Source organism: Phalacrocorax aristotelis, chromosome 7 (genome assembly GCF_949628215.1).
Source record: "Phalacrocorax aristotelis chromosome 7, bGulAri2.1, whole genome shotgun sequence".
Lineage (NCBI taxonomy): Eukaryota > Metazoa > Chordata > Aves > Suliformes > Phalacrocoracidae > Phalacrocorax > Phalacrocorax aristotelis.
The window spans coordinates 49,372,738-49,661,095 of record NC_134282.1 but is presented as its reverse complement, the minus strand read 5'-3'; the positions used below and the strand labels follow the sequence as shown (position 1 = coordinate 49,661,095).

Here is a 288,358-nt window from a genome sequence, read left to right as displayed (position 1 = left end):
TGTCACTGGAGACGAGGAGATAACGGGGCGACTCAGTAATTGAGTTTGGCATGTGGTCATAAGCACATAGTCACAGAGAGAATGTGCCTCTAGAGCAACCAAACATCTCTCAACCATGGGCAAAGTTTGTGGTGGTTTGTTTTTGTTTTGTTTTGTTTTTTAAAGCTTACTGAAACTGTGAAATATAAAAATAAGGAATAATCAGAAGTAGATTTCCCCCCTCGTGCTGCAAGCAGTGTTTACTGCTGTCCAGTTTTAAACTTCAGCTAGTAAATATTCCCAAGCTCCACTCTGTACGCTGTCGCTGTATCAGCTTGCTGGCAAATAACTAAGTAAATATTTCCTATTACCTATTTAAAATATTTTCAGAAAACTACAAGTAGCCATGATTGTCTGAAAACATCCCTGAGCTGATTATGTCCACTTGTCTAAATTTTTAATGCCAGAAGGTGGTAAAAAGAAAGTGGAAGGAATTTCAGAATTTAAAAAAACCAATCTGAACAAAAAGTCAGTGTTTCAAACCTATTAAGTGCAACTTTTTGTACCCACAGATTAATTTTTCTCTTGCTCTTGTCTCAGTCAATAGTGTGACAAACCAGAGAGACATTTGCAGAAGAATTTGGTATTGAGAAACGGGATTATTTTTTACTACTGTTGAATCATTTTGTTATTCCTGAAGAAGAACTTTTGGGTGTAATTTGCCTCATCAGCTTAAGATTCTTCACCTGAGTTTTGCCTGTTTCCTCCTGAAAGGTGCTTGTTTACTCAGATTTCTCAGGAAGCTAAACATCCAGAAGTAAAGATATAGTTGTCAGTTGATGGTAATATTAACAAAAACCAATTTACATTATATATATATATTTATGTATGTATGTATATTTATTTGGTACTTATATGCTGTAAACACATATCTGCTATAACTTTAAAATACTATGAAATATATGAAGTGCTTTTAAATTTGATGTGGAAGCATATTAAAACAAATGAAAGTTAGTAGTAAATCTGGGGCCATATTATTGAAAACCTGATGCAGATATCTATGCTGTTTGCAGTGAGGCCTTTCTGTCAGACTTAGAATAGTTTTGGCTGAATTTTCAATGAAAGAGTTTAAACTGTAGGAACAATAAATTATTTGACTTGACAGAAAACATTGTTATATAGACAAATAACTGGCATGCCGGTAAATAAATGGAGCACATTTTCCAAACATCAATAGATGCCTGAGCAAAAGCCATTTTAACAGGAACAGATTTTTTTGTGTGTGTGCAGTGGCTCCTGTATAGCGTTTGGAAAATGTACCCATATGTCTACTCACAAATAATGTTCACCTGTAAGGAAATGCACACCAGGTTTATGGATGCTGTTGAGTATTCCCAGTCCTACCACTGTGAATAATGATGCTTACATGCCCTCAAACATGAAAAATGCTCATCTGAATGCACTGAAGTAGCCTGACATACAGACTGTTGACATTATTTTTTTAAAGAAGTATTCACAGGTGGAGTTGACAGTGTTATCCCTGCCATACAGCAGCGGAAGCAAGAGTTTTGGGAACTCAGCAGAAAATCAGTTATCGGTGTTAGCTGCTCCTGGGAGTTTGCTCCAAAGTATTCAGGAGAGAGCAGTGAGGCTGCAGATTTGGATTCCCCAGGGTGGGCAGTTGCTCACTGCTTGTAAGCCAGGTCGGAGACAGGCTGCAAGGCCTTAGGCAAATAACTTTGCTGCCTGTTGCCTCTTTTTCCCCATCTATAATTGCTGACTAGGTATAATTATGTATCTGTTGCTGTAGAAGATAGATTAGTTCATATTTGCAAAGCAGGTGGAAGAAAAAAAAAAGGCAAGTTACCTCTGGTCTTTTTATTCCTCTTTTTATTAACTGCCCCTTGAAATTGTTTTCCTTTGCTAGAAGCATATGAAATGCAAGCTGCTGATGTTTCTTCCCGGCATACAGTGTTCTTCTGGGCATTAAAACCCCATTGACCTTTTTACCAAGGTTGACCGGGGTAAGCCAGAGGGATACAAGAGAGGCGGTGGGACAGTTCTGCACCAGCTACAACAGGTAGCAATTTGGCTTGCTGTGCCTGCATCCAAATGTCTGTGTATTCAAGCCCTGAGTCGCATGTTGCTAGGCGGATACTATTTTCAAACGTTTAAGGAAAGCATTTGAGTGTAATGTGCACTTCTCTCCTTCAACATTTAAAGACTGCAGCAGTGGGAGAGGCATGCGGCATATCTGTAAAAGCCTGAAAGCTGATGAAATCTCAGTTAGATCTGTTATCTCCCAATGCTTTAAAGGTCTTCAGCTGGGAGATTAAAGAACAAGGTTACTGTGACAATTTGTTTACACGCAGGGAGAGATTAAGATCTCGTTGAAAAGGAATAAAAATAACATCATCTTGAGCTGTCACAGCATGAGACCCATTGTAATCAACACTGGTCTGATTTCAGGGATAATTTAAGACCAATTTATTATCTTAATTAAAAAAAAGAAGAAGAGAGAATTCAGTGTTTCAGATGCCAGTTGAACTGCTAAAACATGATGCCTCTGGAGTATCTGTATTTTACACAGTTAGAAACTTTAAAGGTGTTCTGAAAGGGAATCCAAAACCAGACAATACAAACATTTGAGACTGTCTTAATAAGCATTGGATTAATTATACAGTTAACCACAGAAAAACAACCCAAAAATTCCCAAGCACACTAAAAAAATTTACACAGAAAGCATTGCTTCTCAAAGTCTGTTTTGACCCTATATGGCAAGCAGGCGAAAAATGAAATAAATAGATATGCAGAACCCCCTTTGATTATGTTTGATACATATATTTTAGCTGTTTAGTTACAATAATAAGATCGTGCTGAATATTCCTCATAACTGCTGTTCTTGAAATTGAAAATCCTCAAGTTGCTGGTATCTGAATAAACGTACAAGCAATTCAGAGTTCAGAGAAGGGCTTGCTGTGTTTCACAGGCATTGGATATCAACCACTACTCAAAAAAGAGGCTATTTCTTCTTTCTAATTCATGTAAAATACAGGAATCCATAGCTTTTTTAATAAAATGGAGGGGAAAAAAAGAAAACTAAATTGATTTGCCTGGCCTGTTTTCGTGGTGCTTTTGCACTTGTTTTTAGTAAACATTCAAATGGTTATTTCTATCTTGCATGCTCACAAAAAGCAATTTAAAATTTGTTTCTCATGATCATTCACCCTTGGAAGCTGATGATGCAAGTTGCTATATGCTCATCCAGCTGGTGGAAGAAGATCAGGTGACTCATACGACAGAGCTTTTGGCACAAATAACAAATTTTAAAAACAACTAGGGAAAAAAGGAGATTTACCACAAGTGTATCTTTTAAACAGATTTTGAATCAAGTCTGGCAGAATGGAGGAGTGTTTCCAGACATCTCCCTCAGAGAAAAAGGTGGGATGGGGCAGATGAATTACTCTCTGCAATTTTCCCAGCTCTTGTGTCTCCTCAGGTCTAACCCACTGGACCACCCTTGGAGATTTTGTGTTCAACTTTGAACCATTCCAAGCCTCTGAAACAGACTCAGACATGGGTTAAACACAAATCTGAATCCATGAGCACCACAGCCAGAAAAAGGGGTTAGAAGGTGAATTCTCACCCAGGTACAAAATGAGAAAAACCCAGGGTGGTTTTAGGTGGGAATCTGCTGGATCCCAGTGCTCCAAGGTAGGCACACTGTACTGTCTTCTTCCAAATAGAAAGGCTTTATAGCATGTCCAGGAAAACTGTACCAGTGTTTCACTGCCCATAACTTTAAGAAGTTTTACCTAGGGAATGTTTCAGGTGCCTAAAGACAGGTCTCTACTGTCATTTTAAATCTCTTGCCAAGCCTACAGCCTCATCACAAGGGTTCAAATCTCCCACAGGTCCCTTATCATATCTGCCCGCCTGCCTTGGGTATCCTTGGGTCCCTCAGTTGACGCTAAATATTTATATATGGGTACCTGATTTTTATCCCTAACCTGAATCCTTCTTGCTGTAAAGTCTTTACTTTCTGGCCTAGCCAGTATGGCTCTGGAGGGTGGATGATTCCTTTCTTTCGTCTTTTACTTTTCTAAAGATCCTCAGTTAAAACAATTGTGTTCATTCAGTCTCTTTTTTCACAGGCCAAATTCCCTGGAGCTCTGATCTTTCTGCTCTCCCTCTAAACCTGGCCCCAGCTAGCCGCTGCATGGGCTGGAGGTCATGCAGGAGTCTGGCAGGCAGTGTTCCTGCTTATACATGCTAATATCTTGTTTGCTTTTTCTACAACATCATGACAGTATTCCCTCCTCTTTAACTTGAGATCTGCTCATCTCTTCACGTCCTTTAATGAAGTGTCACCAGCTTACTAGGCTCACCCTATATTCATGTACCTTATTCCTACTCCGACTTGGTCTCTGAAATTGCCCGTAGGGACTGGTACCCTGTTTTTTCCCAGACCATTTTTCCAGTTTATCAAGATCTATTCGAATTGCCCTCCTTCCTTTCAGTGAGCTGGCTGCCCACACACATTTAATACGCATATTTATTTCACTGGCTTTAACAAACACATTGAACAGAACCGGTTCGAGGACAGAGCCCAAGGGAGCCTGCTCAGTATCGTTTTCTATTTTGACCCCTGATAACTTACTTCTGCAATTCCCATGGTTCAGATATGCTTTTCTACATGGTCCTTTTATTGACTTGCCCCGCTCAGAGTAATTTTCCTAGAGATTTGGGGCATGGTGTAAAGGCACAGATTTCAAAGCAATATGTCATTTTACCCCAGCAGAGGATCTGACCATTTATTTCTCCTCTCATTGAATTCCTTTGTCCTGTTGCCCTGTGTATAAAGGCAATATGAATAACCCTGAGCCATGTGGAGGGGGAGGTTACTGTGACTCACACTACCATGCTTTTTTGTTCCCCCTTTGGTGCTGTATTGCCTAGTGCGTGTCCTCACTCCTGGCTCTCATCACAAAAGGCAGCAACAATCAACCAAACCTCCGAATGAGTAATCTGCTCACAAAGAGCCCTTTGAGCACACAAAGTAGTTGCAGGGAGGAAACGTCCCACTGGGGAACCAGGTGGACAGCAAACATTCGCTTTCCATTACAAATGAGTTCAAGGGAAATGGAGTCACCCCAGCATGGGATGCCAAATCCGTATCCAAAGCTACTTCCCACCATCCAAGCCAAACATCCTTCCCTTTCTCTCCCTCCCCATCTCCCCTCCTTGTTTACAAACACGTTTACAAGTACTTGATAGGTGACCTTATTTACTTAGTAACCTGTGGATTCATTTATCTTGAAATTAGCAGGTAATGAACTGGAAACCCTCAACAACCCTCCCACTAATTAACATGATAATAAGATTGTTTTGCTACAGAGGTACAATTAGCATGTATGAGCTAGAGGGGGAGAAAGATCAATAAAATGTCTGAAGGGTACTAGGAACCAGCTTCAAGAAGAGAACAAAGGAAAAGAGCTTTATGGGGTTACAACAGCAGCAACAACTTACAGGCCTAGTGCTTTAAAGATATCCAGAGTAGTGGTCCCCTTTCCATTACATTGCCTGCAAGTAGGCTGGGAGTTGCTACCTGTATCATATACTACTTCTTGCCATTCAAAGTGGATTAAAGATGTATGAAGAGTATTGTAGACAATATGTTCAAAAATGTGTGTGTGTGGGGAAAGATTGGCAAACCCCACAACGTATATATGGCATCTGTCCATAAAAACAATGCAGGTCTTAGATGGTGAAAGGGGATGAAGTGAAGTCATTTACTGCGTATAACCATGCCAGGACTTCAGCATGTATATTGAGAAGGCCCTCTTTGCTGTTCAATTGACTTTAAGGAGATTACTTTGATAAGTAACGCTTAAACATAAATCTTTGCAGGATCATGATTTTACATAGGGAACTGAATGGGAACCAGCAACAAAAAACTGCACAATGGTTTTAACAGCCACTCTTTGCTAAGCCAGACCGGTTTGGCTGAAGGGAGTTAGGGACAACTCCCATGCGAGGGTCATGTGCAGGTGGAGGGAACTAACTTTGCCAGCCAGGTATGTGTGTCTCCTCAAAATCCCTGGTTAGGTGGAAGAAAGCTCTGCCAAAGCAGGGGTATTCCTCCCCAGAGCAAGGAATATGAAGGAAACGGGAGGATTTTTCTTTTCTACTTTCGTATTTGCTTGTCTACTAACGTACTTCTGTCTATATGGAGCGGATCCAGCACATCCATGGCTGTGTTGGCGAGAGCGAGGCAAGATACACAGCTGAGATCCATGATGTGGCTAGGCACAAACATGGCATAGATGTTGGTGGGCTAATGGGCAAGAAAGGGTATGGGGCTAAGTCCTTGTTGGTCCTTCTATATCGTCGGTGAGTAAATCCACATCTAATTATTGAAAAGAAAGTATAAAGTAGCACTCCAGCACTTGGTGCACTGTCGGATGTCTATTTGAAGAGTCAGAAAACTGTACCAGTGCCCTTTTGTACAGATATTGCTGGGTGAATGAAGAACTCCAGCTTTCAGCTTGGAGGAGGAGATTGGTTTGAATCTATGCAGGTCTCAGTGAAGTTCAATAGGATTCTTTATTTTTTTATAAGTTCCCATAAGTTCTGGCTTCTCTACACAAAGCCATATTTTGCCCTAGATGACTTGGGAAATGAGATCATTCACAGTTGCTTGACGTAAATGGTGGGTGCTGAAGGCTCAAATCTGGCCCCAAGCTCTTTCCCTCACATCTGGCTTAACCCCACATCTGTCCTCTCCATCTGTACTGACACCTTCTGTCACCTCTGAAACTTCCCATTGAGCAGCACATTTCAGCACAGACACTGACAAGGAATTTGGGATAGTCATGCGTCTGGAGCATAGTCTTCAGGTAGCACTGATGATGCCTGTGAATATTTTACCATGCATCTGATTTTCAAACGAATGTTATTCATCAGTCGTTCTAGTTCAGAGATTATTGTCTCTTGGCATTCTTTAGAGTGCGAAAGAGGAAGGAAAACTATTAATTACTTTTGATTGACATTTTCCATTTGTGTGTGTGTGTGTAGGGGGGAGTTGTTGTGCATTTTTTTAATAGAACCTCAGGTTTGAATTGGGTAAACTGACACCTTGCAATCTGATCTGACAGCCCTGCTTTGTGTGGGAGTTTGTACGACTCCAAAATTTCAGCTGTGAGACTTTCTGCGTGAGCAGTCATTTTATTAGAAGTTTTGACACCTCTCCTGGCAGGGATCAGTGCCCGCTGTGTGAACGGAAACACCAAAAAGAGCATTGTGTGATGCAGAGTAGGAGGGGAATAAAAGAAGTACTGTACCGAATAGCTGAAATTAGCTCAGATAAAGATCTTTGAAGACCTTACTTCACAACAATAATAGTGGGAGACCGGGGGCCATCCCACTGTAATTGTTGTCATGGATTTACATTATAATTTAAAAATCACAGATGCCTACACAGTTTTGTTGCATTTTGTTTGTCCCTCTGGGTCTGCCTGCTTTCTGTTATTTTGGGTTTAACTGTTTATGATTGTCTCTTGTAAGAGGGCGGCAGCATCTTTGGTTTATTCCAGCTTTTTTAGTGCATCATTTTGTATTTCTGAAAGAGAGAAACCCTGGCAGGACTCACAAGAAGCGTCCTGCCTCCATGTGGGGTGCAGCTGGATAAAGGTAGTTGGCCAATACATCAAGCACAGACTGATCATAGTAAAGAACGTGAAACGCAGGGATCTGACCTGGGAGGAGAAGTGTGCAGGGGCTGCACCTCAGAGGACTCATCCAGTCCAGAGCATAATGCACAGACAGACCCTACAAGCCCCAGTTTCTGTTTTTACTTTGTCCCCATTAGCTAAAAGGATGTTTTTGTATTTGCCTGAGCGTGATCTTGGGTGGGAAAGTCATGAGAATTAGTTATGTCTGAAATTTCCTGTCTTTATTACGACATCCCTGCCATACCCTTCCCATTAACTAGGGGCTTCTTGAACAAATTTTGGACTGGGGAGATGGAAAACAAAACCTGATCAATTGTAAAAAACTAGGCTGAGAGTTTTGTGGGGAGAAAGCAGGCTGATTTTTTTTCTCTTCTCCTACTCACCTGCACTCAGCTAGATTGATAAATACCTGTGAAGCATTTGCTAGAAAAGTTCCTAGGAGTTCATTGTAATGAGCAATCCTTCTGGCCTAGATTTGTATCTTCCTTGAGAATAGGTGTAATTTTAGATCTGCTTTGCAAGCTCTCTCTTTTTTTTCCTTTCCCCCTTTTCTTTCCAATACTCCTCAGTACAATAGGAATCTTGTCCCATGGTGTGAAGCCCCTGCAGAGTTATAAAATTGTGTCACCTTCCCTGCCTCCCTTATAAGTTACTCTAAGTGACACTATTAAAAAGAAAAACCACAGGATCTCCTGGGATCAAAACAATGTCCTGTTGTTATCTTAACACCACTCCGTTTGGCTTTTTTGGCTTTTACCTTTCATTTCCTACAGCTCTGTGCAAGCAGAGCTTGCCTTGCATTGTGCTTCATTCCATGCATGCATTTTTCTCAGAGAAGATGCTTTTATTTCTGAGGGATGTGCTGGGTGGCCAGAGGTTTCATATTTCTTCAGCAGGGATTCATCTCTTCCAGGATGGGGGAGGTTGGAGTGATCAGGCCAGCTAAGAAACTTTCATCTCAGTGCAAGAAGGGAAGAGAGACTTAGATGCTCATCACTTCCTCAGATGAAGATTTAAGCTCAAGTATTAACTAATAAACTCCCCATCCCGTGGGAGTTGAGACAGGGTGTGTGGGGGAAGGAATGGATTGAACATGTGCGAGTTTCCCACTTTAAGCAGGAGTTTTGGTGGCCTGGAAAATGTAATGTGTTTTTCCTTGCAGATGCTCTGGAGTGTGACTCACAAGCCTTTGCAGCGCAGACGGTTTTGCAGAATGAGCTACCGGCAACCCTTTTGTCCTTCGCGTGATATTATTGAATAAGCTCAAGGTAACTCATACCTTAGAGTGACCTACCATTGTAAGTAAGTTGCTGCAATTGGTGTTTTCACACTTGTTTCCCATCTGTTAACAGCAACAGAAGTTACCAATGCAAGAACAGGTTTACCACTGTGTAAATGCCCAGGTCCAGAATACATCTACATGTTATACACCCTTCAGTCTATCTAAATGTGTGATGTGTCCAGTCACACTTTCTACGTTACACATCTCTGCAATGTGATTTTATTTGTAACTCAAAGATCCTGCTATTATATATTATTATAACTTGAAGATGAAACTCTTCATAATGCTACCTTACACTTATTGGTTTTGACCCAAAAGCCCACAAAGTGCCTGACAAATGCTAAATGGCTTTACCAGAGACCCTGGAGGTCATTAATTATAGTTATATCAATTTTACACATATGCTAAGTGAGGGTTTCAGTAGTTTGTACTAGAGCATGCGGTGACTTGGTACAGTGCGTGGAGTGAAGGAGAGATAAGTGCCAAAATTTTCTGCCAATCTACAAAATCTCCCTGCGAACAGTCTGATGTTAGTCTTTCAGCTCACTCGCTTGGGGACTGGGCATGGAGCAAAGCACCAGTTTTCCTGGGAGGGTCCTGTGATTACATAACCACAATTTTTCAGCACCCTGGAGCTGTACTATCCTATGGCACAGAGTTGCCCAAGAATTGAAAGAGGGCATTCCTACCTTGGCCTTTGATCTGACCCTACAGTACATGTCCATCACTGCTCTTTTTGAGAGGTATGCGCAGAGCTGGGGCCAGCAGCAGCTGCAAAAGTTACATGCAAAAGGGTCTTTGAAAGAGAATGATGAAGCAGGCCCAACATTATTTGCTGTTTGGGTATTAGGTCATGTTTTTTAGGCCTTCTGGAAGGAGAAAAGGTGTAGAACTGCAGCATCCCCCATTTTGTCTGGCATGCTGTCCAGCCACCCTAGGAACTGATGCCAGCTCTCCTTATGGACTGGAAGGATTGTTGGGCTGGAGAAGAAGCATTGTGCTTCTTGAAGGTCTCTGTAGCAGTGACAAAAGTATCTTACAGACTGTACAAAGCTAACTCGTCTTGATGACGATATCGTTATAGTGAAAGCACACAGGTGAGATGCTCTGCCAAACCTCTGTTCTGTCCCGGAGCTTATGTCGCCCTGTTCACCTCTATTCGTAAATGCCTTTTTGTCCTTACTAGTATTTTACAGCAAAGACTGTTTACTCTCAGTTCTACAGAAAGTGAAGTGGCTGAGGAGGAACCTGAGCCAGAACTGCTGCATTCCCATCTAGGACTCTATCCATTAAATAAGTCCCTCATTGCCTTAACTTTTTGAACAATTAAAGTACTAATAAATTAATCATGTACTTAATTAATTCATATCAAAAGGCAGCATTCTGAAGAAGTAGTATGTTACAGGCAAGTCTCATCTCCTCTTGTTAAAGGCAGCTTTGGCCTCTTAATTTCCAGTGGCCACCTCCAGCACTGGAAGATGCTGCAGTTAATGTGCAGGTCCTGGCTCTTGGCTAGTAGGCCACTGCATCAGAGCAGCCTTTCTAGCAGGCCAGGCAGAGAGGTGAGCACAGTCTGGCCCCTTATTTCTACACAAAGACTTATTGTGATATGAATGTCAGCCATCGTCCCTTTTACCTTTGTGTGACATTTCTGAATGTTTTGACGTTGTTCTTTTTTTTTTTGTTGTTTATTTTAATTAAACATGACTAAACAATGATTCTCTGGGTGGGAATCATTCTTCCTAATAACCACAGTGTGCATACTAACTATACTAAAAATAAATCTTGTCTCTGACTAGTTAAAAATTGCAGTGATTTGTTGATGCTTTTTACCTGTCACTAGTAAGATATAAATATAAATAAGTAGAATTACATTTAAAATATCCATCACTTCACATATGGAGAGTGGCAATGAGTGGGCTGTAATAATAAAATATACTTTATAAGTGTCATAATCATTCAGACACCAGGAACTCATAAGCCACAGATCTGACATTCAGATGATGAATTGTGATTTTGTTTTAAAAGCCAGACATGTCAACTCCATGTGCATAGTGGGAATTGTAGCTCAAGTGACCTCTGCTAAAACCCTGACCTTAACAATGACTTTGTTTTACATTTCCCAGAAACTTTTTAAGTAGGTGTGATACTTTCCAAATGCAGTTGTTGCATTAATAATAATATAAAGTCATTTAAAATATTTTTGACACCTTTGTTGTGGTCATATATTATATGACACAGTAAATGAGATTCAGTGAATGGCTTAAAATTAATTCTATTTTGGGGTCTTGGTAACATCATAAACCCCTTGAGATTCACCTGTGTGATATACGATATCACTGGATAAGATGATATTCTTCTAAAACTCTACAGCTCATCCATTCTTGCATGCAATAAATAAATACATTAAATATACATATGGAGGAGTGTTTGTATTGGTACATATGAAAGAGGATTAGATAACACTCAAGGGAGACTCCATGGACTGTAGGGATCTTAAATCTGATGGAGGAAGATTGATTCAGTGGACTTCAGAGACCTGGATTCTGCTCCCCTCTCTGCTGCAAGTTCCTCCTGTGTGACCTTGGACACGCTGTTTAAACCCAAATCTTAAAAGTATTTAGGCTCTGATTCCTGTCGAGATGCCTGATTCATGCTGATTTCAGTGGGAATTTAAGATCTGAAAAGGAACTGAGCACTAAAATCCCTTGAAAGATCAGAGCTATGTTTCTCTGGGCTTCAGTTCCTTACTTTTAAGATGGAGATAATACTAATTCACAGGGACTTTGCTTGGGTGACAGGATAAAGGATCATAACACAGCATGGTCCTGGGAGCTGTACAGATGTGTGAAGTCCTGTCTCTTCATAGCTCCATGTACTATATAGATATAGTTATAGTCATATCAAATGAAAACACAATTAAGTTCCAGAGTTGGAGCTGATTGGCGTAACAAAGCTGAGATTTACTGCTTCCTTCACCAGACCAGCGCAGGTTCTAACACAAATCATGCCTCTTAGCCTTCAATTTGATAAACTTTCAGCTATTTTGACATGTAGAGCCAACTGCAGCCTACTCCATCCTGACAAAAAGAGCCTAACAAATGGATTTTCAGTCACCCACTGAACAGAGCTAGATGACAGATCTACATGAAATCCTTTTTGGAGGGAAGGCAGCCTTTTAACTTGATTGATGAAATTATATCTAAATCTGGTAGATTTGGGACTTCAAAGGCATTTTTGCCTACTTAGGGCATCTCAGATGAAGGGAGTATGCTATTTGTACCAAACTCCCATGCTCAAGTGGTTTGCAAATTGACCCCTTTGTAATAGGTTAAAGGTTCCGCTCTAGATAACGGTGGTTCATTTTGATTAATTATGTCAGGGAATTAATGTATGATTACTAACTTTTAGCAGACCCTGCTCTTTCTGACCTCGAGCTGCTTGTTTGTGTGGCTGGTTGTAATTTTCGACCAATGGGTTACAAGAGGTCACTGTGTGGTCAGCATATTTTAAACAAAGAAAAGGGGGGTGGGGAAGGGGGAGCAGAGAAACAGCAATCTCAGATCAGAGTGGATGGACTACAGTTTACTGGCCTGACAGGGGAGATTTGTTAAGTGTTTTAACAGTAGATTTTTATACATTTACCCTTTCCAATAAAATATTCTTCTGAAGAGCTATGAGAGTGGCCTGGAAAGATGTTGGGAGGATAATTTAACAGTTGAATGTTAAGCCCATAATTGCACTTCATACTGGTTTCAATAGTAGAGAACCTTGTTAAAAAATAAATTGGGCAGTGTTCTGTTTAGCACTTGGATTGGCTGAGAGCAAGGCTGAAAGCTTCTTGTTAAGCCAATGCCTGGGAAATGCCGCTTACAAATTTCTTAGCCAATCACCGAAGAGTTAGCAAAGGTTGATAAAACAAGGTTTTGTGAGGATTTAGCTCCATTTCATGTTTTAAACTCTTGTGTGGGTATGTGAAACCATCTGAGGGTTTTTAAAGACTAGAAAGGAAATATGTGAGGCCCAATCCTGTAAAAAGCTCTGCACACTGAATCAACTGTATTCACTGTCTTCAGTATCATACCCAATAGAATATTGCTCGTGCTGGAAGTGAAGACTATGTATGCTTAGGTCTTCACAGGACATTAGCTGTACTATGAAAATCATGGTAGGCTACTGCGTAGATGAAGGGACTAGGAACCAGGACCCTTAAATTCCTCCAGTTCTTGCACAGACTTCTGGTCTGATTCTGGTAGAGACCTTGAGAAAGGGATTGAAGCACATACTTTTAAAGCTACTAAAGCAGGGCTTAAGTTTTTAGAGATGTTACGTGATAAGAGCCATTGAAACCAGGGATGCTTATCACTTCTGAAAACCAAGTAAGACTCATTGGTGGGCCTAAATATACATAAAATTAAGTAACTAACTGCAAATGTGAAAAAAAAATTGCTATTATCTTCCCTGGGCCTCACGCTTATGTTAAAAAATGGGTCTAAAATATCTACCTTGTTTATAGGAGCACCAAGAAGCTTAGTTCATGAATGTTTGCACTGTGCTTTATGGCTCTTAGATGAAAGGCACTACTGATGCTTAAAGAATGATTATTATTATAATACTTATTCTAAGAACAATAGGCACATTTATTTTATTTTCCACCAAACCCTTCAAACATGAGGGTGTCTAATTAAGCTGTAATCAGAATGGGTGAGGACTTTGCTGAAACTTTTCCAGATTGCTTTGGAAACCCCAATTTTGCTTTACTCTTGGCTGTACCTTTTTGCTCACCCACTGAACATGGAGGTCTTTAGTTGGCTTTAGAACCCCTTAATTTTGTTGTTCCTTGCAAAAATATGCTCTTGCCAAACAAACATTTGCATTTCAAGTGACAACATTATAACAAAGATTTGTAAAAGAAAAAAGGGGTGCCATCTGGACAAAAATGTGTGGTGTTAGTATGGTCAGGAAGGAACACTTAAAATGATGTGAAATTCGCAGAGTGAGAAGAAGAATTGGAAGGGAGGAAGAGTTGGGAAAGTTAAGGACAGCGAATATGATGAGAAGACTGCATATGGAGACAGAGTTTACAGAGGTGCCAAAGAAATAGAGAAGATAAAGAGAAAAAAGAAGTATTTGGAATACTGTGTGTATATATACATACACACACACACATACAAACCTGCATACACATCTGTTATGGTTTGCTAAAATTGCCTGGCTCTTCTGAAAAGTTACCCAATCCAAAGGAAGATAAGAAAGAAAATTTAAGATTTGCTTTAGTGGCTCTGGGAAAAGCAAAACTCAGACAGGACTGAAGGCTGAACTTTTACTATCAGTTGGGACGCTGCTGATCATTGCCGATTGCCCTGCAGCTTTTATAGGCCAACCCACAATAAACGTAATTCAAACCAGTGTCTTTTGCCATTTAGTAAAGTAAGGACTTATGTCAGGCTGACAATTCCTTAGGCCAGTGTCCTGTTCACAGAGGCAGCTATGAACTGATACTTCAGGCAAAAGTAACCTACAGTACATCCTGACCCTGCTCCGTAAGTGACAACCAGAAATTCAGTTTTCTAGTCCTTGCTTTGACTATTAGACGCAATTGCCTCTTGAGCTCTTCATTTAATGGAAAGTCTCACAGCTGCTGTCAGAGCATGAATGTCACTATTATTTACTTATTTAGTCATTTTACAGTAGTGTTAGGGATCTCAGGCAGGTCATTGTACACACGTTTAATAAATGGCAATCCTGCCTCAAATGATTTACAATCAAAGCTGTTGATTCAGGAAAGTACTTGCACAAACATGCTCTTCAAGTAGTCACAAAAGCACAGGCTGACTTGCTGTCATACATCAGATGAAAACTTCCTCCAATGTTATCTGTCCAGAATTAGGGCCTGAGCAGAAAATGTAACAAGCGGCGGGAGAATAAAGAGTTGTAGGGGAAGCGAGGACTCCAGGGTATGCTAGCAAACCTTATAGTGTTTTTAGCTGGGTCTTATAAGAAAATGAATTTATGCAGTCATGTTGTCTGTCTGTCTATCTACCTCTAATAACTCTTAAACTTGATGGACAATGTCAACCAGACTTGGCAGGATGGGCAGCATTGGATTAAACATAGGCCCACGGGCAAAGTCCTCAGTTCATATAGTCCCCAAAATGCATCTACTACTTGAGCTTGCACGGCACCCGGCTAGCTGGAATTGCTCGCTATGAAGTAGGAGGGTAAAACAACAGAGGCACAACCATGCTTTTAGCCACATGAGAATTTACACTGCAGAAAGGTCAAATATCAGGTTTTAGAAGTCCTACTTCTCAGGGAACTACTGGCTTATTTGTTTTTGAGCATAAGGGGATCAGCCCTCTGAACGTGAAGGGAATTTGGTGTTGTTTCCCATGGAGCTATGATTGTACCCTGCTACATGTTACACAGCCTTTAGGGACAGAAAATAGTTGTTTCCTTTCTTAATAGGCTAAAACAAAGCAAATTAGGAGAAACAGTTTTCGGGGCTGGTAAAGAATCTGTCAGGCATTGGTTACCTTTTGCATTTTTGCACATCAGAGACTTGCATTTTCATGCTCTTGTGTGTGCCCAGGTTTTGGGTGCTTCCACACACTCTGATTAAAGAACAACTCTGAACAATGCTATTTAATTTAATGATCTTAATAAGCACATGGGGGGAGCGTCTTTACTGTATACACACAAACAATGCTACATGCTTCAACATGAAACATAATTAGGGTGTGCAGTAAAATAAAGGGGTGAGGGGGAAGGGGACATTTTTTTTAAATGAGAACAGAGGTGACTTCCAACAAAACTTCAAAACCAGCTTGGCTAACAATGAACATAGCCCCATTCTTTTTAATCATCAACAAAATCTATCACACATGTTCTTTCAAGTAAAGTTTATTAGAAAGAAATTGCTACTAGAGAACCACATGTGAGCTCTGACTTGGCAAGGTCAGGCCAGGGCAATAAACCCTTGAACTTTACAAATATGCAAAGCTGACATAAATAACAAATTAAACCCAGCCAGGTGTAGAGCTGCAGCGAGCTGCTTGCCAGAGAGATTCAAACTCTGGCCAGCGTGACCTCTGTTAGCTTGTGTGGAACGCAGGGGCTTATCTCCTTGGCTTGTTGTCCATTAGAGTTCATACCTGTGGGCTCAGGTCACCCTCTTCTTCTCATTAGCTTAGAAAAATTGTATCACTTCATTAGAAGTGTTTGTTCAGCTTCTGAGTGTCCTCAGGCATTTGGATGTATTGCTGGGTGAGTGTTGATTGTGTCAGAGCTGGAGAGTGCCCTAGGCACAAGCAGTGCTTCTGCCTGGATCCGTTGAGTCCTCTTTGAGGGATCAGTCCAGGGTGAACCAGCAAGGGAGAGCATGGAGATGCCTCAGCTGGAGGATTTGGTGAGATAGGACGGGGAAGAGAGGACTGGGGTCTTTCCTGTACAGGGTGACACATGCCCCATATAGCTGAAGTCTGGAAATTAGTGAACATAAAGGTACCACAAGCTGGCTGACTGGTCCTGGGAGCTCTCTGAGAGCCACTGCTCATGTAGCTCACAGAACTACACATCACCCCAGTGCTATTTTGGATCGAGCTCCAAGAGGTGCTAGAAAAAGGAGCCAATCCTTGCACCGATTTTAGCCATATCTGTTGCAAATTCTCTGTGTAATCAGGACTTCATTAGAGGTGTAATTCTCACTGCAATCAATCACTGTATCATTCTGAGCCTCGCTGCCAGATTTCCAGAGGCATTCAGCTGCAGATACACCATCTCAGTGGGATTTTCAAATGTCTCTTAAGCGCATTAAGCACCTAACTTCCACTGAATGCTCATGGGGTTTTTAAAATCCCACTATGTGTCTCTCTACATCTTGCCCTTAAACAAGTGCTTAATTTTAAGTGCAGGTAGTTTCATTGATGTGTATAGTACTACTTGTGTGGTTAAAGTTAAACATGTGCTTAAATGTGCAGTTAAACCATGGCTGTAATGGGTGGGGGAGGAATCTGATGCAACCATACACTGCTTTAAATCTAAGTGTTTCACTACCTCACCTTAATTTTTGGATACTTGTTGGAGGCAGAAGCACTAAAAAGGAAATGTCTCTTTAGACTTGAAAATTGACAAAATTTGCTCTGAGAATCACAGAAAGGGAATAATATGGCATGCTGGGACATGATGTTCTTCAGAATCCCTTTACAAGTGTAACAAGACTTAACAATATCTTTGCAATGAGAATTGCTGTGACTTCATTTTTTTAAATGCAAAGCCAAGCCTCTTATAAAAATGCTTACCTTGAGAGGCAATACTCTGTAGTGACTACCGAGCTGTCGTGTCATCTTGAGCAACGCGTTTCACCTCTCTGTGTTTCTATTTTCCCTCCCACTGTCTTTACTATTTATATTTTAAGAACTCTGGGGCAGGGACGGTCTCTGTGTTTGCATAGCTCTCTCTGTAATGGTGTTGTCTCTCTGCTGGGACCGCTCAGTGCTGCTGTCGTTACTAAAATCTACTGACTTTCTTGCACAAACTATCAAAAAACTGTAGGACTAAGTGATCAAAAAACCCTCCCTCTTTCTTAGTTACTTCAGGTTTTAGTTTTGTCTCTGAGTCACAGGTTAGGGCTCTTCAACATGTGAGGTTTATATAGACTTGTTAAAGAGATCTGTCCTGATAAATGGGTCGGATGCTTTTTATAGAGTTCTCCACTGGGTCCACTCCATCATAATGAAGCTTCAACACAGGCCTCCACAGAGCTCCAAGAGACAAATCCAGGAAGGAGAAAGTGAAGGGAGATTGGGTGAGTTTACACTATGTGTTAAGTGGAAGAGCTGCAAAGAGGTTGGGAGACTTGTCATGACATACAATTAAAGGCTCCTCTGGGAGTGTCTGTATAAACTCTACACATAGCAGAAAGAAAACAGACAGCTGACAGTTGTACTGTGAAGGCTTAGAAGAATATATAGTGTTCACTGCTGACACTCAGAAGCAATTTTGCCGAGTTCTGTGAAGTCTAAACACTTTTACTTAGAATTAGGGACAATTTTTTGTCAAAGAAGAGCTTGAATTTCTGTTCTAGCTGTTATGAGTTAGCTTCTAGGAACCTCTCTTGCACTGAACCTGACACACACTTCGTTTGTTTTAGTTATGTTTCCATTTGACAAAGACCCTTGCTAGTGCTTTTTGCCTTTGCTATTAATTGTGGCTGCAGTGTATGACAGGTGTCCCACCTGCCTGGGTTCCTGTTCAGAGCACATCCTGTGATTCCTGGGTCGGGTTTTTGTTGTGTGTCCTTCAGATTTTCTAGAAGGGGTGTGTGTGCATGTGTGTCATGTCCAGAAGTGCAAATGGGGAGATACAGGGAAAAGATAAGTTCTGCTGGACTTTGAGCACTGCGGATCAAGTAGATCTTGCCTGGAAGGACCCAGTCCTTAAGTACCCTGAGAACTGTGTTGATCATTGAAGCAGCTAGTTGGGAGAGGAAGGATGAGAGGAAACCTCTGATCTACCAACTCCTTCAGCCCCCTTTTCCTTCATAGTGTTGAGAAGCCTGGATGAGGATCTGAGCTGGTTTAAGCTTGAGTGACTATTTAATATATTAGAAGGGAATCTCTGCAGGTCGCAGTGGAGGTTGTGGTCAAAAATAAAAATAGCTTTACATAGTCAGTGGAGACAGAGGTCCAAGCCTCTATCAATCTTATTCAAAACAAGAGCTTAAACCTATGTTTCTTTTAGTGACCTGGGTGAGGTACCCAAGCAATGGGCTCTTGGCTGTTTTGGTCAAGGTCCACATTTACCATAACATTTCAATGGATCAGTATTGCAAGGTGGCTTCTATTTACTCCATGAAGATCTCCGTTCCATGTCAGGGAGTCTGTTGTTTCTCATATTCCTGTAGTTACCAGAACAAAAGGGAGGAAGTCACTAGGCCAAAGAAGAGGAGAGAGAAATCATCCTTTCTTTGACTTCTTTTAGCATTCTATGTGCAGGTCCTTAAAAAAAATGAAGCAAGATGTAGAGAGCTTGAACATTTCACATCATCAGAGTCTTTATCACAAAATATTCTGGCTACTTATTTTTGGGATGGAATGACTTTATTCTACAAAGACCTCAGAAGTCCTACAGAAGGAACTCAAGTAGAATTTATTTATTTCTACATATAGGAGAACAGAAAATGAGAAGAAAATAACTTGGAATCTACCAGAGCATTTAAAGTCTAAATTTAATTTATATGGGATGGCTGTGGTGATGGGAAATACAGAAAACTCTAAGTTTTGATGGTTGGACCAGGCTCAGAGCCTAAAGGCATATATCACTGAAGAGTATTAAATATTTAAAAGAAGGTTTATTTAGAGTCCTCAAAACTGACAGGATCTTAAATACAAGATCATATGGCAAGAAAGCTCAACATCATTCCTGTCAGGGTGAATTAACTGTGGAGTATAGCCCTGTATAAATAAGCAGCCATGGAAATTCCCAGCTTCATTTAAAGTCCTGAAAAACAAAATCATCTCCACTCAGAAGACAAAAGAATAAGGCCAGAGTAGGAAGAAAGAGGATTGACTCAAGCTCTTTGAGCAATTTTGTCAGCACATATTTCTTAGGTAACTCCTCAAATATTTTAACAGCAGAATACAGAAGATTTGTATTTCAAGAGTCCGTTGTTTATTGCCCAGTACAACTGTGCAACTGGCATTGGTTGAAATCAGTGACATTTATAATGCATTTCATTATACAATTTTTCAGTTAAATCTTTCCCTTTGAGCTTTTGGGGAAACGCTCCTCCTCAGGGGAGGAGGTTGCTATTATTATTGTAAGGAGATTCAGCCAAGCTATACCTGAGAGACTCATTGAGAGTATTCATTTGTGTCTTTCTTTTTTAACCCTTCTCACCATCGCATCCCCTCCTACCTCAAAAAATGGCTCCCTTTGCTTAGACTGCTGAAATTTGTGGCAACACAGAAAATAAGTTCAGCCCAGTAGATTATGATGAGTATCAGTGTGTTGGTCATGCTGGTGTAAAAGACATGGGACTCCCGTACAGAGATGGCAGACCCTGGAAAGGAGCCTTGGCCAAAAGCCATAGTGGTGTACGTGCTGTGTTACAGTAATATGGACTTCCTCTTGCCTTGTTTGTGCATCACAACATGTCCTGGGATGGTTTTAAGGATCTTTGCCGTGCCAAAAATTCTCCTTCCTAAGCGATAGCAGAGTGCTGCCAATGTGGTATTTGCACTGCTGTGGAAGCCCTTCTCCAGAAGGTCAGTGGGGGAGTGTAATCAGTTTAGAACTGGATGTTGTAACTTACTTGAATGAAAGATTTTTTCTAAAGGTGACATTAAGATGAAATATTTAAGATAAACCAGAAGATTTGACTGGAAATTCACAATGTCCCTCTGAAACAGTCCATGCTGATTTACTGATCTTCCATTTTCAATTTATGAGCTGAGACCAGAGTATACCACTGGAGGATGAGAATAGAGTAGTCATATTAGAGCCAGCTCATATATCCTACAGACAGACTTTGGAAGAATTAGAAAGTATAATAAAGTGCTTGTCGCTTTAAGACACTGCTTGGCTCCTTGCCAATTTAGATCCTGGAGCATTAGATATTTTAAAAGCCCTTAAAACTGTCTCTTTTCTTTTTCCTTTTTTTTTTTTTTTCTCTCGTTTTCTGAGGTTTTCACCTTTTAACAATGAAGAAACAATGGTAGGAGCATCTTTTGCTTTACAGCTTTCTCCCCCTGCAGCTTACTGAGGGATGAATTCTGTTCGCCATCACGTTATTTTAAACATGAGCTAACTCTTTTGAAGGAAGAGCATGTATATGGCATGGATAAGAGAGAGAAAATGTATCTCATTTTAAAAAGCAAATTCTTGGTTTTCCATGAGAGCAGTAATACTGGGATACACAAAGGCACCCAGGTACTTTTCAAGCATGTAAATATATAAATACTGTCAGGGCACTGCAGTGACCTTTGGTCTCTGACATTTTCAGCTAATGGTCACCGTATGTGGCAAAAAAGCTGACCCTGCAATTGCTGTGGGACCTGACTGGAATTTTGGATGTCCCCCTGGAGGGCAGCCACCTTATCAGTGAGCTCAGTGGCCCATGGGTCAAATGCACAAGTACCAATGTGGGCTCCAACGCAGCTCCCAGTGTAATGCATTCGATATGGCTACTCCTCCCAGGGAGAGCCACACGGCTTTAAAGGTATCACAGTCATTCTGGAAGAATTTCTAAAATGGTTTTTGTTCAAAACCAACCCCTCTTCCAAGGCCTTAAATGCCTAAATAAGAATTTTTTTAAAAGATACTGTCCCAGAAATTTTTTTGAGGGTTCTGTTTTGGCTGAGCTCTGCAATATACTTTGCAAGATAGAAGGAATTTGGGAAAAGAGGAAAGGTGGTCTGGGGCAAGAATAAACAAAAAGAGAACTAATAGGCCGTCAACCTGGGGTAATTTTGTGAACAGTACAGAGTAGAGAAAGGACCCAGGGATCTTTTTGTGTCATAGCAGCCTAATGGAAACTTGCTATTCACTTTGCGATTTGCTGTTCCTTTGGGCCTGACTTTTCTTCTGGTTGGGACTCAGGCAAAGGTCCCCTCCAGTTTTAGGCAGCAATTTCTTCTCATGCAGTGCAGAGATTAAGCCTGCTGAAAGACCTCTTTAAGGGTGGATTCAATGTTCCTTTCCTCTCTTCCTGGAGATTATAAGATAATGCATCTGGAACAACATTAGCTCATCCAGGTCTGTGGTTTTATTTTTGATAATCAAATCCCAGCAATCTCATTCCCCATCTGCCTGAACATAGTTTTGGGTAAGGGGTGGATATCAGCTAGCACACATGGCTGTGGTCAGATATTGTGAGATCTTCTAAACATGAGCAGAAAATTTCCGTCCTCTAAGTTATATCTAAACATTCCTTTTTCTCTTGTGCTGCATTTTCTTTCTGCAGCTGAGAGAGTTATGGTGGTTCAGGCCAACAGAACATGTTTATTTCTCCTTTGGTAGTGTTTACTCAGCAGACTCCCAAACTTGGGTTCAGGCTGCATTTACTCTCAAATGAGAATTATTTTGATGGCCTCAGTCTTATTCGATATAGTGCAGTGTCTATTTGTGTCAAGAGATAGCATTAAGTCATTGTCTGTCTGGATTATGTGTTAAGGGTACAATGAAGAGACTGTGGATGTCCTGTTAGGAGACAGCTGGCCAAATGAAAGTAGGCTTCCTTCTGAGTCTCAGCAACATCTGCATTCCTAAACAACAAGAGTATTTCTTACAAAAGCAAGTGGGTTTTCTGTCAAGTTTAGCCTAGAAGTGAGATAATTATAGGAATAAAGCTGAAACACATTTTAGGAGCTTATGACACTTTGTTTGGCCTTTTGTGAAAGCTATTAGTCATTTATTCCCTGTCAACAGCAGAGCACTGGCGTGCAACATCTGTGCTCTGCTTCACCTTAGAGCTTCCTCAGGATCACTGCAGCAGAGATGGAGTAGGTCTTCTTCCTACCAGCATCAGCCTCCTGTCTTGGGCATCTGACTCACTCTGCCTCACCACGGTTTGTATTTTGTCAGTGAGGACATCACATTTTTAGTAACTTATGCAAAAGTAAATTTCTTATAATATTAATTGTATAATGTTAAATCTTTCTAATCTTACAACATCTCTAATTATTAATCATATGTCTAATAAACAAATCCATGAAGGAAAGTAGTTTCAATTACAGTCATAAAAATTATGAAGAGACATAAGATTTATGCTATCTTTTTGATCAGTCATGGTTCTCCAATTTTTATCTGAACCTCTCTGTCAATAGAACTTTGTTTTTATAAAGCAGGGCATCTTATTCTAAAAATCCTTCAAGATCAGTCAGTCCTGCAGAAGACATGCTTAGTGCAGTTTTCATGTTGTCCAAACATCCCCAAACATATTTATTCTTAAAAGAGTTCTAAGGGAGCAAAAAATCAATTTTTTTTCTCCTACTGAGACTAAATTTTTTTTAATTTTTGAGACTCATCATGAAAAAGATTAGTGTTTCCTTCAGTAAATTAACTAAGTTTCAAAGTTTAATTTTTACCTATATGAAATATCCGTTCTCCCATTTCAGATTTTGCTCAGAATGAAGATTATTTATCAAAATGATCTTCAGAAGTTGCTCGGATTCACTGGAGTGTTAGAAAAAGTCCAGCTTCCTTTATCCAACTTCTTTTCCATGTAGGTTGCACATATCCGTGAGATGATGATAAGCAGACTGGGGAGGCATCTGAACAAATTGCCCTGCATTTTAGCCCTCAATTATACAAGGTGATCTTATGAAAACAAGAAGTGAAGTCTTGAAAGGTCTCTGAATAGCAGTGGGAAATAATTCATGCCAGATTGTTCCATGTTAGTACCAAAAAGAGACTCCTATAAATTGGTTAATACAGAGAGTTGATGCACATCCTTTATGCTTAAAGAATTGTTTCTTTGGTTTTCCAAACTAATCAAAACAAATGAATTAGGAGCCTAAATGCCAGTGAAAGTCAATGAAGAATAAATCACCTGAGTCACGAAGCATTCAAAAATGCCCTGACGGTGCAGTGAATCTGACTATGTAGCAACAACATCAACCAAGCAAATAAAAGGTCTTCCATGTTATGAAGTCTGTTATCATTCAAAGGGCGAACTGAGGGATATCAGAGTGGCTTCATGACAATTCATCTAATAGTCTGACTGTCAAAATAACTGCTTTATAAACTACAGGAAGATGTGTGTCAGGAACTTTGCCATCTCAGATCTGCAGAAGAATCGAAAGATACCATAGTAAGTTATCATAATAATATTTCTCATTCACAAAGATTTTCAGCAAGTCTATAGGTGCAGCAAAGTGAAAAATGGAAAGTGTCTGGTCAAACCTATCTTCCTTTGCAAATAAAGACTTGTGGTGAAGTGACTTATTCCATTCAAAGGCAACCACCAGTTGAGGTTAGGTTTCCGTCAAGTTAGCTCTTCACTCAGTGACAACACATGGTTGCTGTTTGGGTGGCCGTACCAGTTCAGGTACCTGCCCAGCTGAGTCATTTTGCAAATTGGTGCATAGTCATGAATAGTAGCACAAGTAGTTTAAAACGGAATCTGGAAAAGAAGTGTTTTTTCTTTGTCATTTACTTCTTGCCACAGGTCACGTACAGCTTATATAGCTTCAGTCAGTTCTGCAATAACAACATCACCCTGCAGCTCAGGTGACTCCCACAGACTCAGGCAGTGACCGGAGTAGTGATCTCCAGGTATTCCCTGAGAGAAGCATTTGCAAACAGTTGTAGGCTGCCACTTGAGCATATAGCCTGCTAGCAAATATTTATGGTTAACAAAAGCATTGGCAGAATGCTGGATTGATTCACAAACACTTTTTAGCACAGAAAAAATTTTCCAAATACTCAATAAGTAATATCTGAGTGGAATAATTAGAACTGTTCTGTAGGCAAGCTGCACCTGAAACCCACATCTTCCCAACCAAAGTGTCTTTGGAAGTGGGATAAGGTGCTCAGTTTTACCTACACCAGCACAAGCCCCATGTAATTAAAAAAAAAAAAGTGAAAAAACCTTGAAGCATAACTGAAATTATTAAAGCAGGCCAGGTGAACTTGAACTTGTTCAAGATGAGGACTGCACAATATTTCACTGGAGGTTCTCAAGTAGGACACAAGATCCCAAAGAATGAATTAATGCAAGGGGACTTGCTCCTTTCCTTTCTCGTATGTAAGGTTACTCCTCTGTCGGCACGGTTCCTGCTCTGCTAGCTCATTCCTGCCTCAGGGGAAGGACATTATTTACTAAATCTGTTTTGGGTTTTAAATAGGAGGTTTTGCATTGAAATACATGTCTGAGCCAACCCAGCAGAACTTGTGAGAATTGACAGGAGCAGAGGAGAGGCAGCGGTAGACCAGAATGGCTGCCCTCAAAAAATGGGAGATAAATATTACAACTGAAAGGAAACCTCACTTCCTGCATTTGTGGGCTTTGTTAATATGTAACATGCACATATTATAACTACTTGGTGACAGACTCAAAACCCCCTCCGGCTTTGGGATTCTGTTCACTATTTTTAATCATAATTTAGGTGTGAGGGTTAGGATTAACAGCAGGCAAACATTAACCATGGCCGTTGGACCTCAGTGAGCCTACCAAAATTGGAGAGTGGGTTAGTCAAGAGAATAGTCATCGGGGAAAAATGAAACTCAGATGTATTGAAAATGTAAAAGAAAATTGCAAGCAGCACAGGGAAGGAAGTGGATTGGACAAAATAGGGAACCTTTGCAGCTCTTGATAGAAAAGGTGAAATTCAGTGAGAAAAAGCAATAGAAAGAAGGAATGGGAGAAAAACAGAAAATAATGATATGTCAAAAGGATGCTTATCCTCTACAAAGAGGGCTCTGAACCCATGAAACAAGGAAAGAATTCACATTACTGTCTTTTGGCTTTGGTGACTTGAACTGTGGCAGTGGAATAATACTCAGGGATACCTGGGAAATCTACGCTGATGTGGTGTGGATAGGTCCAGAAGATGGCTAAGCAGGGTGAACAGGAGGAATGTAGGAAAGCTGTGTGTTATTTGTTAAAGAAAAGAAGTTATTGCTGCTTTGCCAGGTGGGTTGAGGCAGAAATCTCATACCTCTGAAAGTAATACCAGATCCCAAGGGCTGGCTACATGGAAATCTCCTCTATCCACAGCGTTCATTAGGCCATTTGCCTCTATAAAGATCAGACAAATTTATGTTGAGCTAGGTCACATGAGGCCAAAACCTCACCTGCTTCAGGCTTTCAGGACTGTACTTTAATGACAATTTAGGATCTAATGGAAGGCCAGGAAAAGGGTCATTTTATATCTGGAATATACTAGTATCCAACACTGAAATGATGTAATATATCTGATTGCACATTATGTATAAATCAGGACAGCTCTTAGTAGAAGGACCATATGTTCTCCACGCCGATGGAGATTTACACAGATTCCTGGGACTACCTGCCTGGGTTAAGGCAGTGAGACTCTTTTTCTCCCTTACTGAAAAGCTTGGCTGCGGCACTACAGCCAAGCTGGCCTTAAAAAAACAACCAACAATAGCAACAACGACAAAAAATGCCCCAAAGCCAGAAAATGTGTAGTCAGGCATTGCTGCCATAAAGCTAGGCGCTGGCATTCTTTAGGAGCGGTGGGGAGTTGCTGCGTTCCCCTGGAATGCGGCGAATGGCTTGTAAATTAGAGTCCCTAATGAAACCGCACTGGTGTCCAACTGCAGCAATCATCTGGTTAAAATCAGGCAGTAATTCCACTAATTTTACTGCCCTTCTCCCAGCCCTCAACGCCTCATTTAGGAAAAAATGTTTATGTTCCCCTCAAAACACCTGCATTTTAACTCGGGTCCCCAAAGCAATTATTTTTATTTTATTTTATTTTTAAGACTTTCTTTTGTGAAATGCAACATCGCTCCCTTTTCTGAACTGAAGAACCGAAGCACATGAATGCCCTGGGATTCCCAATCTTCAGACATGTTTAGCTAGCACTGTTTTTCTTGCACACTTCACAAGCTTCGCTATCCTATATATTTTCTGCCTACAGCTGCTGTCCAGAAGTGTTTAGGATACGTATTCCCCGCCCCCTCCCTCCCCAAGCCCCCCAGTAAATGATGAAATAAAACTACGTAGAGCTGTTTACATTGTGACTAAGGAAGTCAAGGTTGATGAAGGTGATAGTGACTGACACTTATCCAATTCCAGACTTTCCAAAATGTCTGTGGCTCTTACGATTTAGTCTCTCCCAGACCTTGTAGACATTAAATGGCAAGAATGAGCACTATTCTCAGAAAAAGAAGCATTATATAGTGGATACTGGAACACTACCATGATGTGCTGTGAGATCTTACCGTCTGCTCTTCCATTAGGGCAAGTTATTCATTTTGTCTTCTTGGTTTCATGTTCATTTAAAGCTTTCATAGATTATGACTAAAGATCTTCAAAAGTTGTAAGCAGATACCCCCAGCCTGTGATGATACCATTTCTTGAAGCACAGGCATCCCAGACGAGGGAAATAGCATTCCCATAAACAGACAAATGCCTTCCTTTCTCTTCAGTCCTCACAATCCTGAAATATTTGGCCTGCCAGGAAATTCTAGGAGAAAATAAATAAATACAGGGGTCCACCTATTCCCCAGCCATCTGCAAATATCTCCATCCATTTTACTGAATTGCTACAGTACTTTTAATCACAGCAAAGCTTCAGCCAGGCCAAGGTGTGCCAGTGCTGGGATATAGATTACCTGCACAAGGCTCCTCAGTACATTAAAGAGAGGCAAAATGAGTATTAGGATCAAATTCCCACCCTGTTGCACCTTGAAGAATAAAGAATCAAGACTATGCAAAGTATTGTAGCTATCCATATGACTGTTTTTTGCAGTTGTAATTGGGTGGAATGGGAATTTTCCATACTAAGCAAATTCCAGGGGGGAACACTAATTTGTTGACGATAAAAATTAAGATTTCTCTAGCTAGCAAGGAAAATGCTGGATGTGGTGATTTATGAAGAAACAGCTCGGGGCAGATACAAAGCTGTAGCTTGAAGCATTCAGCTCAAGTGTGAATACTTCCAGTTCCCACTTTCTTGCCTTCACACCAGCGTAGCATGCTCTCGCTGTTAGTAGACCTGGAGTCAAACATGCCTAAAGAAGGGAGAGGGACTGTGGTTTGTTTTGTTTGCTCAGTCATTTGGAAAATGGGAAAATCTTTGATGTCCTCCCAGTAGGAGAAGATATTTAGAAATCTAGATATTTAGAAACCTTTGCCCCCCTAACACCAGAAAACTCTTTCTTCCTTGTGCTGCTGCTGTGTAGATAATCTAGTTATTCTGGACACATGGCAAAATATTTAAGTGGGAAGACAGTGTACTAATTGCAGCTAGGGACTGATGGACACCCAGGGGTCCAGTGTCCTACAGGTACACAGAGAAGCATTGCCACCCCTTGGGAAGGGACCTTGCTTTTATTGAGCTGAAGGGTAAGAGCAGAAGCAGGTCAAGTCCACCAAGGGCTGAAGCCCATGATGAGGTGAGGGAAGCAGAGCAAACATGAATCCTTGCCACACCTGGTCACAAAAGGAGATTAAGGAAAAAGAGAAAGGCCTATTGACAGCACCCAGAAACACTGTTGGGGGGAGGCAGTAGCTGAAGCAAACCAGCAGGAACAGGGCCACGCTTAATCTCAAACTTCAAAGAAGAAAATTCCTCAGAACTAATAGGTCCCAAATCAAAATATGGTCAGGTACGGAACATGTGGTCACCACAGCATCCTGGAGGCTGTGAGAGGTGAAGGCTTACAAAAGCAACTGGGCTTCTTCCTCTTCTTAAAAAATATTTTTTGGCTGCCTGCTTTCTTTTAGCCTTTGTTTTGGCCTCGCTGTAGCTAAACTCCCTTGGACTTGGTGGTACAGGCCTACAGCTGAGCAGGATATACAAATGTAATCCCAATAACAAACGTGAATGAAGGAAATATCATATTGAGCACTGTATCACATTCAGTTTTAATTAAAATTATCACAAGCAGATTTATGTTTGGTATAACTTTTCCTGCTGTTTCCAGGTTGTATTTATCTTCTAATTTGATTGCTTTTCAGTGCCGTTTATGAAAGCTGCTTCCCAACCAGAGATAATGCTGCATTTTAACACTTTAACTGAGTTTGTACTTTCAATGAGCTATCTGCTTTTTGAATTTTTACTCAATTTGACATCTTTCTGAGAGCTGGCAGAAGCAATGGGTAGCTTGATGGTTTAAAATGCGCAATTGTTGGAAGGTAGGGAAGCAGCCTTTCTTCAGCTGACTCTTATTATGAACTCACTGCTGGGACTGAGACTCCAAATCAGCAAATAGCATCCCATTAAGGTCAAAAAGCCTGTTGAAGAGTGTGGTGTCTATACGAGAAAAAGAGAAGGTAGGGGAGCTTCTTGTCTAAGGTGTTAAAGGAAACCTATTTGAAGGTCTAATATTTGAATTTCTTTGGGGAATATCATTCTTCTTCTTTTAATTTGAATGAACTCAAAGCTTCAAACTCTCAGTATTTCTTCCGATGTTTAGCTAAAATATACCAGAAGTGATAACGGTTCCCTTTTACCTCTGAGATTCATAGTTGATTGAGTCATTAATAATCTCCTAATTTCTATGTTTTCCTTTCTTTCTGTCTTCAGGGATCTCTGGAAGCTAAATAAGAAAAAAAGGTATTTTACTGGGAGTTTTTTTTGCAGTTTGACAGGTGAGAAGTAGAGAAAGAAACCGCATTTCATAAGGAAACAGCACAGCTAAAATTAAAAGTAGGACCTGGCTCGTAACAACTCTAAATTACCAGACAATTTGAAACCCACATTTCACTGCTTGACTTTTTGCTTGGAGAAGTCAAACCAGAACCTCAAATACATCCATTCTCAAACCTTGGGAGACTGCACATCCTGATCTGAGCTTTGCAACATGCTCCCATTTCTGATTAATGCATACCAAACCTACTCTGTTATAAAGTCAAATCAATGCCAAATGTGGTGGTGATTTTTTGATAGGGAATAAGCAACATCCACCAATATATTTAACACAGGTCAGTAGACAGCCTACAGTCATGACAGTCTTGAACTAGTGACCTAGAAATGAAAGACTTCTTAATCCCTTTACCAAATCCTAAGCCACTCAATTCCTGCCCCACCTCAGCAACCAAGGTCTTTTATAGATGTGCTGGAGGGTAATATGTAAGCCAGCAGAGTGTAAATTAAAGAGGAAAAAAAGGCTCTGCTTGCAATAACATCGTAATTGTGGAATTTGAGAAAATAAGGGACTCAGGAGAGGTCTTCAGTCAGCTTGTCTCAAATTCAGTGCAAATTTATTCGGAGAATATTTTGGCACCTGCATACAGCCCCAAACTTTTATAAGCATCATAGCAGGGGAAAAGTGATGCAAGTGAAAGACTGCAGATAGACTCAGAAAAAGGTCTTGATTGTTCATCTGACCTGTTAGCTTCCTCTGTTGCTACATGAGTTTACTTTCACGACTGTCTAACTCCGCCGATTACCACAATGACATTACGAAGTCACACTGGCATACAACTGGAGCGTTCAGTCAGATCCCTTATTTCAGCTCTTCAGGGATGAAACTCACCCTTTGGAAAAGAACAGTAGCCACAGCCTGTTCATCTCTTAAATCCTGTGTTGTTTAATCTTTATCTTTGTCGTGGGATTGCCACATGAAGAGGTTCTCTTCTGCGTTTTCTTAGACTTTCTCATAGGTCCTGACAAGATGTGCCATGAGAAAAGTATTCATTTTGGAAGCTGTTTCCTATAACATAACAGAACCTTAAAAAAGGAGTGGGTTTGAATTCTAATTGAATTCAAAGCTACACAGCACAGAGCAACAACAGCAAACTCTGTGCCTGTACAGTTGGAATTTTGCTGCCAAATGTGGTTAAACAGTTTTTCACTTTTCCCCAAAACATGAACATTGTCTAAGTAGAAAAGTATTTCCATTTGTAGAAGGGACTTTTTTTCATTTTGTACATCTGCAGGCATAAAAGGACCATAATAGACCACAAATTAGATCCGGGAACTGAAACAAGCTCAGCTTGTAACTGAGACCACAGGTCTGTAAAAAAACTATAGCATCATTTTTGGGTGAGCTCTTTTTTTTCTTGTTTGTTTGTGTTTTTTTTTTCTTTTATGGCAAAGCAAATGAAAACTCATTTTATATTCAAATATGACACCATCTGTTCCCTGAGTTAGAAAAACTGGGTGAACTGATCCAATATACGTTGCACTAGAAGGAAGGGAACAAATGCAGAAAATATCTTTTTCTCTCATCTCTTTCCTGTTTTGTGTCCCACTGTTCCCTGACTTGACCACAAAGGACTTGCAGATGGCACATGAGTGTTTTTTTCTCTGTTTGATCTGGTCCCTCCATTCTTCTGGGCTAGAATTTTCCCTTTCCTAGTGCAATCTGCTGTTTGTCTCCTCTTCCCTCTAACACAGCCTCTCCTAATGCCCTTCCCCCTGAGGTGGGAGAGACCAGATCAAGTAGAACCTCTTACCAGAGTTCTGTGGCATACTTAGTCTTAGAGCGGTGATGTTGCTAGGCGTGGAGGAGAGGTGGTTTGTCATAGGTGACACTTGCCTCACTGCTATTTGTGTTCAACTCTTCCACTTCTTCGCCAGTGCCCCCACGTAGCGGAGGAGGCTGCCTTGCAGGAACAGCTTTGACCAGTGCAGCAGCCAGGTGTTGCGCTGAGGATTGCATCCAGAGGAGCTGAAAGCCCCAGTCATGGCTTCTGGATCAGTCCTGTGAAAGTCCCTTTTATTTTTGGCCACAGCTGTTTGGAACCAAGAACAGAATAAAACAGATCCCTTGCAACCATCTGAAGCACTAGACAATCATCGGGTGGCAACTAAATGAAAGGAGGAAGGGGACAACTGAAAATCCACCATGTATGCAACTCTGGGAATGTGCAAGAGTCTTATATAACTTTTAAGCTCATCAGTTGAAGCAGCATGCCAAAAATATTTTGCAACCACCGCTACCTCCACCTCCCCTCTTAAAAAAATTAAAAAAAAGGAAAAAGAGGAGTCCCTAAGCTAGACTGAGCCTGACAATAGCTGGTTGTAAGGCATATGTTAAACAGTTTTCAGCTAACATGGGCAAAAGAAATCAGCGATGAAACTGTGCTAAGGAAATATGAGACTACTGTGATCTGCATAAAAATAAATTTGGGTATATTCCCAACACACAATCACACTATGGAATTGCAGGAAGTGGGCTAATGGGAGGAAAGCTTTGCTTTCCCTAAAGAAAACCTGCCCAGGATTATTTTTTTTTGTAAAAATAAAGCTACGTTCGTATTATTCTTATATTGCCGTCCTGTGTTTGGAGTTGAGTGAATAGTTTGTATTAAATAATTTCCTCCATGAAATGAACCTTATATTATTAGTGCTCAAGGACTGTTGATAACATGCTGGTGTTTCCTGCACTTACTGTCCGTTTCTAATTGTTCAACAGCTTGAAATCAAATATGTGTATTCCTCTAAGGATCGATCCAGGTTTGGGTTGTCTTTGATACCTTTGAGGCGTTGCAGCTGTGACAGTTATCATGACAGGCTCCTTCACTTTTCACCTTTTCCATGCCCCCTTCAGGGGGTACATGCCACTGGGGACCCAAGAAGTAGAGCAAATCCAAGAATAATTGTTGCTCAGGTGGTCTGTGGAGAAGGCAATGCAAAGACAAAAGGCTGTGTGAGCTTTCTCTTGTGCTTGCTGGAGCGGGGGACGTGGCACAGCTCCTGTGAGCAGGCACCATCACCCAAGGGGACCTTTTGTCCCTCTCCAGCGTTGTCCCCTGGCTGGAAGGCAGCAGGCTGCTACAACCGGCCACAACACAGGCTTCCCAGTTTGCAGGAAACAGGTTTGTTTTTTGTTATCCTTTTGGCTTTACTCCCAGTTGAACAGCAACCAACATTTTTTAAAACTTGGAGCGAGGCAAGGCCTCTTGTGCTTCCGCCCGGGAAATCCTTGGGGCTAATGGGGCGCACATACGGGTGCCACTGCTGCCCGCTGCCTGCCAGACCCTGGCAGTGTGTGCTGGCGCACAGCCGCAGGGCATCGTGGGGACCCCCTGGGCACTGGGGGTCTTCGCCTGGGCCGCCCTTTGCTCCAGCCCTGTGGTGCAGAGATCAAATGGCCAAAAGGTCATTATTTTTGCCCCAACAAAATTCCCATTAGGAAAAAGGGAGCTCAAGATCTTCAGTAGCTTGGCAGCACATCAGGTGCTCAATAAAATGGACATTTTGCTAGGTTTGCTGCTAAAACCAAGGACGTTTGAGCAATTCCAGAGTGCTACTTTGTGTGCACCTGTGGTCCCACCCACCAAGGGCCCAGTCAGGGCTCCCATAGTACCCCATCTTGCAGGGGCAGAAAATTCATCTCATCAAAGATATTCCCAGTACGGCTGTGCAAAAACCCAGTGCTATCCCTGTCACACTTCTGTGAGCAGTTATTTCACACAGGGAAAAAGAGGGAGTGGAGGGAAATAACCATTTCAGCAAGAAATGTGTCTAATGCTTTTACTCCGTGAGTCACCGAGGCTGCCAGCTGGGTGTTTGCTGAAGGAAGGCAGCAACGAAATACAGAGCAGGACAAGGAAGGACAAAACTTACTCGGCTAAAAGCAAATCTGGACTTTTAATGTTGTAAATTTGGAGGAAGGAATGCAGTCCTCTCCTTCCTTCCCCACTACTCGCACACACAAAACAACCCGAAGCTTGTAGTTAAGAAAATAAACTGCAGAGAAAGCCCCCGAAGGGCCTTGGCAGCAAACTGTTCTCACTAAATTGGGAATCTGCACACTCATAGTCTGAAATAAATTAAGATGCTGGGGGGTGGGAGGAGGAAGAAAGGAAGGGAGGGGGAGAAGACAGGGGAAAATCAACAGCTCTGGGGTGAAACGCAGGTTGATGCTGCCTCATCATTTTTAAACCTAAAATAAAACAAGCAAATTTTCTTTAACTGCAGGTCAAAATAAAAGGGGGGAAGAAAATCTTCCCTCATCTGTTCACGGTAATTACTAACAGAACGCAGCCCCTGCCAGCTGCAGAGTTCATGGATAAATGGAGGGACACATTATTCTCTCTCTCTGGGATCAAAAACCCAAACTTTGTATCTCAATTTGCCTGTGGTATGTCTTTCATATACTCTTGCAAAGTCATTTCACTCAGCTGTTCAGTCGGGACTTTTTCATCAGACAGAAATTGTGATGTTTGCAGGCTTTCAAGTTTATTTTAAGTTTGCTTCTGAATGAGAAACATGACTCCTGCAATTTCCCAAACTTTTATTATGTCATTATAATGTATTTATTATTGGATCTACCCACTTTCCTTCTTAGCAGCCAGTCACAGCAAAGCGAGCTCATACTCTAACCTACGTACACTGGCTGCTGTGGATGCAACCAGGTGTAGAAGTCCTCTGGAGGTATGAGTGCAAACCACGTGAATGTTTGAAAGGGACAACGTGAGCACATATTCACTAGAGTATGTCAACTCTTTACTCTGTGTTACCAATGAAAAACAGTGATTTTTCTCGATAAATCACTTGCAATGTCCTATGGTATGGCAATCTCTGAGTCATGTGCTGTTGTAGAAGTGATGATAGACCTTGCTGAGCATAGTGTAGCTAGATTAATAGGAAGGGGGTGATAGCCTATTCCTGATATTTGCCTTCATCTGATTTTTAAGGCAGCTTAGGGCCCCAGACCAAGCGCAGACAAATAGAACATCCTGAGGTTTCTCTACGTTGTCACGAGAAGTGAACTTGTAAAAAAAGTAGTAATTGGGGGAAATAAAGTTAGCTTAAAAGCCCATGTGATTAAACAAGCTGATTGCACTGGAGAATCTGCACCCTCATACTGCTGAACGTCTCCAAAGATCAATCAGTCCTTCCATCACAGATAGTAATGAGCAATTAGGAGTCACAAACTGTGAGTACATACGTCTGTGCGTTTGCACGCACTGTTTCAGGCAATACAATGACGGCCTCAGTATTTGTGTTGTTTGTGGAGTTAAAAGATCAGCCCTGTTCTTCGTGGATTGTTTAGCAAGACCTAGAAGGCATGTGATTTCATCATGGTTTGGTGGTCACAGGTAAAAGTGATGATTGGCAGTATTTGTTGAACCTCTCTGGCATGTGAGCACGGAGACCATTACCTTTTCTGCTGTAGAATTAGTAAAGTGTGATTAATGAGAATTATGAGAATTTTTGAGAAAACTATTACATCATTTTTGAGAGCATGAGAAGGGAGGACTAAACACAGGAATAGAAATCAGGAGATCTAACTATTATCTGTCTCATACTTGCTATGTGACCTTGGTCAGGGCCCCATGTATCCGTTTCCTAGCCATAAAACAGACAAAGTTATCTTCTTTCACTACCTTTCAGGGCACTGGGAGGTTTAATTCATGCCTGCTTGCAAAATGCTTTGAGATCCTGGGGCTGAAATGTAAAGTCTTCCTTTTATGACTCAGGGTTTTATTCATTTTAATGTAGGGATTTTGTTTGTGACACATACTAAAGGCATGGCACTGTGGCTGCAAAGTTAACCCCCTCTGCACGGCGCTCTGTCCCAGGAAGTCAGCCTGGTGGACCGCAGCATTTCATTGATGCATTTTAATGTATACGTTTTATACCTTCACCACTCTAGAGTGGAAAACTGACATTATCTGGGCCGATCTCTGCTTTCTCACTGGCTGATTACACAACAGAAGAGGCTAGGCCTGGGGCAGATCTATTTTCTACACCTATTATGCTGTTGCACAGTTGAAGTTCAGTTGTTAGCTGCTTTTAAAAACGACAAATGTGCTCTAATTTTAGAGCATCATAGCAATCATTGTTTTTATTTCAGCAGAGAGGAAAAGTGGAGGAAAAAACCAGCTTGGGACTTAATAAACACCTTAGCCTGCAGCCTTCGACTTTATTCATGAGGCTTTTTATCTTCTCTTCCACTCTCCGTGCACTCACTGCATCTTCTTTACTGCACAGTCTTAAATTACCATTGCAAAGGTTATATGTTTATTTACAAAGAGCTGGCTATGAATGGTGATCCTAAAGGCGAGGAGGGTGTCTCATGGCAATAAACATCTCTTGCTCTCTTAAACACCAAGGCCAAATGAATAAGGTGATGTTTAGTGCCTCAGACATATTATGGTTTATGGCTTCATTAACTACCTGACCTGTATTGTGTGCAAATTTCATCAAAGTGAGATGCATATTTATTCCCTGAGGTGGGCTGGCTGATAATGTTCTTATTCTTAAAGGAACAGTGCAAGTAATTACTTATAATTAGTGTTGTGAAAGTAAGGCAATTTTGTGAAGCAAGGTAATTTCACATACCTGAAATTTCACTTAACAGAAAAAAGGCAGTGCAATGAATATTTATGCTTGGGTGAAATTGAAAATATATGAATATGGCTTCTCTTCACTTTTTGCAGCATACAGGATAGTTTGATCCATTTAAGGAGTTTGGGACACCCTGTCCTGTCCCCCCCGTACCCCCCCACAATCTTGGCCAAATCCTTGTCTGGTGCAACATAGTTCTTTTCACCAGAACTGAATCAGGTCTTTCAGATTACTGAACGTGAAACATAAAGTCTGAAATTTCTTTTGCCCCATCCCATGCCCTCGCCTTTGCTTTTTGCTCTATAGAGTCTTAACTAATCTTAGGATCTGTGTTTGATTTCCCAACAGGGTGCTGGGCATATTAGTATCATCGAGGGGTTTTTTGTTATAATTGTATACACAGACCCTCACCAAACTGGGCTTAGACTGAAAACTTGAATTTTAGTTCAGTATCTGACAGTAAACTAGCTTTCCTGGAGCACAAAGCATGTTTTGGGCTGGTTTCATACAGAGATGCTGTGACGAGGGTTCCACCGTTGTAAGAGGGTTTATTACTCATGAAACAGCTGCAGCCAATGCAAAGGAATTTCTGTGGCTCAAAAGTGAGTTCACTGCCTTCTCTGCACATGCCTTCCTGTCCCAAAGATGCCCCCCGGCCGCAGTAGTGTTTGTTGTAGGGTTCCTAAAAGCTCAGCTCTATATTCATCTGTCTTTACTGTAATGGAGGTGTTTCTTACAGCCTTAAAGGATGCTTCTGCTGTTTGCAATGATCACGCTTGAATTTACTGGTAGGGCAAAGGTAGCTTAAATGTATGTGGCCCTTCCACTCCAGGGTCAGCCAAAACAGCATGTACATGTTACTGTCCTGTAACATGATCACAGCTTTCCAGCCCTTACATTTCCATCAGGGCTGAGCCTACTCCTCTAGTTGTTCCAAGTGCTTAAATTTCTAATTCTATCAGATGAGGAAAAAAGATGCTGGTAAGAACTGTGTACGCATGCTTAAAAGACGATTTAGTAGCTGAGTGTAGGAGATGGAACTAAGAAGTCCTGCAGAAAGGACTTTTTGAGAGTTGCATTTAAAAGTTAACCATAAGTATATGATGTACTTTGCCATGTGCACTAACTTAACCAGAGAATGTCATGGAGCTAATTCTGAGCAATTGGATGTCTGTGGTCTAACCACCGGCAATAGCTGCAACACATGATGAATGGCCTATGGTCAAAGTACATATCCTGAACACGGAGAAGCAGTTTAAGCTGTTGTTCGTCTGTGGTAATGTTGTTCTGTGGCACAAGGAAGTTTTCGTATTCTGTGAAAGTTTGTTTTCCAGCTACTGTAAAAAGAAAACTTTAGCAATTAACTGGGGGGTGGAGGGGGAAGAAAAAAAATGAAGGAAGGGAAAAACAAAGTGATCGTTCTCAAGTGCTGTGAAATCTCCCAGATGGCAAGTTGAGCCTCAGCCTAGGAGTGGATGCCGATCCCTGCAATCCATGAGGCCCTCTCATCATAAAGCGCCTCAGTCACTTTTCAGACCAAGGGGACGCACCTCTCCTACAGGGTCAGAACTAGCTTTTTAGCAAAGCCAGGAGAGAAATTCCTGTGGACATTCACTGCAAATGAGCTGGGGCTCCAGTGACTGTGTTTGCTAGATGTTTGGGATACTTCGTATTTGATGCTCCTTGAAAATTTTCCAAGGGTCAAGCACAGAGTGGGTTCGGCCTCATGTCTCCCTATGGTTTCTTGGTAGTTTTTTCCTGGGAATAAGCTCTGGACCTCATGTAGGGGCTTTTTGACTTGGTCATTAGCTTTGAGCATCATTTGTTTACTATGGTTCTGGTGGCAATGGCCGGACTGTCTCCATCCCTTGTAGGAGTCTAAATATGATTGTTAGGCAATGAGCATGCCATAGGGAAAAACAAAATGAAAAAGGGAGGCCTGCACATGGAACTTTTCCTCTGATATCTGGGAACCAAAAGCAACTGCAAGCAACCTTGCCTCCATGTCTATCTTTCTTCAGCCACTACTGCTTAACAACTCCTTCCTTTCTGAGCAAAGGACTTCAACAGATGAATGTCTTCTTAGTGATAGTCCTGGTCCTGGAAGACAAAAAACCCTACCTCAATCCTGCTGATATAGGTGGAATCAGCTTTTGCCCAGCATTATGATGTCCTTTTTGGAAACTTTTTATGTTTTTGCTGCTGTTACTGTAACTCTATCTGCGTTTAGGTTTTTGTGCAATCACCTCTAATTCATGCCATTGAATAAAGAAACCCCAAACAACTAACTAGGTCAGCTGCAGGATCTATAGTAGTTATAGAAATAATTCAGAACTCTCCCTATCCTTTATAGTTGGAATTAATCTATTTTTCAATTTTATTAATAAATGAAAAGAAATACAACAAAGAGAACCATATAGAGCACAAACCGGCTCCTTGTTTAGATAGAAAGTGATAGCATTTTCTCACAGTTAACGTATCCAAAATGGAGAAAAACTTGCTTTGTTTTTTCTGTTGCAATTAGGATCAAAGCCTGTCTAAATTATGAAGCTAAGGGAGTATTTTTTTCAAGGACACAGAACAGATTTTAAAAGCCAGTATTCTCTCTATTATTGGTTCTCCCAGTACAGGTGAACTGGGGCACCAGTATGCTAGATGCTACATAGCCCCAAATACTTACACTTTTAGCTTTCACACATATATGCAAGGCAAACAGAGGAAAAAAACACCAAACCAAGACAAAAAGGAAGGACAAACAACCAAGGAAGAAAAGAGTGATATGCCTAAGTAAAAAGATAAAATTTTACAAGGGCAAGGACAAAATTAGATAGAGAGTGTAGAAAGCCAGTGAAAGAAAAAAATACATGACCATCAAAAATGTAACATCAGCACTGACCTGGCCAAGTTAGTAGGGAACAACAACTTCTGAGTGTTTGAGAAGTCCCAAACTTGTTAAGCTTCTTCCTTGAAAACTGCAATTTCTTACTTTCAAGTTATTCAACCTTTCACCTGTTCAGGCTTCTGCCCTCAACCTTGACCTCTGTTATTTGTGTAGCACGGTAGTGACTGAGGTTAGAAATCTGAAAAAGGGTAAGTAAACGTAGATGGGAGAAAACTCCAGAAGTCCACAAAAATTTGGAAAGTTGAAATACATGCAGCTTTTATTTTCCCGTAAGTAATTTTTAAACTGTAGGAAAAAAAATGTTTGTAGTTCCTTAGCAGCTTTGTTCAATCTGATTTAATGGTTTGTCAGTTAATAAAAGTGGGCTAGGCATGAGATTTGGGCAAAATAAATAAATGAGACCTTGGGGACTATGTTGCAAAAAGTACTTAAAGAAAAAAGCAGGAAAAATGTTTGAAACCATGTTTTGGTAAGAAATAACACTGATGGGAGGATTCTGATTTCCAAGACTGACTTGTGACATGGGGAGAGTCCACAGGACCTGGATCTCAGCTGGTTTAAATCATTACATATAGAGGATCTCTTGCACTCTATCCACTGACATGGGGATAGTTCTTAAAGTTGTGGCTTACACCACCTTTGTCTGACAGAGGAGATCTGTAGAATCAGGCAGTGTTCACAAAATACATTTCCCCCGCAACTTAGTGTCATGCTGCCTTGTGTCATGCTACAGGGAGTCACCTAGGACAAATGTACCAGCTCTTCAGTGAGTTCCCTGCAGGTTCATATGTATGTAAACAGAGGTGTGCAGTTGCCAGGAAAAGTACTTAGAAGTACTTCTGAACCAAAATAATGAAACTGCAGTGGAGGCAATCGGAGGTTTGTCTGCAAATCTTCTTCCGCTGAACAGTGCTCTTTCCCCGAGATGGCAAACTGTGCAAAGAAAAGGGGTGATGAAACTGGTAAACTATTCCAACACTTTTTAGAAAGTCTTCCATTGCCTGGACCAAAATCTGTTATTTTGTTTGCAATGTAAATTAAGTTAAGGGAAACCCGTGTGAAAGAAAATACAGAGTTAGAGAAGAAATTAAATGATTTGGAAGAAAATGCTTCAAGCGATCTAACCCTCTTTTCCTTGGTGCATGTGTGGAATTTCGGTGTCTAAAAATATTGGCTATTTAATCTTTTCATCTTGTTTTGAGATAGGAACATTTTTTTAAATGTCAGATTTACACATGGGATGGGAAAAACATTTCCTGTCTTGATCTAAATTGTGAGTTATGTGTACGGAAATGTTGTGGGTACTTTTGTGGATTCTCTGTCCATTATGGCTGTATGCATGATTTCTACATTACGTCATGGGCTGGACCCAGCGCAGGCTAAATCAGTCCCAGGAAAGCAAATTCTACTGGATTGTCTGAAGATTTTATAAAGTGAATAAAATGCCCCAGGAGGGCTAATGAGGCTTGGGAAAATTCATTTCTACGAAGATTTCAAAGTCAGACTACCAGAAAATAATCTCCAGTACACTGAACTCCTAGATTTCCATTCTCTTTCCGATGTTTATGCATACAAATTATTTTTGACCATGCTGAGACCCAATTTTCCCCTAGTCTGCTTACTGTATTCCCTAAATGCTTGTTTTGTTTCTCTGTTTACAATAAAGGGCAAAGTTCTGAAGTATAAATCATTTGCTGGTCTAGTATGTGATGATGGGATCCTTATTAGATGGTTTACATATAAGCATAGGCATCTATCTGGGCAAAATAAGGTTGTCTCAGGGGTAACCATCAGGGCTTGCATATCGAGAGAGACCAGTTGAAGGTAAGTGTACTTTTAGAGGCACCCACAGTAAGTATAATCTTTATAGTAGAGAGAAGGAATACATCATTGCTAAATTTTGCAGGAGCTGGAAAATGCAGAAGAGAGCTTTGCTCTGTCCCAAGGAGAAATAACAACAGTAACCGAGCTTCTGGTTCATGCAGATGTTCTCTTTTCTTGCAAGGCCACTACAGGATAAACTAACAGAAATGGTATTGTTGAGGGAAACCACTGTGCATGACCAGCAGCTCAGGAGGACAGAACTGGGGCTTGCGGCCATCCCTCCGGTAACAAGGAGATTGGATGAAAAGCTTTTGAATAAGGTCCTTCTTTCCTGTCAGAGTCTTAGACTTTGTCCTGACTACGACTTGAAGGCATTGTTTGAACATGCTCGCTCACACTTTTTGATTAAAAGCTTTGAGGTGAAGCCTTAGTTCCATTTAAAGTTAATGGCAAAATTCTCACTGACTTTTCTGGAACCAGGATGCAATGTCTTTGTGTGAAGAAACCCATGTTTCTCACTTGTCCACACTAGGCAGACTTCTAAATCAAGATTGTGCTTTACAGAACACATCGTCCAGCCATACTAATGTGAATTTTTAAATTTCAAGCTCCTTTCTATGTTCAGTGCACTCAGGTCACATCCCTTCTTGATCCTCCTACCCTAATACGCATGTACGTAAAACAACAAAAAAAATCAATAAAATGTGCAAACCCTCTGCAATATGAGCAAGAAATCTTGTTCTCCTATCTTAAAATGGATGTGACAGGTATATAATAACTGATGGCTTATTGTAATCAAGCCCCATATTACCACTGATACCCAGTGAGCCAGTAGAAGCAGTTTAAGGAGCAGGTTATAAGAGAGATTCTACCCCACAGAATGGGAAATGGTAATGGCATCCACCTGAACAAAGAGACCAAAACAAAATACAGACTTTTACTTCAGAAAATAAAGTAACTTCCAAGATGGTGCCATGCCCATAACTCAGGCAGGAGGGAAACAAAGGTGTGGTGGAGAATATTTGAAACTTGTTATTGACACTCATACATCGAGTAGAAATTCTTGGGAAAGAGGTCTGGATAATGCTCTATGTGATATTTTAACATTTATAACCTATTAAAGGGATCATCTTGCACAATAAAATACTTTAAAAAGAACAGCTGCAGACAAAATAATGGCACATATTTAAGATAAGGAGAAATAGAAAACGAGGCTGAGTGAAATCCCAAACTACACTGGGAGCAGTGAGACCCTCCCCCCCCTCTTTGGACCAGAACCTGGTTTTGAAGAATGGAAAATAACAGTTTCAATCTTTTTGGTGATAAATGAAGACCCATGTTATTTTATGTGTTGTTAGAATCAAATAATTGGGTGGCAGTGAGAAAAAGGCCAGCTGAGAAGGCAGCCACTGCCCAGGTGTGGTGCAAACACGTGTTGCGGTGCAGCCCACAGCCACGTCTGCCCAAGCATCCCTGCTAGTCATGGGTAAAAGTCATCCCTGTTATTGTTTAACAGTGTCCAGAGAGGGAATGCGAACCACACAGGGAAATCCCCACTTCAAATCAAAGCCTGGTGTGATGCCAAAAATGTCTTTGCGATTTTATAAAGGTGAAGGGAATCAAACAAAAATAAACAATGTCTAGGGAGTGCTATGCATCCCTCCTCCTGCGGTCTCCAGATGCTCGCCGGCCTGAGTCACACATGCCGAGGTGGATACGCTGGAACGCCGAAGCAACGTCTCAGAGCTGGAAGGTATCTGTGTTTGGTTTTCGTGATTCCTGCAGCTAATTTAGAATGAGACAGTCCCTCCTCAGTAGATGGTGTGACACAGTCCAGAACTGAAACGTTTTTGTGCAGATGAACTCTGCAGGTCTGCAGCAGATCATCTGGAAGAAGGAGAGGTAAGATGTTACAGGCAAAAAATTGAATGCCACATGGGGCTGAGAGGAAGGAGAAGAAGCTGTCTCGTGAGTGCTGAGAAACACTGACAGCTCTCACTGCCGGACAAAGCTGCCTGTCCAACAGGACATGGTCTGTAGTTGCCTGGTACAGCTTGTCCAAGCTTTCCTTGGAAACCCCCTTTTCCTTTCTCCCACTCTTTCTTATTCAACAGGAGCAATTTTTGAATTGAACGATGTTCATGTTAGAGTCCCCTTCAAACAAAGGGAGATCCCCCTTTGCTGCTGTTGGTACTGGGCTCTGGCATTTCCCAGGACTGTTTGGGGAGCGCCTCTCAGCTCCTCCACCCCTTCCCCCTTCACTTTTTCTTGCCGTTCCCAGAAAGGAAAGTGAATTTTAGAGCACGTCAGAATAGTGTAAATGCTGATATATAGGCCACAGTTGTTTGAGGGCCTTTTGAGAGGCAAACTCCTCCCCTCTCCTCTGTTCCCTTCAAGTTGGGAATGATTCATCAGCTGGCCTTTAGCAAGAAAAGAGTCCTGCCCTGGGTCTCAGGCCTTTGACCTGGGTGAAGAGAGGGGTCAGGCCACGAGCAACTGTGCAAGCGCCGCTCGGCAGCGACGGGTCTGGGAGACACAAGGGAGAGGGGATGGAAAGAATGGAGTGGGACGGTGGGAAAAAGTGGGAATTTATAAAAGTTAAGAGTATATTTCTAAGAGTCTCAGCGGATCAGCTGACAACTGGGGTCAGGGGTCATATTTATGCTTGATTCCCTGGGCATGTTACAGTAACATCTGCTTGTTAAGGGTCTGTGGGGACCAAACGTTCCTGACCTTTGCCTACGGAAGGGGACAAACTGGGAGATTAGGGGTGTTCATATTAGAGTTTGTGTTTGACTTGAAGGTTTCCCCTTATCTGAGCTTGGTTTGTCAGTTTTGCCGAAATTCTTTTATGCTCTACCCAAATAAACAGGTCAACCATGCCAATGGTTTGGCCAGGATTTGAGGTCACAAGGTGTTTGACGTCATTTGACTCCTAGAAAGGAGAATAGGAAGGGTGGAAACACTTGCTCTGTGAAGTGAAGCTCAGTTCATTCCCTGGTCTGAGCACAGCGTCAGTCGTAAACATCTGCAGCAAATGCCTGGTCCCTGCCTGATCTATATTTAGGAATGAAAGAGCTAATGCCAAGATGTAACCAGAAGCTTACAAAAAGGGTAGGACCTCACTCTAACTTCTGTGGTAGATTTTGTGACTACTGGCTATACCAGAAAACTTTGTGTATGGAAATTCCTTATTATACACAGGAGGAGTTATTGTCCCTTCACAGCCATATTTGAAATTAATTTTGAGAAGCAATAACTAAAAATGACATCGCTTTATGACCTATAATCCCAGAACTGGAAAGACCTTCTTCCAACTATATGGAACTAAAGAATGGTGTTTTGAAGACCTTTTACTTAAAAAAGTCTTTTTTTTTTCCCTACTAACTAGGAGGAGTTTGGTTCTTGGGTAACAGGATGCAGTGTTGCTGAAAGAAGGATGAAGAAACAGTTGTGGGTATTTTTCCCGGTACCAGAACTTTGAGGAAGACAGATTAAAGATTTTGTTCTCATGTTTACCTCATTGAACAAGAGATGAAAATTACTACCCCATTTAATGGGAGCAGAAAAGCACCTGTGCATTAACATTATGCACTAAGAATTTTCAATTCATTAAGAAGTTTCTTTTAGCACCTGGCTTTATCCCAGTCACTTAAGATGTTCACTCCATGACTATGATTACCTATGAACATACAGCAAGTGGCTACTCTTCTGGACCTGGGAAAATAGGACTGTTGTTTTTAAGCTTGTTTACAGGCACTGTTTGTGACATTTGTGGCATTTCATTTCTGTCCAAAGTTAGTCTCAGCTTAAACCCCAGAGACCACGTAAAATTTTATTTCAGCTAAAAACAGCCTCAACACTGGAAACTTTTTGTTTGTAAGCGTGTATTTTTGCTATTTTTATACAGCAGCAGCTACAAGTTATTTCATTTCATACTATCACTTGTGTTGCCCTATCCTTGGCTCCAAAGTCAACAACAGTTAAATGTGTATTGTGCAATCCAGTTTTAACTGTATAAAAGGAAAAAAAGAAGTGTCTGGTCCAAAACAGAGAACGTGGCTAAGGTCTAGGAGCTGGAGGAGAACTGAAGCAAACTGGGTCTAGGTGATCTGGGGTAGTTTATATTTGGGGTCTCAGAGTGAGTAGGCTGGTGAAGGAGGGGAATGTAGACCATTCAAATCCACCTTTGTGATTATAAATAATAAAAAATTTCATTCGGAAGTGCATTCTGCCAGACCTCACAATAAACCTCCTAGCAGGTCATTGAAATTCCCTTAATCAGGGTCAGAACCCACAAGCTGGGGTCTGCCCTGTGAGTTCAGTGGGAAAAATATTCTTCTTTCCAAATAGTCTTTTTTCCTCTTTCCTTTTCTCTTTCATTTGGAAGGGACCCCCACATAAACATGCAGAGCAATTTTCCAGTACATTAACCCGGGAGGGGGGAATCCTTACTAGCAATGCAACGGGTAGCCTAAAAAAAAAAAAAATGGAGCAACCGGGTGAGCTGAAGATGGATGAGCCTGGGATATAAGACAGGGTAGTTTTTCCACTGTCCTGCCCTATACACCTAGGACAAAGGCTTCATTGAGTGAGATGCTTGACATCAGCCTCATAAACTAGTAGTTGGGCACAAAAGGTCTGACACTTGAAAGTACCAGTCCCTGCCCTCTTTGCATTGCAGCTGCACAGAGGGGTTGGGTCTAACAGTTGTGTCCCTTTGTCGTCCCGTAGGACAAGAGGTGAAGATAAATAGTGTTGACTTTAATGCAGTCACACAATTTTGCGTTTTCCCAAAAGACAACATTTCCTCCCAGGCCTTACTTTATTACCTCTAGCAGCTAGAACTATCTTCCTTCTCTTGGGGGTGGGGATGGGATAGAGGTAGTAGAGGGCAAAGGGAGGAGACATGAAACCCAAGCCCTGGTACCTCTTCCCCAGCAATGGGGTGGGCTGTGATTTTCTCCTGCTTCATTACGGTGGCTTTCTTTTCTTTCTCATGGGAAAGCTGAAAATGGCCTAATAAGCTTGGAAAGAAGCTGAAAAATGTAGATATTTCTGTGAATTAAAACCCCAACATCTCTTAAAAAACCCTAAATGTTCCCACAAGACCTACACCAGGAAAAAGGGTTGAATTTTCTGTGGCAATTTCCTGGAGAAAAGCTTGCCAGAATGTGTTTGCACGCAATTGCCTTGCAAAATGGTCATTTGTTAGTTCCTTCAATGTCTTGTAACCAGAACCATAAGTATTTCTCCTGGAAAAGTAGATAGAATCAAAATATATACTGGAGACAGAATGAAATAATAGCATCTTTACCAATGCAGATGGTGAAGGAGGAAATTTAGGAATGATGAGACTTCTGTTCACATCTGAACCTGGTGGGCCGTAGCCAAATTCAACTGCTTGCAAGATGCTCTGTCTGGTACTATGCTCACTGGCTGCAGAATGCCCTTCTGGATGCGTCCATGTCATTCTGTACAGTGACTCATTCAATGATGAGTAGAACATCCTGAGTCATTCGTATTTGTCTGTCTTGACCCTTCTCTTTCCTTCTCTGCAGTGGACTTGTGGTAACGATACCACAGAGGATGAATGAGCTAATTAAAAATGTATTAAGGGGAATTCTATACTTGTAAGAAAAATAAATGTTAGACCTGGGACATGAGGGCTGTGGAGAAACAAAACAATCTAGCCTATGATCTATGCTGCTTTGGCTAGATCGCTTTTGGTATTTAAGTTAGGCTGTTTAAAGCTGAACTAGGTATCTCCCCAGTGCACAAGAGTCAAAAACACAGGAGCACCTGTAGCTGTTTTTTGTAGAGGTATGTTGGAGGAAAGCCTCACAGAAAAGGTCCTGCTGGACAATGATTACTTCCATTTTCCAAGTTAACATATTGTTAGTTTTTCAGGCCTTGCAACCTAGTCGAGTTTGTTTCTTGGCTTCTAGTTGACCTGTGATCCTGGACTGACTTGAAAGGCTGCCTGGTATGCTTGAAGAGTGCAGTTTGTGGCTATTCGATAAGTTGTCGGCGAATCTAAGAAAATAAAGACAGGCAAGTTCCCTCAGGCTGTTTTGAGTCCTATCAGCCCTTAGGACTTGGCAACTAAACAGAATATGAGAAATCATGTATTTGAAAAATAAATTCAGGTCTGTGAGATATCAGGGACAGGCAGGAAAAGAGGCTTTTTTGCCTCAGCATTGTCCTCTACAAATGGTATAACTGTCTACCCCATCACTATGTTATGCATTTCAATAGAAAGAAAAAAATTGCCCAGTGGATCTGACAGCTGTCTGGCAGCAACAAGAGTCCTGGGCAAAATTGCTAACTCCAGGGAGTCAATGACAAAGTCCAATTGACTGCGACGGGGCAGAACCTGTCCCCTGGGAACAGTCCTGGCCAATTTGGCCAGGGACTAACTTCTTGCTTTCCCAAGTCACCCCAGCAGACACTACCCACTTCTTTCTGTGCCTGCATTTTTCAGTGATCCTCCTGAGCACTAAGTGACCTAATTTCTGGGGCACTAAGCATCATCTGAAGTCAAAGGCTGCTGAGGGTGCTCTTTGCTCACTCACACTTCCAGAAATCAATTGAGATTTATTTCCAACTCAGCAAAATCAACTCAGGCTACAAAAGTCTGGTTTTCAAAGCTGTTTGAAGTCAGCTGAAATTAGGGGCTAAAGCAGCTTAGAAAACCACCTGGCAGCTATCTGCATCTTTATGTAAGTATCTTTAAAAATCTGACTCCATCTCCTTATACTTAGCATTTCCTTTTTTTTTTCCAGAGTGCCCATACTCCCATGACCTCACTGAAAGGAGAGGACTAAAATTATATGGCAGGTCTTATAATGTACACAGACACATTGCAGTGTATGTAAATGTACGTCTCAGGTCTGGAAAGAGGTCGAGGCTTTCACTGGGCTGAGAGCCAAATAGGTGCTGGAATTAGAGCAGTGTAAAGATTATGTCTGTGAGGTGGGGGCGGAATTGAATTGTTTAGGGGCCTTAATGCACCCTTCTCCCTTCAGTCATGTCGGGTGGTGGTGTAGGCATCCCTGCTTCACTGGGTACACAGCTCCCTCATACAGAGTGAAGTGGAGTCAGACCCTTGGGAGGGGCCATCCTTTACCATGACCAGATGATTTGATCTGCACAGTAGCATATATAGAAAGTTGGAGATATGAACTTAATTTCATCCTCACCTAACTTGCCTCTGCAACCCCTGAGGGGATGTGCTGCCTAATGCACAGAGAGATCCTCAGCTCTAAATCAGCAAGGATAAAAAGGGTTTACTTTGCTTTGCCTCTCTTCTCTCCCTGCTCTCCAAATAGTATTATTGTGGGTTTTTTCCACAGTTTAAGAAATGTTCAGTAGCAAACTTGAAGAACTTGGGCAGAGCCCTCCTTCAAACAGAGTAAAATGGTACCAAGCAGCCAAAACAAGAGTCTTTGCTCACAGAGATGTCTTTGTGCAGTATACAACTAGCTGAGCTGGGTCCGTGCCATGTTTTCCTTGCCCTGTGAAGAGTGGAGGGCTGAGAGCATGGCTGAAAAAGGCTCAGGACATTCTCACAGTCGGGGCTGGCAGGACTTGTTGGAAGGCTGTTCCAGCTGGCTGGGATCAGAGCATCCCCAGGGGTGTGACAGATTCCCCCAAGAATGAACAAGCAGACTGAAGAACATGAAGATGTGTCTCCTTTCTCCCACCCCCTGCTCTGATCCCAAACCCAAGACAAAACCAGCTCATTTCAGCCCAAAAAATAGCCTTTTGATTCCCCTTCTAGAGCCAGACTTCCTATAGTAGCTATTTAAAATGTTGCAAGTTTCTGCTATCAAGATTTTTCTTCTGTTTGCCTGGGGAAAATAATTGATACTGAGCTTAAATAGGCATCCTCCTCCATGCAATTCTTTTCTCTAAACAAATTAGCATACGTTGGAAAACTGTCTTGGAAATGAGACAAACAATGACTCGATCTGAACTGTTTATGTTGGCTGAACATTATGACACTGGGAAAGTCCAATGCTGGTCAATATTCCTTTTCTTGGGAATTGACAGTAATAGCCTACTCAGAAGAAATGCGGCATCTTGCACACTACCAATACCAAGCCTGCTGGCAAAGCCTTCTGTTATTTTAAGGATGTTTTACTGTAATTTTTCATTTTGAGGAGTAGCTTGATTGCATTATTTCCAGTATATGCTTTATTCCAAAGAAGCAGCTAGGATTCTTACCAGTACACAGCTGTCTTGGCACTGTGAACTCTTTTCCTGAATTGTTGCCTTGTAAAAACTCTCATTGATTTTGAAGTTCTCTGACTTATATTTAAGCCTTAACTGTCTGAGGTCCAACATACCTAACCAATTTTCTTTTACTTCATATTATATGCTCAGCTATCAAACAGAATTGACTATACTGGTTGTAATACCATGACATATGGGGAGAACAGTCAAACGCCGTGTGTAGGAGAGCTGAGAGTGTCCTGTCCTTCACTGTGGCCAGATACCCACCACATGTGAGAGTTCGCTCAGAGCTGACATCTGCAGTACACAGAACAGAAACAGAAAATATCTGAGGAAAAAAAATGCTAATTCCTTCTGATGAATTTTTTGAATGATGAAATGTTTTGACTACCTCATAAACTGACTGCACAGGGAAAGACAAAAATAGCTAGTGGAAATTTTGCAATTTCATGTTTTCATCCACCTTACCTATAAAAAGATATTTTTGAAGTCCTCATGTGGGATTTTTAAAATTTGCAGTGTTCAAGACGTTTCAAAGAAAGGTGATAACATCTGTATCCCCATTTTACAGATGGTGAGACAAAAATATTCCTCACAGTCATCTTATACAATAGTCTCTGTAGTCTAATAAAATCTGACTCCAGAAAGACCACTGACTGCTCACTCCAGTGAGACAAGCCATAGAAACTGTTAGGGTCTTTTGGCTTTTAGTTCATTCTCCACAGCAATGAAAGGGAGAATCATTTTCTGGAGTCAACTGAGCTGGGATGGTAATGTGTATTGACAATACACATTTAAATATGTACCTAACTTCAAGCACAGAGCAGTTTTCCTGAAATCATTCGCGACTACTCTGTGCTTAAAGTTAGATGTGTATTTAAATGTGTAGCTAAATCAAGATGTTATTAAGTTCTTGTATCAAGATAAACAAAGCTGTAAAAGAAGCATTTCCAACTTGGAATAAGAAGGCTTTTTTTATTTTAAGAACTACACAGTGTATAAAGCTCTGTTAAAAATACCTTTCCTGTTGAAGCTAGAAAGAAAAATATCCTAATTTTATGGGCTTGTGAAAAAATAAAAAATTTTTCATTTGAAACCTGATTTTTTTCTAAGTAGATAAAAAATAACGGCCATCTTTAAAGAAAACTTATTGGATCAAAAATACTAAAAAAAAAGAAGAAAGAATAAAATGTCTGGAGCCATATTGATCCTTAAGAAAAAGTTGGATTGGACCATAGCTCAATTTAAAAGCTGCCAACACCTGAAGAAAATACATTTTCATCCTGAAAGCTTGTGTGTTTTATTTCTAACCGATTTGTTAGTCCAATAAAAGGTTGCACTTTAACTATCTTGATTCACTTGAGAATAATTGGCATTTCTTTCATTTTATGGCATCATTTAAGTTTTAGAATGGAGTATTTGCTTGCATATTCCTGCCTTTTGCTGCTGCTGATAGATGAGTTCCTACTCAGCAGGAACTCTCCAATTTCTCTTTTTGAGCTATATACTGTGCAACTGCTGTGAAATCTTCTATTAGGCTGAAACCCAGCCTGGTGCAACGGGCTGGAGGAAGTGCCTTGCCATGACTCCTGCCCTAAAGGAAGGTGTTCAAGAGGGCTGAAACGTTGGGTTACAGGTCAAAGACAAGGCTGTGTTCCCCAGGGAATTAAAATAGGCCAAACTAGGAAGAAAGCACAGCAATGCTGGGAGAAATATGTTGCTGCAACACCAAAGGAAAAAAAAAAAATGTTCTTTATACGTGTGTGTATTCTGACCCACTGATATCAATGGATTAACCCCTCTGGGACTTCAATATCCTCTGGATTAGCCTTGTGGAGCATCAGTGACTGCTATTGCTGTCAGTACTCCAGGGGAGTAGCTGTGAACAGGCTGTCTCGCGGCCCTGCGCATCCGCTGGCTAAGGGATATAAATTCCATCTTCCTCTCACAGACTCCAGGGTTGGGTTTTATGTGAAAAAGTAGAGATTTTGCCCTTAGCGAATTCTTGCTTGCTGCACACAAAATGTCCTGTGTGAGGGAATTCACTTTATCAAAGGAGAGCCATTTTCATCCTGATTTGTGTCTGAAACATGAAAACAACATAACAGCTGCATGCTGCATTGAATAAAGAACATACACATGCATTTAAATCACTTATATCTTACTTTTTTATGATGCAATTGTGAATTATGTTCTTTTTGCATCTGTAATTAGAGGGCAGAACAGATGGTGAAGGCTTCGTTTAAAGTGATGTGTCCATTAAAATAACCTATGCTGCCAAATGATTGTTCACTATAACAGGGTATTCATTCACTATAGCAGGCTTTTTGCTCTATTGAAATACATTGGGAAGGCCTCTGGACTCGACAAAATCCTTTTTTCATTTTAGGGCTTTCCTATAAAAAGACAGACTGTACAGGGTTAGCACTAAACCCCGAAAGCATATGTTTTACTCTACCTTTATAATTTTAGGATGACCTTGTTTATAATGAAAGGATGACTGTAAATAAAAGATAAAGGAAAAGGAAAAAGGGAAAGAAAGGCAGCATACATTAATTTACTTTAAAGGATAATTATTTTTTGTTCTTAATTAATTTCCAGGGTGGTTCTACCCAATATGGAGCAGAGTGTGACCTATTCTCAGGATAGGGTCTGTCCTGGTCCACGGCTGAAGTGCTCCAGAGATAATTCTACTGCTCAGAGAAGTCATATGTGACATTTACAGGAAAAGTCTTTCTGAGTCTGATGATGGGAGAAAATGCTGAATCTGTCCCTTTCTCTTCCTGTCCCTCTTCTTAGGAAGTCACTCATTATCAAGACAATTGTCCCACATTAAGAGAGTGGAAAAATACAGAATTTGCTTTTGCTCAGTTCTCTTCTTAGCAGGGAAACAGATAAAGAGGTGGGGCACTCACTGTTAGAAAACATCATCTTAAGGAATAAAACCTTTGCGTACTGGGGTGAAGCCAACTTTGGCCAGTTGTGATTGGAGTGTACTGCCAAAGTCAGCTGGGAAGCCTATGAAAACCCAGTCATCAGTCTTAATCCAAGTTCTCAGTCCACATGTATTTTAATAATATAATTTGGTTTTATACGTGCATGTGTGTGTTCTTAACAGGGAGGTCAATGCCTGAGTAGAAAATGGGAAATTTTTTTTATAGCTATTCCTCCAATTCAGCATAACACTATAACAAGATAATAACAATGGCAAAGTATCTGCAGTGCTGCTAATTTCAGCTCTGAGATGAAGAATGTTCTTCAGGATTGTCCCACAGCCCATCTGGTGAACGGTGGAATATGCTTATAGTGTATGGATGTAAGATAAAACAAAAGTTCTTTTACTCAAGCCACCTTAATATTATTAAGTGATCTGTGGACCAGATAGCTTAAGCTGGTTTAGGATAATTTATTGTGGAGATAACAAGTCAAAGTCTTTGGTGCTTCAAGTGATTAAACAAATCTGTGAAATAAAGGCGGCTATTTCCATTCAAAATGTGAAGACAGCTGAATTCTTTGCATGCTGGCATGTGATTTTCATTTGTGGACACCAGTCAAGTGATTTGCATGTTAAACTGTCCCATGGCATTGTGAGACATCAAGACTTTCTTGGGCAGATCAGTGAGAATTTATAAAAGTGCCTGTCTCAGATAATTCAGAAGGAGCGCAACGCTCTGCGACGTGTTCATTGCTGGTATGGCGCATAGGTCCCTAATGTAGTGAACAGCTAACAGATGAACAGATTACATCACAGGTTGAGAAGAAAATAAAATGTGGCAGCGAAACACAATCTTTTTAATTGACGTTTGCATTATGTTCTATATAAATATATTTTTGAGGGGAGGGGACTCTGTCAGCACTTGAGTAGTTTCACATGTTGCCTGTTTGTGCTCTCTAGGCTGCAAACCAGCGCTTCACTGATCAAGCAGATTTCAGAGTGGATCTATTATTCTGAGCAGATTTCAGATATACTTTTTTTTTTCCCCACGTACCTATGACCATTGTGTTTCCATACCTGCCGTTGATCATCGTTTCCCAGTCACTGTAACATGAGAAGCACACATGGTTTCCAGACTGCACTTCTGATCTCCTCCAGTCCACAGCTGTTTGCTTAATGAATGCTTGTGGTTTGTTTCCCTTTCCCTGGAATTGTAAAAAAAAAAAAAAAGAGAAAGAGGAGGAAAAGGGGGAGGGAGGCTATAGATCAGAAAAGAATTTACTAATTTAAATGTTGATTATGCCATAAGTGGACTCCAGGATAGTGCACGGGTTACACTCCATTAAGGTCAAAAGAAGCTTTATGAATCTGGTCACCCCAGAACTCGAATGAGCGTGCATATAGGAGATGAGACGATGAGCACTTAAATAAGTCGCATGAGGAGGTGGTGAGTGACATGCTTTCAAGGACGATGGTTTTCAGGTCTAGAAAAAACCTTTTAGGAAAAAGCAGATCCCAGAAAATGGCATTAAAGCAGGACAAAGGCAGCATCAGTGCAAAAATGCCAGCAGCCTGAGATGTTCTGCTGGGGCAGCAAGCGAACAATGGGCACAAACTGTCTAAGGCATTGTTTATGATAACAATAATCCTTAATGGCAATTGTAAAATGACGCATTATGTTTGGCAACAGAAAGGAAAATGCAAATTGATTCTTTTTGTTTACATTTAAGTGCTTATCAATGTCTGTAGGTAGACCTACAGGTATGCTCAGCTGTCAGATCAGAGGAATCTAGTTTATTCTCATAAATGTAAAAGAATCTCTTTTTGTGTGTGGGTGGGTGGGTGGGGTGGTGTTTCCCCCCCCCCGCCCCCCCCTTTCCTCCTCTCCCCCCTCCCTTTTATTCCCTGGATTGCTTTCCAACCAGACAGTGGTTTTCAGTCTGGTTTCGTCGTATTCCCCTGTTGACACACCTCTGAGCCAAGCTGATGGACAAAACAAGTCTCTGAGCTGAAGCCTTTCAGCAATGATATACAGGAATTAGTGCTGTTATGCACCGATGGGGAGCTCTACTTTTGTTTCTTCAATGGCTGGGGAAAATGATCCAGGACAAACTTTGGAAATCTTTTACAGCCATCTGATGCAAAGTGATTTTTAGCTTTCTATCACCTTTAACTCATGAACACTGGCATAATTTTTGTACTGCTGTGGTCCTCGCCAGGGGCAGTTCATCAGATAGCAGGGATTAGGCACAAGTGAGCTGGTTCAGCTGGAATTCCTGCCCAGCTCCCCTTTCACCTCTGTGGCCTATTCTGTGATATGTACTAAATCTGAACCATATACATTACATTCTACTATCACCATCCTGTGTAACTCCTCTTTAATCTCTTGCTGCCATTGAATAGTGTGGAGCCAGTACTTCTAAATTTCATGACGCCATTGAATTCCGTGGGGGAAATCTGCGCTGCATTGAAGTCAACAGCAAACCTCTCATGGGTGGTCAGGTTTTTACCCAGTGCCTTGACTTCCACTTTTCTCAAAAGGAGAAAGCCCGATTTCAAGACAGCTAGAATTTTTGTTGAACAATTCTGGAGAGTCAAAATGCAGCTTTTAACAAAATCATTTATTTTAGAGCAAAATGTCTGTTTCAGTGACATTTGATTTTTTAAAACAATGCAATGAAGTATTTCAGTAATGTTGAAATATCATGTGTCTATACTGAAGCACAGATTTTTTTTTTTAAATTTCAAGTGACTTTTGTGAAAGAAAAGTCAGTATTTATTGTGCAATTCTTCCAAGTTTAAAAGGTCACTGTGGGAATGAATACTCTGATGTTATGCAGATGAAATGTTTTGTTTTGACTCAAAATGAAAGTTTATTTTGAAATCTCAGTTCATGTTAAAACTGCTTTGAAATAGGAAAAGAAACATAAAATAGTAGTACTTCCTAAGTATGGGAAATCTTCCTGCTCAAGTCCACATACTTTTTTACACTTCTATTGACAAAGTTACATTATGTATTCAAATGGGCTCCCCCATTAATTTGGGAACTCCATAGGAAAATAGTAACTGCCATGGAGCAGATTATTTCTTAACAGGTTTATCTTAAATCATAATGTTGGGGAGGTATCTCCAACATTACAGCTCCACATATTTTCTTATTTCTACCACTGAGCCACTGCTGTTCCTGAATGCTGCCTTCCAATGAGATGTGTGTTAAAGAAGTGATTCATGTACCTACTGACAGTGAGGAAGATAACTGATAAACATTGTTTCATAAGCTGCTATGCAGGTGCAAAATGGTCATTCTGCTGACATAAAACATCAGATAAAAGACACTCAAGCGAAGTATGTCCAACAAAATACATAAATTAACTTCTGCAAAATCCTCCACTCATTTGCAGAATTGAGAGATACAAAGTGTTGGCTGTAACAGGAAATAGGTATCTTTAATCAAAAGCTAATTGATCTGTATATCACATTTTTCTTAGATTCTTCTGCTCCTTCTCTAACTGCAGGCAAGGATGTATCAATTTTTCAATACGTCTTGCTGTTTCTTGGAACTGAGTGTCTAGGCCAGATCCTCATCAGAGATTCATTGGTTTAAATTTGAAGTAACTCCATTAACTTCAAGAGGGAATTTAGCCTGTTGCATCTGGCTCACATCTTTCCCTTTCATTCAATTAGTGTTTGGCACAAACATACAGCTACTTAAAAGCTTTCGATCTGGTTGGGAAAAATCCTTATGGCAAAAGACAACAGAAAGAGCAATCCAGTGACCTGCAAGCTTAGGTGACCGAAGCCAGATGTGTTCAGCTGCTTAGCAGTCTTAAAGCCACTTGTTAGGCAAGGCAGAACAGCATCTAACGTTGCAGAAAACTTTTATGTTGCGTTGATGGCAACACTTCAATATGACTCTTAAATCTAAACTTTTTCTAATGGCCCGAGGAGAAATGACCTGGGACAGTCAGTCAATTATGGTACAGCATTTGTAATATGTGTTAGAAAGATGACGCAGAAGAAAATGTTCTTATAAAAGTTACTGTTACAAATTGCAGTATTTTAGGCAAGAGCTGGTTTGGCTGTGGCATAAAAAGTTAAATGAGCAGTAAAAGTTTTCAGTGGGACAAACTCAGGGAAAGTTCAACATTCTGGTCATTGTCACAGCAAGGGATTAATAGGACATTGATGAGAAATGGAGTGGGAATGGGATTAGGACCAGAATGAAAAAATCCAAAAAAATTGTGGTACTTTCTACAATTCCAGATGCACATTCTTAGATAATGAACAGAACAGGGCAGGTACTGCTGAGCACATCCAACACATGTTTGCCAATGTGCCATAACCCTGACCTAGAAAGACCATTTTTATGAGTTAGAGGTTGGCTTGGCTTTCAAGACTCTTATGCAGTCCTTGGTCTTTCTGCTGAGATTACCAGAAAATGAGTGTTTTTAGAAGGAGTTTCTCACTCTGTGTATGCCTTCAAAATTAGAGACATTATTTTGCCTAAGCTTACTGTTGATATAGCCTGGATTCAGATCAGTGGCCAAGCGTTAAGAGCTTTATAGTCTGCTTGTAGTTGTGCAAGTCATCCAGCCCCGATCAGAACATGCTGCAGTCTAAGGAGAAATGGTGACTTTATCATTAATGCTGGTTGGGATGAAGAAGAGTGATGCAATCCGTAACAGGCCCTCATTACACAACACACGTGCCAAACAAAAACAAAAATACAAAACTCAGCACATTATAAATGACATAGGAAATGAAAACTCCCAACCACTGTTCAAGGCAAATAGAGAAGAGAGAGATAAGCAATCATTATAGTGCAGTCTTTTTCTGCTCAATAATATTAAGTTCAGGCAAAACTGGAAGGGTTCACATCCTCAGACAAGGAAAAATGTTTTTCATTCCCTTTAAATTCAATCTTTCATGCTTTTCTTCTTATTTATTTGACTTCTGAGACATTATGTTCATTCAGGTGCTAAGCTCCTATTTGGCTTGAAGTGGAATTAGCTTGGGATGTAGGAAGCTTGAAACTATGAGCAACACAAACCTTTGCATCAACCCCTATGAAACTAAATTAAGTAGTTGGCTCATCTCTCTCACAGTGTCTTACTCTGCAATAGAACAAAGGGCCAAATTTAACCCTGATGTAAGAGGTCAAAACAGTTAAGAATTAAACCAATAGGAAAATTTCTCTTTATTTGACTAACAAGTGAAAGCCTTCTGTATAAACAGGCATCCTCCTCCTTCCTAATCTCTTAAACATCCAGCCAGGATTAGGGTCCTATTGCACTAACTGCTGTATAAACTCAGAAGACAGAGCAGTTCTTCTGCAAAGGCTCTTTATTTTAAACAGACAGAAGGAAAAGGATGGAGAGAAAGGGATACCGTACTCGAAAAAGAATTACGTTTGTGAGAAATCCCCTCAGATCCTGACATCAGAGAGACAAATATAATAAGAGCATTTCCAGGCAAAGTATAGCACTCCCATCCAATACCACTAACCTTAACTGCTGTTTATGTTATAGAGAGAAATAGATGAACATAAGAACCAGATTTGCTTCACAGCTCTACTTTTTGTTACAGGTCAAACTTTATCAATACAGACAGCTGCTAATCCTTGCCTGGCAAGATGTGGATGCAATTGTTTTATTAGGGGATTGTTTCACAGCATTAATCTGATGGCCAAATTTGAGAGTGGGAAAGACTTTTAGAGGTTTATCATTCTCTTGGCTTTTGACGTATGGATAGTATATTAGGGTCCCCTGTTATCAATTTCTTGTGGCTCCAGGATACCAGCCAACACAGACCTCAGAGCTTCCTATCTTTTATCTTGTGTCTACGGTGACTTTTCTCCTGCAGCAAGGCATTAGATCAACCCTGTTGTCAGCTTAGGGGAAATCCATCAGTTAGCATCAGCAGAGGAATGAAGAAGAATGACCTGGCAAGAAGCAAAGTAACCTCGAACTTGAGCCAAGAGCTTGTCAGAGAGCATAACTGCATCACCCACTTTTCTCTGGGTGATGAGAGAAAAAACATGGAGGGTGACTGCTACAGCGAGCAGGATCCACACCATCTCTGCAAACAAACACCAGCTTCAATAAGTGCCTTTTTAATGCACATTGACTCTTTGTGTAGGAAAAGGATGTGCAGTTGGCAAGTACAGAGCTGTAAGGGGATAGTTTGAACATGCTGATAAAACGTCTAGCTTTACTCCAGAGTTGACTTTATCATTTACCCAGGGATATTGTTAGTAGAAGATGATAGCCATGCTCCGACAAGAGACAGACAGTGAAATGTATATGAACAAAACAGCCATTGTGGTGAATTCTATCCTGTTTGTGTGGTGGCTTCTCTATCCATAACCACAAAACTTTACAGGCAGAGATAAAACACAAAGCAGGCAGGGAGAGACGTGGGGGTAAAGAAAGGGAAAAGAGAGCACACCGAGATCAAGGGGCTCTGGTAAGAAAGACGGACACTATCCCTCTTAAAGCCTCAACACTAAGAAAGAAAAGGAAGAGAAATGAGAAAGAAATCTCCTGTGCCTCTGTCCTTAGGCAGAGGGATGGTGTCTGGAGCAATGGGGTGAAGTGGGCACTTTGGAAAATGAGGTTAGCCGGTTCACTTCTGCCAGATGGTCTGCAGGAGCGGCCGGAGCATGGTGGCAACAAAAAGTCAACACCATGAATGGAAAGAATGGCTTTCCTGCCCTCAGAAGAAGCTGTGGGGATTACTGAAATTAGACCTGCACTCACGCTGCAAACGTTTTCCCCTGAGTGTTCACTTGCAGTGAAAGGAAAACAAATTTGCACCCGTGTGTAACATGCCTCTTTTGTATTCGCCTTCCATGGGTCTCTCCACCCACCGAGTTTTATTTGTCTAATGAAGACTTGAAGGCCGTGTATTTTAAGCTCCCATGTCTGACAATTCCTGGCTGAAGTGGTACACTTCATTGTATTTATTATTTCTTTTGATTTAAATCAATATAAAAAGTCCTTTTCAAGAAGTCTCAATAGGGCTTTAATTGCAAATGATGGGCATGCCGTGATTGAAAATAATCCTAAGGAAATAATGCTGGTTGAACTGGTACTGCCTTCAGCAGACTGAGGCCACCAAGACTGCGGTGAGCCGGGGAGGATTTGCCATAGGACCCAACTTGCACAAGAAGCACACCAGTGGCTAAAGACTTCATGAAAGCCCTTACCAGGAAAGTTCTTTTGGTACACAGCATACAGCCTAGGGAGGAGGTTTCCCCTAGACTCTGCAGGAGAGGCAGCGAGGAAGATTAATCAAAAATCTGACTGCAGAATTTTCCTGTAGGACCAAGGTTTACATGCAAACAGCCAAGGCATGACAGAAGTCCCTTGAAATGACTTAGTCTTGGTTCTGTATTTACTCCTGAAAGAATGAGGACAAAACGTGCTGTACTTTCCAAGGCACAGCTCATGAAGGCAGCTTCCTCTGTGCAATATGTTCTGCCTTGAACTTTGCCTCTCTGCTTCGGAGTTCATAGCCTGAAGGCTCTGACTCACAAGCTCCGGTGGTCTCGGCTGCCGGAGGTTACTGCCTTTCTGCCAGAGGTTACCACAGGGGTGGCAGAAGGTACCTCAGCCACTTTGCAGTCAGAAATATTAGTTCAAACTACTGGAGGGAGGAAGGGGAATGATGGAGTTCACTGTTGCTAAATCCACCAGAGCCCTATGACTCGGGCTCTAAAAGGGAACAGGTCCATGCAATTACTTTGAGTATACGTGGAAAGCAAAAAATGTCTTAACCCCTCTAGGTAGAGAAAATAACGGCAGAGCTGTTTTTCTCCTTCTTCTGTGTAGATGTTGTTAGAACCAGAGAGATAAAGGGTTAATCTCTTCCAGAATTCAGTGTTGCTGATTATCTCCTGCTCCATCCTGAAGGTGAGGTAAAGCCTGCCAGCATCTTCTGGTGTTCCCCTGGTTTTGGTGTCACTCTGACCCTCACTGAAACCAAAGGGTGTGCTTCCACAGGCTTTGCCAGTCTGGAAGGAAAACCAATTTCTCCTACATTAGGTGAAGAATCACAGCGCAATTAAGACTGATTATGAATCTTTATCTGTATATTATTAAAGACACTCAGAGTATTTTTAGTTAGATATTATAATGTGTTTAGAAAGATATTTTTATTATGAGCTTGTACCAGGCTCTTAGACATATTTTAAAGGAATGAGTTGCTTGACTGTAATCAAGAGTTGGGTTCAGTTTTCAGGGCCATCGGTGCGAAGTTGGTCGTACGCTTTGAACATCTATCCATCTGGAAGAGTCACAGCTCATTCCACAGAGACCATCAAAGAGCCAAGAGATAATAACACATTTGTTTTCAACTGATAAAGGCCAAACTGGAACCATAAATTCAGGAGTAATAGTTTGTTACCAGTTGTTTGATAGATTTACCACTCTGTGCCATCACCTGCCAAGCTTTGCGTTCATAGCTTATTTTCATTATAAGTTTTTGTGGTTCTGTTATTCATGCTTGGACCTGTTAATATGAAAATGTCTGAACATTGAGATGTGTGTGGAATCATATCTCCAGGGAACAGTGTAACCTTGTTGCTGAATCTTTTAAAGCTGGGCTGCCCAAACTGCTGCTGGGGAAAAAATACTACATTAGCAGAGAAATGGACTACTTTAAGAGACCTTATAGGTGTTCTCCAATGCAAACTCCTATAGTTCCACAATAGGAAAATATTTATTTAATAAACCAAAAGAAAGCAGAAACTTCTTGGGGAAGAGATGAATTTCATGATGATTCACTCTTTTTTTTTTTAAATCATGAAAAAGACTGTTTCTAACCTACATCTTGCAGGCAAACCCAGAAGCTATCATTTGTCAGCAAATAATAATGCATGGGGTGCATCCTTTTTCTTTATGAAAACAGCATAAATCTGAAATTCTTCCCCGCTGGAAAGAAATTTAATATTTAAAGGTAATTTGACCTGTACATGTGTGTGCCATGAATCTTTTATGTGACCTACAGCAAATGTATTTATATAGTATTATTCTGAGGATAGTTATCTCTTATTCATTTTCTGGGATATTATTTTTCTTTCTTTGACTAATGTACATTTGGCCTTCTCATTTCCCCACTCAGCCAGAACTGTGTTAACCTTCCTATTTATGCCTTTTTCCTGGTTTTCGAGGTCTGGTAACTAACACTGGACCTTACATGGCTAATATTATTATAGAACTGTTCTTTTTGATATAAAAGATAAGCCTTTTTCCCCCCAACCCCTTATTTCTGTTGTTGCTGTTATAATTACATAATTGAGTCTATAGTGATGTGTCCGGCAAAGGGGAAGACAACGAGAGAGTGGAAAAAATTTATTTTTATTGTTTCACTTTAATCTCTGTTCATTTGTAGAAAGAATCTGTGGGAGGTTCAGATGGTTTTGGGTAACCTGTTATCTCTGACCAGATCCCCTTAGACTGAAATTCTGCACAGAGGTCAGCACAACAGATACACCCCCCTTACATCCCACTTAGCTGCGTTTTGAAGTAGGTCTGCATGAATTCAGAAGCCTTGTCATATCTCTCGACAACAGTGAATTTCTTATGCTGAAATCCTGATATGTAGGTCTGTTACAAGGAATTTGATTGACAAAATGGCTTTGCTTGGGATGTCTGATGAGGCTACTGCCTCCAGCCCTGCCTCTGCTGCAAAGATATCTAAACTGCTTGTCAGTCAGCCCCTGACACACCACCATTTACAGCATAGCATTTTATGGTAAATCATCACCAATTTCAGCTGGTTTTCAAAGAGTGTATGGTAAACTGCAGTGTTTCAGGAGCTGATTGACTCCATAGCTCACATAGCTGTGGAAGGAGGAGTAGGATGGGCACCTGGGACAGTAAACTCGTCAGATGTCCCTAAGGAAGCTGTCCCTCCTCATCAGTCAAAACCTTCCATTGCATCTCTGAGTTCAATGGACCTGACCTCTAGTTGCTTTTAATCATATATGTTGATCTCCTACTTTTGTTACACTGGACCAAAACCTAAATCAGACATTTTATCTCCCAATTGCTCCCAACTGTTGGATGTGCCATCCGCTTAGTGTCTCCAGTGTGGCAGCATACGGCTGCATTTGCTCTGTCCTTGTAATAAGTCTGCTGCCTCCAGGAAGTTCTGGTTGAAGTACACAGAGTGGTATCTATAGGCTTAGCATCTCTCTGTGCTGGACCTATTGCTTATACCTGCTTTGCACGAATGCAAGATCCAGGAGAGGGCATGTCGCATGGAAGAGAGCAGTCAGGAGCACACTGTTGCCCCTAAAAGCAGTTTGCATTATGTTCTCTTTTCTGGTCACCTTTTCCAGGTGTTCTGGTTTCATTAGGGTCAAGGATGTCTCCTGTTCAAGGGAGACATACAGAAGTGACTACTGCTAGCTCATCTGGTCTTCTGTGTGTTGTTGAACTGTCCTGAGAAAAAATGCCAGCAAGTAAGGGGCCACGGTCTGGATGCACAGTCCTGGAGAAGAGCAGGGAGGAGCTGCAGACATACCTTTTTTTGCTGGTAATCATTCAGTAACAGTTGTGGTTCAGTTTCTATGTTTCAGGATATGTTAAAATTTAAGCTTGGGAAAGAGGAATTTTTCCATAGGTTATTATTACATTTTTCTGATGTCATGAAAATATAAACAGCTCCTACTAAATCGTGTTATTTAATACAAAACACAAGGTTTGGGACTAAACTCTTTGGCAGGATTCTTCAAATATAGCACTGGCAGAAGCACAGAGAAGAAATTCGTATCTATGGGTTGTCTGTATTACTTGACACATTTTTGTTGGGAAAGCCAGCTTGGTTCAGGCAGAGTGTAATCATAGCAGACCGTTTGCCCTTTCCTGAGTCTCCCATTGACCTTCATACTCCAGTGAATCTTAATTTTTAAGCCTAGGGAAAGATAGCCTGTTGCTTCAGGATGTTGCTGCAGGCCCCTAGTGACATTAAATGTATTCTTTAAAATCTCGTAGCACTGTAAATCAAATGTGCCTCTTACACAATTGAAACTGAGGTACTTAGTGGGCTGAAGAGGAAAGAAAGCAGGCTAGGGGAGATGGTAAATAAGCATAAGTAATATCCCAAAAAAAGACTGAAGTGCAAAATACAGAAGTGCATATCTGTGTATAGACACTTGTGCATAGAAGTGTGCCCGTGTGTGCACCCCCCCCCCCACAGAGTAACATTACCCAAGGTATGAGAGTAATTGAAAAGCAAAAGGACTTCTCAAAATACAAATATCCTTTTTTTTTTTTTTTTTTAATGTCATGAAAATTTGCTGCGAGGATTTATGACTGTAACATTATTTGTCTGAATGATGTGAGCTGGATTTATATCTGTCTGCGTGTAAATAACTATGTGTGTATCTGTATATGCATAGTTTTGTTTCATCCATAGATTATTTTTCTTGTTTCCACATGTGAAAATCTGAGTATAAGTGTAAAAAGATGTAATTGTGATAAGGTGGTAGACATTCAAACTGTGAAGCTTATCTGAGTCTTGTCTGGGTGAATGTACCGTAGGTGCAAAAATATTTTCAAAACCTCCCAGGAACTGGAAATCTTTTACAATATTTCAAACGGAATCATTTTCTTGGACTTAAAAATTTTAGATGCTTGAGTAAATATTAAGATGGGGAATAAAAAAAGGCTACTTAAACTTCCAATAGATTTTGGCCTGATTTCAGACAAACCGATCACATAAGATGTTAGCCGAAGTAGTAGGGTCATCGCTGTCAAGCTGACAGTGCTGTATGGAAGTGCTTTGTACTAAAGGTCCCTGGGAATTTCAGTCTGTGGCCTTGTAATTTGGCTTCCTGTGCTGGACAGAAAAAAAGAGGACTTTTCTCTCATCTCTAGCTATGGATGCACAGTAAATTCTTAAGTTTATCTACATGGTGTGAAAAAAAAAGAGGGTTCTGACCATAGGAGAAATTTAAGAGTAACCCTGGCCTTTTGCGTCATAGAGATTATATTGCAGAATATAAACTCTCCACAAGCCCTAGATAAGAAGCAACTTAGATGCAGGCCCAGATAGGTATTATTTCTCCAGGTAAGACATACTGTAAACAACACTTAGAAGTAACATAATAAAAAAAACTTGTTTACCCTATTTCTTTAGAACACTTTATATGAAGAGGACAGCAGGACCAGCCCGCAGCCTCATGACCCAGGACTTCCTCTGGATTCTTTTAATACTTCCATGGTGTTGTGTTTCTGCTGCGATCTTTCAGCTCAATGTATTTCTCAGCCACTTCCCACTTCCTCAAGAAGAAAATTCTCAGCCTGAAGGAATGATGCCAGGATTCCAATTTCCTCAAGGTATAGAGCATAAGACACATCTCCCAGAACTAAATTTTCCCATGTGTGCGAAGTATGAAACTTCCAATATATGGAGGAGGGTTTACCAAATGTGGGATTTTTGGAGTTAACAGTAGGCAGTGGTAATTAGTCCTTTGAAGATTCTTTTTTTTTTTTTGCGTAGGGACAGACATCCCTATTTTGTCTCCAACGCAGGATACAAAATGTCTCAAAAAATTTGTTGAATCAGGAGCTAAATTGGGTCCAGCTCTCTCCAGTCTGGTGCTGCTTTAAGAATCATGTGAAGAACATACATTGTGGGTCGTTCACTGCACCAGTCAAGAGCATCTGGTGATGTTTCTGCTTCCTAGAATGTCATGATTTTGAGACATATCATGACAAGGAATATAAATATGTCAGGACCAATCTTTGACATTCAGACATGAGGAAATCAGCGTTGTTTCAATGCTTGTAGATCACTTAGGAGTAGTCAGTAAATTGCTCAAAGCACTTCATTCTGACTTGAGAAGGATTCCCCAGGCTCCAGATGATTCTCTCAAAAACATGTTAATATTCCCTTCGTTAGCTGAAACTGAGAAACGGAGAGAGAACAAGAGTGTGTAGCAGAGCCACAACATCCCTTGCTCAGATGACTCACAACAAATTATCTCCTCTGTGGATCTCCATCTGTGGAACCTTGGGGAGATCTGAATCTGTTTTTACTGTGTGCTCACTTAGATACCAAAAATCACATGTGCTTTCCTCTGAGGACAGCTGAATGACGTCCAGCTAATAGAAGCCTTTCAAAAGGCCTGACACAGCAGCTTATTCTTTCATCCACTACCCCACAACAAAATATTCCAAGGGGTTTTTCCAAACTCTGCCAGGTGGGGAAAAAGGAAGGATGGGAACGCGTACAAGAACATGTTGGGTTTTGGTTCTGTCTTACTTATCTTCTTTTCATTTGTTAGTTTTCAGTCAACCTGATTTCAACAGAGAGTAAGCAGACTTGATCTCACCATGCCTTGGCTGTCCTGGGGATTGAGACTGCACTGAGCCCAGAATAGATGTGCATGGAAATTGCACATTTTAAACTGATGGCTGCACAAGATCAGAAGCCGTGGCAATGCTGACACTTTTGGCCTGGAACTTGGCGGGGCTGTAAAAAATGTGGAGCTGCTGTTGCAAATGGCTTGTTTTCTGACTTGGAGGGGAAGGACTTGCAGTTTCAGATGTACCACTTCTGCAGATCAGCGATGAAGAGGAGAGTTTGGTATCAGCCTACTAGCATATCTCTTGCAAGCTGAGAGAAGTTAATATAAAGCATTGTAATCTCTTTCACAGCCTCCAGGACTCATATGATACCATAAGAAGAAGTTTCCCAAGCTTAAAGTGTTCTATAGGATACTAAATCTTAAGTCTCCTGGAGGCCACTGGGGAAATGAAAAGGTGTAGTTGTCACATTTTATCAAAGTATAACATCTATATAATAAGCCAGTTAGCTCCCTTTCTTCAGACCCAGCCCAGCTTGATGTAGGAGGGCCGTGTTCAATTGTTTTCCAGTTTTATTGATGTGTTTTTTTCTGTGAAAGCAAAATCAAGCTAACCTTGGGCCAGATCCTCAGATGTTTTAAATTGGTGTTGCTACACTCTGGCTGATGAGACTGATTTATTTCAGCTGGGAATCCAGCTCCTGACTCATCTTCTCACTCTCTTCCATCTCTCTACCCCTTTAGTTTTGATTTCTGGACTTTTATTTTTGTTTAATTGTAAAGAAGAGGCTGAAAATTTTTATGTCTTTATCCTCAACTCTGAGCAAGTGTGACTCCGTTATAAGTTGGAAAAGCAAATGGGTGATGAAGGAGGTTTGTTTGCTTTGCAAGTTAGACCTTGGCTTCTACAGAGATGAAAAAGACTGTCTAAGATAGGACCTCTGAGGAAGGAGTAAACCCAATAAAGGATATACTCACATCAGACCAAGGTAAATCAAATTTAACAAGAGATCAGCAGAAGGAATGGACAAGCAGAGTAAGTATGGAGAGCAGACAGCTATTCATAATGATTTTCAGGTTGTTTTTGGTAGAGCTATGGGAGAATGAGTGGTGAGTTATAGCAAGTGTGAAACCTAAGGAAGAAAGAGAAGGGAAAAACTTCATGACAGAGCGGGAAATAAAGCTCTAAAGAGGAGATGAGATGGACACTTGCACAATAACTTGCTCATTAGCCCTTGGTTTATATTCCCTGCCTCAGAATTGTTGCTTCTAATTATCTTTTCACCTTTGGTTATTAACTGCAATCACAGAAAACTAATGATCATCAACCTTGCTTAAAAATATCCACTGGATAGTGCCTAAGATAGTAACAGTTTTCTTAATATGACCATATAAATGGGAATAACTAAGGATTTAAATAAAAGGAAAATAGAGTCATGAGTGTATGAGTCAAATGTCTTTTAACAATTAAAGTTTCTGTAGTGAGAAGTAGCTTAACTGCTGGATTCCTTGACACTCACACGTGCCTGATATGTTTAGTATCTTAGACACAATTTTCCTTTTCCCTCTCTCTCTTTCTTTTTTTTTTTTATCCTGTGGAAGCTAAAACTTTATTATAAAATTGAAGATAAGTATATCAGTTTGTTGGATGCTGGCAGAGCAGAACACAAGCAATGAGAAGATAAGGGAATTTGGTCAAATACAAAAAATACCATGGAATCTAAACCAAATGACATCAGATAAGACCTCCACTGACTTTCTATTAAAAATGTAATAAATAAGGATCACAGAATTTTCTTTTCTGGTGCTTTTTTGTTATTGTCTCTATTGCTTCAGAAGTGCATTTGTATTAGTGCTATTTTTCCCATTTATAATGAATAAATGCAGTTCTGACAGGTCCAGATTAATAATGAGATTCTCTCTCTCTATATATATATATATGTTTTTAATTTAAGGACTTAATTATACTCTTGTGGAATAGCCTTACTGGTCTGCTTAGGGATATAAGAATAGTATTGACAAAATTCAGTGAATCCTGAAATCTTGACTGGTAGGTCTGAGAGCATGATAAAGGCTGGTGAATTGAATGGAAATAGAGTTAAAATCAGTGTAAATGTTAATGTGATCAGTAGTGGCAATATCTGGATCTGGGTGAATATTCAGCTTCCCAGATGTTCAGAGCTAGGCTCTTGTATGGCAAAAGCCCAGTGCATTGAATTGGTTTGTGGAGCATAGCGTAGCTTTGTTGAAACAGTTCAGCTACACGGACTGGTGTTATTCTTGGCTATTGGAAAGGTCTGCCACTTAAGCTGCTGCTTCACCAAGTGGGAAGAGAGGGATTGCTTAAAAAAGAGAGAGAAAGGCAGCAGAATCTCCTCTTGAGGTCTGTTATTTATTCTAAAATTTCTTCCGTTCACCAGAGACTTCCAAAAACACAGTTTGTCTGCAGTGTTTGTAGGATGTCACCAATGGTGAGGGACAGCTGCAGATAGCTTTACTGTTGTGCTTTCTTCACCCATCTTGGATATCTTCCTGTGCAGATGCAATTATCCCTAGCTGGCAATTTTTGTGGATTTAGTAACGCAGAGACTGGGAATCAGACCATGAATTGCAAACAGCTCATATTTAATTAACAGCTTGTCCAGGGTTTTAATGTGTCTAGGGCTTGCTATCACCTTGCTAGGGACTCAGGTAAGCTTTGTGTCACTGTATAGAACTATAAAAATAATAAATATATTCTGATTCATGGCATAGCCTGTTGGAGAAAGGTAGAGGGAATTGTGGCTGCTCTTAACAACAACCCTCTCCTCATTTCATTTCTTATGACACCTGCAAACAGAAAAGAGTCATAGTTTCAGTCCAGGCAGCACATTAGAAATAAGGCATAGAATAGATAATTTTGGCCTTGAAAGCATCATGGAGTTGTTTTATTTCTGAGGACATTTTACAGACTGTTTCCATCCAGGAATATTTTAACCTTTCCAACAGTACAATGTTCACATCTACCTGCTCAGCTTAAGCCAGGCTGTCTCAGGGCTTTGGCACTGATAAACTTTGAATGTCAGGGAAAATATATGTTACAGGCTGGAAAAGTGAGTGTGCTTTTGATGGGAGAGGAATCCCCTTTGGGCTTGACGCTTGCCTGTGGCCTTAGGTGAGGTTTGCTTAGTGGTGTCTGCTCGGTCTCCAGTGGACAATAGTCTGTGCCATAAAAGGACTCCATGCATAATACGGCACATTTGTTGGCCTCTGCCTTCAAAAAACCCAGATGAGAGCTGTTTATATCCATCTAGGGACAATCTCCAGTAGGAAAGATAGTACTCTTTGGCTAACAGATATCTGTGCCATTTAATTTTATTCCACCTTTCAGTCTTATGGATCTTTTTCTTCTGCTTTCCCCGCCCCTTTACATTTAACTGAAATGGGGGGAGTTTTAAGCATTTATAACTTTCTTGAAAACCAAAAGGAGTGAAAGTGATCAGCATTCATCATATACTTTGATTAAATTTAATTAAAGAATATTAAACACAATATGTACAAGTGTGCCTGAATAGTGTCCATATAATTCTTCCCCCTTCATGCTTTAAGGTCTCAGTTCTTAGGCAGAATTGAGTTATAAAAAGTTAAGAGTCAACTGTGAAAATCAGATCTCAGAGAAAACATGCTGGGAAAAATCAAAAAAAGGCAACAAACCCACGAAAAACCCAACAACACTGATGCATTCATGCTGTCTGCCTGGCATTAGTAACTTTTCCCTTATGATACCACATGCTGTAGGCTTACAACAGGGTATTTCCCCACTACCAGGCTTAATCTGGGGTACACAAAAGTGCGCACACACACACCCACATGTGCATCCCCCAGCAGAAATGAGAGAGTCAATAAGAGAGTGAAAGTGTGTGTCACACCCTCTAAATTCAGGTGGCCTCAAGCAGTGCCATATAATCCCAGCCTCAATTAAACTTTCCAAGGTCAGTGGTGTTCTACCAGGTCAGACATAAATAAGTCAGGTGAGAGTCCTAGGGCACTGAAAAGCCATATTTATTCTTTATCCACAGTTCATAGCTATCAAATGAAGCCTAACAGAGAGAGGGAGAGAGAGTGTGTGTGAGTGTGGCTCTCAAAGCTGCTCCTGTTGTAAGTACATCTTTATTTATTTTTTTTTTAAAGAAAAAACACAGTTCTAACTCGACCCTACCTTAAAACTGCAGAAAACTTCACCGTGACTGTGGAAGTTTCAGGACAAAGGAAGAGATATTAATTCAGCAACATTATGTTTAATGGCTAAATTATTCAAGTGAAAGTATCCTTCTCCCTCTGAAGATTTTTTCCTAATTGTTTTAAGGAGTTCTCATAGTTTTAAAATTAAGTTTCATCTGTAGCTAAATCTTTACTGTGTGGAGTGTGAGACTAGATGCCAACACAAACCCCTCTTGAATTCAGATATACAGATTTCATGTCCTCATTCAGCCAGTAATGAAAACAGGGCAATATTGCACAGTCTATTGGGCTTGTAAGCAGCATATGTAATTTTCTTTCGTTTTGAGGAAGCAGAGGAAAGAGTGCGGAGAATAATGATGTCTATACCTTAGTCCAAAAGTGTTAAAGACCGTGGACTTATAGCAACTTCTCTGGGTGTCTGACCCACTGAGAAGAATTACCACATTCAGAGAAAGTAATTAAGGACAGTTGAGGTCCACTGATTTCTGTACTGTTTGAAGAACTAAGTGAATTTTCCAGACCTCTATGACTAATAACGAAATTAATATACATGTTTTAATAAATGAACATACCACAAGTCTGCCTTGCTGTGCTGTATAATGTTTTAAAGGTAGAGTTTGACATGTAGAGTTAGACCTTTCTCATTGTGCAGTAGGGAAAAAAAAAAGATTGAGGACTATTTTAGGGAGAATTATTAAAAAAAACCCAAACCAAAAAGAAAATCCCTCTCCTAAACTCTCATAACTCTCTCTCCAAAAAAGAAAACTAAACCCCTGAAAAGTGAAAGTACAGTCATACTGAAAGATTATTATAGGCAGAAGGTGTTAGTACTTTTTCCTAAGAAGGGCTCAGAGGTCTGAAGCTGGTTTTGTTCTGTTGACCTAATTTGATTTACACCAGTTTACACAGCGGAGAAACTGATACATTAATGCTGCTGGGAAAGTCGTCTCATACTTTTTGTTTGGTTTTCCTTATTTAATCTTTTTATTATGATTAAGATATGGCTATCTATTAAGTAATGTGTATAAGGTGTATATACATTTGTTTTCTAAAGACTTCTACTCTTCTGTTGAGAAATAATTTTGAAAGTGCAATTGAGTAATAACAAAAATAAATTTCACAGATATCTTTGTGAATAATAGTGCCAGCTTTTATTTAGCATATATGAGGGGATCACATCATTAATTATTGTGAATTCAGACAGTGGATATTTATACGTATGGTTTTGAATCACTGAATATATACAATTTTTGTCAAGAGTAACTCTTAATCTGAGAAGTATTCAGACACATGTATAATCACACATTTATCTTCCTTACAATAATTTACAGACTTCCAATCAGGGAATGGAAAAAATACTAGGTGATTAGCATGTCCAGGCACATAATGATGAGTGTTGATTAGTTAAAGTGAGCACTTCCCAAACAAAGAAAAGTATTTGTCAAAACGATTACACAGTTTTGGAGATATATTTGCTATATTCATCATCAAGCAGCTGTATTAGTGATTTTGATTCTGAAAATTTTAAGATAATGTTAACGTTAAAAAGCACAGGCATTAGGGAGAGTTTATGGGTACAAAGTGTCACAGAAAAGTGTTTACAGAAATATCAGTTTTATTTTATAGGCATTCATATTAGAAATCATTTTAGCACTTGGTATCCATTAGCATATGTGTTAAGAGTGCTCTGCTTCTGTGCCTCTGGTTTTAACATCTGTAAGTATAAGGGAAAATCTTGACAAATGTTTCTGAAGGTTTTATGTGCTCTTTATCCCAATACTGGATTGCAATCTGTGTTATGCCCGCTGCAGGAACAGGAGAATCAGGATCAGATGACTGATTCTACAGATTAGACATGAAGAAAGGGTGTTACAAGAACATACCAGCTTCCTCTTAGATTTTAACCATATACCATATTTCAGTGAGAGGACAAGAGGCAGGAAAAAGGAAAATTTATCTTTTTGCTATATATGCTTCTATTGTGTTTCCCCAGCTTGCTCTCAAAAATGTGTCTTAGCAGAGAATACGTTACATGACTCATTCTTGAAGGAAGGAATTAAAGCAAACCTCAAGCAATCAATGCCGTCAGAAATTTCACCAGTAGCTGGAACAAAAGGTGATTAAATGAAACTGAATCCAAGAACACTTTTTCCCTGAGAGGAAAAGATAAAATATCCCTTTAAGGCTAAGTTGCTATAAACGTATATACAGTTTTTAATGTAACTCCCACCTCACCGAAGCACTCAATCTTAAATACTGGCAGGTAGCAAGGCCATGGAAGCTGCTTCAGCTGGAGGTCCCATTCCTCACTTAACAGACTTTTTGATAATTTAAAGCCACCTCCACCATGCTAAAGATATCAATTAAGGGATATGAGCCCAGTGTCTTTTCCAGGTCCGAATTAGATTAGTTACGACATCTGGAGTTGTTAACTGGAAGGAAAAGGGGGGAGGACATTAAAGAGGGCACTATGTAGTTCAACATTTTATATAGCATCCATGTGTCTGATTTTTCTGGTTCTCCATTTATTCAGAATAAACACTTGAAATCAGTGGCTGAAAACAGAGTAAATGATCATAAAGTTGTCTTCTGAGAAGATTCTCAGCCCAGGGAAGCAGCACTGTAGCAGGCAAACTGAACATCTCTATCTTTCATGGACATGAATAAAATCACTTCTGAGGGGAGAAGATAAAGTGGGGAAACACATGTAGTCTAACTGTCAAGAAATATGGAAATGCAGCAAGAACAGTTTTTTAGTAATCAGGAAAGGGATCTCTCAGACTTTCTTTGCTGAATACATTGTGCTACTAAGCGTGCTTTACTTCATGTCTCATTTTCCCCATTTAGCAAACATGGATAAAGATTTACTTTCAGGGCAGCTTAGAGTAAGAAAGAAATTGTTACTGACTTGCCTTTTTCCACAGTCTAGAGTGCTTCACATCTAAAAAGTCCCAGGGGTTGCTCCAGATTCAGCCTGACACAGATGTCCATGTAGGGCTTGCACCACTGGCCCAAATCTTTGCTCTAGCTTACTCTTTCTGCAGGACCCACCCACCATCATGAGCAGGAGGACACGGTCAGCATGGACAGCAGAAATTGTTCAATGCATCATCAGCCAGTCTTTGCAGTGCAACTTTTTGACTACTTTAATTACGCAGTACTGGAATCAAATGGCTGTGGAAAATGAGCCGCTGTCTCTACCTTGTTTTGAGATGCCCTTGGACACGGTGCTGGGGGACAAAATGTAAAAATTATTTATTATTATGTTTGTTATTTCTATAGATTTTTGCACATCCTGACTTCACACTGGGGAAGAAAGTTATGAACCTGTTATCTTTCATGTGTTATATTATTGATCAAAGCCAATGATGACGTTAAAGTTATATAAATGTTTTGTAGGCCTATAATGATTCATGACTTTCTGTACAGTAGCAACGTTCGTGATGTTGTTGCACTGTCTGGAGCTAATGTTCTGATTAATGCATGTTTTCCTTCCTGATTTAAGAAATAGCTTATGGCTAAAAATCCTTAGATGTTCTCTGATTTATTGCATCTTTGTTCCTTTTTTTCCTTTCCAGCTTTTTATTCTTATATATGTATGTATAGTATAAATATATGTATTTGTAAACGTGTCAGCTTTAGAGATATCCCTGATGTAGTACTTTTATGAGTTGTCTCTAAAGATTGGTATTTGTATTGAAAAATGCATTTTGTTAGACCATGTCTGCAAATCTATCATCTGATGGGGGTACTCTAATCAGTGTGTGTTGTTTATCAAAACAACACCAAACAAACCTGTCCACATCATTTACTGGCTGGTGGGGGACGGGGGGAGGTTGCTTCTACTGCTAAAGCAGCATGAAACTGAGGGTGATCTGTCATAGTTACAGTACAGAAGTATCACATACACAGTGTGCTCACGCCTCGACTCTTGTTTCCCAGGCAATGGGGAACGCATTTGGGAAGGCAGGGGGTGTGATGGGGTAGACCTTGGGGTAACGAGCTGAATGGTCTACAGAGAACTACCTATAGAAACATGACCTAGATCAGTCCTTTGGTCTAAGAAATGCTGAGTTCTGAGCACCAGAACCAAATAGCAGAAGGTTGGCTATGGGTACTCTCCTTGGGTTTTCATACGGGTGACTGGGGTAGAAGACAGGCTAGTAAACTGTTCTCCAGTAATATAACTAGTTTTTTGTTTCCAGCTTCTCCTTGGACAACAGAGTCAATGGAAATGACTCTGCTTCTACAAAGCAGTCAGTGTCAGTTTGATTTTCCTTTAAATTTCCTCATGCACGGAAATCTGTTTATGGTGATGCCTATGTTGATTTCTTTAGTCTTAACTCAGAAATCACTGGTCAAGAACTGTCTTCCCAAAAAAATTTTGTTCACAGAGGGTTTTGTTAAGAAGACAAAGGTATTTCCACTGCTGTGGGGACTACCCACAGATTCAATATATATAATTTTTTAAAGTCTATTTCCTAGAAGTGGACTGTTTGCCTGTTAGCCTTCTGGTCTCTTAACCTAAACTTGCTGGAGGAGTGGTGTGCAAAAGAAAATACCCACTTTGTTTTTTATCTGCCATGCTGTAAACCACCTACTTGTGTCCCTTTGTGTCTTTTGTGATGCCTGTTAATAGCTGTTACTGCTAATTTGTGTGCTTAGCTTGCTGTGCTCATCTATGGGCAGAAACCAGGGAGATCAAAGAGTAGGATACTCCATAAAGTCTTGCAGTATTCATTCTGAAGCTCCAGTTCAGCTGCACATGGCCGAGGTACTACACTGAGGGATGGCACAGAACATCCGAAAGCAGATGGAGAGATGAAAATGGGTTTTATTTCACTCAAACTTCTGGATTGCTTCAGCTGTAGGTTCAAAATGAAGTGTTTTGCACTGCTTTGATGCAGGACAGTGCCTTTGGAGGCTACCCCAATGCCTCTTTGTTAACTGAAGCAGCCTAAGAGGGATGATGAGTTTTTCCTTTTCTTAAAAATCCAGTTGCATAGAAACATAGGACTTTGTTAATCAAGAAGTTTCAGTCCTTCAGCAGATGCTTAAAACCCACAAAATATGGGGTCCATTCCCTCAAGACTGTAACAAAACTAAGATCTCTATTATAAGTGATGTAAAAATCTTAAAAATGTATGTTGTTCCACCAAATAAGAGTTGAAGGATCAAGAACCTTCTCAGCATCCAACACATCTGAAATTACAAGTGCCTTGGAAATGAAGATGCTCCCCTAGTCCTATGAAGGGGTTCCAATCTGATGTTACATTGGAAACCCCCTTCCACCTCCCCTTGACCTAGAAGTGGGGGCCCTGACTGGCATTATTATGAAAATTTCAGAGGGTTGTAGATATTCTTAAACACAAAGAGGCCTCCCTGGGGCCTTTCTTTAAACTTAATTTTGGATTCTGACATGAGACACATGAGTATTATTAAGCTGCATTGTCCGTGTGCAGTCTTTTAAGGGAGAAATTATTGCAAAGGCAATGTTTTTCAACTGGAGATGGCCTTGGGACCATCAATGATTTGAGTAAGTTCTAACCTGGAATCTATCCCCTGTGGAACAAAGAACATATTTTTTGGTATTTTGGTCCTTAAATATTTTAGGTTGATAATATCAGTCATGCCACCAGCTTTGGCACAGCTATGGACTCCAATAGGGTTTAAATGACATCTTTTTTCAGTCTTCAACATCCTTATTAATTCTTGTAAGACAGACTTCCTTTTATATTGTTGGGCAAAATACACTAAGAATTCAAATTTGGTGTCTCCCAGGGGTCTGTCTTGCTTTATAGTATTCACCAGATCCCTGGCACATTATTACGGGTTGTCTGCTCACATAAACTATAGATTTTTGTCTCTGCTCCGATGAATAGTTGATATAAAATTACCAGCTGATGTTTATCCACAGACATAGGAATAACAGTATTATTAACTATTCCTATATATTTTGTGTCATTATGACTGTAAGGGCTTGTCTGAATAATAAAGATTCCCTTGAGTGGGACTCACTAGGGTAAATGACTGCTTAATAAAGACAGATAATGTAGATGAATCATTTTGACTACTTAGAGGAGTAATTGTGCTAAAACTCCTAACTTACACAAAGTCCCGAACACATTAGGGGTCAAATCCTGCCCCTTGAAATCACTGTAACATTGCTGCTGAGTAGGAAAGGACTGAGGTCTCACTCTAGGAGCAGGGACAGATTTTTAGCCATGTGAATTTGATTCATTTGCATGGGTGAAACTTAACGGCTATCATTTTTTAAACTCTAAGACTGTAAGTAGTACGAAAACATGCCTACATAAATGTCTATATCCCATCTTTATATGTTGCAATATATGTTTAAAATAGATTTCTGCTAAATTATATGGCTTACTTTTCTCTCTTCTCTGTGATGTGATACTTCATGCTACACCGAAAGAATAAGAATATGAATTTATTAAGTTTACTCAGAAAACTATTCAGTCATCTGTATGAGCTCTTGGAGCTATGTCAACATTTTCTTGAGAGATATCTGAGATTATTTGATGTTTACTTTTTTAAGTACAGTATTTGTGAGTAAAAGTGCACAAGAACATTTTATTACATTTTAAATGTAATTCCTGATCCCAGGGTGCTGTCTATATAAATCTGAACAAACCTACGAAATCACTATCTATATTAGATCAGCAAATCCTCTCAGTCCCAGAACTGGTCACTGTGTTAAGAATAAGAGGCAAAAGTGGAATTCCTTGGTAATAAAACTTCTGAGCCTTGACAACTGTGAGGTAATGCCATTTCTTGCAGCATTGCCCAGACCTTTCAAAGTACACTAGTCTTTATTATATGCCTTTCCTCTGCCCCTAAACCTTCACTTCTAAAGTGCACATCTCACAGGTAACTAGTATATAATGTACTTTTCAATCAACCTCCTAATTCACTCAATGTAGCATGAGTTTTAGATAAACCAGGAAGATGTGAAATGCAGAATAAAAGGTTTAGGTTGTATGATACCACTCACCTGTTTTAAATCTTTTGCTACCTGTGCAAAAATACAGAACGAGTTCTCCTTCAGGATAATTCAGGCTGGCCCAGCTCTTCCCCTAGGCAGCGAAGACACCAGCTCCTAGCATTACTGCAAGGTCCTGCGTCTGATCTTCTGGAGGATTTACGTCCTCTTTCAGTTCTCTCCGAGCTTTTTGTCAGGCCGCGTGTAGGCAATGAAATGATGTTTCCTTGGATCCACCAGCTCTGCAGGGAGAATTTTTCCCTGTAAGCCCCAGTGCCTGTGTTGGTATCGTGCTGTCTTCGCTCTAACATGCTTCTGCGTTTCAACCAAGAGTGGAAGTGGGCAGCATTAGAAGGGCTGGGATGGTTTTGCTTTTGTGTTGCCTTTTTGGTTTCATGGAGTAAAAATTTCCTAAAGGTGAAACACAGAGTGAATCGGATTTCAATTGGAAAGTAGATTGAGGAGACTCGCAAGGGCCTGTTTCCTAATTACTGGATTTCCCATAACTTATGTGTAAATCCCCTAAACTGAAGAACATAAAGTCAGCATTAAAATTTGTGTTGTAGTTTGTGAGCAGATCCAAGCTTTTGCAGAGTAATTGTTGGCTACTGCTGTTGTTATTTACATTTGCACATGCAGATCGTGGTGGGCTTGCCTCTGCTGGCAGTGTGGATAGGTTTAAATTCACACTGATCAAGGCACAATACCCTGCTGAGAGGCTCAAGTTCAGCATCATGCTAATAAAGTATGTGACTCCTGGGCAAGAGCTGCTCTCCATCTGGCAAGCCCAGAGCATGGGCTTGAGCAGGATTTCAGTTGTGTGCAGTAATCCCTGTGGATGTACACAAAAATTTTTGAGGGGCTTACTACATGAGATAGATATATGGCAAAAATATAGTCCCACCTCAAAAATACATGCTCCAGAGGTAACAACCATAGAGTTCATATAAGTACTTAACGATAAAGGTAAGGGGCAGTTAGTGATTATGTACACAGATTTGGTGGGATTTTGTTTTTTAGGTCATTGGTGGTTTTTTTTGCTGGCCTTGAATCAGGCTAATCTTTACTGCATAAGGTAGAACATGGCTGATACGGAAACATCTGTGTTATGCAAATTACTCTGAAATTGTTGAATGACAGGTAACCAATTGTATTTTGGAGCTGTTCCATGTAAAGTGAATCAACAATTTCCAGCAAGTCAGTCCAGCAGAAATCTGCGTGGTTCCTTTTAATGCACACACAGCTCTGAGCTTCTGTGTTGTGCTGGTTTTGGCTGAGAAGGGGTTAATTCTCCTCACTGTGGGGGTCGGCTGCCTTTCTAGCTTCCCGCGCTCTGCCGCGTGGCGGGGGGGGGGGCTGGGAGGGGCGGGGCCATGGCGGGGGCAGTGAACCCCGACTGGCCAATGGCAGGGTCATTCCATACCACGTGACACCTGACCAGTATATTAAGGGGGGGGGGGGGCAGGTTGCGGCTCGGGAGCGGCGCGGCGGCGAGCGCGGTTCGTTTCGGCGGTTCGTTCCCCCTCTCCCCTCCCTTCCCCCCTCCCCCGGGGCTTTGCGCCTCTCGTTGTTCTCCTTTACATTGCATTTCTGTTGTTGTTTCTTTTAATTTTAATTATTAAACTGTTTTTATCCCAGCCCACGAGCGTTGCCCTTCTGATTCCCTCCCCCATCTACCGGTGGAGGAGTGAGCGAGCGAGCGGCTGTGTGGGGCTGCGCTGCCGGCTAAACCACGACATGTGCTGACTGCTTTCAGCTGAAACTAGAAATAGTTTTAAAAAAGAGTATTTAGACATTAGAGGTACTGAGAAATCTAAAAGGTAGACTGAATTAATCCTGAGATTTCCACTCCAAATTTCCAGCAAGGTTGACTGTGATAAGTTTTCCTCCCTCTCTCCCCTGCTCCCATATTAATCCCCTTGACAGCCATAGGAAGACATATAAGTGTCCTGGAGCACCTTGATCCTCTCCATGGAGAGGAGTAGGGATGGAGCTCCTCATGCGATCCCAGGGCAGGACAGTGCTCCTCGCTGTGTGGGTGGATCAGTGAGACCAACTGCAGGATAAGACTCCAGTCCTTAGACACCAGAAACTTCCCAATCCGCTCCGTCAGAAACAGGTGACGATGAAGCTTTGTGACTGTCCTTAGCACGGGGTACTGCAGGACCTTCAGTACCAGTTGAACTCTTAAAACACCAGCTCTGCAGTGTTGCGGAAAACAGAAGAGAAGGTCTTGAGAACAACTCCTGCCAAATAGTTTTCCTATTTCAAAAAGTTGTAGTGCTTCACTTCTGGATGGGCTTGCTGCTATCTGGGGCTGGACCTCATGAGGTTGATGCTTCACGCCAATAGTACTAAAATAGGAAACATGAAATAAAAATGCAGTTATACAAAGAGTACCATGATGATTTTCTTCTTAAAGGTAAGCTTGGTCCAGTCAGGAATCCTCATAATTTAATTTGCGCTGGCCAGAGATATGAGATCCTTCCCTGCAAAATATTTTACATTGTGTACATCACATTAGCTGTAAGCATGCTGAAATGTTCTCTACTACTGCTGCTGTCTCTGATTCGTTGGTGGCTGGTACAAGGAGGAAACACATGCATATTGTTTAAAAAAAAAAAGAGAACAGAAGGATCATCTATTGCTCAGATGAAAGACAGAGACAAAATAACCAATCTGTAATGCAGATTTATTAATAGTCATTCACTGGTTTTCACTGAAATACTCTTCACGTAACCTTGACTTTATTAAGTAGTCCTTAAGGTGCATTTTGAAGACAGATAATGAGTTTGGGGAATAGTCTTATCTACATCAAGCTAATCTTTAACAGCTTGGAAGGGAACTCACAGAAACTTTTCCACTTTAAGTGACATAGCCATGTTCAAATCAAGCCTTTTAAAATGTCATTTTAATAGGAAGAGTTTACAGGTGTTTTTAATAGCTATACTTCATAGAAGAATATGATTTAAACAAAGGCAATAGAAAAAGTTATTGAGTTTTTAATAGTATTAATGGGGCTGGAGGGAAGTGGCATTGGAGAAACAGGAATGCTACTGCAGTGTAGTGGCACTTAGTGTCTTGTTTAGTAATGACAAGGCAGCTTTTCCTTGAAAAAATAGCTTCTTTTAGAGCAGCTGGCTCTTTAAAAGGGAGGGCCAGGGTGAAGGCAGGGGTTTTGAGTGGTGTTTTGATGCTGAGCCTGCACATGCCACGTTGTCCAGCTTCCATAGGCAGCAGTTTCCAAGAACCTCCTGACCCTTTGCCGATGCAAAGGCTGGTTGTGTCTGCGAGGGAGAGAGCGATGGGGAGGGAAGAACAAAAGAAAACAAACCGAGGGTTGCTATTTTAATTAGAACTCAGATTTAACCCATCTGTACTTTCCCCTCAGTTTCCAGCATTTCCTTGGAAATAATTTTACTTTTCCTGCATGGTGTGTAAAACCACAGACGTGGCTGTGCACCCAGAGGCACACACCGGTCTTTCCCTCCAGCTCATATATTAGTTGCTCGCACCACAGGCTGAATGTTAACCCGCTAGTACAGCCAGATTAATTACACGAACCCTCTTCTGCTGATTCCAATTGGCTTAGCTCATTTTGTTTTGCTTGCTTTATTGTTTGGGCATCAAATGTCCCAGCTCTCCCTAGTGCACACACATTTGGTTTCTGACTAATGCGAGGCCTCCGTCAGAGAGACAGCGTTTGTCATTTAAAATCCAGCATGTCTTAGAGTCAGGTCGTGACTCAGATACCACAAACTGTATACAGAATAGACCACAAATTCCTCCAGTAAGATTGAACAAGGCTTTCCGAGAAGCCACTTCCCCCACTGGTTATATCCTAACCGTGACTGACAGGTAGCAAATAACCATGGTTCTTGAGTGGCATTTTTTTCAACTATTTTTTGTCGAAATTTTTGTCTACAGTACTCATGGCTGTTTAAAATCCTGTTTTGTCGTGTTCATACAAAACAGTGCTTTTAGCTAGAGAGGTAGCTACAGGAATTTTCGTTCATTACATTTTTACAGAAATATCAGCATCGATTGACTTTAAGCTCTGAGGCTGGGGATTTTGAGTGGATGCCAAACACCAAGGCAAAACTTAGCGTGATCCATTTGGGTTACCTTCAGCCGCAGCTGCAGCACTCACATGCTTTGTGCACAAAACCCATAAATCGACTGGGGTTTACTTGAACGGTTCCTGAGCTTTTGCAAAACCTTTCGATGAACCTGCTAGGGGCTGGGAAGGGAGGCAGAGTGGGGATGGGAGCAGGGCTGCGGCTCTGGGAGGTTTGCAAGGAAACCTGAAACCAGGTGAGCTTCTCAGGCTGAATGTTTCCTTGGGCTGGAGAGCCACAGTCATTTCTCATTTGGAAGCAGAATTGGAGTTAAATCTGTTAACAAGCCTCACACGCTTGCTGACCAGTAGCAAATCCCAGCTCGATTTATTACTGAATACAGCACTTTGGCTTAAGTCCTCAGTGTCATTTTGCAAGTGGATGGGGAGTAAGTTGGGATCTTAAATCCTAGCTAGAAAACATGATTGTGAGAATCAGATGGGGTGCAGTCCTTTGATTTAACTTCCCTTTCTTTTTTTTTCTTCTTTTTTTAACAAAACAAGAGAATTCATCTGCCAACGCACTATTCTGTGCTCTTTTGTCAATAGAAAAGTTGTTTTGTTAATGGTTATCTGTCTGCAAGTCCTTGACCTGCTTGTAAACACATTTCTGCAGGAAAACCCCAGGCCATGGCCTCGAGCCTTTACGTCAACAAGAAGAGATAAAGTGACCAAAACTTAACCTGATCTGGCCTGGAGTGCCCTCTACTGCCCCTTGACCAAATACTTCCCTAATCTGTGTCCTTCTGAAAGGAACAGATTGTTGTGTAAGAAGTATTACCTGGAATGAAATCAATTTTGGGAGCCTGACTTCCTCATCCTTCCCCCCCTGCCCATAGCCAAGCCTATTGAACTGCTGGAGGTTAAGGAACAAGGTCTGGGTAGGTTTTGGTGGAAGGGCAGGAGTTTTCCCCAAAATCACCCCCTTTGTCCCCACCCCAGGCATCCGTCACTCAAGGACAGCCCGACAGGGCAGCCTCGGCCACGGTCCGTCATGCCACGTTAAACACGTCACCTTCCAAGCCGTGTAACAAATGCAGGCAAAACTGAACTCGCCGATCAAGTTGCTTTTAAAAGCCATTTGCTGATCCCCTGGGATTTGTTCTGGATTCACACAGCGCAAGCAGAGGCTTTGATACAGCCAGGATTCACAGAGTTGCTGAACTAGGAGCGGGGTCCTAAATTGCAGTGGGGTGCTCTGAGACCATCGGCCAGCCCCGTGGTGCTGGGCCTGCGGAGGAGGGTGGGCAGAGAGCTGGCTGTGGGGTGATGGCATGAGCACCCTGGTTTGGCTACTGCACCCGCTCGTGGAGGCTTGGGGTGAAAGCTGGCTGTAACCGAAGACGATTCTGTTTATTGTCTCGTGGGGGGGAGAAGCGACACCAAATTTTTCCGGGAAGGAAAAGTATGTCCGTATGCTTTTTTTGTAAGAGCTGGGCTAGAAGAGTTGAGGTGCTTACGAGAGGAGAAATGCATGCTGTGGAAAACCTTAGGTTCAGTATGTAAATGAGAAAAAGGGAAAACACAAGACAGCTCTAGAGATAAAATTACAAACTCCAGTTGTGCATTCATTGTGCTGTGCCTCTGTTTGCACCCTGCTTAAACCGCTCGCAAGGCCACTGCGCTGGGAAGTTTCATGACTAATCGAAAAGCTAGTGGGTCACGTCCCTCCGGGGTGGTGGTTTTTCCATCTCTCTAATTCAGTCACAGGTTGCTGGGCTTGGTGCCACAATGGTGGGCTAACTCCTTGGGCCAGGGTGGTTGCACTGGGCATCTCCAGAGTTCCTGCGTGATTTAGCAGCAGAGCAAGAAAACTGTATTTGCTGCAAAACCTTTGCTGTCCCAAGGCAACCCAGGGGTTTCTGCTGTGGAGCTGGGCAGCTGGGAGGGAAAGCAGCCACCCTTCCTACGGTTCTCTATCGCTCGCATCCAGGACCCTGTGCTGCATAACAAAACATCTCCACCCTTCATGTATCCAGAGTCTTGGACTGAGTATTGCATCCCTTAGTTTTATAATTTTTATAATTAATTTCATGCCATTCTGCAGGAAGTGTTCCATTCTCTGTAATCCTAAAATGGTATTTTTAGGATGCAAATTAAATTTGCAGAAAACAAAGTTTTGGGTTTGGTGTTTATTTTTTTTTTTAGTGTTTCATAACAAAACAAAAACAAATGAACTGCAAAGGGATAACGAAGTGCTACAACCGCTATGATTCACAACATCTTGATGCCCGTTCTCCAGTTGTTCAGACTGAACTGGGCTGTGAATCAGTCTTGATTTATCCAGTCCTGATATCTGTAGTTGATCACTGCATGTGAAACTGCACATGACAGACCAAAAATTCCCTCAGGGTGTAAATCTGAGGAGGTGGGGGAAGCAAAGCTTAAGGAAAAAGCTGAGATGAAATTATACTTTGCATATTGGTGCTGCGCGGCTCTTAAACCCTGCAAATTTCTCAGGATCTATCAAACACCGTGGATGAGGTTGTTCACCCCTAGGTAGGGTTCAGGCCATGAAGCTGAAATCTGTGTCCAGAAGCACCTCTTGCTTCTCTTGGAGGCAGCTTTTTGCCTTCTCCCTCCAACTTCATTGGTAGCTATAGTCTCCTGTGGGTCTCCTGCAGGTACCTTATAGGCTTCTACCAAGTGTTGGGAGTGGAACATGAAATCCTTCAGGTTTGATTCCATCTGGGTTATTTCCTTAGGATACAGCTGGTCTATAGACTTCTTTTGTGCATTTAACGTTGTTTATCCATACAAGGCAGTTATAGTTCCAGCTTTGGATTAATTCACAAGCTTTAATCTAAACTGGAAAAAAACTTTCAATGTTAGTTTACAGGATGTATCATTTCAGCTTTCCTGATAGAAAATAAAACTTTGGGGAACAAAGTAGATATTTTTTTTTTCTGTAGAAAGGGGCTGTATAAGGAAGAGCGATTTTTTTTCTACCAGCAGAAAATGATTCTAAGAGAAAATTTTTCATCTCCCAAACTGAAAATGTAAATTTTAAACTTGCTCAGTAATTCAAAATTATTACTCCTCTTTTTATATACAACATTTCAACAGGACTTTGATCTGTTGGGCACCTTTTCAGATTGAAAAGATTAGTTTTATGCTGAAGAGAACTTGTCCTCCTTGTAAAGTATGGAGCTATTTCATCAAAGAAGGGTGGGCTGAATCTATTCAGTATTCTCAGCTACTTTCCAAACCAAACTTCTGAATACATGGTAGTTATTCTGATGAAGTCATACTCCCAAACTCCCTCCAGGCTCTGCACTGGAGATGATAGTTATACAGCACTAATAGAGAAAACTTGGTGTGTTTCAAAAAATAATTCCCAAGAAAACCAAAGCCATGTTCGGCAGATGTAACAGGGAAATTTTCAGGGAATTCTGACTCTCCTTCCTTTCTTGCTAAAAAGGCCAGCTTCAATTTAATTCTGAGCCCCCTACTATTGCAGGAGAGGAAGTTTTGAAAGTATTAAGTGACCTATTTCAATGTTGTTCGTGCTCCTAATCAATAAATACATAGCTTTTTTATTCCAAAAGTTGCCGAAATGGGTTAACACTGAAGTTATAAACTGACTTTTAGTAATGGAGCATTTTATTAATTTTAAATTTGTGACGATTTTCCTGACTGAAACTTTCGTTTCCATTTGGGGCTAAGGCACTTTTTGACGTTTCAAACCATCTATTAGATGGGACACCTTAGACTCTAGTGACTATCCACCCAAAGCACGTGCTTGCTGTGGCTCAGAATGAGATTAACTGTTAGTAACAGCAGTGCCTAGAGCCTGTAGTTGAGATCAGCATGGTTTACAGTATAAAATGTACCGCATATATAGGCGTCGGATGAGAGAAAGGACACACTTTTATTTGCATGTTTATGTCTTTCTTAAACTGATCAGTCCATTACTTTTTCTGTAAACTTTCCTAACACTGTGATTTAGTGAGCTATTAGAAATAGTAATCCTGTAAACAAGAGACTGTACGTGTGACTTTTTCGTACAGGCTCACACACTCATATATATCTGCGTGTCAATATGTACTGGCTGACATAACAAATATCTTTGTTTTTAGAAAAAGAGGATTTTCCTTGGAGACTTTAAATACATTCAGAGGATATTCCAAGGTATCAGACTGTATTTCACTGTGATATTCATATTGTCAATAGTGGGACCTTTCTGTGGAAAATGGGGCTTTTCCTGTAAACATAATAATATTTCTGGGTGGTGAAATATACTGTAAATGTTAAACAAGAAAAGAACTAAATTGCAGACTTTTCCCTGGTCAGCAAAACCTGCCCATTATTTTTCAGTTTGCTGAATCTGTAGTTTTTACCATTTTTTTTAAACTGTGACTTTTCAGATTCATGAGGGTAGCATAGGTAATCTTCATATTTATAAGGACACACTGTCAACTTGCTTTTCATAATTTATAAACTCTTTTTTTTTTCATTATTCCCTTTCCCTGTTGGAAGCCTGAAACTGGCATGTTTCCTTAATAGAGCTGGGAAAAAACTGCATTTTTGCTCTGGGAGATGATTTCTCAGAAATAAGCTATCTGCTTCATGCAAAGCAGTAGTATCCTACTTGGCTAAGTAGGGCTGGAATTAGTGCTGTAGGGTCTATTTTGCAAGTGTTTACATGCTTTAGCTTTTCACATTGCAACTTGCATTTTGGTTTGGTGAGGGATTTATCGATATGTTACACACCTTATGTGTCTTTTTTGACATGAGCTGGATGAATGTTTGTCGCTTTGTTTGGCTGGACTCATGCCTTTATCCACCCCAACTGACCGTTTCTCCCCACTGCTTTCTTCACAGCACCTCTCACATTCCTGCCTCCTACTGTTTGCTCCCAGCATGGTGAGATGTTTTTCTTCTGCCTCTGCACTGAGGGACTGGCAAGGATGGGCACCCCTTATTCCAAGATGAAATGAAAGTAGTTTGATAGGCATTTCTTCTTCCCCTTTGTAATTTCACTGAGTTACTTTTCAATGGGGTTTATAAAAGTAAATATTTCCAGGCATTTAGGTTAACCTTGCTGCTGGGCTGATCTAAGCAGGCAGAAACATTTCTATGCTTTCAGAATTGGTCCCAGAATTTGCAAGAGGCCAAGTTTGCTTTCGGAATTAATTCACAGTGTTGATGCTGATTTATAAAGCACTGTGAAATTTAGTGACTGGGTACTTTAAAAACCATCTCTTGGGCATGCTAGTCACTATTATGGTAGATAGAGTCTGTTTGGAATTACTTTTAATGGTTGTTTGAATTTAAAAAGCTGGTAAGTATTGATTCAAATTGAAGGTCATGAACTCCTTTACCCATTTCCCCTTATTGGCTCAACAAGGGTCCTATTTCATGATCTTTTGGCCATGATGCAACTCATCTGTTTAGTCGAGAAGGTGCTGATATGAGTAATTAAGCTAAAATGACATTGGGGAAGAACCTGTTAAATATTTAGTATTGTATCGCTGACTCTGTCCATCCATCTGCCAGTCTCTCCTCCATAAGTTTTGAACTTGCTGGTTAGTTTCAGCAAAATTTGGCACAGGAATAGAGGTATTTATTAGCATTATGATACTAAATGTTTTTGGAGAACTGACAGCTGGTGGAAGGGAGAGTTTTCCTGTTGGAATAAAAGACAGCTCAGGCAGTGCACAAGTACAGGTCGGACTGTTTACAGGTTGAACCAGCTGTAGTGCATTTGGCCCTCTACTGAGCTGAATGGGCAGGTGATGTGAGAAGGGACTCCAAAGCAATGGCAGGGACAGGGAGGAGGCACAGAGTATTGTGGCCTGGTGATTTAGGCAATGTCAGGACATGGTTGGAGAAACTGGCCATCATTATTTCCTCTGCTCATAGAACATCTATTTTTTTTTTCCTTTTAACTGTTACCACTGAGGACGGCCTGCACCACTTAAGGCCTTTTACAAGGTTGGATTTCCTTTGGTAATATCCCAAGGAAATAATATGGCTGTGGAGTCTATTACTTTTAATATTCCTTAGGATGCCCTGCCCTGGGAGTGACTGTGAAGCCTGTCAGTAAATCACTTCAGAAAAAAAAAGATCTATGTGAGAGGTAATCTAAACATTTTTTTTGGCTTGATATGCTCAGGCTCTATCATGAACTCTCCTGCAGGATTACAGCAGATGCTGACCCTATTGACCTAGTATCAACCCTTTTCTGTAAGCTGTGCACAGCAGAGAAGGAAGAGGATAGATACTGCAAATGGCTTAGAGGCTTAGATGCAGTAGGCTCTGAGTATCAGCACCAGTTCAAAGGATCAAAGAGGGTTGGTGACTCTCTAGCCATGCTAATTAATAGAAGAAGTGGTATTTGGTCTTCATTATGGACTTTAAAAAAGAAAAAAAAAAAAGAGAAGTCAAGTGTTTTGTCCCGTGGTAAAGCACTGAAGAAGGCTGGTGAAAGTAACAGAGCTGTCTCCATTAGGCTTTCAGCAGTGTTTCAAGAGCATGGAGCCACTTATGAAGTCACGCTTAGGCAGCACTTTCTTAAAAGTTCAGTGTGATAAATGCTGATACTGCCTGATCTGAATTCCTAATACGCTTCTAGAGAGGGCAGGCCCTTGCAAAGGGCTCCAGTGCTCATGCCACGGAAGAACCCTTTCAGTAAAGGACTCCCTGGGTTTCTCCTGCACCTTCTGCTTCAGACATGGGCTCCAGCCCAGTGGAGCTGATTCTGTCTCTTATCAGATCAGGCATCGCTCCATGGCATGCCTCTCGTTTAAATATCTGTGGGTTGCTACAGAGGTTAATAGGAGGTCAATGGCCAGGGCTCAGATCACAGCAGTGCTAGCAGCAACTTGGGGACCAAAGCACTGATGGGCAAAGGGAGCAATAAGAGCATTTTAGGGACATTCATGCATTATATGTTTTATTAGCTCTCAAAAAGGGGAGCATAAAACTCTCTCCTGAGTCTTAAACAATGCTTTCTAATCTCTGACCCTTTTTTAACTCATTCAGATGCCACTTAAATTTGAAAGAAAATCACTGGTTACAGGAGGTTTTACATTTACACATAGGGACACACTCTTACAATGTGTTCACATGCTTATTGCCCGCTTGTCTTTGTACCTGCCTACACATGTATAACAACTATACCTACCTATATGGTATGTACAAATATATGTGTCAGGGCTATAAAGATTGTAAAGCACTAATTCAAGTTTTCAAGTTCTAATTTTGTAACCATGTTTTATACTAGCAGTGTGTGAATTTGGAATTTGTGTAAATATATGTTTATATGTAACTAAGGTTGACTGGGTTTTAACTAAACAAAAAAAAGATCATGGGAAATATATGCTTTCTGTGGAAATATCTGGTTTTACTTGAAAACTGAGGATTTTCTTTTTTTTGTTTCATTTTGGGTTTTTCACAAAACTGTGTATTTTGTTAAGGAAAGGTGAGAGGTGTCCAAGAGAGGAAAATATGACACTGACTCTAATTTATGAATATCTTTTCCTGTAAGTTTCCAATGCATGTGACTTCATGTATGCAAGTGTATGTTGTGACTCTATTTGTGTGAGTGTTGCTTGATGGGCTTATGCTTTGGTGTGAATATGTTAATTTTAAACTACGATAATGGTATAGACCAAAATTGCTAATGGCAGGATTTTTATCGTGGCTTCACTGTAGAACACGACAGCATGTATGATCATCGGGTATTCAAACAGTGAAATGTGTAAAGCTATTTTTCCATAATTGGTCCCAGGGCAAAGGGTTGATCTCATGTATAAAAGCCTCTAGATATGCTCTTGGTACAGTTTCTAATTAGGGAACCAGGAAAGAACTGAACTTTGGAAACTGTGATGAGTCCGTGCTTTTAAAAAAAAAAAAAGGAAATAATCACTTTGACCTTGAACTCCAAAGGGCCCTGAAATCAACTGATTTTACTCTTTAAGCTCCTTAACAAGCATGGGGATTAGAGACGAGCTGTGTAGAATGGTTCATATTAGATATAAACGATAATGGACAATAGAAATTCATCTATGAGCTCAGCACAGGCATCCTGTGCAAATTCCATTTCCCCAAGATATGGTGATACCATGTTACAGTGTTATATATACCGCTGATAACAATATGACTTCATCAGTTGGGAAGAGACAGAAGAAAACTCAATAGCAGCCGGGCAAATGCAACTTTCAGAGATGTCCAAGCCTGTTCTAATCCGAGTCTGTTTAAATAACCACAACCACGTGTATCAAAAAAGGTCAAATATAATCACCTTTCTACCTTGTGTGATGAATAAATCATCTGTTTAGCTATTTATTTCAAGTATGATGAAATCACCCTCCCTGATAAAGAAATAAAACTTATGAGAGGGATAAACTGGCTATAGACTGAGGCTGCACATTTCAGTGGCCTTCCATCTGTCCACAGCTAAAGAAGGAATGATGCTGCTGTCACTTTAGAAAAATATTCTTTGGTGATTTCATGTTGGCAGATTTATTTTTTCCTTTCTTTTTCTCTTTCTTCCTCCAAGAAAGGCTAAAAAAAATCTTGTCTCCCCTGGAAAAGGGGGGATCTCATCATATCTTGGAATGGAAAAGTGCATCACATTTTCAGGAGAAAAGGAAAGAACTGAGGAAAATACCTGTATGAGGAGAGGAGCTGAAGTTTGCGGTGTTTTGGATTTGATAAATGTAACAGTAAACAGTTTTGCCCTCCCCCCCAAAAAAAAACCCAAGAAACTGAATTCTTATCCAGATCTTGAAAATTATTTTCCTTCTGAAAATCATACCTGGTAAAAAAATAATTGTGTCTATTAAAAGCCACCTCTTGTTAATCTTTTTGTTGATATAGAGGGATGAATGATGTGGTTAGACAGACTACTACCTGCCATGAAAACTAAGGAGAAATGATGTTGCGCAATCCTTTCCCTCCTCTGTTTCTCAAAAATTGTTATTTTATTTCACTTTTCCCCATTTCAGCCTGTGTGGCCTGGCAGACCTACTGGAACCAAGCCTAGAATAATATTGTCTCGGTTAGCTGATAGGTGTGAGGGCACCTGCAGCCAGATAAAGTGTGTTTTTGTTTGTATCAGAATTTGCTATTTAAACTCAAAATTGTCATGATTTCAGGACAATCTCCAATTTCCCCTGAAAGACTTAGAAACCAGGGAAGCAAAATTAAAAAGAAAATCAACTCCGCGCTTTTTCATTAGTTCTGGCAGCTTCCCCTAGAAACACACCCATGCTCAGCAGTATCATTCTTTATTTAGCTCTGAACAGACTGAAGGACCTTAGTGAATTCTTTCTCCCTCCTCCTTTTCAGATAATACCAATGATGCTGCCACATATTTTGCAAAGTGCTCTTTTCTGGAGCTGAGATTGAGTTACATCCAACGCGATAGACCCCACTGGCAGCCGCGTGTTCTTAGCGGAGACATTCCATTACCATGCCAAGTTATTTTTAATTCTATCTGGATTTTTTTTTTAAACCAGAGCATAAAAGAGAAGCTATCGAATTGCTCAATCAATGTTAGTTTATCATTGTTTACCCAAGTGTTTAATAAACCTGTCCCAACCCTGGACATAGCTTTAAATACTTCATTGACTGTAATAAAGCAGATTTTTCCTCTCAGACCAAAGTGGCTCTATAAACTATAATTAAGCACTAATTATGAGCTCTACTGGTCAGATAACAGAAGGCAAGGTCCATTGTGCGACTGGCAGAACCGGCAATTAAAGGAGATTATTGTTGTCAGAAATGGAATAAAACAAAGAAAAAATATGGGAGGCGGAGCAGATTTGCAATTGACCTGGATAGACTTTGCTTTGTTTGTGGGTTTGGGAGATTATGACATCATGAACACAACAAGCCTAAGATACGGTGATATAGAATAGATGTAATAAGTTCTGGAAAATTCACATACTTCATTGGACAGCAGGTTGTGGAGTCAGGTTCTGTTTGGCTCCACTCTTATACATTGAAAGCAAATACCTTAGAGTCCAAAACAGAAGTTGTATGTTTAGAACAAAAGTATTTTCGAGGAAAATATTGTGTCAGTACTTTTAAGTCGTTTTTATAAAGCATTCAAAGCCAGAGAGGCCCATGTTGCTCATGGGCTTAGGATCTAGAAAATGGAATTGAAATAGAATGAAGAATAGATTGACTCCCCAGGAAGGGGGAAAAAGACCCTCTACAACAGGTGAAAAGGAAGTGTGGTTTTATAAATTCGTTCCAATTTAATGTGACTGGCTTCTTTTCACTTACGCCATTTTTACACTGGCTTAACTTGATTGGCTCCAGTGGAGTTTTCAATTATGCCGGATACCACTGAAGTGTTATTAGCAGCCTGCTTGGAATTTCTCTTGAAAGTCTGAAACTGTTCTGAGCTAACAATATACTCTTCCCTCTCTCCCCTTTGAAATAAAATGTTCACTTTGCAGAAAACCTTGATGTCCTGTTGAAACAGAATGCTCAAACACCAAAATGATTTGCCTTTTCACATACAAATTTTAAATTTCCATGGAAAATAGAGTTTCCAGTTACCTCTAGTGATTGGTATGCTAGTCACAGTTCATATATTCCTAGACCTGATACAGACGTTCAAGGGAGCCAAAAGTCCCTTACACACACACACAAGCACATTACAGCTTCCTGGAACACTGTTTAGGCTTTCATGTGATGGCTGGGAATGTGGCCAATATCAGAAGGTAAAGGGCAAAAGAAAGCCATGGAAATGGAAATGGCAATATTTCTTAGTAGCAGGCAGGTGCCTCTGCCCCTGACTCGTGATGGTGCCTAAAACTCATAGCATTGCTCTCTCCTCTCTGATTTTTTTTTTTAAAGCAATTTGCATCTTTTGAAGAAAAGGATTAATAAATTTCAAATGTTCCTGGTGCTTCTGTGCCAACTGGCACTGGAGGGGGCCTGTAACCTTGCCCAACTGCACTATATATAATTATTAATTAGAAAGCAACCTGGGAAGCAGTGATCCTCTCCCCCAGCATAAACCAGAGGAACTCTACTGAATTCACGGTAGGAAAGAAAATTGGTTTTCCTAGGTCACCCTTGGGAGAAAACTTTATTTTACTTTGACTAGTGGCCTACTATCCAGAGTGGAATTATGGGAATTAATTGGAATAACTTGGGTGCTCATTTTATAAATCAGCTGGCAGAACTCCTGCCGTAATTAATGGGTCCGACTGGCAATCTTCCACAAATACACACCCATTTCCCAGTGATTTCCACCACGCATACATGCATTTTGCAGGAGCTCAACTTGCAAAGGGACATATTTAAGGTTTATAACTGTCCCAATGACAGCAAGTTCTAATTTAAAACTCCTGTGTAATACTTGTTAGGAAGTTTTAATATCAAAAGGGCAGCCAAGGTCTTCCATGAGAAATTTCTAGACAGTGAAAGAAACTAATCCTTTTTAGTGATGTTTGGCTTCTCCTCTGCAGTAGCTGATCTCTGATTTCATATTTTATATCCATGGTTTGTTAATGAAATTTTCTCCTTTAAAGAGTAACCAGGCGGATAGAAAAAATTAGCTGATACTTTGCAGTAAACGTTTGAAGTGAAATTCAAGTAGCAGCCTGAGGCTCACAGTATGTAAAACCAACTACCAAAGTTTTAGGGGGGGTTTAATCTATTTTTGCTTCTCAGGGGACCTCTGCTGTATTAAATTCTTTGGTTGAAGAGAAGCAGCCAAGTTGGCATTAGAACTGACTTAGCAATTTGCATCTTTTGAAAAGGGATTAGCAAATTTAAAATGTTCCTGGTGCCCCTATGCCAGTTGGCACTGACAGGGGTCTGTAACCTCACCCATCTCCACCACTGCCTGCCATGGGTCTGCCTCAGTGGTGTTATGGGGCTCGTTGCACCTACTTCATAGAGAACAGGAAATTAGGCAGTGGGAGCATTTTAATGTCCACACGTAGGGGCATCACTTCTGTTTATGGTGCACACAGGGAAGAGAGGTTTGCTGCAGGCTCATCCCTGTTGTTCAGGCTTTTCTTACCTGGCACCCAGGTTAATGAAGTCTTAAAAGTGCTTTGAAATGCCCTGATATATGAGGCAACGTCCCTGGCCTCACAGCACCTCTGGAGTGGAAGTGTGAGCTGGATCTCATTGGAGACTCAGAGCAACAAAGGAGGGTTTCAGCTCTGAATTTTATCCTGATCTAAGTTAGTCTTCTAGTTCAGTCATCAGTAGTTTTGGGGCTGCCTCTGCAGACCATGGAGAAGAGAAAGCCCTTTGACAGGACAATTAATCACACCTCTTCTCAGGATGCAGTTACCTCCACATCTCAAGTGACCATGGGACCAAACTGACGGTTGTCGCTGGAGAAACGCAGCCACTTTTAATTTACAGGGAAGAATTGTCCTTTCAAAGGGCCAACTTTTGGCTATGGCCTACAGAAAAAGCCCAAACAACTTGCTTAGGATGGCTGGCTGTGTAGGTGGCCAACTTGAAGCCCACCAGAAATAGTCACCAGGGTACAGCCTCAGATGGCTCAAACTTCATCCAAGGCCCTGAAAGTTGTATATCTTTCACATGTTTCCATGAGAAATTTCTAGACAGTGAAAGAAACTAATCCGGACATGGGTAGAATTTGGATGTTCAAATGTGGTCAAAAGTTTTCTTAGAGTGCAGGGCAATGCCTATTTTCAGCAAAATATTCAACATTACATTCTTGTGTATAACACTAAACACACTCCCATGAAGTCCAGTATTCGATTTTGTGTGACTAATCTTCCATTTCTCTTAGGTATATAAAAGTCTTACAAGAGGAGGAAAAAAGCTTGTGCAGAATTCCCCAAATGACAGAAGAACAGGCACCTTCTAAACTCTATTCTGAAGGCAAATTAGCCTGGGCTTAGGAGTATCAACCAATAAAGGTGTCTTGCTATTGAGGATGCTCTATTCCTTGTATCTTTAAAAGATGAGGGTATAGTGTTGCAACGATTTTAGTGATGCAGGGGGAAGACGGCAGATTGTCAGACAGTCATGTCCAAAATCAGGTTCAGGGCCTCCCACTGTGCCCAGAAGAATGGGAAACTCAGGACAGAACAAGCCCTTCTCAGGACCCCATGGTGAAATAAAGGTCCAACTTCATGTATCAGGCATGGGACTGGGACCTTATGTTGTAAATGAAAATTTGTTGAGTGTTTGCTTGCCCCGTCCCCATGCAGGTTTTATATTTCCTATATACATTGTCTGATACTATGTGCCTATAAAGCTTCAACTTTTTTTTTAATAAAAGGCCACCTGTTTGCTTTACTTTTAATGCTTCTGCAATATTTGAAGCCCTATAAAACTCTGTGGGTACTTCTTTTGGAGTAAATAAGATGGGCCAAACCCAGCCCATACTGCTCACATCAGATTTCTTATATGAGCTAGGACTGTGATAATGTGTGCACAGTAAATGAGCATCGGGTGCCAAATAATTGTAGCAGATTTTTTTCTACCCCCCCCCCCCCCCCCCGACGATTTCCCTGCTTGATTTGACCAGGCTGCCTGCCGCCTGAGGTGTGTGAGGGAGGGAGCAGAGGTAAGGGAAGTGCCTTCTGCAAGTTAGTCATGAAAGACCTCTTTGTCTTCCTTTCTGAAGTAAAAAAAAATTGTGCCAAGAGCTTCATTCAACCACTCATTTGGATAAAACCAGACACCCTGGTGTCAAGTGAATAGGAAGCAATGGGAGGTCAACATATCTCAGTGCCACAGAAGGGGGTGGCCAGAACTCCACTGCGATCAGACCATGTATATATATGCATATAGACTACCTATATCAATCATTAGATAGAACATGCATGTGACACGTGTACACACATGCAAGGATATTAATGTGCAGAGAGGGAAGTAGCAGCTTCCTTTCCTTTGCACACATGCCCACTCCTTCCGAACTGAGGAAGAAGAAAGAAAAGATTCAAATTAAACACCCCAACTTACTTTAAAGTATCCTGAATTATTAGGAAGGCAAAGCAACAGCCCAGCAGGGAGTGGAAAATGTAATAACGACAAGTTTTGTGCCTAAAGGGAAGGCAGGAATGAAATCAGAAAGATCCGATGGGGCCAGGTGAGTAAAGAGTCAGCCAAGCAAGGGAGTGTGAGATACCCAGAGGCAGTGCAATATGCTGGCAAGGAGCCACACTGCTGAGGAGAGAGGAGGAGTGTGCATGTGTGCGAGAGAGAGCAAAGGGGAGGGAGGGAGAGAGAGACAACACACCTTGGTGGGCACTGGAGAGGTCCTCTGACAGCATCAGCCCCTCTCTCCTTGGCAGTGGCTGTGGATGTAGGAGGAGGCACCCAGGTGCACAGTGCCCCAAAGAGGTAGCAGCCCATGCCACCATGTCTGTCCCTCTAGGGGGTCCTCACCCCTGGACACCAGGGTTGAAGCAGACAGCAGGATACAGACACTGCAAAGCTGAAAATGTCAAAAACCTGTGGCCTGTGGGAAGCCGGGGTGAGCTCGGCTGGGGAGCAGGCACCAATGCCGACTGTGGCGATGTTGTTTCCATTAGCCCGTGAAAGGCAACTTCAAAAACAAGGTTTATATTTGCCATTGGCTGTTTAATAGGGGATTAGTTAAAAGGAATAAACTGGCATTAGGTTTAGATGGATGTGACTACAGGGACAAAGGCTTAACATGATGTGTTTGGAAATGACATTTGCCTGTTGCCAAGCAGATGTGGCCTGCTCGTACCTGTTGCTTTGGTACAAGGGTGGTTGGCGGTGCAAGGAGCACAGATGGAAGGGTAAACCAGCAAGCCCATGGCCGGTCAAATTTCAACCACAGCCATTGAACTGCAAATCAATCCCTTGTTCAAACACGGGGAGATGAAGTTTTTTTGGAGGAGTACAGTTAGCAGAAGACAGATAAGAATTTCTAGGTTTCCAGAGGAGCATACACAACTCCTAAAGTCTCCTAACTTTTCTTGGCAGTGTGTGTGGAGCCACAGGCACTTGGACTAAAAAATCCCGACTGCTTTCCTACCCAGACACTGTTAGGCTATTCCCTGCTCTCTGCTGATGTTTTCCTCACTCCCCCAGCACGAGCTTTTGAGAACCTCAACTTTACATGATGTTGCGGTGGCTGTTGCTCCATATGTCAGTCTGCCCCTGGTGAATTAGGAGATGCACAAAGGGAATGCGAGAGCTCTTGAGCCCCTTTCCAAAGCTCTGGCTTGTGAGAAAGTGATGGCCAAGTGATTTTTCTTTTCGGTAGGCAGCAGAAATGCCACTGGAGCACAAAGAGCCAGGGCTGCCCAGGCAGAGCAAGTGACCTGCTGAAGGCAGCTTGGAGCCAGTCAGCCAAGCTGAATGTGCTTGAAAGAGGGGACAGAAAAGCAGTGCTGGGCGGGGATTAACTGTTTTTAGAGGGTGGCGTTGCTGCCTGGGATGCTGTTGTAGGCATAGGCATAGTTCCTTCTTGGCCTTGATGGCATCTGGTGTCTCTGATCACAGCTAGCTAAGGGATCTGCAGAGCAGGTTGATTGAAGGCCTTAGGACATGTCAAGGGGAACAAGCCCAGGACAGAGTGCCAGCTCTCTGGGCAAATGGCAGGAAGCCTGCTTTTATCAGGATGCTGCAGGCAGGAAATGATTTGAAGTACACAGCCTTTTCTTGTAGAGTGATTGAGAGAAGGGAGAAAAGCAAGAACAGGAGCAGCTGTGGCTGTATTTCAAAGTTGGTTTCCATCTTCTTCCATCTTCTTTTTTGCATTACTGCTCTTTCTTTCCCTACTTAAAAAAAAAAGAAAGAAAAAAAAGAAAAAACCGAGACTTTTCTAATTCTTCCCTCTCCTCTCCTTTTTTTAATGCTGTGTTCCCCAGTTTGGCAATATCTCAGGTACATGGAAAGAGTTGTTCTGAAGCCAATTTCAGCTCTATCTCTGGTTCTTATGGGCTGCTTAGGGTTAACTGTGGAGTGAATTACAGCTATTTAAGGGCTACTGTGCCTGTCAGTGTGGTTGGGTAGGGACCCTAAGCTGACCGAGGATCAAAACAGAGTAGCCAAATTGCTGATATAGAAAGCCCCGAGGGAAGGTGGTGTGTGGGTCTGGCAAAGGCAGCCAGGCTTCCCTTCCATGGTATCAATCCAAAATCAGGGAGCACAGCCCTGTAGTCCATAGCTGCAAAATGCAGCTGCCTCAGGGAGCAGGAGAAACCCATACATTTGCTGAAGCAGGGGTATGGCATCTGCGTTTGCAGAGCTGTGCTGTTATTGCTACCCAGACTGGCCAGTTGAAAAGTTGACTTGGTTCTGTTAAACCGCAGACAGGTACTCCACGCCAGAGGTGATAAACCCTCAGCCTTCTTCATTTCGCTCTTCCGTCTTGTCTCCTATTTGCCTTCCTTTTGCAATAATGTAAGAGGTTTTTTCTTGGCTGTCCTCTTCCCCCTTGGAGATCAAACACAGACTTTGCTGCTGAGTTTCTGAATTTATGTCAAGGAGCAGCTTCTTCTAGCCTCAGTTTCCATTAACAACTAGCTCACAGGAGCTGCATTTCGACCATTTGTTTTGTCTTTTGGCACCAGCTATTTTATGAATGAGAAATGTAGCAAAGGGCAAACAATCAGAAAACTGGTTTCACTGTTCTCTACTTGGTGGGAAGGTCTTTGTAGCCCTTAGGTCTGGCGTTAAAACTTACAAACTCTACACTTGTAACTGTTGTGTAAAAAGCTGTTGTTGCCCTTAAAACTAGTCATTGGAGTTGAAAGATAAATATTATTCCATATCATATTGAATAAAATATATCACAGGTGATAGAGACAGATTGTCTCAATAAATTCTGATACTGTATTCGGAGGAAAAGTGGCAATAAAAATGCTGATGACTTGACACGGAGAGAATATTGAATGTCATTAACATGTTATTTCCTCTGTTCTGGTATCACTGTCATGTTCTTCCCAGTTCTCTAATCTCTATCAGTTGTGGGCTTTTTTTTTTTTTTTTTTTTGGCTTTGCTTGTTTGAATGAGAAAAATGGCATTTTTTCAGTCCTTTAAATTAACCACTACTTGAGGAATGATTAGAGATAGGAAGTGACATCTTCAAATATAGAAATTAAAACACAGTTTGATATTTAACAGTATGCTATGTATGGGCTCAAGAGGAATCCTTAAGACTGTCACTATCATCTGATAGTTGATTACGACAGTCATAGCCATCTGCATAGTGATAAGAGCAGTGTCTTGCTTTTATAAAATGCTTTGAAAGCACTTTAATGAAGGTAGTTGTTGCTGTTCATTTACAGAAGGGGAAACTGAGGGATGGTGAGGTAAAGTGAGTCACTCAAGGTCATTTGCTAGTCCAGTGGCAGAGCCAGATTCCTGTGATGTGTCCTACCTCTACCCAGCTCTACTATTGCTGTGAAACTTGATTTATTGCACACTGCAGCCACTTTTCCCAACCCATGCTAAACTGTACCTGCTGGAGCCACAGCCCAGCAAGTTTTCAATTGTTCTTACTAGAGATACTTCTGGTTTTATTTCCTGCTCCTGTCTAGATACGGACTACCTCTCTAAATATATATACTTCACAATGAGGGTTGCATAGCTGAGAACATATTTGTGTACAGTTATGAAATGAGCCCTCTAGGAAAAATAGCAATAATACCTGTCTTCATCGCCTTTCCCCAAACCAGAATAAACCCAAAGCTTTTCAGAAAGCCTGAATCTGCCCAGGCATTCTCATTCTGTCACTCTGTGCCAGAAAGCCTGTTGTGATAGCCCTACGGGCAACTCGGATCAGCTTGTACCAAAGAGCATTTGGATCACGTGGATTGTTTGGCATCCTCATGAGAGAATATGCTGCTGGCCTTGAATGATAGCAATTAAAGGTGCAAAGAAGTCATCTGTCTATTTGCTAGGGCCAGTATCTAGTCTGGTCTCCTACTGTAATCTTGTGCTTTATCCACAACTAATTCTAAATGACTCCAGGAATAACCACCACTTCCATTACAGGACCATTTCATGCACTGTTATAGTTTATTGTCAGATGGTTTTCAGCAATTAAATTCTAAATTGATTTCACAGTTGCACATGCTGCTTCTGTTATTTATTTTGGTCTTCACCTGTCTGAGGGAATGGGGTGCCTCTGCCTCTTCATAAGTAGATGCTGCTGCAGAGCTGAATGGAATATTTTAAGTGCCTGAAAAATAGACTTTTAGTTAGAAATAGTGTGCGAGGCAGGTATAACAGAGTTTAATTCTCGCAAATCCTCAGCAATAATACTGACGGATTTTGAAAAGGGAAAAATACCACAGATCTTTTGCTAAGTGTCACAGTGCCTACATTTTTCTATTTGTTCTGGTGTCCTGTAGGAAGACGCATTATTTCTCAACATAGAACAGAAGATGGAATTAACTCCCTGGTACAGCTGCGTTACTGCTCTGCTATTCATTTCTTGACTCAGCTCAAGTGCCTACAGGTCCTATCCTGCTAAGTTAATGGGAACCTTTCTGATAAGGCAGATATGGGGCCAATAAACCATAACAACTTTATGCCTCAATTTACCCAGGTGTAAAATGGGAATAAAATTCCTCATGTTTTGTAAGGCACTATTGAAAAAGCAAAAGGAGCTGTGGAGTAAAGCTACAGAGTAAAATACTATCAGTACTTTAACCCTCAACTCTTTCAAACAGGTGCTGAGTACAAATCAGAACCCTAATAAAGTTCGCCTGTGCTCAGCGTCTCCTCTTTCACCTAGGCTGCATGCTGGAGTATTTGCAAAGCTTCCTTTTCTTCTCTCTCTCTTTTTTATTTTTGTTTGTTTTGCTTTTTTTTAACCTATGCTGGGAATTCGGAAACCATTCTGGTTTTAGGTGATAGCGTATGTCCTTTTTCTCACAGAAAGTGTTCTCCAGGCCAAGATCGGCTTCAGGGCAGTTACGTTAGTGACAGGGAAAAAAGAGATATTCGTACCATCTTGGCACCACGTCATTATTATCATGCAAGCAGTTCCCCTTTTTTATTAACATATAAAGAGAACAACTGAATTTTGCAAAGCAGGACTCTTAATCTCCAGGATCAGATTCTTCATGGCAAGGAGGGGGTGTAAAAGTTTCTCTCTTGCTCTGTCTCTTCATGGCGCATGGTCCCAGCTGTATGACTCCATTCATGAATATGCATGAAATCAGATATGACATTGCCCTGCTCCCATTAATAATCTTGTCATCTGACTTGTGCAGCATTAAGCTTCAGCCCGTGGCTCCTCATAGCGAATGCAGCCTGAAGGAAAGGGAGGGAGGGGAGGAAAAAAAAAGACCATGCCTTTTTTATTGGGATTAAGTGCTTGAAAATTTTGGCAGGGGGTTGCCAGGAGAGTAAGGGGAGGGAGCGAAAGAGAGAGAGACACACACAGGGACAGAGAGACGAGAAATCCTCTATGAATGTGTTGGCTTGTTAGAAGCCCAAAGCGGTGGGTGTAATGGTATGCGAGCTGACCTTGAATATAGCCACTGTGGGTTGCCCCAGCTTTTTGTAAAAGAAGCATTTGCAGCAGAGGTTTGGATTTCAGGCTTTGCAGTCATCAATCATCTCAGCCTATTCTCCTCTTTGACAGCTCTGTACAAGGCCTGACATTTGACACCCAGGACCCCAGGACTTACACAGAGGCACAAGCTGAGGCCCTGGGGAGGAGATAGGGAACTGGGGGAGAAAAAAAAAATCACAACAGGAGAGACATTTTTCTTTTTTTTTTTTTTTTTTTTAAGAAGCCACAAAAGAAGCTACAAAACAAATTGTAACTGTAATAGGAATTGATTTAACAGAAGAACATCACATTGAATTCTGTTCCCTGCGTTGTGCAGTTCATGTTGATAAGGCTGATCTGAAGAGGTGGCAGAAGAAAGGCAAGCTGAGAGGGCTTTGGGGAAGCAAGATGAGGCTCACACCTTCGTTTCTGCAAACCCTGGGGTTGACAACCTGCAAAAGTTTTATTCCATTTTAAGGCAGTTAACCTGTGCTTGAGAAATTCCAGTTCAGGCCAAGTGGACTGACTAATTCTGTGAGACTCATGGACCTGTTGGAGGGCAGGATGGACCTAAGCCAGTTGCCCAGACTAAATTTCGGCAAACTTAGTTACAAAACCAAGTGTCTGGGTTGCAGTTCTGGGGGCACTGGGGGTCTAAAGTATGTGAAAGAAAAGCAGATATGACTTGTTAAAGTAGATAAATGTTTTGGATTAAACCTTTTTGTCCAAGTCAGTGCTTACTTGGGCTGACAAGTTTTAACAGTTACAATCTTTTTAACATAGTGTTTTTTGTCTTTCAGAACACAAATATGACAGCATCATTCCGACCCAAGACTTTTTTATTTTGTGAGCCCATCCTTTGTTTTTGCATTAAGAAAAAAGGATGCCCAGGCCCAAATTAAACTTTTTCATTCTATCTGCACTGTCTCATGTCCCTCACACTTGCTTATAATCAATAGCAAGAAAGACAAGTACTGTGTAAACTTTATGTGCTGTTAAACTAGATGCACCACCAGTTTCTCATGAAAGCCATCTATGGCTCACTGCTACCTCCTGAGTCATAAAAAGGGAGGGATTTGGGGTTTTGCAGAGGGAATCTGTTGCAAATGAATTTTGGCCCAAGGAAATTCTTTGTGAGCAGGGACAATCAAAGACGTGAGCATAAGTGTGCAGGAAAGGACAGAGCGAAGTGTTTTTCCTCGACGTTTAACTCTGCAGTGGCACATGGCATATTTAAACTGATCTAGAAACAGCTGATGAAGACTATCCTCTTTACTGTACCTTTGGATTCAACCTGGAGGTATGTATCTAGCCTGCAAATTTTGCTGACACAGGAGGTCAGGTTAAACACTCTGGATGATTTTCCAGTAATGTCAGGCTGTCCCTCAAGAAGAGTTTTGTGCATGGGACAGTTTATTTGAAAAACTAGCGCCCCTCTTCAGGAATTCCCCATACATTGGCTTTGATCTGTTGTGCATTTTTTAATCTTTTGCTTTGACTATTTGCCGTGTGTAAGCTGTGATTTCACCGCCTGAGTCGATGCGCACGTTGTGCAGTGCTGTTTCTGTTTCCGGTGTGGATGACTGAAAGGCATAGAGATAAATGAAAAGTTTGAGTATGTCATTTCTGAAACAAACATTCAGAGAAGCGCTTCCAGAGTATTTAGCAAACTTTTGTTTTCCATAAACAAAACTGCTTGCTCCAATGAACCTTCCTGGAAAAGGGTCACGAATGATGTCAAAGTGAATTAGTGGCTTTTTACGTGAATGAATGTTTGCAAACATTGTTCTGCTGTCCTGTTTCAAACTAGTAATTACAGTTGCAGCTCTGCATAAGGAAAACCCCAAGCCCACTGTATGGGACACACATTTACTGCCTGCAGGGGTTAGGATGAATATTTTTCCCTCCCCCACCCACAGACTGAGCTAAGTGCTCTGCGGATTGTGAGTGTTGCCTTCCTCTGAAGTATCAGGGTTTAGCCACTGCTGGAGGCATGATACCAAACTTGATGGACCAATAGTCTGATTCAATATGGCAATTCCTCTGCTTCTTGTATTTTTCAAACTGGCTTCTGTGTGCACATGCTGAAGTGGATGATTTATCGCCTACTCTGAGATACGCTCTTGCATAGAAAAGGGCAGGATCAAGCACATTTGCTGTGTTTGTGTGTATGTGCATATGTGTCTAGAGAGAGACAGATATGAAACAGCTGATCAGTATTGTTTTCTTTCTCCACTCTGCATTTAACCCAGTGTGTGACTCTCCTTTAACTGGCTGCTTTTGCATTTCCAACTTTTCATTCAGTGGTGCATATGTTTCCAGGCTTTCTACTTTTCCAGCTGGCATTCAGGGTAAAAGACAGAGTTAGAGGATAAGTATCCGTGCTTTGGATGTTTATTTCCTTCACTACTTTTCCGGTCCAAGGAAAATCCCACCAACAACTTTCCAGACTCTAAACCTGACACTTGAGTTTCCTAATTATTTTTTTTTCCCAGTTCTGCACTCAAAATGAGGAATTTGCAATATTAGAAATGAGAAGCCTTTATCTATTGGGAAATCCTTTGATCCATAAAATAAAATAGGGTTGTGGGTTGGGTTTTTTTCCCTCATCTGTAAGTTTTTGAAAAAGATTTAGTTTAGCTTAGATGGAAAGACCTGAAAACAGAAGTTTGAAAATGTCACCCTGGGTGAAATTATTATTTTTAAAGCAATGAGTGAGGTGCCATTATGGCCCACTGCCATAAATTTATTTTTGTGGCAAAGCTTCAGACTCCTCTGTTAGAGACCTGAAGGCAGAAACATGCGCTGCTGGTGGTAGCACACCTATTGGCAACGTCAGGGTTGTTCTCCAGGCTCTTCCACCCCTGGTTCAGTTACAAAAAGACACAATCATCCATCCCTTGAGGCTGTTCAAGAAAGAGGGAGTGTCTCCCATCTAAAAGTACAAGAAGAAACCACAGGATGGGTGCAGAAATCCTGGAGGGCAGTCCTTTGGCCTGTTACGCAGCAGTGCCTCAATACCTTTACTTCTTATTAATCTATTATGCTTCTGATCTACATCCAGTATCTTCACCTGATTCCTGTCTTTTCATGCCCTCCTCGTCTGCAGGATTATTAGGCTGCTATATTTGTTTATGTAGTCTTCAGCTATGTACTTTTTAAAATTTGGAGTGCTGGTAATAAGTTCAATAAGTAGACCCCTATCAAATCCCTAAATATCCATTGGAAGATCGCAAAGAGGAAGCAGCTGTCATTGTCCATGAGCCTATTTCATGGTTTTATGTCCAGGCCATGAAGAACTTGATGGATTTGCTTTGAGTTTTTATGTTTGTTTTGAAATCAGAACTCCAGCTATAAATGTACAAACAGACATGAAAAGGAATGGAAGACAAGCGCTCCACTGGACTACAACTAGCATCAGATGTACCGCACACAAAGAACAGGAGAAAATAATGCATGCAGTGCAAATGAAATGAGTGAAAGTGAAGAGTGTTATGGTCTGCTGTGTACCTGATTCTAAAGAGACTACTTTAAAAATATTAGTAAAAAGTGGTAGGAATTGTCTAGCATTTAAATTCCTTAACCGAGACACAAAAGCTCAGGCAAAACACAAATCAAAGTATAACTCCTTGCCTTCAACAGAATACGGTGAGAACCAATATGTTGTTGTGTAGTACATCATAAATATCTAGAGATAAACACTGGAGACCAAAAGAAGAAAGGATGGATCATTTTTATTTTACCTCCTTTTTGTTGCCTTTTTTACTATTTCAGTTATGTTTTGCTCTATAAAAATGATTATTATTCTCCTCATACCACCACTATTGATGTGAAATTATTGCGTAAGTGAGGACTATGGGATCCATTTCAACAGAGAGGCAGCCTTGTTCTAGGTGCTATGGAGACTGGTGAATGAAGAGTCCTCATGCTGGTGATGAGCACGGAGAGAAGTATTTGTGAAACCAGATTGATAATTCATCTGCAAACAGACCAATGTGACTTTCCCTCTCAGGTCCCCAAAATGTAATAACTGCAGCTGTATTCAGCTTCATTCAAAAGATTGCATCCTTTTCCCTCGCGCATGGGTGGGCACTTCATGATGCTAAATAGGACATTTTGACTGCTCATATCTGTACCTTGGGGCCTACCAGATCTGAGGGCAACGTAGTGCCTGCTCATTTGACTTGCACAGCTGCAAAGCTTCCAGCACAAATGCTACTCGAACGCTTCTGCGCGGGGGTTGGATGTGATGGCACACTGCTCAGCTGAAGAGGAAAAATAGAAAGACAACAAACTCCCATGCCTTAGTGGAGTGAGCCACCCTCCCCAAGCCTATGAGATTAAAGCAATGGATTTTCAAGTACTTCTTCAGAGTGACTAATTTATATGGATATCAAGGATTCAGTTGGAGAATTAAAAAAAAGTAGCTAGGGGAAAATATGATGCTCTTTAAGTCCCAGTGGTATGCCACATTCGTTTTACTAGAGAGTTTATTCTTTAGTACTTTCATGGATTGACATGAGGGAGGAATTCACATGTCAGGACAGATAAAATCTCCCTCCTGCCAAAGGAGTCTATTCAGACATGCATGTTAGTAGGTTGATAACTTATTCTGTATTGCAGAGGACTCAAAGATAGACATTTCTCCTTTTATCTCCATCTCTGCGCTCCCTGCATACTAAAGATATGGGGAAACAGCAAGATACATCTTAACTAGCCCTCTCAGAGAGGACCGACTTTTCCTAGTCCATGCCAAGAGATGAAAACTTAAAGGAATAAGGTGTCACACAGACTAATAGTAAATACATTAGCAATGTTTATGCGCATAATTTGAGCCCTGTGTGAATATTGCTTAAAAAAATACAAACCCTGGACTTTGTGGTTAATTTTTTTGCCAAGAAAAATGCACAGTATTGCAATGCTGTTGTTTCATGTTACTCTGCTAGAGGGGTGGGGAGTAGGTTGAGAAAGATGGGGGACCACAACAAGTAAAACACGTTGAAGAATCCATCCTTGACATGCTTTCCAAACACTGATGAAACCTTTGTGTTTTTCTAAAAGATAGTCCCATTCTCCTCCTAAAGACTGGGGAATTGAGTCAAACAACTTTATTCCTTGACCAGAGCAGTGGAGGTATGTCTCCTCTTTAATCTGGAATTAAAATTCAGAAATGTTTTGTCTTATGCTTAAGCTGATAATCTCCATTAGATATATTTTTGATTTTCTGGGGCTATGAAATGGCATATTTTTAGGGAAACTGGTTATTTAAGAGTATTAAATTATGTGGGTATCATTACTAAGGAGCCCTGTTTAGAAAATGGAGGATGAAGACCCTCTATAGTATAGCTCAGAGCACCTCCAAACTGCCGTCCTGGCGGTAAGACTTTTTTCTCTCCCTCCTTTTCCTTCCAGTAATGACACTGGGAGAATAGCCTCCTTCACTGGGCACTGTGGGGCTAAACTGGTGGGTATGAAATAAAGCAGGCATACTAGGAGTTTCTCTGAACTTTCTCTTGTCCTTCCAGCTATGTTCCCAAAAGCGATTCTTCTTATTTTTAAGCAGCTCATATACATAGACTGAGATTAAAGTGGTTTAGAAAGCGTTATATATAGATGTGTATACATACCTCAGATGTTTGCCTAGATGTATCTTATCTGAACTTCTGCATGTATCTAAATTTCCCAGGCTTGAACCATGGTTTGTGTAAATTGGTGTTGTGTCACTGTCTTTGAGTGAGCTTATTTACGTCAGCCCTGGAATTAGCCCCCTGTATCCCAGCCAGGACTTAGCTGCGAGAGTCAAAATAACATGGATACGTACTGTTTTCCTGTTATCTCTAGCCTCTCTAAAAACAGAAGCTATTAGAAATATTGTGAGAAAACTATCTTGCAGGATTTGCTCCCCACTTAAGAGTTTTAGATAGATATCTGGCAAGAATGTGCAGTTACACCAATCCCTAAACTTCAGCATAGTTTTCTTTGGCTTAGTAGTAATTCATTTTGATTTGCATCCCTTAGCTTTGAGCTTTGAAATCATAATTTCAGAGAACTTGAGACAACACTTTTTTTCTTTTGCCCCACCATTTTCATGTATTTCCAAGTTGCCTAAATGGAGAAATGTAACAAGAGAAAATCTTCATGAAAATTACCCCTACCATTTTTTTTTCTCTCTGGGGAATACAGTCTATACTGTGGTCCTTTCTAGAGAATGCTGTAATTCTACTAAGGCCTAATCCAACATGCTTCTTTTTGGAAGTAAAAAGATTTTCCCAGACAAGACTCAGTGAAGTAATGACTCAGAGGCATGACAGACCAAATGGACTATTTGTTTCATATTAATTATTAATGTGGTGTTATCACTAATGATAATACATAATGACACATCTTCCAATGAATTTTCCTCTATTTGTGTGTCACTTAATATGAGAGTGACTCTCTTTAGACTATAGAAGATGACATCTCAGCATGGATAATTATTCATAAAAAGGTAAGAAAAGGGGTACAATTGGGTAATGTAAGTGACCAATTTAAATTCAGTTGTACATCATACAAATTCCATACATTTCCCACTTCATTTATAGAATAATTTTTTCCTTTTGTTATTGACCAACAAATACATTCTTTAATGTTTTAAGAATATTTTTGACAAATATTTCAGAAACGTGAGCTCAGAACTATGATTTCAACTTTGAATTGTTCTTTTCTGATGATCTTCCTGTGATTTACAACCATTTCCCATCAGAAAGTTCTCTCCTGCTTTATGTCAATGAAATTTGGGGCACAGTTTCATCCCCACGGAGCGCACCTGCCTTGTGTCCTTTGTGAAGGGAGATTAGTCTCTAGCTTTGAGAATTTGTTGCCTGTTGGCTATCTTCACCGTAAAGCCAACCAAAAGGTTCTGTGAGTTTCTAGGTAGAATTGCTTGGAGATTTGTAAAATGATTTTGATCTTGGATCTGAGCCTGCCATTAAAGTGCTTGACTTGCCTTGACCACTGTAATTTTAGAAAGCTGACCCTTCTCCCTTGCAATCTACACAGTGTTTTTAGTCTAATGCAGAATTTTCCTCCTCTGCAGGTGGGAAGGGAATATCCATCATTTTCAGATGTGGACATATGATCCAGTAGGCAATTGAAGGTATTTTGGAATCATATGGTTTGCCTTATGGATTTGGATTGGTCAAGAGAGATTTGCCTGAAATCCTTGAGGGAGCGTGGCACCTCACTGACTCGAGAGGCATTTTAAAATAAAACCTGAAGTTAAATGCATTTTATAGGGAGGCTTAAAACTTCTAAAATATAAATCTAAAATATTTATACGTGGGCTGCAATGGAACAGAAGTTACGACCTCATATGTGAATGTCTAGGATTTGTTTTTTCCTTCCACCAGCCCACCTGGAATGACTTTAGCTTTCAGCTTTACCTCAGGCTGTACCCAGGTTAGCTTCTAGTGACTTATGACTCCATCAATCTGCACAGATATGTGCTGTACTCCTTCAAGGGAAGTAGTTCATCTTCTATATGACTGCATCTCCACCTCTTCCAAAGTTCAAAGAACCCAGGACAATTGCTTATTCGAACGGGCTTCCAGTGAGTATAGAAGATGTTCTCCCTGCCTTCCTGTGCGAATCAGGACTTTCTGGTGAACTTTGATAGAGACAAAAACTTTCAGAGTAATCCATCCCCTGTTGAACTAGAAAGACATGTGATGACGGTGATGAAATATCAGGTGAGATTGCTCAGTATGTTTTAAGGAGCTTTGAACTAGAAATGGATCAATTTAGAGCTCTTTTCTGAAGTCAGAGGAGCACATTTTTTACAATCCATTTCCCATGAACTAACAACTGTTCCCTATCCAGCAGACAGTTTACTTGTAGCTATTTTGACTTGCATTATTCCACTTAATGAAGATAAACATAAGTCAGACACAGGAAAGCCACAGAATGACTATGAATGGGAAGTGTTCCAAGTATTCAGCATTTACTCGACAAAATTGGCCAGTAATTCTTTTTGCTTTTCACTGGGGATAAAAATCCCTGAAAGATAATCATCATCATTGTTTGAACTAATATAGCATTTTTATCCAGCGATCTGAGAACACTTCCCAGACATTAACTGGACTAAGAACAGCCTTGAAATTAGATTCATACTATTTAAAATACCTGTTTTACAGACAGACAAACTCACAGGTCACCTAGAGGTACCATGACTTCCCATGGGTCATAGAGTAAGAAGAGTACAGAAGATTTCTGACTACCATTTCTGTGATTTCGGTGACATTGCAAAGGATGCTTAATATTGCTTATTCGAGTTGCTTAAATTATTCATATTGCAGCAACTTTTGGCATGAATATTTTTTTCTGCTTACATGCAGCTTTTTGAAAAATTGATTCTTTTTTAGTAATTATTTGCATGGCTGTACACCAGCACATTTCATCCTATAAACTGTTCTTGTTTTTAATGCTCAGGATTGTTAACTGGCAGATGATTAGTAACCTAGACCACGTTATTTTTTCTTCCTCTTGATTGGATTACTGTAACTGGTTTTGAGCCAGAGAAGAACGAACATCAAATACTCAATTCATGCAAGACTACCTTTGTGGGAATATAGCCACTTCCCTGGTAGGAATATCTTTTCTCCAAACCTTTATCTGAACAAAAACTACTTGCCTGTATGTTTCCATAAAGCAAATAGTAGAATGGCACGAGCATGGCTGGAACAAATGTTCAGAATGAAGACGGGTGCTCACAGATGCTGTAGTTCACCCAGTTCCAGTGACTGTACAATTAATAGGTGATGGTGAACTGACATAAGTAGAGAAATGCACTGGAAGCAAACCAATGCACTCACAGCTTCTCATAATTTTTCCACATGCTACGGTCTTCAGTCATCAGATGATGACTTAGGGCAATTTTGTTTCTTTATTTGTAGATCCATGGTTTTAAAAGTTGCCTAGTCTTCTCCTGCTTGTGTTCCACTAATAACAATAAGTAGACTGTGATGTTCACACTGAAATCATTTGCCCAGACAGGCTAAATAGCTCATGGCCTTCCGTGCCCTATACCCTACAAACAGCACCATATGGTTAATTTTTAAGCCAACTGATCAAGTGCTTAATAACGCAGAGGCTGGGGGGATGAGGAGGGGAAATGTCGTCCGTAGAAGTAATTGTTCTGGTGGGCTTCATCTCTTAACCCTTTGTAGCGTGGCACGAACAAATCCATGAAATGGAGCTTTGACTAATCAGACAAGAGGTGGAGATAAAGGTAGGCATCAACCTGTGGGCCAAACGCAACAAAAATATTATTTAGGCGTTACACTGGGATAATTATTGATTTATAGATACAGTGGGTAGAACACTGATCTGGGGATTAGGGTGTCCAGGTTTTATTCTTGATCCTGTCTTATTTTGCTGTCTGACCTTGAACACTTCACTTTCCCCTTCTATTTTATCCACGCATCTTTGGGCTAACGTGCCTGCAGAGCATAACCATGTTGATCAGGGCGTGCCCTTCCAAAAATACATTTGCAGATTCTGCCTCTACAATTTGTATGAACCTGGACCTGAATTGGAACAAGCAGGTTCCTTGAATTGCAGCAGCACACATGTTGACATAAAACTGGAATAATTTAATGGGGCAGGTCTCAGTGTTTTAATTAGATAGCGCAAACTACTTCTTTATTCTTTCACATAAAGTTAGATTTGAAGCAGATGATCAAAATTTATTTATGCATGCATTCAAACAAGGCAACATTGTAACTGAGAAAGCTTAAAGTTTGGTTTTAAAAAAAACAACAATGTTATTTGGGAAATGAAGTCATCTGCAGAAAAAATACCGACACAACAACAAAGCAGTCTTCCAATTCCTGTGTTTTTGGGTTACAGCATGCCGTCTTTAGTATTTATTTCCCTAAGAGCTTGCCTTTTTTTTTAACAGATGTATACTCCTTTCATTGGTGTTTATTTAAAATCCTGCCAATATATCTGAAATCAGCACATACTGAATGTTGATGCACCACCTTGCCTAATTGACTTAGCTGGAAAATAAACAGAGAAAGGCTATTTTAGCAGCAAACTGGTTGATACAGCTACTCGTTCCCTACCTTTATCTATGTACCACACAAGCAGACAAGTACTAGCACCCGATAGCATGGACACAAGGTTGCTACACACGTTTTCTGCAGTCTTTAGCATTTTAGGGACAAACTGGATGTTGGTGACACTGTCGTCCTCTGGATCAGAAGAATAACATTTTTATCTCTGCTGCCCTAAAACCTTGATAACACCCGTAAGATGCCATCAGACCCATCAGAGCTTATTAAAAGTTATTATTTTAAAAACAATAGGTTCCTGAATATTCACAGTGAGTAAGGATTGTAAGGCTATTCACGCAATGTGAATAATTTGCTGCTAATAATATTGACACTCAATCTGTCTGCAAAATGTCTCTGTTAGCAGGAAACAATCACACTGAGAGGTGTTAGGAAGACTTTGCAGTGGAGTGGCAGAGTGAAGCAATTAAAAACTGGTTGGAAAATGTATTTGAAGTTTGAAAAAAATTATTTTTCTGCCTTTTTAATATGCAATATTAGAAATTAATTAGTAATGTATTATTAAAGAGAAAAATTTCCTTCTAGTTTTGCTGCTTTTTTTTTTTAAAAAAAGAACAAAACCAAACAAAAAAACCAACCCCAAAAGAGGCAGAAAATAAAGCATTCCCACAAAAAAGAAAAAAAAAATATGTAAATTTCTGACACGGCTTTAGCAGAAAGGCATAAAGGGGCCATAATGAAATTGATATTTCAGTTTCATGTAGGATGTGCTCTTTTCACACAAATCTTAGTTTTGACGTGATCTTTTGGTCAACTTTTCACCAAATAAAATTATTATTCCTGAGAAAATATTTAGCAGATGAAAATGGGCCTTTTCATTTGAGTTCGGTTAGGAACTGATACATCTTTTTGAATGAATACTTTGGGGGTTTTGCATTAAAGATTTTCTATCACATATTTCAGAAGTTAATATTTATTTTTGCTAATTTAGCACAAAGGTTACTTCTCTGAAGCTGTTTTTGAACTCTTATCCATCATAGCAGGGTTTTAAATGACTACAGATTTTTGCCATTGATATAAAAGTGTCTTAGTGTATTTATGCTACACATGTCCTTTATTAGAACAGGATTTTTATATCATATCATTAAAAAAGAATATAAAATAATACAGTGACAAAATATGGATTTTTCATATGTCTTTGCTCAGGAAGAATTTTTAACATTACGAGTAAATCAAAAATAGAATGCAGTAAAGAAGAGCCATGGCATTATACCTGATATGGAAGATCCTGATTACGTTAGAACTTTTAGCCTATTTAAACAAAAAAGTTTTCTGTGTCTTATTGATTATGGCTCAGAATTTTTTTGTAATAATTTTATTTTATTTTTTATTAACTTTGCCTGATAAAAGAATTCCATTTTTAACCTAGTCATTAGGTGTACAGACAATTTAGTTTGGGGTTTGTTTTTTTTTTTTTCAATAATGCTCCAGTTTGGCATATTGTGTGTTTGCTTACTGTTGGCTTGCTCACAGGTACCATATACCGCTCCTGCTGTACTCTTACCTTGCCTTAGTCAGTGAATTAGGACATTTTTAATGGTTGTTCATGTTAGATACTCTGAGACAACATGCATTGTCAGACAAAATAAAATCCATGTCCTAGAGCATCGTTTCTAAGTCATACTCACATTAACTACTCAGATATTTAGACTTGTTGTGTGCATTATATACGTTAAATAAGAAGGGAAGCATGAGAGGAAAAGGAATAATTCTGCAGTATCAGTTTTCTAGAGCTAAGAATTGAGGCAGAAGAGTTAGGAAAGCCCAAAAAGCTTTCCTAATTGTAAGCTAAAAGGCAGAAAACTCTTGGGTTGAGCTAACAAGAGGAATAGAAAGCTTTGCTGAACAGAATGACACTCCTGAATAGCTTAAATTTACGATCATCACATGAGTAAATCTCCCATTGATTCTGAACTGAAATGACTCAGAGTTGGTGGCTTCAAAGCCATCTCCTCCGAGCTGAATGGTGGCTCTGAAGATATACCTGTGTTTGAAACTTGCTTTGAACACATGGGCACGCAGCAGCCAGATAGGAGAAAATTGGATTCCATCAGGAAATGACCAGTGCAAGAGGAGGTTATGAGTTTATTAACCTGATGAATAAAAAAAGTAAATATTTGGTGTAAAACCTGTCAGAGGTTACACTTGTAAAACTTCTAATTCAGCTATTTCCTCTTATAGCTGTCAAAATATGTCTGGGATAAGTTAATACAACATTACACATTTCAGAAGCTTTTGCTCTAACCTGAAGTTCAATAATTTTTTTCCAGCAAGTTTTTTCCTTCCTCGCCAACTTGTCTTATCAACAGCCTACCTTTTTGTCTGCAGGCTGGCTTCTCAACTGTTTATTTCCATAGCTATAATCTTTGCTCTGCACTTTCAAAAAGCTTTCAAAATACTTAGAACCAATTCTCAAAACAATATCAACCTGATGGGCCGAATGCCACGTGAATAATTACTGATGGACTTAAGGAATAAGTTTTGCTCATGGACTGGAGTCTCACTGGCGTCTCTGCAGCCTGTCTCCGCTGTTTAATAGCATTTCTGGAGAAGGCTAGAGAGACAGTTGTGGCCCTGATACAAATTTCAACTGAAGGAGGCAATAGGTAGAAAAGCAGAGCAAAGGAGCACCAGATAACAGTTGCCCCCTGCCTTTGCTACCCTCACATGAGTCAAATGACAATATTTTACTACGAAAATTGAAGACACTGGACAACCTTTGCCTGAAAAATTTTCAGCACTGAGGAAGAAAAAAATATTGCTGGAGAAGATTTTTTTTATTAAAAACCAGGTACATCGTGTTAAATGGTTCTGTAGTCTCTCCCTTTCTCTCACATTTTGCCCTCTACATGAAGAAGGATTTATCTCATATGTTGCAAAAAAAGTCACCTCTCTGTAACCTACAGTTCATTCAATCAAGGCTTAGCGTAAATAATCAGTATGGAAAACACCAATCGGCTTTGAAGAGCCCCTGGATTTAGGAGGAATACACTGCTCATGTCTGTGGAACTCCTCTGGGAAGCAAAGAAAGGAGAATGTGTCTTGATTTACACTGCCCTATTTCTCAGATCTGCCAGCCTTTCTGCTCTGTCCACTTCACTACCGTCAGATGCTGTGAGACAAGCATATGGTGTTTACTTCTCTGACTGACATCTCTCTGGTTTTCCTCACTCCTCAAGAGAATCCTCTCTTGCCAAGTCAATTTGCAAGGGCTTGGATGTAGCCATGGCCCTCTGGTCAGGATCCAAACTATTCCTCATTTTCCCTTGGCAAATGTCGGTAGAGGACAATCTCCCCCCTCCCTACAAAATCAGTGTTTCATGGAGGGAAACTCAAATCCAAAGAGCAGCCTGACCCTGTGTGTCCTTCTGTACCTCATTCATTTAGGGCCATACGAAGATGCCACCTGGAGACTGCAGCAGCTCCCTGTGCTGCCCCTGTGAGTGTGGAGCCTGGGGGCTGGAGGGGAGTGGAGCAGCCTGGGTCTCAGGTGAGGGACCGCTAGGAAAGCCTTGCCAAAGGGCTCTGGACAGACACTGGCACTGCTGCTGCAGCTGATGAAGTCTGAAATGAAGAAGAGGTGCCAAGCAAAGGATTTGCATTTGCTGTAGGTTGTGAAGCTTAAATGAAGCTTGGCTTGGGAGTAGTTTTAATATCCCAGGGAGTCCCCCTCCCCACTTAGAGACACAAGCTGTACATGTTTTGGGATGAAAATTTAAAAAAACCCTGAACTCCAGCCTCTTTAAGGTCGACTTCTTGTGCTTTATTTTTTTCTTTTCCTCCTTCTATCTCCTCCCTCCTTCTCTCCTCCCTCCCTCCTTCCCTTCCTCCTTCCCTCTCTCCCTGCCTCCCTCCAACACTTTGATCTGGTGGCAATGGCATCTTTATCACTCTTATCAGGTCCCATGTTCTTGGCTGTCCTTTTGAAGTGTGATTTCCTGCGTCTTGTGGTCAAGAAAGGATACTGGGCACTGCAGGTTTCCTGTTGCTTTTCCTCTGTATCTACAAGTTTGCTTTGCTTTCCTTCCTGTTTTTCTGTTTCATTTGTTTGTGCTTGCCTTTGCTGTCCAAACCTGCCTCTCTCCCTCAGACAGGTCCTCCCCCACGCGTAGATCATTATCAGTCATCTATTTTTCTTCTCCAGCATCTCAGAGTGGTCTTTCCCTTTTCCTATTGTGCCTCGTCCTTTCTATCCTTCCTTCCTTCTTCTTTCATCTGTTTCTTAAGCTTTTTTATTCAACTCTTTGATTTTGACTCATGTTTTCTGATCTTTCTAAGATGTTCTTTAGGCTTCTCTTAGACCCTTGACTAAACTGGAGAAAAGCCTGAAAATGAACCAGATGTTCCTTTGGGATTTTGTCCAAAGCATACTAGAGTCAGAAGCAACACTAATCGACTCAATGGGATTTAGGGCAAACTCCCTGTTCTTGCATCTCCTGAACATTTGCTTGTCTTTCCAGCTCTCTTCTGATGGCAGTTTGCAATCTTTGACATGTTATTAGTTTGAAGAAAGATCTTCACAGAAAGATTATCTTTTTTTTTTTATTAAGAAAAAGAAGGCTCTGAAGAGATATTCAGCTTTCACAACCAGTAAATGCAATCCAATATTTCACTACAGGCTCCAAATCTGTGTTGGGATTTTCCAAATCTATGATGTATGAAATAATTCAGATGGTAAAACATTATTCAGGGGCTTCCCAATTATTCCCACAATACCTGTTTGGGAGACTGAATAGCGCTGAGGCTGTTTTCTCTGATTTTAAGCAGGTTTTTACTTTCCACAGGGAGGTGGCGGTTCAGTTAAAAAACCCCACAGCCATGAGTTTAGGCTTTCTCATGTACCAGTGCTTTCTGAGTGCATCCAGGCACAGGAGGAGTGAGGAAAACTTAATTTCAGCCACAATGCTGATATTTGGCAAACGAGTGGTTTTACGGTGCTTCATGCAGCTCTGTTATTTATTTATTTATTCTTACAGATAAAGCACAGTGACTTAATGGGTGAGCTGGGCTATCACATTAACTTCTGTATCCAGCTGGGCACAGATTTGCATCCTGCTGCCACTGGGCAGGGTAGGATCTAAGCTTGCTTGCTGGGTACAGTGTAGCTCTCATACCCAGCTGAGCTGTAGCTTACCAGGGGATACTTCCTCTCTTGGAGATACAAATGGCAGCTGCTTTAGGCAATAGGAGAAGGCCTTGGCATATCCCTGCTCTGTCAGGGAACATACTGTACTTCGCTCTCACCAGATGCTCATGGTGCATTATCATCCCGTTTTCACTCTAGGAATCATTGGCTGAAAAAGCACTAGTAAGGCTGGGGTTGAAGTGAATACATATTTTATAACATGAGTTTATTGCAGCCTTTAAAATCTGATCTGAATCAATATCCTCCTATCCTAAGAAGACTTTCTTCTGAACTTTCTGTGTTATTTCATTCCAATAAACTGACATGCTTAATATGATGAATATATCAAGTCTTTGCTTCTCCCTTATCTTTAGAAAGAAAAAAAAAGAGGGTGAATGATTCTGGAAAGTTTTTTTCTCCTTCATTTAATTGTTATTAAACTATAGAATAAGAAGTGCAAGAACAAGAGGAAAGGAAAAAGAAAATCGGGAAAAAAGGAACAAATAAAATGGAATCAAAACTTCTGATTCCAGCTTAAATGCCTTCCCTCCTTTGACAGATAGCAGAGCCCATGAAGAGTTATTCTGTAAGATAACACAGTCAGCATGGAGGAAAGCTGAAAGACTCTCTTTTAAATAGGACGGTGGATTGCTGGGTGTTTTCAGGCCGTGAGTCTTTTCTGTTGTTGTTGTAGCTGTGTAGCAGCGCAAGACAAAAGGGGACATTGCAGCTTTCGAGCTTTCAGGACTGGGGGCTGAGGAGGAAAGGAGAGAAGAGCATGATTGATGGAGTTCTGGTTGGCTTATAAAGGGCAGCCGGGAGTGCAGGGAAATAATCAGGGAAAAGGGCGTCCCGTACTGGCTCTCTCAGAGGGGAGAAATGAATCCTGCACCTCTGCATTATTAAGTTGTCAGGCGGGCTGATGATGAAAATCTGAAGGTCAGGCATAACAAGAAGCACCTTATGGGGAGATCATGACCTTTCTGGAAGTGCTACACTCATGTTTATCTGCACCTAACCCTTATCCACAATTCTTCATTTGATAAGAACACTGGGAGAAGGGACAGGGAAGGGGGGAGGGAGAGGGAAGTCCTCATCATATGTATAAGCAGTGTGTGAAATTAGGCTTCCTGTGAAACTGATTGTGGATGCTCAATTCACAGTGAAAGATAATAAACCAAAAGGACACACGAGGGATGCAGGCAGAAATTGTTCACTACAGTGGAACTCAATAAAGGGAACAAGAGCTTTCCTAAATGACAAATTTGGTACAGCGGTGCTAAAATCAGGATTCTCCCTGGCACCACTGCAGCAATTTGCTCTCAGCTCTACCACTTTTTATTTACTTTGGAAGTCCTAATAATGTTAGAGAGTGGCTTTTTCATCTATTTATTTATTTATTTCTCCCAAGCAATGTTTATTCTTTAACTGCTTACTTTAAACCAAAGAGTCAAGGTGAAGGACAATGAAACGTTAGATTCCAATTGATTTTTCCTCTTTAGTTTCCATATCAGAAATGAGTATAAATATAAATATATTCCAGGGTTAGATGCCTGTCCTATGCGTGCCTTATTGACTGCTTTAATAAATGTCATGACCCCTTCTGCACGCATGTGCACACACAAACTCACACATGCTTGCAATCAAATAGGTAGAGGCATTGCTTGGATATAAATGCAGTAATGATGGCAATCACACTGAAAATATTCCAAACCTAAATCTGCTTTTAGAACGTGATAATAAGCATTTTATTTCACCCCAATTTACAGCATCTTGGTTTTGCTTTTCAAATCCTTGAAGTATTTAAAACATGACAAAGTACACGTGTGGAAAAGCGAAGTCAAACAAGACTTCATAATTATTGCAATATATTCACTTTTCATGCATAATCCTTTAAATTAGCGATACAATAGATCACCTCTACTGCCACTAGAGGCTAATGCACCTCTATTGAAAGCTATGTTAAGGAAAATTATGTCCTATCTTGAAAAGGCACATAACCTTCCAAAATATTAAATGACAGTAGGTTCCGATCCTGTAATTCTTGCATACTCAAGTAGCCTCATTAGCCTTGATTTTCTTACATCAATGGACAATAACCTATTAACTTTAATGGATTTACTAATACACATTGATGTGAGATCAGAATCAGTACCTTTGGGACATCTTATTTAAGGATTACCAGACCAGCAGGAAAAGAAATATAATATACAAACTAATGAATACTTTTATTAGATGAGTAGTATTATACTGGAACCCATCAACTGCCTTTAAAATGACTCTTTAATGAAGAGGTGACACTGAAAAATACTACATTGTCGATACAGCACATAATGAACCTTCTGTATCACATAAAAATGAAAGAAAGGTTTTCTATTTCTATTGTTTAAGTGATCCAATTTATCTAATTTTACTCCTCTGGCCTCCCATGTGCTTCCTATCGCTATGGTTTACAGACTGTTTTTGGTATCCCATTAAAAAGCAACAACAACTAATAATGCCTGCGTATTGTGCCGTGACTTTAATCTTCCAGTCTGGTACTAATCCATGGTGGAGGTTGATACAACTTATTGCTGAGGAAACTAGGGCACGGGAAATGAAGTGACTTGGCCAGAATCACTGAGAGGACTAGTGATAGACCCTAGGTCATCTGGAATTAAATCTGGCGGCCTCCTCATTTTTGACTTTTTTCATTAGGTAAAACAGTACTTTTAAAAAGGTGGAGCTGAACCATGATTTCATTTTCAGTCTAGGCTTTGGGACTGATTTGGTGGAGTAGTCATATGCCCTTGCAGAATTCAGCAGAAATCCTTGTGGAACAAACTGTTATTTAGGGTGAACAAGGGCTGCAGAAGGCAGGTTGAATCTTAGCTCCATTGCAAATCCCTTTTGACTAGCCATATTTGCAGTAGGTTTTGAATGTGAAAGCCCGTGGGGTGTAAAAATATATTTTGAAGGTCATTGTGTGGGGAGATTTGCCTCCAAGCAACCAAGCCTATGAACCACTCCAGTTTTTCTACACAATGGCGAACCTCTCAGAATTTCAAGGAAAATGGGGATTGCTAGGAGATTGGTCTTTTCAGATTACTTGGCCATTCCCAAAACTTTGCCTTCATAACCAAGCCTCTGCATCCACTGTGATGTGATCATCATGGGAAAATAAATATATCTTGGCTCATGCGTATTCGCTCAACAGTGTACTTGTTTTAAGTCCCTTTTTGCTAACCAGCCCCCATTTCCATGAAACGTAAGCATCTGTGAGACTTGTGAGAGATTTTATTATCTTTCAAGACTTTTTTCCTCCTCCTCCTGTCATCAAAATTGAAACTGGCTGATAGATGAGACAGAGAGGCATGATCTCATAACATGGTTTGTTAGAAATGGAAGCTAACAGATAATCTGTGTAAAAACTGTTGGCCAAATCAGATTTTCTTACAGATTTCAGAACTGCATTCTTTTATAATTTTATACAACACTTTCTTGTTATTGCCTACCTTAAAATCTCATGCCAGATATTACTAAAAATCAGCTCTTGTTTTTTTTTTTCTTTTGTGTTACTAGAATACATTGTAATGTTGATACTACTTAGGAAGGGTTTGACTGTCAAGTATCCATACTGGCAGCATCTTATGAAAAAATTTGGAGCCAATAAAGCAGGGTAAGATACTGATGTTAGAAAAACCTACAACCAACCCATCCCCAAACACAAAAGACCTTAATTTTATGCAGTGCAGAAGACAAAACTAATGAAAAAGGAAAGCTACTTAATAGTTGCTGGTCAGAGGTGGTAAGTCCTATGGTCAATCTTAAACCTAACAAGTCTGAGCTAAAGAATAAAGAGGCCTTTTTCTTCACAGCATCCAGAAGAATGAGTGATGATTTCCAGTTGAACAACTTGAAAATTAGATCTGGCTAGAACTCAGTGGGCAAGTTTGCCTTACATAATGGATTATTCTTAGGCCAAATGCAGCTTTCCTCGAAGTAAACGGAAATATTTTCACTGACTTAAAAAAATTTTGATTCAGGTGTGTCTATATATTAAGCTATGTAAAGTTCTGGAAAATCAACGAATGGGCATTTATGTGGCTATTTGTAGTGGCTTTGAAGCTCTTTTAGGGACCACAAAAATGAGCTCAGCTTTTTGTTCAAAGCTGAGGTTTCATAACCTGTTAGTCAATAACATGGAGAGAAACTTTTTATACTGTCCCCAAAAATACTAGATACATTTAAAAATAGCTCCTGAGAAAGGTGTGCCACCTACCATTTCCACTGTTGTTTTTCAGCTACACAAAGCATTACTATACTGCTTCAGTGATGGCTATTTTTCCTTTGTTTACAAAGCCTACATTTTAAAGTGTGATAATCCCCTGAACTCAATGCAAATCTCAGAGGGCTGAAAGCTGGCACGGGAGATGCCAGTTCAGGTGTGGTGCTCTCTTCAAAGCATGATAGAAGTCATGGCTAAGTTATAGGGTGGCAGATGCACACACATCACTTGACCAAGCTGCAGCTAAAAATGGCTTAATATCAAAACACAACAGTTTACAAGCAGGCAGTTAACCCTTCATATGGGCCACGTCCCTGTTGTGAATAAGGAGGGACAAACCTGATGGAGGAGACTTATTTTCCCATACATTTCTTTCACAAAACATAAAAAGAAAAAACCCATCAGTTCCTTGTTTCCTCTTTTCACTTCTTAAATCTCTTCATCTCCAGTCTTCCTATTACTCTTGCCAGTCCATTCCTTCTCCCTCATAATTTCTTCTCCTGTTGATGGTGTTTCCACCCATGTGGTTGCTGCTAGTTTAACTTTTCAAGGAGTCAGCAACTGCTGTTTGTGTTATGTTCCTCACTACAGAGGTTCCTTATGCACTATGGCCTCAGTCTTGGAAATCTGTGGCCTCAATTTTCTTTTTGGTTCTTTTTCCATAGTCAACAAAACTGTATAAAGACATTCAAATTGAAAACACTATTGCTATTTGTGCATGGGGTGAAATTCTATACATTTCTGCCAGGAGAGTAAACATCAAAAAGGCAAGAATATTTAAGGAAAAATGCTAAAGACTGTGTTGCCTTTTGAGTTTCCATGGTACTTATTCTCTACTATGCTTTTCTGTATGGAGGAAGTTTTCTATCACGGACCTTTTATTCTCTGTTAACTAGATAAAAAAATTTAGACAGCTTAGCTTTTTGTTTGTGTATCTGCTAACTACACAGAAGTGAGGGTGACCACAGGTTGTGAGTTAATACAAGGTATGTAGTTAATGTTGTCAGTCACCTGTACGTAGGGTCAATGACCAGCATTTGTTCTTTAGGGAGTAGCTGCTAACCTTGGAAAATGGTTTGGTTGTTTCACCACGGTGTTCTTTTCCAGCATGTACAATCGGGATGTTTCTTGTAAGGAAAACCAACAAGAAGTATTCTACTGGAGACAACGTTCATTTAGGTTACAAATACCCTGGAAAACATTATCTGAGTATCGGGCTTGCCTGGGACAATTCAGGGCACTTCAGGGAATAGTTTAAGACTTGGTGTGATAATGACTTTTGGGTTCCAGGAATCTGAAATTGTTTCAGTGGAAACATTTCCTTAAATTGGAAGTTCTTCAGTGTAGGGACCAATCCTCAGATTTTGGGAAGGCACATGTGGACAGAATTAGAGCATTAAGTTGAACAGAATTCTAACAAAAGAGATTAATCTTATATCCCTTATGGGGACCCTTTACCTGGATTTACCAGTCCATTTGGCTGCGGGACACAGAAATCCTGTGCCAATTTTCAAAATAACTATAACTTCTATAATTTTTTTTTTCCTAAATGGACTACAATATTAACTGTGTCATTTTTTCCTCACGCCATTTCCAAGATGAGATTTTACTCATAGCCACAGCTCCAGTTAGTGGCAGTGTTTGGATTAGAGTTTCATGCCAATGTCATACAGAGACTGACATAAATACCAAAGAGAGGAAATTTGGATTAGACATAAGCAAATATAAACAGAGACTATATCATAAACTACTCCAAAATCACACCCACTCCTTCAGAGCTTACTCATTAGAAACCTGTCTGACTTTAGCTTCTATAGTGGAAATGAACACTGGAATTTGTACGATACTGTCTCATGGAAGAAAATTAGTTCCTGGCCATCCTTAGAGGGGTGGAATAGTTTAAGCAGCAGTTTCATTATAGTGGTTTTACTGGGCATTATTTTTACTGTGGAAAGTCCTTTAAAATTAATGGGAATTGATTTCAGTGACCTTTGACATATTACTGAAAATAATATGGCAAAATACAACCTTTTCCCTCTTACTGCTACGTAAAGGCTTTAACTGGGAAAGCAGTTTACAATGGTGCCCCCATGTAAGGCTTTATTCAAAAGATTTTACGCTTGATAACATCTGAGCCATAGGAGCTGTATGTGGGGCTTAGCATCTTAGCAGCTGCAATTCTTAATCCTGATTCCGTTGCCTCCATATTAAAAGCTCCATGGTCACAGGACACCAGCTTTGGCCATTCTACATTGTCATTCATTCCTCCCCCCCACACGCGTGCCTGCCCATATAGGAAAATGAGTTTACAACCGACTACGCCTATGAGACTCCCGGAGGGATACAATGCAAGAGCCTTTACTAGTGGTGGATGGTCCTCAAAAGGTTTGAAAGTTTGGTAAGTACATCCTTAACCAAACTCTTTTGACCTTTATTCAGATTTGTTTTTGGAGAAGGGCAAAGGGTTGGGCCAATTCTTGTTTAACCCAACTGGCTTGTGCATGTGTAGGCTGTAATTAATCACTAAATCGCTGCCATACTTTGTTTTGGAGGCTAGGTTCCAATACAGCAGGGCACTATACTTAACATTAAGCACATGACTAATTCTTTAAAGTCAATGGGATTACTCATGTGCTTAAAGTTAGCTGCATATTTAAGTAGTTTGCTACATCAGGCCTTGAGGAGTTAGGGAGCATTTATATTTCTTGTACAGCAGCGCCAGGTTCCTCAGTTTGCCTTTGCATTGCTTTGGTCCTCCTTGTTGCCTCAGGATTTTCTTTACAGCAGTGGTGCAAAGGAACTGTAGAATATAGTTTGGAGCAGGACTTCATCCAGGCCCAAAGTGGGGGATTGAAGACTCAGTTTTCAGTTTTGTGGACTTTTGCAAAAAGCAGTAGGTTTAGAATCTGGCCACTTTCAAAATTAGGGAAGTTTCCTACTTATGTTACTTCTATTTCATCTGGACTCGGAACATGAGTAGCTTATGTTAGGTCATGCATGTACTTCTTAATTCTTTGTCATAACAAAAATATAAAGACATATAATAATCAGTATCCAAGAAAGCCAACAGGAATCACCGTGTTTGGATCTTTTGCAGTAACTGATCATGTTCCTTCAAGCCTAATTCTCAGCTTGCTCAAATAGGTAGCGATAGCAGCTTTATACCACTTGAGGATTGGTTGCCGGCCTTGCAAATATCCTTTTTGTATTGTAAAATGCAGAGGGCAGTGAACTGAACTACATCCCACAGGCTGAAATCTCACCAGAAAATTTGTAATACTAATTTTAAAAAAAGAAAAAAAAAAAAAGGAACCCTGTCTTTTTTAATGAAACTAAGACTTTCTGAGTGTACGTCAAGGGTTTTATTACTGGTTCTACATAATAAAGTAATTGTGTAATTAGTAATACATTTGTCACTCCTTTACTGAGGAAAAAGTAAAACATGTACTGCTTTTGTGTAAATCCTGACAGTGGTGATTTTTTTCCTGAGAATTATACCATTATATCATAAAAGTGTCAAGGCATGAGTTTACTGTTCCTACTAATATTCTAAAATATTCTCTTAGGCTGACATCTCTGTCAATTAAAATTAAACAAAATTGCATTCTGCCATATACACTTCAAATAGGAAGCTTTCAAGTTTATGGCTGTTCTTTGAATTGATTTTTAAGATGGCATCTGTAAAACTTGGCTAGTACAAGATGAGGTAGGATGTAGTTAAGGTTCAGTCAATTTTAAAAATGTTTTAAAGATCGTAAATTGACAACTGAAATAGACTGAACATCCTTGGGATTTTGGGCTGTCAAATATAAATCCAGCATTTTTTAAAAACTGAGCTCTTGCAAAGTGAAAATTTTATGAAAACATGTTCTCCCCCCACCCCCCTTTTGATATTTTTGCAATAAGTTACACAAACAAGAGGGCTTCTGGTGTTGTTTCCAGTTGCTCGGTCTCGCGGGATTTGGAATTCTTCTTCTCCTGGTGTTTCCCACAGAAATAGAGTGAGAACGTGCTTTCTCACGGGACTGTATTTCTCATGGAAAATAATAGGGTTGCCGGCAGCAAACGTTTTCTGCAGTGATACCCTGCCAATAAAGTCTTCAGGGAAATTATTGCCCTCAATAAGATGAAGACTAGTAAATTGGAACCCCCATCCCTACTCCACAAAGATATGTCTTTAGGAAGCTTTCTCCTTCTACTATTCCCTGGAAACCCTGACCCCAAGAAAATGCTGTAGACAGTAATGCTTGGTTTACACTTAATTTTGTTTCCTAGAATAAAGATGTCAGTTAGTGTGTAAAATAAAAAAAGGAACAATCCGCCCCTCCGTACACCTCAACCAACATATTTATGCCAGCACAAGTCCTGGTGTCGACAGTTACGCTGAGTAAAGTTATTTTACAGCATAGCTTTATTTTGTTCAAGGAACTACTTCAAACTGTAACAAACAATGATTCTTTTTGCTGTTAAAAACCACATCTTCTGAGAAGGAGGTTTCTGACACAGCAAACCCTTGTGGGTGTAAACTTGTCAAAGATGTGTTGAATGCATTCTAATACCTGGAAGCCAAGAGAAATTTGCCATATTAGGTTTTATTATTATTATTCTGAGAGGCAGAAAAACCTGGCTTTGTTATGTCTCCAATTCCATCACAGCCCATAATACTGCAGATCAAAAAATGGACTGTGTTCATTTAACGCATACATTTTTGAAGGATGATCTCCTGGCCAAAGGGGATTTAAAGCCGAGCGGCATGCTTTCCTCTGTTGGAAATGCAACAAGTCTCTCTGGATCGGCTAGGAAAATCTGATCGTTCTTAAAGAAATATTTTCTGGAGAGGGTAAAAGAAAAAAAAAAAAAAAAAGGAAAAAAGCAGAACTTCCCCCATGGAAATGTGCACTGAAATAAATGCAGGTGTTAGCCACCAAGGAGTTCATGTCAACAGAAATATTTCCCCCGGGTCCCATGAGAGGAAAGGGGAAAGGGGGGTCTCTGGGGTGCCTGACCTAGGGAGTAGGGAAAAAAAAGCAGAGGCTGGTGACAGAAAGACCTTAATTCATGCACCATGTGCTTGAGTGATGTGTTTACTTTCAACCTTCAAGTCAAATTCAAGCAGCAGCCAAAAACCACAGATCAACACATTTTTAGTACAAAGTGAAAGTAGGGTCATTGGCCCCCTCAGTCCTCCACCAATTTCTGAAACAACATTAAAACTCTATTAATACTCACTTTTAGTTAACCATGTCAAAGGAGATGGTAATTATGGGTAAGTAGAAAGGTTGGGATGAAACCAAATAATTGCTGCTGAAGGAGGTAACATAAGCACAATTAGCTGGAAGGGTTATTTTTAGTCTTGAAGGAGACTTTAAAGCCAGTTCTGTTCTGGTTTAAGTCACTTGTTAGGTTGGAATATGCTGGAAAAATAGGTGTCTGAAAAATCAGAATCAAACTAAATTTGTCTTCATGCTAATAGGGAAATCTATTTTTTTTTATACTATTATAATGATTATGCCTTCTGGCAGTGTTTTCATTGTTGTAAATAAATATACATCCGTTGAAGTTCAGTGGATCTATTCTGACTTACCCTGGCTGAGAACACAGTTGGGCCAAGGTAGAAAGGGCCCATAATTTTATAGAGGCAGAGTGAAGGAAATGGTTCTGCTCCAAGAAGGTAATGGTGTGTTTACCAGAATTTGGCTCTCATTATTAGTCTGTTCCACTAGGGTGGGAGGTTGCTAGATACAGAAATGATCTCAAAGCCAAAATGCTAGGGTGAAGTAGGATGCATCAGAGAAGATTTTGTTTTACCATGCTTTCCAAATTGGTCTAAGTACTTTCTCTAGCCCTGCTGCCTTGCTGGATTCAGGGTCCTCGAGGCATCTCACATACTTGCTTTAAAGATGTGGCAGCAATGTTAATGGCATGTCATCTAGGAGCAGCTTTGGCTCCTCTCAGGGGTTCAGGGCAAGAAAAGGCTTTCAAGTCTGAGTTTCTCCATGGACTGGAAAACCCTACTTAGTGCCCCAAGAAGGCACTACGCCTGAGCAGTCTGAATGAAACCTCTTCTTCAAGCAACCAATGTTATCTGCAGAGGAGGGTAGCCGTGCTTTTAGTCGGTGCTGGGGCATATTGAGGTTTTAGTCAGTCAATAGCCCCATAGAATTAAAGGGTCATGTTTATGCCACATTCTGATGACTGACACCTGTCACAGCAAGTTTTGTTTTCAGATTTTTAAATTAAAATCCATAAAGTAATTCTATTACAACTGTGATTTGGTGAATAAATATATTTTCTCAGTAACTCCAGTGTAGCCAAAATGGACCAATGCTTAAACAAAACAGCTATGCAAAGATGGGGGTTTTTTTTGTCTCACCTTTTCACATTTGTGCGAAGGTCTTATTTTAGTTTTATTTCTGTTGGCTCAGCCATCTGTGCATTTTATTGCCTGTTCTAAGGAACTTTGCAATGTTTTTGTGAAGAGCGGTAGGAAAGCACCGAGGAAAAAATTGAGCAGATATAAAGCCTTAGAGAAGTGACACAACAGGCAATTTCTCCATTTGCTTCTCCAGATATTGAGCTGAGCTGGGGAAATTACTTTAAGTACATAAGGTGACACAATTACTACAGTTGGGTCTTTGTTTAATTTTCAAATAGACAGTCGAGTACACTGAATTCAAAGGTGATTGGTTATGGGCTTTCCAGCCCTTCACCTCTAGGTCGTCGGGTTCAATACCATCCCAGGTTGTAGCTCTGCACTCTACCCTTTGAGAACAATATATCTAGGAAATTTATATCTTGATTCTGCTTGTGACTTATCTATTGACAAATTTTGATTTTTACAAATACGTTCACAATTCAAAATAATTTGACATGTGGTTTATGTCGTCCGATTTCAGCTTGTGGACTAATCACAGCCTATTCACCATGACTGTTGCTTTGAGTATTTCCTATTCAGGATGCCTGATTAAGATGCATAGCTACGTTTCTGTCTTCATTGGATGACACCCGTATTGCAAAGAGCTTTTGACTGACCTTCCAACCCTTTTGGTGAAAATATATGTGCACGAGCGCCCACAAGGCTCTCCTGCAGCTTTTTTTGTGGGCAAAATTTCATGCAGACAAGTGTTAGTGAAAAGTGCCTGATAAAGAAGAGAAACGATATGAAAAGAGATGTATGAAATTTATTCACACTGATGTTCTGACATGCTATTTTTGAACTGTTTCCCTAGATCTTGAAGTGAGCAAAAAAACGTTGTGTGAAAACTTCCCATGTGAAATAAAAGAATAGTTTCCCTCCATTTCTTAGTGAACATTGGAAATACAGTCACAGCATCCAGCAGTAACTGAATAACTTTGAGGCAGTCTCCACAGCAAAGTCACAGGATACTTGGCATTCAGTGATGCCCTGGCCATATTACTCCTGGGTGTAGTACGAGCATAACTAGCTGGTAATATATTAAGGCTCCTGCTCTGTCATTTCAGGTGGAGCACTTTTACTAAGGACGTCAATCTCTACATCTATTAACCTTTAACCAATTAATTTCACTTTAATTATTTTTTTTAATTAAATAAAAAAAAAGAGAGACACAAACCCAAACCCAGTACTGCCCAGAGATAAGAAATGACCAAGCCTCATCCTGTAGTTCTAATGCCAAGGAGAGAACAGGGATACAGTCCAGGGCGAAAAATTGGCTCATTTAATTACACCTGCACAGTATTTCAATAGTATGCCTTGGTGAGAGGGGCTTTTAAGAGTAAAGTGCTTTGAAATAAAGCTATTAAATGCATACGGAGACATTGATCGATACACTCGAGTTATGGGGGGGGAAGGAGGGAGAAGGAAGAAAAAGAAAAGGGCTTTTTTCTTCTCTGTAAGAGTGGATTTGGAATCTTCAAGGGCATAAGGATGGTAAACGATTGCTAAAAGTCCAAATTAAGAGGTATTAGTCCATTGTGTGGCAGTCAGTCACATCATATTCGCATTGCTGTTTTCTTGTCGGAGGTTTTGCCTTGATCTACCCCGGACCACATTGACAAGTCACAATTGAAGCATTCTAAATAATCCACAGTGAAATAAGGCATAGGGTGTCACTCTCTAGGCTACAGAAAGCCTGAGTGCAGTGAAGTTAGAAAGGGTAGCAAAGCCCTTTTCAGTCGCGTTTCTCAGCCGATTAAACTCATTCAGGGCCAGGCTGCTGGAACGAAAACAGAAAGATCACCTCCTGTTCTCCAGTGTTTTGTTGGCAACAGCAGACAGATGTAGAAAAGTAGAAACATTTTTACTATAGCAACAAAGGGGAAAGGGGTGGGAGGCAAATAAAAAAAAGAAGTTGGCATTTGCGGGCTTGTTAATGTCTCGGGTACTTCGGGACAGTACTCCAGGTTAAGGGGTGTTGTCAGCACAGATTGGAATTCAAAAGATTCATGGCAAATGACTGTGCAGTGCAAACCTGTGTCCTCTTTTCTCCCACCTCCTTCACTGGTACAGTAATTAACCATTAAGAACAGATTGACACATGGAGATCCAGTTCATTAATATTTTTTTGTTTGGTTGGTTTTTTGGCATTTCAGAAAAACCCATTTAAGAGTGATGCTTTCTTTAAGAATATCCCATCCACCCATGCAGCCACACTGATGTGACATATTGTGACACAAGATGCCACAGAAAATTAAGCCGAGCCCTCCAACAGAAGACTTGATTTAGCCATACATTCTCCACAAGTCACTATTTAAATTAACTGTTGTACACGCAAGGTAGGAAAACGATAATTCATCTAGTGTGAGTAGTTGAGCAGAAAGGGTTTGCGGCTACTGGAAAAATAATCTGCAAAAATACATCCTTAAAATATGGTACATATATATAAAGTTGCAAGAAATGCAGCACATTTTAAGAGGTTACTACAATAATTTTTTACCTCCTGCGTATTATGCATTTGTGCGTACACAACGTATAGGTCTTAGCAAATGCAGATTTGCATGCATAAAAGTGCATACATACGTATGTTCAAATATATATAATTAAAAAGTTTTTGCAAACTTTCAATACAGAAATGCTCGTACATCTAGTTTGGGAATAAATGAAAAGGATTTTATTTCTGTGCAATGGAATAAAACAGTCAACCCAAAACCTCAACTAAAGGAACTACGGGAATTATTCCGTAACCATGAGATTCGGGCAGTAAAATAGGGACCTGTGTACCAGCCTCTCCTCTAATGAAAACATTCTGTATAAATAATAGTTACAATGGCAATACTGGAAAAGACTTATTCCCTACCAAGACCTGTGGTTAGGGCAGTCATTTCAGATGTGGTTGACATTTTGCTTCTGGAAAAAAATTGGGACAGAAAGGATTTATACTGCAGTGTTACTACCTCCTAAATAGGTGCTGATGATGAACATATTCAGTCTAAAAGTTAGCCCTCACAAGGCCAAATATTGCCACCACCTTGCAGTGTTTTCTTCCTTAGAAAATTTGACCTTTAACCTTGGTATTTACAGGAGTGTTGAGCCCTTTTGCAGATCAGGTCTTCAGAGGTGATTGTATAGTTAAATATTTCTGAAAAAAAATTACTTTAAATTCCTAAGTTTCTTAAACATCTAAGATCCCCTTATTTTCACTTAGGTGCTTTTGGAAAACCAAGACCAAAATAAGCTGCTCTCGGTCTCAAAGCAGACAATAAGTGCAAGGCAGGACTTAGCAGTGGCTGTTGGAAGGGGGCAGGAGGAGGCGCGGCGTTTCTGCACCAGCCTGTCACCGTTGGGATAACGAGTTCTGACCCCTCGGAAAGCAGAGGCGATTCCTCCGAGGGCACGTAGAGCAATGTCAAGCACTTCAGCAAGTAGGCTAGCCTACATCTGAAGCAATTGAGTGTTTATGGGCAGTGACTGGTCCAGAGCTTTTTTGTAAGCTCTTATCTTTCTGGGCTTGATCTGAACTTTGATCTGATGGCTAGTAGGTCCTAACATTATATACCTCCTTTTCCAATCCTTATTTCCCAAAACCTTAGAGACTGGCTGAAGCGCTTGTGCTCTGCATTTACAAGAACTGATCTAAAATACTGTGTTCATTTATCACTGGGTTGTGTTTTTGCCGTGCTTTAAAAATTTGTGTAATATATATCAGGTGTCTATGGATTTTGGCATGGTATTGGGTCATGTAAGCGATTTGGCATTGTTTAGACTGCAAAATAACACACAGGGTCAAGAGCAGTCAATATTGGTCCTATAAATTATTGTCTAGGCTCCTATAAATTGTCCTCTAATTTGTAGCTTGAAAAAGAAAAAGATATCAGAAGTCAAATCTCTTTGCCTCTGCAATGGCACTTGTTTGTTTTTTTTTTAGTGAAAAGGGCTGGCCTTCCCAGTAGTCCACCAAGGTATTTGCTTCTGTTGTCCACACTGGGCCAAAGTACTAGGGACCAGGGCGACTTCTGATGTTGTGCTTCTACAGGGAAATGCAAAACTAAATCCCCTGGCAGAATTTCAGACAAACAGTCACTTTATTTACTTATATTCATCCCTTCTGGTAAAAAAAAAAAGAAGGGAGAGAATAGCTTGCTTAATCCCAGTACTAACACAATATTAATTCACATTCATGTTCAGTATTTATTGACGTGCATTGCATACAATGGAGGCTATCAATTAGGCTACTCTGTTCAAGGGAAGGGGCAATCGTATTAGAAAACAGATGAAGCTCATCATTTATATAGTCCTAATTTTATGTAATGTAAACCTTTCAAACCCTGGACACATGACAGTGAAAATGCATGTCCTGATGAAAAAAAGCAAAAAACAAATGGATTTACTCTCCGGCTAATTACTATGGGTGACTGTCCACAGAGTCACATCGTTATTTCCTGAAGTTCTGTAATGTAATCAAACTTCTCCTACTACAAACTGGATTTCTATGTTTTTTATTAACCAACATTAAATACATTTGTACAATAGCTTAGCACAAGGTTTTGTTTTGTGAATGGGACAGATATATGGAATTTTAGAAGTGGTGCATAATCTTACCATATTCCTTCTGTACCTTCAAGCCGGGGTTCAGCATATTGAGCCCTTATTAAAGATCAATGTCAAGGAGAGCATAATGGCATATGGGCAGTATTCAGGAGACCACGTTGTTGCGTGCAGAAATCAAATATAAAACACTCTCTTTTTTTGCCCCTTGGAGGTTTTATTGCATGGTCACAGCTGGATTTACACTGTATTTAATAAAACATTAGTAGCCACCAGGGATTTAAATATGTAACGTAATTCTTTTTCAGTAAAATAATTCCATAAATCCAAATATGAAGCTTTTTTTTTTTTTTTTGCAAGTGCTGTATGCCCGTAATTAAATTGAACCCTATATATGGCCTTTTTTCACCACGGAATTTAATGGAAGCAAAATCCATCTGCAAAGTTGATTTTGGATACATATTCACATTTTTTTGAGCTGAAGTAGGTCTGGTGACTAATAAGTTTTGGGGAGAAAGAGGGGTGCTGCCCCTCCATCCTGGCTGTGCTACTTTTGATACAGACTTGTGGCAAAGCGCGGGTCAGTATTACTTTACAGGGGCAGGTGAAGGTATGCCTAATTCTGTACCGAAATAAGTGCAGAGCTGGTGTCATTTTCCCCTAACTCTGTGGTCCCTACTGGCATCTGAACCTCTAAGAAAATGAACACAACGCAGCCATACTGCCTTGGCCAGGTAGCCTTTCCCGTGTGCAGTGACCAAGGTGACCTAGCTACATTGTCCATATATTCTTGTGTATCACCTTTTTAGACCTCAAAGGTTTTTGGTACGATGATAATTGGAAAAAAGAGATGCATCTATATTTTATTTAGCAAATTTAATATTTTGGAGGCATCTTGAGTGTTTCCGGCAAAAGCCATTGCTGGTCATATCTTCAGTTGGATAAAACAAATGCACTGAGGTTTGCAACAGGTACAGATGATTTCCTTGTAGGCAAAGTGCTAATCACCATGAAGAAACAGGCGAAGGGAAAAGAAACAGAAAGACTGTGCAGGGAAATAAAATAAAGGTATAAAATGAAGCTTGATGAGATACCTTGAGAGCTCTCACTCTAGTTTGCAAAAACAAAAAGTTTCAGTAGAGACAAAAAGCTATTTTGTTAGTCTTTAATGAAAATAAAGGTAAGGAAAAAAAGAGTGAATGTTCCTAAAGACATATATTCTTGGTATTATGATACGGAGTAATTTTCCAAGCAGAATGAAGTTTTTGTTTTGTAATTGTAACTGGGGCTAACTGCGCTAGGAAGGGAAGATGACTCCAACTGGAATATGACTAGATCCATAAAGTTGCTGCTTTTATACTTGTAGGTGAAAAATGGTCTTTAAAATTACAAGTCAACAGTCTCTGACATCACGACTTCTCCGTAAACAATTTTGGCAGCAAAGTACCCCTTCTGGAGGGTACAGATTCAATGTCTTGCAGAAGGTCTGTGTCATTTTGTGAAATGCCTGAGATTTTCTCAAATTCTTTTCTTAGACATCCAGTAGAACTAAATTAGTGATCCGGTCTAGTACACATAACTGAGTTTGCGTGGATTAATGATACTGCAATGTGAAGCAGGACGGATGAAGGCAGCTGTAGCATTTAAGCTCTGCGAGTAGGGTGGGTAGGGAAACAAGAACATCGGAAGTGTGAATTCTTAGTTCACACTTAATACAAATTCTTTAGCTACCCTACACAAACAGCTACAGAAAAAAGGCGCATCATCTCCCACCCTAAATAAGCTCTGACTCTGACTAAGGCAACTATTTTCCCCTTGTGCTTCAGATCAGATGCTTCTTGCATTGAGTAGCTGCACCTCACTGAACTTGCAGTTGTTAATGAAACTTCACAAAAACCCTTCCCTCAGGTTTTTACTTTCTTGAAAAGTTGTGCATGGAAGCTATCAATGTATATTAAATTGTAAAAACCTCCAACCCTTAAAATATGCAGCTCTGTCCTTTTTAAACAGAACTGATGTTTTCACCTTTTTGACCATGTTCTCCACTGTCTTCTATTCACCCCTTAATTCTTTCAATTGCTCATTTTCATTTTCACATTGCCTCTGAAAAATAAAAGGCAAAAGAAAGTATTAAAGGTGTTACAAGTGTTTAACAGTACAGTTTTGCATTGTTCCATTTTTTGCTTTTAGCATTTCTCAGTCAGCAAGCGTGAAACTTCTGGAAAAACAAAAAACCAGGTATTTTTAAGTTGGGCGTAAATATTGTTTTCAGTAAAAATGCTGACCAGATTTCCTTTCTTTTTGGTCTTGAATGAATGCAATATCTTATGTTGGATCAGGTGGGAGACCTATTTGTATTTGGTTTTCTGCTTCTATTGGTTGTAGCTGAAGATTGAAAACACTCAGGATGTTCAGAACATCAATCCAGATGAACTTTTAAACACTGGGATGCGAACCGAGCTTGCATTCAGACAGTGGATTCGCATTGCCATCCAAGTGGGCTGAAAGGCATTTGCCACAAATGTCTTCAAACGTGGTCAGAAACAGATTTCGCTGTTGCTGTATTTTTATTTATTCTTTTGTTTTCTTTATTCCTAGCAACTCCAAAATAAGACGAGGGTTGCTAAAAAGTCCGTATTTTCTTCTAGCTGCTGGTAAATACTTATCGAATCTTTCTTTGGGGTCAGTGATTTTTCATATGTCTTAGTACACAATGGAATTATTTAATTACTTTTGCTAGCAAGTTTACAGACAAGTATATCCCTATCATACTGCATATCCTCAAATAAGATTATTTACAATCCAATCTAAGGAGTGCTGACTGGTGTCATTGGAAGCGAAAGCTGCATCAGCATTTAAATTTCTACTTTTCTGGGCAAAAACCCAACTGGCTGATTCAATTAAACTCTTTATGCTATATATTATCCAGAAGTTCCCAATCTGAAGTGATTCTGAGAGTCTGAAGCCATGCCTTTATGATTGCAATTTGGTAGCAAGACAATTTCTGAGGACTATTTTACTTGAACTGCAATGAAAATGTCAGGACATAACACACTTTCTGATGTGGGTTTTATGAAAGCCACTCCAAAATCAACCATTATTTCAAGCACAAGCAATAAATAACCTTCATTATTCATTAGAGTGTATATATGCATTTGTGTTAGCAAATATGGCGGTTTCCCGAGCAAAGAACCCTGTAATCAAAAGACCCTTCACTCATTTAAGGAGGTAACAAATGGGTAGGCAGGAGGCACAGAAAAAGACAGTCTATTTAATCGTTAATGGAGATAATCTATAGAGTTCGTGCAGTACAAGTAGTCCATCTTCCAGGCATAAACTTTAGATAAGATATAGGATGTGGAAAGATTCATGCAATATTGTGAAGCTACTTTTCATAATAGTCATTTGGACGAATTTTGTTTATGGTTTATATTGAACAAAGAGAGTAGGCCTTTCCTATATCGCGTAAATCACAGCCCTCCTGAAGGATGTCTGGAGTGGTGCTCTGCTATTATTATTCACAAGAACATTAACACCAGTGAAATAGGCTCCGTGAATTTACTGCTATTTACCTGTTCAGATTAGGAGCTAACGCACCTCTGCAAACAGTCAACGTGATACGCCAGACCTGCAGCAGCCCCTGGCATCCTCAAGCACTGTGTGAGAGTGCTAGAAAACAGCCTCTACATGCCAGTGTCATTTGTGTGAGGGTTGTTTTTTTTTCTCTCTTAATGACACTTTGAAGAAAGATCATATTTACGCTCAGGTACCTATGTTGATGAGCTTCAGACAGGCCAGTCAGATTTTTAGACTGAAGAAATAGACCTTGGCCAAAATACAGTGATTTATTTGAGCTGTTTTCATTTTGAAATGGAAAAAAAAATTGTTCATAAAGAAAATTAAAACTTTTAATATTTTTATGGCAATTCAAAAGTGTAAGTTATGGTTTCTAGAATGGCATTCTGTTGACAAATTCAAAGCAAATTTCAATTTCAAGTGTTTTTATTTTTGGGGGGGTTAACAATTAAATCAGAGGAGATTTTGAGAGAAAACCAGCCGAGCGTTCATTGTAAAGGAGACTGAGATGCTGCTTCTTGTTGTTCCTTGTGCTTTTATACAGAAGGGCATTCGTATAATGAACTCAATGTTTTTGGTGTGAAGGGTGAAATCAGAAGGAAAACCGTGCCCGGTAGCATTTCTAGGCACCAAACCATAATGATCACCAATTTCAAATGAAGGCTTTGGGATGGTGCTGGAGGATCAGATCAAACCACATAAAGCACTGGAGAAGGACACTGGCTCCCCAGCCCCTGGATAACAGCTAGAAAAGGAGGGGAGGAGGAGGAGGAGGAGGAGGAGGAGGAGGAGGAGGAAGAGGAGGAAGAGGGCTCTCTCTCTCCTGCCTCTTTCTTTTTCCCACTCCGGTTTTTCATAGTGGGGGCACTAATGAACTTTTCAAGTCCAATGAAGACAACCCTTGTGTTCTGATTAGTTGCCTTACTTTTAATGAATTGTTTTAATCAAGTTTCAAAGCAGGCACTCTATGCTTCATTGCAGCAGCCCAATGACAATGAGCTGAATGTTACCAAGACAGTGCATCTGATGGACTTTAATGGATTTTATGTGACAGTGTCTAGTGGCCTCATATTAGACATAGCTTTACAACAGAGAACCCATGGGGTTGCACTATGCATTTAATCTATACAAACTGTAAGGATAAGGGAGAGGGAAGCTGGGGAGGGGGAGAGACTCTGAACCTTGAAGACCTTCAAAAGACATGCATTTCATACTAATAAGAAACAGTCCTCGGTCATTTTAGTTTTTGCAATAGCAGAGTCCGGTTGTGTTTTCTTAGGGAATGTCATGAGTCCATATCTCCAGGGCTTTTTGCAATAACATTCTGGAAACACAAAGTTATCTGGCAAAATTAAGCTCTCAAGGAAATCTTGGTAGCGCTGTAACATTTCCTGGATTTCAGGTAGCGATTCCGCGTTGTGATCTCTTAAGTCCGTAACAATTTGCTATTTCTAATTTATTGCTTCATTTGTGACTGCTGCTACAGCAAGGTAAATTTATTCTGATTTGCACAACCTAAGTCTTAGCTCTGACAGTGACTAATTATTACCTGAGTTAAAATAATGAAAGTGTCGGAAAGTGTCCGAATGCAATTTGTTAGGAAAACATGTGGCATGCTGTGTTACCCAAGCCCAGAAAAGCCTAAGTGATCAGAAACCATGGAGAATTAAGAATTTTTCCCCCAAAGGTTACAAATCAATGTGGAAAATTTTCAGAGAATTGGAGTGCTGAGGGGTTCCATTCACTAGAATATAAAACGCAGACCATCCCTGTGTGTTTTTTTGTTTAAGGAGGAAAAGTCACTGTTTCAGAAGGAATCTAAAAGGTCATTGTGATGGTAACCGTGTCCAGAAAGCTTGCATCAGTTATAGATTATTATTTGATGCTGATACTATTTAAAGTATGTACTGGATGAGGATTATTTTGCAGCTGTTCTTTTCCAGAAAAATCAAAAACCAAAACCAAACCAACATACATAAAACAATCTGTTGCAAGAAACTCCAAAAGTGTAAGCGCCTTTAGCCGATGTCAGTAACACTTTTTTTTTTTTTGCTGGCTCAGGGTCAGTCCTGTGTTTTGTCAATTATAGGCACGTCTTATTCGCAGAACAGCTCAGCTCCAGCTGTGTAAAATGAATCCTGAAATGAAATGGTCAAATGATGTTAATGACTCTGTCTGCTTGCAAAAGTTTCTGAGGAATGTTAGCAGCTCTGGGTTAGAATTAAAAAGCATCTGACAGCTCTGTAGTTCTGGTTGTTGAAATAGCTCTGTGCAGGCAGACGGGGTATCAGTAAATTAAAATAATAATAACACAAAAATAATAAACAGCTTTGTGGCTGAAATAATAAAGCAGTACAAACGATTTGGGACTGCTTCATTCAGGGCATTTGTCACTCTTGTGAGCCATTTAAGCCACACTTGAAATTAAATTTATCTTAAATAGGATTTAATTTAGATTTAATAAGGCAATTGTTTTATTGTTAAGTACCAATTGGATGTCAACACATAATGTTTTCTAGAGTGATAATTCTACTGTACTCTGAAAAGATGCTGGCACTACATAAAGGCTAACGATTTCATGGTCCATAACGATGTACCTATGTTTAATATTACTTAACATCTACCTGTATTTACTGTCTGTATTTCAGGCCCTCCTACCACATGAATGTCCTGTTGTATTAAGAAGCTGTACAGTCTGCATCTCTGGCTGTAGCTAACACACCTGCTAGACCTCTAGAGAGATACGATTAAATTAATTACAATATATTGATTGATTTCTACTTTACATGGACTGCCTGTATTTAATTTAAATATACAATTAAGCATACTGAGGACAAAATTTGGATTGTTACTGTGATAAATAATTGCTAATTGTGTCATGATACATCTTGCATTTTAAGGCAGTGTTTCTCATACGCGAGTAGCAACTGCATATATAAAATATGCTGAGAATCTGTTTTAATTATTCATATTTGTTCACAGCCAGTGCTTTTCTGTTTCTCAGGTCTGGAAGGAACAATACATATCTTGGCACTTCAAAACAATTGTTGGCATAATTCACAGAGGAACATGTGTACCTTTTCACGTAGAGTCCATGCATGCTTTTACGATGATTATACGGAAAATATAGGCTCCAGTATGTAATTCTGCTCTCTGTTTTTCTAATTTCTAGTGTGTGTACAATATATCTACAGATCAGGCAATTAAATCACTAATGATATTTGTACTAATTATTGCTATTAAAATCTATCAGTAGTATAATATTAGTGTCAGTAGTATTGCTATTGCCCAAATATATTAGATTTGTCATTTTATATAACAACAATGAAATTGTTTTTGAATCTTCCCTACACCTATAACAAGATTAACAACTAATTTTCCAAGATTTTTCATTCAAGGGAAAAAACCCCAACAGCACTATCTTTTCTTGTCTTCGCTCCCATTTTGCATCTGCTTTCTACAAATAAAACCAAACTTGTACAAGTCAGTTTGCCGAGAAAAGTCTCTGTGAAAACAGCAATTTAAAAGAAGCCCAGAGAGTATTTGCAAATTATGAATTTGTAAATACAACATTTATTATTAAAAACTTGGTTCTAAGAGTCGCACTCATTCAATCAAAGAACAGAAACAACCCTGTGTGATTCACACACCCAATAAAAAATAAGAGACCCCAGACATATAATTTCTAATCTATGACTACACTGAAAAAACTACCAGCTGTTCAAAGAAAATTCATGTACTGAGAAAGAGGATGGGGTCTGGATGGGGTTTGAAAAGCATCTCAGAAAGACAGATCCTTTTCTCATTAAGGTCACTTGGAAATTTCTGCCTGGGCTGGGTCGCCATCAGCGTGCACTGACCCCCTCCTCGTGCAGGGGAGCATTGCTGTTCTGCTGCTGTTTGGTACCTTTTTGGAGGAGCGGTGGTTGGGGTGTCATTACACAGCCGTTTCCAGTGGCACTGAGCCCAGCTGAAGAGGTTCCTGCTCTTTTTCTCCCTGCATATCACTCCCACCCCTGCAGCACGCCCCAGCCCCACAGCTGGATATCCCTCTGGCCAGGCAATTCTTTGTGTGGCATCTCTGTTCACTAAACCGTAGCAACAGTGTGAGTCGGGACCACAGAGCTTTCTTGCCTTTTCTTTTTGGAAAGAAGCACCAGGAGGAGAATTTTATGTTCTTAGGTCCAAGACAAGAACCTAATATGATGCTCGAGGCAAAGGCTACTCCAAAAGATGGGGAGATAAGGAGTGCCTGAAACACTGCACCTCCTATTCAACCTGCCATAATGTGTTGAGTAAAATTTAGGCACTCAAGCGTCAGACGACTGCGTTCCACAGTTGCACAGGGCCTTTTCTGTTCAGCCCTGCTGAAAGGGGTTCCCAGCTCGGAAGGGATGATGTGCACCTAAAGCAGCAGGCAGTGGCGCAGCATCCTCTGGCCCGATGGCCCCAGCGTGTGGGGCGGGATGCTCTGGGCAGTCCAACACCCAGCACAGAGAGGGACCATAGCCTGAAAGGCTGCAAGCAATCTGTGCTAGTAATGAGCAGCCAATTAATTGATTACTGAAAGTATAACTGAATCCTATGCCTCGGAGAAATCTAAAATATAGTAACTGCTTACTTTATTGACAGCATTCATGCCATATTTAGTAGCTGGTATGTAAGAAGTAGCTGGACAATTTTGTTACACTTAATATGTTTCAGAACACAGCATAAAACATGTTTTAACACTATAACATCTATTGAGCAGTACCTCTGGGAACAGGCTTTATTATTAGATTACATTATACAAGATTAGACTAGTCAATAAGGGATTTCTTTCACACAGCATGCCATCTGAAATACCTGTTTTCTTTCCTTTTTTTTTTTTTTTTAAATTACTTCAAGACCTTCTTTGTAGGATCTTAGGTACAATATACCCATGAATCATAAAACTGACAAGCCCCAGGGCTGAATGGTCTCTGTACGGGAGATACGAGGCCTAGAGATAAAGGTGCACTACAGGTATACAGTGACAGGGGTGGATTATAGATAAACAAAAGGCGCAGTTATTAGATGGGAAGTGCCAGGCAGGATTGTACACTGAGAATGCAAATTGTAAGGACCGAGACTCAGGGACCTGACTTTTGCTTGGACTGTCAGGCAACAGGAAAACAGAGACAATATATCAGTCTGGGTGCAATCCTGGGTTTTTTAGCTGTGCTTTACCTGCTAGCTGCAGAGGGGAGAGGGGAGGCAGGCAGGGTTTCAGCCAGGTTTTGGCAGCTGGGTAAAGTCCTGGGGAAATTCAGGCTCCTCATAAGGCTAATTCAAAACTATTTTCTGATAAAATAATTTGCTGATTAGTTAAAAAATAATTAGGAAGGCAAAGAATAGGTGTATCGTGAGTTGGCCTGAGTCAAGGCAGCAAACTGATGCCTTGGTCCTCCCAGGATCCGGAACCCTGAATCGTCTCCCCGGCATATTAATCTTTCATGCCTTTGTTGGGAACAGCACAGCATCCTGGGGAGAGGCAGGGTGGCAGCGTCCCACCTGCTCAGGCTGGGGCTGGGCAGAGCTCCCGGGGGATTTTCAGGACAACTCAATCCCTGCTTGGGCAGGAGCTCCCAGCTTGTGAGTTTGGATTTCTGACTCTGGTGCCTGCAGAGTGCTGAGGTACTATTTTGGTACCCGAACCCTTTTTGAACATATGGGTGCTCAATTACATTGCTGAAATATAGTGAGAATCAAACACACTATTTGCTTTTTTGAGATGATATCCCGTGCTATTCACACATTTTTTCCCCCGTTAAATTCCGCGTTGCACACCAAGTTGGATCTGTTGCTGGCAATTTCTCTCTCTCAGTCCTAAATTAAAAACCTCCACTGAACTACGCAGTTGCTGACTACATCCGTATGAGCACCTTCCATTCAAATTTCCTAGATGGAGAAGACTCGCGGCCTGCTTTGCCGCACTGACTGGAAATGAACACGAATTGAAAGGACTGTATTTAAAAGCAGTTTCCTTTTTTTGCCTACGAGGATTTTTCTTCTCTTATATAACCAAATTTCCCCACAAGATTGACATTTCAGGAAAGGGGCAGAGGCAGACAGGTGACTACAGATCAAATTGGATTTCTGCAGCCTTCCATTGTAAAGGTCAACCCTCTGCAGTGGGTTTTCAGCTGGTGGTTCCTCTCTTAGTTTCAAACGCGGGTGAAATACTTCATATGCCCAGGTACCCTTTATTTTTCTTCTTTTTTTAAGAACTATTATTTTGGTCTTTTCTTTCTTGGAATGTTTATTAGAGAAAAAGGCTAATTATGCTGTTGACTTTGCTGGAGCCTCACAGTTGCCCACACAGTAACCTCAACCGGGTATGGTGGGAGAAGGGACTGAGAAGAGTCCCTCGCTTCCCACAGCATCCTGAACCCGCTCAGATCTGAGCAATCATGACTGAGAAAAATTCCTGGGAGTAACAACCTGTTGCAACATTTGAAGGAAACAGGGGATCTTTAAGTCAGAGGCATAAGCAGGCAAGAAACTCCCAAACTGGAGGGCAACATTGATTACTTTGAACAGGATTTGGCAGCGACTTTGGTGAAGAAACTGGAGAAATAACTCCAGTAATTACCTTTTCCCCATGTTGGTCAGGGGGTTGCCATGGACACTCTGGTCTGACCAAAATGCGGGCTCTGCTGCAGCGTTAGCAAGCTGTCGAATAACCAATTGGGTGTCAGAAATTTATAGCCAGTAATTAACTGATAGGTTTATAATTAAGCAGAGATGCCCCTGAACAGCAATGCTTGGATCTGAATTCAAATTCTGACTTTTTCCAAAATTCAGGGGCAGAAGAGAGTGACAATTTGGGTTCAGTCCCATGTTTATAATTAAACAATGATTTTTGACAGGAGGGGAATCTCCAGCAGTTAATGACTGACTGCAGGAGTTGAGGGCCTGAGGCAAAGCTGAGGGCTTTTAATCCAGGAGGTCATTAACTGCCTGGGAATGCCTGACCCTGAGGTTAATTGTTTCTATTTTAAATCATGAAAATAATACACACATATACAGGACACCCCCCCCCTTCTTTTCTGCTGTACACATGTGTTACAAATATAAATATGCTGCCATTTTATGCATTGAAAAAGATGAAAGCTGAGCTGTTGGGATGCTCTCAATGTGTTTGCTAAAGAGTTCAGGTGTCTCATGGCAATCTGCCCTTTCCATCCAGAAAATTTGACCCACGGCCCAGCCAGAAGGAACCAACTGGGAAAGGCTATGTGTTGGGGTGTGCAAGGAACAGGAGTGCTCAGCAGGGTTTTAAAAAGTATTCAGCCTGCCTCTGATTCACAAATCACAAAATCTAGGAGACTGATTTAATTTTGATTTAATCTGTTGATTTAATAAAGCCTCTCTGCAGTTCTGCACATCCTGGGAGCAAAGCACAAATCCACTTGTAAAAACTCATTGTGCACCTTTTAAAATCTGCTCCTTTCTTGGCTTTTAGTGCTGGCTGCTCAGCACAGGGTAGGATTAGGTCCTTAGAAACCAACAACACTTTATTTTCAGTGCTAACTCTGGCTTGTGCAAAAGAAACCATCAGGAGTTAAGCATAGCCTGTAAACCCAGGGAAAGCCAGAAGCTCTGAGCAGGCGACATGCAGCACCGCGGAGCGGGCAAACCCAACAGCCAGTGGGTACCTCTTTTGAACCAGAAAGGATTGTGGTTCATTTAGATGTATTTTCTTCTCCAAATCCTTCTCTCTCTCCCCTCCTCGCTTTCCTTGTTTTTAAAGAGACATATGTCATCATTGCCAGTCCAGTTCCCTGTGTTTAACCCTTGCTATATCTAGCCTGATTACTCCTAATAAAACTTGACAGTTGGAGGGTTAATCCAACCCTTGGTCTCATGGTTCCTTCTCAGGAAACAATCTGTCCCTGAGAGCTTTCTGGCCTGTTGCAAGGTTATATCCCCCTGGGGTGCCATCAGCGCCAGCCAGGGCTCCTTTCCCATTGTCTGCCAAATGGCCACCAATTAAGTCAACTGTTCCCCAATTAGAATTTTGAGGAATTTATCTTGTTCCTCCTGTGTTCAAACTCCCAAGCAGGGGCAGCTCTTGGAGTCAGTTACAAGGGCTTTTTTTTTCCCCCCTTCCAGAGTGAGAAGGGGGGGAAATTAAATAAATAAATAGCAGCTCTTTCCTGTAATTGGAGACTCCTGGGTTTTTCCTGTTGCCCATTCACACAGCTTAATCCTGGGGTATGTGATGAGAACTTTGTAATATTTAAGGCAGTATATTTTATTATTGTTCCATTCACCTGAACTAGTGTGGCTGATTTTTTTTTTAATTGATGCTGCTCTCAGTAAAAGTTTTCTCTGTGACATCAACTGTAAATATAATGAGATTTTCTGAATTAAAGGAAGAAAACAAAAATTTTAATTTCAATTGTTCTAATAGCCAAATGTGTAGTAGGGTTGTGGATGTTTTCTCTTTTTTATGTCCTCCCCCAAAATTGCTTAAGTGGTTGTTTACATTATTTTTTTATTGGTGAATTAAGTTCTGGGCTCTGGGTCACCTTTAATATGGGAAATGCAAAGTCTGGCAAAGTTATCAGGATAATACCCTTTAAACTAGATATACAAAGATCCGATCGATCCATTCTAGGCAAATAGGACCTTTGGCTTTCTTCCTGAGAGAGCGTGTGAAGGTCTTTTTTAGCAAACTCTTTATGTGATACCTCAACTGCCCTTACCACGAAGGAGTAAAGCATTTCAGCTCCAGTGCCATGGGCAGACTGTGCTAGGCCAGGCATGGTGTCACCATCAATCCACACATCTGAATTTGCCTTTCAACGGAAAGAGAGAAATTTCATTTTTCTGCAAGTTAGAGTCCCTTTTTTAAAAAACTGCTAAGGAAAATGAAAGAATTACAATATGTGACTGGACATGGCAACATCTCCTGCCTTTCATCTGTGCTTTTAATAAATTGATGTACAATAAAACCTTTTTCCTTTCAGGCTTCGTTGCGTGTGGACCTCCACTTCTGGAGTTTGGCTTCAGAGTTGGGTTTGAATAAAGCCAAGGTTTCACAGCAAACTTTGGGATTAAAAATTAAAACTTACTTTTTCACAAGGTATTAATTTTGATGCTGAAATATGGTCCTTGGTCTTCAAACATTTTGGTAACTGAACTTCCTTACACAGTTTTCTCATGATCCTTTGCGGTACTCGGCTCCTTAGTTTCTGACTTCCTCCTGGTGCTGCGTTAAATGATGTGACTAAAAATGTAACCAACATCTGTCATGGGTATGTTGCCTTCTCTTTTTTTCCATAAAGAGTCAAATGTTTTGTTTGGGATTGCTTAGGGAAGATTTTTAGCTCTCATTTTCACACATTTCCTTCTTATTACTGCAAATAAGGCCAATTCACTCAACTGACATCTGCTTCTAAGTGTCACCAATTTCCTACAAGTTCAAAACATGAGGCAAGATGGAGATAAAGACCATACATAAAATTTAGCTGCCAATCCAGTTTTCTCTAGGGTTTATGCATGATTTTTATCTGAAGTTGTGTGTTTGGCCATCCAGATTTGCTTTCAATCATTACACAAAATGTAGGTCTTATCCTACATGGGGGAAATTGCAGAAGCTATTCCAAATTTACACAAATGAAACTGACACCTTTAGCACCCTTCTTAAGTCCTGTAGTCTTCTCCTGTCTGAATGAAGGAAAATTGCAGTGATGTGTATGGAAAACTGAGACTCACAAAGCTTTGCAAAACAGTAGGGATAGCTTTATTTTTTAAATATTTTTTTGTCCAAGATACACAGCTATTCCAGGAGGAAGGGGTGAACACACGTCCCAAACATAGTTTAACTGTAGAAGGCAGAAATAAATAGACATGCTACCCTTGAGGGCGGGAGGTGGAGGAAGTTAGTGAAAAAAATATAGCACAGCAATAATATCAAAAGAACAGGACAGCAAATTATAGATGTCCCTGGTCAGATTTAATTGGGTTTTCCTCTATGTAGTGAAGAGTGGTTGAGGAATTTCCTTGCTTGCCATAAAGTTCCCAGCAGTCCTTTCAGACCACACTCAGCTCCAGTCCCATGGAAGCAAGTACATAATCTTTACCCACTCATCAATACCCAGCTCCTGCATCAACCAGAAGGAAGCACACGCCATTAAAGAGGTTAATTCCCATGCATTAAAATAGATTGTATTTATTGAGGAAACGCAAGTAAGCATTTCAATAGAAAATTTAAAACCCATTGGGCCTGATTCTCGTCACATTGGTTTTAAAACAGCACCACTCAGTTTAGTTAAACCTGTGTTCTTTCCAGTGTTAGCAAAAGGACGATGCAAGTCATTCTCCCCTTGTTCCTGAATAAATCAATGATCTTGCTAAATCTGTTCTTATCAACCTGGGCTACACAAACTCAGTGAAACTGCAAAATGCTGGTGCAACTCCAGCATTCAAGCATACCTTCCCTGTTTGTCTGGTACCACATGTGCGTCCTCGCAATGGCTCTGTGCACGACTTACGAATGTGCAAAATGCACATGGTTGTTTTGCCGGTCCATGCAATCCTCAGGTGAAAAAGCAGTACTCGTTTTTACAGATGCAGGTTTTATTTTCCTGTGGCCATGCTCTGGGCAAGCTTTTTGGCATTTTCTATCTCTCCCCTAAGGAAAAATAAACCGTGGAGGGAGGCAGGGGACACAACGCACATACACAGTGAACACACAGTACTGCAAATGCATCCCAATTTGCTTGCTGCTATACCTGTATGTAAAGGATCTGCTGTTGGAAAATTCTGTCAGTACTCTGGCTATGTCAGGAGGATTAAAGGCCCTAAATTTATTTCCTTTCTTAGTTTAGGTGCTTGATTTTATATCCTCTCTCTCTCTCTTTTTTTTTTTTTTTTTTTTCCTCCCCGGAAAATGCTTACCTACCATGCTTTACTACAAATAATGACAGGAATCTCCTCATGTTAGGCTGTGTAGGATGGTAGGATGCCCTTATCTGCTAAATAACCGGTGCAAATGACCTCCTTTAGCTGTTAGTAATAACTGCTCCACCAGAACGCATCCCTTAGAAGTGGGATTCCCAGAGTCCTGTTCATGGGGCATCACGATGGGACCTCCATATGGGAACCAGCCTAGTGGTGCCCTGAGGAATTGAGACTCCTTCTTGTGTCTTCCCTTTCCACGCCCAGTAGGGTAAATGCCAGCCTTAGGAGGGGTCCCAGCAAGGCATCCCCCTTGATGCAGCCCCTGCAGGGGCTTTTGCTGGTGCAGGGGGATACAGGACCTGTCAGCTCTGGGACTCTGCACCCCACCAGGGCAAAGCTCAGCCCGGTGCCGCCATGCCTGGAGGAAAGGCTGCAATTGCTGCAGCATCAGCAATGAGCTGGTTGTGTTGAGAAGGGCTACAAATAAAAAGAGCCTTTGTGGCCCCCATACAAAGGCCTCCTGGTTGCTCTTTAAGAGCTCTGCTTGAGCGTGCATTGGCCTGGCTGGCTGCATCGCTGCCTCCTTGGCACAGTGTTAATGCACGCAAGGGCAGCAGAGATGTTCTCAGCAGCAGGAAGAGCAACTTAAACACAGATGTTTGCGAGTGAGGCTTTGCGATGTACCAGTGGTGACACAGCTCTGCTACGACAAATAATTTAGCAGGCCCAAAGAGGGCCTTCTCAGGCCCGTGAACATCATTAACTGTGACAAACAGAAAATTGTTCCCTAGCCAACAGCTTAAGTAGATTTACAAAAAGTGATTTATTTCCGTGCAGTTAGTAACAGCCCCAGAGGATTATATTTATATATATATATATATAAAATTAAACCCCCAGAATTTGGCTCAGTTGCTGTGAGAAACAAAAAGCCTTCCCAACCACTTTGGCAAAAAGTAAGTCTGGCTTTTAACAGGCCTGCTGTGGTCAAGAGCTGTGCTTCTCCCGCACATCAAAAGTGCTGTTGAATCCTCCCGGGGAAGAGGCTGGAGCTCCTCTTGGGTGGCTTCAGGACACCTTGCTGTGACTGGCACGGGGTGATGCTGATCTCAGCACACCTCCTCCTGGTCGTGCGAAGAAGTGGTGTCAGCGTCATCCTCTTAGGAAGTCAGATGTTGCTGCCAATCTGATAAGGCAAGAGGTGTCCGATGTACGCCCGGGGAGTTTGATAATTCACATCAACAAAAGGAAATGGAGAGTCTGAAATGATGGAATGAAGAAAAGAAAATTCAAAACCACAGCTGCAATTTCCTACGTTGTTTGCTACCTCTCACTTGTCACCAGAGCTTTAACACCTTCAAAGCCAAATGTGCTTTTTCCTTTATTTCCCTATTCTACTTTTCTATTTATTTTCTATTTACTTGCTCTGAGGCTACAATTTTTTTTAAACTTCTTTTTTTTTTTTTTTTTCCCCAGGGAAGCCAGGTAATCTTTCTCACAAGACATCTTTTAGCTTGAAAAAAACAAATAGACAAACAACTCCCCCTTAACCCAGAAGGATTTAAATAATCAAGTAAACCCACTAAACAAAGGACATGAATGGACACTTATTTAATTGGGGTTATTTATACCTTTCTGTTAGTTTCTGAGCTTTTCAGGGTAGACTCAAATTCTCTGTTTGTAGTGTTCTTAATACAATATGGCCCATTTTCACTTACCCCTTCACCACCGTACTGGTAGAAAAAATAAACAAACATCAATTTTAGACTAATTTCAGACTAATTTTCTTTTCTGTTCTTCCTCTTAAAATGTACCGTAGATTTCCTCTGGTGTTTGGTAACCTGAAAAGAAACTTGATATAATACAATTGCTACCAAAGCACTATCGCTTTGTGACATTCAGTTTATAAGGAAATGTAGAAATGTGCAATCCATTCATCATAATTTAAATGGATGTTTTGATTGGATTATGTAAGTATATTTGTGTTTGTGTGCACATGTGTGTGCGTGCATATATGCCATAATTTGTCAAAAGAGGTTACTCCATAAAAGTGAATTTAAACTTAATTTTACATTCCTGGTAAAAGTTCAAAGGCTAAGTTCAGTTTAACCTTGGCTCAGCAGAGCTTTTGCTTCTGATTTTTCGGTCTGCTATGAAAATTGCTTGTGAAATAAGGACAAACATAGGTTTGCCTGAGAAGGCATTAATAATCCGATCCTTACATGTTTGTATAGAAGACAGGTACAATCCAGTGTTGATTGCTTCTTAGCTTCTCTTTGCTTTCACAGAAAATCCTGGGAGATAATACCAGGTCATCACAACCGTGCACTGGAGCATTGTGCACCCACAAACAAACATTGGCAACTCTGAAAGGCATAGCTAGCAGTGGTTCGTGTGTGTGGGACCGATATATCTAGATATACAAGAGGAATCATTGTTGCAATAGATCACTTTTGGCATTTTACAATACTCATTTGACCATTTTCCCAAACAAATCATTTAAAGTGTATATTACATTACATTTTTTAAATTTTGTTTTAAAGAGAAGACCTTTTACAGGATGCACAGGAAAAAAAGATTATTTTATGAGATAAACTTACTGGTGAGTTTTCCAGTCTAAGTAAATAAGAATCCCATGGGAATAAGAATTTGGGATACATTCAAACAAACACTGTAAAGTTTTGAGAAATGCCAAGTTCTTTGGAGATCAGGGTGTGTGTACTATGTGTTTGTATAGTCAACAATCTCAGAGCAATATGGTATGCCAGTTATTAATTCTGCTCATTGCAGATGGCTTCATTATGTGTATTTAATTTCAGTACTTAAGCAAACATACAATAGTAGGGCTTACAAACTGCTTTGGGATACGGTGGTAATGTACAGTCAAATGAAATGGAAACCAAACGGAAACAACTGATACTGCTTGGGCTGGAGGTAAATCTATATTGATGGGATTAAGCCATTCAGAAGCATCCCTCGACTTGAATAGCCCTAAAACCACCAATTGCTTTGTTTGCGGTGTTGAGAAGGTCCTGATCACTAGAGCCTTAATTTGCTGCAGCAGTTAAGTGCTCCAATTCCTCAGCGCAATAATTGCCACATGTTGAGTGTGCAGATGTCTAAACACGTGGGAGCACTTCCCTTTCCTAAAGACAAATGAAGATTTTCATTTTGTTTTGTAAACGTGTCAAGATTTATCACTTAGTCATGTGTCATGCATTAGGGTGTTTATACAATATGGCTTTCCACACCCTGGTTCTGGACTTCTATGATTTCAACAACAAGGCCATGCAGTAACGGGGTTTTGCCAAACCTTCCCCTTTTAACCCAAACCTTTGGCTGGACTAAAGAGAAGCGTGAGCTGAGTGCCTAGGAAATGGTAAATGGGGTTATTCCCAAGAGTGAGACAAGCGGGATTCACCTATACCCTCAAAGACTGCTTGGTAAAAAAGACATCATCACCAAGACAGGCAGACATTAAAAAACTGAAGAAGATAAAAGTCAGATTGAAACTATGTCTACCAGCAGTAATTATGTGCATCTGTCCATATTACCCTGGTACGGTATTGAGTTGCACCAGTACACTCTCCTCAGCCTCCATGTCCCACCCAAACACTGAATATCTGACTTTTTTTAACTTTCACAGAATCACAGAATTGCACACAGAATCGCAGGTTGGAAGGGACCTCAGGGATCCTTTTCATATAAGTAGCTACATTTTAAATCAACTTCTTTTGAAGTTTGATTATGTAACATCTTATCAGAGACAGGCTGATTGACTGTAATAATATTTCTGAAATAACTGTACCATAGTGGAAACAGGAATTGGCACCAAGCCCAAAGTTTACTTCGTTTCAGTTTGGTGTTTCAAGATGATGCTGGTGCTGCAGGTATGGAGCTGCTTGCGTCACGACCGAGGTCCACATCTGAACATTCATATGTTCAGCGATGAACGTGTCGTTTGGGGTCCAGTATATAGTCCATCTCTCAGAAAGACTTCACAAACAAAGCCAGGATTAGCTGCTAAGATGTCAAAATAGCTAAATAGTTTCTAATGAGCTTTTGTCTTTTTTGATCTGAAAATAAAGATGATAAAAAGTGTCCAGGAAGGAAAGTATCTCACTCTCTACTCTGTTACCCTTCTGGGGGCTGTTACTCCTTTTTTATTTGCAGAAGGAAGGAAAAAAAAAAACCCAAACCAACAGTTATTTATCTGTTACCAGACAAAGACTGTAAAGAAATCCAAGAAGACCATCCCAGCACAAAAGCCTGAACTCTTTGACCCCTCAGGCCTCAGGCCTGGACAATTGGCCAAGCTGGGCTTTTTCCTGAGAACTGCTCGAGGGCAAAGGCTGGGAAAAGATGCACATTGTTCTCCCTGCACCACCCATTAAATGCGAGGGCTGAAAGGCAAAAGGATCTTACCAGGTTATAGCAGTGCTGAGAATGTAGCCTGACACTCATTTTCAAGGTAATGTAATAACGGAAAAAAGTGAGTTGTAGAGATCTTAATTCTTTAAAATTTAAAAGCTAATTTTGTGTCTTTTAGTCAATTTCCTATGCAGGAAGGAAGAATTTATTAACTGACTTCTGATGTTAAATGGAGTGCTAATGGGCAAGTACAACAATTCAACAGGTGCCAAGTAGAAATATAGAGGCATTATATCAATATTAATCTTAGAGCCTTGCAAAAGCCTTGGTAGGGGGGTTTATTAGGCAGGTTGTGATGGGAACACCCCTGCCATCTGCAAAGTGAAAAGGGGATTTGAGTCTCCTGCTTAAAGCATTTGAACAGTCACATTGCAAGGTGTTTTAATGGAAGATTACAAACTTTGCGCTATTGGAAATTGCTGTGTGTTGGCAGAGGTCGTCCCGAGCTGGGAACTTCTCCTGGAGGAGACGCCTTTGAGCAGCTGTGCTCTCTGTGCATGCCTTGGCCAGGGCAGGCAAGGCAGCGATGCTGGAGAGCAAAAGTATTTCCAGCATTGAACGCTCAGCTGGAAACCCGAACACCCATTATTAGTCTGGATAGAAGTCAAAGGAATAGTTGAACCTGCTAAAAACCTACACAACTGCTATTTTGCAGACTAATCTTGTGCCAGTAAACAAATGCTGACTCTAACGTACTTCTGATTTTGACCCCTGGGTTGAAAATTTTCTGTATAAACACCAGCTGATGAACAGGTCACTTAGTTTTCGAGGCAAGACTCTCAGAGTCGTACCCCACACAGCAGGTCCCTGACCCAGATAAAAGACTTCAAAATGTCCAGCAATAATTTTCGCTGAACAATTTTTTCATTGTTCCAAGCTGTCAAATCATTAGTGGGAAAGGATTAGTGGTAAAGGGAAAGTGTTTTTGTCTAAACCTCTTATTCAGGTGAAAAAAATAATAATCCATTTTGATGTTTTCCAGTAGAAAATTCCACATTTTACAGACAAGACGGTTTGAAAATTTGAAGATATAAGCTAAGTGTAATTTTGAAAATGACAAAGCAAAATCAAAAGAAAGTATTTTGATGTTTTACAGTACAACTTACTTTCTTCTTTTTTTTTTTTTTTTTTTTTGGTCCAGCTGCACATATTTTCTGGTTGAAAGTGAGTTTTCTGCAGACTAACAACTTTTTCATTTCATACCAAAACCAAATAAAAAGGAGGACACAAAAATTCCCCGAAATTGGAGGATTATTTGTCTGTGTCTCTGCTCCTTTTCACTAATGCATTAAAAATAACAAATGATAGGGATATCTGGCAGCACTGAAATAATAATAATACAAATTTCAGTGGAAAAAAGGGGAGCCACTTAACTGGAAACATCCTTCTCAGGGTTTTGACTCCTGGGAAATTTACCATCAACCATTTTATCTGCCTGGTTCTATTTTTTAATGTTGGTTTTTAAGCAGCAGAAATAACCTTTGCTAAAAGCACCCCACAAATTGCACGCAGGTAACGAATTACGCCATCCCTGGTACAGCACAAATAGGCAAAGCGATATCACAACATCAACAGCCCCTTTTCTAAGGAAGGTTTTGTGTGACAGCCACTGGGAACTTCTGAGCCTGCTGCTGTGCGTAGTCAGAGAATAAACTGCTCCCAACCTTTCATAACAGACTTAGCTGAAGCCACTGTGGAGGTTCCACCCTCCTCCGAAAGCTCAGAGCCCCTCGGCCCCGCCTCGGCGTTGCACTGAGCTTCATGCAGGAGGATGCTCTGAGCATCGACAGCAAACAGTTTTTGGCAAGTCCATCCCTTTCCAGAGAAGCAGTAGCAATCCCAGCCCTCCGCTCAGCCTCTTCCGAGAGGATGTTGCTCAACCCGGCTGCATCAAGTTCTTACTCTGTCATGGCCCTTTGCGAGTAGTGTCGTAAACAGCATCTTATTCATTTCAGCGGCATGCTGCAGAGAAGAAACATCACACGGTAATCCTGCGTAGTTGGGGCCAGAAAAGGAAATAAAAACTGCGCAATGTGAATGACACAGACTCTGGGGCTGCTTGGCACCGGGTTGGGTTTTTTTTTTTGTGTGTGTGTGAAAATGGTAACAGGCTTTATCTCACATTAAGAATTAGTTTCCTGCTCTAATAATAGTAATAGTAATCATAACAATAATCAGAATAAAAATCCCCCACATCAAATGAATATTTTTTGGTTTCCAGCATCATCCAAGCATTCCCCCTACCTCCTTCACTCTATAAATCAAAAGTAGCCCCAAAGAATTCAGCTCAGTTTTACATATGTGAAAATATGCTGCGTGGGACTGGCAGCATCTCCCATTGCAGGTCCAAAATGTGATTTGAAAAAACCCAAGCCAGTTAAACCCCCCCAAAATCAGGGAATACCAGTGCTGGGGTGTGGGGGAGTGTGTGTGTGTGGAGATTTGAACGTGGAGTGGTATTGTTTAACAAAATTTTACGTAAGAAAAATAACAAAGTCTAGTTCTGTAGCTGCTAGATGTATTCAATAATATTTTATTCAAATATAAATATTTAAGATACTGAAAAGCTGCTTTCTCTACTCCCTTAAAAATTCCAAACTGTACAACCAGTTCCCATAAATGACTAATCTTATTTTAGATGAAGCTAATTTTTGGCTAGGTCTTGAGAAGAAAAAAATATTGGATCCGCAACAAAATCCATATTTTCCCCCCGCACTGTATCTTAAAAATGCATCCAGACTAACAGCTTGTTTCCAGATGATATTGGATGCTCCTTTTAGTTTCCAAAATAAGGTTTTTGAATCTGGTTATGTGACACAGAGATCGGGTACAAGTTCTAGATTTTTACCCCCTCCATTTTGCAAGGTTCAGGCTGAGGTACCTGCACAAGCTGCTGGGGAGAAAAAAGAGAAAAAAAAAGAGGGAAAAAAGAGGATTTGCAAAATCTGGACCTGGGATTCTAAGTGGAAGAACGCAGTCCTTCCCCCCTATGGCGGGTGGATTTATTGGGTGTCACGATGACACAATGTGTCTATTCGAAGCTGAAGAAAGCCCCCTACTTAACCTTCATCTTTTTGTGTGTGCACGTACCAGAAGGCACCACACTGTTGCTGGAAAGCAAATAATTAGTGACATGTTCTGTAACACCATTGCTATTTAAAGCTAAATCAGTGGGTTAATGCTTCTCGAAATGTGACATCCATGAGGGATTCTCGCTCCAGTACTGTTAGTCACTTGGTGGTCTCCAGAGTGACAGGATCAATGCCCTGAGTTTTAAAAGTCTTGGTTGCAACAGGAAAAAAGTGATTATTGGAGAAATTTAGGAGGAGTGAGTGGGTTTTGGGAGGGGACAATCCTGCAGGGGCTGACTCTTTCTCCTCAAAAGAGCCCCATGGGGATGCCGGTCCTCAGCCCTTTTGCTAACCTTCACCCCAGCACATGGCTTGCTGTGGCCCTCTCCTTGCAGACTGGTGGGGTAAGGAAAAGCATGTGAGATCAACTTCTGAATTGTAAGATCCCTGAAGGCAGAGCCCAGGGCTCCCTGGGCATCTGCACAGCACTAAACACACTGACGAGCTTGAAAGAATGAATCCCGAGAGTTTATAATTAAATGCCAAAGATATAGAGAGGCTCTGGTGTTGATTTTGCTCAAAGAACTGAAGCAAAGCCATTCTTCATTAGGGCAAATGTCCTGAACAAAATTCTTTGCATGGGTGAGAATAAAATCCAAAAGCATTGAGGAAAGGGTGAAAAAAAATAAAGGAAGAAATAAAACAGTCAAATCACATTTTACTTCTTCTTACCCAGGAGATTGACACAGTAGCTTTTTTTTCTCCTTTCCAATTTCCATTAAGCTGGTTCTTTAAAACACATCTGAACTTTTCCCATCCTGATGATTCCCACGGACAATTGGCAGAGAATCTAGGACAACTTGCAATACTGGGATTTTTTCCAGGCATGAGTAACTTGTTAAAAAGCCACTATTTCCCTAATACTAACAGTAAACAGAGTTCACATCCACATGAAATCCTCTGTGACCCATTGGGGAAAGTTTTTTGTATATTTATATAGAGAGATATATGAAATCATTTAATTCCTTTATCCATCAAGCACTTGGAACTCAGCATGTCCGTTTATATTTCACTTATAAAAATAAATATACACATGCATGCCAGGCTAGATTTAAAGGTATCCTTTTCCCCCAGTTGACAGCTCCATGCCTGTAGTTTTATAAGGGAAAGCTTTAGAAAGAACAGTATTTAAAATAAAGTCACTGAGCCATGTTTTATGTCACATTGATGAAATATAACTCCATCACACCTGCTGCTCCTACTACTTTGGGAGGTGGACAACTCTGTTGAGTAGCTACTTTCCGAATTTCTGAGCATTTAGGGACTTTTGTTGTTGGGTAAGGAGAAATTTCAGGCAGACATCCGCTGTGTAGATGTATTAAACGTACGATGGTTTAAAAACACCCCCGAGTGATCACTACCTTTTGGGAGCTATCCAAACTAAATCTATTTTGGAGTATGAAGGCCAAATTTTGGTAACATTTGAAGGCCTGCCCACACTGTGTCCCACCACAGAAATGAGTTCTGCCTAGGTAGCTCAAAAAAGTTGAAAATATCTAAAAATACATATGGTCTATTTCAGACTATTTAATAGCCTAAAAATATCATGCAGCCCTTGTAAAGGGCAGGGACAATGGCATGTGAGAGGGCTGGCAACCTCAGGTTAGCCTATGCCCAAGTGGGGGTGCTGTATGGGATGGACCAAATAGATGTTATCAGCTTGAGTGCAAGTGCCTGGTGGACCTCATTCCCTTTTCAGGCATAACTATCAAAGGCAGTGTTGATATTTCCAGTAGCATCATGCTCACTGGAGTAACTGGCCCTGTATTTTGAGAGCTGGACAGAAATCAGAAGCCCCGCACTCTATTCACAACCCTGCAACTCTCTTGCTCAAATCTGTTCTCCTTGCTATGCCTCAGTCCTCCTACAGAAAAAAAAAAATCCAGAATGAGCAAAATATTTTTAAAACACTTTGAGATTTGTTTAATCCTAATAACAACCATGTAATCATAAATCATATGGCTGGAGTCGGGTGATGCGCAGTCTTCTGCGTGTTTCTGACTTTTTCCCATCCAGAAAGACTGTGAAAATACAAAGCTGTGATTCCTTTCCAGAAAACACTGGTTTCTGAAAGATTCAAAAGAAACACACTGGCTTGGGACTGCTTTCCTTTTAGAAGGCTTTGTCAACCTCACACTCCCTGCAAGTGAAATTAGGTGTGCTTGTCCAGTATTTTATGCACAGACCTGATCTCAGCTCTGGGGTCTGTCCACAAAACACTATTCTCATTAACAAAAGCCATTAACTAGCCTCTTCCATCAGACTAGATTTCCTCAGTGGGTTGTGGTTTCTTTGTTGGCAAAGCGGACACTTTCATTGGAAAATGCCTCTTTAAAAAAAAAAAGGAATTATCTGGTCAGAAGAGTATTTTGACTTAAATATTCCCAAACATGTTTACTATTCAGTGCTGATTTAGGTAGGGCAGGCTGGCAAGGTTGAACATTGACAATGCCACAGGCCAGAATGATTCCCAAAGAACCCAAATTCTCCAGCTTTCCCGGACACCTCTGAAACCATGGGCCACAAAGCACAGGGTGAAAGTGGAACGTCCACATAGACAGCAGAAAAGAGGACATCGCCCAAACCATCCAGGACCTGAAGATTTCTGGCTCCACCTCCTGCAGAGGGAAGAGAAACAAGGGTCTGTGTGTTTATTCAGTGTGTTCTGTCTTTGCATCTCTAGGCATCAAAGTACCTTGCCTTGTCTTGCACAGGAGAAATGCTTTTGGATTTGGTTTTTGTTTAGTGGAGCCCTTCATTTAGACTTACAGGATATTGTGGAAAGCTTTGAGGGGCTCATAATACATGTCAGCTAAATGCTTTTGTGTTTTCCTTCAGTGCCTATGTGCAAAATGAGTATAGGATGGTTCAGTCTTCACTCCTCTATTTCAGGGACACCTTTTGGAATTGATTCCAGAAGCAAATCAGCAAAAACACATGAGGGAATGTCCCCCCCTGCTAATTATTCCTATGACATACCAGTTTAGAAGCAGCAAATTGATCACCAGCTCTGCATCTGAAAAATATCACTAAATGCATAGCCATGCTTCTATACAGGAGGATTCATAGGACTCCTTTTGGCATTGGGCCCCTACCTACTGTCTGGTGAGAAACCCTGAAAAACAAGGCAGATCCTTCCTTGGAATTATGATACATGAATTTTCCTATTACAATAGTGATCCAGCAATAAAACAAACCAGAACCAAACAAAATTAGTTCCATCTCTGAAAATTTAGTGTGATATATTTGGTAGAGTTTTATTAGTTCTGGCATAATGAAAAGTATTCTGTATTTAAATAAAATAAAAGGATGGTAGTTACAGCAACAGGCGGTATTTTTGCTGTTTGGATGAAATGTTTCAGCCCTGCTGGAAATAAGGTGATCAGTTTTCCCAGCTCCTCAGGAAGTCAGTGCTGATCTTGTAAACCCTTTCTGATCTTCTCAAAGTACACCTGAGGCCAGGATCAGGTTTTTTCTATGCGGTTATACTGCTAGATTTCCCCATCTGATGGGTATTCCTTTGACTCAGGAATCAGGAATAGGCCCAGAGAGTAAAAAACATTTTGCCTAAAACCCCCCATCCTTTGTGACTAAATCTGGAGAGTAGCTTTGAGCCCCTCTTTTCAGCATTAACACTGTCCTCAACCCTCCATAACGTCATGTTTGAGGACTTCTATGAGAAGGAATGGGGAACTGTTCTGTGGAAGCCTCTTGTATTTAATTCTCATGGAGCTCAAGTCATTTTAAAGGATGAGAAAAAGTAATTTTAAAGGATGAGAAAGTTAGTGTAATGTTTTTCTCTTTATTTGTGGTGTCTCGAATTATTTTTTATGAAGTTATTTGTACACATTTCAGCACTTCCTGTTTGGGAGCAGACGTGGAGGCTGAAATACCATGAGAAAAACTTCTTATCCTGACGGCAATTTAGATCTGGTTAAAAGGAGGATGCACTTAAAATCCTCACAGAACTCCTGTTCTTCATCCAAGTTCTTCCCTGTATCCCCAGAATACAAAAGATGTATTCTGACTGGTGGACGATCTATTTTCTGATTTTTAGACCACACAAATGTTGGAAGTTTGTCTCCTAATTGGACTTTGAGGTTTGGAGTTTCACTAGATAATATCTAACAACTGGAATGTCAGGGTGAGATGAAGTGACTTTTCTACCAGGCAGATTTTAGGCTGGTCTAATCTGAAAGTAAATCTTGCTTTAATTTGTAAAAATGCTATGTTCACTTCTATGTCCCACCAACCTACTTACAATTTGTAAGTAGAATTTGTAAGAATGCTGCAGATGTTGTAGAAGATGCTGGGTTTTTTTTTTGCAATGGTTTCTTATGTCACAGGTATTTTTTTCTTGTTGGCTCAGAGCAAATGAAAGAACCCAGCTTTGCCATCAACAGATGCACCACCAAACAACCCAGTTCTGTCTGACTTGGTTCTTGGCATCTGTGTGCTATTTCTGTCAAACTCAATCAAACTGAGTGTTAATTTTTGAAGCAAACCCCCTATGATCATTTCACTTGTGATGTAAGCCAGATCTAACCTCAAGACTGTCAAAGGCCAGAAGTCAATGACCCAGTTTTGCATGCCATGCAGCCCCCTATCAGTAGCCAGTGCTTTTCAGGCTCCTCATCCCTACTCATGTAGGTTATTCATTCATTGTGAAAATTGTTATAGATGCCAAATACATTATTTATATAAGTTGCAACTTCAAGAAGCTTTGTCCATAGCACAGTGTGTCTAATACATCCCAGAGTCTATGTCAGGTAAACATAAAACCTCATCCAGACAGGAATCTAACCTTGCAAAGGGAAATACTTCCACTAAGCCTTAGTGCAACTGCAATTGAATGCTGAGAGTCCCCAGTGAAAAGCTTTAGTGAGAAACTTGTGCTTGGTTAATGCAGTTATGGAGCTTTCTCTAATTGCTCACTCACTTGGAATATAAAATGGAGTAATCTGGGTATTTTAGGACCTTTCCACTCTGATCATATTGTAGACCTTAGTGGAACAAGGTTTTGACCTAAATTTCTGCATTCACCTGAGCTGAACTTGGATTATGATGGTTCATCAGTGCTGATCTCCTTTGATTTCTTTTCACTTTTTTTTTTTTTTGCTCCTGGGACAAGGAAACAAAATCCTACCAGTACAAATTTGGCTTGTGTTTTGCAAAACTAGCAATTAGTAACCCAGGTCAATTAGAGAATTTCAACAAACTGGGAAAAAGCCATGCTAAATAAGAAAAGGGGAGGGGAAAGGGCAGAGTGGCTTCATACATTGATGATATCTTCTTACCTTTCTTTTTGATCAGCAGGAGCACTGTGTAATGAGGCAGGCGAATGTCGACTCTCTGGGAATGCATTTATTCAGAGTTGGTGACAGCATGAAACCTCTGCATATTTGGTCCCCCGATCCCACCACTACTTCTGCTTTTGCAGACTTCATCTTCCCCTGTGCATAGACTGACTTTAGGAAATGTTCCTTTTTAGGACAGCATGAGGTTCACAGCCATCTGTGAACCTTATCTTGAGTGGAAAAGATGTGGAGAAGATGCAGTGAGACAATAAAAAATCCAGACTTAGTTATGTACAGAATTATAGTAAATAAATGCAAGACAGCTAAAGAAGTATTAACTGAACTGTGAAAGAGTCATTGGCTGAATTCAATTCAAGTCTGCTAAAGAATGGCAAGTTAACAGAATTTCATACTGAAATTCCCTCTAAGGTACAGGTCCCACTGAAAGTACTGAAAGAACTCAAGTACCTTATTAATGCATCAATTATTTAGTAAAGCTGGATGGAGAAGTAAGACTAGGAAATAACTAATTTCTCCATGTTTTGGTTCCTTGCCCAGTCCCATTTTCTGACAAAATTTAAGCAATGTATTTTTTGACAGATTTAACTGCAGTAATGATCCAGACATTGTCAGTCCCCTGCATATTTTCCTTTTGTTGTTATTGTGTATCCCAAATCCATATAAACAGAGGATATTTGCTTCAGCTAGCTTGCACACAGGGCCTACAGCATGTGAAAAGTTAAGAGCAGTCAGGCTGTGACGGTACTGGTGGTTGCTGGTCTCTGACCACATTTCCAAATGCACGAACCTATTTTTAGAACGCTACATTCCTTTTCATTTTTTTCTTTTTAAACCGTAACCTTCATGAAAAGGCTGTGATGTATATTACAGCCACACAGGGCTGAAAAAAAAAATATCGCATTAGCAGTGAAACAATAATCCTGCTGCCAAATGTACAAATATTCGCTAATAACTGCCGCGCTCCTGCAAGCCCGGAGGAGTGCTTCATCTTATTCTTCTGGCCTGGCTTTTGACAGAGGGCTTCCCTTAAATCCATCCGCCACTGAGCTGTTCACAGCTCTCTGATTCATACCAGCCCGCTCTGCCAGAGTGAGCAGCTCGTGCTGGCGCAGCGACGCGCGGGGTCCCACGGCTGAGGCGATGCTGCACCGTGGGGTGCTCTGGGCTTGGTGCTGCTGCTGGTCTGCAGTGCAGGAGGTCAAGCGGGGCACCAGGAAGGAAAACGAAAGACAGACAGGCCCCCACATTTGCTTTTATCGAGGTGGTGCTCGTTGTATTTACTTATTGTAGTCAAATAAATACCATGGATGCTCACATATGAACGCAAACGGCCGGTGTTCCCCAGGTGCATCTGGCTGCGGCAGAAGACCACCATAAACTGTGCTTCCTAGACCTAAAGGGAACATCTATGAAATTAATTGGTGCTTTCAAAGAAAAGGCATTTAATGTAAAACTGATATATCCATTAAATGCGTATTACGACTGCCGTTGCTTTATTCAGGCAAAAGATTTATTCGTGGAACAGTTTGCCATTGCCTGTGCAGTTATCAGTGAATAATGATCTGGCAGTTTCATGCCTGGATTCCAGGTAGATAATAAAAACAAAACAAAAGGATTAATGCTTTTTATCTATTTCTCTTCCATTTCTGTGCATGCAACCCCCTGCAGAGCTGCAGGCATGCAAATAAGAGCAGAGAAATTGGTCTGATACCGCAAGTCCTGTGTGGCTGCGTATGCAATGTGCTGATGTTTGTAAAGCTGTGGTTGTTCTGTCACTGTAAGCGCAGAGCAATTGTGTGAACACGCAAAGCCCATCAGTAGGAGCTCGAAGCACACATTTGCCAAGGTACAGTTTCCCCAAAAGAGCCCAGGAGTCCTGAAATCAAGACTCCGACTGAAGCTCCACAATGCGCCCCGTGGCTCCCCACAATACTTCGCTTTGCCTTTTGGGTCCTCAGTGTTCATCTGGACACAAAAACATGTACTATCCATGTGGGTAAACCCTCAAAAGATGCTCTTACTTTATCCATCAGTCAGGGGAGCAGCTGGGAGACATTGTGGTTTTCCTCTTTTTTTTTTTTTCTTCCTTATTTTTTTCTTTGTTTGCTGCCCCATCTCTGACTTGGAGGGTCAAATCCATGGCAAGTTCATTTCTGGGCCAACTCTGCCAAATTATATGATGTGAATTAATGTCTACTAGAGCTTAGAACAGCAAACTCTGATTTAAGCTCTTAGGTTGAACTTGTCTACAATTGTTGAGGTGAAAGGCCAGTTCATAGCCATTAATTAACCTAATCCATCTCAATCTACTTTATTTTATACCTTTTAGGGTTTGTGACTCTAAGAAATATATTTAGATAAAGCAATGCTGTTAAAATCCGGGAACATTGCTAAAGACACTCACCACCCACCACTGGTTTATACTAGAGATCACTTCGAACATTTTTTAAATGTTGGGAACTCATTTAACCATATATTTGTTAGTTAGTCCCAACACACTGAGCAATTTTCTACCCAACTGGTCCAAATAAGCATTCCATTAATGTCAGGGTTATTTTTGATTCTGACTTTTAGTCTGTTTGTAGTAATTTCATTAACAGGTAAGCATTATTGTTAGACTCCCCCTGCTTTTTCCTTCCACCTCCTCCCTTATTGTGGTTCTAGTGCTAAAACACATCAAAATGAGGGAGTGTAATTACCTTGTGAAATCTAAACCTAAACACGTCCCCTAAGTACAGCTTTTAGGGGCCGTTGTGTATGTGGCAGCAGGCAGAGAATATTCAGAAAGCTTAGCAAGGTTCAAGTTTTATCTAAAAGCATATGGGAATTTCTTAAGAGGATCTAATCTAAAAATAGGATTAAGACATATTACCAGATGTCTATCCCCTAAATATTCATTTTTAAACTGAAGATATTTAATGACTGAGTAATATTTAATAAGTTATTAGTTGACCGTAGAGGCTTCTGAAATTGAAATTTCTTGGAAATGTCTATCACGATAATAATTAATAAAGATTTTAAAACAGCATCTTCATTGGAATGGTTTTCTGCCATATTATAGAAGCCCATTTTTTAAAAGTATGGGGTCTTTTAGATTTTTGGGTTTTTTTAATAATATACAGAGAACAGAAAATCACGTATGCCCTAACACTGAAAGAGCTAAATCTGAGTGGAAATGGGCAGAAAGCAGTCATGAATGGTTTGAGGGTTTTTTTGTAAGAATGAGATAAGCATCTATATATTTATCCATTTTTATCTGAATAATTTTATCCTGGAAAACAGTCCAGAACTACAGAGCATCATGTGATATTTAGGCAAGGTGCACTTACTGTGTTTTGTGTGGCTGTGCCTCGCATGTGGCCCCTACCTTACAGGATACAGTGAGGCAGTTCATATAAGGTACAGCAGATCTTATTGATCTCATCATCTATAAAAACCTGAAGCACATCTGAAAGAAAGGATTTGTCAAAGATTTAAGTTTTCTACAGTCAGATAAATGAAAAGAAGCTGTAATAATATTCATACAGGATTTTCAGTACAGTCAGAAATGTGGGACCATGCAGATAAGCCCTGATCCACATTTACATTTGGATTTCTATCTCAAATTTTATAATACATACCTACGCTTGAATCTTGGGTAGTGGTTTTCTTCTGCTAAAAGTTGTGGTAAATCTGAAGGTTGGGCCCAGATGGAGATTACCGTTCAAAGTCATGAGGTAAGCCACAGTCAGAGTTCTCCTGACACATCTCATAATTAACTCTCCTACAGGCTCAATGTCTTAAGCTAAGTCAAGCATATCATCCAGGTATGTTTCTTGTGATATTTGGACACATGTTTCAAAGAGGAGAGGAATATCTGAAGGATATAATAACAGAGGGTTTTTATTAGATTTCCTCCCATCTTCCGTGTTGAAGTTTTTTAAAAGTTCCAGATAGCTATAATAAAAAAATAAATAATTTAACTCCTTTTATAATTCCAAGACTTGAACCCAAGAGCTATATGTACCTTCAATAAATTCTAGTTGCACCCGTTCCCTCACCTGGAGAACTCTGTTGTCCTTCAAGGGGAAAGGAAATATGATGTCATACAGAGAGTGAAGGGCTTTCTGCCAGGGTGACAGAGGCAAAAATGTTGGATTTATGGAAAACCATGAAACTCTTAATGATTTCCAGGGTTTTATCCACTTCTGTAGCTAAGGAGAAGCTCTGGAAGATGAGAGGGAGGAATGGCGATGGGAAGCGAGAGGAGCTGTAGTAGCCTTATAGTAACACTTGGAAACAGTGCTCCCTTCTTCTGCCCTTTCAGACCTGCTGGAGGCTGTCACACCAAACCTGAGACACAGCCATGCCTAGGGGGGAAATTTAGCTGACGTGTTTTACGGTTGTTGTTTTGAGTCACCGATAAAGCCAGGCACTAGGGAATAGATTGTTTGAAGTGTGTGCGTGCTCAGTTCTGAGCAGGATGGGAATTATCAGTTTATACGCCAATCAGATAATCATGGTACAGAATAACTGGCAAGTGTGATGTTGATATTTTGGCTGAGGGATGAAGAGGACCGTTTCTTCTTCCCCTTCATGTACCTAAAACTTTGGCTCCTAGAAAACTTGGGAATCCAATACACATCCAGGTTTTTATTGTGCTTTATTGTGTTTTATTTTATTTTTTGTCCAGCCAGAATAATTAGTTATAGGAAAGAAAATATAGTGGAAGCAAACATTCCTGGAGAGATCTTTCCATTCTTCTTTTTTTTGTGTGTTTTTCCTTCATCACTTGCCAACCGCAGGCCCTGCACTTGGCTTCTCAAGCAGGAAGAAAAAAAACACAAAAAGACAAAAAAACTTTCTGCACCTCATGCTTGAAATATTTTTTCTTTCATTGGTGAGAGGTAGAAGACATCAACCTAGGACTGGACTGAATGCAAACACTACGTGTAATCTGTGGGTCTCTGTGCCCTAATAATCAGCAATACAGGTTAGCTAATAACAAAAATGAAGGCTAGTCCAGCACACTAGTCTGAACTTGGTACACGTGAATTCAAATTCTTGTTCTTGTTCTTGTCATGTTTGTAGATCGCACCAGAAAGTTAGCTGTTTGGGACCAGATGCACAAAGATACTTATGAACTCAGATTTATGTTGCAATTACAAATAGCACACCTTTTAGGGATGGAACATGCATGCCTGATTTTCAGCATGGACCTGTCCTCTAGTCTCTTGTTACTTGTCTGAGTGCAAATAGCCCTTCTCCATACCAAAGCAGTGCTTTAAAGAAAAAAAATAAATTAAAGATTACACAAGTATTACAGTAAAAGAGGCAGAAGTTCAGCATCTCTGAGTGCCGGGTCGCATGTTAGAAAGACTTATTCTCCCAAGACCCAAGAACTCATACCTATGTATATTTATGAAATATGTAGTGGATTATTTTTCTAGGCTACCTTAACCCACAGTCAGGGAGCTGAAAGGTGGCCATTTGTGTAGTTTTTCAACTTTTAAGTCACCTGCTAAGGCAGAGAAGTTTTGCAAAGTGCGTATGCATTCTATGTGACACAATAGCAGTGGCAGTGACCATAGTGATACCCCCCACGCTCTGCAACAAGTTGGGAAGGAAAAAAGGTGACAAAATTCTCCCATTCACTGGAAACCTAGAAAAATTTAGTTTTCTATTGGGGGATCTTTCTGAGGTAGGAAATTGCTTTTAGAGCTCCCAGCAAACCTCCATAGATCCTTGAGTATGCAGACTTCAAGTGGAGCAAGAGGAGACTTTCTATGTAGGAGGTATCTATGCTTATCAGCCAAATCCTTTCTTCTGCGTGAAGTTTCCTCCACTGATCTTCATAAAGCCCCTCTGCTCCCCATCGATCATAGCTCTGTGACAGAGATGGTTTCACTTGCAGTAGCCCTGGATTGTAGCCCTGGATTTCTAACAAATTACTCTTTGCTAGACATGAGATTCAGATGACACAAAGGGGGAAGGAGCAGTGAATTCTGACTGCATTATTGTTTTATAAAACAATCCCCTCCTCCAAGGTTAGCATGTCTGGGTGTGTAGGTATGTCTGCCTGTGTGTACCCTCAGAGGGTGATTCTGATCAAAGCTATCCCTTCTTGGCCTGTATCTTCATGCTGATGCAATTTTGTCACAGCTAAGATGATGTTCTGGTATGGAAATGAAAGCATAGAATAAAAAGGCTTTATTTGCTCTCCCGATTCCATACAATTTTGCCGTACACATTCTTTACTCTGGCCCTCTTCTTTCCATCAGTTGCCAAACTAAAGTTTTGTACCGGGCCATTAAAGAAAAAGTGAAAACAAAACTTTTATTGACATGAACACTTTTCCCTCCCCCCCCCGCCTTCGCCATTGGGGCCTCAGCTAAAGTGACCTGAGGCTAAATAGGCTCTCAAAGAAAGCTTTCTTGCCAAAGAAATGTCATTGCTGTTAAACAGTACTAATGAATGCATAGATTTAGAACCTTATTTACATTGAAATTTGTTTAGTAAGCCAAGTTAGGTCTGAAAATTGGGACAAACTGTTTCCTCAATAATTTAATAACTCCAAAGACCTCGTCCATTTGGAAAAGGCAAAGTTTCACCATCCACTTACAAATGCAAAGTCACGTTTCCCAAAATTGAATAAAATGCTAATAATACAACAGATCCACAGATCAGCAAGTAAAGTGGCTTTTAGCTCTGAGTTCAGCTGGAGACAGAGTGAATAACAACAGTCAGCTTACTCTGTCCTAAGCAAAATGGTTTTATTCCATCAATTGCCTGTGTTTCAAGTGTTTTGAAGGGTTCACATTTATTTTTGTAACCTCACTGAATTTGGCACCCTTGCCAGTAGTGCTGGAACTTTCAAATCAGGAGCTTTTCATTGAAACAGGCCAATTAACTCACTCGGGTCACATTCCCTATATGAACCGCTTTTAATGGTGAGCCGTACCACCCATTTTGTGGCAAACAAAAATCCATAAAGAAAAACCAATTAATTCCTTTCAGTGAGTGCTTCCCAGGGGAAAGCATATATCAGCTGAGTAACCAAATATGGGACACTTGGACAAATAAATAAAATGTCCCTCCATCACACACCTCCCCTAAAGTTATTGTGTCTGCTTTGTGGAAACTGTGACACTTATTCCTACATCTTATGGATCAGTATTTCTGCAAAATCTCGTTTTGGTCATCTGGGTCAGGTAGCCTTGATGCAGAGGCTTGAATTTTATCCAGATAGAAACTCCTCTACAGCATGGGGAGGATGGACACTAACTTATAGCCTGGGTCCAGGCTGAATTACAGAGCAGTTTTCTGCTCTGTCCCTTAGAGACAAGAGTTTTCTAGAATAAAGACAACAGTTCCCATCTAAGGCATAAGTTGGACGTAGCATTGATTTGGGAATTTATTCTCGGATGAAAGTTGAATACTTAATGTATTATGAAATGTGCAGGGCTCTGTGAAACATAAAGGCACCTATGCATACCCTATATTCCACTGTCATAGAGCAGGTATAAGAAGTCCTACCACAGTGACAGACACTACAGAGGTCAGACTTTGGTGTCAAAGCTTGGACAGTCACCCATCAGTTTGAGGCTTGTGCTTTTTCCACTAGACTACACTTATTATGCTGAATTCCAGTCCCAAAATTTATTCACATTCTCCTGCTATTGTCATTTAAATAATATTTTTTAATAGAAATAAACAAATGAAATTGGGCCATTATAACTCTTGTCCTAAAGCTGGGGTAGCGAAGAAACAAGAGAGACACCAGTAATGTCTAAATATTTGAAATATGGCTGAAAAATTATATGCTGCTCCCATCCAGCAAACATTTTGTGGAACATGGCAGGTCTCAGTCAAACTAAGAGCCCCCAAACAAATCTACCTTTCTTCACTACAAACTGTTAGGAAATACGTTTTTGAAGCTGAGCCTCTATCAGAATATGATATTACATGACACTGTAACCTTTTTCCCTCCAGAAAACCACCCTTTATGAATAAAACATAGGTGACCTTTAAAAACTTAGCAGTTGTACTAGGTGATTGCATATTAACAAGCTTTTTGAGGAACTAGGACAGGCACTGTATGTTTCAGTTAAGGACAGATAATAGAACTATTCAAATAATTTATTATTTTATACAATATAGGGAAATGTGAGAAAACTACCTCAACAAGAGTCTGCTTAAATTTTTGTAAGTATAATTTTATGTGGCTCCCCCATTCATCTAAATTATACAGTCACTGCTAAATGAAAGACTTCCTTTTAAAGGACAACTCTAATTCTCCTTTGCTTGAAGTTTATGAACAGCTTTAGTTTGAGGCCACTTGATAGGACAAGTTGCAGTGACTACTAGGCATTTTTCATATGCCATCAAAGGTGTCTAAGGCTTTCTCTCCTTCCTTTGCCAGGATAAAGGGTTTGGAGACAAGGCCTGAGCTGATTTAAATCAGTAGAAATGCTGCGACATCAAGGCATCTACAGCAATATATGTGGGTAAAAAGCACTCAGTCCTTTAGCTGTCTTTCTCTCTCTGAGAAAGGCTCTTGACTTTATGTGATTGTCTCTACTGAAGGCAAGTGAGGAAAAGAGAGAGTAGGTTCACACCAAAGAGAACATTTCTTCCAAAGGGATCACATTGGAAATTCATGACATTTGTAAGTTTGAATAATTACACTAAATCTCATCTTCTTGCATAGGACTTCCTTCATTTCAGTAGCTCTCACTAGTTCTAGAGCCTGGTTATATATAGCAGAAATTTAGGGTGCTGTTCTGATGTCCTCCAGCTCTTGATTGGTCCATCACCTTGGCATCTCTCCTTAATTATGCATTCAGTACATGGGGACCTGAAAGATGAGAAAAGTAAATTGCTCAGCATTTTTTCTCAAGATATTTTTTCTACCTCAAGTACAATCCTATTGCGTGTAAGCAAGATTCCTCTTTCTACTGAAGGATGTAATGGCCTTATGCTTCATACCAGGTAAGCAGTCAATTCCCCAGTTTAGCGAAGATGAAATAGCAGCTTAGCCAATGCAGAAATCCAAATGACTATTTAAAACCCAGTACCCATTGCATCACTCCCCCTGAATTAATCAGCTGGAATCCTATAAGGCTAAATTCAAATGGAAATGTTGATAAAACATGCCCCACTGCTTGTTTTCTTTGCACCATCTCAGATATAATTACCTTAAGGTGACTAGATATAACTTCAACCTTTTGCTACATAAGCTGCTTCCTTCGAGTAGTAGAAATGTATCCAGGTACAGAAGAGAAAAAAAAAATCACTGACATTCATCATTTTAGCATTTAGGCTTCTTAGGTTGGCTGAAAAGTTCCCAAGTGGGAGTCTTGGGGGTGTTGAGTGTGTGTAACTTTCCCTAGTGAAGGCAGAGCACTTAGTTTATCCTTTGAGCCAGTGGGAGAAGGGAAAGGGAAAAACGTTCCACCAGGCCAACCTGATAGGTTTTCTCCAATGTGTCATTACTGTGTTTCAGAGCATCTGTGTTGCTGCCATATGAACTGGATAGGAACACAAAGTAATCAATTTCAGTTGAGAGCACTAATTTATCACCTTGCCATCTTTTATTGCAAGGTAGAGAATCTCTCTCTCTCTGTTTCCCCTCTACTTTCTAAATGCAAAATCAAGACAATAGAGATACCCCTGCATCTTCCTCCATGTCTCCCCTCTCCCTATTTGTTTATAAGCCCTTGCAATTAAAATAAATGCTCTGAGAAGCAGAAATGTACATGATCAACTTCCATGATTGCCTGTTAAAGGGCAAGAGCCATGCTGGTTCTCATTGGAAAATATACAGGAGAAGTTCAAATTTTAGCTGCTCCTGCATTACTAAGAACCTCCTTTTAATACATAATCAGCTATTCACAAAACCATGGCAGATACAGAAAACAAGTACCCTATAATTCTTTCCTATGAAAATGGAAAAAACCTGTTTTGTTGTCCTTGGCATAAATATCCTCTATAAAGACTAGAAAAAACGAACATCAGTATGATGGTCCCAGGCTTTGAGTGTTAGAAGCAGCTTGCACTTTGCAATCTCATACCCAAGAAAGATCCTGAAAGAGGGCACGAAAGAAGGGCAGACCCTCCCATAACGGTATGTCTACATGGTCTTTTGCAGGCAGATGTGAGCTGACTCTGTATGACTCCAGATGACTGGGAGCCATTGGACTACAATACCACAGAACCAAGTCCGACTATGCCGCCAGTCACAGATACTTGGCTTCTAGCTTGTTGATGTTCAAACTATGGGTTGAGCAAGCCCCTTTCTGCATGAAAAAGACTCTGTATGGTTCTGGTTTAGCTCTTGTCTTATATATTCTTCCTAATTCCCATAACTGCACAATACAGTGCAAAAAGAAGGAATTCAAAGTCCATGGGTTTGTTGGTTTGCTTTTCTTTTGGCATTTCTCTCAAACCTGAACTTCCCAAATCACCACCTATTTTTACTACAGCTTTCAAATCATATTTGCAACCTTCTCAAGAGTTTTTCTAGCGTTCAGTGAAGTGAGGCTGTCTAGTTAAAGCCAAGGAGGTTTTGGGTGCACACATGTACGTGTGGATAGTTGTTTTTTCAGGACTATTAGACATATATCTACTAGCTGCAGATGATAGGGTCAGCCTGAACATAGTGAAACACCCAACATCACATCCAAGGTAATAATTCTTGCCCTTACTTGGTTTTCACATTGTCTTTAAATACTATTTACCTGAAACACTATTAGCTAACAAGTTCTATTTGCATTCACACACTTTTTACTTTCTTTGTTTGCTATTCTTTCAGTCTTAGAAGCTTTACTGTAGATCCTAAAGTCTTTCATCATCATTTTCCTTAAAAAAAACACCCTGGTTTATGCACACACATGGATATGTATATATATTCTTGGAACCTGACATTCCTCTGCCATTCCCAATATATCTTTCTAGGCCCCAATTTCCTAACCAAAAGCACATTAAGGATCTGATGCTTTCCTCAGCCTAGTAGCACATCAATAAACTAAAGATTATTGTGCTTTGTCAGGTTTTATTTTGTAACATTATGGGAAATTCTCTGCTGCTTTGGATGAGTGCATAAACTCTTATTGCTTGACAATTAACAGAGCTAGTAATAGAAAATGCAATGTAATTTACCTTAGTACAAGGGATTTTGGTTAACAAAAATTAAACTATTGAACTCTCCTCTTGTAGGAGAAGGACATTGTCTCATTATGTGTGCAATTTTTTTTCCAGTTAAATAAATAAAAAACCCCTGTACACAACAGCAAGTGGGTGCTGGGCCTTGGGTGGATTTATTATGAAGGCTATGTGGAATTCTTCTAATGTGCTTGCTTTGGAACGGGACAAAATGATCCCTTTACAAAATAAGCATGCTGTAGCTTTTTTCTGTGATACAGAGAGAGTTCACCCAAATAAATAATGTTGAAGGGGGAGTTCCTTTGTGTGCTGTGTAATTTCATTGTTCTGGAGACTTCTTCTTACCTCTGTTGCTGAATTAGGAAGGTCAGAATTCAGTTCTCTCCCTCAGGAACTATATACTCTAAATGTCGAGGGGCCACCATGTTGCTCTGAAGACCAGTCAATCTTTTCAGGTTGACCTTCAAAGTGGTGCCTTGTATGCTTTTGACCTCCCTGGCCTAGGAATGTTGTGTTTCTTCCTTTTTTCCTTTTCCTTTTCCTTTTCCTTTTCCCCTTTCCCTTTCCTTTTTTTCAGGAATAGGAAGAAAACTAAATCTAAGGACAATGAATTTAAGGTTGACCTTTCCCCCACCAGCTGGAAATTTTAACCTGTTCAAAAAGCAATCACATATAAATGAAGCCATGAGAGAAATGAAGCTGAGGAGTTGGGGTGGGAAGCTGGCTTTGGGGGTTCAAAGCACAGCCTTAGTTTCCATGTTGCCTAGTGAGTTGCTTAAACAAATCCATGGAGAAATTGCTTTGTGTAGACTATGGGAATAGGGAGCTTTGCATTCACTGTGTTTTCCTGAACATACCTAAAGAAGAACCTCAGTAAGAAAATATACCTCAGCACTGCAAGTTTTATCTGTCTCTTGAATAAAAGTTAATTTTTATATTTTAAAAGGCACACTTTGACCCATTGCTATTTTCAGGCCAAAGAAATGATCTAATAAAATTTAAGGCTATAATAATTAATTCTTTATGACCTCCTCATTTTGCATAGTTTCTTTATAGTGTGACTTATATCTTGAGTCTTAAATGAGTGAGGGGGAAAGGTTAGTGTTTGTCTGTGCCTACCTGTCTGCCTATCCACCCATTAAGGATTCCAGCTAAAGGGTGGATCATGGTGCTTATGGTCATTTTTCCTTCATTGGCACCAAATCAGTTTGATTCAAATACAAGGGTGAGATTTGGTCTTTAAAAAATTGGAGAGGCTTATTTAGTTAGACATTGCGTGTCTATTTCCTATCACATTTTAGTGGGTTTTATGTTCTCGATTTTGGAGGCAATTTAGATAATTCCAGCTTAAGGTAAGAGTATTGGTCTTTCCTGTAACCGTAAGTGTGCACATCGGTGAAAAAGTCAGAAAGGTTTCAACAATGGAACAGCCCAGCTGAACATGGTCTTTTCTGGGGAACAGGGTGTATTTGAACAGTGGGCTTTGTAAGCGAAGCAATAGCCTCACATAGACAGATAATGATGGATGTTATGGAATTGTGAATTGGGTTTTAAAATTGTGCCCTCCTGCCCTCAAACCTCCTTACACATACACACAAAACAAAGCAGAGTTTGAGATGGAAGCATTAGACTGGATTGACTCAAAAGCTTTCCCCTTACTGGAGGGGGTAAGCCTGTATCAGATAGTGTTGAAATCGCCTACTTGACCCTTGTCTAACCTTCAATCCAGAACGTACAAAGTAGGACAGAGCTAATCCCAGAAAGTAGGTTTAAGCAAACAGACTAACAATTTACTACCACTCAGAGAATGTCACTTTCGGAACTTTCTGCTCATGCATGATTTTGGAAACAAGAGCCATTTAAAGCAGAGGTGCATTGCAGGGAGAATATGAAGCTCCACTTCAAATCCAGTGAAAACTTTTCACTCTTAACCAGCACTGAATAAGAGATCTGTGTCTTTACTGGTATGCATGGTGGAACATACACAATGCGTGACTTCCAGAGTACAATATAGTGATTCTACAGCAGGTTTTCCCACTCTTGTAATTTACCTGAAAGACGTCAGGTCTCCTGTCAAGCCATTTGCCATGAGGTGCAGCATTCTCAATGGCACAAATAAAAGCAATTACATAATATATGTCTGTGTGTGGAGTTACTGATATTTGTGAAGACTTTCTTCCTATACGACTGCTTATGGAGGAGTCGTTTTATGCTGGAAACCTCTAGACACTTCCTGCATCACCTTGGAACACAGGGGAAGACTGAGAAAAATGAAATGTGACGGTTCTTCAAACCTAGCCTGCCAATTGGAGAAGTTTGTTCATTGTTTTGTCAAGGCCAGACTGTGCTGACGCTAGCTAGGTTAGTCTGTCCTTTACTTTCCAGTTAGTTCTGACAATTTAAATGGCCTTATCACATGGGAAAGGTACAACGCAAATCAAGCAGGAAAGTACTATTCAAATTGGGCCAAAATGCAGGCTGATATTCATTATGGAATGGACTCTGGTGCTCAGATATTACTTTTGCACATCGCACAGGGTCAAGTGATCATGACTTTTTTTAATGGGATATTTTTTTTTTAGTTCACTAGAACAACATGTGAGATTATCTTTTCTCATTCTTGAGCAGAAAATTTGTGTCATTCTGAACATATATTATAACCCTGCAGCTGAGCTCAACATCTCAGCTTTGTGGTTGCCAACATCAAAGTTCTCTCACATTATAGGGGAGTTTGGATCTGATTCCATAGCAGGACATTGTGGCTTAGATTAATTTTTCATCTTCTTTATATCCAATAAGACATTGTGATGACAGAGATTACGTACCATGTGGATAGACACTGTCACAGAGAAATTATGATGTCAGGGTTGTTTGAGAGGTTTTTATCTATTATGAGGCAAATATCACATTTTTAACATAATCTTTCCTTGAGATTTCTGACTATAAATTTGCCCTACAAAAATGAAGAAAAGCTTTGTTAGAAGGTTCATCAAGGCCAGAAACAATTGTAGCTAAGAAATAAACTACATTCAAAGGCAAAAGAAGTGCAAAACTAGCAGGCACTGCCTTAAATTACTGGCAAAACCCAAACGGTAGTTGTGCAAGTTCTTGTTTGCCTTTTTTTATCATTTGTTCGAGCAAAAAGAGAGCTAGTGAAATACTGCCAGCCTGAAGCAGGAATGAGGAGATTGTGAACGTTTCCCACTGAAATATACAGTGAGCTCATTAAAAATACAGTCAATTTTTTTAATAATAAAATCATTTTAAGTTTGCTTATATGGTGCACATAAATCCAAAAGCTTGAATTATTGACTGTTATTAAGCCTAATGCCTTGAAGCCTGCACTATTGCTCCCTCTGCACTTTCAAAGGCAATGCTCAGCTGCCCACAGTCCCCAGAAAGATACTTCCTCTCTCAAATGTGTGTACTAAAGCCACTGAGACCCTTCCTGACTCCCTCATCCTCTACTCAGTACTTTTCCGAGCTTTCCCAGGTAATGGAGCCAAACGCCCAGCATTTGGAGGTGAGGTCAGAGTATAAAGATGATCCCAGAGAAAAGAGGGAGAACAAAACCAAGCCTGTAAAGGAATGTGTGGAGTGTGGAAAGCCCGAGAGTTTGGATCTCCTCTTATCTGACTCCTTCTCCCACTCTGCTTCATGCTGAATCTGCTGTGTTATCTGTTTTTCATTTTTGGTATGTGATTTTGTTGGCACCAACAGGGATTTTTTTTTCCCCCTCTCATTCTGGAAGACATGCCAAAGCGTGCACAGAAAGCTCATATGACAATCTTTTAATGGTATATGCGAAAGCATGAGGAATTTAAAAGGAAGAAGGAACATACTTGCAATTAAAATCACATGCTACATCCTGTAAATAGACTTTCACTGAAAGAGTCACATCAGGCACATGCTGCAACAGTTCCTGCACATGGCTCTAACTGTTATGAAACTACTTGCTGGTAAAATATTTACAGTTCCTCAAGTTATATACAGAGGGCACCTTCTTGTGAAGCAATGGCAAAGGAGGGAACTCAGTGGATGCTAATTCCTCTCTATCATTTAAGCTCTTTATAGTAAATGAAAGCCAAAACAATCCTAGCATTTTTTTCAGTTGCCAGATTAGTTTAGTAGCATCGTGTTTCTGAATTTGTGATGCAGTCTTTCACTCTCACACTTACACGGAGATCTGCCCACATGCATGGTGGCACCCCTCATTTCCTTTCCCAGTCCTGCTTATTCTGGATCAAACCTGTAGCTGAGACTGGACCTGGCATACATACCCAGTTTGCTTTTGCAGCACAGCTATTTTTAGCTGAAGCAATAAGCTGCAGTGATCGCAATCAGGTAGTTAGAAGCAACACCGGTTCCATATCCTTGCATGGTTCAGAACTTTCCACCTGTTACTTCTGTTCCGGGAATGACAAAACCTCATCCCACTGGTGTTCATTGGATTTCAGTTGAAATTTACTCCCTTAAAAATGTGAGTTCCTCCTTCATGTAGCTCTGGTGGGCATTTGTTACCCCTCCAGACAACACAGTAAGCATGAGTGTGTCCTGCAAGGTTGGATGAACACATGGGCTTGCATGTCACAGAATCACAGAATTGGGAGGGACCTCAGGGATCATCTAGTCCAACCTTTCCAGGAAAGGCAGAGCCTAAACAAGATGGCCCAGCACCCTGTCCAGATGACTCTTGAAGGTGTCCAACGTGGCCGAGTCAACCCCTTCCCTGGGGAGATTATTCCAATGGTGACTGTCCTCACTGTGAAAAATTTCCCCCTGGTGTCCAATCGGAATCTACCCAAGGGCAACTTGTGCCCATTCCCCCTTGTCCTCTCCATGGGACTCCGTGTAAAAAGGGAGTCTAGGGCTTAGAGTGACTGAGAAGCTTTGCAAAATGGGGTTTGTTTTAACCATAGCTTTGCAGGGTTTTGCTGGCACTAAGACTTCTCCTAGACCTAATGCTGAAGAAATGCTAAATTTTGTTTGTAAAACTAAAGCAATTGTATGTAGCTGTGCCATAACTGGGTTGACTTCGTAAATATATTGTTTGTAAATGGTCAATGAGTTCTGTTACCAAACCACAGAATGATCTGGTTTATGGTTGTCCCTGAACTGGAACTATTCTGAAGCTTTACAGTGTCCATATAAAATATAGTTAAAGGATATTTTCTCACTCATTTTATGAAGTATAGTAGGTTAGCTGAGGTAAGGTTTAGCATTAGGACTAAAGAAGTTACTCCGGCATGTTGTAGAAAGCATCAGAAATAATACCTTATACATCTTTCTTCACAATTAATTTTTATCTTCTGTGCCTTAGACACTTATCCTAAATTTTCATGTCTCTGTCCTTCACTGAGATCTTTATCAACTGGAAAAGTACACCAGTCTTGAAGCTTTAATGTTAAGCACATTTCCACAAGAAAGTATTGCTTTAACAAGGGTGGAAAATGCTCTCCTTAGAAGAGCAATTATCATTAAAGATTCATTATCAAAAGAATAGTTACCTAACGCAGAAAAGTATGAACAGTCCCCCTGATTCATTCTGCTGACAAAGTGTGACAGCAATCCCGAGATGAATATATTTCAAAGACTAGTACAAATTTGGTCTGTCTGTCTATGCATATAATACGCCTGTTGCTATATTACCAGATTGAGCACATCTTTAACTGATGCCAACAGGCTGATATCTTTAATGATGATATGCTGTTTTACACTGTGTGGGGACCTGTTCGTGTATTTTGAACCAGTGGCAGAATTTTCTCTTTGGTTTTCTGTTCCCGGTCATCGTCTCAAAAGGGTTAACTTCTTCACCAACACCTTAGAACTCAAAGTGAGCCTTCAGCTTCACACCATAGGCTCATGAGCTTTCAAACCTTTTGAGATTCAGCCACTGCTAATCAGTAGGCATATGCGGCACAAGCTGTGATTTGCTTACATCTTTATCATGAATCATTTACATTCCCCTGCACCATATAAAGCACTCAAGCTAGAGATGACCCACGCTTGCTTTGCGTATGATAAGGATTTGATCACTCCCTGGCTGAGACCTTGGGAAAAGGAATTTTTTTCATAATTGCTTTACTCCAAAGCAGATCTGGGAGGAGCCACACATTAAGATTTATAGGGGTCTTTAAGATTTTTAATTTAAGATAAAATAGAGATGCTGATCTTTTAGAGTATATATCTGTATACACACATTAAACTCTAATTACACAAGGACTTATGTGTATCACTTTTAAATGACAGATTTGGCTGATTTTAATAGAAATTGAATCCAGTAGATTGAATATTTATTAGTGTTATTATATTAAGTCACAATGTACGTTTTAATGTGAAAATAATAATGAAAAGAGATTCCACTTTGCCAAGGAAAACAACATAAGGACCGTAACCAACTGTGTTGGCTTTTTCTCATGTCAGAGTTGGGGAGGAATTCCAGACCAAATTATAAAGTCCTTCACCTGGTACAAAACTCTCAACCATATCAATGGAAGTTTGTTTAAACTCAGATTTAATTAAATCCATAGAAACTGGCCGTTTATTGGTAACTTTGGTGAGGATGAAAATCTTAAGGAGGCAGTTGAACCTTTCCCATCTCTGCCATTGTATAAATATTATTTTTGCTAGGATATCTTCCTTCACCCCCACCCCCCAAGCAGTTCAGAGACAATAAAACACCAGGAATCCCTGAAGAGTGGTAAAATGCTGACATGATTTAAGGAGGAAGACTCTGATAAGAAGATAAAAATCTAATAAACAGAGTCTGGAGGACCTTGGCAAGTCTCAGCTGCTTGCCAGTGTAAGCAAAGCCCCTCCCAAGGAAAACAAAGGGAACCTTAATCTCAAGGACATTCCACTCACAAACCATCTGAAAGAGAAAGTCAAGGCCGTGACCTCTGCAGTCTGAAGTTATGAGCATACTGACAAGAAAATATTTGACTTGGTTCAAGAAGCAAAATCAGTCACTGGATTTTTTAATATCTTTTTTCTTCAATAAGAGACAAAATAATGCAGTGCTGTGTTATGTGTAAATGTATATATATACACGCCTCTTCTCGCTATTAAATGCAAGGGATATTCACGTGCACGAGATACATGTGTATTATTATGATGCATGATATATACACTGAATCAAATATCCATGCCCCAAGACTTCTGCAAGATAAATAAGCTAATTGTATATGACTGCTGTGGTTTTGACCAGACAAGACACAATGACAACAGATTAAAATGTTGCCTTTGTGTCTTACCGTATGTAACTTTAGGCCACTTAAAAGCTTCTAAAAGACAGCTAGGCTGTAATTAGTTACAAGGAGTCTAAATTGGTTCAGATAAATCAAATGGAAACACAAAACGACATCTAACAGCCAAAGTTTTCTCAGGCTGCAAAGATTCATTGTCTCCTTTGGTCACCATCTACTTACTCTTAATACTCACCCTCCTGCTCTTCTGTGGACGTTTCACATGTTTTTAGCATCAGAAATGAAGGCATCAGCAACATTTGGAAAGCGTGGTCCTCAGACTGCCTCACAGCACTTTTCTGAATTTTCTGTTCTGATTTGAAAGATTGGTAGGGTTTAGGCACTAAAGGTACATATAAAGGTGTGAGAACTTCTCAGTTCTCTGGGTGGTGTGGACTTTGCTTTTGGTAGTCATCATGTCATTCAAGTTAAAATTGAAGAAATACAGGTGGTCTTTTCTGAAGCTGGCTCTTCAAGTCAGCACAGCATCATAAAAACTCTTTCCTTTTCTACCTATTTCTGTTTATTCCTAGGAATCTTTGTAAACTTTGTCATGGAGGAAATTCTCCCCTGGTGCAGAGGATTAGGACTTGGCATGTCACATTCCACTCACTATGAGAAGATCTCCAGCTAAATATTTCATACAGATTTTTAATGCCCCATTTGTTTCCAGATGCTGGTAACTTTATTAAGGTTAATTGTACTGCCCTGAAACATGGCTATGAAGCACATTATTCACACACATTGCTGCAGCTCACTAACCCTGTGGGTTCCCTTACCAATGCCTAACACTTTGATTTCATCACTGGAAGTTGTAATCTTCTCAGACCTGCTTTGCCAGTAGGGACCAGCAGAAGCATCTTGAGGTGCCAAATCGCTAAGACATAATATCAGATATAAGTAAATCTCTGTATATACAGAAAGGGTCCAGACTGACCCCCCCTCTTATTAGAAAAGTAAATATTGCAATCCATGGATAAGAATAATCATTATTTTTTGCCAGTGCTCCACCAGAAGGTGGGAATTTGAATTTTGAGCTGTGAGGGAGTAAGTTGTACAACATAAAGAGAAGCAAGGATGATCTGTTAGAGAGATAAGCCTGACAAGCAGAATTTGGGTTCAGTCTGAAACTAGGCTAGCATCCGTCAGAAGTCTGAACTAATCTGAACTGAACTCTGCCCCTCCAATAACCTGCCTTGTTGTTGTGGCACCTGATGACATTTTCTGCCGTGTTATGTAATGACTTAAGGGCTGTAATGGGTTGCATGCTGTTAAATGTCATCAAATGCCATGAATCATAAACAATCTTGGCTTCTAAACCAGAGATTAGGGATATTTATGAAGTTTAGTCTCAGTTTGGGTTTTCCAGACTCTTGAAGTTCAGAAGGTTCTTTTTATTCTTTTTTTTTTTCTTTTTTTTTTTTTTTTATTGCACAGACTGCTTCCTGCTGCTGTGATTGACCCTGCTGCTAATATACCCAAACTGCAGAGCTTGATGTTAATCCAAAGGAGTTGAACGTCTGAACTGATTGCCTGCTGACAGCCAGTGTAAAACTCAAAAGCATGACTGCAGATATTGAGATTAGATATTGGACGAGGGAAAAAAAAAGTGGAAAAAAAAAAAAGGATGCAACTGTTTTTTCTCTGCAGAAGCATCAGGAAAAAATCCCGATTATCCCACTCCTTAAGTGCAATTTCTGGTTTCCAAAACTTTGCAATGTTACAAACCTTTTATTGATCCTATAAGAATGAAAGCAGATACAACAAAGAAGCCATAAAGCACAAAGATAAAAACAGGAATAAAAGGGACAAGGCACTTACTGTTGTTTGTTATAGTCTTTAAAAGGAATTAAGTTAAAGAAAAAAAAAAGAAAGAAAAAAATATAAGCACCATAAAAAGTAGTGAGGGGGTGCAAAATACAGATCTGGCTGTAACTGGCCATATGTACACTGAATCATATTGCCATGCTTATATAAGAAGATGCTCCATGGGACAGCTCTCTAGATCCTCGCTTTTCTTTTGCTTTGTATGAATTTCCTGGAGAAAGGACTGAAGATTGAATTTGTATTCAGTGCTGTATTTCTGTTCATCTCTGGCTTTACTGGAAGAGACAAGGGAACCACACACAAGTGCACAAATGTTCTTCAGTGCCATTGAATGACTCCTCTGGTCATGCTGCGTTATAGTGTTTGATACTTGTGCACACACCCTACAGATCCCATTTGGATTTGTTCTCCCCATTCTTGTTAAGAGTTGTTAGATAAAGATTATCTATCTATAAGTGACAAAGATGTCATGTTTTCTGCCATGTCATCTGATGTTGTTCAAGATAAATGCTCATAAGTCTTATTTGAAAGCTCTTCTGAGCCAAATGGAAGCACTTTAGTGAAACCCCTAAGAAAAAGCCTGACTTAACTGGCCTGTAAAAGACCTGATTCTGCCCAAACCTTCAGCTGGGGAGCTAACCTTCTCAGACATTTATTACGGCAAACAGCACTGACCTGAACAAGTGTAAATATTCATTAATAATGACAAATCATACTGAATGCTGCACACAAGCAATAAAGGAAGGGGCTTCTGCATAAATAAACAGGCAGACGTGTCTGAAGGTTTAAGGCATTATTCTGGTATTTCCAAAGCACCTCAGTGATGTGGATGTTCTAGTCTCAACTCCTTCAGACCCGTTTAGAAATTCTATATTTGGGCAAGTCACAAGCACTGGAGAGCATCTGCTTCAAACCCAGGGTTAAAAGTAAACAGTTTGTGTTTATATGCTACTCTGCTGCTGAGCTGAGCTACCAGAAACATAGGGAACCATCCATCCCTCTCCAACTCTCCCTCCCCAGCACTCCCTAAACTTGTATTAGGAGTTGAGGAAGAAGTCAGAGGTGGTTATTGTGCACAAATCATCTGCTGGCTGAAGTTTTTGGTGGCAGCCAAGAGAGAAGAAGGAAAAAAAATTAGAAAAATTTCAATTTCAGGACCATTATTATTTTCATTAATCATAAGAGGCGCTGTCACCCCTGTCCTTATTCTTTAGAGGGAGATCTATTATACGGTCCATTTAGTCCAAGCCATATTACCTCATATGTTTTCCTGGCTGACCAAATAAGACTTAAGAGATAAAACAATTTACTGTTCATTATGATCCGTGTCACTGGAATCAATCTATTAACCTACATTAACTGGATATGTGACGATAGCTCACATACACGCTTCTCCGATTTAAAAAAAAGAGAGGATAAGGGAGGGGCTGAAGGGAGGGGGGTGAAAAGAGAGAGGGAGAGAGAGAGGGGAAAGGAAATCAAGGCCCATAAAGTGCAGCAGACGTATAATTTGCCAAGCGAATACAACTTCATTTTCCAGCGGCCACTGCTGCGCCCTCCACATCTTCACGCAGCCCCTGACCTGTGAAGAATTCTAACAAATTGGCTTCTATTGTGAAGCCAAAAGGTGCCATCAATGAAGGGACGGTTCGCTGGTCCTAAAGTATGATGGGAAATCGCGGGCTGGAATAAAGAGCTGCAGTTTTATGAAGTTAACCCGTTGAGGTTAAATCCAAGCGGGGAGGCTGGAGCGGGCTCTTGCCCCTTCCAATGACTTAATAGGGAGAAGAAGATTTATTCAGATGTGTTGCCCAAATGCAGGGAAATGTCCCTTGCCGAGCAAGGCAAAAGGAAGAGTTTCTCCCCAGCATGCAGATGAAGCAACTTCTGCTGTTCCACCGTGCAGATTCTTTCTCTCTCTTTTGCTTTTTCTTTTGCTTTCCATGCTTGATAGATTGTAAGTGTCTAGAGGGAAGAAAGCGAATCAATAGGTGGTCTTCCTGATGCTCGTTTGCGCAGCAAAATAACTTTTGAGTAAACAGGCAATGAGTTAAGGTAGTGCCACCTCTACACAGCTCCATCAGTCTATTTACTCTGGATTTGTACTTGCTTATTAAGAGCTCATCTGGATGCAGGTCCTTTTTCTGTTATACCCTTTCTCCAGCATGTTGGGGTCCTGCTGGTGGCTGATAACTGACTGCCTCAGTGCTTTCTGACCCAGCCGTGCTTGCACAGAGAGGCTGTGTGCACCCAGGCCCTGGCAGGGACTCTGCCCTGCTCCCAGTCACTCCGCGCCCGGGCTCCAGAACCACATGCTGAATGTACTGGGAGGAGATGGGAGTGGTTTGGTCCCACTTCCAAAGAGTTTTAATCTACTTTTTGCAAGTGTTAATGTGGCAAGTACTAAACTCCATCTTGTTACTAGAACTGCTTTAATTAGATACTGGAGGTACTTTGCTTGGAAACCAGGAGGTTGAGACTTACCTTATTTGCACTGGTGCTCCTCTCTTGGATTGTACATCATCAGTCTTATGCTGTTACCAGCCTTGAGTTACTCCACTTTGTCCTCTACATACAGCCCTTGTGGCCATGACGCTGGATTTCTCTGAAGGGGCGGAGCTGTTTCTGTCCTCTACTGTGCTTGCTGGTGCTGTCCTTGTGTATGCCAGTAAAGCGTGGGCATCCATGAGTATGTAGATTCCTCAAAGATGGCCCATCTCCACCAGATCTAGCAGCAACTGTATCAAATTGGACTCACTTTTCCCCCCTAGAGATAAGGTGGGCTTTAACAGCGGGGACTAGTGGGGTAATATTCACATCTGTGCAACATCTGCCTTAACTATTCCTTCCAGCCCAGCAAATTACAAATACATAGCTACAAACCCTGTGCATAGTCTAGGACTTGTTTTCTCATTCTTCTGTAAAAACAATAATGAAGGATTGCTTACAGTAAATGTAATGAATACTAGAACGAAAACAATATTATGGTTGTGCCTCTATGCCACAAACCATCATGTTAGGTTAGGAACTGGACTAACATTTTGCAGAGGCTGTCACTGGCCCACTGTGCCCTCAGGCAAAGAAAGAGGATGTAAATTAACAGTCTGAGGGAGAAAAAAGACAAAAAGTCTTGCCAGAGGCCATCCCAGAAACTAAGTGATAGAGCCAAGGATAGAATCAAAGCTACCTGCTTTGCCCATTTGACCACATTTTCCTTAATCTTTTTAATGATCCCACTCATTGCAAAATATAAAAAAGTAGATTGTAACTTCAGGCTTTGAGGATAGACTGAGAACATGGTCCTTAAGGTCTCAGATTGGTTCTTTTGACTTGTTCATGCTGTGTTGGGTCAGACACAGGGCCACAGATCCGGCCTCTGCTCAGTCATGTTCCCTCCTCAGCCATGCAGCCTCCAGCACTTCAGATCTTCATACCTCAGATTTCTCACTTGCAGCAGGAAGCTAAAAATACTTTGTTCAAGTCAATGAAACAGTCTGAGGTGCTCCTGGAAAACTGCAGGGCATGAAGTTCACTGGGGTCAAAAAAATTGGAGTCACTGTCACTGGTTAGATCCAGAGTCTGCTAAGGGAAAAGGATTATAGAGGTTACAGAAACTCTTTCCTCATCCTCAAAGGCATATTCATCAGAAAAGTTAAAAAAACCCCACCTTGTTGAGAAGCATTATTTATTCTTAAGACACTTTTGCAAAATCTGTGTGAGTCCCTGTGGTGGAACAAACAGGGGAATAAATTTTCCAAGACCGTTACTACAATTCTTCAATTAAAAAGAACCAAGAAAAACAACAGAAAACTAAAACAATATAGCAAACCAACCTTGTGGCTGTCCTATACTCAAGAATCTGTAGGGGCAGAACTTGTAACACCCAATTAAAGGAATTCAATGTTTATCTCACTGTAAGTAAAAATTAGTGATAAGTGAGTTAAGCAGACAAGAGGAGGAGTGAAGACACACATATCTCTTCTTGAGAGGCTGGAGGCCTAAGAAAAGCAGAGGAATTAATGTACTGGAGGTCTAGTCACAGTTGGCAAAGGAAATAAAAGTTGGGAGTGTGTTGATGTCATGGTCCCAGACTTTATTCCCTCTCCAGAGCACACATTGCGACCTCAAAATCTGAAAATTAAACTGAAAGGAAATGTTTGTTCTTTCAAAATAGAAATTCGTTACTGGGAACAGAGATATTTAACCAATAAATGATTGCTTAATGGCCCATAGGACCTTTTCTGCAGTTACAAAAACACTGTATGTTGTTAAACAACCAAGGATACCTCTTGAAAATGCCATGCTTACGAATAACATGAGGGTTTATTTGCTGCTTGATAAATGTCCATAAACAGATACTCCCTGGGTGCCCTGGCATAACAGAACACTGGGGATCAAGGTGGGGTGGAAGAGAGGAAAAGGGGAGTTGAGATGGAAGAAAATGCATCTGTCTCTGGTTACACACCTCTGCAATGACTTATGGCTTGCTCTGCCCATCTCTCTGATGACACTTGTCTTGTGGTGGGTGTCTCGCTGTTGAGTGAAGGGGAACAGAACCTGTTACTTTCCCCAGAATACTGAAGAAGCTCTTTTAGAAGAGGAATGTTACCATCAGATTATATTTTCAAGCCACTGCAGAAATGATCTGATTGAACTTTTTATGGCTGTTGTAAAATCTTTCTCTGCTTCTCCTGAGAAGTCCAAGTTTACCAGTAACCACAACAACCTCAGCTTTCCCTGCTGAGCGGAGGAGTAAGTGCTGAACATTAATATGGGGCCTGTGTTTCTGCAAGCACTTGCAAGCAGTGGTCGTGACTGAGCGGATGACAAGGTCTGCTGCGCAGTACAGCATTATAGGATCTAGTACTTCTGCTGGTCCCAGCCACGTCTGCTTAACCCTGGGCATTTTCCAGCATGACAACTGCAGTAGGAATTAAGTTAACCCCTAATGGCATATGAACATGGAGACACAGAGCCTGGAGCAGCGGCTGCACATGTAACTCATCAGAGTCATTAACTGACAAATGGCTTGTGGCATTTGAAAATGAAGAGTGTGTGTGAGCGTGTGTATACACATGTGTGTGTGTGCATAAACAAAACATCTGAGTTCAGAGCTTCTAGTGAGATGATTTTCACTCCTCGTTCATCCCAGGACACTGTTAGAGCTTCCTAATTAGAAACATTCTCCTTCATTAAGTATTCTCTTCCTCAGCCAATGCTGGCACGGATGAATATCCCGAGATATTTTAGTTTGTCATTTAGGCAGCTGATTTTTGAACTTCTCCCCATTCAAGTATCTAAGCTCTGTGCAAATGGGGCCAAGAAATAGAATAGAATAGAATAGAATAGAATTGGAATAGAATAGAACAGAAAACAGAAAATAGAAAATAGAAAATAGAAAATAGAATAGAATAAAAGAGAACCGAATATTTCAGTTGGACAAGGCCTACAACGATTATCTAGTCCAACTGCCTGACCACTTCAGGGTTGCAAATCAAACTGCAGGGACTGAAGATCCTTGTTCCTTCATCAGCTGATCAGTAGCATGAAGAGTTCATCAAGGGCCATGTGGTTCTCTTGACAGCAGCCATAGGCATACCCCTAAGGAGGTCGCTATATGGTAAAGGAACAGCAGTTAAGGAGCTGTTTGGTCCCTTTGTAAAGATCGTCATTCTAGGAAAATCCACAGAGTTATCCTTAATGTGATTAAGAGAAGATTTCTGTCATAGATATTCACTAGCTCTATATTAGTACCAGTAGATTTGAATAGTGTGAGCAGATTTGACTATTACCAATTGAATTAGTGATTATTTAGTTATAATTTAATTATAGGCAAGCAGAATTGGTTTCTTTGACAAAAAATGATGTTTGAGTCCAGTAATGCCATTCCACTGCCCAAATGTCCTCCCTTGGGGGGAGGACAGAAAAGCAGACAGGTATGAGGTAGGTGATAGTCATGTTGCTATCTAGAAAGCATACAGATGCAATGATGAGGACAGTATGAGAACATACACAGAAGATAACAGAAAAATAAAAGCCCAGAATAAAGACTGTAGAGGCTTTTTTTTTTTCCTTAGGAAAACGTGATAGCATAAAAAGATACAAGCAGGTGACAGCAAAGCTAGAAAAAGAAGCAGTGGGGTTATCATGGGGACAGGAACACTGTCAGTCAAGTCCTACATCTCCAAATCAGGTCATGTCGGTGTATGCTAAAGAACGGGGTAAGAAGTTATTCTGCCATAAACCCCCCAAACCAAACTTTAGTTCCATAGACACAGGGAGAAGAGGTTAACCCTGTGGTCAGGTAACTGCACTGTCTTCTTACTCCCTCATTCAGACCAATGCTATAGCAGAGAGTACATGTTCTTTAATGAGTCCTATCTGTGACAACTGATGTGTGGTGACAGCCACTGCTATAATAGACCTGAACCTTTGTTGCTAGAAATTTCTTCCCCTTTTCCCCTGCTACACTATTGAACTTCTAGTAGAGAAAAAGCATGTAAAGGAAAGAAAAAAGCTGTCTACTGGAAACTCTTTAGAGCAACCCCACAGGAGACATCTGAAGCTCCGATGAGGCATCAGATTCTCAATTACTAAGGCACGCCTTTTAACATGCCCAGGAACTGACTTGCTGACATGCTCTGAAGAGTGTATGACTTGCCAAGGTCTGCTGGCATCGAGCCTAAATGTCTCTCCTTTTTGTGCTCAGGTCTTCCATTTGGCATCAGAAGATGTCATGATGCCAATGTCAGTCCACCTGGACTACAAACAATGCTTCCATTCACTTCCCAGTATTTAATCAGTAACTTGTATCACTGGTATTTTCATTCAGGACTGTTTCCTTTAGCTCTACTTCCAGGTGCCCTGGAACAAGCACTGATAACAAGGGAGCAGTCAATTTACTTACTGTAAGGACATACCATACGATATTCTCAGCAGCAGCACAAGGCAGGCAGTTTGTAAGGCAGCTCCGATTTGTTGTACCTGCCAATGGCTTGAGCAGGCAACAGAGCAGGCTTGACCAATTAGCAGGGTCACCTGTCTGCTGGCTGGACTTACTGTCTATGCATCTTGCTGCTGCAGCCCAAACTCTTACTGATCTCCTGGCCTAAAAGTCATGGGTATAAGCTAAAGGGAGCTCCCTGTCTGGTGGACTCTAATCTGGTGGAAGGTCCACGTTTTCTCTCCATGCTTAGTTGTATTCCAGTATTATCAAGATTAAACTCTTTGCTTCTTTTATAAGGGCAAAGCTCTGATGCATCAATACTCAAGAAGGCTGTATGCTCAGCTATAACTTTAAATTGGCATCAAAGATGACTTAACATGTCAAACCTTCTGACAACTCTTCAGGAAGGTCAGAAGGAAACAAAGAACTAGATTTGTCCTTAGCATACTTTCCTGCTTTGAATAGAGTTATGCCAGGGCCTGAAATGTCCATCAGAAAGGAGGGTTAAGTTGTCTCCAGCTAACAAAGATGAAAAGAATAATTTAATGGAGGTGGGAGCCAGAATGCAGTGTAGGGATGAAAGGACGAGCAGTAACTGAGACTGAATTTAAACAACTCTGGAGAATAAAACGATCCTTTAAAAAAAAAAAAAAGATAATTATGTCTTACAACAATTACCCTGGCTATGAAGCAAAATTAGCATAGTCCTTTCTAATTTAAATGTGTTGAAAGTGCCTGAGCATGACAGCAGAAAATTACAAGGTTTACGACACGGGCTTTGGTTAAAGTGATGGCAATCGGATTATTGTAGCTTTTTGTCTGTTGATAGTAATGATTGCAAAGTTACCTATAAATATTAACTATTTAGTACTGGGAGACTTTTGGTTTAGATGGCTAAGATATATCTCTGCTAGACACTCCAAGGCATAAAGTTCTTGCAGAGAAAACACTTTCCATTTTAAATCAAATTTGGTTACATCTGATTCATCAGTCTTTTTTTCTGATAAAAGTTCCATGAACAGGAAGATTCTGGATTCTGGTTTAAGTTTATTGTTAAATAATAAGAATGGGAATATCCATTTTAAAACTAAATCATACTTTTTCTCCAGATTCTTTATGCAATATGGTAGTTAGTGTATATTTAGAGTCTGGATCAAAAATATTTTTATTTATGGGTTGAAAGAAACAAGCTTGACTTGTGGAGATGTTTCTCTTTGGTTTCCTTTGGTTTCCAAAGACTTTTTCAAGGCATATCTTTAGTTTCCCATATCAAGTCTGCCCTGCAATTAAGCTGAAGAGTTATTAAAAGAAATAAAAAAGCAGGAATAAATAATGATTTACATTTACACAGGAGCATCAGTCTGGTAGAGGTAAAATAAAGTGTGGATAAACTCACCTGGGTTTCGGCTGGGACTCATCATGGTCTTATTAATACTCTGTATTGCCCACATTTTGTTTACATGTGTTTTATCTTGGTTACACTATTGATCATCTCTTTTTACTTTGAGATCTCAAAGTTCTAACAGTTTTATAACCAGGTTGTTTATACAAGAGACCCTTTCTTTCCCCTCAGATATAACAGGCAAAGCAATGTGGACAGGACTCCTATGCACTGAGTTGGACTAGAAGTATATCCTGGGCAAGACAAAATGTGCAGTGCAGGGCGTGACATGCTACAGTCCAGTTGCACGTTGTACCCCAAAGTTCATCCTCCGTTTTCATAAATATTCTGTGGTGGAGTCCGTTCCCACTCCATGTGAATTCAAACACCACGATTTAAATTTGTACTAAGAAGGTCAGTTGCTCAAATACTTTCATTTATTAAATTAGCTCTGCAGTAAATTAATATGATTTTCTTAAACAACTTTACAACTTGGGAGGTTTGGGAAACAGAATTGAGCTCAGCTGTTTCCTGTGGAATCTTGTTTTCATAACCTCACTGAATCTTCTCTGCTTGACTTGAGATATATCTATATGTCTATATATAGCTAGATATAAATGTTAGTGGACATGGAGTGTACGTGCATGTGTAGATTAGAATTTACTTTCAAGTATAAGTCTACTTGATTCATGCATAAACTAATCTTTTTGCATTTTTGGGTCTGACATTGAGATTAACTTAGGTTCTTCTCAAGTTTAATAAAAGCTTTCTCTCAGTTTTTTTTCTTGGCAGGATTCTGTGAAAAAAAATTCCATGCTATTGAAATGGTGGCTTATTAAATGAATACAATTACATAAAGAAGCTGTGTTATATTTTAAGTAGATCCCTGATAACATGGTTTGCTCTGAATACTAAAAAGAATGTGGTCTCCCTGTATGCCTGACTCAAATGATTATCAAAGGCATTTGTTTTTCGTATGTGACATGTTGTTAAATATGTTAATTTCCTAGAAGCATAGTGCAAGAAGTGCAAGAGCAGCTGTGTAGGACAGTGAGCTTAAAAATAACAAGGCTGAGCTCTTCTTGGGAATTAGTGTGGTCCAATGGGTAGCCAAGTAGCCTATGATTCCAGACACCTGGGCTCTGCTCCGAAATCTGCCACTGACCTACTAATTTTCCACTGGGCAGATCATTTCACCCTTTGCTTTTCTGTTCCTGTCCATAAAATGATCAGGAGTAAAATGATATTTACCTTAGAAACAGTTTTGTATCATTATAGTACAATAGAGTTTGATATGTGGAAAAGCCTGAGTAGTAAAAACCTAGCATTATTCACAGATTATCAATGCCTGTTAGAGCCCTTATATTTAAAGGAAGAAGTAGGAAGCCTGGCTTCGTCAAGGTACAAACTCATGGTAGAGTTCAAAGGCTTGGCAGATAGAGCAATGGTGGACACGTTTTAAATGAATAAATGGTTTAAACTTGCATAGTAGTTCAATTTAATTTGTGGTGATGATGGGCAGGGCTATTAATTGAAATAATAATTGATTTTGATGATATTACCTGCTTGAGTGAAGGATATATGCTGCAAAGGGAACCACTGTGCTGTGGCAGTCAGAGAACCAGTGATATTCCTAGGCAAAAAAGGAGTTGATAAAGGAAATCAGGACTTGGTTCTGCTGTTAACCCCCTTTGTAAATTTGAGTTATTCAATTAATCCCTTCCTGTTAATATTGTAATAGTAGCCCTTTTCTTTTAAACTAGAAGAAGATAGGATGGGTGAGTGCAAACTCATACACATTACAGGGAAAAAAAAAATTGAGCTGATAATGTTGTATTCCTCCCTAGAAGCTCATTTCTGCTCAACTAGATGCGTACTGGGGATGAAGGAAGCCCTGCTCCACCACGGCGTGTGTTCACAGCACATATTTCTGTCTGTTTCTGGACTCAGAGTCTGGGCAACTTATGAGGAAGGTAAGATTTGGGACTTCCATTTCATTTTGCCCCCAGATGGGCCTGTGGTCAAGGGTGTGATTTAGCCCATAACAATTACTGAGATTTTATCTGTGCATTTCATATATCTGAAGAATAAAGAGTTAGACTGCAGTTGCATGATATTTCCCCTGCATTATTCCTACTGTTCCAGACTAGGAGGCTTGTTTCATTATTTTCATATCTTAGGTTCTGGTTTCAGTCCAGGTCAGAGGAACTTGGATGCCCCTTGGAACTGCAGAAACAAAAAACTTGATAAACCACTTTCTTTATCAGTCCAGTTGTCTCAGTGTGTCTTGTAGGTCCTTTTCCAATTCCACTCTAAATACCCTAAATAACGAGGAGTTCTCCAACTTCTGTTTGGATGCTAAGCCATACTTTTGTTTGAGTTGTTTTCAGAAATGGTTTTCCAGTGATCCATTTCTCTATTTCCTCTTCTCCAAGTTTCTCATCCCTTTTCACCAGGGTTTGTTCTGCTAATGCAAATGCCCTGAGCAAGAGTTCTCAAGTGCTGCTCCTGTTTGGTGCCCAACAATCCCTGTAATTTCTACACTGAGCAACCTCAGCAGTGGAAAACCTTTCTGTCCTTGGAGGAAATATTCTCTTTCTTCCAGGGTCAGATCACTTTGCTTGAAAAATCAATAGTAAACATCATCAGTGATCAGGATCAGGCTCTCACTATGATAATTCATATAAGGCCCAATGTTCTTTCACACTAAGGGCTTTTTATGGACTCCTAGAAATAGAAAGATAAAAAACATTTTAAAGGGGATGTAAATGTGATTATATGCTTTTTAAAGGCTCCCTTTGTAGTACCAGACTGTTATATAGGTATCTTAGTATAAATGACACTCAAGCCAGTAACGTAACTGTTGCCCCTTCTGCCTGAAACCTGCACCAGAAATCCAGAAACAAAATTAACAAGAGCCAAAAAGGATCTCCCTCTTAATCAAAATAATTAAGGTGTGAAAGAACTTTCTAGGGATCTGAAGACAAATTATTGGGAAATACATTCTGAGGGTGATTTTTGTTTCAGTTTCTGTTCATTTTATCACTGAGTTTTATGTTTGCACTTATTTAAGCTGTCTGGGAAAAGAGGCTGTACATAAAAGACGATTAGTTTTTAAAGCACTCCAGGGTTGGTTTCAGGGAGAGTTCTTTGTTTTGTTTTGTTTTAACTTGTTGTTGGGGTTGTTGGGTTTTTTCTCCCCTTAGATAGAAGACATAAACTGTAGCTCTTAAATAGATGAATGCTGAGAATAAAATTACCAAAGACTTCTTTTCAGAAAGGAAGGCAAAACAAAAAAAGAACAAGGAAAAATAATCTGTGTCCTACAGCAGTCATGCAATGATACTGAAATACCGGGCCAAATTCTCAGTGGGTGGAAATCAATATACCTCCGGTGAAGTCCATGAAGCAACATCACTTCACACAAGCTGAGGGTCTGATAGCTACATATATATTTTATTTATCTGTATGCAACATTAAAAAAAGGGGGAAAGAAAACAAAGATAAAAGCGCTCTTAAAAGTGAATGAAGTTGATTCTAAAAAAAAAAAGTGGGTTTCAGATGTTGAATATTTAATTTGCTGATAAAAGGACCCTGATTTCCTGCACATAGCTACCATAAATAAAAAAAAAAAGGAAAAAAAGGGGGGAAAGAAAGGCACATCTTAAAAGGGAAGCAATGAGCAGAAACTGACCTTTCTGTGAGCAAGCAGATGAGAGAAGGTATTTGGCTAATCCCAGCTGTCGCTGATTGGTCAGACAGAACCGTGTTGAAAATGTCTCCATCTGGGCTAATCTGCTCTCAGTTGGATGAGCCGAGGCCTTCAGAGTTAACCTGACATTTAACAATAATTACCCTTTCGGATGACCCCGGCCCAATCTCCTGCTCTCTTAGAAATCTCTCTTTTTTTGTGTGCGCTCCCAAACCCCTTGACTCTTGTGTTAGAGATAGCTGAAAAGTGATGATACGATAATGAGATATGCTATACAAACATACATACACACGTGTGCATGCACACTCACACATGCACCGGTATGCATGCGATCTCACTTTTAAATGTGCAGCATGTCGTGATTGCTGTCGTGCAGTTGAGCGGATTCCTGTGGCACGCAGGAGGGGAGATATTTTAAAAATCGAGGGGGGATAATTTCCCAAATTAAAAAGTAGTCATGCTTGCTTGCTAACCTTTGTGTGAAAGCTCTAAGTTTCTTTCTGGCACTTGGAAGTCTCTTATCTGTGGTGAGGAGAAATGGTGCATGGAAATAGGTTCAGATAGAAAAGCAGAGTTCAGAGGTCGCAAAGGCTAACCGTAGATGAAATGTGGCTATTTCTTTTTACCTGAGGCTGGCTTCATCTTTTCTCTGAAAGGTCATTGCGATAAAACAAAAACACATCTCAGGAGAGGAATCATTTATCTCTGGTCAGGTTCTCCTTTCCATTCTGGTACTTTATTTATTTTTTTCATCTTTTGAACACAGTTCTCCCAGTGTCACCTCCTTCCTGAGTGAAATCCAGTTCTGAGTTTGGGTGTCAGTAGAAGTTTGGCCTCATTATAATTATTGTCTCTGTTTTAGTTGGAAACCACATCCAGAAACTTGGATGATTCCCCAAATCACTTTAATCTGTTGGTGATGAGCTGAAAAGTTTGAGAAAATATCTATGGTAATGGAAAAAGAACAAGGACAAGTCTATATGAAAGGAAGCTCATTTCCAGTGCCTGATTTATTTCATATCTCCGTTGTAACAATACATAAATCTTGTCTCTACCTCAGTTTCTTTATTTTTCCAACCAAGATTATAATAGTAACTTCAAAAAAGTGCTATGAGATTAAATTTAAAACACCTTGAAATTCTTAAATAGAAGACAATTAAGAAGAACTATGTATTTATACATGGTATATCCTCTTACATCTTGGGCTGGATCCAATAACCAGCCTTAATTACAATAATTATGCCTCTGGTCACAGCCAGAAGCTGGGAGTGAAGGAAATTGGGGAAAAATGTTTAATCAATGCCCTAAGCAAAACTTCCTTATGAAGTTCTTGTTTTCTCAATTTCTAAACAGTTCTTAGCTAGAAATTCAGGTCCAAGTGTATGTCTTGACTTTAGACTAGCAGACGGAAGTTGCATTTGGAATTGGGTTTACAGGCAAGGAATTTTTCAGTTATTCACTATACAGTTCTTTGTTTTAAGTTCATTTCTTATCCAGAAATGGATCCTTCAGTATTTATGGGCAAAGTTCCTTTGACTGTGAAACTGCTGGGAATCATCTGACCTGCAAATGAAACCCAGTTCTGAATATCTTCATCAGCCAGGTCAAGAGTCCATTTCACTGAACAACGTTCAAATAGGCATCACTTGGCAAAATCTCTGATTATGCTTTCGCCAGCTAAGGAAACTATGGCTATTTACTTTCCCCAGACCCTACAGCACCCACAGTGGCATGAGGACTAGCTCAAGTTCAGAAACTGTCAATCTGAGATTTTAGCACTTTATATGTGTGACAGTTCCAGTAATTTTCTGGAGTATCCGGATTAATTCAGGTGTGAGATCAACTTTTTTTTTTAATTGTAGCCTGTTGTCTTTCCATAGGTATTCAGAAGGGCATGGAGTGTGCAATTCTTCCCTTGTAACTCATTAAGAAGAGCAATTTGTATTCTCTTTTCATCTGTGTTTTGAAACAAAACCTATGTCCTGGGCTGTTGCCCTCTGAAATCAGCCATAGCTTTTCCCTTCATATGTGATAAAACAACTGCCTTAGAGGAGCCCTGATGTGGAGCCACCCTCTCAGCTCTTCATATATTTTCTTAGATCAAAATGTGTTTCAACTCTGGGAGAAAAAGATAACCATTTTCCCATATGTAAAAGAAGAGGCTCTAAAAAACAAAAAAAGTCCTGCTGTTCTTCTGGATGAAGATGCTGTCTCCTATAGCATCCTGTGCTACAAACTTTCTAGAAAACTCCAGGTCTTCTTTAGAAAGGGCAAAAGGTTTTTCATAATCTTATGTTTCTTCCTGGCTGCAGCTGCTGCAAATGTTATGCCCTTCAGCATGTTGAGGTAAGGACATTGGCTGCAACCTTGGCCCTTACACTGTCACATCAAAGGTGCATTTTCTATGGAAGAGATCATGTTTGATTTGGGAGGTATGAAGCAAGCTAACACATGGGCATCCTCTCATCTGTATATCTGATGATTTGTTCTACAAAGTAGTCTAGCATAATGCCAAACCAATGTTTTCTACCCTTATCCTCAGGACCAAGGTCCAATTAATTTCTGTCGTGGATGATCAGAAAGTTAAAATACTGAGCTCTCAGTTAACTGCACATGCATGCTAGAAGAAGCTTCATTTTTTTTATCCCAGGCTGAAGAAACAACTAACCATTTTAGGATGATTAACAGATGCCAAAGCTTTTCGTCAGTGACGAGAAAGCATGCAACTTTATTTTCCACTAGATACTATTCAGCTGTCAAGAAGATAAGTCCACAATGTGCTTAAGCCATAGTAAATTGTTTAACAGTCTCACCCATATCTGATCAACCAGCTCTTGCCCTTATAAGCAAAAGCAAATATTCTTCAATAATTAGGGTTCAGTGGGACTAGTCTAAGCACCATGAGATCCTATTTAAGGTATGTCCATTTGGATTCTTACAGTTTATGTACCTGTCCTTAGGCTGTCTTTGGAAGATGTCATCAATTATTACACAGTACAAAACACACACTCAGAGGTGCATGGACACTGAATACACAAGTAGATTCTCTTCCTTATTCATATTAGGCAATGCTTTATGCCCTGAATAAACCAATGAAGGGAATGAGATGAGAAAGTTTTGTTTGACCTAAGTAAGAAGGACACAATTTAGCCCTTTGATTTAGCATCAAGGACAAAATAATCTGTCTTATTCTCTGTGAATGACATGGTTTGAATGACCCTTAGCTGGACAGGGGAAATTGCTAACCCTCATGGGGTGTTATCCAGACCAAACACGTAACGCTCATCCTTACAGCAATAGAAGCTCATCATGGTTTATTTTAGTTAGGTTATGTCAGTGCTGGGTTTTATTAAATCACATAATTCTCACATCTGAAATAGAATGACAATATCAGTGAGACGTAGTAGTAGATTGGCTGCTTTAAGTGTTTACCTCTTTGTCGTACAGGAGCTATATCCCTTGACAGTGTAATTGAACCAATGTTTTGCTTCAGCTGATTTCCATCCACAGACTGTTTTGGAGTTCAGAGAAGAGATCACCTTAAACCATTGAATTCTCCACTTTCACAGTCAATTAGTGATGGCTGCCAATATGGAGGAGGGCAAGGGATATGGGCTGCCCTTGAGAAAATGTCATACTGTGCTGATGTCATAAAATAATAATACTACATACTAGGCGTCATTACTTTCGCTAGTACATAAAGGCAGCCAAGCACCAGAGCTACTTGGCTTTACTGTTTACACAGGCTGGGTCAGGTAAAACTGTGCCGCTAGAAATGCAAGTTGAACAGCCTGTGCCATTTGGGCAAACTGAAATCTAATACCACGAGGTTAGAGTTTAGAGCATTAGTCTTCCTATTATGCAGCCCTGATTCTCAGCCTGTGTAAATTGGCCCAACTGCTTTGAAATCAATAAAGCTACGTGGATGTGTGGTGTTTTTTCATTTTGTACCTTGTGAGAATCTGGCCAACCATTCCTGTGTACGTCATTCAAACATGGATATATATATGCCTATTAATAGCCTATTGAGCTACTCCGAACTTTGTAACAGCCCCTGTATTCCCAAGCCCTTAGGAAAATCTGCCTAATCACGTAGGCATCACAGTAAAACATGCATCCAATAATTAAACCCAGTAATATTCAGGCAGACAGAATCATAAAACCATAATTCTCTATACAGAGTTTTCTAGGTATTCTCTGTGTAGGATAAAACACATGAACTACTGATTGGGCCTTGCCTCTGTACCTTTTTTTTTTTTACTCTACCATGATCAAACTAATTAGTTAGATCACAGCCTGACACCTATTGAGCTGTAAAGGGGAAATACATATTTTGGTAAAGGCAAAGACCTGTATGTACCCAGGCAGAGAGTAAGTGTGTATCAGTTTCCTCCCTCTCCTCTTCAGCCTTTTTTCCCCCTCTTGGTTTAAGTCACCCAGACCTTGTCTTTTCAGTAATGTCATAATCAGCAAGCTGAAGGCAAGGCTGCTGATAATTGTTCTTTATGTTGCTCTTTGTTTAGTATCTGATTCAATACATCTGCGTGGACACCATTCCATCACCTTCTTAGTAACAGAGGTGAAAAAAATCAATGGCAATCAGATTACCTTGTTAACAGAAGGGCTAAAGGGCCAGTGTGTTAAGTTCACAGTGCATCACCTTTCATTTAAAACATCTTACTTCTGGGGTTTCTGTTTTATTTTTTTATTATTTACCCTTTATTATTATTTATAGCAGTGAGGGTTCCTCAGTATACCTTGACATAATTGCATTAGTCTTCCCCTAGGTTAGGCTGGACAGCTGTGACATCTTTTCTGAGGGATACAATGTTAGTTTTGATAAGGCAGCTCTGTCTGCAGGTCCTCGTTTCACACACGGTTCATAATAGAATGCAGGAAAGTCTGAAAATCTTGTATAATTGTATGTTGGATATTTTTCCTGTTCACCTTCTCCTTTCCCCCCTTATTACTGGGATAGGCTCAGAGGCTTAATGTGACTTGTAAGATGTGCTGGATAGAATGGCCGCAGCACAACGCCAGCTCTTTATTGAAGAAAACTAGAGGTTTTTAGCAAACAGGAAAACCAAAACAAAGCCAGCAACAAAAAAATTGCAGGATGCACTGATAGCAGCCTGTGATTCCCCGAGTACCCCAGTTGTAGGATTTAGGGGTATGACTGTAATCTAGACAAAAGAACCACTGTGTAATTCATAAACTTGCTAAGTTCCTTTGAAATGACTGAAAAGATTTATTAGAACCATTCTTCTGAGCAGATATAGTTTGCATGATTACCTTATGCTTTGCTGTATAATGCAGTTGCATTCCCCCTGCACCTCCAAGTCCTTTCTTACTGCTGTCAGTAAATATGGGTGAGTTTTGTGTCAGAATCAGCCATGTCTCTGCCATAGGTAAAAGAATTCCTGGAGAACCTGGCCAGTTAAATCTGTTGGAATGCTTTCTGAGAGATACAGAGCAGCACAAACTTTATTAATCAGGCTGGGATACCACAATTTGCTATCATAAATATGAATGAGCAAGGGGTGTCTCTTGCAAAGAGCTTGTTGTCTTTATAACTATTACATGAGTCATTGTCATGAACTAAAGAATGTTTTGGAGCAGTTTGGTGTTAGGCTTTTTAATGATACCGACTTTTCCGCAGTTTGAATAACAAAGCAACTAGTCTTGTATCTGTTATTTCTTCTGTCTTCCGAAGCTAAAGTTGTGCTTAGGCAGGCACTTTGTGTACATGAGCTGGCAAAGAATTATGTCCAGCAAACCCCTGAGGGAAAACAAGAGGCAGGATAAAAAAAAGCGGACAACTGATTAAATTCAACAGGGTCTTTATTTTTCATTCCTTGAAAAATGTTGTTCAAGTATCTTTTAGCTCTAACTGAATTCCAGGTCGAATTGCATGTAACTATTAGAGACCTCTTCACCACAAATTCCCACAGCTAGAGTCATTTCAATTAATTAAGTGTTGCAGAGGTTAGTAACGATTTTAAGTTGTGGAATGAAATTACTTTAAGAGATCGCAAATTCTTTGTGTGTTTTCTCTTCCTTCATTTGGGTCATGACTATCAAAAGTATAATTTTGACAATGGATTAAAACCAACAACATATCTAATAGGCGGCAGTCAAAATCCAGTCCTTTGTTTTTAAGGAAGGTAATTCTAAACTAGCTGGGATTAAATGTTTGTTTCTGTAAGGTTTGTAAGTGGCGTTAAGTCTGCAAACCACATAGAAGACCATTCAGCAAATTACTTCAGTAAAAAATAGTGAAGAAAATATGGATTAATCAGACATTCAGAAGCGATGAGTGATTTTTGATATCTAGTGCAGGCAAACATCTCCTCTCTGGGATCCCAAGCCAGTAGTGTTTATTGGGTCCCAGCTCCAATTTCCCTAGTATTTTCCAGTTGTGAGTTTTGAAGGCCCGAGAAATGTTCCCTTCCAGAGACAAACATGCTGCATCAAGGTCATGAGGAGGAACAACTTTAATCTGGCAAAAAGCACATCCCCAGGCAGCTTCAGCACTCAACTCCTCAAGCAGACAGCGGAGAATTTATAGCCTCAGCCTGCTCCAACCTCCCCATGATTACATATGCAACCCTACAGCCCTGATAATTTCCAACCAGGCAACAAGTTACCGTCTGGTCCCATGTAAGGTGGTCTATTTTGTACCCCGAGTTTTCAAGTGGAAAAAATCCCAGCTCTAGTGGGATTTCAGGTTACGCTGCTGTGCAGAGTGGTAAGACCCATGTCTGGTTTGAGTATAGCACAGGAGAAGTGAAAGGGGGGAGACAAAAGAGGGAAGAAAGGTAAAAGCAAGAAAAGCTCTGATCCTGCAAAGACAGATCCGTGAGGCTACAAGGAGCTGCCTGTGCTGCGTACGGTCAGGATCTCAGCTCTGGTGAATGGGAGGAATGGTGATCATCTGCTGTGTAAACCAGAACAACTCCTAAAAAATTCTTAGTACATTACATGGTACTTTTGCAACTGATATAGAATTTCACACCTGGGCTACATATTACCCAGCCACCAAAGACAAGAGCAAGGTGTTTAAGGCAGATCTATAGAGGTTGCAATATCTAAGCTTTACACATTTTCTTTACTCGTTTCATAGAATAAACTGCATTGTGAAGCACTGGTCACATTTGGGAACCCATGGAGAAACACAGGGTGAATAAAGGGTGCTCTCACCCTTCCACAACACAGTCTTTCAGGGACAGAGTTGGTTTCTCTATCAATGAAGCTTTGAAAGGAACTTAGGATTTATAAAGTGCACTGATGGAGAAAGCAGCACTGTCCACAGGAGTCTGATTTTCTGGCTCAGGGAACCAGGCCCTCCAGAGGCCCTAAATGCCTCGTGCCAAAAGCCTGGAACAAAAGGACACGTTTCTGTGTGAAATCTGTCTCTTCCCACGCTTCAGGCTTGCTAAGATGCAGTGTTACAATGGAGAAGTGAAAAATGCATGTATTTTACTAATTACCATGAACTACATCAACTTGGAGGGCTTTGCAGGTGTGGGAAATGCAGCTCGTAGGTGGCTGGTGTTTCTGATTACACCAGTTGAGATATATTGAGTGCTGAAGCAACCAGCTGATTCTCCCCCCCTGCTCTCATAATGCTGTTAGCTAAGGAGCTGGAAGCAAAGACTTTTATGGTGAGAGGGAAATGGAAAAGTTTCTGCGATAGTGAAGTTAAAGCAGGATGAGGATTATCTCAAAAGGCTTGTGTTAGAGTGGTTTCTCTAGGAAATAAGAAACAAACAGCTCTTGTAGAGGGACAATCTAGCTGTAGGATCTGGGTCTCCAAGCAGCATGGCAGTGTGAGCTGTATTGCTGCCTGGAATAGGGCTATTCAGAAGGAGGAGGCTTGGTGCTTTCCATGGATGTGCACGTGCCAATACAATATGAAAATTAGATTTATGGCTCTTGCTGGCTGAGCCTGAATTTTACATGCTCAGGAGATGGTTCTGGTGCTCCTGGGGTGGAGAGGGCTGCTGGAGATGAGGACTGTAGCATGATCCTGTCTGTGTCTAGTGCTCTGTGTGCTGCAGGAATGGAGGAGCTGGGCAGCCCCAGTCACTGCAATAGCTGCTTCCAGCCTTGATGCCCAGCCGAGTTCTGTCCTCACTTACACAACAGCAATTTAGATTTTTGACCAAAGATTTAGTTTATTATTAAGGCCATATGTTTCTCATAACTATGACTTTTGTCAGAACCCATAAGCATTAGGGGCTTTTTGTCAAGAATAATGGAAAATTCCCATTGAGCAAGATTCCACTATGCGCTGCCATTAACTTAGCTCCATATATCTTCAAGAGTGTGGAGAGGGAGGGTTTTAAATATTTTTAAACAATTCATTTAAAAACCTTTTTCTTCCCTTAACTTTTCTCATTACAACTTAATATTAAACTAAATAGTTTCATGAAACTTTCTTCTTCAAATCAAAATTAATGTGTTTCCATTTTTACAACTAAGCCACAAATCTTTATATTTTTGGAGCTGAGAAAGTGCCAAAACATATTTACTTAAAAAAAAAACACAAACCAAATTTAAAAACAGAAATGGGTTGGGATAGTCTATATTTGAACCATAACACAAAATCAAAGATCTTGCAGGCTAAAATGTAATTATTGCTGTGTCTGATTCAACCAGGGATATGTGCAGGGAGGAAAGAGGAAGAAAAATCAAGAGAATGAGACTTTTTCTTCCCATAAAGGGTGATACTGCTGTGGATTTTCAGTAGTCAGTGACAATGTGCAAGACAAAAGGCTTTAGTTATTTCTTTTGCAGATTTGATGCAGTAGTAGGGTCACTAGAAAAGGCCCTGAAGATGTATTACAGCCAAGAAGGAGATGGAAGCAACTCTCAGTCACTTTTCTGATTGCAAGGGTACTTCAATGCCTGCTTGCTTCATAGGGTAACCTAGGTATTACGTATTTCAAACCGGGGTAGTAAGTTACCCGAGGTAATGAGACCTCCATAGCGGCAATGTGAACCAGGGACCCACAAAAGCCTCATGACACCAGATTTAATTGGAAGACTTAGCTGGTGAACCAATAAAATCCCTTAACCATAAGCAGCAATATGGGGGCTGGGGTTCTGCCCACAAGTAATTGCTTAATGGTGTAAAGCATTGCAGAGAAAAGCCAAAGTCATATTTTTGCTATTAGAGCAGACAGAAATCAGTTCACTTGCCTTCTTGTTTGGGTATTCTATGCATTTAAAAGATTAGATTAATAACAGTCTAAACTGACTATGTTGTGGCTGGGATAACATTTAAATACGTTATGGCAGAGTAGGCCTGCATCTTAATGCGGGTTTCAGCTTTGTCTTATGTAATGGAAATATTCACAAAGTCTGGAAAGCCACAAAGCAGCACTGGGATTTGTTCTGTCTCAAAAATACGATGCTTTCCGACCTCCTCTTGAAAGCTAGAGTACACTTGTATTTCAATTACACCACTTTTCAACAGGTACCATTGCTGCAGATAAAGGGACTCCACATTACATAGTTTCACAAAAACATAGTCCTCAAATGTTGCACCCCGACCATGCTTGGCTTGGCACTCTTTCAGGCAGTAGGTGCCCTTGGAGGATGTGCGCTATCCTTATCAAAGAGGATGCTTTCTTTGGGATGGGGGATTATCTGCATGCACCTTCTGTCTGACACGAAGAGCCAAGCACAGAGACTTGTCTGGCTGGTGACATAAAAGCAGCTTTAGGGTAGACCCATGGTGAAATTTGCAGCCTATTCCTTATGATTTCCATGCATTTCTGTTTATAAGTTGCTCTCCTCAGTACCCATGCAGTTCCTTGTCTCTGCGTACCAACTTGTGTCTTTAACCTCTTCCTTCAGCTCATTTCTGGGGAGAAAAGAAAAAAATAATAATGAAATCTCATTAAAAAGTTATTCTAACAAGTTGTTTTGTGGAAAGCGCTTTGAGATCACTTATTGAAAGACATCATAAAGTGCACATACTTTGAGGAGATGTTTAGCTTGATACCCATTAGCTTGTTGCTGTGATGTTTTTGGGTCGGAACTTTTTTCCTGTGGTAGGGGATGACACATTTTCACTCTGAGTAAATGCATAACATAAAAAAAATATATTTGTGTCATAAAGTAGAAGGCATCACTACTAAGCTCTTCTTTCTCTTTCTCTATACAGTGTATATGGGCACACTGCTGCCTCCTCTGAGGAAGAAAAAATGTGTCTATTAGAGTATCTAAGGTGTTATCATCTTCATGTATTGGTGACCCCAAGACTAGGCAGAGGGTTTCATCCTGATGGCAACAATTAAAATCCTTGTAAGCTATGACGATGAACATTTAAAGCTTACACAAGTGCGTATGTGTTGTGGTTTGCCTAATGCAGCCAGGGAAGCTCACATGAACACCAGGACAGCGCCCACTCCTTTGGCTTAAGAGCACTCTCAAAGGCTCACCACAATGCTAAACAGCTCAATATGTGAGCAGAATGATATTTCAACTGTCAAAATCAACAGAGTTACATTTGTTTATATTTTTGATCCCCACACCCCCCCCAGGTTTCCTAACTACCCCTGTGTGCATGCGGATGTGTCTGAAGCTGCCATATTGCACAATGTATTGTCATGGTAGGTCAGATTAGAGCTACATTGCCAGTACTATTCCAGTAAGAGATCTGGCATGAAGAAAAGATGACTGAATTAGTGGCCAACTGGGACATTTTCTGACCTACTCTTTAGGAACCAAGTCCTCTGAACTTTCCCATTATCCTTCGGCTTCATCCTTTTAATAGGGACCAAATCTCCATTAACAATTGAACACCGACAATAAGTGCCATGAGGAAAAGGAAATTCAATTTTAGTGGGGGATGACAGCCTTACCTTTTCGCGCTTAATTGGCCGTATTGTCTCCAAAAGTTAATTGGTTACTTAGTCCAGGTAGTTAGTAAAATGTTTAGCTGCGTCAAAAAGCCCAGGCTCCTACTGTTAATGGGGCATGAAATGGAATGTTTGATACTGCAAATAAAATCAGTGATATTCAAGGATGTTATGGTAGGTAATGCGTTGAAACTGCCATTTAATGGGTCCTGGAAGATTAGGGTAGTGTCAGCTGGAACCGCCCGGTCTCTTTTCTGACATTGTTAGTTGCCTCTTCATTTACTTAACGGCTGTCTGCACTGATTACATAGGCATAAAACTCCCTACAAAAAAACAACAGAGACACGCTCTATTAGCAGTCCAATTAGAACTATTTGCATATTACAGTTCATTTCTGCTTAAGTGAATCCCTAATACAACTTTAGGAAAAAAAAAATTCTATTGTCATTTAAAAAAAAAAAAAGACAAGAAAAGAAAGGAAAAGCCTTAAAGGTGATCTCTTCTCTACCTTTTCCTTTTCTCTGGATAAATTCAGTAAAGGTCCATAAAAATAAGAGTGGTGGGGCAGTCTAAAGGTAGGAGATTTCTGTTTCAGCCTTATATGATGATGAATCTTTAAATACAGCAGTAAATTCATGACAACTTTTTATGCATAGCCAATGTGGAATTTTTTGCCTAGATTGCTTTCCAAAATTTTTTAAAGTTTTCTTTAAAATATCCTAAGGTAGATGTTAGATCAACCTTCACCTTGGTTTCTTGAGCTAAATAGCTAATGTGTCTGGGAATGGTCCTCGGGAGGAAGCACACTTGATGCTGTGCAGTTCACCTACCCTATTAGCAAATAGCAGTAAATGATCCCCCTCCTCGTCTCCCAACTGTCTCCCACACCCTTAGAGGCTGGAGCAAATAGCGAGGTAATGCAGCCTTCCTGCTCCTCTCAAAAATACTTCTGCGTAAATTTTAACTTGTTGTCAAATAGAATAGATGATTTGGTAATAAACTGGGACAGGCGAGAGCAAAAGCCTCTAAATAATCAGAACTTCAGAGGAACCTTCTCCTACAGGGAATAACATGGTGAGAGCAATACAGGGCTGAGATGGAAGTGGTGGTGGGTGTTTGCTTGGAGCCCTCTTTTTACCCTTCTGTACAGTGGGAAGAAGAACATCCATATGGCCAGGTCACCATGGGACTTTTGCCTCAGCGAGAGCTGTGCTTTGAGATCTACAGGTGCAGCTGCAATGGCAGCGATTGCGCTCATACGAACAGCAAGTGAGCTTATGTTTTTTGATGCAGGGGTCTTCAGGACTCTAAGGTGACTGCTTCTTTAAAAAAAAAAAACAAACAATATTACTAGTAATAACAGAATAAAATAATTTCTAGTCTTCCTTTTAATTTCAACTTTCATGTAGTCTGCTGAGCCTGGTGAATTTAAAGGCCTCTTTTTGAGATGGTAATTACAATTTGTGCACACGCTTGCCCACGAGGTGGATAGGCTGTTTCTCTTGTGAAATAAAAATGCTGATCTTTTTCCTCTCTTCTGTTAGCACGTTTCCTGGGGCCCCGCTCTCACGGAAACCTGGGGACTGACAACCAGCGAGAAACTTCTCACCTGCCTCTTGGTTGGCTGGGATATATCTCTGAGGGTCTCCAAGCCTGGCTGGCTGGGTGGAAAAGCTGAGTTGCTTGATTGGTACTTGGATTAGAGGCACCTAGAGGAGCCCAGGGGAGATCTTTGATGTTCAAATGCTAATGTAAATACCGACAGAGTTATTTCCAAAGCTCGCACAGCTCAATTCCTTTTTACATGCAGACCTAATTTCACAGGTCAGCCAACCCACCTCCGCTATTATCTGGATTTAGCGATTAATAGAGGATTTCAGTAGTTGACTGTGACAAATAGTGACTAGGGAGGGGAGGGAGTGAAAAACTGTTCTAAAACATGGAAGGTTTTTGCATGTCCTTCTCCCCAAATACATTATTTTTACTCTGACACGTAAACAATTGCAAACAAACCCAGAACCAAGAAAATCTTTCATTGCAAGGAGTGAAATTCTCTATTTCTCTCTCCTTCAGTTCCTGCTTTGCCCATGAGAGGAGTCACAGTGTGCAATACGTATTTTTTTTATGCCCTGTTGGGTCCTTTGTATCCAGCCTCCACTTTATATCTAACGCTCATTCACACTTACCAGAGATGAGTATTGTCAGACAAAACTCTGGCACTAAAACTCCCGCTGTCTTCCCAGGCCGGCCAGCCACAGAGGGCACAGCCATGGCGGGGGAGCAACAGCGGGATATGGCCCTCTGCCCCCACAAATACGCTGTGCTCCCTGCCAAGAAAATGGCTTTCTGGAAAAGGACGGCCTGCTAATAAAATGGACCTAAATCAGTAAGCAGTGATTAAGGATTGGGCAGTGCTTTCTGCTGCTGTTACTTGAATACAGAGTTTTCTCTCAGGTATTAAAATAAAAAAGGGAAAAACCTCCAAGTTATTTTAAGGAGTAGTTTCTTGCAGATGAGATGAACGAATGAGAAAAGCAATACTTGGAAAATATTCATTTTCTTTCTTATAAAAAAAGAAATGGCAACCAGAATTGCCTTTTTAAATAAAACATCAGCCCAGGAATGCAAACTCTACTCTGTTTATATTCAACCTCTAGTCTGTTTTTTTTTCTCCCCCTAGTTCAATGTCATACCTAGTGAAATAGCAATTCACAGAAAACATGGGGATAAATCATTAGTTCCAGTTTATTCTACTTCTTATTTACAGCAAGAATTTCTTTACCGCTGAACTGAATTGATAGCTGAAGTGGGATTATTTAATTGCTAGTGTGGGACTACTTGGGCACTGCTGTAGTCTGTGAGGGAAGGTGGCTTTTTTGGGTGCAGAGGGATTGTGTAAAGGCCTGATGGGTGGCGTGGGAACTCGTGGCTCTTCCTAAGGCAGATAAATCCAGATTCAGGAAACCCTGTTACCTCTTCTTTTCCATTAATCTCTTTGATGAATTAACGGAGGCTTTGTCAATTTCAAAAAATCTGCTAGATTATTAGTTACTTGCAAAAAAATTCTAGTCAGTTGTTTGTTAATCATTGTGGTGGTTTTATATAATTTCAGGGTTTTTTATTTTAATTGGGGGGGGGCAGAGGGGTGGGGGGGTTGTGTGTGCCAAGTTGCCAGTTGCACTTTGCATTTATGATTAAATTCCCTTATTGATCCTCCTGGGATTTCTAGTACCAAAACAGGAGGGATTTTTTCACTGTTGCTTGTGTAGGTTTTTTTAAGAGTTCTATTTTTAAAAATTCAAAATTTTGCAATCAAAAGATTTACCAGAGATTTTAAAGGAAAGAAAAATAGTTACTTTTTGTTACCAGCTAGAAATTTGCATCACAAACTCTGGTGAACTTTAGCTGTGTGCTGATGACCAGTGTGCCTGTGAGCCAAGAAACTTGCCTAGTAAAGGGAATATGTAGGCTGAGAAGCTCCAGGGTCAGCTGGAGCCGGGAAATGCAGTGTCACAAGAAAAACAATTTGCATGAGTCCTCCAAATGTAAATGGGCGTATTGACATCTCTGGGTGCGAGTCAAAATCTGAGGGTGGGTCATGCTATTTTGGTTTCATGCCTGCCTTTTAGGGGAAAATCAGAGCTGTTTCGTTATTTCGTTTGTGTAACTGAGAGTCATCCTTCCCTGGTCTTCGTTTGCCTGTGTGGGACCGGAGTTTGACTCTGAAGCCCTTGTTCTAAAACACCCTCGTCCTGACCTGGTGTTTAGCTGTAAGATCACATTACTAATAAGTGCATGTCTGAGCACAAATAAAAAAATACATTTTACAAAACTCAGGCCAGTTTCAAATATTCAGGCAGCTGCCTCTGCCTGTCACCTGGCAGTTTATTGCTTCAAGTCCTTTCCTCTAACTTAAAAATCCTCTTAGCCCCTCTTCAGGGACAAATTATTTCTGTTGTCCCTTTTTGTTTACTGCTTTGCCTGTACCCAGAACCCTTCTTGGAAATCTCTTCTTTCCCAAGTATGGTACTTTGGCACATTAAATAATTTGACTTTTTTCAAAAAAAATAAGAACACCAAAAAAACCCAGGCCCACAACATTTCCAGTATTTCTGTCCCACTGGAAGATTAAAAAAAAAAACAACCAACAAAAAACCCAAGGGAAGACAAGACTGGATTCACTCAAGAACTGGCAGAACAAATCTCTTCATTAAAGATAACAGAGAGTTGGGGAAAATGTGATATTTTAGCCTGATTTTCATATTTGGGTATTTTCTTCAGGACCTTTCCCAGTACAGTTTGGGAGAAGGGGGCAAAAAAAGAAAGTAATTTATTTGTTCTTTTCTTTTCTTTTTCCTTTTCTTTTTGCTCTTTCTTCTGTGTAGTGATGAAAGTTCCCATATGGAGAACACTGCTTTACATCCTGGCTCCTGACTGCAGCATGTTTCTTACTTCCACAGCTATTCTGTCCTTCAGTTCCATTTCTACCTAAAAAGCTGTTCTAATATATAATGTGTGTGTGCTCACACAAATAAATACATTCCCTGCCCTCCGTAATTGCATCAGTAGTTTCCAAACTTGTTGAAACACAGGGTCGTTGTTAGCTCCCTGAATTGACTGTGAACAACTGTGTTTTCATGAGCCATCCTAAATCTTTATAATCAAACTGGCGATGGAGACAATGCTGCCATTGACCACGCTGGGTACTCTCTGAACTTTACAGACCATTTGAGTATGTCTTCCAGCCACGCGTCTCTGTTTTTGCCTTTATAAGTCACAGTGAACACTTATGTTTTCTTCAGTTGTATGACGATTCCTCCATGTCCTATGCTCTTCCCTTTTGCTCTTCCTTGGGCTCCATCCAGTGCTTCCGTGTGTCCCTGCGAATGGAGTGTCCAGCACGCATCACAGAATTGCGGGTACGCTCAGAGTTTTGGCAGACAGAGCTCTTTGAAGCCAATGGCAATTTCATGCGCACGCATCTGAAGGCATAATTTGACCCCAAGGAAGCCTGCAGTTAGACATGGATAGCAAGCATTTGATTACCTGTGTGCACCTTTAATTATATCAAGGTGCATGTAATTAAAAATGAAGTGCCTGATTCACTGCTGTGTTACTCCATTTCATGCTGGAATAATTGAAATGAGCAGGATTGTGCCTTGATGGAAGTGGTGTAAGACCACAGTGGGAGGGGCATAAAGGTACTCTCCAGCAAGTTGAGCGGAGTTGGTGAATCGGAGAGTCACACCTCATGGGGAGGTTATCTTTCTATATACCTAGCAGAAATCCATAGAATGAGCACACACACAAACACACACTACATTTTCATCATTGATTAACCAGTTTCATGACCTTTTCAGTGGGAGAAATAATTGGCAGTTTTAACTAACAATAAATTGATCCCATTATTCAGTATAGAATATTCCACTGATTTCAAAAGAGATGCTTATTAAAGAAGCCAGCTACTTTCTATCAGTGTCATGCATATGTAAGTAAGCAGGGCTATTATATGCCGTCTATGACAATGGCAGGACAAGTCATAAACACAAACATTCACACACAGCCAGGTTTCCAAAGCTCCTGTTTGCCAATTACAGTAATGCTGATGACATATCTAGTTTAACGCACACAGCATTAAAATAGTCCCCCCTTTTCTAGGAAAATCTAATTACACCAAGCCCAAGCACTCAATCAAACCTGTTATTCTGTGGCTAAACAGCCCAGTGTTAATGCAATTTGAGGAGATCCAGGCCGTGACTGGGAACGTCATGTATTAACAATATCTAATGGGAGCTCCCGTAGGTAAATGAATATGCTAACAAGCAAGGTCGCTGCTAAATCTAATATCTTTAAGCTGTTTAATTCCAAACAGTCCCTTAATAAATCAATTGACCGGGAGAGCTGATGCCCCTATCAATTATTCAAGAGGGCAAATAAATATTTCAGATGATTTGATAGGAAGGCTAGTGCTGGTCTTATAGAAAGCTTTGCATTTCATTAGCCTCTTGCTAAAAGTTTTATAATGTGCGGAACAGTGGTGGTTTTCCCTAATCTGGAAACCCCAAGCACGGGGAAGAAGAGACTGAGGTATCCTGCTTCAGCCACGTAGGCTGCCAGGGACTTGATGACAGCTAACATGGGAAGAGGTGGGAATAGTGTCAGAAGTGACAACTTCTCCACCCCAACAAATGACAAGAGGAAAAACAGAGCACACTTTCCTTTCTGGGGAATCCAAAAGAAAAGTAATCTAAAGAAGCTAGGATTAGTGGTTAATACCATGTGCCATGCTGCCTGTTGTAAACAGGGGAAGTAATTTGTGTTTGCGTTGGATTATTTGTGTGTTTATGTTAACACTGAGTCATGATTCAGGTTTGCCAAATGCAATTCCCTTGAAGGAAAAGCAGAGTTATTAAAAGAGGTGCTGTCTGTAATTGATCTGCATTAACTAAGTGAAGCTTGCAAAGTGCCTGAGATACTTGGATGGAAGAAGCCAGGAGTGCAAAATATTATTCTATAAGAGCAAAGTATTATCATTGTATCTGAAAAAATGCTGATCATTGAAACATATGGTTCATTATAAAATCAATACGGATAAAGTTACAAGAGAAAGGGAAAGGAAAATGTACCTGGTGCTGGAGAACAAAGAAGAGGGAAGTCCCTGAGGAAGCTTCTTATTTAAGCATGTGTAAATTTGCTTGCTTCTGTCCAATCCATTTATACCACTAATACAGATTAAAAGTCAATGATTACTTACATAAGCATTTCAGTTTATGAAAAGAAACCTGTGTCATAAAAAAATAATCTATTGTTCCGCAGTGCATCGCTAGACCAGTATATGAATCTGTGTCTCTCTGTGATGACAAGTCAGGGTCTACGTTCCTGCCACAGCTCTCCCACCCAAAGTGTCTCTTCCACAGAGTCCCCTGTAGGAACAGGGCAAAGAAATAAACTTAGGATGTAAGTGTGTTGGCACCAAAGTCATCAGCACTGAGCCTGAAGCCTCCCACTGAGTCTCATCAGTATGGAGAACATAAAAAAATGAGATTCTCAGAACGACTGCAAGCAAGGAGGTCTCTGCCTGGTGTTTGCAAGGGAGTGTGGAGTCCCCAGTAGTCCCCTCCATGTGGCCTGGGTTCATGTGCTGATGCGGAGGGACATTCAAATCCTGCTCCCTCCAGAATTATAGGCTGGATTAAATTCTGTGAAGGATGGCTTGCAAAGATTTCCTCCCCACTAATGCAGTTCTGTATAAAGGATTTTCTACAGTGTGAGGGAGAGGAGTTCCAGCTACATAAGTCCTGTTGATAGGAAGGTGGTTTAAAATTAAGTGTAAGGGAAGTTTTTAAATAATGTTGGACATGTAGGAAAACACTACACTGTCAGAAGCTTGACTAGAAAAGCATCTGACAGTCCAGACTGGGTCCTCAGCAGAAATAATTGGATTAACACCTCCTCTAGAACAGGATTTTGGTTTCTTCTGCTGCTTCTTCCTAAACAGCAAGACCCATATAAAAATCACTGAACGAGGATCTTCCATGGCAGCAGTTTTACATTGCAAATTACTCAATGAGGTATGAAAGAGACATCTCATCTGCGCAAAATCATAATTTAAATATTAGGTTTGGTTTATTTTCAACTTCATGACTCAATGGAGTAGATCCTCTATATGGCATTGAAAGTAAAATCTGGTCAAGTTTCAAATCAGATCCAGGGATTTTAACTCATCAGTACGTAACCTTTTTCTTCATCTCAAAATGTTGAGATGTTCAGCATGTGTATGCTGAAGCTGAGTCTGTGTGCCACAGAAAATTGCATGGCAAAGTGGGAAGGGAAATTACTCTGCATGTGGAAAATATAAAAGTAGTATAGGATATTAAGATGCAATGGAATAGTTAACTAAACATAAAGCTTGAATCCTAAAATGTTCTTTTGTTTTAAATCCAGTTTCTACTTGTTTTAAAAAAAGAAACCTTTCAGGAAAAAAATCTTTGCTTGCATGAGAATAAATGGCTCACACAAACACACGTAAGAGTGGGTCTGTATTCCTGTTTTCAAGAGGGAACGTATTTTCAACCCCTTGCAAAAGCTATTTCTATTAAAGGGGACAGCATCCTTAACAATTTCTTGGAAAAATAGGAGAAAAGCCATATGGGAAATTGGTGGAAGAGGGGTTTTTATTTTTCTTTTTCTATTTTCCATTAAAGTAGGAATTCTCAAAACATTTTCTTTAGTTTCAATTCATGACAGGTCTTTGCGATTCAGTTATCCTTGGGGACTTCAAAGCCAGCATTGGTGAGGATTTTATGAAAATGTTGGTGCAGAAAATAATACAAAGGTGTTTATTGTATTGAATCTTGTGTGCCTGGGTAAGGGATTGTGGACCAAGTACATGACAATCAGGTCTAGTGATTATTAAAGTCTTCATGTTTCTTTTACTCTGATACTTTTAGACTTCCACGAAGGACAGGGTCTGTACTTGTGAGATTGTCCACTAATGCTCTTCTAGCAATGGACTAAATATATGCAACTATGCTGATCTGTCAGCAAAGCTTCTGCTATTAGTGAGAGCTGTTTTGAAAATGTGGCCCCATGCAGAAGTACATGGAGATGCTGTTGATGTCACTTTTGTCCTTTTGTTCATTTTTTTTTTAAAGAAAGAAATATATAGAGAATAATAATGAGAAAGTGTTCATCTAACTCATTCACAAGGTTCTACCTGCCATCCCTTATGCTCAATGAGTATGTGAGGGCACTGTTAGGCATATGTGCATGTAAATTACCTCTAACTGCACATCTCTATTATAGGCAATTACACTAATGTGCTGGAATGATACATTTAGTGTCTTCAGAAGATAGAAGCTGGGTGGAGGGCAGACTGATTTGAAGATCAATCTGGATGAAACAAAGAATGGTATTTATTTGGCAGACCACTGGGGAGAGCTGGCTAAAACTGCAGAATGAGATAACATTAGCCATTTGATAAGTGAGGCTTGCAATTTAGGAGTCTTATTTGCTTTTAGTTTAAAAAGAATAATGTCTGTGGATTTCTAGGCTAAGATTGGGAACTACTACTGTCTGTCTGTATAATAGCTACCTCAAGCAGTATGAATTGGCAACCAGGAAATCTGCCAGATATTTGAGTTTAACCTATCCAGTCTATGTCTCTATTCAGGTGTCAAAATCTGGGTTCCTTTGCTCATCATGCATGCAAGGCAGAGCCCCTGCAGTGATCACCTCTGAGCAAGAAAAAGTGATGCCAGCATTGCGCATGTGGTGCCAGCAAACCTGCAAAGAAAGTGTCTCTTTCTGGGCAAGGGGAATTCGATGTGCTTGCCTGTCTGTGCCTTCAGCACTAGGTTTAAACTCCTGGAATGCTCTTGGCTGGACAACTTCTATTGGCTAAAAAGAAAAAGAGCTGAATTCAGAAAGCAACACTTTTTGGTGGTGTTTGTTCTATCCCAGCTGCTTTTCAGTGTTGTGTAGAATTCAGGGGACTTTCTATTAGTGCTTGAATCTCAAATGCTTTACTTAGAAGATACAGGAAGAAAGTTCTCGCTGCTGCAGCTGCTGGCAACACAGAGCCTTGAGGTGCGGAGAGGGAAATTTCTAGATTAAAGCACGGGCTATCCCCATGACTCCCTTCCACAGTAACGCTGTGACTATGGGCTGCTTCTGCTACTCGTTCATGTTCTAGCCACACTCTTCCTTTCATTTGGGAAGAAACAGAGGAAAATTGCATGAAGTTGCCTATAAGGGTTTAGTGACAGGTCACATGGCATCGCTACCCAATATTGATACTATCTCATGAGTTCTCTATTTTTATAACTGGTTTACGTATGATAAGTCTTACAGGAAGCTTGGGACAGAGACTTTTCATACTATTGGTTTCTATTTCGAATACATAAACTTAAGATGACAGTGACATATTAAAGATTATTATCTGAGAATATAAAATATCTTGATCAGAACAACCTATGCAGGTAATTTGTCCTACTGCAAGAAGTGAGAGAGTGCAAGTACAGAAACTGGGCTGGTATAGATGCTTAGTGAAGTGAGGGAAAAGTAAATAGGAAAAAGTAAGCAATCTTGTTGTCTTCTACCTCTATATTACAACAAAACATTATCACTGGTTTCCATAGCAGCTTAAAGAAATCATGCACACTACAACTTAACACAGGATGCCCTGCGAGTACTGCGATGGTCAGAAGTGATGATCGTCATGATGAGCTGTTTTGATAACAAAAACTTTTGATAATCCTGACTGCTTGGGGGTGACAGAAGGAGCGCACTTCAGAGGGATACTGGCCAGTGTGGTGTTATAGGGGCATAGTGCACAAGGCACAAGATCAAATGGTGAAACAAGGTTGTGTGCCTTTGTGGTTTGCAGGGAAAAAAGGAAAGGGTGGATGGAAGGATAAGAAAGGCTACTCTTCTCCCAATGTGAATAAAAGGCTAAATATCTTTATATGCTTTCTGGAGAACTTAGTAAATTTTATACCAAGGATCTGCTTTTTACAGGGATTTGCTTTTCATCCTACAGGCTGCTCTAAAGAGTGGTCGTGTTTTGTTTTTGGCTGCACCATGAGGAGATTACTTCCTGATGCTTAATATATGCAGAAAAGAGATGTGAAGGGTCACAAATGTGCACACACGCATGCAACTTAGATGTCCAGCAGATTTTGTTTACAAGGAGATATTACACTGGAAATTCTATTAGCAATCGGAGAGTCTGCTGTCTGTATTTAATAAATTTTAACCAAAGGAGTTACTCAAGCTGGCATAGTAGCCCTCCAAAGGCTTAGTTTTACATTTTAGGTGCTCCCCTAAGTTCCACCTGCACTGAGTAATGTGAAGGTGGATGCACTCTGTGCACAGGTGGGGTTTTGCCAAAGTGTTGAAAATCAAGACAGAAATTAATGGAGACTCCAGATAGGATGATCTTACTGCACTTACATCTGCAACACAGGGATGCTGGTGGATCTTAAATAATGCCATGTCATCATTAAATCTCCCCCCAGTCCTAGACATTAGTCCTGTGGAGTTTGGCACTGTGAGAAGGATGGAGGGTCATATCCCTTTTCTGGGGAGCCAAGCTCTGATTTGGAAAGGGGATATAGACAGACAAACTCCATCCCCTCAGCGTCTGCCTGTATAAGACTCGCTGCACCATCATAGCTTAAAAAGACAACAAGCAGATGGAGAGCAGGGAAGTAGGACGCAACATACACAAATTAAAAAGTCTCAGATGTGGTAGACACATATCCTATTAGTTTTGTCTAGAGTTGGTTGAAAAATGCTGGGGATAAAAACTCAAATGGTTGCTGAAAAAATAGTGTTGAGATATGTAATCTTTTTAACCTCCTTCTAGCTTTACCCTGTGTCATTTCATTCCCCTCAAGACTGGGGATGTACACAGGTGAATGTGAGAGGATGAGGAAAGAAAACACTGTTAAAAGAATGAGTGTTTGAATGTATGAATCTCCAATGTGTGAGATTTTTTAAGAAGTGCCTGGGACGCTTACACCTGAAAACCTGTTGAGTATTTGTGCTCTAAGGTAATGTCTTCAAAGACCCTGAAATCTGTAATCAGTTTGGAGACTTGTATTTTTATTATCTTCGGGGATAATTTAGGCTCTGGTTCTGAACAAGACAATTCGGATCTGATTTTTGCTTTGGTCAAGTGTTACCACAGGATCAGAAAATCCTGCAACGATAGAATGACTTAGTTCTCTTTTTTCCTTTTACTTTTTAAACTCTTTTTAGCTTTTATCTGTCATGTATTTTGAGCTATTAGCAGTGATTACACTCACAGTTTATGACTCTTTCTCAGCTTATTTAAACTCAGCCCTCTCCCAGTCTGCATTTCTAACTGTATGTCTTTTCCTGAGGATGAATCATTTAGCACCACCATTGTGATTTTCACTCTCCTTCATTCTCTATGAACTGAGTTTGTTTGACAAATTCTGATCCTTTCTGAAAATACCTGGCTTAGTTTTACAATATTATTTATTTTTATAGCCCAAAGCCCAGCAGGTGAAGAAAAAAATGAAGACAATTTGGTAAATAATGAACACAGAGATGACATATTGTTTTCCTGCAATGAAGAATAAATGCACTTTATTAAGTGACCTTTCCTCTAGTGGCTGCCAAGAAATTGGAGATAATAAAGCTCTTACTTGCAGAGGATTTTAGTTGAGATGGGGTATTGCTTAAAAAAAAGTCCATTCCTTTATTAAAACCTTGTTGCAACAACATCAGTATCGGCCAAAGCGTGTCATTGAGACTATTTGTGTTGTGGTTTTGTCTTTCTTTTAATTTATTTATTCTTGTAAATCCTCTGATTCAATTACTGTTGCAAATGAGTTTAATTCCCCACTCTGATACTTTTCTGATTTGCAAATGTTTATCCTGGGTCTTGCTTTACTCTTTCTTGTCTTTTTGGGGACGTACCCTGCTTGCTGTGAATTGCACCGGGGCTGGTGTGTGTGTGCAGGTGCCAGCTGCCTGTGTTTAGCCATTAATTCCGTGTATGATCGTAAGCAACTTAATCAGCCTTGCACCTAAAGGGGTTACTGCGACTGATGACCAAAGGGAATTTTTCCACTGGTTTTGGTGTATTAATGGTCCAATTCAAAATGGCAGGGATGGCTGGGAGAGGACGAGGGGCTCTGTGCATGTGAGGTGTGCAGGATAATGTCCACTGTGAATGAGAGTGAGGGATATGCTGAAGCTCTGGGTCATCCCTCTTGTAGGTGTGACTGCACCATTCACACGCACCTGTAGCCACCATAAAAAGCCACCTTTTTAAAGGTTTTATATGGGAGATGGGAGATTTAGCTCTAGGACAAGCTTCCTTCAGGTACAGTTGTATTATCTTGCCTGAGAGGACAGAAAGTATTTGGCCCAATAACTCTACAGATACTCTTGGGCTTGACAGAATGGATTATCTTTGTGCACTGTATTTCTTTCCACACTTTAAAATTTAAGGGTATCTTCCAATGGCACATTCTGCCCATGAAACCTACACTTAGGGCTCACAGACGTGAGTCAGTGTGAGCTAGATAATTCACACAGGGCTAAGCATGTTCCTTAACCTTCAGTTAGGGATGGACTAGACCAAATACCAAGCTAGTCATCCGGTAGCTGATTCCTGGGGAAAGCCAAAGGCCAAGCAGAAGATCTGGTCCACAAGCCCTGCAGCCGATGCCACTGTGCTCTAATGAAGCATGAATTAAGGACAAATACTGCGCTAGGAGCTCTAGTTTGAACTCAAGCACTAACTGCAGGCATATATATGTATTTTAAAGGTTGTCATATCTCACCTTAAATATGTATGAATGAAAACGTGGATGGCTACTGGTGAGGGAGACTGACAGAGGAATCAGAACATGAGCCCACAAATCTTTCTTGAAGGTTCCCCCCCCTCCAAAGTTACTAAAAGCATCAAGGAAGAGAAAAAGAAGCAGAGATATAAAATGCGAGTAGCACTTTTTAATAGATTTTTCTTCCTTTTCCCCAAAGGGTTCAGCTGCAGAGAAAGAGTGGAACATAATAATCCTTAGCATTTATATAGCACTTTACATTTCCAAAGCTCTGTACAAACATTAACTGATCAATCTTCACAACACCCCTGTGAGTTAGGGATGTATGATTAACCCCATTTTACATTGGGGGAAACCATAACATTTCAGAGCCTGACTTCCCCCACCCATCCAGAGGGGCACAGTTCTTGCAGATCCCACTGATTTAAATAGGAGTTATCCCTGACACTTCTGAGCACCGGGTGCTTCGCGACAGCCTCAGGGCTACATTGCCAGTCCGTGGCTGATGCTCCAAAGGGTCTGTCTTCCCTTCCCCTGCTCTAACCATTGGATGGCCCATGCTTTTGCACACCTTTGCCTCTCCTCAGAGGAGTGGGACCAGTGACTGGAATGTCAAGAAGTAAAACTATACCTGGCTGATGCACCTACTTGAATATTGTAAAATTGTCTTTATTTGGAACCCCTAGGGAAAAGCCTATTATCCCAACATCTTTTTGTTTCTTTTTTTTTTTTTTTTTTTTAATTTTCTTTTCTTTTCCAACCCCTGGAATGATTTAAAATGAAATGTAATCCTGTATTGAGTGAAAGCACACAAATACAATGATATACCTGTTACTTGATGCCTTTTTTTCCCTTTCTTTTTCAATCTTTTCTTGACAATTTTCTGTGTTTTAGAGAAAATGGCAGGTAGAGTAGGGGATTAATGCAAAAATGCATCTTTCTTTTCTTTTTTTTTCCCTAGCATAGAAATAAATAGATGTCTTTAACATGAAATCTTGATGTAAATTGTTGAATTGTATTAACTTTTTAATGCTTCCTGAGTTTCCATCCCCTGAGCATGGCTTGCTTCTTAAAGCAGAGCTCTGCTTTTGCAGGAGACGGAACTGTGTGACAATGCTGTCATTTTGCTTTGCTCCCTGTTTAGCTCTCCTGAGCTACAAATTCTTTCATATTAATTCACCTTGGGTTCACATTAGGAAAAAATCCCCAATGCATTCACTCAGAGAGGATGTCCAGTTCTGGCTAAAAGAGATTTTTCTCCGGAGTCATGTCCTATAGGCAGGGATGGCTCTGTATTACATGCAGCAGGGGCATGACCAGAGTGGGAGAAGTCTCAAGGAGAGGATCTCAGGTTTCTGCACCAGCTGGTGTGGGCTGACCCTGGGATGGGTCATGCAGGGAATGCAAATAAAGATAAATGTTGTGAAGAAAGCTGCTGGTTACCCCAATGCACATAGCCTTCCTCCCACCAAGTGCATGTTTCTCTTTCAGGATACGGTGTCAGATACTGCAAAGCTCATAGAAGTCACTGCCGCTCGCTCTTCAACATCAATATTCACCCCTTTGGGCCTCCTAGTTAGCTCAAAGAACACTGAATCTAGTTAGGAAACGGGTTTCTTGGTCTTGTCCATCTAAAATATGTCTGAAGAAGGAAGAAAAAGGGTTCTAAATAAGACTGATGGAGAAGCGGGATTAGATAATTTCAATAATTTCCTCAAATGTAATTTCTTTGGGTATTTTGTATGTTTATTTGTATTTATTTACCTGGAAAGTATATAATTACTACAGTAATAGGAGGCTCAAGTCTGAACTGATACTCTGTTTCTGGAAGAAAACTGCTTCTTCTGCACTGGGATGTGACCTGTAGCCCATTGCTTTTTATCTGTATTATGGAATCTTCTGATTTGGGAGCTGTGCAAAACAGCTTTTCATTCTGAATGCTAATCAAAAGTGTGCGTTAATTAAATATACTTCTAATGAAACTAGTTTGAAATGAGACATGAAGGCCAGAGTCTGCCCCTTCTGAAGTTAATGAGAGATATTGAGGGGATTGGATTTTTCTTTTTTTTTGATGGGGGAGCTGGGCACTGATACAGACATGAGCATTATTGTAATGAAGGCTTATAAAATAAGATCATCCTCTGATCTCTGTTGTACCTGAAATTGGTGGAGTTCCTCCAGATTTGCACTGGTGGAAAAGGAGCTCTGAATTTGGCCCCCTACTACTTAAAAATATGTAGTTGCCCTTTAAGATGTAAATCTATTGAAATCCAACCTTAGACATTGCCAGGGTCACTCTGCTTATTACTTTATGACATTTCCAGATTAAAGGTGCAGTGGGGGCTCACATTAATTTGCTTTATGTTTGACTAGAAATGCTTCCCATCACTATTAGAGCACACTTTGAGCTCTCTTCATTTCAGAACGCTTGTCAGTCATTCGAGAATGATATGCCCTACGTCTGGGATGAATAAGCACATCATATATTAGGCAGAGGCTTTTCCTCTTGAGAGGCTCAAGAGAACTGACAACTAGTTCCAAGGAAGGTGAAAAACATACGCAAGCCCAGCAGCTGAATGAGGGAAGAGTGGGGAAATATTCTGTGAAGACGTTATCTGCTGAGTTGATCAGAAGCATCCAGGCAGTGGTCCTGTGATAGCAGTTTTTAAAAACTCAGATCTGTGGGAATGAGAGGAAATGGGGACCAACACTTCCACATGCACCTCTGGTCTGCAGGGCGTAGGAAAGAAATCTTCCAAGGGGAGCTGTACATGTCTGTGCAGGCCCCTGTGTCCCAGACTACAGAGCGCCCTAGGGGTTTAACAGGGAGGGAGCAACCTCTCCTTAACAGGGCTGATTTCCTTTTCTATTTCAATTTTCTGGAGTGAAAAATAAATTCTGTCACTTATTCCACTAATTCCCATCTTGAAGTCTTTTCAAGTTTTGATATCAGTTTTGAAGCTGCTTGCATGTTAGGACTTTAGGGGGGAAAAGTGATGGTTGTACCAGGAGGGTAAGAATGATAAAGTACCCTGTTGTTTATTGGCTGTTAATGTGTTTCTGGGTAATATCAGAGTACCCCTGGCATGGGAAGTGTACCTTCTCTACCGACAGGAAAAACATCAACCTGGAGATTTGCTGATGCTGTTTCAATGGGGGAAGACTTTTGGTCAATGCCACAGCAAAGTCCCCTTTATGGCTCTTTAACCAAGTGACCTCTCATGCAGACCTGTGGGTCACAAATCCTGCAAAAACTGGAGGAGAAAAAGCAAAATAAAAGACATTCTGGAATTTAGATTTTGTATCTTTGAGGTTGTTTTAACTTGAAGCTCAAAGCCAGTTGCAGAAATATCCTCCTCTGAAAACACAAGTCCTGATTCTGAAAGAGATGGATGAAAACCACTTTCCCCAAAGCCACCAAATTTAGGCAATGACACAGCAAAACAGGCATAAACACCTTTACCTTTATACTGAGGCTGGTGGAACTGCTTGTGCCCTTGATGTGTGTCCATGTAAATGTCTGGTGTCCCAGCCCAAGGAGTTTTGGAGGATTGGGCTCATCAGTCCGAGGTGGTGAATTTCAGGCAGTTTTTTATGTCTCCCTTTTTGCACCTTCAAAGAGCATTTTTTTAAAAAGTGTGTATTGGCCTATGCATTTATTTTTCTACAGTCAGCATTCATTCTCTGAATGCAGTCTCTGGGAGGAAGGTACTGACAACATGGCTAAAGTACCATCAAAAATATGACACTCCTGTGGAGGGAAATTAGAACTGTAGTGAAAAACACAGAGGCTCTCAGATATTTTATGCACAGTTAACTGTGTGTTAATATGGCTCCTTGCAAAGTATATCATAAGGACATTGAGTTCCTGACTGATCTGCGTGCCTGTCCATCACTAGTCGTGACCAACCCATATCTCCACCTATTCCTGTTCAGCTCTTCTGACAGGTATATCAGAGCCCTACAGCCGCAGATCTGTCCACCCAGCAGCTGCATCTGCTCTTGCTGCTATATTCTCTGGAGATTGTCTCTATTTCCTGTTCTGTGTGATATCCTGAAACACTTTACAGAGCAGTGTAACCTGGTCAAAACTCACGTTTTCACAGAGCGCGAAAACTACAGAAGCCAATTGACTTTTGCATACCCACTTTTAGCTCTTAAGTGCTCCATCCTCTCTCACTCCACCCTCAGTTTAATGTCCTAACTTCAGTTATCTACAGAATTATATAGCTTAATATATAGCTTAATCCATTCCTGGGATTTTATCTTTCCTTATATTAACTTTTCTATAGATGATCTTGCAGGGATGGCATATGTTGGAGACAGTCATTTTTAAAGCCATCTGCAGCTGGTTCTTGTGTGAATGCAGCACCCTGCAACTCATGATTCCTCTTCACTCCTAATTATTTCCTATGGCTTTTAATACTGCTCCGAGTCTTAGAATAGCTCTGAATGATGATAGACATATATTATTATTACAGGTTGTATTAAGCAGTCGTAGCTCAAGTTCTAATTACATTACCCTTCAGCCACGGCAGCAGTAACACTTGGTTTGGTTCTTGAGTTTCTAGGAATAATCTCGCCAGTAGTTCTTAGTCAGACTGCAAGGTCAGGGAGAAAGGAAATTCTCCTGCCTTTCTCTTCTTGTAGGATCTGAGAGGATATATTGTGAAAAGGGACAAAACTGGTCATGAAGAGAAAGGATTAAAATGAGAGGCTCCATGCGTGGCATGCTAACAGGGACAGCAGCAGCAGCGTGACTCTGCTCCGGGCAGTGTAGGCACCCTGCGGAAAGGGAGTACTGGGGATCTGCGTGTGCTTTAAGAGCATGTGGGTGTATTTTAGGGTGGCCCACTTATGGGGCTGGTCTACAGAGCCTCGAGTAACATATGACTGAAGATTTCTAAATCCATCCAGCAGAAACTGGGAGTATAAAACCCCTGCAAGAAGGAAATACTGCAGCATTCCCAACTCCAGTGATTTTTTTCCATAAAGCTGTGATTTTTAGGTGGTTGCATAAAGTCCTATACAGTGAGATGAATGTTGTGTATATATATGGGGAAAAAAACTCTAGTCTCCATGATCAGTGAGGAAAGGATGATGTTTGAACCAAAAGATCTCAAAGCGGAGGCTCAGTTAAAAAATATTTGCATTTCATTATTTTTAGTCAGTGGGTGGCCAGAGTCATCATACTTAAATGGCTGTTAATAAAAATTCTGATTTGGGCCTGTAACATATTTATTGGTGTTTGGTTGTTTATAAATCTTAAGAGAAATATTTTTATGATTTAAAAATGAAATAGAAATATGACAGACATTTTTCAAAAAATACTTGAAAAAAATTCCGGTGGTATTGAAACGACATGTGCAGAACATAAGGACATGATCTGATTTTTTTTATGCTTGGTTATCCAAATGCCCAAGTAAATAAACAGCATAAATAACAAAGGGACTATTTCTTTGTTCTCAAATTCCTTTATCTGATAATCTCAGGCAGTATAAATAACTAAGGAAAGGTTTTATTGCGTAATACAGCACAGCAATATAGTATTGCTGGTTCTTTGGGACAGTGAGTCTCTCTCCACAGTCCCCAGAACATTTTGGCTACTACTATAAACTTATTACAATCTATTTCTCTATTGTAGAGTTTTCTTACAGTACCCATAAAAGCCAAGCACCTGATACTAGAATATCTCATTTACACAGCAATTTCCATCCCTCAGTGTATGAATTTTTACGTGTATGTCTGCGTGTGTTCCAGATAGTTTACATTTGTCATGTATGTATCCATGAAAATCAATATGCATGTTTATTAGTAATTAATGATTTTGAATAAAAGTCCAAAAATAGAATAATCATCACTTTTAATGATTAAAAAAAGAAAGAATCTGGTTTATCAACTTGAAAAGAATGAAAAGCATTTCCTTGCTGTGTTAATTAATTGCAGTTGACAAAAGTAGGATCCTTCACTCCTCCTTTCATGTTGCTAATTCTATCCCTCCCTCCCTCTCCCTCGCGCTCTCTCCCCTCAATTAAACGTATGAGAGTATCCCCTCCCCTGTTAGAAAGAAGCTTTTAGATTAATCATATTATCTTAAGGTTCCAAATCTCAATGCCTGCGTGACCTTTCTTCCGTTAGAATCCATTATCTTAAACTATCACAATAATCCTGGCTTTAGGGAGGGAGAGCGGGAAGCAGGAATCAAACCTAATAGATGGCAAATAAGATTAATCTATGATCTAAGTGCCGATTACACTTGGCCCTGCCCTTGAACACCCAGGTGTAACCTTGAAATTCACATCCGCTAAGACACTGCAATTGGATTGTGGGTCCCCGAAGGGCTGGAAGGGGCAGCTGGCCAAACTTTACCCGTTATTCCCCAGTGAGACATGAGCTGTCTCGGGCTGCAGCTCTCTTACTTGTGGAATTTGGCAGCGGCACAGCTGAGTGTTTGTTTTGGGATGTTTAGCATTTTTTCAGATAAAATAGTTATTTTCAGGTCCTTAATTTTTGTTTGTCAGAAGCAAGCAGCCAGGGAATGGGTGAACTTTTACCTGGACCTCACAAGAGGAGAAAACTCTCTTTTCAAAATCTGATAACTCTGCGGAAGAAAACAGAGATATTTTCTTTCTTTATAGGCTGACCTACAGACCCTGCCAAAAAAAATGTTCCATGTGAACTTGAGTTTGCAAGGCCCTTGTTTTCAGTCCCAAATACTCTGCATTCTGAGAAAGAACATCTGTGATAAGATGGAAATTGGCACTGGTAACTCATGTAATATGGGCGAAGCATGCTCAGAAGAGGCAGACCCAGAGATAATTTTTCATCAAAGAACTTATTAAAGCCATTATTAAAACTAGCATAAATTTCCTCCATTGCTAGCAGGACAGGGTTGATTTGGACATGGCAGCTCTTTTTTTTTTTTTCTTTTTTTTTTCCTATTTATATGTTAGGCCAGATTCTCAGCTGGGGTAAAACAGTGAGAATTTGCTGACTTGCTTGAACCTTGCTTGGGAGATGTCAACGAGAGTTGCTGTTGGTGTCCAGCTGAAGCCATCTACCCTCCATCAGCTCCATTTGGAGGCAACAACCGAACTCCAGAGCAAAGGGTCCATGTTTCTGTTTGTACCTATCCTCACACAGCAATATCCAGGCGGGACAATAATGCAAGCGATAGGATATTGGCAGGAAAGTAGACTGTAGGAAATGTCAGCCTGAAGAGCATCTGGTGGCTGGCTGACTCTAAAGCGGTCCTTTGGTAATCTCAAAATTATAGGGGAGGGGAGTAAGAAACTGAAAGAGAGAGACAATATCATGTGGATAACAGCTACCACACTGGTAGCCTTGCAGGGTCAGAAGTTGTCTGAGGGGTGAAATTGCTGCAGCTCCCAACAGTAAACCCTCCGGAGGGCTGAGAGAGTCCTGACCTGCCAGGCTCTGCCCACCTCTGGGAGTCACGTTGTAGGAGTCATCCAAAGGATGTGATTCCCTTCAGGGAACTGCCATGCACAGAGGGTTATAGTTTCACTGTCTCTTCACTTTCTTTGCCAGTTTATGAGTGTTGGCTCTCACAGGTGTTTTAAAAGCCTTGCTCAGCTCCTGTTGCCGCAGGGACAGTATATGAACAGCGTGGCAGAAAGTTTGTCACCCCTTCCCTTGCCTGGAAGCTGGCCTGGTGGGACTTGTAGATGCTATGTAGGTATGTAAATAAAATGAGATAACCTGACCCCACTTTTATTTAATTTAAAGAGAAATCAATGGGATGGGGGGAAAGTTACAAAATGGACTTGTAAGTGGACTTTGATCAAAAAGTAAATCTGCTCACGCAAGTATTGACTAGCAACATTGCTTCTCTCTCAAATCTCTTTGTGAGTACATGAATACAGTGTTAAAGGTGCCCGTGGTCCTGGAGTTGTGATATTTTAAAAGTTTTGTAGTGGCATGAAATGCTGCAGCCTTAATCTACCCAGTTCAATGATCAATAAAAATATGAATCTTATATTAGATTTCTACTAATTCTGCAAAAAGCCTATAAGGATTTTAATTTTATGGACACATCTCTTAAAGTCTCAACTCCCAGCTTCAACCTGCACTTCCCTAAACCTGGAGAAAGTGAAGAGATGGTTGCCGTCCTATGTCTAACAGTTGATCTGGGATGCAAACATCCATGAAATGACAGCTGGAATACTCTGGGACATGGGGCGCAAGGCAGAACTTGCAGCCACGTTCGAGGGTGATGATGGGGAGCCAGGAGGATGCTCAGGCAATGTGGTGACACCCAGAGCCAACCAGGATACACAAACTCTGTGCCTTCTGTCCAGAGAGGGTTAACTCGCACTTGCAGCAGGCAGCCTCATGCCATTAAGTCAGGGAGAGTAATGAAATTTCATTTAATTTGTCAGGAAGAAAGTGCTAATGTTAAAAGGCATTTAATAAAAAGGGGGAGATTCTTTGAAAGGAAGCCTTTAAGTAATTACTTCAAGTGTCTTAGGCCTACTCACCAGAATATTTACATTAGTGTCTCCCAGCGCCAAAGTGTAATTAAATTAGTGCAGCATTTACATTCCATCCTGTTTTTTTTTTTTTTTTAAGAAGTGTGATTTTATTAACAATTCTCAAAAAAAGAAAAGCAAGCCTTGATCTAATAAAATCAGGTGTTAGTATTTTTTTTAATGTTCTCACGGAGAAAACTACTGAATAAACTGGCTTGGAGAAGGTGGGGAGAGGGGGAAAAGAAAACTTAGTCTCAGTTTTGAGTTCCTGCCCTGGGACTGATGTGGAAAACTCTGGCCAACACTATACAGACTGCAAGGGTCTGCTGGTAGAGCTTGTAGCATAAGTCTGGCTGTCTTCACAAACCACCGAGGTGCATGTGTGAGAAGGAGAGAAGGAGATGGAGAGGCAGTGAAGACGGCATCAGGTGGAAGACACAAGGGATAGACCTGGGAGGGGGGCATGGACACGTACAGGGCTCAACGGGAGGGAAGAGTAAGCTGCAATATGCTCAAGAATCTGTTTTGCATACTTCGCTACCAGAAGGCTATCTTTTTTTTTTTTTAATATATATATATGTAATAGTCTTCTAGGGGAGGGCAGCTTTTCTACCTTGAACTAAAGGGAATATCTTTTCTTTTGCTTAGCTTCATTATAAAAGTGGCATTTTAAAAACAAATTTAAGAAAAGACAATAGAAATTCACTAGACATAAAGCAAATCCTCTTCCTGTGACAAAAATGGCTTAGTTTGTTACCCACAGTGACAGAACTACCAGTGCCAGTACCAGAAGACCCTAGGGCTGTATACCGACAAAGAAAAACCTATGAAATAATTTTTCTAACAAAACAAAACAAAAAACAAAACAGCTACACTAAACTAAACTAAACTATCATTTTGCAAATGTTGAAATGTTTTGGTAAAAAATGCCTAACTGCATTAAAAACTTACCTCAGGAGTTAGTTGTTCATATCACTTTGGTCAAAAGAAGAGGAATGTATTTCTGCAATAGAGTAACTAACAACTTCTGGTTGTTAAACTCAGCTGGGGTTCTATCGGGGCCACAAATTCAAGTCCCTAAAAGAAACTGAGCAAAACAGACCTTTAAATATGATACTGTTTCTTCATTACCTAGAGGGATGTTGCTTGACTGGTTTTATTTCATGTGAAACTTTGCTAGATAGAAATGTGTTTTGAGTTTTGATGAATACAAATCAACAGAAACATTTTCTAGAGTTGCATTGAAACAGCACCTGTAACTATATAAAAATGAAACCCACTATAACTGCTGTACAGCTTTCACTGGGACATAGGAGTCCCAGATTCAGATTTCTGCTGTGTCTATTTATCAGTAGGAACTTTAGCCAAGGTCTCTAGCAAAATATATACAGAAAGTAGGGTTCCTTTGCTTGTTTTCAAATAGTCCTGTATCTTGTAAATGCTCGGGGTGGATATGAGGAACAGGTTCTAATTTGCTAGGTGAAAGATCATTTTAAAAATAATTTCAGTGTGAATGTTCACCAATACAAAGAGTTTCAGTGTCCTTCACTAGCAACCACTTTTCACCATGTCTAGTTTTCCTGCAAGTGACTCTGAGACATGTTCTAGCAGGGGCAAGTCTCACTATACCGAAAAATTAGCATGCACAGTGATTAAAAGCTTTCTCCATCCTGTATTTAAAGACTCCTCTGAAAAGAAGAAAGAAAAACTCTGTGGCTGAGAAAAAGCCCTTGCTTTTGCAGCTACCTCTCTAAGCATCTACAATGGGGGTGGCTGGCATTTGGTGCTAAATCAAAGGATTTTGCAGGATAACAATAGCTGAGCTATCGGTAGGGGAAGAGCACACATGTGTAGCTCCATCCTAGATACAACGGTTTCCTCTTCCTGGGGTACAGTGGATTCAAAGACAATCTAAAAACTCAAAGATCCTAGAAAAATATCTGAGCTAGGGGAAACGGTCCAGCACGTCAATGACATGGTGACGGGCTGACACTTTCAGAAGGAAAAGAGGAAAAAACTGTAAAAGCAATGCACTTTGCTTCTTCCTGCCAGGGCTGTGATGTTATTTACAACTTGGTAAGTTCTCTTGTATGTTTATGCCTGATTCAGAGTGGCTTTTTTATTTTTTCCTGTGCTCCACAGGCTTCACACCCTTTGAAGGACGGCTGACTAAAGGTTGTGTTTTGAAGTTGCTGGTTGAGTCAGGGCAAAGACGTTGCAGTCTCCCAAAGAGACCCTGGCAGGGGCAAAGCCCAGTTGAGACAGCCTCGGTGGTGCTGCCATGGTCAAGGATGGACCTGGATGGGTTGAACTCACTGTTCACTTAGGAGTCAAGATGCTTAATAACAGCACAGTTAAGAGGAGGGAAATTAATTAAAGGTGTTGGTGCATAAATATGGCCAGAGCCATGGAGATGACTGATGCATCAGGCTTTTCATGTGTCCCATTGGGTCTTGTTTAAATTTGGTCAGTGGGTAATCACAGCATCCCACTAAACCACATCTTTATTGTTCTTACCTTAAAGGGCACCAAACCCATCCCACCTCTCACAACTAATTTTAAAAAACTTAAATATTGGCAGCACCTGTTTTATTTTATTCTGGTTTTGACTCCTATTAGGTTTTTGAGTGTGGAGCTTTATTTGTGGACCGGCAAGCAAAACATGCAGTGAAACATGCTGGGATTGCCACCACCGAGTTATGGTGTGTCTGCACTGTTCATCAGATCTGGTGCTATCAACAGCTGGAGTGTCAAAGGGTGCTGAATCTAGTGTCTATTTACATGGGGTTCAAATCGAGCACCTGGTGTTTTCAGAAGGTACGAGCATTTCACACTGCAGCCGTTTTGATCACACATTTGCAAGGGAGATGAGGTTCAGGAGAAGCAGCACTCTGTTCCTGATTAGGGCAAAAATAAATCAATCCTGTAAAGGGCTCTGTGATCTGGAGAAAATGGAACTTGCTGAATATTGAAAACTTTTGAAAAGCCACACTTTTCCTCTAGATGCCTGAGCAGGAGCTAATCTCTTTCAGAGATCTGGTCCTGTCTCTCAAAAACACATTTTTTTATGGTAGAACAGCTGTTGTTGCTTCTGTTGTGATGATCTGGGTGAAAAGTTTGGTAACAGAGAAGGAGGCTTTAAAAAAAGCAAAAGGCAAAAAACTCTAGAAAAATTCCTCCCCAAACCCACCCACTGAAAAAAACTCTTCTGCTCTGGCCTTCCAGAGACATAAAACTTCTAGTGCTTTTTAATGCAATTAAAACAAATGCTGACGTTATTTATAGCTAAATTACTGGCAAGAAAAACAACTAATGACCAAAACCCACATTTGTACCATTAAAAAGAAAAAAAAATAAAGAGAGAAAGAAAATCCTAAAGGGAATGATTTGTAAGGATGTGGTTAAACCTATTTATACCCTGGGTTCTATTTGTTTTACAGCCAGCGGTGCACGAACAACATGAAAGGTTATCTTTGACAAGGTTTTAGCTATTATTTTCTTCCAGTGAAATGGTATTTCTTGAGAAAAAAAGGTCTTCAGAACAAAATAACAATAAATCCTGATTTAGATACATAAAGCTGCCATCGATATCACATAATATCAGTGTTCTTTCTCACTCGATACAGGCGTTTTTAAGATAAATGGTAAAACTGAACTGGAAATCCATCTGGCCAGCTGCCTGATCTAATGAATAACCCCACTTTGGCTCCTGCAATGTAAGCAGAAAGAGTTCTCTCCCGGCCGCTTTCGTCTGTCATGAATCTACAAGACAGCCGACATAATATCTGGGCGACAACAGCGTGCTAACAGTGCAGTGACTTCCATTTTCTTTGCTTTCTATTGATTTTCACTTAATAACTGGCGAAATACTAAACGTCCGCCCTGAGTACCTAATAAATCCTGCCTGAGCTTTTTATTGAGGAGAATTTAATAAAAACAACCATTGCGGCTGAGGGATTTTTCTTCTGGACAGAGCATGGTGAGGGGTGGGTGGTGTGTGGGGATGGGGGGAGAGACATTTGAATTTTCTAATTTTTTTTTTAAGATTCCCCCCCCCCACCCGCTACTCTCTTGGGGACCCAGCGTCGTTTCTTCCAAAGGGACCTGGTTACTTTGCTTTGTGTTTGTTTTCTCCTTGTCCAGAAACGGCCACTACATGCATGTATTGCCATGAGACAGAGAAGAAGGGCGTTTGCAGAAGGAAGGCACTTCCGTCACGTCCATCCTACCCACCCACACTTACTTCTTCAATCTGATTTCAATTTTGTTAATTGTTATGAATGTTCCCTAATTGCCAAGCGCGGGGCCTGTCAGAATCCTACAGTAACACGCTTTTTATTGTCCCATTTTACAGCTATTTTATGTTTGACACTTGACACGCAGGCGTGAAGATCCTCTGTCGGATTGGTTGGCTACTGTAACAAAATGGCATTTTTAAGTTATACGAAGTGTTAAATCTGCATCCAGTTAGAAACAAAACAAAACAAAACCCTGTGGTTTATAAGTTGACAATTAATCCTAATTGTTAGCTTGGGAAAAAAATAAGCTGGAAAAACAAAAATAAAAGGCCAAACCCCTTCTTTCTCCATCTGTCCAGCAAGCGCGCGTGTTTGTATATGTTGATACATACATTACATACAGTTTTCTTTACTGAAGGTGAATCGGGAGAGGCTGGGACACCGTTCCTAAGCACAACGTATTATTTTCTTCCGCATAACCCCCCGGAACGGCTCTCTTTCTTTGCCAATAAACTCAACAGAGTTCCTATTATACAAAGCTGCTCTTTTAAAGCATTTGACAGTTTTTATTTTAATTGACACAGAGGCAGTTTCAAAGTCATTGGGTTTAATGAACAATCATCTTAGCATTTGCCTGCTCAAATCCTCTTATTCCCAGCAGTTCACAGTAAAGTTTATTCTAACGGTTGAAATTAAAAAAGGAGAGAGAGGCAAGTAGAATTGTTGAGGAGCTTATATAAAAATCTGCGAATCTCAAGTTTTGTGCAGTGCTGTTATGAAAACTACTCAGCCGTGCAAAGCAATAAGAGGTTTAATTACTCATTGGTAGTCCCTCTGCTGCTCCTGATGTGGTGTGTGGTGTTGCGGAGGCCTGGGAGAGATAATTGAGGCATATGGGTGGAGTACAGCGCTGTTGTGGCAGCTCATCTATTTTTTTTCTCTTATTTTCATGTGTGCTACCATCTCATTTCTCCTGAGGGGCAGAAGGCTCAACAGTTCAGCGTGGAGAAGTATCCAGTAGACAAGCCTGATTTGAAACATCTAAGGACCTTGCAAGGAAAAAGGATATCTCCTGGTGGTCTGGCAAATCCACCCTGACTCCATCCAGCGGCTGCAAGAGGCAGCATGAGAATGAAACCTCTGAACCTCTGATAAAGATCTGTTTTCAGGTTTGGTTTAATCTATCCAATCTAGGCATTACTGGGCTCATGTGGCCAAGGATTTAATGGCTCATAATAGGCATAACACTAGTGACAGCTTCGGCCTTTCCCTTCTGCAGGGTATTATGGGATAAAAAGGACACGATTACTGAACCTGAACAAAACCTGGACCCTTAAAACCATGTGGAGGGAAACCTGGAATTCTTTAATATATTTAGTGTCCATTTTAAAGCGGACTAATTAATGAATCACCTTCACGGCATAACTTCATGTGGCAACTCCATGAGAATAAGAAAGTATTAAACGTTTCTTCTCTGGTTTATTAATATATGTTAATGACATTCAGCAGCTGGAAGTAAAATCGACGTTCCAGCAGGGTGTGATCGAATTGTTCTCCATAGCTGACCAGCCAGTAATTTGTGTACTACCTGTCGTTAGAGCTTGGAAACCTCGTTCCTAAACTAAAATCTTTTTACAGTTTTTACCAAATGGATAAAACAAGAAGAAATCTTACCACTATCTAAATGGAGTAATAGAGTGACAGGACATATTTGCATTCTGAATAGATTAGCTGGTCTTTTAAATATTTATTTGTGTCTATTTTCAAAGTCCCCGATCCTCTGAAATTTTCCAAACACTTCTGATTTGACAGACTGGGAAATCTGTCTGCAGCTCCAATTATACTTGAAGAGATACATATAAATGATTTGACAAGTTAAAAATTAACAGCAAGTTCTATACCTAGCAAGATTTTGTAAGCAGAAGTTCATAATTCATGATACTTCACTCTAAAGTTCATGTAAATTCTGTATGTGTGGGATCCTTTAATTGGTAAGCATAAAGGTGTATTGCTATTCACCTAATGTATTCTATTGCTCAACAAAAGGTTGTTGTAGTGAGCTGTGATTGTGACAAATGATTTACTATTAAGAACATTCTGTAATTATTGTTCAGTGGTACCACAGACCGATACATCATTAACATGATAGACGACCTTTTATATCAGCAAAAATAACTAAATTAATAAAAATGGCTTCATTCCAAACGCTGTCAGAAAGCCAATACTCGAAACAACCAAGTATCAGTGATACCTGAAAAGACCAGAGTTATATTTTTGTTAAGCAAATCTTATTGTTTGTGTAATAACATTGACATGTGCTGCAGAATAGAGGGCTGGATTTTCAGCTGCTGTGAATCGATGATTTAATTAATTCTATTTATGTAGAGACACACCACTCCACATCTGTCAAGGCTATGATATCTAGGATTTTATTGTACTGCTAAAAGCAAGACTGTAAATGAAACATCAGAAAACTTTTTTTTTTCTCTTCAAGACTTCTGGGCACTGATGCAAGTGTGCTCTGACTCGCTGGTTCTTCGGATTCTGTTCCCAATTACATCCACACAGATCCAGAATGACTCTCCTACATGAAATACTTCCTCCAAATTTATATCTCCATCATTTGAGTTTGGAGAGGCCAGAATCCCATCCTTTAACAATTAAAGTCAGGATTTTAGAAAACTACCTGAAGAATAGGTTATTTTTTTTTTCTACCAAAGAGCCTAAGCTCAATATAATGAAGTTGTTGTTATCCACTATGCTGTATTCACTTTTTAAGTTTTTTTCAAATACTCAACAAAACAGTGCAGTTTCTGATGATCAATAGTAAGCCACTGGTTCTGGAGGCAGTGTTGCTTTGCAGAATACAGACAACTTGGGCGTGATGCCATTTGCTGTCCCCATTAAAATTCCTATCAATTGCAGATAATTTTTATGAAGAAGATAACTATCTTTTGGGAAGCGGTGTGAGTCCCCCAGGCTATCTCCTTGAGCCCACTAAAGAGCCAGCAGGGAGTAACAAATACAGGTACTACTGCTTGGGGAAGGGTTGCTGACAGTGGCTACAGAGTACTCATCAATTTCTTTCACGTCTTCATGTCTAACATCTCCCATTCTTTCCCTACCCTTTAGTATGGGACAGCCCCCATATTAGAAAGGTAGGAGGAAAACCCATGTTAAGACTGATGCTGGAGCAATCCCCGCACAAAGCCATAGCCACAGCTGAATGTAGCATTCTGGCCTATTCCTCTATCATTTATTTAAAAACAAAACAAAACAAAACAAAACAAAACAAAAAACCAAAAAAACAAACCCCAGGAAAAAAAAGAGGTGTGTTGAACTCAGTTGGACACTTGTCAAATGCTCAGTGTCATATCTCTCATTTTTCCTCTGTTCCTGTTCAAGTGTAAGTTCCCCCATCAGGGACTGTTTGTGTACAGGTGTTCCGCTTCTGGCTTTCTCAGTTGTCCGTGTAAACATTACAAGGGTAAACATGGCAAACAAGTGTTAAGTGGCTGAATCACAAAATGTCGCATGATACCTGACTTGGTTTCCTTCACCGTAATAAATTCTCAGGGTGTTTTTCCAGTGACTCATGCTGAAAGAACAGCAAAAAAACAATTAATGTACAGGTTATTGTCTTCTAATAGGCAAAGAACAAGATTTTGGGACTTCACTCCTTCAGCAGCTGTGTTACTAACTCACTGTGTAACCTTCAGCAAATCCCTTTATTGCATCTCTGTAAAATATTGGTAATGAATTTACGTTTTGTAAAGTGCTGGGAGATCCACAGATGAAAAGCACTATATAAGCTAAGTGTTATTAATGTGATTCACTCAGTGAAATGAAATCTCTGTTGAGAAAAATACTGTTCTGTAAAATTTATATTTAAAGTTACATATTTTACAGCACCAAGAGAATGAAGGTTGTGTCACTGTTTCCAACATATAAACTATATTTAGCAATTTATTCCTTGGCTTCTCTCTAAGTAAAAGAAAACAGCTTGATGTTTAAAAATAACATTTTGTAGGCTTGACGTTCATAATTTGGACTGGAATATTTTTTAAACAATTATTTTAAAAGAATGAAAAAATCTCTTTCTGCTCCTGTAGAATAAATTTTGTATGAAATACAAAATAATGAAATAATGTATGAAAGATAGCCATTTATCTTGAATAGATATTTCCATTTCATACGCACATTGATATAGAAAAACGTTTCCGATGTCAGCCATTTCTGTATTTTCTTTTGACGCATAGCTTGCCTTTCACTGTTGCACCCTGTGAAACAGTGGAGCAGCGTTTGAATACTGGACAGTTCGGTTGTGTAGCAAAACCTCTCTGTTTTTACTGCTGAGGTGGGCTAAGTCGCAAAAGGTTATACAAACCACATAAATGTAGGGAACTATATTTGACTCTTAAAAACCTTTTGATTTTATTAACTGATATTACCTATAACATCTTCAAGGAAATTGGCTTAAACAGCTGAATTTTAACCCAATTTTTTTTTTTTTTTAAAGAAAGAGAGCATTCTTTCCTGATCTTCTCCCATAATTCATTTTCAAACATCATTTTGTATAAAAAGCTTTTGGTTCACAGTGACTTCTGCCAGGAATACAACCCAGCTTTTTTCTCTTGAATCAATTAATCAAATATCACTATTACTGGAGTCTAGGGAAGGAAGAAAAACCTTTTACAGAACTTTACCAGAGGATGTAACTAGTCAAGAAGAGATGAATCTGGATTCCATCTTAGATGAAATGTTGATATGATTCTGATAAAAACCAAAAAGTCTGTCTGAGGACTGTGCACAAGACTCTTCCCATTTGTTTCCTTGGCTCCCACTTGTCATCACCATACCAAGAGACACTAGAGTTGGACTCAAAAGTACCCTCTTATAAGGAGGTCAAACTAAATGGAAACCTTTTTCTAGTTCTGGCATCTGAATTGCAACTCTAAGCTCCTGCCACCTGACATTTTTTTTTTAAGTTTCCTCCATTAGATATAAGTTATTATCTGTAGAAATCTGTTTGACCCACTATCATATTCCAATACTCTTTGAGGAGCTTGAAGAAGCACTGAAGCACTTACTCAGCTATTTTCTTCACTTACACATGACTCTGGTCCTGATGGATACAATGCCCTAACTTACTGTGAATGTCTAACCACTAGACATTAGGTTCACAAAAAACCTGAAGACTATAGTTAACCTGGAAAAAAAAAAAGCCCTGAACTGGAAATAGAACCTACAGCAAATGCAAATGTAAACCCAACTTATCGAGGAGGTGAAGCAATGTTTTGTAAAGAAAACCACAAAACAGCCCCTGGAGCCGTGGTCCTGTTTATAGCAGAGAGTGAAGGTGCTACCATGAACTTCACAGAGAGGTCTGTAGCTGCTTTTATGTCCAATATAATATAATACCAGGAAATTAAGCAGGTATCAGACTATTTCTAATCCCCAGTAATCACAAGGAAAGGCAACTCATGTTGCCTGTGCATTCCCTTGGAATGCTACATGGAGAAATTAAGTAAATCTCATGAATGATTTTTGGTTTTTGAACAGGTCCTTGTTTTCCAGACTTTAGACTCAAAGAGATATTCTTTGTCCAGTTCTTCTAGATCAAGGCTAGACGCCTTCCTAGCAGTCAGCAGTGACTCTTTGAAATTGTTTTCAAAGCCAAATGTTGGCTGGAACTATTTTGGGCCTTGCCTTTGCTACCTTGGCCCTATCTGAAAGGAAGAAGTTTGCCCTTGAAAGAGAGTTAAACTGCTATGATTCACCGACTTGGAAGAATTGCAGGATGCTGACTGCCTGAAGTGGTGCCTCCCACTGGACCAGTGCAAGTTTCCTTCCTTCTTGTCTGACCAAGCCATTAAGAAGTTAGTCAATTCCCTGAAGGTTACTTCCAAGGAATATCCAAAAAGGAAATACCCAGCCCTGGAAAGGTAATTTACCTAGACAGGATTTGAAATGCAAGGTTCTCAGCTGAGGGAGAAAGTCCTATATCCCATCTGGCTGTGGGAATACAACTTCACAAGCTTTTCATCCCTTGAGCTAACAACTGCAGATGTTCCACTGGGACGTGTCCTATAAAATCCAAAGTACTTGGAGACCCATCAATTATTGCATCCGGCCTGTTTGAGCAAGAAATGTGGCATATCAGTGTTCTCAGAGAAACAGGGATCAGCATCCTCAATTTGAGAACGGTTTGAATCCTCATCTGTGTATGATGTCCCCTGAACAAAGGCTATTTTTGACTTGGTGGAGGCACAAGTGGGAGGAAATGCCAGCTATCTGTCTTTAGGGACTCACTGTAATTTGTTTCCTTTGTTCTTAAGGAGCAGATCCCCAGCTGGTGTGAAATGGCATTTCAGAAGAGCTACTGTTGTAAGAAACCAGTCCTAATGCCTGCTACACCGGTGGAGCCTACCGCTAAGAAACCAGTCTCCAGGCCAAGGAATATTGTACTCTACCCAAACACAGTGATGTTATTTGAAATCAAAGGAGCTGGTAGGCTGAGGAAAGCTTGCAAAATATTTACTTTTTAGGGGAGAAATACACTTTGCAGGACATCTAGCTAGTCAAAATGTTTATCAGAGATTTTAATTTTTATTCTATGTTTTCAAAGTCCAGTTCACTCCTGAGAAAAACTCACTGGAAAGGAACTTGTAAGGGACTGGAGCAAATGCATGGAAATGGGTAAAAGTGACTTGGGAGCTCTGGAGAAGCTTCTTGGAAGCAGGAGCATCCCCACCCCTGTGCTTCTTGGCCTCCTGGTCATTTTTGAGAAAAAAATAATGGCTGTAAGAAGATGCAGCACCAGGAGTAACAGGCTGGTCTGAACACCAACCCCTTATGCAAATGAGAAAAACTTTTAGTAGAAAACAGATGAACACAGTTTTAATCCTTAATCAAGTTGGCCTTGTCCTGTAGGAAGACTGCATTTTAAAATATACCTCTTCACACCACTTCTCTCCTTCCCCACCTTCTCTGCACTCAACAGTCCAGACAAAAATGCTGAAGGTGTCTTCATTAAAAAAAGCAACAACGACAAACAAACAAAAAACACCCAGTGTCTCTAGAATATCGGTATATCGAAAAACCCTGACAACTGTGTGAACATATTTTCAACACCTGTTCAGTACTTAGCCAGATGCCTCTTTATTTCAAGGTTTGTGAATACTTACCTGTTTGTTTGATATATTGGGTTTAGAACGTGCAAAAAGATGTAGCAAGAGAAATTTGTGAAAGTTCCTTATCATAATCATTCTTTTGAATCCTGAAAGTGAAACTTTGTGGATCAGATAGACAATTTTCTTCCTTTTCGTTCTTATTTGTGTGCCTTCCTCCATCTCTGTCCCTCAGTTTCCCATCCTATAAAAAGTGTTTCTTGTTGGACTTTGAACTTTACTGTGAACTTCTGATGCAGAGTGGTGCTTTACACTGTACTACAACATCCAAGTAAAGAACTGCCCTTCTCCATGATGGCCAAGCTGGACAGTAACTACAGTGAGGATGTGGCTGCTTGGGTGGGGAGAAAGGACAGCTGCTTCTTTGGACTGGCCACTGAAAAGTCATCCTTTACACCATTCTCATGATTCACGGCTATTTGCCACAGAAAGGTTTAAAAGGACTGTTCCTTCCTTGGGTGTGACTCTGACATGGATACATAAATGCATCAGAATTTTTTTAAGCCTGAAACACACTTTTCTCAGAACTTTAATTTTTGATGTTAAAGATATAGCTGTCTCTCACAGCGCAACAGGCCTCAGACTTTCACAGCTCCAAGACATAGATGTCTGATTACTTAAGCTCTATTTGAAATTAAATTCCAGCCTCAGGGGCATTTTGATAATAAATTCATTTAGGGAAGAAGTTTCTTTCACAGACACAAACATCCTCTACAGCCATGCTCCATGCCAGTACATCCACAGAGAAAACTTTAGGGTACTTTCCCCGCATTTCTCCTTCCTGTATTCTTTTCTATGGTTTGACTACCTGATTCACTACTTCTTTTGGCAGGTACTACCCTCCTGCACTTGACTCAGCTTTATTGCACTTCCAAGTTTTCCTCAAGCTAAGCACGTCCACATCACTACTTAAATCTGCCTTTGAGGATGCCACCAGCCCACCAACACATCTGAGCTTCCTTTCCCCTCTTAATCCTACCTTGTACTCATAGCAGAGTCACCTCGGTGACTGCTTGTTGCTTCTCCTCAGACTCCCTCTTATTTTGGGGACGTAGAGAGAGGAATTAACAGTCAGGCTGGAAGTGGGGCTCACAGAGTGCGTGCTGGCTGAATCCACATGCTCAGAGGTCATCAGCCAAGCAAGCTCCGGGCATGCTGATCACCCAGGGATGGGAACCAGGAGAGAGAGGGAGATCTTGTGGGCAAGTGGTGGAGTTGTGCTGAGCCCTGGCCCCAAGGTGATACTTGGTATGTGTGGAAGGAGAGGGAATTTCCCAAGCAATAGTGGTTTTGCTTCCTTGCAGAGAGGAAGGTAAATAGAATTTTAAAAATGAGGCTGAAAGAAGTGAATAGCTTTCTGCTGGCTTTGGTTTCCCCCAGGAATCATTTCTGATCTGGTATTTTTGTCTCTAACAAATTTAGACCATATTTTCCTGTTGCTGTATTTCAGCCTTCATTTGATACCAGACTACAGTGGCTTATAACAGTGATCAAAATGAATGTTGAATTCCCAAGGACTTTACTGAGGTTGCTGTATCCAACAGTTAGAAAAGCACTTTGAAAAGGGGACTAAGGATTATTATTCCCATTTTATGGATATGCTGTCATATTATTGCAGACATCAAGACGAAGGATTGTCTTGCACGCATTTCTTGTCCATAGGAAACCAAGGAGGGGGGTGGAAGTCTCAAGATAAAGAATATTCCAGCAAATTTGCAGACAGCTTCCAGCAAAAAGATAAGCACTTCATCTTCTGTGGTTTGCCTCACCTTGATTTCTACTGTTTTTTTCTCACACTAACCCCGGTTAGGAAGAGGGAAAAGAGAGAACATTGATGTAGGACTTGGAGGAGTTTTGCTCGTAGCCAAATTCTGCTATCAACCACTTCTTGGGAAATCTTGCTTACAGGGACTGGATTTTAGGACTGCATTTGCATTCAATGATAATGATTTTCTTTTAGTCCAGCTGGGATAACTGCAAAGATAGTGCCCAGCTGCAACTCTGTTGAAGGGAGAGTGCAAAATAGATTACACTTCTAAGATGAGTGGAGCAGTGGGAAGGCAAAATGCTCAAGAAAAATCCACACTGTTAGAGCCATAACAAGGACTCTGATTATGCAGGTTAAAATAACTCCTTAGCTGTGCCTTGTATCCATTACTATTATCACTTCCAAGTGGGGCATTTATTTTTTTTAAAAAACAGGTAAAATAAATAATAAATAAAAAAATAGCCTGGATCTTTAGATAGAATTGAATGTTCTGTGACTTTAAATGAAAGCTCCACTGTTGTTGGGCAAATAAATTTAAACCACTTAACATGGCAGAGAAGGTCAGGCAAGCTTATTATAGTGATCATAGCGTTACAGCTATTGCGATTGACCGCTGCTCTTTGGAATCACCAATAATCAGAGGCCGCAAGCTGTGTTTGCAGAGAAAGGTCATTATTCATTTTTTTCGAAGCATTAATATCTTTTGTTTGTTTGGCTCAACATGAAACAGGAATCGATAGAGGTAATTCACAGAGCAATTAGCCCCTCATCTGTCAAACGGTGTCTGGGTGTATTTAACAAAAAGACCTTTGGAAAGGTTTAAAAAAGAGGAAAGTGCCTGTACAATCAACAATTTATATTTTCTACATGACACATTGTGTATGTATCTGTGAAGAGAAGGGACCTTGGGACTAAAAAAATATACATAAAACAGGCTGTAAATCTGTACTCAGACTTTGAAAACCCACAGTGAGACAAACTGTTAACTGACTTGGAAAAGATTTCCATGCTGTTCTTAGTGAAGATAAAAATTTTCTACCTGAGGCTCAGGGAAAAAGTTAGACAGCTGTTCAAAAACTTGTCAGATTAATTACATGAAAGGCAATGGGGCAGCATAAAACATTAAGAGGGCAGAGACAGAGGCAAAAGGTTCCTTGCAGCCCTGCTCCTACAGTTTAGGGTACTGTGAGTCCCTTTCTCTCCCCAGAGGTTTTTCTTTATGGGGACACTTAGGAGAGTTAAGGTAAATTGAGAAAAATTGCAGAAATCAGAACATAAGTTATTACTCTGTTACACTTACGAAATCTTTATATAAGCACTGGTGAACTCTCAAATTGGAGAGACTAAACTGGGAGGATAAAGCCACAGTAGATCAAGGGCACTTTATTTCTGAATAAGTGTCTACCAAGGGATTTAATATATATTAAGAGTTGGCTGTATAGTGCCTGTGTTTGGAGGTAGACTGGCAAAGAGCATATGGACTGTTAAAAAAGGGTGTATTTTAGACATATCATAAAAGGTTTGGAGGTCGTCCCAGAAGTTCAGATGCTTATTCCAGATAAAATTTGGCTATCTATCTCAGCTGCTTAAGAATAAGACTCTGAACTTTATTAGATGAGTAACTGTAGGTTAAGCTTTCCTCATTTTTTGTCTTAATGCTGAAATTCTATACCATGTTAGAAAGCTTAGAGTTCATGAAAATTAAGACATCTTCCAAAGTCCAGTACTTTGAGTTCCAGTTAAAGCAAATTTTAAAAGTCCCGCTGGAAAGCTTTCTGTACTTTCATGTACTTAGGGACTTGAAAATTAATCTATTTATTTATTTATTTATGCATTTTCAGGACTTGGAAGTTGCTGTGGAGCCCACCCATTGACAACGCTGGGATTTTTGCTGAACTGGAGCCTGTAGAAGCTTGGGTCTTTGGTACTGTAGACCTAGGCCGATGTTCATTATAGTCACTCAATTCACTTAATAGGTTTCTATCAGTAGGCTCCACATCAGGGTCTTCAGATGTGGACAGAAGGTGTGTTAAGTCCTGCTCGCTAACTATGTCATGTTCTCAGGATGTTCTTTAGAGCCTCAACCCTACATCATTGTCAAAGGCACCAAAGGCACGTGATGAAAAAGCAAGATAAAACGGTTCTTGAGCACTGTTGGTCCTTTAAAGTTGCTTCTAGATTCTAGCCATCTTCCTAGATCTAAGACTGACTCTTTTCCCATCAAGTTTTCTGTGGTTTTGTTTTGGGCATTTTTTTAAACTTGCTTTTTACTTCATGGGTGGTCATTTTAATTTGAAGTAAAATGGGGAGATTTTCTTTGTGACCTCAAAAAGCTCAATAGCGATTAGCAAAACTTTTATCATATATTATGAAATGAACATGAAACATTTAAATGTTTATGTTCTAGAAAAAAATGTGGTATTTCAATCTGAAGAAAATTCAGAGTAATATACAGCAGTCAGCTTTTTGTTTGTAAGACTTTAGTTTCTTTACCTTCAAAATGCAAAATATATAGTGAATGAAATAATATCATAAATGAATTTAATTCTCCTATCTCAATCAATTTCCTGATAGGCTGATCTCCATGTCACATCTCTAGTACTGTAGCATTAGTTCACAACTGCTTTGGTAGTTTCTCTGTTTCTTTGTTTTCTTTTCCTTTTAGATATCGCTACAAGCTCCCAATGCCAAATCTGTGCTTCTGCTGAGAACAGATACAGGAAAAACTTTCCCTTGCTGCATACACACTTTTAAATCAGAGGCATCCAAAACACTATAGGTTAAACAAAGAATTTTTAGCCGGCATTTCACTAATTCTTAACATTTTTTATTTACAGAGCTGTGCAGATGGTTTAAGAAACTCCATAAAAACCAGATTTCAGATTCTAGTCTGAGGGCAATCAGTGGTCTGTGAGATTACAACAGGTGGTCTTCAAAGTCCTATTATCTTTGTGGTCAAAGTTCTATTATCTTTTTGGTGTTTTTTTCAATTAAAAATTTGATTAACTATGCTTGGTGGTTCATGATGAATTTGGAGTGCTGACAATGCTCTGTTTGCCCCCAAAGTGTGAGAACCAGTGCTCTAGAGGAGGATTATATTCCTTTCTCTTTTGATAATGGTGAGTTAAATTCTTGCAGGCTCCTCTGTGAATTTTCTCTGATTTTATGAATCTATTCTTAGATTTAGCTAGATGGATAGGCTGCTGGGGACTGTGCTACTCTGTTATTGTCACTGAGGTAGGATAGTCCGTCAGCGAAACACCTCTTAAATATCAGGCCTGGCTACCATCCAGAGAAAACCAAGACATGCTATTGAACAACACTTAGGACCAAATCTTTCTTCCTCCTCTGCCACCACTAAGCAAATTCGTTAAAGGTCTTGGCCTGTATTTAAAATAACATGAGCTTAAAGAACTTGCTAGTGTTTCATCTTAGAAGACATTAAGTGTTAGAGGAAAGGCCAAAAAAAATGTTGGCAGGCTCCTCATCCAAGAAGTTCAAAGATGGTGTTGATACCTAAATGTCCAATCTATCCTTACACATCTGTTTGCCAGGCAACTTGTCTAAGGAGTTGGGCAGGGTTTTCAAAGGAGAAAATGGCAGTGAGATGCCTGACTACCATTTGTGCCTTTGAAAAATCTACCTTCTTGTCTACAGTGACGTTTCCCTGAAAATTTACCATCAGCGGTAAGAATAAATGGTTTTGACAGTCACTCAACAACTGCAAGCAATTAGAACCATCTAGATCTGTACTGACTCTACATGCCACAGCATTTAAAATACCGGCAGTCAGTTTGTTAGCACTCCCACTGGTGAGCACAATCTCTGTCTGTATCTGTGAAACATTTCCAGGTAAGTCAGTTATGAATAATTGCTGTTCCAAACAAAGTTAAGAAAAGAGGGGGAGACCTTTGTGTCTTGCACAATAAGGGGAAAACATTGCACAGAAAGTCGGCAAAAGCCAAAGAACTTCAAGAAAAAAAAAAAACAAAGCTTATTTAGTGGATTTACAGTAGTACTTTTACACATTACAGCAAGTCACAACTGGAAATGAATGAGTTTAAGGCATGCTGTCATTCAAAAAAGGAACAAAGCACTAATTGCTGTTTGGCATCACGTTTTTGTTTATATTTATGACTCCCTTTCTTAAAAGCCTAGCTTCCTATTCATGTGCAGGTTTCCTTAAACAGTTTTAAACTAAACAATTAAACTTTCATTCATGGATATAATATAATAGGAAGGAATTCTTTTGCCACATTGTTTTATCCTTTTGATGAAGAAAATATTTCAAGTTAGCTTTACAAATCTTTTAGGAAAATAAAATCCTGTAGGACAGCAGCTCTCAAGAATCACCCCCACTATGTCCCTACATGGTAGAAGGCAGCCGTTCCTTTTTGTGGCAACTTTGGCAGCTGCATTTTCTTAGCTGAGAACAACATTTCTTGGAAATAAGAGAAGGGATATTTATCTCTGTTTTGCAGAGGCCCAGGGTACACCTGTTCTTTACCTCAAGGACCTATCCAAGGGTAACTTCAAGACTTACTTGGTTTTCCAGACTGTTGGCAAATCTTCAAGATTAGCCTCAAGAAGAGTCAAGGGTATCCTCCAGAGGGTATGTCCCCTGTCATACCAAACAAGCACAGCAGCTGGGTGTCAGTTTTCAGCCATGTGCTGGACCATGGAACATTGTGATCTTACAAGTGCTTTCTGCAATGACTCATAAAATATCCGAAGTTTAAGAAATGTGTATGCTCTGTCTTTGAGGACAGTAAATTTTGAAGGAAGGAGCAGAAAAAGCGGAGAGATGGTAAAGGAGTTTGGCCCAGATGACACAAAAAACCCGGAGCTGAGGCAGAAAGTGAACCAAATTCCAAGGCAGGGACAATTACTACACTCCTCTTAGAAGTCCTGTAAATAAAGCGTGTGTTGAAGCTGAACTATTTCCACAAATAATTTAGGTTTTGAAATAGCATATTTTACTGAAAAGTTTCCAGTTAGCTGTGTTGTTAACATCAGGCCAAGTCCTGAAATCCTTTATTCAGGTGAAAAGAGCAATAAAATGTGGAATAGCTTCTTTAGTGAACCCAGTAGGCGTCAGATGGAGAGCTGTACCTGGAACAAACCTCAGGCCTGGATCAGGAGAAGGCCACACTTGCTTTCTACCGAAGCCATATCACCCACTTCTGTCCTGCCATTAGTGTGGAAATATTTAAACAGATCGCTTTCAGAGCCTCCACAGTGCTTTATGGAAGTCAGGCCTACTATTTATCCAGATGCAATTTGGATCTGGATGTTGCTGAGTTTTTGAGGGGTTTGGGCCAGTCAAACCCGTGCAATAGAGAAGGTTTTTTCAGAAAGAGTCCTGTAAATGTATTTGGACCGGATTTTCAAAAGCACCTACGTGAACTACACTTTTTCGGAGAATTTTGAGTGCCCTTATAAAGCCCGTCCTTGAATATCTGGATTTGAGAAAACATTCATGATGACATGAAGGTTAAAGTGGTTGTAATAATAACTGCAGCATCAAGGCCTCTCCAGTCTTCTTTTCCTTTGATTGAATTGCAAGCACATTCCCTCGAGCCAGGATAGGATGCAGTGAGCCTGGGTTTCAGTTTTACTATCTCCTGCTGAACGCAAGGATAGCATGTTTTGTTTTGGTATGGGTTTTGGTTTTGCTTTTTTTGAAGTAAAGACCAGCTAGGAGAAAACTGCTAATTCACCTACAGTTAGCAGGCTTGTGTTTGAGAATCTGTCACTCTGCTGTCACACTCTTGTTTATATTATTAACTACTCATATCTCACAGATAGTCCCTGTTTATGTTGTTTCTGTTAATAAGTGTTCCCAGGTAACCTCATGGGGTCTAGCGCTCAATTTTTACTCAAGAACGGCCTAAATGTCACATTTGTGAGGACGACTGGATTTTCAGATCCTATTTCCAAAATTTTCATGAAACATTTTTCTGGCACCATCTCAGCTTCTGTCAGGCTATTGGTTTTATGTGGACTTGTTTATGACTGCTGGAACCTTCATAGAGATATCTTCTGACACTCCTCCATGTACACACAGTCTCACTAGCTTCCTCAAGCCTGCTCCCTCTCCTGCAGAAATATCATATCTACTTTGATACTCGATCCATGTGCTCCCAGTAGGAATCTTATGACTAATTGTTCTTTTATATCATTGCCAAACACCTCAAAGTGAAAACACACTTTGAGTGGGAAAGAAAACCTAGTTATAAGTTAAATGAAAGCAAAATTAGGGACCTGTTAATAAAATTAGATTTTCTTGACACTTTTAGTCAATGCAAAAATAATTGTGGGAATATAAAAGGTTTTTTATGGTCAATTATTCTTGTCTTAGTAAGTATCTATAATCATAACCGCCTCTGAATAGGTAATAATCCTCAGTAGGGAGAAGAGAAACTTCCCTGCAGGACCATAAGGAAGGTAAAATGTTATCACATGCATGCATAAAATATATTAATATTGAGATGGTGCCAGTGCTAAGGTCAGATGGTTAGACATCTTTTCTTCCCTGGAAAATATACTATTCCATCTTATTGGACTACTGACATCCAACTGATCTGCATTATTGCTCTTTGGCAAGTGTATGTGCACCTAAATATTTCAGATAATAGGTATTACAGTATTAGGTAAAAGCTTCCTTGAAATCTCAAGGAATATCAAAAAAGTATAAATTGTAGAAGAGGGAAGATGAATATGACACTGGAAAGCTTTGAAAGAGACATCATTTTGCATTTAGAAAGAGAACTGAAAAAGTTAAGGCAAAAAGAAGGGAAAAATGCTACCCCCTCATTTTTTCATCAAAAGCCCTTAAAGGCATACAAATGACCTCTTAGCAGAAATGAGTTTCTCTTGGGTTTCAGATGCTGTTTATTATCTGGGAAAGAGATGAGGAGGAAAAGGCAACAGAAAAGTCTGACAGATTATGCTTATTTGAAAGTAAAATGCTTCCCATCAACAGCGCAGTGAGAAAGTACTGTGTGTGTCAGCTGGATGTTGACATGTTCATGTTCTTCATAAGGTCCTTCACCGAGCGAGGAGTATGAAGAACTTTTCTGGGGAAAATCCTCCTAGAATCTGAATTGAGTGACATCACTATCCCACACATCATGCCTGGGAAATCCAGATTACTCCTGGTAATGAAAGGGGAAAGGGAAGCGTGTTCTGTAAATAGGGAGCTTGAACCCAGATTCTCTGGCTGCCACCCAGATGTCTCTCAGTACAAATGGGCTCATCTGATCTCTCCAGTCAATTTTATTCTGGAAAGTAGCCAGCGGGCCTAGTTCATGACCCAGTGATGTCATTATAATTCATTTTCACTCACCACCAAGCCTTCTGAACTTTCCATTTTACAATGGGTCTTTTTAATAAAGAAGGCAGTCATGAATAGAATTCATAAGCACTCCTAATGATTTATAATCTTTTTTTTTTTATCTTTAAAATGGACAATCCTGCCTTCTCTGTCAAAACTGCTTAGGGAGGTTTATTTCTTCTGTCATAAAACACAGTATAGATTTTATAGGTAAAACGAATGCTATTGCCACCTATTCAAAAAGGGGAGCTCTTGTGAATATAAAAAGTCTTCCTCTGGTTCAGCAGAATAAAGTTGCGGCAATAAAGATGTAGTTACTGTATCGATGGATCTCTGGTTATGGCAAATGTGTGGAGGCTTTCACTGGAATGACTGGAGCACTTCCCCATCACCATCAGTGAGGTATTGCAGCTCACACGGCACGGTACGAGTGCGCCGGAGGAGACCTGAAGAGCTGCGGCATGTATAACCTGCAGCCTGTACCTGCACAAACAAGACATTGCTGAACTTGGCTCCAGCGCCCTTCTGAAGTCTTGCCTCATTGAACTTGTTTAACCCCTCCCAGCTAAAATAAACTTTCCTGAGATTACTTCACTTATCCTCGGCATGGATCTTTTCACCCCTGGGTTGTAGGAGCTGAGTGGATGATCAATGCATTTGCAGCCTGCACTGTAATTTAACTTGCTGTGTCTGACAGGAGATGTGGAATTGCTAAAGAGAAGCTTTACTTGTAATCTTCTTATCATCTTATCCTGGAGTGTTTGTGAAGGGGGAGGCCTTTCCAGCAGAGGCTCGGATTTGAGGGTTAATGCTGAGAAAGAGAAATTGCCCTATAGTGCATCTGACTCAGTGACCTGATAAAACATGCTCTGGACAGCTCATGAACTCTAGCCTCTAACTACACACTGCACTCAGGCTTTCCTGCACTAACATCACTTGCCTTCCTTTCATAAGCTCATTAAGAAAAGTCACTGGCTGTAAATATGATGGTGGAAAAAAAAAAAGGAAATCTTTTCTCCCTTCCTCTCTTTCTTTCTCTCTTTCATTTCTGATGCTATTTCAGATCTTCCTGGCTGAACAATAATTAGCACAAGTCTTGTGTGATTAATGGAAATGAGATGAATGGCTCAGCAGTACTAAGAATTGGAAGGAGGCAAGGACCAGTGGCACAGGGGGAAAAGGTGCAGGAAGTCAGGAACTAAGAGATCCTGGGAAGAGGACCTGAGTTAGGAAATGGAAGGAATGGAAATAGGGACTAAAGAGAATAAAAGGAGTGAAAAGAGGAGCAGGAATTGAAAGGAACTTGGAGGAAATGAAAGGGAAGAAATACTCATTGGAAACTGAAAAATGGGAGGAAATTCAGGCATCTGGGTAAGACTAAAGATTGCTGGCTTCTAACTGGAACTGTGCAATGGATTTGTTGCACGCCCTTAGCTAAATGGCTTCTTTGGGGAGTAAGCAAAAGGGAGGGAATGATTCTGCCAAGCTCCCATTACCATCCGTGGAAACCTTGCTATTTCTTTTACTAAGAGGTGGATCAAACTCTAGGAGAAGGGACATAACAGGAACCAATAGGAGAAAATGCAGAGACAGCTAGTTAAAGTAGAAAGGGATGTAGAAGTGGGATTTTAGGATTAATCAAGAAGCTAATGGGGAGCGGTGACAAGCCATGAAAACCAGTTTTTGTAACATAACATCCTGCAGACATAAGTGAAATATCTTAAAGCTTTCACAAGCAGTCATACTGTAAAGTTGATAATCCTACAGAAGCGCATGGAATTAATTAAAACTCCTTTAAAGGGCTATTAAGGGGAATTCCAACTTCTTTACTGTCTGAGTGCTGTTTCACACAGTTGTTATTGATTAGACTTGAGTTGTAAAGTGGTTTGTAAGAATTAGGGAAGGGCAAATGGTTTAGAAATAGACACTGTGGGTGTTCAGACTGGAGCAGACCAAATTCAAATAGTTATGGCTACTGTATTATTAGATACTCCTCTCATTTGAGTAGAAAAGAGGAAAAAACCTCCCTTGGGTGAACCTCAGAGAAGTTTTCCAATAAGTCTTTTCCCACATCTGAGAATTTTTTGGTAGGAGGAGGTAGTCAGATCCCAAGTCTGGAAAGCTTTGCTGGCTGTGAGCTACATGCAATGTATGTGGCCCATCAAACCATAGGTGCCTGTGATAGGAAATGTACTCCTAGGTGAGTCTGCTTCTGATCCTAGTCTTAGTCTAGTTTTATTAGTACCAGATTTGATGTAGACTTTACTCACAGTCCTCAATGTGATGAACTCTTCAAGAATGTGTTGTTAGCTCTAAGGGGGTGGGGCGTGATGGGGGGTGGGTTGGGGGGTGGGTGGGATATCAAAATCCAAGATAAATGTGTAGCTGCTTCTACTTGAATGTTGATATAAAATAGATTAAAAAAAACCAAAACAAAATAAAATAGTAGTAAGCGTGAGACTTTTGAAGTATACTGCTCCCAACTTGCCTTGTACAGATCTAGCCATTCTCTTCCCCATGCTTTTAGGCTTCAGGCTGAGCTGCTGAAATGCCTTCTATAAGTCCAAAGAAACTGGTTGTGAATAACGTGTCATCAGTTAAATCAACTCTCCTTTGCCAACATAAATAAAGTAGACTTTAGTACTAGATACTTGTTTTCCCTCTTTTCTACACGAGGAACGTGATTGTGCAAGGGGCACTTTGGACCAAGTCCGACTTACAGCCACTAAAGACAACTTTCATGCATAATAATAAAATTAATGGATTAATTAGGTCGTTTAGCTGATTTAGTAGTTTGCTCATCTGCTCCCTTATTAGAAAGCTGTTCCAAGAACTTTCTTCTCATTTCCATCCTAAGGGTGCACAAGGTCAGTCTACAGGATTTTGTTATTAGGTCAACATTACCTCTCTGGTTATAGAACTTTTGTGCTCATATCAGTTTCTTCCTGGTACATTTATAGAGTGAATATACCCCTTCTCAGGTAGCATTTTTTGCAAAACAAAACAAGGCATACCCACTTTGTTTCCTTGGAAGACTGTCCCTCCAGCAAGATTTGAAGTAAATAGAAAGAGATGTTCCTACACAACATCTTAAGTCCCTTACAATGAGTGGAAATGTGCATTCTTGAGGAAGCAGCCAGTCTGCTTTCCAGTCTCAGAAAATATAGAACAGATACACAGGTGGTCTTATGGGGAGAGGTTTTGTGTCCAAGCTTGGGTTGAGGCCAGCACTGAACTTTGTCTTTAACTCTGGTACAGAGACTTATACACAAATATAAAATCTAAGGCAGAGGAATGGAAGAGTTGACCTGCTTATGACTTCGGGGAAAAAGAAAACCGGGAGTAGTGGGAAATACTGCGATCTGTCAGTCTGATTACCAGCCCACACTTCTCTATGCGTTTCAGCCATCACTATCAGCTGCAATCCGTCTTGTATCATGACCCTAACCTTGTTATCTTTCAAGGTCTTTAGTCCTGGGGTACTCAGAGAACTTTTCTCTTTCTGGCTTCCCATGACAAGAGCTGTTCTTTTCTTCCCCCTCATCCATCATATTTCACAGAAGATCCTTAAATATGTCTAGAGTTTGCAAAGCTACCAGTTTTTTGCTTTACAAGTATTTATGTTGCAAACAAAAAAACCTGATGCTAAAATCTCACCATTCCTGTTGGTGAAAACTGAAATAATTGCTCAGTAGAAGAAACTGTGAATTTTCACAGTTTTATTCTGGGATGGAATTTTGGCCATTTTTGCAGTGTATGTGTTTTTAATGTGTGTGCCTGAATTCAGAAGGCCTGGAGGAAAACACACCTCTTATTTAGCAGAAAGTAATGAAAAAGATTTGGACAACCTGACCAAAACCATTTTAATTTTCATAAGTCTGATTATTTTGACCTTTGCTGCCAGGTGGTGAAAAGCATGAAACTGGAAGACGTGGCTTTACAGACTCTGGGTATTGGCGCCATTAGTGACCGATCACGGTCCTTGACATCACCACCAGCAGAGCTCTCTCTTTGTCAAATAAGATCATAGCTACCTACTCCCTCGTAACAGTTATCTATTACTAACTGCACTGCTCTTGGCAAAATGTTTTGATAGCCTTGACAGAAAAGCACTGAGTGAACAGAACTCTTGGAAGTTAATTTTCTTCCAGCCTGTCTACCCACTTTATAACGATCTCATGCCATTCAGTTGAGAGGATTTTACCATGGAATTCAATAGGCAAATATAGTGGACCCTGAGTTGTCACAGATGACCAAGCAGTTCCCACTTCCACAATACAAATGTTTTAATCTTTTGGAGTTTTTTTGCACACATCTTTTTTTTTAACTTTACTGCTGGGACTATGAAAGGGACTTATTTTAAAGACAAGCTAGAGTTAAAAGAAGTCACCATTTTTTCCCACAGCAGTTTTGGTTAATCCTCCTCATCTAAGAGGAAAATAGAAGCTCTCCCCCTCCAGGAGAGCAGTCTGGTAGCACTGTCAGAGCACAGTAACATTCCAAAGACAAAATCACCCAAAGAAGGAACCACAAAATTAATCTAATCTGGTGCATTAGGGAGCACTTTCTTGACATTTGCTGCTCCTGTCAGGCCTAATAGAGAGATTTTTACCTGTATTTGCCTATTCAACATATCAGCCCCTCAGCCAATTTTGGAAATTATTTCTGATTTATGGCTCTAGTTCTGGCGGGTGTCGCCTCAACCTGTCAATTATCCCTCAAAGCAAATGCTAAGTGAATGCTAGCTGGGTAAAATTAATAAAGGAAACCTTTACTTTAAAAAAATGAAGACACAGGCTTATGAAAGGGATAATTCAGGCAAGGTTTAACTCAAATGCTGCTCTCCTTATATTTTCTGGTGACACAGAAAGGATGCTAGAAAAAAAATAGACAAAAAACAAGGAGTATAAGTGGGGGACCACAGATTTTTTAACTCCTCCTCTGAAGTTGCTTTCTTATCCCAAAGCCTTATTGGCTATGTATAATACCTTTAAATGACCTGGAAATGCATAAACCCTTTTATTTGCTCTCAGCCCCATCCAAAAGACACTCAGTGCAGAATAAAAGGCTGTGATCAGTTTTCATGATGTGCTTCATGTTGCACTTCTAATCCACAGAATTATGTGTAGACAGGCCATAGAGAGAAGCACTGTCAGATTCTCCTTCTCTCTCTGTCTGTTTGCACTGGGAAGATGACAGTAATGATTTGTAGGGATCCATAGGGATCAGCTGGGACATAACACATTAGGAGATGCTGTGATGAATTCTTGAGTCTTCATCATTAGCACCTTCTTGTACCAGGAAAGCTTTCCTCTAAAAGTCTACCATACTGTACATGGAGACAGTTGGATCCATCAGTACCTGGACATTTCCTGCCTGTGTAGTGCTTAGGTTTCGTATCTAAATTATTTTAGAGACCTTGTGCTACTGGGAAATTCTTTGTCACCTTTTGGGAAATACCAAGAAGTTTTAGCTGCGGTCATTCAAGTAATGACTATGCCATTTAACTGATAATTTTCCTGCTGAATTTTGTGTTTGCAGGACTATTTTGAGAAAGGTGTAAAGCTTACAAAAAGCCTGCCTGATCTCATGGGAAGTATTGAACCAGGTCCAAGGGGGACACAAAACCTTCTCTTGGTTACAAAAATTTAATTCATCTAATCAATGGCTGATAACAGTGGCATGTGGTGAAAGCCTGGCAACTGGTTACTAGGTGTCCAGTGTTGATTTTTCAATTGGATTAAATTGTCACCTGCTGTGGTGCTTAGAAATCTTTTTATATGAATTCTTTTTAAGATCTTTCCAAATAATTTTGCCCAATGTGATATAATGCCATAGTTAAAAATAATACCAGAGATGCACGCAGAAACAATGTATGGCTGATGGTTTCTTTGTCTTCCTGTGTGGATGGCATGGTCCTGACTACAAGAGTCATACAGTTAATATTTTTCCTAGAGCTATTTGAAACAGAAGATTGTTGTGAAATTGTGCCTGAAAAAGTTGATGTTCTACTACATATAATTTTATAAACTTCATTGTAAATGTAAAGTCAGTGAAATGATATTTTTTAATCAAACAGAATAGTAGTGAAGTATTAACACTTGAGGACTTTTTTTATTTCTGCATTTCTCCCCACAAAATGCGTCTTTTGCATCAAAAAATTAAAAAAAAAAGAACATAGATATGTATATACTTATATATTTTTTACATTTTCACTTCCAAGTTTCATGCAGCTCCTTTTTTAACTGTGAAGTCTGCTTATTCACTGCTATGTGAAATAGATTACTGAAGGTGTCAGTCTCTGGACCAGGCAGACTCCAATGGTCCTCCTGATTTTTTCAGGGCTGAGTCTGACCACATGACCTTAAGTCTTGGGTGTTAGATTTATACTATCAGGTATTTTTGACCTGTGGGAAGGCTGGATCACAGATGTGAAAGGACCCAGATGGCCTGAGCTCCAGAGGTGTTGAATAACAGCAACACAAATTGAATTTTAATAGGAATGGGGACAGTTCAGCACTTCTCATTTTCAGATTGAAGATTTCCTTGATCTATGTGAAGCTGGATTGTGTTTCTTTTTTATTTGACCTGTTCATCAGGTCAAATTACCTTTGCATAATTAAGGACATTTTAGTTCATTCACTTTAGGATAAGAAATACCTCACTTTCAGATAACACCGGGTAAGAATATGCACGAACCAGGAAAAAAAAGAAGAAAAAAGAAAAACCTGTTCTAGTTTCATTTCTCACCAGGGAAAGAACTGACTATTCAACTGGTCCATCTGCCTGGGAGAAGCCTCCACGTGGCTCTCACTGCATGACAGAATCCTTATGTTACTCCATTTGGATCAATAATTTCTCATTTGGGGGCCAGCAAGGCCCTGTGAAAAGTGTGGTTCAAATCAACCGGGTCCTGCCGCAATACTAAACCAAGTGTCTCTGCATCTGAATGTTTATACTGTGTCCATCTGGGTTAGGAATTTCTTATTTGGGGCCCGGCTATGTCACAATTGCGTCATCTCCCTTAAAGGGACGAGGGAAAAAAAAGAGAAGTCTGGTTGGGTGTCAGAAACCTATATAATTAAAAGGCAAGAGTTCAATGTTCAATGACACAATGGTGAAATGCCCTGTTTTTCTGCAGCCTCAGGCTATTGAACCACAAATAAATCCCATTTTAATGAAAGAAATCTTATTTTGTCTACAAAAATCTGAAAGTCCAGGAACATAATGAGTGTATAGAGAAACCTCACATCATCCTGGCTGTGCAGGGGTTTGCCTGCACACCCTCATATAATTATATACAGACTGCATATGTACCTTTATCACAGGCAGCTGGAGAGAAACGAGCAACAGTTCTACAGTCAAAGAGAGTCAAGAACCACAGGCTGTACATTTTTATGTGACTGTTACTCTGAACAACCTCCTTTAATTTTCCATTCTTTCATTTTAACAAAAGCTTGAACACTTCTCCATTGATTTGCCTATTCCACAGAGAGACAGACAGAGAGAAGGGAGGGAATAAGTGAGGGGTGGGGGTTGATTTCCAATATTATGTAAAACATTTGGTTTCATGAAGCAAGCTGGGAAAGGGGATGAAAAAAAAACCCTTTAGGAAAATAGTTTTCCATTGAAATCAGTGTATAAAGTAGATCCCATTGGGAATATGTTTTCTCAAAGCTAAATTTTTAAACTCTTTCTACACTTCCCATGCCACTTGTCAGCAGAGAAATGAAAGGGAAAAAAATAACCCTTGGGGTTTCACAGCTTTGCACATTGAAGAAATGAGGGATCACTCAATGGTTATCAGAATTCAGCATTTCTTTTAGAGGAAGAATCTGGCATCCCTCAGACTGTTTCACACTTGTGGACATAATGACTGGAAAGATTAATTTATTGTGGCATTACTTCTGCAGTTTTGGAGGACTTTTGTGTTGCTTTGTTTTCTACTTTGTTATTAGAAGCCAGTGAAAGATATCCTCCTACATGCCATCTTCGTGTATGTATTTCACACGTATCAAAATTATACAGTTAATTATTTGCAGCATAACAGAAGCCACCCTACTTGCGCCAACGTGGAGGACTCCGGCCACTAAGACAATTGTAACAATATGAAATCGTTAACTCAGACTACTAGATTGGCATAGGCCAGCCACTCCGAAAGTACTGAATTTGGGTCTGAGCCACACTAAAATAAAGAAGCAGCTTTAGGGAAGATGGGAAACAATGCAGGCAGCACTACTAGCACATCACACATCTCCTCAGAGGAGAAGTTTGCAGTTCTCAGTGTTGAACCTGACAGGCCCCTTCTCTAAAGCCAAAGATTTAATATGATGCTAATAGTCCCTAAGCAGAAGGGTCCTCCCTAGCATAAAAATACCCCAGTGTTATTACTATCACCTCTGCAAACATGTAGATCGCGGTGCAAGAATGGTTGTACAAAATCAGATAGTCATCCCTTTCAGAAGTATCTCTCCCTCCTAGCAAATAATTCTGGAAATGTCCAAGAGAGAGCAGGTGAGCACTCACAGCACCTATAAGAACATTTGCCTTATATGAATATGTAAGGCACCCTTTTGAATCCGGGGGTTTGACTTTGATCAAATTTTCCAGGTCTCAGGCCAACCACAAGTTTTGCACAATTTCTTCTCAAAGCTATAAATCAGGCAAGGCTCTCAGAATAGGGCCCAGATTTGTGGACAGGCTTGCACAATGTGTTTTGTGAATTCTTCTCTGAAATATGTGTGTGCTTGGGTTGAAGTGCAGAGCTGATAAATTAACATGACCAGATATGTTCTATCATTAATGGCTATGTTAAGAAATTTTTATGATTCTATTGAATATTGTGGAGAAACCAACACATCTTTCTCCATTTCCCTTTCACGTTATTCATTTTCCTTTTCTTTATTTTTTCTATTTCAGAAGCATTTATTTATGTGTGTGAAAGGAAAAATCAAAATTATAAGATTAAAATAATGTATTAAAACCAATGAATTTTACTTCTGGGATAGAATAGCGTCATAATTTTTTCTGTATGAACAAAAATGCAAAAACCCTAAACGACAACTGCCAATTACCAGCTGTTATATTGGTACCTAGTTTCTGAGTTTTTTGTGGACTTTCCCCATTTCTGGATAATTCTGAGGGATACTGCGAGAGATGTGACAAACAAATAGATGTTACTGACACATCAACATATCACAGAAATAAATTTACCAATAGTGAAAGAAAAAATGATTGTGTTATTCACTAGTCTTAATTATTGCCCCCGAAGCGTGGCAGCCATTCAGCTGAAACATGGGGAAAAAATTCCATCCCTTTACCTGTAACGGCCCCTCTTGAGTAAGCAGTCAGTAATGCAGTGTTTTGTGTTGTCCTATGTCACAGGGCGTTTTAGAGGTGGTGGTGGAGGGGGAATCCAGTATATCTTGGGACCACCGCGTGTGCGCTTGATTTACCAGTAAGTGCTAGATACCTGCTGAACTGCATCGTGCTCCTCTAGCATCATGGTAGTGATTGACAGCGCTTCACCATCTGCCTTTGGAAATGCTGTTTCATAAACGAATGGGTAGGTCAGCCTGGATACATATTTTATATGTCTAGTCATGCATATTCCCTGGGACTTTCTCCTGTGCAGCCAGGGCCAATCTCAGGGCAAAACACTGCCTTGAGATTCTTGCATGCAATTCCCTGAAAAATTTTCGCTTATAATATGCATCATTGAATTCTGTAAAGCTCCACTTTGAGTAGAAGAACATGAGTGGACCATGTTTCAGCTCAAAACAGTGTGAAAATAAAGATTTCTTTTAAATGGAATGCCTGCCTTGACTGACACTCACTGGTGAGGGAAGTTGCAGGCCATACTGTTTGGAGGTTTTGCTCTCCAACACCAAAGTTAGTTGAGAAACTTTTTCTCGCTTTTTCCTTCAAAATGTGTGTGAAAGAACTGGAGGTTTCCTGCCCGCTATAAACTAGGAGGGATCGAGAGCAGGTATTTATTCACATGTTACTCAGCTGCCCGTTTGCGAATAGGGGGGCCATGTTTTCATAGACCATGTTTCATAGGCAGCATGTGTTCAATAAAACGTTTGTACACTTGCCAGAAATCAGGCTGCCAGAGTGATTTTCATGGATTGTGTCAGCAAATGTTATTAGCAAATTGTGTAGTTAACCTGGTGTAAGACTTTTATTACTGCTGGGTATACTTACATATCAAAAAGCTTCTGATCCCCGCCCACTCTAAGCCTTCGGCAAAGAGAATCTGTAGTTTTTTTAAGAGACCGTGTTTACAGCTAACCAGTATTGTTCCTAATCCTGTAAAGTCTATGTGGGAGAGAACCCCATCAGTTTCAGTCTTAATTAGTTTTGGCAATTAGTTCTCCTGGAAGGGACCATGAACGAGGTCCAGGAGGCTTCTCAGTGCATTATTCCTCTTCAGAAATGAGCCTTCCCCTGGCTGTGTGAACCTTTGCAGGCATGAAAACAAAAAATAAGCAGCGTAAGTCACTACAGATATGCCAGCCTGACTGAACAAGAAGTTGTGCTGCGGGAAGGCATGGTGAGAAAGCTGTTAGGGTACAAAGGAGTAATCTGTGCCTATTTTATCTATAGGGAATTAGAACAAAAAAGCCGTGCGCTACATCAAAGGCTCCATGACTGGAGACTAAATCTTTTCTTATTTAGCATTATGTTAGTAATTACCGATTTAGAGGAAAAGAGGGGGGAAATGTATAGAATTTTCTCTCAGGATGTGTCATTACATCATCATTGGTACTTCAGATTCTGTTAAATTATCAGATTTTATAGAATTTGATTAATTAAAAAAAGGTTTGTTCTCCCGCTGCATTGTAAATTATTTAAATCCCAAAGTAGCTTAACTTCCCCAGTTATCTATTAGACAGTCATCTTGGCCAGGGAAGACAAGAGGACAGATGACTTTTCCTGAATTAGAAATGTAGGTACTGAACTCAGGACCTGAGCTTGTAGTGCGTCCTTTGTAGAAGCTGCTTGGCTTTGCTCTGCCTTCTCTCCTTAGCTGTTAAATGAAGCTGGTCATGAGGCTTCCCATCTTCCCTTCTTTAACTGTCACAGTCAAGTGCTGTGTGAAGAGGCAGTGGAAACCATGACATATTTCTGCATATGGCTAAGACCTCTCAGAAATACAAAAAATAAACAGTGAAGTCTGCTCTGGGTTTGAACAAGTGCAAACACATGATGTGGGGTCTGATAAAAGGAGTTGAAATAATAATTTCCTCTTGTCTTAGTGATGAGCTCTGTATTCAAAAGCGTTAGATACTGAATGCTGCTGTGCACCTGGAAATGTTCTATTCTGAAGCACTGGAGACACTTCATTCCAGTCTGTCCAGTATAAATATGCCCATGAATCCACCTGGGCTTTTTTGTGTTTGTTTTATCCAGCCTACAGAATACACTGGGGAAAGAAAGTAACATGAAACTGTTCAGATATTTTGCCCCTTGAACTTGACTGGGTTTATTTCTTGGTGTCCTGATGCCAAGGGCCTTTAGTACAGGTTCCTGAGATGAGCAAGAACGATTTGTTACAATATCTGATCTATTAGTCACATGATGGGGTATATAAACAGCTCCTCTTGTAAAAATCATGATGCTGGGAAGTTTGTATTATTTATTTTAGGTAGTATCGAGAAGCTGTGTTATTGGGATCTTGGCAAATTCCCTTGAAGTTAAGCTGGGTTGCAGTGGATCTCAGTCTGTGCAGAAGGCACTGGTTCCAATGCATCAGGCACTCATGCACATGCTTAAGCTCAAGTGGATGAGCAGGTGTCTTATAAGATTCTTGATTTCAATAGGATTTCTTAATAATTTCTTACAGTTAAAAAAAAAATTCTTAAAGGTAGCAGATGTATTAGCACTTCATTGCACAAGGGAATGAATCATATTTAAATCATTTACAAATCATGCCCCATCATAGAAATCTCTCTTGTTTTAGGGGTTAAATTTCATTCAGTCATTTTAGCCATGAAATAGGTCAGAAAGAAGTAATTACAGAGTCTGGCCATGGGAGACATGGTAACTTTCTGAATCTGGAATGAATGCTTCCACTTGTGTTGTGTGCATCGAGGGGGGAGCCCTGACACGTGGTGCACATTGAACTGAGGGTTGTGTCAAGATCTTTACTTTAGGGATTGTGTTTCAAAATAGACAGTAGGTAGGAAAATGTTTTCCACTCACAGGTCAAGCAGTGACCAAGGACCTGGTTGCAAGATACAAAGGACAAATGGGAAGAGAATATTTGGAAATTTTTCCCAGTTCTTCACTCCATGGTGTTGCCCCAGAGTGTGTCTCAGGTCTTTCTGACAGGAAAGTGCTTGGATTTTCCAGCAGGCTTGAACAGGAAATGGTTAATGCCATCATCACCAAGAACTGCGGCGTTTGTGGAATAAAAGTGAGGCACTCTGCCGATCAGCCACCAAGAACATGTACTGTGTTAGACATTTAATCATATTACTGCTCCCAAAGCCATCGGAGCCAATTTAATCAAATTGTATCATGGACGTGGTGTTATTGTTTTTAATGCCTATTAGGAAAATAAAAGTTAGCACTTATTAAATGAGGATCCTCTTGCATGTTGATTGCTTTACTAATTTCTTGCTGATAAACCCTTGTTTTATCTTCAGAGAGAAGGGTGGATTTTTGTCAAGTATCCCAGCGAAGGCCAGCGCGCTGCAGGGTCTCAGACATCAGCTGCACATAGGAAATGAAAAATATAAATAGAACCTTGTTCTTCTCTCGCTTGTACCAATACCAAGTCAGAACAACTACAATAAAGTCAACGGAGTTATTTCAGTGTAAAATGAATGGATGTCAGTGTGACTGAGAGAGGAAGAGGGATGTCCGTACATTTTTTTCTGGCAATAACTATATTATCACTCTGTTGCAAGAAGGTATGCAGAATGTAGCAGAGAGACAGACAAACAAACAAAATGTGATAGAGTTGAAATCTGAAGGTGGCGCATTTATCTGCTAAAAATCACCCAGTGGCTTTCAGCAGAGAAAATGGGTTTTGACAGGATGGTGATATGGGGGTGGTGGGGGGAACGGGGGAGGTACATACATCTCTCAAGAAATTGGGTAGTGATCTGATCTGAGAAAGAGAAGTGTTGCATTTGGTTTGAGGCATAGGTGACTGGAACCAATTCTTGTTATTCCTCCATGTTGAAGTGTGATGGATCTCTGAAGGGCTATTAAATATATGAATTGAATTCATGAAGTTTATATGTTGGGCACCCCAAGGCAGTCATAGCAATACGACCCTATTTTTTCAGCCACATTTAATGATAAGAAAGGAAAGATGATCCAAATATTAATTAATCATCACAGAAGATCAAGATGAAGTACTTACCTTCTCAGCATCAATTGGCTAAATGAATGAGGCAGATCCCGTGCTTTTCTGGAAGCATCAGTTAAAAGGCCACTACTGAGACAGGGAACCTGTTTTGATGAGCCATTGTTTTGTTCCATTAAGACAGACCCTCTGTTGTTATATAAAGTGTTCTGGCAACAGCATGAACAAGATATACCACACTTTCAGTGTTTGCCATTACAGGAGTAGCAATTGCAGTGATACTTGAAGGAATGGTATTTTTCTTCCTTTCTTCCTGAATCTAATTTAAAGTTGAAAGAAGGTTTCTGGAATAGTAACAGAGCAACAGTAACCACTGGTTCTATTCAGCTTACACCCAAATAAAATGGTTCATTTCAGCTAAGTACAATATCATGCAATGCTGGTTAGTTTAAATGCTTTGTTTAGAGGGTTGTTTTTTGCTTAAAAAAATTATACAGATACTGCTGAATGAGCAGTTAGGAAACACATGTTTCCGAACTGCTGTTACAAGTATTGTAAAATATGATTGATACCATATGCTTTCATTCTTTTCTTTTCTGCTTTTTAAAATGCAAATTAAATTTTAGAAAAGGGTTTATACTGTTTTTATATTTCAAAATTAATAATAATAATTAAAAAATGGTCTGAGCCATGTGGTACCAGAGGTTATTGCTCTGCTCTACCACTAAAGAGACCCAGCTTTGATTCTGGGTGGAACATTTGACTCCCTGGGGCTGAAGGCTGCTGTATCAGCCAGCTGGTGGCCAAGTATTTGAGCCAACTCCACCAATTAGTTGAGTCCTCCCATCCGGTGGCTGGACTTGTTCAGTGTATGTCTTGCACATTTTTTGCAGCTGAGATGTGAATCAGGACCCTTCTAATTTATGTGTTGGAGTTCTGCCAGGTTTACCAAGGCGCCTATGGAAAGCATGGTTTGTTTGGAAAATGGTCTGCAAACATGCCATGGAGGCACAAAATAGTTGTGTGGTTGGTCGCCTTAACATAGTCAAGTAAGGGAGATGTCACTTTGGGGCAGCACGTGGAAGGAAGGGTGTCTGGCAATCAAAAAAGGCAATAGAGTTTTAAAGGGGCTATAAACCAAAGATCGGCAGACACATGAAAGCTTTTTCCAAGAAGACTGGTAGAATTAGAGAGAACATAAAATTGAGGGCCAAATATGGTCAATAGTTTTAGTGCTTTGGTATTCAAACTGCTTGGGTATGTCTTCAGAAACAGCTTCATCTAGTTGTAACAAATCCTTGTGTGAACTCCATGAGCTCCAAACCTCATTTAAGAGCTGTGCTGACACTGAATCGAACACAAGGAAGATGTAGAGCTCACAGCATAGGTGTAAACAAAGGCTACAGCTACATTTCAGTGATACAGAAAATCCAGCATTAGGACCCCTAGTACTAAGTGAAAAGCTCTGTGGCTATATAATATGAAATACTGCTCTTACATGAATTTTTCCTCACTGGCTTAAGTTTGTTAAAAAAGGATGTCACAGCTTAACTCTGTCCTGCCAGGCTTTTTGCCAGCACAGATACTGTCTGTTCATGCCACTCTTACTTTAAGCCAGATCAGATATTGTCTGTCTAGACACATCCAGTGTAAATCTGGCATAAACTCTATGTTGTGCAGCCTGGTTAGTTTGACAGAGATGGGGCTGTGTGTATCTGCCCAATCTGGATTAAGCTGTTACTGTTGAATGATCAGTTAGCTCAGGAACACGCTACTAATGACAGCAGGATGATGGTCAGCATTTGAAATGCGCAGAAACTTGGCCTCCCCCTCCCTCTGTCAAAATCTAATATTAATAGGGGAAACTCTCTTAAAAGCCAATGGTATAAGTACAAATGCAAATCTTATCTTTGTCTTGTTATTTTAATATTTCATTTCCTTCTTTCCATATGAATTCAGCAACTTTATTATTGCCAACTGTCAGAGGCATGTGGGAAAGAGGAGGTGCTGGGAACAAAGTAGTTGTATTTATTAGAACAGTGGGAACCACGGAAATGGACCCTTTTCTACACCTTTCTTGGAGTACCACTCTATCCCGCTGTGTTACCTTTGGTACATTGATGTCAGCAAGGCAAACCCATGCTAAGGTACTCAAAAAAAGGGGAAATACTGTGGACCGTGAGTTTAAAATTTTAAGAGGGAACGTTTTGAAAGCCTTTCACATCTATTTTATTTCACTTATAATTCCCTGTCAGTATTACCATTATTTTCTACTTCAAAGGAAATGCTGTGGAGTAAATAAACACTATCCTTTTGAAAAGTTTCTCTTTCTTAGATGCTTTTGTAGCTCAGCATTGAAGTAAGTTACCTCATGCTAAATGTTACTTATACACTGTTTTGTTCTCATATCTTGGTAGTTGGCTATGGACTGCACTCATTGTGAGGCCGTTGTTTTTTCTCCATGTGTTCTTGAAGTGTCATCTTTTTCAGAGAGCGCCTAATATTGCCAGAGTAATAAAACACAAACCAAATGTATGATGCTGGGAAAAATACCCAGAAGCATCCTGGGGACACTGTCTTCCAGCAGCATGTTTCTGTTACTAAGGAGAGATGTGGACGGGGTCCACACACCAGGCTGTGCGAGAGGAATGTTCTCATGCTTGTGGGCAGCAAAAGGAAGAGCTGGGTCGCACTGGAAGCCTCGCCTCATCCTCCCTCCACCCCATTCCTCCACCCCCTCATTTCTCTCCATGAGCTCCTCAGCTTTGTTTATGTTTTAGGTGACAAGACACAAACCAGAAATGGGAATGGGAGCGAGCGAGGTTGAGTTAGTGGGGTTGTGCTGGAAGCAGCAGGCTGCGATTCCAGCACATGCATTTGGCGTTTTGCAATATACCGCCTCTTCATCCTATGCTCTGTGTGGATTCCAAAGGGATGATTCATCCTGACAAGGGAGCCCATGTCTTCTTTAACGCCAAGCATTTATTCTGCAAAACGTGAGAGACAAGAGGAGAGGCCTATTTCTTTCTGAGTTTCCTGAAGAATTCTCTCCTCCTTCCCACCCCTTGCCCGATCCTGCGTAGTCGAGACAGAGACTTTCCTATGAGAAACTTTGCATTTATGACATAATTTCATGGTTTTCAACTCAAGTTCTTCTGCATATTTCCCCCCTCCCTCTCTTCTCACAATTCACAAGCTGTATGAGATTACCAGTACAATTAAAGTGACGGGAAGAGGAAAAAACTGGGTATAAGGCCTTGATAACCCTTTCAGGGTCATTTGCCAATAGGGAATGGGGGTCAGCCACAAATTCCAATTTTAGTGTCAGTGACAAGCAGTAATAATCAAAGGAACACAGGAAAGCAGATATGTGATCTGAAATAATCTATAACCAGAAGTGTTTATCTAGAAATGCTACTCTCTGGCAAGATGTCTATCTTCTCCTTTTTGCATATATTTCTCCTTTGGAGAATAGTCCTTATCTAACATCTAACTTCTTTTACAGTCCTAGTTTGGAAAGGTCTCACTGGTCACACGTACCTTTGCCTAGAAAGGAAGGCGGCTGATTACATATTTTTCTTAACTGGTGAGCGTCTTGCAGAGAACAATGCAAGGTATAATTATAGAGTTGCTTTCAAAGATGAAGATAAATGAAGCTGTTGCAGCCATGGGGGTAAATGCTGAAAGGTTCATTGCCCACTGAGTGGAGAAAGAAACTATTTTGCAATCAAAAGGAAACCCAGCTGAAAGCTGCTAGGGAAGAGCCTTAGGCATATTTGGTTAAAGCCAAGGCTGGGTTTTTGAAGGGCTGGGTGAAGAACACCTCTAGTTTTGATCAAACCCAACTGTGAACATGGAGAAGAGGATCTGAAATCAGATTCTGAGAGATCTGGGACCTAGAATGAATATGTGGTTCAGGCCTTCCTGTTCAGGGCTATCTATTTTTTTTAATGTAGTTCTGTTTTTGGAGGCAATGAAGATTCTTCAAAGAAATCCTTTACATTCAAGACATCAGGCCAGAAGTGCAAGCTGATTCAAGCTTCCTATAGGTAACAGGTTTTTCTCTGCTGATGACACCCCAGCACATAACTTTTCTGGATCTCTTTTCTGGCCAGAAGTAACACCAGACTCAGACAGCAGCTGGGAGAAAAAACTCCAAGTTTTGGCTCATAGGAAGACATGGGGACTGTTAACTTTTAGAGAAAGCTTTTGTGGATTTACCCTAAGTGGGGTTGGTCCTCAGCTTTGTGGTTCTTCAGTATTTCAGCTCTGGGGTTTTATTAAAATCTGTATTTTCCATTCTGGTCTACATATAACCTAGATACTTGACAAGGAGCTGAAAATGTGAAAACAGAGATTCTAATGAACTGTAGGCCTCCCTTTTGATTAATTTGTGCTAGAAATATAGTGAAATTAATTGTATTTTCTTCCCCTGCCTGTATGGAATTTCCCCTTTCTGTCTGTGGCCATCATTAGGAAGTGCACATTCATGCAATAATTTACAACCAACAACAAAACAAAAATAGGCATAGGAAAAAAAAACACCTTCTTTTTTTTTTTTTTCCAGGAGATTTGGTCTTTTCCTCTCACCCATCCACTGCACTTAATTTACAACAGTTCTTAATTTAGGGCAAGCCTATCTGCTTACCTGTCCTCAGTCTCCCCATCATTTAAGAGTAATGATAAATTCTGATGTGTGAGGTGCATCGATATACTGAGTAAAGCTCCAGTACTGTTCACTAAGCAGAATCCTGGAGATAAAAGCAGGAAGGAGACAAATTGCTTTTTGAAATCTTGTTTACTTCTGGTCAGGACGAGTGAGAAGAAATCAGGATATACACACCCAGTTCATCATAGACTTGAGAATATGTGGCAGCACGGGGCAAAGGCACTGGGCTGTGGCAGAATAAACAATCAGAGAACTGCGAAGTCCTGGGCCTGAGCAGTCTGCCTGGCTGGGTCAACCGTGTCTGTCTGTAGGTGAGAGCAGTGCCATTATATCACTTTTTGACTTTTAATATATTCTGTATTTCCAACAATGGGTAAGCTCACCCTTTCCCTACAGGTTAGTAATGCTGTAAGCAAGAAGAGGGGAGGAACAGCCAGCTAACTAAAAGTCAGAACACTGATCCAAGTGAATTGCTGTAGAGAAGGCTGAGAGTCTGAGTTAAATCCAGGGCTTCCACAGCGCCATGTAAAGGGGGTTTGCATACAAAAGTTGTACAGCTGATGCATGCGTAGGAAGAGAGAAACCTCAGTCGGCTCAGGCCAAGCGCAGAATCAAGCCATCTCCTGGTGTGCAACTGTGGGCAAAATATTCAGACACCTGAGGGAAAACTTACAGGTATTTGGGCAACAAAATAAAAAAAATAAACAAACAGTGGGTCAGTAAAAGTCTTTGCTGTAGGACATTTGATGGTTACGATGTCTGATTTGTGAAACACCATGGGACTTTCCAAAGTTGTTAAGAACTTAATGAGACCTAGACAGCAAGATGGGGGCTTTTTTTCATCTCTCTTTGTCAGCACCCTACTGGGGTGTGAAAGGTTATATGACCCTTAGCTTTAATTCACATAATCCCACCATAACTCATTTTTTGTGTGGCTCTGACATACAATGGCATGCTATCCTCAAACCACAGTGTGGAGAAGCATTTCTGAGCTTGGAAGACTATCAAAGTGCATACAGCCCTCCATGGTCTGAGGGTCCATTAATAGCAACACGCTGTGTTAAACCATTCCCATTATAATATAACATTTGTGTTTTCTGTTTCATGGAAAGTAATATATTTGTGGTTTTCCACAGTGTTTTGACCAGGTTCTCAGCTGGTAACGATTGGCATCATTTCATGGACTTCAGCAGAGCTTTGATGACTTACAGAGAATCTGGCCTCTTGTATGTGGATCTAACACTAGTGATAAATGCCTAATCCTATTTCTTGGGAGTTAACAAGTTTATTTATCCCCAGAACAAGAAAGACTACAGTAAGCAGATGAGCAAATTTCTTTACCATCAATATTTCTCAGGATATTTCTGTGTTGCTGGACATAGATATGTCCCACCATGACTGAAGTTAGCTGGATGGGAGCTATTCTGGTCAGAGAAGCAAACAGATCTTAAGTGAACAACTGAAGAGTCCAGGGCATTAACTCAGGCACAGCACCACACATGTGCCATTTTGAAAAGTCATGACAGATTCATGCTGAGGTTAATGCGCCATTCATTATAATTAAAGAATTGCTATTTATGCTGCTTACTTTAATCCTGGCTTTCAGTCATTAACGCTGTGGGTGACAGAAGTTCATTGCTGTCTCAATGCATTCAGCTGCTGAATCTCCATCGAATGAGAAGGTGAAGAGCTGTTTGGATGGGACCAAGTGCCATTCACTGTTGCTGAGAAAAGTCTGACGCTGCTTTTGTAGGACATGCTAAAACAGTGCAGAAAGAAAAAGCTCGGGATCAAGCCTGGTTAGGTAAATCCATATAAACTTTTACTATATTTTGTGGAGTCTGGAAAGTGTCCAGCCAGCTTGGACTGTAAGCAAAGGACCTCATATTTGTCTGTGTACCCTCAGTTATAAATGATGAATGAAGGAAATTCAGTCACCACTTTCCCTCAAATTCTTGCCTTTCCATCAAAAAATGTCTGTCTGCTACACTGTCAAAGAGAGCCTGTAGGCTGAAACAGTCTCCAAACAGCAAAGTCCTGTTTTAAGAGCTGCTGAGCACCTATCTGTGAAATCCGTAGCTGTTCAGCAGTTCTAAAAATCTTTTCTTGAGATGCTTGTGTTGATCTTTATCCAAGAAATAAGAAGTGCTTTGTTATCTGGGCCTTTGGTCCATTCTGTCCATGCTTCATCTGCAACCTAGTGAAGGAAGGTATAAATTGAAAGGCTATTTCCTAGTGAGCCAGTAGGAAATATCACCACAATAGGAAAACCACAGAATCACAGAATGGTTGAGGTGACTCTGTGATTTTCCTATTGTGGTCATGCTCACCCACAGTCTGTTTGAGTATAGGATTTGAACATGCAGACCAGGCCTTCACAAACCCCGTATGTTTTTCCTTTGTGGTGTGCTGTCCAGCCCAATCTGCAACTGCTGTTCTTTTCAACTGCCATGCAGCAAGTCCCTGCCCAGGCACTGTCTGGCTTTGAGGAGTTAACATCTGTGTCATCTTCTTGGAAATCGGAAGGATGCTAAAGATAGCCAACAGCATGTAAATCAAACCTAAAGCAGATATACTTCTTCTTGCTAGAGAGGAGATGATCCACTGAGAAGATACATCACCCAGCCCTGTATTTCTCTCCTCTGAATTGTGAGACTATAGCACCCATTTGTCCACCAGAAGGATGAAGATGGCAGGCTGCAGACTGCCAGTGCTTAAAGACAGCAGTTTCAGTATTTAACATGTTTGGCCATGGTAAGATTTATATCTCCAGACGATGAGAATCTGAACCAAGTGCAGCTGCATCTTTCTTGCTGGTTTTCTTTTCCAGGAAGAGTCTGAACGTGAGGGCTTGGGGGAGTGAGGAGAACAAATAGACACAGGCTTCACATGAAAGCAGCTGATTAGGACCACATAGGTAACATGTTCTTCAGAGTCAAGATGTGACCAATGCAACTGAAAAAATGTTGCTGTGTTGCAGAAGGCCTATTTTCACATATGGAGCTGAGGAGCAGAGAAAGATGTAAAGTGTCAGGGGAATGTGTTAACATAGATAAGTAATTCAGGTTCCTTTTCAGCTTCAGGGCAGCTGCAGCCCTCACCTGACTCTTGTGCCAGGACTATGACTGAATCGCTTGGCAAAGAAATGCATGCACCAGTAAACGGTATTTATGTAGGTGAAATGGTGCCCACCAAGTCCATATTAGCTCCCTCTTTTAAGTAGCAGCTTCACCAGATACTTACGGAAAGGCAGAGGTAAGAAATGGAGGCCTCATCAGCTTCAGTTTGATGATCTGTGTGCACTTGAATTTGGTTCCTTTATCCAGAGACAAATTAAAGCAACACAGTACAGGGCTTACATAGATGCTATTTTTCTCCAGCATGGCATGAAAGAAGAGTACAGCCATTCTAAACACCTATGGACTGCTCAAAGTCTTAAGGCTGACCACTAAGCGATTGACCCTTTTGGCATGGTGTGGTTACATGAAGATGGTGACAGAGAACTCAGACTTGTTCTACCTCAGCTTCTCCCTACATAGAAGCTAGTGATAAACATTTTAGAATTGCTTTGAGGCATTTGGACAAAAAGGAATAAACTACACTGAACAGTTTTCAGTAATCAACACAGAGCTGAGTTTAGGGTCTTTTTACCAGTGGATATTGTGGATGTTTTCATGGGTCCAAGGAAGACTGATAGAATTAATGAAAGAATCTTACTAAATACTTAGAAATCATGCGGCATGGGTGGGTGGTGTGATAAGCTTGACCTGTTTTTATGCTTTTGGCTAAGCAACTGCTCTTGCCATAATTTGAGATATGATCCTGGTCTAGATTGACTTTTGGTTTGCCCTGGTGTGACCATCCTTTAACAACACAGTTCCTGTCTGTCATTAAAAATCATGGACATATGCTCTTTGCTAAGCACTACAGAGGGACAAGTGATTCTTTTCTATTCATGCAAGGCGGTGAGTTTGTTCTTGTTCCAGCTCCCAGAACATAAGGAAGGGCAAGCCCTTCCCTACCCATCCCTCGCTCCCACAGCTGCTTCTGTGAGTGGGAGAGGCAAACCACAGCTCCCTCTGGAAAAAAAGCACTGGAAACTCCCTGAATTGAAACTTTGCTTCCTTTCCTTGGCAACAAATTACTCGTGTACAGCCAAATCCCACACTTACCATTACAGGAATTTGGTATTTCATGAGGGGAAAAAAGGGAGATTTCAAATGCTGCATCAGGACGACCTCTAGGCGTGAGTTTGATGGTTTTGGTTATGTTCATAAAAACAGTAACAATAAAAAGGATAAGAAGATTAAGATCCTCATTTTCTCTTGTTTTTAATCCCAAACTCGGCTCAAAGCAATCTACTCTGTGACGTCATTGTGGTAACTCAGCAACCAGCTGTGATGTCACACAACATAAAGGTCTCAAGCTTCAGTTAGGGAATTCATAATTAAGATGACTTAGGCCATCTGGACAAAGAAACACATTTTTCCTGCAAAAAACCTTAGCGCAACACCAAAGCAAAGAGAATGTAGGTGTGTAAATTAATTTTTTCTCTAGGAACATTTTTTTGGTAAGGACTTTTTGTCATCAGACATCAAGAGCTCTTTCATGGGTGCTCAGGACAGAAAAACTGAAGGTCCAAGAGCTTCAAGGGGCTCTGAGTTACTTTTTGTACAGAATGATTCAGTGTTATGCACAGGCATGCACAATCAGTGAAATACAGAATATGGCACCATTGTTTAATTCTCTTTTTTTGAGTGCACAATAATAAGGACTTCAGACATGAGTACAGTCATTTCAATGAAAGCAGAAAGAGCATGAGAAATCAAAGCACATTGTAAAGTGTAAATATGCAGCCGTGGAATCATTAAAGGGATACATATGTTGAAAAAAAAAGAGAAGTTTATGAACTCTATGTTTAACGGAAGCGGGCTGGGAAAGAGTTTAGCTGTCCTTCTAGAAAACAAAAATTAATTTGCTTTGGCCAAATTAAAATTAATTAAAATTATGCAATGTTGCCCTTGTGTTAATTTTAACGGTGAGGTTGTTGTGATTTAAGGCTACAATTAGTTCTAGTGTTTGAAAGAGAAGCACTGTAATCGAGACAGGACATTTTAATAATCCTGGTTATAAACATTTAATACATCATCTTTAGGGACTCACAAACACATTGTAATTAACTTTTACAACTGAAATAAATCAGATTGCATTAGCATATTGCAAAGGAAAAAATCATTTGCATGATTGAAAACAGCTTCGGAAAATTATGTATAACGGGCTTCATGTAAACATCAATGCAAGCTAGTCTGAAACTTTTACCAAGATTCTTTTTTAGGTTATTTTTAGAACAGTTAAAAAACCACTCACATTTCTTTTTCCCCTGTTAAACCTCTTCCTGCATCAGGAATGTCACTCACTCCACCTTGTACTTTTTCATACCAGTAATAAATGTGTACATGACCAAGGTCAACGAATAGCATAAAACACAAGATTAAGGTCCTGATCCTGCAAGCACTTAAGACATGTGAGGAACTTTGCTCATGTAAAAGCTCTGTTGACTGCATCAAGCCTGCTGATATGAATAAAGTTGTGCTTAAGTATCTTCAGGGTTATGGTCCTAATCATTCATCTCTACTCTTCACCAAAGAAAGCACAAACAAAATACACAGGGAAAAAAACATAAACCGGATTTGAACTGCAAAATCATGAAAAGAAAAGGAGAAAATATGAAAACAACCAAAGGCCAAGTAGGAAACTGGTTTCAGTTTGTTTCACTTATTGCAGATGAAAAGGAAATGACTGACCTTTTGCCCAGACATCCAGATCCACCTGCTTCCAGGGAGCTTTGATACAGATTTGGGCTGTGATCATGTGAAAGTTCATGCTTATAGTCATCATTCTAACCCTGTTAGTGTTAGTGTTAATCTGGACAAAACCTGAGTTCCTCTGAGCTCAGAAATTCCAACAGCAACATTAAAAATTTTGGAGAAGTTCTGTATGGCATTTCCTGACTGAAGATCTTTGTTAGAAGATATAGGGTCAAAGTAGCTTATTAAAAAACAAGCAAACAAAAACAACAACAAAAATGGAAAACCCTCTCTTGCGCAAGTCTATAAAATTACACCTCCACTGGATGAATCTGAGTTTTCCTTCTAGAGAGTGGTCTGTAATTTGATCTAAGCCCATACCGACTGTTTAAGATATGTTTAAGATATATTTAAGATAATCAGGTCTGAACTTGAGAATGGTTTTAAATGCATACTTGTTTGGAAGCATAGCCAGCTCTAGGGATAGTGGTGTAAAAGCAGGTGTCAGTCATCCTAACACTTGCCTGTAAAGCAAGACTAGAGGCAGAGAAAAGAAGAAAGGGCAATGGGCAAATTCTGTGGAAAATGAAGATGTGAGATTGAATAAAAGAGGTTATAGATGAGGGAAGTTTAAGGTGAGAGAATAGTGGGAAGATACTTCTCCGAGGCAAGTGTCTGATAAAGCCATGAAAAAAAAAAAAAAGCTGTAAGAGGAGTTTAAAAAAATGAACAAGGGAAGAAAGAGATCTCAGGTTCTCAAGAACCTAGGAAGGTTTGTACCGACAACTTCTGCAGGTTGGTCCACTGATAATCTGTGCACCATTTGGAGTTCAGTCCTTACAGGATGAACATTACATTTGTCTTTCATTGAGAAAGGTCTGAATTTCATTTTCTTTGGCTGAAGTGTCTGGTCATGTCTTAACACTTTGCTCACTCTCCATTTAATTTTTTTTTCACTTGGAAAATGAAAGTTGTGGACTATTTGAGGAATAAAGGGAGGGAAAGAGATGAACAAAACTTTTCTTTTTTTTTTGCCCCAAAGACCAGGGGGAGAAAGCTCTTTCTCCTGAGGCCAGAGTGTATTGATTCAAAGGAGCAGTAAGTTAATTAACACGAGTAGTGAAGCCTCCTGCATAATTAACAAGACATTTACCTAAAATCAATAATCTAATTGCCACACCTACCGTACATGAGGGACAGTGTTTATCCTATTGAGAAAGACTCATTTATATCTGCGTGTTAACATGGTGATTCGTGGTTTGTTTAAGAGCCTAACCTGATCTGTAAAGTGATAATTTATTGAACGATCAATTAAACTTTTTAACCTTGCAAATATAAACAGGTAATGAATAGCCACAAACCTATTTCCATATGAAAGTTCATGCATCGCAGGGATTTTCATGCAGTTCAGATTATTTTTCATCAGTCCACCCTAAGGCTTAGTGGAAAAGAATGACAGGGGAATAATTTCTCTTTGAGAGGCATTCAGCAGCCTTCCTGGGTTTTGGTCCTGTGTTTATATTCCTTAATTTCAGGCTGGTCTTGAAGTACTCTGCCAGCTTCCTTGTCCCTGATTATTGAAAAGAAGGAACTGGGGAACACAGTGGGTCTTATTCTGGGGAAAACATATCGTGTTGTCAAGGAAAGGTGATTTCCAAACCACCAGAAGACCTAGAGCTGGGCAGAGATATGACAACCCAAAGCAGCTATAGACTTGCTCTTATTGCAGGCAAGGACAGCCCAGCAGACCAGCACACTGTAGCTCCACCATCGTGTGTTTTTTTTATCTCACCACCCTGTGATAAGGAGAAGGAAGGGAGGCAAGTGAGAGTAGGTGGGAAGTTTACACTACCACAGAATTGCTTTGCATTGAGGATGACAGCTGGCATCCCTATCTGGAAGGTTGGGTCCACTGAAAGCTGTTAAAATCTGCAGCCTGAAATTGTTTAGACTCCTTTAAAAAGTCCTGTCTTTCATCTTGCAAGAGCAAAATTGGACTTGAAGATATCCCAAGGACAAATTTTCTTCTGAATTTTCAAGAATATGTCCCAGCTTGTGTTAAAATGGTGTGGGGCCCAGCACTGAGGTGTCAGATTGTTTTAAATTATATTTTTCATTTCAGCATGTTGATGTTTTCTAGTCTTACCCAGATTTTGATGGTGTGGAGAAGCAGAAGACAAATAAAAAATGAACTTAATGGTTTTCAAACCTTATCTCCAGAAAGCTGGGATTCACAGTAATGTTGTTTTTTCCAGAGAGGGGTTATAGATTTGGTTTGAAACAGTGGGTTTTTGATACTATCTTGCAAGGCCTAAACCAGCTCTTTGGTCCACATAAGGAAATCACTGGGATAATTCAACACACCAGTAACATAAATGATTGAAAATCCACTGCACCTAATAATACTTGCTAAAGTGTGTATAGGAGTATATAAATTGAACAATAAATCTATCTTTGAATTCTCGGAGCCTTTTGGCTTTTACGGGCACTGCTGTGAAAGAGATATTTGAACCTGACAGTCACAGTGAGTTTTCCTGTCCTTAGAGTATCTTATAGCCATGGGCTGTGGCTTAGCAGAAGTCTGAGAGGTACCAACTCTCAAAATCCAAAGTCATGTGTGAAAGAAAAAAATGAATAAATCTAGCTAAACTAAAATGCCTTAAAATTCCCTTTCAGTAGCTAGGGTTTGGTAATTAAATTTTTTACTTCAATACATTTCAGTAAAATTGGGACTAACAGAGTCAGTGAAATTTGTCACAGGAGTGAAAAGAGCAACTTAACTGTACGTGCAGTAGACAGGGACCACAAAGCTGTGTGAGTTTTCAGTCTGGCAATGCCCCACCACTGATATCTTACCTGGACTGCAGGATTTTGTGTGTTAATGAAATCATTTGGGATTAGGTGAGGAAAAACAATGAGGGTTGGATGATTTAGATACACATAAAAATAGTTTTCAGTATTATTAGACTTGCTACTTAAACTGAGATAACAATGAAGTGTGAAATATAATGCTCTTAAAATTGATTTTTCAGTAAGGTGGTCTCTGCTTAAAAGCCCCCACTATGTTGGAGTAATTCTTTGGTAATTTTTACATATTTCATTCTTTCTTTTGCATTTCTTTTAAATCCCTCAACTTTAGTTTTATGAACTGTGGAATCTAAAAATTTGGAATAGCTTCCCCCCTCCCACCCCACTGTGGCTATTTTAACTCTCTTACGGCTATTAGGGACCCTGGGTTTTTGTCTGGTTTTTGTGCTGTACACTAAACAGAAAGATCCTATGGTCTGTAGCCCATCTGCTCACTCAGCTCACAGCTAAGTGAGTGTCTTTGATAAAATGTGACATTTTGGAATATCAGTAGAATTAAATGATGCAGGTAGCAAAGATACAGCAATAGGTGAGTAGTCATGGTGAGTGGCAGAAGCATAAGATCACAGTCCAAGATATTTTTCTGATAGCTCGGACTCAGGGGTTATGCAATTTCTTCTTACAGCCAGATTTTCTGGAGTATTCGTGAATTTTTAATCTCTCAGTTTGACCGAGTCCCACAAAAGATTTTGGTGGAAAAATTCAAGTAAGCAAATGAAGCTATGAATGCAGGTGAAATCTTGTTATTCTCTTCCCTAGTCTGAAAGTACCTCAGTTTCCCCACCTGTATGTTGGGTGGTGCAGTGCTGTTCATCCGTTACCTGTAACATGCAGCAGTTACTTATGGACCAAACTCTTCAGAAGTGCTGCAAACTTTCCCTTCATACCCCAGTCAATGGGATAAATGCATTTTGTTAGGTCAGGCCTTTCTTCTGAGGAGCAGAAAAGATTTTTTTGGGTTTTACTATCTGTGTAGCACCAAGATGATGCAGTAACTTTTTAGCCTGGACTAGCATGGTTGTGATTAACAACCTTATCAAACAGTGATTTTTGTGGATTACACCAGGGCTGGGATCCACCTGCATTTTCAGTGGGAAGTTTACCTGAATTTGGTGAAGTCACATCATGAGAGATGCAGCACTGGAAAGCCTTGAAAGGGGTTTGATATCGCCATGATTTCAATGTTACTCCATGGACACTGCAGGATAACAGTGCAAGGAAAAGATCTGGATTTTCTTAGCTGGGGGGCTAGGAGGGACTCCTGCATAAGTGTCATGTAATTATATGTAATTATATCCCTCCTTGTATTATCAGTGATATATGCTCTTCCTAATGATCTACACATTATCAGCATTTCCTCTTAGCCCCCTCCTATGTTTACGCCATGTTTTATCTTTAACCCCTTGTGGATTCCTCTCCCCCTCCTGCCTTGCCATCTTTGCCCCACTGACCCCCATGACAAGAGCAGGGTTGGGTTAGTTAGACTTTGTACATTCACAAAAAAAAGGAAAAGAAATCTCAGCTAATGTTTTCAAATTAGCACAGCTCCAACTCTGGAGATTCTCATTAGTTGTTGGCTGAGATTTATCAGCTCTCATTTGCCTAATATGGAGCCTAACTTTAGGCGCCTGGCCCTTTCGGTGGGGGGTAAGAGAGAATAGGAAGGGGTCTTTTGTCATTGCCATGTGGGCTCACTAATTTGCTCTGCCTAATAAAATTACAAATGAACACAGCTTTGCTCATGTTGCCTTTATAGGTTATAATAACCTTGGTACCCCATAACCTCCCGCTAGCTGAATTAATCAGATCATATTAATATTTCTTCTTACTTTCTTTTAACTGGTTCTTCTCTTAATTAAAGGGGCCAAAGATGTAAACAGGGTAGGTGACTAGAAACATGGCGTCAGGTTATAAACAAGGCTCATTAAAAAGATGGATGTGCCAGCAGACTGCGAAAATTGCTTACTCCGCAAGTGTACGTTTTGTAATTTCCTGACGACTAAAAGGACTAATACCAGATCCTGCTTTGCTTCCCTAGCCCCCACCCTCTTCTTTTTAAAGCATATATAAAAGATGATAATTTTTGTAAGCTAGGGGAACACAGAAGAGTTCATTCATCAGCTGGGATAAAGGCCATTTATATTATAAGATTTTTTGCCTCTCTGAAAGATCAGGATGCAAAATGGGATGTTATTATAACAACAATAAGTGAAAGAAATCAATCCGAGAACTGAAGATTTTGGAAGGGATGGGCAATACCAGTCAGAAAGCAGGTTTATTATGGACAATAAGTCTATTTTTTAATTATAATTGAAAGTTCATTCAGTTGTAGTGAATTTCCAGAGCTGAAATCAAAAGTGAATATTTCTGTCCACAGCTTAGAGTTGGCAGAATCTGTGCTAACAGAGACAAGCGGTCTCTCTCTCCCAAGCACATGCATGCTTCTGCTGTCTTCCAGACAGAAAGCTGTCTATCGTACCTGTTAGAGTTGGTAGGAGAACACATGAATTGATATTTTTAAAGTTATGTGTGAACTTCATATGAAAAGACTATCTAGTTATCTTACATAAATAATTTATGTTTTCACTCATTAGTAACTTCAGTCCCCTTAATATTGAAACTTGGCCTTGTAATATGTGATATTAAATTCAGCTCCAGTACAATAACCACGGAATAAAGCACTGCACAGTTTTCTCTCTTCCAGTGATTATTAGTAGGAAAGCCCAAACCCCTGATTTTTCTATCTCCCTTTATTCCTTCTCGAGAAGAAGGAAAGTCATTCTGACAGGATGATGCACAGCATGACCAGGAAAGACCTCTCTCCTTCATGAATAAATTAGAGATGAAAGTTTCACTGATCCCCTTGCATTTTTATGGAGGGACCTCATCCTAATTTACCTAAATGCTTTGAACAAAACAAAAGAAAAATGTAAGCGGTGAAGGTGAAAAGGTTAAAATCTGTGTTTAAATGGAAGGGCATTTTAACAAGAAGGCTATGTGGGTTACCTGCATGTGATTGGAGTATCTTATCTTAATTTTAAGTTTAAGCATTTAAGTGGATAAATCACAACACAGTGTGATTCCCCACCCCCCCCAGTAATAACCACTTTTTGCATTATAAAACCTCTTGTGTGTCGGTTCCACACCTACAAGTGCCTAATGTGAATTTGATTGATATCAGCAACTGTTTTACAGTACTAAGTAAAATATTATTATTATTAAATAATAATAATAAAAATCTGAGAAGTCTGTGATTTGTTAACTTTATTTGAACTGTAGAACAATAGATTTCAGCCTTTAGGGCATTTTCTCTGTTATTTAAAATTCCTATAGATTTAGAAGGAAGGAATTGCCTTTTCTGTAGGTAATTTTAAACTCTGTGGAATAGCCTACATGTTTTTAATCCAAAGTGGAGAATTCTAAAAATTACTTAAACCAGATCTTTAGGAAAACATTCATTCCCTGAAGTTGTTCAGGTGTACTTCTAGAGAAGTGTTTTAAAATCCTGTGAAACGAACAGTTTCATCCTTATTATATTCTCCAGCAGTTTCCTTATAAGCTAATATATTTTTATGAGTATCACTTAGGAATAATTAAAATACAAAAAAAGACACTCTCATTTTCACATCAGTTATTATAGTCTTACTCAGAAGTTTAATGGAAGATGTTCTTCCAAGCCCAGGTGCACTTTTTTCAGTTTAGTGTCTTCTTTGCCAGTGGAGCTTTAAGATGGGTCCAAATTCCACAGAGCAGAGCAAGTTGGACATTTGTCTGGGAATAACAGGTTTTGTTTGTTCTGTTGTGGTTCAAAGCCTTCTGGATGCCTATTAGAAAAAGAAAATAGTCACTCAGTATCTTGTAAGGGGTCCAAATCCATTTTGCCTATCCTGTGTGTGAGAAAACCACCTGCGCATGGATTTGGGGCACGATTGAAGAATGTATTCTTCAAAATACTCCAGGATTTAAGAGGCAGAACCAACATTGGACCACTTGTTGAAGATGTAAAATCTGTCAATTTAAATGGATCTATTTCTGTGTTACCTTTGCTGTTTTATCTCTTTAAGTACGAAAAATCCAATCTTAGCTAACATTTCTAAACAGTTCAGGCAAAATACAAATTTTCAGTGATTGCAGAGAGGGGTCCTGGCATGGTAGAGGAGGGTCATGGTCACACCCAGGCTAATGTGGGGACTTATGAGCTGTCTGTGATCATTGTTGTCCGGTTGTCCTTCTTGTGCCAAACTAAATGCCTAACATTTAGACAGCTACATCTGGACCACAGGAGTTCTAGTCTACAAGCCAGATGCTGTAATTTACCCTGCCACTAAAACCAGCCCTGGATAAAGCCTGATGTTTTCAAGGTCCGTCATAAATTCAAAAATACCAGAACCACCTTAATTAGTACAGTAGGTTCAACTACATATTGCTATGTGTTTTTAGAAAAGGAAGTCTGCATTTCAGATCACCTAAAAAGCCAGTTCAGTTGCCTCAAAATCCGTAGAAGGTTTATGCCTAAACTAAACTTCACAGTTTAAACCAAAATAATGGATATTATGTTAAAAAGGAAAAAAAAAATCATGATGTATGTCCAAACATCTTGGAAAAAAAAGTTATGGTTTGATTCAAAGTCATGGTTACACCTGTAGATGTGGCATTGCACTGTGAATTAGGGTGCAATTTCCCTCCCAATTTGAGCCACCAAATGTGTGTTAAGACCTCAAAAAGCCTATTAACCCTTTTTATGCCTCAGTTTCCCTACTTGTAAACTCATGAAACCACTGACTTTGATCTCTGTGTTACATCTGGACAGCTATTTACAGCAGAAAATGTTTATATATGGTGAGGGACTCTTGCTTTTTCTTTGCTTCCTCAGCTTTCCTTAGAAAAACACGACTCAGTTTTGATGCTTCTAGCTTCAAACAAAACAGTGCAAAAATAATGACAGGGGAGAGAGTAAGAAAAGTTTTTTCTTTTTTTTTTAAAAAAAGGACTGAGCAGTTCTAAAAACCCTTTAAGTGTCTTTTCTAATTGGTGTCACTATTGATACAACAAGGCAGAAAATGCATCCTGGTAAACACGGCCTGCAAACTGAGCTGTAGTAATATGCCCATACATCTACATCAATTAAATGTACGCATTTCTGTGAAAGATAAACGCCCCCCTTCCCAAGGACACTGGCCAGGCCACGTGTGTGCGTGTGTGTGTGTTTTTTGAAGGCTGACAAGGCACCTCCGCCATTTCCTCGTTTTGAGGCCTACCCACGGGCCGCTGCACCGGCCCCCCTCTCTGAAATGTTATTATTCTGTCGTGAGCCCTTCTTCAGTCAGGATGTTACTTCATTTCCACCTTTTGTCTCAGGTTGAATGTGAATGATGCTCTTTCAGCAATATACGGTCGCTCGAGCTCCCCGCTGCAGCCTTACATAAATATACAACACCCGTCTCGGCCTATAACTCACTTCAGGTCTGGAAAAATAGTGACTTCCTTTATTGGCCAGATTCTTTCGCAATTCCCAACAGCTGTATGTTTTCACCTCCGAGGATCCTTATCTTCAAGTTTCCATTTGTCTCAGCACTATTCCAGTGGATTGCCAATAAAAATGATTCCCATTTTTATAACCCCTGAGAACTCAGGGAGCAGGCTTTCCAGAAAAACCTATTTTTTAGCAGAAAAAAAAAGCCTCCCTGCAACTTACCAGAAGGCAGGATTTAGCCTTCACAGAAATATTTGAAAGTGTGAAACTTCCCAAGCAATCATTGTGACTCCACAGAGATGGGAACGGAGACTTCCAGCAATCTCTAACATCGTTCAATCAAGGACTCTTAATTTTCCATTTGAGCAAGAGGAACGCCTGCAAATGGAACATTTATTAACACATGCGCCTCACACGCACAAAGAGAGCTATATTTACAAAGAATTAAACTTGAGAGCATGAAATAGCCTTGTAACCATATGACAAAGATACACTTAAAGAGATGTAAACACTAGGTGCAGGGAAATTTGCCAGGTTAGAGTCAGCTGTATCACTCTGTTTTATTACTATACAACTGTTTACTGAGAAAAGACAGATGATTGCTGATATACTCTGTGTGTTATCATAAGGGCTTGCTTGGGAGCTCTTTGTGACTGACAATTGCTACAGCCCTATGCAAAAACCTGGCCTGGGGAGTTGTTTTTCTTTTAATTCTTCTCTGTCCGTCATTCCAAAACATTAACAATTCTTTTAGAAAAGCAAACTGACAAAGCATCTTGAGCATTTTGTATCTCTCCCATGAGACTGTCACTAAAGAAGTTTAAATCATTCTTTCTTTTTCTTACAGGGTTATTGGTTTTGGTTCTTCCAAGGATAAATGTTTTAACGCTGCTCCCCTGTCTGAGCTGTGTAAGTCCCAGGTTCAGGCATCCCTTCCCTGCTCAAGTCTTGCAGAAAACATTGTAAAATATCTTTATAATAGTTCTCAGCTCCAATTCAGCCGCTAACAGCTCCTAGCAGTGGCTCCTGAGGGGAGGTGGTGTTCCTGTGTTTCCCTGGAGATGTGCAAAGATGCCATCAGGTTGCCCTAAAATGGGTTTGAACAAACCCTAAAGAGGAGCCAATGCAACACATGTGCCTTTCTCATCTGCTTCGTCTCCATGACTAAGAAAAGGAGTTCCAGATATCTGAGAGAGCAGGTTTAGAGCATATTACGCTTTCTTTATCCTTAGTGGGGTCATAGTGCCAGGGCTGCATTGCAAGGCAGCCTTCAGCAGTGCTCTTTGCTGCTTCCAGGAGCAGGTCCCTGAGCCAGAGCTGGAGAGCAGGAGGGGCAAAAGGTGAGAAAGGAAGAGCTATGCAGGCAGGTGTAGCCATCCCCCATCTCCACTGCTACAGGCATCTGCACAGCAGGGAATTCAAGCCCCAGTTCATCCCACTTCACTTCAGATACCCGAAGCACTTAAGTTATGAAACAAATCACTCTAGGCTTCCTCTGTAGTCAACGGAAAGAGCAAGAGTGACGTTCAGAAGGGCCGAATCATCATCCCTCAGGGTCACTTCTAGCTAGGATGAACCCAGGCCCTGCTATCTGCTGTCACTGAACCAGAAACCCACCATCACCCTCCCCCCACCATCTTTCTTCCCTGGCTTGTGACAAAAATTTTGGCCTGTTATTAGGTTCAAGTATTTTGCTGTGTCTCACCCAGGGACAGGAGGGGAAGGATTCTTTCCTTATGGGTTCCTGATCGAAATGAATTATTGTGAGGCCCTTTTTTTTAAAGCCTCGGAAAGGGGATTTGAAGCTATTGTATTTATCTGACCGTTATGAGCACTGTAAAACATGCTGTTTCACATTGTAACATAAGCTCTTTTTTAAAGTATGCCCAGAGTATTTGTAATTGTTATCAGGCCCAGATGTATCCGAGTGTCAGCATGAAGCACTGAGAGTTGGCTCAGATGTACAGAATGTAATTAGCTCAAAGCCCTGTGTGCTTAGTTTGTAGTGGAAGCACAGACTGATAATAAAACCAAAAAAAAATGAAAGTGGCAAAGGTTAAAATCTATTGTTCACAGTGCTAAAGCTGTTCTGGGGGAAGCTAGTGCTGGCTGCTGCAGTGCTGGAGTGCTCAGACTCCGAACGAGATCAGAAGTGCCAGTGACAAAGGTTAGTTCAAAATAGGTGATGATAGACTAACATTAAATTGACATTATTCTCACAATAGTGTCCCAGACATTTGGTCTATCTGGTCTGGTATCCTGCCTCTGACTTGAGCCATTCCCTCATGTGTCCGGAGGAAGAATAGCATATGATCCACACACCCACTTCCCACCAAGCTTCCAGTGACTTGTGAAATCCCAGATGTGGTGGGAGTGCAGTGATGGTACAAATGGTTCCTGAGCTGCATGGGAACCATCTATTCACTGATTTGTTCATCCAAATGGCTACCAACTTGCTTAGCTTGGGTATTTTTTGTGTGTTGTTTTTGTCATATCCAGGGACAATCTGATTTTCTGATAGACACTTACTGAGAAAATATGAACCTCCCTCATCTCCACCTACTGCTGCCCTCTACTGAGTGGGAGCAGAAACACGTGTCCAGGTTTCTGGAGCCAGCACTGTCTAAATTAAAAAGTCTCCTCTTGCTTGAATGACTTTGAAGCAGGTGGATTTGATCTCTATCCCTCCAGCCACTATGACATTTCCAAAGGCTGTTGTGTGCACTATGGTGACAAGCATGACTTTCTGAGGTGGCTACCGGCTCGTTAAAATACAGACAGTTTCTGGGCTGATTGTTGTTAAGGAGACAAATCTTAGCACTTGCAAAAAGCTCTGATAGTTACAGTGCTCTGCACCAATATAATGCATAGAGATGTGGGTGTATTTAAATTTAGACGTGTGCACTTGCATCACATTCACAAATACAATAAGCAATATCTAATAATATTAATAAGGCACAGGCACATACCAGTTCACAACAGGAAATTCAAATCCAAGGGTGACACGCTGATCTCAACCCTCTCTGTTTAGAAAAAATAAGTCAGAACAGCTTGAGTGAAGGACAGAGTGTCACAGCCTTAACTCGAACATTTCCTGGCTTTTGTTGGTTTGTTTCACAGCCTTCACATTCCTTAAACATAGGTTTGTTTGATTTTAATTTCCTTTTCTTGGTTAAAAGAATGAAGAAACATGTTTGAGGGGTGCCCTGAGCATGATTTCTTTTCACAGCCACAGCTGAAATTTCCTATGTTTGTTTTTTCTTTTACAATGTTTAGTGTTAAAGACGAACTTCTGGGGAGGTGATGCAGCCAGCGGCAGAGCACGTGTTTTGAGACAAGAAGGACGGTCTCTGGGCTATGCTGGTCATCCAGCACATGGTGGATTTTGGTTCCAGTTCTTCTGCCGTGGACCTTACTGAGGGACCTTAGTCAATCCATTGCATGTCAGGCTCTGCATGGGGATTGTGGTGTTGCAGTGTCTAATTTTGCAGTATTTGTTTTGCAGGTAGTTAAAAAAAAACTAACAATGTGGGTAAAACCCATCTGTCTGGGCCACATGAGAGAAGGGTCATCTTGACTTGGTCAGCTTGAAAGCAAGTCCAGCTACCTACATTTCTTCTACAGTTTTCACACTGGAGTGCACCAGAGCTGCTATCTTAAATCCCATCCTCTCCAGAGCTTGACAACTTCAGACCTTGCTTCACAGTTAAGACCTGCCATCCACAGCCCTTTCCCAGTCTTGTATTGTATGCTAATATCACACAAATAAAAAGTTCTACTAAGTGAGATCCTTCTTTTCCATTCAAATTGCTGTTATTCCCCCACTTTATCTGTCCTACTCATTCTTTTTCTCTAAAAGGATTCCTATAGAGGTAGAAGAGGCTTGGCCATTGCCCTCTTCATATTTTCCCAGGTAGAGCTACCTCTTGCAACTGTATTTCAAGAATTCACTTACCTCCACAATGCTGTTTTTGTTGTGACTCTTCTAATCCAATTACAGAGGGGTCATTCATGTACTCTCTATTTCTCTGGATTATAAAGAGATCCGGAAAGCTAAGAAAGGATTGCAGAGCCATCAAGAAATAGACATGATATAAAGGAGGGAGAGAAGTGAAGGGGAGGGAAATGTCCAGTGGCATTGGATCCTTTCATTGGTGCTCTCGAGGGGAATAGTTTCTGAAAGACCCTTAGTCCAGAGCCTGGATGCAAAGCCCGGTGAAGGTTATAAAATCGCATTAGTGGGTGCAGTAAGATAGGTCTACAGGATACTCCAAATGGTTTATCTGTGACAGTGAAATAGCGCAAGGACAGAGATGAGGGGAAAATGGCAGCTTTGAAATGACTTCAAGAGCTTCTCAGAAAGAGAATTCTCCCCACCCACTCTGTTCCCTCTCTCCCAGGATTTTGCAGGCTCTTACACCTCCAATTACTCATTAATTTTTTCCCCTGTAGCCTCAGTTCTGCAAAGTCAACATGGCTTATGAAAATCAAGTTGTATTCTGTATACTTAATATATCATCTCTAAGAATAATCATTTTGGAATCTGAACTTGTTTCTGTTATCTGGCTCAGCTTGACAATGATTTATGAAGCAGAAAACAAGACAGCTTCATTTTCATAAGGCAGCCTGAACCTTCTGGACAAGGAAGAGCTCTGAAAGTTGTTTTGACTAGTAAACTGAAACAAACATGACACAAAAGTCAATACAACTGCAACATCAGCCTCTCATTTTACAAAGTAACTTTCCTTGGCTAGAGCAATCTGACAGTCAAAATGTTGTGATATTCGATAACATCCTGCATCTTCACTAATTACAACTGCAGGGTACTTGCCGTGATGGACATTTTAGATGCAAACGAAATACATGGCAGCCATTCACAAAGCATGTCTGGTTAGCTGTTAAAAGGACACTGTCATCGCATTTGGCTTACATTTTATTCCTGTAGATAGAGATATTACACATTGTATTTGAACATTAATCTGGATTTATATTAGTTCTCTGAAAATATAAACTGAGTTATGTGAATCTGTACATGTTTATTTGGTGATGCGTGTGTTGAAATACATGTGATTGATTCTTTGGAATTTCATTCTATATTCGCTGCCATTATGCGATACTGAGAAACTCGAAGATGCAATTCCCATGAAGATCTTAGAAAAAGCCTTACAATTTTAGTTCAGGTAGACCCTCCACCCATTGCTAGTAATTTAAAACATATGGCATATGCCAGAGACAATGTAGATATATATATCTACTGCTTAGCTTATTACATCTCCTTTTAATGTGTAATAAGTAATATAGATAGTACAAATGTTTCCATATTAGACTAATTTATTTTGAGCCTTTCCTTAATGATTTATAAAACAAACTAGCAAAGTGAGCATGCTGGAAAACATGCAATGAGGCAAACTGAAAATTCTGAGTTATTTAAAATGTCAATAGATTTGTTTTATATTATGTCTAAACAGACACACAGAAAGTGAAGTTGATCTAGCCACTAACATTATGCAGACCTAGTTGAAATATTTTGAAGTATATTTTGGAGGATTTTTTTAAACTAATGTTAACTGTCTACATTGTTATTATTGCCACAGGTAACGCTTTAGATAAACATACGATAGTTTTTATTTGATGGTATCCGTTCGAGCTTTGCCTTTCATCTAGGTTAAACTGGTGCTAAATTGTTCCAAATTATGAAACAGTATATTTATAAAACATAACTGTGATTGCTGAGGAAAATCTATTAAAGAATATAGTCAGTCAATTTTATGCAAAAAGTGTCTGTTCTACCATTTCTTGAAAACAACTGTCAGTGGACCCCTAAACAGAGCCTAGAAGATACTGCTGCATATTGCAGCCCTTCAGAAAGAGTGCAATGGCAAGGAGTTGCTTATTTATTCATTTACTTGCTTTATCATGTCTTCCAAGGGCTTCCAAGAAAGCAAAGCTGGGCTGTGCAGGGCCTTTTCCCTGTTCTCACCAGAGCAATCAGGAGTAGCTCCACTTAAATCCGTATGCCTGCACAGTAAGAAACATGTCCAGGATTGCTCCTCGCCCCTACCCATCTGCCTCCCTAGAGCACTTATTAGTATTCTCTAGCTGTGAGCTTGCGTGTAGCTCCACTGATTTTTACAATGCGTGGCTCATGGTGTAATCTCATGTATGGGGCCAGTGTAGCCATGAGCACTGTGATAGGTGTGCGGGCTGGCAGGGCACATGTGCGTCACTCTGCCGAGCCAGTGGGGAGTTGTCTCCACGGTGTTCTTGGGGGATAATATATCATCCCTTCCCTTCTTCCCTCCCAAATGTGATTTTTCCTGCCCCTCATTTCTTCAGATCAGTAAAACCAAGAGCACAGGACACTTGGAGAATATTTGATTTTTTGAAGCTTTACAGTTAAGTCAGTCAAATGTGGGCTACAAAGCACTGATGTTTTAGTCCCAGCATCAGTACGGAAGTAGATTGTGTACTTGACTTTAACAATCTTCCAAGATATAAAGCCATTTGACTGAGGTCATACTTAAGATAATAAAACTCTCTTTGATGAGGTTCATTTACATATTTGTTTTCCTTGCCTGAGCCCATTTTTTTTTTGTATAGATTTAGTGCAGTTGTTTACAATGCTGGAATTTTTATGATTAAGGTCATACATGAGAATATTTACAACGTCAGAAATAAACACAACTCCTATTTAAGAAGCATATCCTGTTCCCAAATGAGATCCAAGCCCTGCTTATAATGTCATGCATTTGCAGAGTACTTAATAAATGTTTATTTTCAAATACAATTATAAACAATTCTTGCATTGTTGCGGTAGGATGTGGACTTTACATCTCTTGACATTAGCACAGTAGATATCCATTAGGCAATATATGCCTCCTTTAGAGGTACTTTGACCTCCAACCCTGTCTACAGAGGGCAACCCCCTGCTTTGTGACACCCTGGCTTGCAAATCATGTTTTAACTCATATCTCAAAGGGTCCAAGGAAACACTCTAAATAAATAAATGCACACATACATGTCTTGGATATTTAAAAGAAATCAAAGTTAGCATACAAGCTTCAGGCTACCATCACCTGCTGAGAATGATGAATTTTAGTGTGATGGGGCACGCGGTCGTTTGAAACAGCAGTGATAGCATGAATGTTTTCAGAAAAGTGACCAAGAGCTTGGGTTTGTTTTGTTTGTTTTGTTTTCCATCTCATGGCCCCTGCCCTTTCATATGAAATCCACAGACATTCTGGCAACAGACCTCTCTTTTTGTAGGGACAGAGAAGAAAAAAAGAATCACCAGAAAAAACAATGGGGAGATGTAACACGTGCACTGTAATTAGATGAGGAAGCCATTAATTATGTTGTTTCCAATATCCTCTAAAAGGGTTGCCCACCCCTAACTACATATTTATACATATTTACTTGTTAATCAATAAAGGAAAATGGCTACATTATTTTGATTAAAACTTCAACCAAATGTGTGGCAATAAAATAAAATTTCAGGGGGAAGGTAAAAAAAAGAAAGAAAGAGAGAGAGAATGAGAGAGATAGCTATGTACGCCTTCCTCCACACCATGATATATGATATTTTCAGGCTGCTAGGAGAGCAGACACATTAAGAAAATAGTGCTAATGATATTAAAGTACTTTACAAGGCTTGTTACTAAGCGCTGACAAACCTGTCAAGTGTATAATGTAGGAGGCTATTGTAGCGTTCTCAGAAAACCATACCTCTGCCCCATTTCAGTGCAATCTCCTAATAATGGAGCTGCTATAAATTCTAGCCAGCAATGGGACAGACTCCTGGCTTCTCACCCCAATGTGAAGACATGATAAATATAAAAGAAAATGGCTGTCAGTTTTGGCGCCCGAACCTTATTACAAAGTCTTAATCTTACTGGCCTCAGCACCTTTTATCACCGCCTTGTTATGAGCTGATGGCTTTTTTATTTGCTGGGAGATGGAGGATGTGTCATTTGATGTCCTTTTATGTAGCCACTGCTCTGTCCTCTCATGGAAAAAAAATCTTTTTTTATATGTTTATTACAGTAACCGATTAAATGCAAGGCTCATGCTGTGTTTGGTGCAAGCACCTTCCTGGACGATTTTTGCAGAAGCTCGGATTAGATAGTCATATGCAGAGTTATTAAGACTGTGGTCACAATGGAGTTTTATTTTTATTTTCCGGCTCCTGGAGTGTTGACATCACTGTTGGTGTTATTATTTATTATTATTTATTGTTTTGTTTTCCGTATGGATTTTTCCCTCTTGCCAAGGTCAGAAAGAAACCGTAAGTCCTGGCTCATTCTCTTTCCCTCTTTTTTCCCCTCTCTCTCTCTCTTTTTCTCCCTCTTTGCAAGTGTCAGCCACAAAGATGATGGGCCTGTAAACAAAGTTTGACTCAAAACTCAGCTCAGGTTCAATCAGTTTGAACTTTAAGATGAGATATCTCACAATTATCTAAATATTATTCCTAAACCTCACAGCTGACTTCCTGTCTTCTTCGTTTATGGCAAACAAAAGACTGAACTCCACTTGAAACAATGACCCTGTCAGAGCCCTTATCCCCCCAAGAACTGCAGCAAAGTGCCAGCATCAGGTACTTAACTCAAGATGACATTGATGGGTTGCTTTCAAGCTGTGGCTGCAGACTCCATCACTTGTTCTTATCCTCAATTTGAAGACGGGGCGGCCTACTTTGTTGCTGCAGAGGAGTCCCCTCCCTCTGATTTTGTCTGCCAGATGGTGACCAGGCTCTGAGCAGGGCTGGACCCATTAGCCGAGCTCCCCATCTAGCGGCTGCCAGTGTCAGGGGTCCGGGGGGCCAGCAGGCAAGAGCTGAAGCAGGACCTGTCAGCCTCCAAAGGCCAAAGCTAAACCAGGGAAGAGGGCAAAAAAATAAAAATATAAAATATATTAAAAAAAAAAAAGAGAGAAAAAGAGTAGGTTTTTCCAACCAAGTATCAGTGAGGAGAAGTTTGTCTCCTATGAGTGTCAGTCTGGGCTCGTCTGTACTGTACATTGACCTTCCCAAGACTCTGACATCAGCTGCAGATGCTCACAGCTCATAAGGATAGGGGGTGCATGTGCACACAAATGCATGCAAGCATCTCATGCTCCGTAACACAGAAACGACAGAGATATGCACACAGTGTCTTGTGCCTGCTCCTGTTTCCTAAAGGCTCCAGTAGGCAACAGCCATATTTTAACTGATCATCATGCAGGCACACTGTCAAGGAAGCTCCTTGCAAAATGTAAATTACAATCTAAATGGATTTAGGACACAATGCAGTAGGAACAAGAAATATAAAGATGTTTAAAGACATCTCTAACTTGCCTCAGAAGATCAGTGGCAGAGCTAGGAATAAAACATTCTTGAGTCTGGGACTTGCCTGAGCCAAACTGGCTGTTCTCCTTCTACATATATTAGAAGCATTGTCATGTAGATACTGATATATACGATGTAAGGTTTATTTTAACCTACAACTCACAAGCAATTAGCTTCCTGTGAGTTGCATGGAGCTAGGCAGTTGGGTAAAGGATGGATACCCTACAAATCATGATTATGGGAAAAGTCTGAGGCTGAGCTCACAGATTATTGGACATCAGAAGATGTGCAGGGGATCAGGTACCTCTTGCCCTCCCCCCTCTGCTCAGTACTGCCCCGGCTCTGGAAGGAATTTCAGTATGAGCTCTCACCATCATGGTGATCATGCTCAATCATCCATAAGGAGTTTGGTCAGTTCTGCTGCATAATGGGCTGTTGTATATCCCAGGGATGAACACAGCTGGAAGGCTGAGGGGTAGACCCTACAGTGAAAGGATCTTTCTCTCCCTTACCAGTTGCTGGGCCTGTGCTTTATTGGTGTTGCTAAAGGGGAAGGGTAGGAGAGCCACAGCTTCTTAAGCTTGTTTCCATGAAGATGTATCTGGTGATAGATATATTAGAATAAGGACTGGGAAAGGGGAATGAATGGTTTGACCACAGATATGCAGGGATATATGCAAAGTTTCCTACAATTGCATCCATCACACATAATGACACTCTGAATCTCCTTATATCCTGGGGAAAAGATGTCTCAATATCCCTTATTCTGGTTATCATCCTGTTGTTAATATGCAGCTAAAGTAAAACAAGATGGGCCTTAATACATCCTGGGGTATTAGCTTGTTGCATCTTGGAAGTGTGTTTGCACTTTAAAAGCAACCTTCAGGGTGAGAGAGCACAGGAACAGTGTGATAGTTACTGTAATAAGGCACTTGTGGTTTGCTACAGCACAAGGGGAAGAAAAACAATTGATGAAAAACTCAATAGGATGGGAAAGGCAAATTGCTTGGCTGGAGATTTAATTAAAAAGGAAACAGCCCTCCCCATTTAAAGGTCGGTTTGCACCCCTTAAATTACAAAAAGAACTCGGGGCTGAAATCAACACGCGATGCATGTTAATAAGAGAGAGCAGCAGGCTGCGGGACTGATCCAGCTCTTCTCAGGCAGGGCTAGCAGGCTGCGAGACATGGCCAGTGCATGCCAGTTATCACTGGGACCTGACTCCTGGTGAAAGCTATGCGCCGGCTACCGCAGAAGCCACCTGCAGCAGACATGATGCTAACCTGGATCATGTGAAACATGCAGAATGAAATATAATGTGGCTTAAGTCTCTGTTTGCCATTTTCCTCCTCCTAGCTCACACCCCTACTCAACAGCTCTTTATATATTACTGTTGGCTTTGTGCAGCACTTTCAGTGTCATGAATGCCTCTCTCCCATGGGAGAACTTGATGAAGGTTATCCATTGTCACCCAGTGTTATACTGGGATGTCAGGACACCTTGAATAAACGGTTTACATGAGATGTTGCCTCTAAGTGCATCCTCGGAAAAACTGCCATTGCCCTTTGCTGAGAAAGTTAACATCATAAAGTGAAGGCTGCCTCCGACCAAATGGGAATGACATTGCAGATTAAGGGCTCTTTAAATTATGCATTTAGTTCAGACTCCCGGGGAGACAGTATATGAGATAAAGCTAGCAGACTTACTCTGCAGTGTGGCTTTGGAACCAAAGACATTTTTAAAACATTTTTCCAAAGAAACTTCTGTAGAGGTAAAAATCCCTACCCAACAGCAACAAATCCAAAACAAAAAAAAAGACCCTTGGTCATATCCTTAAGTGCACATATTCAAATGAGTAGAAAAGAGAGAAGTGAAGAAAGGGGAAAGAATATTTCTCAGGGCTTTAGCAGGATGCTGACTATATCCCAGTTTTAATGATAGGATTTTGATTTATGTTGAAATTCCTGTTAGTAGAACCAGGATTATGTTTCCCAAACATTTATTAGGTTAAGAGTGTTCTTATTTGCTTTCCAGGCTGATCACCTCTATACACTCAATGTCCCTGGCAACACTGAAGTATTCAGGGCATCCTCACAGTTTGTACCTGCTGAGACAGATCTGAGCAAAAAAACCTCTTGGTTCCCCTGTTTGCATGCAGCTCTGTAACCTGTAACTTCCTCCCTTCATTTAGCAGAGTTTAAATTGCAAATTCATGTTTCTTAAAAATGCTGTAACATCATAAGTGGGACAGTTTTATGACAGCTCTGAATTACCAGACAATACTGACACATGCCGCATGCACTTACTTTGCCTACCAGTTATGGCTGTATTTATCTGCCCATATGTCACTCTGTGTCTAACGCATCTATTTACCACATTGAGATGGATATTCCACAATTGAGGGCTCTTAGTGCATCCTTTAGAATTAAAAAAAAAAAACCAGCCCAAATCTCTTTCCTCAGATAATTTATTTTATAGGTGATGGTTCTGCCTTTTTTAGGGTTTTTGCATACATCTTTCTGCAGTTCCTTTATTTCCAGATGACACTGATTTGGAACTCTTCCCTGACAGGCAAAATGGGCCGGGTCTTTATTTTGTTGATGGTAAAACACAGAGACAGCACTCCCAGGCGTCTGTAGGTGAATCTGGGTTGGCTTATGCAGAAGACATACTTCCTTGGCTGGTGCATCGACATAAGAATTCAAAATGAACCTTCACTGAAGATTTGTCACTCTTCCTCACCCTCTTTTCCTCCTCCACATACTCACACACAACCCAAAATGTTGTGAGCCTCCCTGCCCTGCTTTTGTGCAGCCAATTGGCACCAACTGGCCATGTTTCTGGTGAAATGCTCAGGGGAGAAGTTCCCAGCACAAAGTTGCTGGTGACCAGGAGGGACAGGCAGCTGTGGGAAGATGTTAGGTCTGCAGTTCCACATAGGCATTGCAGCCAAAGCAGTTTTAACAAGCTCTGAGGTTCCTCCTGGGTATTTTGCCCAAACAGGAAAAATTGGCAATTTCCTGGTAGCTCTCCTCTCCCTGAGGTGACAAAACCTGGGTGTGATGAGGCACTTTTGTCTTTTATTTTATGCTAGGATTTTCATGCAGTTCTGGAGCTTTAGCTGTATTTCTAAAGAGCAGGCAGTAGAAGTTCCAAAAAACTTATAAGATTGTCAAATTTGCAGAAGATAAATATATATATGTAAGCATGCTTATATATGTAAGTATATATGGAGAGAGAGAGAAAGAAAAAGAGGCATAGAGAGAGAGGGAGACATATGTATACTTAGGTGTATGTATATTGTGCATATATAAAAATATTCGTTTTATCAGGACCTTTACTCAGATGTATGATCTGCTTTGACCAACATTCACTGGCATCCGTTACATTTTACTTTTAATTGTTTTGAGCCAGAATTAAAGTGATCATTATTTACCCAGAAGGAACGAAAATGTTCTGTCCAAATACACCAACAGATGCAGTTCCCTATGATTCAAATTCTGCACAAGTTTTGCCTGAGCTGGCGTTGCCTATAGTCTAAAGGAATCATTTCTGCCATTACAGAAGTGCTGCCATTTTGCGGTGAAACACAGCAACTGCGCAATGAAGCACAGAAACACTTCACAGTAAGCCAGGCT

At 40.3% G+C, this 288,358-nt stretch overlaps 1 long non-coding RNA gene across 1 annotated transcript; it reads left to right on the top strand.

The window, feature by feature from the left end:
* The first annotated feature begins 109,054 nt into the window (after nucleotides 1-109,054).
* LOC142060433 (uncharacterized) lies at nucleotides 109,055-279,495 on the top strand. Its single transcript, XR_012661729.1, has 5 exons — nucleotides 109,055-109,204; nucleotides 188,179-188,304; nucleotides 227,951-228,135; nucleotides 252,645-252,717; nucleotides 278,675-279,495. It is a non-coding gene; the product is annotated as an uncharacterized LOC142060433 (long non-coding RNA).
* Nucleotides 279,496-288,358: the final 8,863 nt, after the last annotated feature.